The sequence below is a fragment of the Lycorma delicatula genome, chromosome 4 (genome assembly GCF_047948215.1).
Source record: "Lycorma delicatula isolate Av1 chromosome 4, ASM4794821v1, whole genome shotgun sequence".
NCBI lineage: Eukaryota > Metazoa > Arthropoda > Insecta > Hemiptera > Fulgoridae > Lycorma > Lycorma delicatula.
This window is the reverse complement of record NC_134458.1, coordinates 157,199,222-157,403,601: the sequence shown is the minus strand read 5'-3', so window position 1 is coordinate 157,403,601 and position 204,380 is coordinate 157,199,222. Positions and strand designations below refer to the sequence as shown.

General features: G+C 29.8%; 1 protein-coding gene across 5 annotated transcripts; it reads right to left on the bottom strand.

Annotated features, from left to right (window-relative positions):
• Positions 1 to 2,229: 2,229 nt before the first annotated feature.
• Positions 2,230 to 160,499, bottom strand: AP-1gamma (adaptor protein complex 1, gamma subunit). 5 transcript variants are annotated; one of them, XM_075364566.1, is made up of 20 exons: positions 160,297 to 160,499; positions 141,279 to 141,336; positions 108,440 to 108,501; positions 102,922 to 103,105; positions 98,774 to 98,920; positions 90,047 to 90,285; positions 87,200 to 87,276; positions 64,934 to 65,029; positions 59,203 to 59,382; positions 58,812 to 58,958; positions 53,239 to 53,457; positions 49,495 to 49,701; positions 44,571 to 44,698; positions 39,755 to 40,031; positions 38,210 to 38,324; positions 35,839 to 36,003; positions 32,753 to 32,904; positions 28,666 to 28,758; positions 21,918 to 22,035; positions 2,230 to 5,232 (listed from the first exon to the last, which is right to left on the bottom strand). In XM_075364566.1, the coding sequence occupies exons 2-19, from the start codon at positions 141,296 to 141,298 to the stop codon at positions 21,934 to 21,936; spliced, it is 2,610 nt and encodes an 869-aa protein (XP_075220681.1). In that variant the 5' UTR covers positions 141,299 to 141,336; positions 160,297 to 160,499; the 3' UTR covers positions 2,230 to 5,232; positions 21,918 to 21,933. The 5 variants fall into 5 exon arrangements, with proteins under 5 accessions (XP_075220681.1, XP_075220680.1, XP_075220683.1 ...); XM_075364565.1 differs by lacking the exon at positions 2,230 to 5,232 and having other exon boundaries at positions 21,738 to 22,035; XM_075364568.1 differs by lacking the exons at positions 2,230 to 5,232; positions 108,440 to 108,501 and having other exon boundaries at positions 21,738 to 22,035.
• Between the last annotated feature and the right edge of the window lie 43,881 nt (positions 160,500 to 204,380).

The window sequence follows — 204,380 nt, the reverse complement described above, 5'->3', positions numbered from 1 at the left end:
ACTGCAAAAGAAAAACTGGAGAACTTGCAGAAAATATTAAAAATGATCAAAAAACATGAAGGATTTCAGGACAAATCTCCTGCCACATTCAGAAAGAATGAAATAAGTGGGAAAACATTAAGAGAAAAAAGAAAGCTAAATGAAATTTTGTATACAGTACTTTAACAGCCCAAAAACAACAAAAATAAAAATAAACTGGTTGGAATTTTACAACCAACAAAATTGTAATCACAATTTTTTATGTGTAGGGATGGCATGTAATTATGTATCTACTTTGTAGAAAATAAATGACTGGCTTTTTTGCAGTATTAGAATGACATGTCTTGAGCCAGTAAACATTGTTAATTAAAACTTGGCAACCATAATAAATTTTACTGCTTTATTGGTGTATTCTAGTAGATATTTTGACAGATATTAAAAAAAAAAATTAATTATACCTCTGATTAAATTTGAACTGAAATTCTATCACATCACAGAATAGCCATAATAATTAATACTTTATTATGGACAAAGCTAATGACTTGCCAGACTCTCTGCTGAATATATTTTTTTCTGAAGAAATATTTTAATTAGGATTTTAGGCAGATACAATTTTCAGTAGAGGGCTTTATATCCTCAATCAAAATTTAGTATGAACAATAAACAATACAGAATCAAGGCAGTCAGTTTAAAATAACAGGTTTGGCCAAGCCTCCTTGTATTCATTTATAAACAAAATTATTTAACCATTGTGGAACTCAAATTTTTAGAGAACATGCAAAATAACAGCTGTATCCATAATTAATATGAATACGATTCAAAGAGCTGCTTTTATAAGATGGTAATGAATTCTGTCCAAAATTTTATTTCATAACACCATAAGGAAGAAAAAAAATCATTTTTTATATAAAAAAAACCTTTTAACTTCAGCAAAAAACCTTTCTCTCTAACATAGTTTTTACTAGCTCAATTTCTAGTCTTCCGAGGACTTGCCTAGCCTGATATTTATCCCACTCTTTGGTTTCTCTCAGCTACAATTTTTCTTACCCTTCAGTTCCCATTTTCCAAAAGTGGCTTAAAAGTTTTTCTCAGAAAGTTACTGTCAAAATAAATCAACTTTCTCCACATTTTCCATGAAAATATATAAATATTAAAAAATAATCTAATGAATAAATGTCATTGTGTACTTGTATATATGTTGAACATATTTTTTTCTTGTTCAATTAAGTTTTAATATAATATAAAATAAGAGATAAAATGAATTTTTAATTACATGAAAGATAGGGATTATTATTAAATAATTTAAAATGTGCAAGAATATGAGAAAAAAATTCTAAGTACACATGAAGCCTTATACATATTTTTAAAATGCTTGGTATCTTACTATTAATTTTGACTAAGATATTGGATCAATAATTCAATACAATTCAGTTACATCCTAAACAATTTCGTAGGAATGAATCGCATATTAAATCAGATGTTCTCTGAATTTTTAGCTGAAACTAGATGTCTGATCATCAGCAGGTATAAATAGAGAATTTTGAAGAATGCTCATATAAAAAGTTTTTATAAAAAGAATTACTTTCAATCTGATGCTCATTTCGTGTTTCTATCACATTTCATTATATTATCATACTCATTAGAAACTGCACCATGATTTTATTAACACACTAAAATATTTATTTCTAATTCAATTAAAACATATATTAAAAAAAAATATAAATACATTCATAATTACAAAGGTAATACATTTATTTTTGTTAATAATTTATTCCATAAATGAATACTTTGTTAATTAAAAGTAAAGTACTATTACAATAAAATTTATAATTAAAAATAATAGTAATAAAATAATTTTATAGTAAAACTAATAATGGACGAAATACAACAAAACAAATGAACTGTACATATATTTCATAGATCTAACATTTAAAAAATAAAAACGCCAAAAATTGATAAATTTCTATTTACACATGTACACAGCCCTATTTTTATTTATTTATTCATTCATTTATTAATATAAATTTCTTTAACAATATTATATATATAAATATATATATATATTATCATTATTATATATAAATATATAACATATACCTTATTTACAATGATTACAATGTCATAATATATTATTATATATGTATATATAAAATACAATTAAATATTAATAATTATATTATAATATGACACATTAAATACAAATAAAAATTATTAATATTTTTTTGTAACAATTTAACTAATATTAACAAAGAAGTTTATATAATATAAATAAACAGAACAAAATTTTAATTTACCATATATATATATATATTTATTTATATTTTGGAAAAGAGAACATTCACGCAAAGCCTATTCTTTTTAAAAATACAATAATAACAGAAGATTAAGATATAATCTCGATTTATCAACTTTTTAATTTGTTTTTATAAAAATTAACAAGTACTGATAATTATTTCTATAAACGATTGTTAAGTACAAAAATTATAAATAAAACTGTTAATCTGTATAAAAAATGGTTTCTTTTACATATTAAAAAAATGTATTATTTAAAAAATAAATAAATAGTTTTATAGTAGGTCACAAACTCTACAAACAACATACAAAAATTATTCAGGACCATCACAAAGCAATTACAGACTAATAAAGAATACTACCATTAAAAATATTATTCAAGGAGTTTAACTTAAACTATACGAGCATTGTAAATTAATTAAGATTCGTGATTTCAATATACATAATACTTGAACCTAAAAATTTCAATTACAGAAATATTGCCTATTTCAAAACTTTATTTCAGATATGAACCAACAGGTAATATCTTTAAGAAATTCAGTCACCGTTCTTCCTTACACTTTAATATGAATTTACGATTATCAAAAAAAAAGTCCAAGATAAGACTGTCCAAGTAACCTGTAACTTCTTATGATTATTCTGCAACATTCTGAACATCTCAGCTGATTAGCACCCTGAAAATTGAATGCTGACAAGAGTAAAGTACAGATTTCTATTCGCAAGTTTAAAAAACAGAATGTAATAGGTCACTGAAATTCAACGACAATGAATGCAATTTTACATGCAACTCAATATGTGAGTATTTGACTTACAAATATAAACCAAATGAAATAAAAAACAATAGAGATAATTAATTAAAATTTAAAGCGTTCAGAAGAAAAAAGTTACCGTTCAAGTTGGATGTACAATCCTAATATTCATGAAAATATTTTTTGTCAGGTATCTTCATAACAATCCTTAGACAATAAAAATAACCTTTCTTATAAAATGTTATTAGAAAAAATTCATACTTTTTAAATTATACAAAATTTTTGTTTTAGACTTTCTATAAAATTTTAACTAAAATTTTGAAAAAGTAAACTGTGCACAAAAAAATAAGTAATATAAAATATAATGAATCAGACTAAATTTATAATGATAAAAATATAACAACCAAGATAAAAATCACATAAAAAATGACTTTTTTAAAGATGTAACATATATAATTCTTACATAATTTTTCACAACATATGTAGAATCATTAAGAATCAAATAAAAGTTTGTAGAAAAAATTATTTAAATCTCAATATTATCTAAGAGATAAATTAATAAATAAACAAAAACAGATTAAATCAACTGTAGTAATATACAGATACATTAATTCCTTTTAAACTGAAAGACACATCGTAATGAAAATATTTGAACTGTTAATAATTACTTTAAAATACCCTGATGAATGTGTTTAGCCACCTAAAGTGCTACAATCTGTATAAATAAAAATACAGTGCAAATAACAAATTAATATATTTCTGTATGTCAATATGTTACATTGTTATAGTTACTTAAGAAGAAATAAGACATTTCAAATGTCTTAGGAAATTATGGATTCTCAGATACTTAAAAATCCATATTTGATAATCCAGACTGGTCAAGGCAAGGCATATTAAATTTCCAACAGTTTTACAGAGAAAAAAACATACAAATATATGTAAAAGTAACTTTCCTTGTGTGATATAACCATAATTTAATTTTTAAATGACAATGTTTTGGTGTAATGTATTATTAAAGTGCTGAAAATAATTTATCTTCTTTGAAAACACTGTAAAACTGATGTACTTGGATGGAGATAATCTAGAACAGTAACTCTAGAGTGGTTAATCTAGACTGAAAGTGGCCCATCAAGGACCAGATTATCACATATCTTGAGGCCCCATCTTTTATCACAATATTTAACTTGAAAACAGTCTCTTATAATCTGTTTAGCCATTAACATTATTGATAACAGTGTATAAGAGTAAACTGTTTTACAGTAGTATAAAGTAAACAATGAATTAATATCAAAGGTAAAGAATTTATAAATTGCTATTTAAAAAAAAGACAGACCATAAAAGATCTTTACAATTTTTTTTATACATTAATAATATAAAAATAAATTGCAGATATTACCAGCAGGCTTTATTTAAAAATATGTATTGAAAAAGGTTTCCTTGATTAGGTTCTCATTTGTGCACTAGAGATGTGAAGATACCTGTTTGCATAATCATGGATATTTCATACATGTCATAAATCTTCAGAAGCTTACAGTGGAATAACAGTACACAAAAATGAAATCTGACTTCTGATCTTCTTAATTTACATTTGATTAAATGTAAATTTGATTTGTTATATAAAACTTTATACAAATAACTACAACTGTTACAGCACGTTAATCGGGCTCAGTGTGAAAAGTACATAGGCATGGTAATGTTGAAACAAGAAAAGGTGGTTTAGTGTATCTGACAAAAATTTTGAAATTAGTGTGGATCATTTATTTATAATCAACATGAAAAGAATTACTTGAGTTAAAACATTCCTTGCTTATCTCATAGTAAAATGGAAACTGGAAATGATGAAAAATGCATTCTTACAAACTTAAAATTGCTCATATGAGTTTTGCACTTCTTTTTTGGTTTTATGTTAGGAAAATAAAAATTTTCTTAATAAAATAACTTTTATTGATGAGATTAATATTTCAGGCAAATTATATAAATGATCTATCAAAATTTCAGGTTCATTTCAGTGCAAAATATGAAGGATGACAATGCATAAGTTACTGTACATCATATGAGAGAGGAATCAACCCATTTTCTTTTATAAACAAACTGTGAATGCCAATATTTACCTTGATGTGTTAAAAACTTTGCCTATCTTCAGGTATAAGAGTTACAACATAATATGTTCCAGTAAGAGTGTATCCCACAAACTGATTAATGATATATGAACCTGTGAACAATAAATTTCCTAATCAGTTAAGAAGGTTGTTATCCAATAAGGTAACTTATAATCTTTGAACTTGAAGCCTAGTTTCTCTGTGTAGAGTTTTTATCAATGGTCATACATAAAACTCTCAGGAAGGTAATATTAAAGAAATGAAAGTGATAATAATTACTGCATTGTATTTGGCCAAAGCTGGAATATTTCTTAAATATATATGTGGTACCAATAAAGCAGATGTTGAATTTTGATTTTAGTAAAAAACTTTAAATTATGTATGATCTACCTTTTGTGATCAGTTTTCTTTTTAAAGATCTTTTATTGACACCCAATACAAAATAAGGCCAAGTCTATACTCAACTCTAAAAATGTCAAATCTGAGGCATTTATATATATATACTACATATGGTGCTAAAAATGCAGCAGGTTTTGAAAAAAATATGTTTTATGTACAATGACATGAGAAAAAATCTGTTCAGAAATTTGTGGGTTATAGCAGACTTTCTGGTAAACCGATTTGTGATAAAGTCAATTAATAATAACAGTCCATGAAATACTAACATGAAATATTTATGCTCCCAGTGGATGATTGAACTGGCTAGTTATGGATATAAGTTCATCATGTAATTATAAATAACTAATGATCTCAAAATATACTAGAATACTGACAAACACCTTTTACACCAGCACATAAAATTGTACTTCTAAAAGAAAACATGAATATTATTTTTAACACATCAAATGTAAAAATCAAACAGAAATACTGATATTGAATTAAACTGATCTCCAAATCCTTGGCAGTTATGGTAATAGTATGAATATGTCCATATGCACTCAGCCATATGGAGTCTACTCTTAAGCAGTAAAATGAACATTTAAAGATAGAGATTAAAAAAAGAACTTCAATTTCTTCAAATCAAAGTATAACACACTGTGTAAAATCTTAAATCAGTAAAAAATACGCTTTCAAATTACTTTGATCATTTATAGCCGAGAAATGTTAACTAATTTGTCAAAAATTAGGGTTAAGACAGTAAACTGCATCACTTACAATCTGATGGTTCCACAACATTTGAAAATAGTATGAAGGCAAACTAACAATGGCCAAAGCCATGTTCAATGAACAAGTTTCTGTAGAGTGAAAAAAAATAAAAAATTTATATAAAAATTCTTTAATATTGAGAAACAGTTGATAATTTAACACTGTAACAATTTTAGCCATAATGTTATATTTCCAAGAGCCTTACTACATAAAATTATATTTTTATACATTATTCTGTTCGAATTCATATTTCATTGTTCAAGTAGTTCACTCTTTCTATACTGAGAGCACTATAATTAGTTTTGTTTGAAAAGCTAATACTCATTAGGGTACTGTATTTTTTCCCCATTTTGATATGAAACAACACAGTAGAAGATATTTATGAAGTATATATAAGCTTGGTTATAATTTGTTATTATTCTATATTATATTGTTCAGTTTATGTAGTTTTCTTCATTTTAAATTTATTAAACTGCTATCTTTGTTTTAAATTTAATAAAAGTTATAAAATGTAGTTTGTTGAAATTGTTTAAAAATTTATAGAAGGCTTCCAATAATGCCAAGCATTTTTATAGACGTAAGAGCAACTGAATATAAAAACAAAAATAAAACTTGATATGTAACTGAAAGTTCTAAAATGTGTGAAATCTCTATCTTTTATGATGGTTTCAACTAGAAGTGTGATGGCTTCACTCAGGAACAAATTCATAAATTGCTTGTTTGGATATTTGAACGTCATGTGTTAAATTTCTGAACCCCTATCCACCATTCAATTTTACTCAATTTATAATATATATTAGCAAAGGTTTATGCACTAAGTTCAGACAGTTGTTACAAATTCGTTTACATAACTCCAAATAAACTATTGTCATCATGTACTGAAGCATGCACAAGGCATAAGCAATCAGAATCAATCGCTATTTATGTTAGGGATTAATGAGACTGTCATACCAATTTTCTGAAATCTTGTGTGGCAATGAGTACAATTATACAGATTTATATGTTTTGTATTCAACATATTAAAATGATTAAATATACGTAAAAGAATAAAAATGTCTGATGAACTAGTGAATTTGATGTTATCGATTTTTCAATGATTAACAATATAACAGTAGTTTAAATGATATTCATCTATTACTAGTTGATGTATACTAATAATTAATGAAATACTGAAATTTTATGTGCACAGGATGAAAAGCCTTTAGGTGTTCAAAAACTTCTTTTAGCAAATTACCATAAGGTACATAATTTATGAGAACCACGGCTATTTATTAGTCTACCAGAAACAAATTAAAAAGAAAATCCTTCTATCATGATTGTTAAAACATTTTTTCACGTACATAAATTATTATACCATGACCAAACACATAAAATTAACTGAAAAATTTTACTTTAGTGATAATTTTTTATTACAATTAAGAACAAATAAGAGTTTTTAACAAGATAAAAATTATCATTAATTACATTCTAAAAATCTTTAAAACTTAAATCATTATAAGTCAATCTTCCATTTTTTAAAATCTAGACTGAATTCTTAATATACATAGAAAAATAAACTGTCATAACTTTCTGTTGTTACACATGTTAACTGATTTTAGGCATTAACATGTGCTAAGCATAAAGACATTAAGCTGTAACAGTGTATTACATTACAATTTATCAGTTTTGCAATTGGTAGGTTCTTCTTTTTTTTTTACAGATTAACAATAAAATGAAAACCTACCTTCCATCTTAAATACAGGCTGTATTAAACAAAGAGAAAAGTTTTAATATTTTATCAGTTTTTTTAGATCTTACCTAAAAAACATATAAAATCTAACATTTCAACTGTTTTATACATTCATGCTGACTATTAATAGATATATTCCATTAAAAAAATAAATATATTTAGGAAATGGATTAATTAAATAATTTATATAATTAATAAATATACATAACATATTAACACAATTTTAAAAACTATATAATTCAATATTTAAAATATAATAACTATTTTAAAAAAAAAACAAAAAAAAAAAACTAACATACTATGCTGTTAAAACTATTAATATATATGCATAAAAAGATAAGAAATATCTTGTAAAAAAATAAACACATGTTGAAAATATTTTGTTAAACTGGATACAATTCAGACTTTTTTTTTAATCCTCACTATCAATAATAATAAAGTAAAGCCCCGTTTATCTGAAATAATGAGTGTAAAAAACCAATCTAAAGAAATGTCATATAATAAAGAATAGCTATTGAATATAACAGAAATATAAATACCTGCTTGCAATAATAATAATAATCTATTGGGTACTGGATAAAATGGTAAATTGCATTCCTTATAACCTGATAGTTCAGAAACAACTGTAATGTCTCAAAGAATAGTGTCCTGAAAATTAAAGGATAATAAAAAAAAAAAGGTAAAATGCAAATAATCAAAACCACATCTGTAAATTACTAATACCAAGACAATTGACTGCATACTGTTGGAATTTTTTTGATTACTAATGACTAACGCTACGTAAACCATTATGAGAAATATTTATTCTTAATAAAAATTGTGATTTATATGACTACAAGATCCTGATTCAGTTGTTTTGACATTTTATTGAATTAACTGATAGTACTGTAATATTAAAGTAGAAAGCAGTATTTAAGTCCAGATTTAAGTGTCAACCATGTGCATAAAGCATTCATTAAAAACACTACAGTCACCTACAAATTTTATAGAAAGATATTTCTGTCATTTGATCCTAAGCTCTTAAGAGTTGATACCTGTTCAGATTGTGATAAACTTAACATACGTATTAAAGCTAATACTCATGATTCATCTCTGGCCAAAATTATTTTACAAACTCATCATAGGACTTATACAAGAGCCTTGAACGAGTTGGCTAAAGACCCCGCAGAAGCAAAAAATCCTGTGTGATTACGTTGTATTATCAATGGATTTTCAGCAAGTCATTCAGCTTCCTACTTAACCATACAGACATGTACTACAGTTAGCAGTTGAATTTTTATAATTTTGATGTACATGTGGGAAACAATATGGCCTCATGTCATATGTCAATAGCCATATGGTCCGATAAATGTGCCGGACAAAATAAGAACTGCACAATGGCATTCCTGATGATAAGGTTGGTCAGCATTGGAGTGTTTGAGGAGGTAACAGCATAAATTTGCATTGAAAGGTCACAGTTTCCTTTCTTATGACTGTGACTTAAGCCACATTGAAAAAAGAAAACGGAAACAGTCTGTATGCCAAAAGATTTATGTACCTTAATTGGTATGGCAAAATTTGAACATCTACTGAAAACAGTTATATTACATTCTCATGATTTTTTCAATTTGATACATGTAGCTGACACGACACAAAAAATTAGGTATCTATAGTGTACAATTAAAATTAATGCAGAAAACCCAACAATTGTAGCTTGAAAGCAACAATTCACTGAATTTAAAACATGAAAATACTGCAATATCCTTAAATTTCTTTAATTTCTGTAAAAAAATGTTTGTGTCTCATGAAAATTTTGATTTGTGGCACTTAGCACATTTATCATTTCCAGTCTTCAATTGTTTAACATCAAAAGTTAAAATGAATTTGTTTCTACCTTCTTTGCTGAACAGAATATATTTGTACATTAACAAGTCTGATAATTTCTACCTCTAAAAGTGAAAAATCACCTCTGGCCATTGATCATCAAAGGGATGGGTTGTATTTTTAACATCACTACTATCTGAGAAAGAAACTCTTGACCGGTATATATTTTATACTTTAAGATGGTACATCTTACATCCTGATCATGCTTTCAATGGTTACAACCATAAGAAAGGCTGGGACAGATCCTGTTTAAGTAACAAATTAATATATGATATTCCTTTCCTGTTGCTACTCAGTAAAGGGAATAAAAGTAGTGCTACATATAAAACAAGCAAATATAAAAATAATATTTGGAGTTGTGAAAGAAATTATAAAAGAAAATGAAGTACATAAAAAAAAACAGATCTCATTATAACGGTTTATGAAAAGAATTCATTAAGAAAAATCAATTTTCTTAATCTTTGCCATTCTTTACAGTATTATTTCACTCTACATTATTCACAAAAAAAAAAAATAACTGACTTTACAGTATTGGTGGCTGAAGATAAACCGAGCCAAACATGGGAGGGAGAAACCAAAAATTGTTAGTGTATTCAATATAGCAACAAGCAACATTTTGAATGCCATGCAGCAAGCTGTGATGTACATTGACCTTGAACAGCAACAGGGGAAAAATGCAGGACGGGAGGAACAAGACATGTAGCTGTGAAGAAAACGCACTGAAATAAAGCCAACCATCAGGTGGCTTTATCCGTTGTGTGTGCAGCATACACATGAATATGCTGCTGATGAAGAATGCCAAAATATTCTTCATCAAGGAATATTATGCACAGGGCAGATTGATCAAATGAGAGCAAGAAAAATACTGCGCAAAGTTCAACAGTGATCCAACCGCCAAGTCATCCATAAGTTGAAATAGGTTAAATATTAATTTTACGTCTTTTTGTTACAATACACAAAATGGTGCTTAAACAATGTACAGTAATAGATTACTGGTTTGTGGTTTTGAGATTGAAATTTAATTATAAGAGGATACACCAGACCAGTTTTTCACTGGAGAAATTGTTTTTTATTTAGGTTATTTAGAATATAGAATTTCAAATTTATCACCATGTAACAATAAAAATTATACTTTAATACCATGTTTTCAAATTCAACAATATGGATGCAATGGAATAACACTCATTTTTTAATACTCACTTGTAAATTATTTTTCATTTAAATTAATTTATAATCATTTCTGTGTTTTTATGAAATGAATTTGATTTTTATTGTCATACCTTAAAAACAATGATGAATTTTACTGAATAATTTTCTTCTTCAGATTTTATGTTATTAAGTTTAACATTTATTGTTATTTTTGGTCTTACAACACATCATAATAAAACAAAAAAAAAAACCAATGAATATATTTAAACCCATCTTATAACCTAGAACTTTATATCGGACACAAGTTCCCATTATCAGATGTAAATATATTAGTCCACTAAATCAGATGCTTTATTGAAGATAAAACATTAATAAATGTATAATATTATGTATCTAAGACAATATTTATATTTTATTGTCCACAATTTTGTGCATTGTAACATTCTGAAAAAACATATTCACATGGTGTACGAGAATATTTCCTGTTTTTCAAAGAAACAACTAAATTATATTTTTATTATTGTTATAATTATTAGGTAATAACAACAGCGTTAGTTATTTAACTGGATAGAAACTATAATTTCTATTGCTTAACTTTGGATGTCAAAGAACTAATTTACGTGCTAAAGCTTTGTCTATCTGTAATTTATCCTAGTTTCAAATAATATTATCTTTTACGTAATACTTAACAGTTTGTTTTAAGTGTTTTAGAAAACTTTCACGTTCTAAATGAATTCATTAATCTTATCTCATACATAAAAAAAAACCTAATAAAGAAAAAAATTAGAATACTTTATAATCTGTTGACGGCTTAATAACAAAATATTATAAAATGTGTACTATATGCTAATCAAGAAACTAGTCTATCGATATTGATCACTTATTAAATATTTTTAAAACTATTAAGGAAACAATCAAACATCAGTTATCCAAGATGATTAGGGCTTTACTATAGTAAGAATTATTTTCATAGAGTAAAATATTAACATAAAACCATACAATTGATTAAAATATAGTCGGTAAGTTAAGGGATTCACTTTTTTTTAAAAATCTAAATGTTGTAATAATATTATATTATTTATATTAATATAGGTTAGCTATAAATGTTTTTTTAATGATATATTTACAATGAATTATATAATAATGATACCAAATAATGTGATGACGTCATAAATGAGTGTGCTGATGACATCAGTATTCATCAACTATAATCAACAGTAATAAAAAACACAGCATCGGTCAAAAAGGGGTCAATTGTATGTTTATAAACTGTTACCACCAATCCCCTTTTATTAATACATCTCAGACCGATTATTATATTTACTAAAAAAATACATCAGCACTAAATAAATAATAAAACTATCAACTGTTTCTTTATTAGACTTATACGTTACATTATTTACAGATATACTAAAATATATAAATTACAGGTGATCAAAAAGTAATATGAAAAGAATGTAATATTATACATTATCAATCATTATGCCTGAAAAATAGTTTGGTTTTTACAGAGAAATTCTTATCAAGATATTTGTATATAATAATGATGCTAAATCACATCACTAACAAAAAAGGATGGTTTATCAGCCACTTACTTTACAATCAGTGGTAATAACTAACATAAGATATATATATATATATATATTAAAGATAAAAAAGGTTACCTTTCTGACTGAGCATTCCAAAAGTTTTTCACTAAACTGCAGCATTAACTAACTGTTAAATTACTTTATTCTTTTATCACTAATATGATGACAATCATTAAAATATAAACTGGAATTTTGCTGTGCAGACTGAGAAAAAGCACTGAATGTGTGGGGCACTGCAGGCAGTTGGACATGTATGGAGAGGGGCAACTGGCCAGCCACAACCCTATGTCACGTACCCACAGTAGGTAGGAAATATCATCATCTGTTGCACAATGAATTATAATCTGATTTCTTGCCAATGAAGGTGTCAAATCCCCTAAAATTTTGACTCGTCTTCAAGCACAATTCGGAGATGCTACCCTGTCAAAAACTCGAGTGTTTGATTGGGCCAAAAATTTTGAAGTGGCCATGATGCAGTGAACAAGTCATGAACATTGTCCACAGACCAGCGTCAATTATAACATTAAGGTCTTTCAATACCTTGTGGAAGGTGACTGCTGCTAAAAATGCATCAAGAGGTGGGCATTCGTATTTTTTTAAAGTGAAAAAATACAAAGTTTGATCAGAATTCAAAGCTATAGTCTTCTGGATGATATGCTATTGGTCTAACAATTATGTAAACATTCTATTATTTAATAAAATTCCTTCATTCAATTTAATTTTAGAATAGCATAATAAATTCTAACTGTCTCGATCTCATATAAAATGTTCACAAAGAATTAAGAGAAATAAAAACTCCAGAATGATTCAGAACATGAGGTGAGGGATAATTTGAAGCGTCAATGCTTAACAAGGTTATTGAAACTATCAGAAAGAAGAGCAAGCATTTAGCACAAGAATTTAGGATTCCATTAAAGATTCTGCAAAAATTTCTGATGAGTTTTCTACATTCAAGACTTGAAATTTGCAATATATTTTCTGAAATTTAGGATAACTTACTTATGTTGAATGAAACTAACTTTCATTTTGGGTTTGATCAATAAACAAAACTGTTTCTGACTGAACAGTAAAAAATATCTATGAAAAATCTTCTGTACGATAAAAAAGTGGCTGTTTCAGCACTTGGACTCATTGGTTTGACATCTTCAAAGGACAATAATACAACATTCATTCATTATATTGAAATACTTAACACCTTTTTTCATGCTAAAAGATAATTAGCATAAACTAGAATTTATTGTTCAAACAAGATTTTTTAATGTTTTTTAATTTAAGGTGTAAAAATAATAATGAATAGAAAAAAATCACAATCACGAACATCAATATGCTATAAACATTTCTGGGGAAAATATACATGAACTGACTGCTGAAACAAAAGTAAATATAGTAGCCATTTAAAAATAATATACCTTTTTACATGTGCACAGCAAATACGATATGGAAATTTTATAGCCAATAAAAAAAATAGGATACCTGACAATGAAATGAACCTGGATGAAAGGCAGACATACTACCACTTCACTACAGAGGTAAGACAACTTAAGGTTCAGGTTTTATGCAGTCATTAAATATGAACATTTTGACATATATATATATATATATATATATACATATTACATATTTTGTCTTTTAACTTTTCTTCAATTTTATTACTTCATACATAACCTTTAATCTTATCTTTAAAATATAAAATCTTATTTCTCCACCCATTATAAAAAACCACACATATAAAATGGAGGGACAATTCTAAAATAATTTTTATGATATAAAATTCATTCTATTATGTCATAAACGTTTTACAAATGATAGACAAAATTAGTATGAAAAGTTTAAAAGTAATACTATTATTTCTTCAAATATTATATAAGCTTCTCTTTACTGTAAAAATTGTAATTAGGAATCAAACTACCTCCTTGTATAATGTATAAAACAGTTTTCAGAGACTATTAGAACACTGAATATAACTAACTCTCCAATATAACACATTACTTTAGTTTACATTATTTAAATTTCTAATTAGTTAACTATATTTCTGTCAGAGACTCATTTACAGAATATGTAAACAACCACAAGCACTAATATAGAACGACCATTTTAACTGATAATAAACATGAGGAGGCCTTGCAAAACATGTTTACTAGCAAATTTTTGACAAAGCTACTGAGGCAGGTAAAGTAAAAGTTATATATTTACAATGGAACTCCAAGAAATAAATATCAGTAAAAGGTAAAAAAAATAGCTTCTTATAAAAAAAAAAACATGAATCAAAAAACTGATGCATTTCTATTGTTTTCTTCTTAACAAAGAAGAATAAATGAGAAAAAACTATTTATACATACAAATGTCTGCACAATTTGCCAATTTTCTCCATAGATATTAAAAAGTATGTATTCAATTTTTCCCCTTTAAGCCAATTTCCTACAACTTTTTTAAGCTTTGGCAGGATATAACACAAATGAATAAACACTTCTATTTAAAAAATATGCTTGATTACTACTATACTTTAGTGTCTGTTCATCCATATAAAACGACAAGTCCCATATAAAGTTTAAATTTCCAAATCAGTTTATAAACACAGCTAAAGCAAAGCAGATGGCAAAAATTTAAATATTTTACATACAGCAGTTTTAAAGTAAACTATCTTACGTGGATTCAAGGCAGTTAAATAGCATTTGGCTACTGATACCAAATAAACAAATTATTCTGAGATAGAACTGCTTTTGTGTTCTCCTTTATCAATAAACAAATATGCAAAAAAAAGGCTTCAATTCAGAATAAAAGCTATTACTATTTCTTATACTTTTCTAAAAATAGCAGCTGAACCATCCAACAGTGAAAGTGAAATGACTTAACAGTATTACAAATACTAAGTCATTAAAAAAAATAATAAATAAAATATATATATACATATAAATATTTCATATTGACAGCTTGATAAAGTAACAAAATCCACTACTTTTTCATCATCAAAATACACACCCTCTTTATTTTATTTACATAAAGAAACATAACTGAAAACACATCAGTATATAAAAAAAATTAATTTTTTTCCAATGAAATTAAATTGTAATGAAATAAAGAATCTTAATAAAAATAAGTTCAAAAATTCTAGTATTTTATCATCTGTGCAGTAAATAAATTAAAATATATATTTTCTAAATCAAATAAAAATAAATCTATCCATATTTTTTACTGTAAAAAAGTTTTACTGGTTTTCACTAAAAACCATCTTAGTATTTTAAATATTACAAATATTCCATACCTCCTGTTAATTTTCTCTCAGATATATATCAATAATAAATCAAATTCTACAGTTTGAAATTCAAATTTCACTAAACACGTCTACACATTACATCATACATTGTGTAATGTTGAAAAGGGAGGACTACACTGCATGGCACAACCAAGTTGCCACAAACATAAATAAATATTTTTCTGTCATCTTGACACTTTTAATTTTTTTAAAAATTAGATTCAATAAAACAACCAATCTGTAATGCAGAAAGCAATCATTTTGTTTCATATTTTATGCTTCAATTCAAGTAATCATAATCATTATAAAAAAAACAAAAAAAAAAAACAATTTATGTTTTAAATGAATAAGAATAAAAAAAATTGCATCTTTACGCCATTTATTAACAATTTAAAAAAAAAATGTCTTGTTTAATGTTAAACATGTTTACTTACAATTTAGAGCTCTTTAATGGAGTGAAATTAGGTATATAACCCTAGGAAAACATGCTGGCATAAAATATACCGAAATCAATAATCACATTAAAAGGTTAATGTATATTGCGTTCCTTAAACTCAAATTAAGATTTCTTCTCCGAGGGCTTTTAAAACATATTATTAATAATAATAATCCTCAAAAAAACTGAGACAAAGGACAAACATACATGTAATTTAGAAAATTACCCAAGTTATATTATTAAAACTACACTATTCACAAAAAATGATTAAATAATCAACTCTATTAATCAATCTTAATTATTCAAATTATAAAATTAAATTTTATATATAATTTTTACTGCTGATTTCTGTGATGGAGTGGTAGCATCTTAGCCTTTCATCTGGAGATCCTGGGTTCAAATCTCAGTGAGACATGGCATTTTTCATACACTACAAAATTCAACTTTCGTAATATCCCATGAATATTCTTCAAGCTTACGTGGCAAAATCATCAAGCATACAAAAAAAAAAATAAATAAACTGAACAAACATTTCCATACTATTTTGTATTGTTTAAGATTCAAGAATTTGGATGATGTGATATAAATAAAAACAAAAAAAAAAAACATTGTCATTTTAAAAAATTCTTGTCGTAATGTAACAATTGAATGAGAATCAGTTTCAGTATTGTTAAAAATCCATTCTTTAAGACAGTTTACTTTTTCATCAGCCAAACAAATATATAATGTATTTAATAATTAGAAATAAAAAAAACAAAAAAAGACTGATTAATAAATAAATAATATGCACAGATGACACATAATATCATAACATACTTATCAGATTAATACAGTTCATTTATTACAATTTTTACTACTAGAATAAAGCTGTCACTGGAAAAAGGATATACACGTCTATTCATATTTCATTAAGGAACAATTTTAACTGAACCTCTGTACAAAGATTAATAAAATTTTATTTCACACATCATCTAACTCACCAATGTTTAAGATTGCCTACTATATTTATCATATTACTCAAAAAAATTCTTTAACAAAATTATAAATTAAAAAAAAAAAAAATTACTTTTGAACCAAAGGCTTTTCACCTCATAGTGAGGTACAAGGATGATACACAGGTATAGATCCCATTTTACAGTCAATAATCAGGGGATTAATTCTCCCCATGATGTTTAATTTATGACTAATCATCTTCACTAAGAATACAGTTGAGATATCATTCATTAAGCCAATGATTTGCACTGGGCTTACTTCCTTTCATTAAACTTGTTGCTCTACCTGGACCCTTAACATAAAGGTAACTAAAATAAAAAAAAATTAAGGTAGTACATCATTACTGGCACTGTTAATAAAAAATAACTACAGCAGAACAACATTTAATCAGAACAATAGAAGGAGAACATGTTCTAGATAAGTTTAAATTTCAGCTATGATAACCATTCATGAACCACTCTGAAAAAATCCATGAGTTTTACTAATTTCTATAATTACTTGAGAACATTCAAGTTAATGTTTCTAATTTTCTATAGAGTTTTCTTTGATTTTCCTAAAGCAAAAGATGATTATGATTTTTGGATTCATTACTACATAAGAGAACGAATTCTTTCTTTTTAATCAACCGCTTCTTTTTATGATTTTGTAATGAGACTTCATAATTAGCATCTGTAAACTATGGCCTGTTTCACCGGTGTTACATATTTAATTTTTCATATGTTCTGTATTCTTAAAAAACAACTATTTTGAAATTAAATGTGCCACTTATACTAGAAGTTGACTTACACACAGCTGACTATCTAATATATTATAAAGATTTTCAAGTTTTAACTCCTCAGACATAGAGAACTGAAAAAGCTTAATTACCACTTTGATTATAAGCTAAAATTGTTTCATTTCCAGAACAATATGTTATAATAAAGGGACTCCTTTCTTGGTAATGAAAATAAACATATACGGCGTAATTTATATTTTTTCAGTAGCAGGTTTTAATTTTTTTCTACAGTCAGTCTACTCCTGGGTTTTGCAGAGTTTCTATAATTTTTCTTTATCCTTCATTCTATCACTAACAGTTTATATTCCAACATTTAAACTGGTGCAATGATATGCTTTAATTCATCTCTGACAATTCTTGTAACGGCTTCCATGCTATTTTCAACCGTAATCATTATTCTTTTCCTTTTTGTTTACATCAGAGCTGATTTAGAATATAAACACAGCATTCTGATAATATAAAAAGCAATAATACAAAAAAGTTATAGTAATCAGAACATTTTAACTATGGATAAAGAGTCGCCATTCAAAAAGTACGAGGTGGGATTTTTAAGTAAGGGCCGCTTTCAATTTGCTGCCATTAGATGTGGTGGAAATTGATGATGCTTGTGTAGCATGTTTATTTATATCAATGATCACCTGTTTGCAACAGTAGTTTTAACATTATTTTCATTAGATGCTGTGTATAGCCTGAGTGAAATAAATGTGATAATAAATAATCCTGTGAGTTGTGAAGTGTGATCAGTAATTTGTTATTTACTGGTAAAAAACAAATCTGCTGCTGATATTCATAGAAAAATTGTCAATGAATGTTTACGGATTCAGTATTATGTGCAAAGGTAAAGTTCGCCGCCAATGGTGTCGTTGAGGAAGAATGAATGTTTATGATGAAAAACTTAGTGGTTACCTGACTGTAATCACAGATGAATTGACTGAAAATGTGAATGCAAATATCTGTGAAAAGGATTACTGTTGTTCAATTATCGATTCAATTTCCTTTTGTTTCGTGATCAGTAATTTATGACAGTTTAAATGAAAAAAAACTAGGTTACAGAAAATTGTGTTTTAGATGGGAAACAAAAATGTTGACAGAAACACACAAGAAAAACGTCTTGCTACAGCTGAAATATTTTTGAGACGCTATAAAAATGAAGGGGGAGATTTATGGAAACAAATTTTGACCAGTGATGAAACGTGGATATCGTATTCAAATATTGAGACAAAGCAGCAATCAATGCAATGGCAGCATTTATCATCCCTGAAGCCCAAAAAGTTTAAGCGAGAAAGTTCAATGAGAAAGCTTATGGCTATGGTCTTTTGGGACAAAGAAGGGATATTGGTAATTGAATTTCTTGAATGTGGAAGAACGGTTTATGTCGATATGTACTGTGAAACGCTTATAAAACTTAGATGTTCAATTCAAAACAAAAGGCGTGGGAAGCTAACTGACAGGATTTTGTTTCACCATGATAACATACGACCTCACACAGCTAACAAAACCACTGAACAACTGCGACGATTTCATTGGGAAATCTTTGAACACATTCCTTACAGTCCAGATCTTGCACCAATTGAATATTATCTTTTACTTCATTTAAAACAATGGCTTGCATTAAAGAAGTTTGAAGATTATGAGGAATTGCAAAACATTGTAATTAACTGGTTTAAATCATAGGCGGAATAATGAAGCTGGTAAGCAGATATCAAAAATGTATTGCAGTGAATGGCAAATATGTAGAAAAAGTGTGTATGTATGTAAAATGGCCCTTACTTAAAAAACATGCCTTTTATATTTCATTACTGATAAACATAAACAATAAAATGAACTTTCAGATTATAACAGAATCTGAGTATGACAAATTCAGATATCAAATAACTTATCAAATATAATAAGTTATTTTGTGTTCGATGTGTGAAAAATTTAAGGATTACTAAAGAATTAAATTTTTAGTTTTGCTTTGCTTAAACTGATCAGATGATTTCTAAAATGTATGGGCAAAAAGATTTCGTTGAAAGACAATTTACTTTTTATCTATGACTGTAAGCAATTAACCAAAATTAAAAAAAAGTACATTTTGACAATTTTAATTGATAAACATTTGGTTTTACCTAATTAAATGCAACTTTCCAATGTTAATTTCAGTGAGGTGGTTATGTACAAAAATCCTCCCACTGTAGTACATAAAATATGAAACAGAAAGATCAGACTAAAAAACTGAAGAAGATGGAACATAAGGTTATTAAATTTGAAAAAATTGGTTATGTCCTAGGCACCTCTGTGTAAAATACTAATTTTTCTCTTTCAAGCTTATTAATGGTCTTATTTTTTACATTCAACTGTATAAACTTGTCACAGAAGCTAGCTTATTGAATTAAAACCTATAACCAGAAGATAAGATTTACTAGTTGAATTGAGGGCAGTCTATGTTAAGAATCTTCTCAAAAAAGTTCCAAATACAAAAGAACTGGAGTAATTATATACCATTATTACAGTGCAGAGACGATTTTTATAAAGATTACAAAAAAATTAATCCTAAAGTTTCTGTATAACTGGGTTCACCAGTTTTTTAAAAATACTTCATGAACTTTCAGCATTTATTATCATTTTCTTGGTAATACCACAGACTGGTTTAGAACTATTAAATGATATATTAAGAATTTTTTAAACAGAAATCAGCCTTTACATTATGCTCAGATTCAGAGCATCCAGTATGATTTTATACTTTTGAGGATTGAAATATCTAATAAAACCTTTTTACTACATAATCAAACCAGCAAAGAAATAGACTGGTTTGAAGTTATTAAACCGATTTCCATATTGATTTATAATGTCTTATTTTTCCAGAAACTGCTTCAATACACCAAACACAAAAACAGAAAATAAAAAAAATATGAAAAAATAAATCATTAAAAAAATACTGTTTTGTAACATCTAAATAACTAGAATACAATTCACCAGAACAGTAAAAATACAACAATAATTGTAGATTAATTTGAAAGAAGACTATTTGAGATCACAGTTGTATCAATCTTTGGGCTAATTCATGTAGAAGTTGTTCTAAAATTTGACAATACTTTCACATGGCATCATGTTTTGTTAATTGCAATAACAAAATTAAGCTTATGCAACATCTGAAACTATTTTCACAAATATTAATAATGAACATTGAAGATAAGACAGTGACAATAAAAGTGCTTTTATCCAATCACAATAAAAACATTTTTATTATGCCTTTACTGAAATGGTTTACTGCATTCTATTTAATAAATAATAACACAACTGAGCTGTAAACATTATGAATACATATGTTTATATAATTAAAAATTATAATACACTAACCAGATAATAAAAAAACAGACAGATACATAATATGGTTTAAGTTACTTAAACCTTCAAACTACGTGTAATTGTATGTATTAAAAAAAAGAACTTTGAACAACATTAATTTCTGATAAAAGCAATAGTAATATTTTATTTATAATACTATGATATGGCATTTTATATTCATTCAACTTTTATTATATACACAAAACTAACTGGCGGTTCTTTAATCAAATATTTACCTTTAATTGGACAACCATGAAATAAAAAATCTCACGTATACAACACCAACTATATCATATTATTAGATAACATTTATTTATACATATATATATATATATATATATATATATGCGATGCTCTATTAAGATATACAATGACGATGATGACCTGAGAGGGTGGTATCTTCTTGCCTTAAGAGTATGTGTCGTTCATTTTTAGTGAGAAAACAATTGACCTTTATTTATAAAAAATTAAAATATTTTATATTGTATCATTATATTTAATAATATTTATACAGATATAGTTCAACGAAGGTGCAAACCTAAAGGTGTCTGATGTCATTGCCAAGTCTCAACAGGAAAATTATTTACTTCTGCTTGGTCTTGGACAGGAGATCCTCCACAATTATATGATATTCTGATCCGCATTCTTAAATTTGTCTGGACAAAAAAAAAAGAAATAAGTAAACAGAGAAAGAAAAACCAAGCTCATATACTTATTTTATTAAAAAAAAATTTTAAAACTCTATTTTGCCATTAGAAGAACATTAACGATAAATTTAATACAAAAAAGAAATAGAAGTTTTTGAAGTTATAATTTGAGGCCGGAGCGACACTACAGGGACAAAATAAAAACCACGGGACCACATTTCACTTTTGGATAAACCAGAATGAATAGCATGGACTTACTGCTATACAGAAATAAAATTTTAAAATAAATTAAAATAAAACTATGATAGAATGATACTATGGTTACGTTGGAGCATAAAGAACTGTTAAAACAGAAGAAGATAATGTTCTGAAATTTGTTTTTATAGGCAGCAAAATTATAAAAACTATCCACAAAATAAATAAGAAATTGTTATTGAATTGGTTATGAGCCAAGAATGATTTTTACACAGGAAATAAATCTATTACGCTGCAAAAAAAAGAGATATGTACATGTTATTAAAACAATATACCTATTAGTACTCAATTTTAAAATTATGCTTTATCTTTTATTATATAGAATCAAATGTAAATATAATAAAGTCAACCTTTTCAAAAAAATAAAATCAATTTTAAAAATTGCACTAAATCTAATAAACTCTTAAATTTTCAAATTTAAAAGTTAAATAAGTCAGTTTTCTATTAAGTCAGTATTAAATTAAAAACAGACAGAGAATTTACTAAATATATTAAATACGTATAAACTTCAAAGACAAAATAAAAAAAAAATTATTTCTTAATTTTTATTGCAGTCTTAATAAAGTTGGTTTTATTTATTTTTTTTTTTAAGTTTATTTTGTAAGGCTTATAAAAGAAAAACTACTACTATCATAAGAAATGCTGTTTATAAAATATTAAAATTCAAGAGAACTGTGTATTATTAAAAAATATTAATAAAGTTGTCTAGAATCCAAGAAATTTATTATTTTTTTTTTTTTTTAGAACATGTTTTTATATAATTTAAACATGAAGAAATTTTTTCCACAGGAAATTCCACAGTTAAAAAAAGGATCATCAAAATGACACCAACAAACAGATGAACAGAGTATAGCAAACATTAAAAAAAAAATGACAGGTTAAAATAAGGAACCTCCTTTTTATTGAATGAGGTTGATTAAAAATTAGAGAGAAATTCTTTAAAATATTTAAATGGAAAGTAACATTTTATGAATCAAAACACTGGTAAATATTACACTGGAGAGGCATGAAGTTAAAGAAGGTTTTTTTGAATGAGGAATGTCAATAAAATGTTTTTGAATTGAATGCTTGATAAAATACAAAATGAATGCTTTGGGATAAATTAGAAAAAAAAAGTATGTGACAGATTCCTGTAAAAATAAAAATTTGGGGCCCATCTAATAAGATATGAATTTGGTAGTAGAGAACCTTATCCCAGGTGGGTGGCGCTAAGTACCATGAGAAAAGCATTTTGTAAACTATTTTAGTCTATAGCCAGAAAAATAAAACAGTTTAATTGCTACCTAAGCTAGTATTGAAGTGTCAGACTTTAAATTTCATAAGGGCTTTCTAGCCTCTTGAAAGGCTTTTGCCAGTTTCCATGATCCAGACTCAAAATATAACTAGAAAATATTCTTTCATTCAAATAAGAAACTTTGGAAAACTAGAAGAGAAATTTTAAAAATCACTTTGAACAAGAATCAAGCTCAAGTGAGGAAGTTAAAAAAAAAGTTACGTATCAAAGGGGAAAAACAAAATAGAATTTTCTTTTCTGAACAGCACCAAAATCACTGACATAATAAAATTATTCAGACTGTCTTATAAAAATAAAATTAAGTAAGTCTAACAGAAAAAATGTTTGTACATTTTTTTTTACAAATGTAGACAAAGTAAATCATTACAGAGAGAACATGTTTAACAAAATTTGAGTGCAATTTTTATGAAGGAACTGCACTATTTAAATAGGTTTTAAAACTTCAAATAACAATAGATTATTTCACACTAATAAATGTCAGCAATTTTTTCAGAGAAGATTATGTCTAGGAATACTCCAAGCAATGAGTTATGAACCCTGAATGTTACATCACATAATATTTAATAATACTGTAACAGGACCAGTATAGTGAGCCTGAATAACGGATTCTTACAAATTATTACAAAAGCAATAGAAAATGTAATTGACTGTAAGAATCTAGAAAGGGACAAAAAGGAGAACCCTTTTTGTAAAGAATAGGTCCATTTTACAACTGTCTTTTGCTATATTGCACCCTAACACACAAATGGACACCTGTTGTACGGTAAAAGGAGACCAGGCTTGGAATTTATGGGAACAACGCCTCGGTCAACTCCTCTCACGCTTAAACTTGGTTCTGATCCTACAGGTAAATAGGCTAGCAATATAAATAGCCCAGTAAGACCAGCTAAAGTTCAGTTCAGTAGAAATCAGCGAACCAGTCTGTGAGGCATTACAATGTCAGTACCACAAGGGCAGTTCTACAAGGAGTTCAATGAGGAGAGGCTGCAAGTTGTATGAGTTCAGTGTAGTTCCATGAACCAGTCTGGGAGACGTCAGTCCCACAAGGACAATTCTGTGAGGAGAGGCTGCAAGTTGTGTGAATTCAGCAGAGTTCTGCGAAGCAGTCTAGCAAGATGTATGATGACAGTCCACCATGGAGAGTCACAGGTGTGAGTCTGCGAGATGAGTGTGCAAGACATCAGTTCAGCGAGGAGAGTATCCAGTTCGATACAATTAAGATGACGCCACGAGTAATTCAGTTATCAAGAAAGTATTATTGGTGAGTTACAGTAAATCTTTAAGTGTATTAGTGAAATAAATATTGCAATAGACTTCATTCATAAACTGTTTAAGACAGACAATGAAAGGGATTTGCGAGTGAATTTTATAAGACTGTTTTGTTAATGTAAGACTAGTGGTTAAAAAGTGTTAAAACTAGAGTTTCTTTTGTTAATGGGTCTGAATACTAGTTTTCTGTTTATATGCCTGGAATAAATTCTGAATGATTATTTATTTTAAACTCTCTTATGTGTAATCTGTATTTATCACTTACTATTATTAACATTACTATCACTATATGATGTGTAATAATTCTGACTGTTATCTTTGTTGATTACATTATGTATTTATGTCATGCTTAATGTTTTGATTATGTAATGTTTCATGTCATGTAATAATCGTTTACTACTATTATCCTAACTATTATTGTGGTTGTAATTATTATATTATTATTTATGTTCAATAATTGTTTTATTATCGTCACTTATTATTATATTTATTACCATTGTTATTATTATTAATTTGCCTGGTTGTAATTTGAACATTTTACATCAATCAACTATAATTACACAAACATTATAAATTGTCAACAACCTCTCAATATCCTGATCAATCTGCGCAGAACCATACCTCACCACGCAACAATATCCTCAAAACATAAATTAACACTTGGAGGTTTATTTAAAATAATTTTTAAAGTTTTATTTGTTTTTACTTTTTCCAAAATTTAGTTTCAAATTTACTTTTGTGAATTTTTGGAAAAAGAAAAATGTACAAAATGATTCATTAGACATAACTTTTTTTTTTTTACCTTGTTAAACACCCCCAACATCCGTGGCCACCACCGTTAGGCTATGCACAGGTATGTCAGGGTGTCATGGCAGTCGACTGCCCTGCTGTCTTGCCTTCTTCACAGCTTCCCATCGGGGTCATCTCAGTTTCATTGAAATGCAGTAGCCCTCCCTTCTGGATGACCCTACACCCCCCCGCTGAGAGGCTACCCTTCCTGTCCCTACTCTACGGTGGTTTGCCGGCTGCGTGCCTTGCGCGCAGCCGGCAAACCACCGTATCCCTCCCTCTCATACCTTGAGGGTCCCAGATGTCATCAATAGACATTTTTTTTTTTTTTTTGTCTTCAGTCATTTGACTGGTTTGATGCAGCTCTCCAAGATTCCCTATCTAGTGCTAGTCGTTTCATTTCAGTATACCCTCTACATCCTACATCCCCAACAATTTGTTTTACATACTCCAAACGTGGCCTGCCTACACAATTTTTCCCTTCTACCTGTTCTTCCAATATTAAAGCGACTATTCCAGGATGCCTTAGTATGTGGCCTATAAGTCTGTCTCTTCTTTTAACTATATTTTTCCAAATGCTACTTTCTTCATCTATTTGCCGCAATACCTCTTCATTTGTCACTTTATCCACCCATCTGATTTTTAACATTCTCCTATAGCACCACATTTCAAAAGCTTCTAATCTTTTCTTCTCAGATACTCTGATTGTCCAAGTTTCACTTCCATATAAAGCGACACTCCAAACATACACTTTCAAAAATCTTTTCCTTACATTTAAATTCATTTTTGATGTAAACAAATTATATTTCTTACTGAAGGCTCGTTTAGCTTGTGCTATTCGGCATTTTATATCGCTCCTGCTTCGTCCATCTTTAGTAATTTTACTTCCCAAATAACAAAATTCTTCTACCTCCATAATCTTTTCTCCTCCTATTTTCACATTCAGTGGTCCATCTTTGTTATTTCTACTACATTTCATTACTTTTGTTTTGTTCTTGTTTATTTTCATGCGATAGTTTTTGCGTAGGACTTCATCTATGCCGTTCATTGTTTCTTCTAAATCCTTTTTACTCTCGGCTAGAATTACTATATCATCAGCAAATCGTAGCATCTTTATCTTTTCACCTTGTACTGTTACTCCAAATCTAAATTGTTCTTTAACATCATTAACTGCTAGTTCCATGTAAAGATTAAAAAGTAACGGCGATAGGGAACATCCTTGTCGGACTCCCTTTCTTATTAGGGCTTCTTTCTTATGTTCTTCAATTGTTCTATTGTTCTTCAATAGACATAACTGTAAAAAATTAACTTAATCCAAATAGCTGCTTGTCAATTATGGATGCTGACTACTACTTTGAAAAATATTCTCTTTTTCCTGTTTAGCCTCCGGTAACTACCGTTTAGATAATTCTTCAGAGGATGAATGAGGATGATATGTATGAGTGTAAATGAAGTGTAATCTTGTACATTCTCAGTTCGACCATTCCTGAGATGTGTGGTTAATTGAAACCCAACCACCAAAGAACACTGGTATCCACGATCTAGTATTCAAATCCGTGTAAAAATAACTGGCTTTATTAGGACTTGAACGCTGTAACTCTCGACTTTCCAAATCAGCTGATTTGGGAAGATGCGTTAACCACTAGACCAACCTGATGGGTATACAGCAGATATACTAAAAAGTTATCTACCTACCTTAGAAAGAGTGGAGGTGGAGAGGTAGTATCATTTTTACTTTTCAATTTACATCTCTCTCTTGCACTTCCACACACTTTCTCCATTTAGCCTGCACAGAGGTTATGCCAGAGTAAAAAAAAAAATTTATCTTGCTCCTCAAAATACCCTCAAACAGTTGCTTTCAATTCATCATCGTTATGAAAACATCTGCCCTGAAGGTTTTTCTTGTTTCTGAACAGCAAAAGACCACTGGGGATCAGGTCCAATCTGTTGGGAGGGTGAGGAAGTTCTTGAAATCCACACTCCCTCAAAGTTTGCTTTGCAATGTGTGATGAGTTGATTGGAGCATGTCGTGCAAAAGCAAGACAGCTCTGGCTAGCTTCCCTCGCCATTTTTCCTTTATTGCCAGTAGCTTCTGAAGATACTCAGCACAGAATTTACCAGTGATAATCTGCTTGTGCTCCATGTATTCAATCAATAAAATTGCCTCACTATCCCAAAACATTGTGGCCATGATCTTCCCAGCCGATGGCTGGGTCTTGACTTTTTTGGGTGTTGGGGATCCTTTGTGTTTCTACTGCATGGACTCTTGATTGGTCTCAGAATCCCAGTAATGAACCCATATTTCATCAAAAAAAATCCATAGGATTTATTTCATACAGCTGCAAGTTCTCTGCACAACATTGCTTCTGATGTGGTGTGAGGTGCATGGGACCCATTGGGAACTGACTTTTGTCACGTGTAAATGGTCATGAAATATTGTTATAATGGCTCCTTTGGACACCCCACATTCTGTAACAGGTATTGCAACCCTAACACACCTGTCTTCCATAACCAATCTGTCCACTTTCTGACAGAAGTAGGGTGTGGTTACTTCCACAGGTCTTCCATGCAGGGATCATCTTCAATTGATTCCCTACCCCCATTTAAATTGTTTGGATCGGTGTTGTGAAGGTGCATTATCACCACACACAGCTACCATCCTACTATGGTTGTCCTTCAGACATTTCCTATTTCCCTTCTTCGGTGAGAAAATTAGCAACCAATTTCTGCAAATCCATTGACATAGCCGGGTTACTAACTTCGGACTACTGCATCAACACTTGTAAAAGAAATTCAATCTTAATTAAGTTATAGCACACATTATGAACTACATATAGTTTTACATTATCAAACATCTCAATACGTAACTTGCAACACCGCTAGGTAGATAACTTTTTGAGTGCTCCTCGTAGTAATGATTTTATCATCATCATTAATGTAAAATATTTAAATAATATAAAAAATAAAATTAATATGAAAAAAGATTTTAAACTAATGTTAAGAAAGATTAAAATAAATTATTACAATGTTACCTGATTTGGATTCATCACTCTCAAAACTTGTGTAATGTAGCCTCCAGCTGGTATTACAGTCCCTGAAGGCGGTAACATTTGCAACTGGAATGTCTGAAAATATAACAAATTTCTTTACTTTGTAATAAGAAGAAAAATGCATCACAAAGGAAAATCTACACTAGAAGTTTCATTAAATGAATTTCAAATTTAAAAATAAACTAATCTTCTTGATGCATCAACAAATTGCATGAGTAACAAAGAGCATATCATTGTCTATACATTACTCAATCTGTATGAATGTAGACAACTATCTACAAAAAAAGTAGTTATTCTTACTTTGATAACCTGATTTTTATCAATAACAGCAAACCGTGCAATATGTTTACTAAAAAGAAAAAAAATTTACATAAAATTGAGCAGGGAGAAAACTGAAGTAAAATAATATTGATTTTAGAATGCACACTTGGGAATGGACAAACTTGTATGAGCAAAGATTATATATTCCTGTGGGAGACAAGAGAAAAAAAAAGAAATTTCAATTGCTATAGGGGATTAAATCAAAAGTGAAAAATCAAAGATGTTAAAAACATATCAGAAATTGAGAATAAAAAATTTGTTATTCAGTTATAGCAGAGATGTAAGCTATTCTCATGCTAATTTATTTATTTTTTTTTAGTTAACAATTAAAACTCTACATTGGAGGGATTTTGGGGAAAAATTTCTTCCCAAAATCAAAATTAAAAGAAAACCAAATAATATAAAAGCTTTAAAATCCAAAAGCTAAATAAATGAAAAATTTTAAAAAAAATTCGGGGCTTAAAGATAAAGATTGGAATAAACTTAAAAACAAAATTATACAGTTGGCAGAAGAAACCTTCTCCAAAGTTAAAAAGAAAAAACAAGTTTGGTGGAATAATGCCTGTGAAGATGGTCTTTGAAACGGAGAAAAAATATTGAAAAATGATAATTCTAACCCTACAAAAGAAAACACTGAAATCTGGATAAAATAAAAAAAAAGAAACTACTAAAATCATTAGAAATCAAAAAAGAAATTATGAAAAACAGTAATGTAAAATTTTAGAAGAAAAGTTTGCTAAAAATAATATGAGTAATTTTTACTAAATTTTTAAATACAAATTATCAGGCTTTAACCCAATTTGTACTAACATTAGGAAAGAAAAGGGAACTAATAATAAATAATCAAGAAAATTGAATATAATTAGCTAAATATTTCAAAAACATACTAACTGTCCCACCCTAAAGAAACATTTAACTTCAAGAAAAATAATCAAAACTCCCAAATTTTCCAACCTCCAAATCGCTAAAAATAAAACATGTGGAGAAGACAGTAGTTGCAGAAATGCTGAAATATGTCAAAAATGAACAAGGTGAAAAACAGGAAAGAACCTTTAAAGAAATCTGGGAAACAGAAAGAATTCCAGAAGAGAGGAAAAACGCTTTAATACACATCGCCTGCACAAAAAAGGAAATAAAACAAACATCAACAACTATAGAGGAATTTCACTGTTGTCAGTCTTATGCAAACTTTTGTCCAAAATATTAATTAGTAAAATTCAATTGACAATAGAAAAAATAAATCAGAGAATATAAAGATGGATTTAGACATGGAAGAAGTTATGCAGAGAAAATCTTTAACCTAAAAAAAATTTTACTACAGCAAAAAATTAAAACTCCAAAATTAGTTACAATTTTTTAAAATGTTAAGCAAGCCTATGACTCCATTCACAGGGAATCTCTACTTGAAATCCTTGAATTTAAGGTGGACCCCAAGCCAATAAGCATTGTAAAAGAAACATTAATAAACACAAAATCAAAAGTGAAATTCTTAAGAAAACTTTCAGAACCATTCAAAATTAACTGATGTAAGGGCAAGGAGATGGACTGTCTCCTATTCGTGCCCTTGAAAAAGTTATACGAGAATGGGAAAAAGAACTTAAAGTTAAACACACACGAAAACATAAAAATGGGCACTAAAACTAAATTCATAAATATAAACATTCTGGCTTTTGCAGACTATATTGTAATTTTTGCAAGACATATACATGAGGCTCAAATCAAAAACTAAGTGAATGTGCAAGCAAAATTGGTTTTCAAATTTGTTATAAAAAAAACTAACTGGTTTTCCAATGACAAAGAGAACAGAGCTCAAACCCTTCAAATTTCTGTCAAGGAAATAAGTAGAGTTCAAAAATTTAAATATTTGGGAGAAATAACACTGAATATAATCGAAAAAAGGGATGAATAGAGTATGAAAAATGGAAACTGCCTATCATCTCATGAAGAACAGTTACAATAAAAAATCCCTGTCATATAACTCATAACTGAGGCACTATAAAACTGTAGTCCTACCAGAACCACTGTACGGGGCGCAACGTCTGAAATTTTTCTTCAGAACAAGAAATAGCAAAAATGATTTTTAAAAAATGTATGGACCAAAATATGAATGTGGAATTTACAAATTGAAAAGTGAAAAAGAGATTTAAAAACATACAGAAAAAATAGGGGACTTAATCCGGAAAAGAAGATTACAGTTTTATGGACATTTTGCAAAATGAACAACCAAAAATTGACAAAACAAATATTTAATTTCTATATAAACAGAGCCACAAAGACCAACCAGTTTAAAGAAATAGAAATATATGTAAAAACATTAAACATTTCTAAGGATTTGTGTAAAGACAGATATAAATTTAGAAACGTGATTCGACAATCTAAGTTTCCAGAGAAAGAAAAGAAGGGTATAAACCAGAATAGATGGATGGAAGAAAGGCAACAACAGAGCAAAAGAATGAAGAAGACCTTTTGGGAAATGAAAAAGAAGTCAAAACTATGTAAACGTGATTTGTAGTGATCAGAACAAAAAGAAAAACTCTAAATGTTGTGATATTAATATCACAACATATAATATGTCGGGTCTTTATTTTTGATTCAACACATTTTAAAGAGAATTCAAAACTTGGTGTTTAAAAATGTTAGGTTTGTGAGTAAGAGAGCAGCTTACTTAACAAATGCATTCAAATCTATTAAATCTTAGTAAAAGTTTTAATGACTTTTTCAAATATTCTACAGCCCCCATACACTTTTTTTGTGAATTAAATAGCTATCGACTTAATTCCAACAAGGTTTACAACCTTCTGGTGTGGTAAATTTGAATGCAGTAATAAACTGACGAAGGATATTTAGGTTATGTTTGAATCTATGAAAAGTAAACACATATGAACTCTCTTTTTCTGTTTAGCCTCCAAAACCACCATAAGGTATTACTGAAGAGGATGAATGAGGTTGATATGTATGAATGTAAATGAAGTGTGCAGTCTCATATCGACTATTCCTGAGATGTGCAATTAACTGCACATACCAAAGAACACAGATATCCACGACCTAGTATTCATATCCATATAAAAGTAACTGCCTTTACTAAGATTTGAACCTCAGAACTCTTGACTTTGAAATCAGCTGATTGGCGATGATAAGTTCACCAGTAGATCAACCAGGTGGGTTAAATGTTTATGAACTACTTGAATAAATCTACATATTTACTTCTAAGCTTTATTCAGAAGTTTTAACCCTACAGAACATCAAAATGTCATGTTGATTTATACATTTAAATGCAATTTATGCACACTAACCTGACTATTATGGAGTAAATTAATTTCATACACATCAGTTCTTGAAAACCACATGTCAAGTTTCTATTGGATTTCTAAGCAATGAATGGAATAATTTAACCACCAAAGAAGCTTGGCATCTGCTGACCTTCATAAATCATGCAGTCGGTTCTGTTTACATGTATATATATATATATATATATATATATATATATAAAAAGATTTAAGATAAATATATATAAAAAGATTTACGAAGTAGTCTGTTAAATAAAGTAATCACTAAATAATTATCTTTAACATACATTACCTTCTCCTTCTAATATCTTCTCTGCTTTATAAATTTTGATAAAGGACCTACATTGAAATCTTACGACTACTAAAATAAAATTCATCAGACTATAATAAAATATTTCTTATTTAAGGAAATAGAAAAAATACATAAATATTAAACATAATGATATAATATAAAAACTTACTCTAGGCACAGCAGCTTGAAAGAGGAACTCAGTAAAGGGTGTAGGTGAATCATTATTTGCTATTACATTAACAACTGTTGTTGTTGGTGAATCGGCTAATCTTTCAACTTCAAAACTTATCCGTAATCCATTTTTATTAAACGCTGTCATTTCTGAAAAAAAAAAAAACATGTACAAGTTAATATTAAATATTTCATCTAACAGAGTGCCGACTTTCATTTATAAATCAAAGTAAATACCTTTACTTCACTGCAGTTAATATTGTTTTCAGAATTCTAGAAAAAATTAAGTTGGCAGTAACTAATCAAATAATATTCCTTCATAAGCACATGTAGACACATAAAAAAACTTCTAAATATCAAAGCGAATATTCCAGGATGCCTTAATATGTGGCCTATAAGTCTGTCTCTTCTTCTAACTATATTTTTCCAAATGCTTCTTTCTTCATCAATTTGCTACAACACCTCTTCATTTGTCACTTTATCCATCCATCTGATTTTTAACATTCTCCTATAGCATTTTCACACATTTCAAAAGCTTCTAATCTTTTCTTCTCAGGTACTCCAGTCGTCCAAGTTTCAATTACATATAAAGCTATGCTCCAAACATATTCTTTCAAAAATGTTTTCCAAAAATTAAAATTAATTTTTGATGTAAGTAAATTATATTTCTGACTAAAAGTTCATTTCGCCTGTGCTATTTGGCATTTTGTATCGCTCCTACTTTGTCCATCTTTGGTAATTCTACTTTCCAAATAACAGAACTCTTCTACCTATTTTTATATTTAGTGGTCCATCTACATTATTTCTACTATATTTCATTACTTTCGTTCTGTTCTTGTTTATTTTAATGAGGTAGTTCTTGCGTAGGACTTCATCTATGCCATTCATTGTTTCTTCTAAATCTTTTTTACTCTCAGCTAGAATTACTATTCATCAGCAAATCATAGCATCTTTATCTTTTCACCTTGCACTGTTACTCCAGATCTAAATTGTTCTTTAATATCATTTACTGCTAGTTCTATGTAAAGATTAAAAAGTAATGAAGATAAGGAACATCCTTGTTGGACTTTGTTTTTTATTATGGCTTCTTTCTTATGCTCATCAATTATTATTGTTGCAGTTTGGTTCCTGTATATGTTAGCATATGTTCTTCTATCTCTATAATTGAACCCTAAATTTTTTAAAGTGCTGAACATTTTATTCCAATCAACGTTATCAAATGCATTTTCTAAGTTTATAAATAATATGTATGTTGGTTTGTTTTTTTAATCTTCCTTCTACTATTAATCTGAGTGCTAAAATTGCTTCCTCATGTCCCTATACTATTCCTGAAACCAAATTGGTCTTCTCCTAACAATGCTTCCACTCTCCTCTCAATTCTTCTGTACAGAATTCTAGTAAATATTTTTGATGCACAAGTAGTTAAGCTAATTGTTCTGAATTCTTCATGTTTATCTGCTCCTGCTTTCTTTTGTATCATGACAATAATACTGTTTTCGAAGTCTGATGGAACTTCTCCTTTTTCATAAATATTACACACCAGTTTGTATAATCTATCTATCACTTCCTCACCTGCATTGCACAGTAATTCTGCAAGTATCCCGTTTATCCCAGGAGCCTTTCTGCCGTTAATGTTCTATTAATCTCAGATCTCAGTATTGTATCTCCTTTTTCATCCTCTTCAACTTCCTCTATAACACCAGTTTTGAATTCATTTCCTCCGTATAACTCTTCTATATATTCCACCCACCTATCGACCTTTTCTTTCCTATTATAAATTGGTATACAATCTCTATTTAACACATTATTAGATATTAGTTTACATACCACAAAATTCTTCTTAACTTTCCTGTATGCTCTGTATATTTTATCAATGATCATTTCTCTCTCTTCACCTCTGAACACTTTTCTTTATTATTTCCTTCCTTCCTCTTTCCGATGCTTGCATTCCAATCTCCAACTATTATTACAATTTCATCCACATTTTATATGTTTAATTGCTTCATCAATTTCTTTGTCTACGCACACTACCTCATCATCATCATCATGGGCACTTATAGGCATATAGACGTTAACAATCGTTGTCGGCTTAAGTTTTGATTTTATCCTTACTACAATAATTCTATCGCTAAGCTTCTTGAAATACTCTACTCTCTTCCCTATCTTCATTACAAAACCACTGCAAAACAACTACTGAAAGAGCTGCTGCCCTCTTTCAGGAATCACTCTTTAGATTGGTTCTCAACAGATACATCTCTGATGTGGTTGCACCTTCAGTCCAACTAATCTGTATCACTGAGCACTCAAGCTCTCTCACCATTGGCAAGGTCTCATGATTCATAGAGGGAGCAACCTAATGAATTCAAATCACTCGGTTCACAGGGATTATGTACTGTAAACATAAACGTTATGTTTAAACGTGAAATGTACGTTTAAAAGAGATTCCAAGGATCTCAAACATTAAGATACACAGGTATAGATGCCCTTACAATGAATGTTGACATTTAGTGATTTATACCAAAATAGTTGCTGATAGCATTGTTTCTCGGAAAAGTTTTATTATTTTAATGTAAGCAGTTTTACTTGAATTTGTTTACAACTTCTGGAACAGATTTTTTTGTGTTTTTTGTAGGAGAGGGACACCATACTCGGTCCAGTATATTCTTAAATTGTATCTTTCTAAAGTTTCCTGAATGTTTGTTTTCTACTGGTCATAGTCATAATGTCATTATCATAACAACCAATCCTACATTTTTGTACAGAAAGCGACACCCACCTTACAAAAATTTAACTTGTCCCTGTGATTTAGAGTACCAAAAATAAAGTTATAACAACATCCTTGTAAAATACTTTCCTTCTTTCACAATTCCTATGAATAAAATAGAATAGTATAGAAATAGGCTACATCCAATCACGACCCAATTTATTTAGTATTCTTCATTTCATGTTGCTTGAAAAAACAGTTCTACCCTATCCTAAAAACAAGTGACTAATAATTATTACTGACCAATCAGAAGAAATAACTTCAAATTAAAAAAACCTAAAGTTTAAAAGTAAAATTAAAAAAAGTAAATAAATACTTACCTATTGGTTTTGATGGAGTAATATTGCTGCTTAAATCATCTATAAGATAATTCGGTGTACCATTATAGGTGCTTAAGAGAATATTATTATTATTATTTTGAACAGGGACGGAGTTAGATATTGGTTGTGGAATGGAATTCTTTTCCATTCCACTATCTAGACCACCTATAAGAAACAAAAAGAATTTTCATTAATAAATAATAATTAGTAATTTTTATAGTACAATTTATTTGATTTACTAAATTTTAAAAATTGTTATACTTGACTTTTCAACAGTTGGACAGTACAAATTGTGTTATGATTTTTTGACAGTGAACTTCACCACCTCACATCAGTTCACCTACAGCAATTTATTTATCCACTAATTTATTTATTACTAACCTTTAAAATTTGAACACATACTGAATTTTTCTTCTCTAATACCCATGATCGATTACTTTTTCCAAGTTATGCTTGAAGTAATTAAATTTCTTATCCTAAAAAACACTATGAATAAGTATGGTTTAAGAGATAACTGAAAAATAAGAGCATAAGCATCTACAGAGCCTAATAAAAAAGGAAATACAACACTAAAAGATGCTTATGGTGGCAGCCAAAAGGAAATTGAATATTGTTGAGATTGTAACAGAAAGTAACAGGCAGCACACCGAACATATCCAAAAGGAAAAATTCCGGAAAAGAATGCTGTACTTATTCAATCAATTCCACTTTGTTATGCAGACCAAGCAGTACAGCTTCAACCAGCTGGAAAAAACCAGTTGAGTGAAAAAAATTTTTTATGCACAAAATAAAGTGTAAAAATTATTATTAAGCTGTTAAAAGGAAAAACCTGGCTGGAAATTAACATATTGAGGGTATCCCAATAACCCTGTAAAACACTTACAGTACAATTTTTGCAATATAATGTACCACTATGGTTAAGTGTGTTGTTAGGAAAAAAAAGATGATCTGAAACTAGATATGCATTTCAATAAACAGTCATCACAGCAATAGATAAATTAATATCAATAAGTATTAAGATAAAAATTATTAACAAAGTATAAAGAAGTAATAAAACAAAATAAATAATTAAAAATACTCATAAACAAACTATGAGCATGTCTACTTATGTTTATAGAATAATAAATAAATAAAAACAACTATTGATCAAAAATTTATTCAGTATTGTTTTAAGCAGTCCCACCTTTAAAGTAGAAAGTTAACTTAAAAATAATCTACACTGCCTACACTCTTCTTAGCCAGACCGGCCATGGATTAATAAGATTACGCCTTATTAATCCTTTCTTCCTTGTTAGAATAGAATAAGATGAAAATTTACATAAGAAAATTGGAAAACTTGAACCTTCAACCTCATAAAAATATCTTTCTTTTCTGTTTAGCCTCCAGAACCACCAAAAGGTATTACTTCAGAGAATAAATCAGGATGATATATATGAATATAAATGAAGTGCAGTCTTATTACAGTCTCAGGTTGACCATTCCTGAGATGTGTGGTTAATTGAAACACTATCACCAAAGAACACTGGTATCCATGATCTAGTATTCAAACCACCACACCAACCCGGCAGGTTCATAAAAATATCTACTGTATGTAAAATTAAATTTAGACATAATAAATATTTTAAATATTCTATGAAAGGTGTTTTTAATTTTACCATTTAATTCTTTGTAGCATCACGTAAATATTGGTTATTTGTTTATTGTTACCAATGTTTCTTTTAAATTTTCTAATTTATTTTAAGCCTTGTGTTTTATATTTAATAATTTCTCTGTATCTACTGATGATGATGATCGTTATTCAACTATCGAAATGCCATCTAATTTTACACATTTTTTTTTGTAAATTTGCTTTTGAAAGTTCTCTTCTCTCTTTTATGATCTTTATTTATACATAAAACTAATTGAAATTTAATAAATTGTGTTTCCTATATAAATTCTGCTCACTTACTCATTCTGTTTACATGTGTCTTAAAAGTTGTTCTTAAAAATTTATGTTGCCTTAAGTGTTTTAGTTCATGTTTACATTTAATAATTTAATTCTTACTATTTTTCGTTATTTTTTTAGTGAAATGATACCTTTGCTCTGTTTATCTCAAAGACAGGTTGTATGGTGAATATATAATTACGTTTAGAGAAAGCAACACTGGCGCAGGTAGTATAAAGCAAGTATTTAATGCACTAATTTCTGTTGTGAAATAATGCATTATATTCAATGTTCCAACTCAACAGTGGAAATCTTATATGTTACCATATTTAAAAAAGAGATATATAGGAGAACCACACATATGGAATTTTATAACTGACACATGTAGGGTTACATAAAAATAATTGTAAATAGAATAAAATTCATAAATAAAAAATGAATGGATACCTAAAAGGTCTAGTAAATCTTGATTATCAGTTGTAGAAGGTTTTGTAATTTCCACCGGAGGTTTAATGACATCATTATCACCGGAATCACCTCCAAGGAGTACTAATAATGCATTCTGGAAAAAAATAAACATTAAGTATAAATCATATCAAAAGAACTGTACTTTTATCTACTTTTAAAATATTCTGCATTATCTCAAATTAACTAGCATTTACTTAAAATATAAGGCAAAACTCTTAAACTAAATTTAAACATTACAAGAAAATGATTACAAATGGTTTCATCAAAGGAATTCCTTGTCCCAAATTTACACTAGTGAAAAATAAAAACATGTGAAATTTATGCAATTAAAATTCAAACTCTGTATCTCTCTCAGCCCTACCCCATAACAAACATAATTTTAAATGAATTCACCTCAAATGTTTAGTTTAATAATTTTCTGTAGCTTCTAAAGCAGCAATTTTAATGAAAAATTTATATATGAATCACTCTACAAATTTAAAACTTAAAAAAAGATATATTAAATTTTAGAATCACTAGTAGATACTAAATTTTCACAGGAATGAATCTGATGAAATTATTAGAACATAGTTAAGTGTGACAGGAGAAACGTAACAATTATGAATAGTAAATAAATAAATAGTAAATCATATCAATAGTACATACAGCAAAGTTCTTTAGAGCTCTTGAGAGCAGAATAAGAAAGGTAATAGAGCCTTTAGATTTGAAAAATAATAGTTAGCATTTCATTCTGTGATACACTGTTTTTTTTTCTTTATTAAGAAAGGTAGTGATAGCACCAGAATTTAACAATAATGTTACTGGACAATAAGAAAGCATACAATAATAATAACCAGAACTTTGATATGAAAAGATGTAGAAAATAATTGGAAACATTAACACAGGAAATGATTCAAATGATAAGACTAATGCTTAACGTAAATGGGAGTTGTAAAAAAAAACCTCTTGGAAAGCATTTTTTCTGATGATTAGAATTGTTATATAGTTGTTTCCAATCCTACTTGTTTAGCAACAAATGGTATTCACAACAAAGTAAAAGAGATAGTAAACAGTAATTCAAAAACCATTGCACATGGCATTATTCATTAAACAAAAATTAAAAATCCAGGGATAAAAATTATCAGTAAAAAAAGTATAATATTTATAAATAGTCATGTCACGGAAGAGAGGAAAGTAAGCTAATGCTATTTCAAAGTTTTATTTATAATTCTCTAGTTTATAACAACTAACACCTGTTATATAACGGGAATCATTTGGAAATTTTTATATATTTCTAATTTTTCTGATCTTTTACCTTTTTACTAGCATAAACTTAATATTTCTGGATGTTTTCCGAACTGGTTAAAGCTAGCTTCTTAAATCTTATTTTATAGGTAAAAAATTATGAAAGTACTTTTATCCTAATTTCATAGTACTTAAGGTTTATTTTATTAGATTAAAAAAAATCTATATCCTTATCATAGAATTAAAGGATCTGAAAGAAAATAACAGAACACAAAAACACATTCACTACTAATTACTCACTGAATCCTGTGTTGGTTCAACAGACTGAGTCGTTCCTCCCCCAACGACTCCACCCATTAATAAATTATCCTCAGGTGATGAATCACCAGGACAAATATCGCCATTTGTTTCTGGCTGGGCTGGAGATTTTACAGATGATTCCATCGGTGGCATTCTCTCTAGTAATCCACTGCGTAAATGATTATATTTGCCAAACAATTGTGTATATTCAACACCTCTTTGCTGTAGCTCCATATTCACATGACTACCAAATGCTTCAATTAACTCTCTGATTTTACTGCAAAATAAACCAAAATAAATATAATTCAGAAGATTCTTTATTGTCTGAAGAATATATAGCTAGAGATGTATATATTCAATACAATGGTGATAATTACCCAATGGAGCATAAATTAGTGGATTTTAGATATACACGATAGAGTACATAAATTACTATTAAAGAAACCGGCATATAGAAAAGAAATCATCAGAAAAATTAATAAAAATAGAGATAAATTAAATGAAATTAAAACAACAAATGAAAAAAAACTTTTAAATAGTGTAAATTAACATTTACTAGGAAAGAAATTTACCCAATTAAACAATTTTTTAGTCAATATAATCTAAAAATTGCTATAAATACAAATACACTAAAAAGATTTTTAATAGAAACATAGAAGAAAAAGATATATACAACAGTAATGTTATATGCAAAATAAAATGTAAATGCAATGCAACATACACTGGACAAACAGGAAGAAAATTAAAATTAAGATATAACAAACACATGAGATTTAAAAAAATCAAAAACAAGATTCCAATTATGCAACCAGTTTAATAAAAGGGCACACCCCAATGAAAATGGAAGAATCAATGAAATTAATTAACAAATGTGTTACAGGAAGAATGAACATTTTAGAAAATCTAGAAATCTTTAAATTAAAAAGTATCAATAAAACGATCATAAATGAACAGATCAACAATCAAGCGGGTCTTTTTCAAGAACCTCAATTTATTGAAAGTAGGATAGAGATAAATAAAATGAAAATATAAGTATAACTGTTAATAATAAATAAACAAGAAGAAAACCAGATAAGGCATACAACATCAAATATATAGGGAGGGGTGTTGTCTAAACTCTAAATAAAGATTAACAGAAATTTAAAAGTACCAGTAAAATAAGTTTTGACAATGGAGTGGTTCCAAAATGCATCAGCATGTGATAAAAGAATGAAGCTGAAAAAGGTAAACAACATAGAAACTATATTAAGAAATCTTTCCTAACAGAAGGATTCCACATCCCAAAATCCTGCTTTTGTTTTTATATTCTGTTAAGATTTCTCAAATAGTAAAATTTCATAAAGAAGATCTTTTTCACTAACTGAAGATACAAAATTTTCTACCTGGAGATTTTGTGCTGCAGTTAAATTTCTATCATGGGCTTCTAGATAACTATGTCATAAAAATAATTCTATTTTAATTTACTGACAAGGCAAATTTTGTAAGAAATGCAGTTAATCTATACCATTATATAAAGAGGAAGGGAATTTTTTTTTTGTTTGGGAACAAAAGACTATCTGATCAATTGCAACCAAATTTTTACCGATGTTTCTTGACATAACTAAGAAGGTTTATAGATATATTTAATTTTGAAAAAACAACGTTAAAAAAGATAAATGCTTCACTGTGTCCATACATAGTATGTTGGCTCTTCACTAGGCGGTGGACACGTTGCTCTTCATACAACTAAATTTGGTCACTAAATCACTAGAGCGTATGCTGCCGATAATTGTTAATTATGAATATCAAACAATTTTAATTCATTTCTTTGATATACATACAGTATTTAGGTTAATGCAGTTGTATTCATTTTCTCAGATATATAGATATATTGGTTCTGTGATAGGCAATAAATATTTGATTATTCAAATTTATAAACTTAAATAATAAGTAAATAAAAATGCAAATTAAAGTAATTTGCACATAGAAATTATATTAAATAATCCGTAAATTAATTGACAATGGACTGCAAACAGGAGAGAGTCGTGTGCAGCTACCCAGCACCACACCATTGGTCTGCTCTGCAGTAATAGCAGCTAAAATAAAAATGTGAGTACACACAACAAACAAACCCTGTGCAACATCCTTTTTTATAGTGATTTATTTATCTATTTTGGCGGTATTTGTTGATTCTTTTTCTAAAATCATATTGGTAGAAAATCTACAGATGCAAGGCCCTATTTTTATGATGCTATAAAATATAGGAAAGCCACTTCAAATCCAGATCTGCTTTTGAATATGATCCTCATCTGTATAATATTAATAGTAAAGATTTACAAATTGGTGCAATAATTAGAATATCCAATTACTGTTTTGCAAAAAAAATATGGAAAGATGAAGCACCTGGCACATGTTGTTCTGGTGAAAAAGTTTAATTTCTTGCACTTAATGAGCTACCAGAACCAATCGGCAGTTTAGTTTCACCATCTCATCCTTTGTCAAAATATTTTCTCAATAATGTTGAAGAATTCAACACACTTTATTTCAGATGACTTCTTTCGGTGCTATTCAAATTGTAGAAGGGAATTTTATGCCTACGATTAAAATTCAAGATCAAGTTTACCATAGCATAGGAAGTTTATTGCCAGCACCTGGTGTAAGATCACCAGTTTTTACAAATTGACTTCCTTTCTGACGCTGATAAAACTTCTCTTTGTATTAATATTGTTCCAAACTTGAAGAAGCAACTAATAACAGCACTCCAGCAAGTTTTGCTAGAACATAATTATTTGATCAGAAAGTTTAAATGCAATATTGATAACACACCTTTGGGTAATGCGGAAGATTTTTAATTAATAATTCATGCTGATCGTGCACTTGTTAATCAGCATAGGGGTCACTATAATGCTCCAGCTACTAATGAAGTTGCCATTTTACTTGTCGATGAAGATAAAGGATCTAGAAATAAAATCTTATGTTGTCTTGATGGTCAAATGCAATGTGTGTCTGAGCTTCAACACTTTTATGATCCTTTACATTCCCTTAGGTTTTTGAAGAGTAAAGATGGTTATTACTTTACAATTCCACTAAATAACAATGAACATAATAGAACAGTTTCCTGCATGCAATTTTATGCTTACTGACTTATGGTTCAAGATAACATTGGCAATTTTTTACATTATTACATAAACTTATTTAATCAACATTGTGTTCACATGATGGCCAAAATGATCACTAAAAGATTAGACTTTATTTGTAATAACAAAAAAAAATTATGTGCTGATGATTACATTCATCTTCGAGATACTGTGCAACAAGACACCAATATTAATGCTAACAACATGGGTTAAAGTGTCATACTTCCCTCATTTTTCACTGGTTCACCACAGTATATGCATTAGAAATCTCAAGATGCTATGACACATGCGTAAACATGGGTGTCCAGATTTATGTGCAATCCTGAATGGCCAAAAATAAAAACGAACTATTCACCAGTCAAAAATCTACTGATAGACATGATATTACATCCAGAGTTATCCATTTGAAAATGAAAAGACTCAGATCTTATTAACAAAAAATAAATATTTGGTTCAATCAACTGCTATGCACTAAGTGTTGAATAGTTTACCTCATTGTCACATATTGGTATGGTTAGTAACTAGAATACACCTGACAAAATTGATCTTTAGGTTAAAGAAGGTAGCAAAAACTGTAATAGAATCTCAAACATACCTCCTCTCGTAAACAAAATTTAAAGAGATAAATTCAATGTTCTTGTGTCAAAAAACTAACAAAAAGGTCTTATATTAATTTTAAAAGATTATTATATATCACTATAACCACTTGTGTTATTTCACAATGAAATTCCACTTTTTTTTTTATGAAGTAAGTTGTCTAATCTGTTCATTATAGAAATTTTTTGAAATGAAAAATTTTTTTAAATATTTTCCCAGTAAAGATCATATATAAAAAGAGGTAAATATTAAAAAACATGACTGCCAAAAAAAAATACATTGCTCTTTAATATAGGATAATTAAAGGGGGCATGCCGGTGACAATTTTGTATACAGTATTGTAATTTTTTTCAGATTTTAAAAATTTATTTAAACTAATACATATCTATAAAACCTATGGCCCTTCTGGTATTAAGGATTCCAATGCAGGGTCATACATCTAAATCGGTTCAACTGTTGGCTGCTACAGTGGAACAAACAAGCATACATACATACATACATAAATACACCCTAAATACATTACACTCCTTTTTGGGTATTAGTGTAAAAACTGCTAATTTTCTCCCCTAATTTGTGTGCCAAGATTTTCTGAAAAGCTTCAGTTAATTCTGGAACAGAAATAAAGTAAATCTGTCAGAAGCTGTAAAAAAAATCCAAAAAAGACGTGTTCAGAAACTATGTTTATACAAATTTTTGTTTTAATTTTCACCCGTGAACATATCCTGAAATTATTTACATTTCTTTGTTGGACATCCAGCATCTATTACATTAATTTTATATATAATTTAATGACATTACCAATGCATTAAATAGATTACTGATATCAATAAATGAATCATCAATACAACATCAATTGAAGAGGATTTACCAAGGACCTTGATCCTTAGATCTCAATCTAAATCTTTAACTTTTTGTTAATTTTTTGTACAAAAGCAGTGTTTTTTTTTATAACAATGATTAAACTATTAAAAACTGCATATATGTATAGTGTGTTTAATATATAAAAAAAAAACTTTTGAACAAAAAAAGATGATAAATAACAATTGAGCAAAATAATTTTGATAAAAATCTATTCTTAATGAAATTGAATGCAAAAAACTTACTTTGTTTCTGATTGGAAACGTGTACTTAATTTTGTTAGTGATGTTAACGCATATTGTTTTGTAATAACTGCATTCTGTGGCGACCACAGTAATCTCTGATATACTTCTATCACATCGGTCTCGGTCACCTAAAAATAACAGACAACAAAATTAATGTAAAAAAAAGCTTTAGTTTTAATAAATTAAAGCTTAATTTAGCATAACTACTAAAATGCTAAATTAATGTAATTACTCAAAACCTACTGAAAAGATAACTAGAAAGGAGAAGAAAACTACAGTGAACTGAAATCATTGTTTAAGTATGAAACTAGACTACAAGAATACAGAACATTAAACTGAGAGAGATAGGCAGTATATCTGAACAAAAGACTTATATATATATATATATATATATATATATATATTTATTATTATAAATATATATTTCAATGAAATTATTTTAAAGGATGGTAAAACAAAATGAAGTTCACTTTTTTTTTGTTTTCAATCATGAACATTTATCCACTATAACTAAATTATTTTATTTTATTTCTTTTATATACCATTATAACCTGACTTAATGTAATTTTGGGAGACTGAATAAATTCTCATATTAACATTATATTATTCTGATGAATCGACAGGCTAATTTAAAACGTTATAATCATAACTACTACATGATTGATTACAGAACAACATAATGTAAAAAAAATTCCATGTAAAAATAAATTACTGAGTTCTGAATTGAATTGCACTAGCTACATCATTTTTAAATAATACTTTATTTTACAATTAAGCATTATAGCAATAACAAATTATTATCAGTAATAAAAGTTGTAACGTTAACTGCACCAAATAAAACACTTTTATGTTAAAAATTAAGATAGAAAAGAAGTATGTTTCATCTTCCAGGTCAATAAATAATGATAATTCTAAATGACGAAAAACTGATAAATTTAAACTGCTATTATTATTATTATTATTATTATTATTAGATAATTTTTATATTAAATAAATTTTATCATTTGTTTAAACCATTCATTATTATCAAAATTTAATTGTTCATTTATAATACTATAATTTTTCATCATGTGAATTTTTTCATTATTTATTTCTAAAATTTCTAAGTCTTGTATAAATGAATACCATTAATTAATGGTATCATTAATGAATTTATGCACATTATTTTTTGTATGGTCACATAATTAGATTTTTGTTTACCATTCTAAATGCCAGTAAATGTTCTTTGAATCTTTTTTCAATGTTCTGCTGGTCATGGCATATACAAAATTTGTTAATTTATCACTATCACAATTTATCTTGTATGCACCTGATTTACTGTAAATACTTTTATTTATATTGTTATTATTAATAAGTTTTTAATTTTTTATTAGATTTTGAAGGCTATTTTATAGAAATTACAAAGATGCTTTTTAAAAAAATTAAATGTATAACTGTTATATGATGTTATGGGTAGATTTTTGTTATTATTATTTAAGAGAGTAGGTTATGTTTTATTGTTAAATTTATACATTAATTTGTTTAATAAATTATAAATAACTGTTATATTATATCCATTATTGACAGCTATATTTTTAAATAAAATTTAATTAATTTTTTTTAAATACTGTATTATCATTTATATGTTTTAATGCTCTGTTAATCATGACATTTTATACAGCAATTTTTCTGATTGAATAAATGCATGGAAATATAGTTAATAGTTGTTGTAGGTAATACATAATATTTATTGACCTAGAAGATGAAACTGATGAAGATTAAAATAGAAAATAGTTTTTAATCTGAATCTGATGTAGTGATCACTTTGAAGGTGGACATAAAAAAACAAAATATTAAAGCAGTAAGTATTACAATTTTTATTACTGATAATAACAGTTTATTACATTAATGTATAATTACATTACTTTCAGTACTCTAAATTTTATATTATATCTGGTATCCGAAAAGAACTCTGGTGATTTTAAATTAAAACTGCTTTATTACATTTAGAATTACAAATGTATGTTTTATTACATGAAAGTTTTTTTTACTGCTTAATGTTACACAATATAAACACTATTTACAGTCCTGTAGACATTAAATCAATAATCCACTTCATTACACACTCTGGTGAGCATTTCTGCAGGAATCACTTTACAACTGCTATTATACTTCAGTTGCAGGTGATCAAGTAACAAAAGAAAAAATCAAATTGGCACTTTGCAGTGGTCAAACAATGGGAGCTTCTCTGCCCATCCAGTTTTCAGGAAACCAGTACGCACAACTACTGTATGATGTGGAGGAGCTCCAACTTGGTGGAAAATTAGGTCCTTCATATTTTCAGTCTAAGAAAACAAAATTCTCTAACATGACCGAGTACAGTATGCCTATAATAGCCTGCTCATGGAAAAAAATGTAGCCCAAAAATTTAATTACACATTATACCATACTAAACATTCACTTTTGAACAACTGCAGACAAATCCTGCCAATTCATATGGATTTTTTAAGCCCCGTACTCAACAATTATGGCAATTTATGAACATGAAATGTTGCTTTATCAGAAAATAAATATGCTGCAGGCAGTTGTTATCAAGAAAAATGAAATCTAACATGGCAGTTACAGATTAAACTCTTTGTAGTTTATTATGTTTACTTTCAGGGAGTTTCTGCCATTTATAATCATAAAGTTTCAATCGTTTGCAAATAACATCATAGATAGTACTTTTAAGCAGATTTAGTTGATTAATGCTGTGAACTGAATGTTCTGGACTGCAATGGAAAGATAGTCAAATTCTTGTTTTCGGCACCTGGTGACTGTCCTTTCAAAATGCTTTCAGTTTTCAAAAACTGTGCACATCTCCTACATATGCTTTTGTCAATTAGAGAATTTCTATGATACTCACATATTAATTTCTTTTTACAAGTAAGTTTTTGTACGATCAATGTTTTTGCAAACCGATATATGTACTGTACTTTTTCATGTGGCAGGACCAAGTTATGGGCTCATAACAGCTTGGCTTGTGGAACAACCTAACGTAGCTGCTATCTGACTGAGAATTTGTAAACTAAATCTTAATTGTTGTCGCTTTAAAGTTATGAATAAAACACTGTAATGAGTATAGCAAAATAAAAACTATAATTCTTCTTTAAAACCCAGAGTTCTTTTTCAGACACCAGGTATTTATTCGAGTATTCTGGATAAAGGTTTTTAAAAATATATTTGTTGGAAAATAGGATGTTAGGATGAAAATACTTAATATAATCAAACCTGACATACTGATATCCTCGTGAAAATCAGTGCGATTTTCTTAAAGTATCATGGCAATGTGGTAGGGAAATATCAAATCACACAACACCAAGGCATTCATTACTCAATATAAAGGACATATACCAATTATTCACTATTTCACTAATTATAAATTTTTCAATAAGTTATCATCCTGCAATTATTACTCTTTTAATATATATATATATATATATATATATATATTTTTTACAGAAATGTAAATATAAACAAGGGAGAGAATGGTTATTAATAATCTGAACAATTATCAAGTGGCAATTAATTTTACATGTCCAATGTACATATATGAAGTAACCTAAGAACTTAAGGAAAATTTTGAAAGAGGGTAACTATTCATGAAGAAAAAATATGGATAAGATTCACAGCTGATATTGTTCTTTAGGATGAAACCACACGAGTTAGAAGAATTGCTGAATATCATATGGCTTTATTGCTAGAAATTACTTTGAAATAAATAATACTAAAACAAAGAAATGTATTGTAACAGAAAGGAAGGTAATGAGAAATTATATATTAACTCAAGGAACATAATATTCCTGTGATAAGAGATTTCTTATTTAGGCTCTACAATTACAAAGGCTAGACAAAATAAGATAGAGATCAAAAGGAGACCAGCACAAAGGAGAGCTTTCATATACCATATAGTACCATTTCAGTTTCATATATTCAGTTTCACATAGTACCAAATATAGATCTCAGAATTAGAAAAAAAAATTGAAAATATTTATGTGGATTGTTTTGCCATATGGTACTGAAATATTAACAGAGAAAGAAGAGGGAGCCTTTGAACTGTGGCATTAAGGTTAACACAGAAAAATGGAGAAATACATCCACAAAAACTGAGAAATAAACCAGTCAACTGGATAAATCCAAAAAAAGACGAATCTTTGATTTGTGTAATTCCCATTATGATATATCGTGGCTTCATCAAGGGTGAATTTATGATAACATAACTATTTCCTGCAGTATTATCATTAGATATCCCCCCAATAAATTCAGCTCAAAAAAAAAAAAAAATCAGATTGGAATATATATAGTTTTATATAGTGTATTTGTGCCTAATTTCAACTTCTTTGGTCAAAGGGTTTAAGAAATATAAGGCAAATACTGTCTGAAACTAATGTTGAATATCCCTCCCATTTTTAAGTCCGATTGACTTAAACCTTTGGCATTTTAAAAAACTTTTAAGTATTTTAATCAAACCAAAGATCAATTTTCTATGACCACTACACAAAAAGGTGAAAACTACTCCTTACCTTTTTTTTAATCTGGCCTAAAATTTAATGTCACCAATTTTTTGTGATTTTAGAAGAATTTATATTGAGCCAGTCTGGAGATATTTATCAAAATGTCGGCCCACATAATTATGTATGTACATCTTCCAGAAATTTCTTCTTTTTTTTTGGACAAAGGGAATCTTGAAATGGTAGTATTTAAAAAACCCTACTCCCAAAATTTTGGCCAATTGCTATACTTTCCCTTTATAGCAATGGTGCATCTATAACAGTAATACAGCTAGCAATACCCAGGAGTTAAAAAGAAGAAAGACGAATATTATAACTTTTTAAAGCTTATTTTTATGACAGGTTAGGAAATGATTGTGTAATATATGAACTACATATAAAAATTAAAATGAAACCTTGACAGTTGAATCAGGTGAATATAATAAAAGGTCTCCATATTCTCCGACACACCATGTAGCTACTTGAATAAGAGGTTGTCTGTCAGCAGTATCATGCTCTAACGCAGTCCATAACTGCTGAACCATATAAGCCTGTTGTGATGTCGTTTCTGATATTAATTGTATGGTCGATGACACTACATCATCTCTCACATAATTACCTGCCTGTTAATTAAACACTTTTTATAATCACTTTCATTAAAAATAAAAATAATTACATTTACATTTTATTAAGTTACCTTAATGAAATCAAATAAAAATGAATTAATATGCTTTTCTATGGACATATAGCAAAAAAAATCACATCAGTGTCAAAAGTTTCATACACAGGTAGTAAAAGGTAAAAGAGTTCTATAGGATGTGATCGTTTTTAAACTTATCTCCTAAGTAGAATTTATTAGAAAAAAATTGTACACTAACATAAAACATCATTTGTAATCTGACACTCTGGTTTTTATTGCTTAACACATCTTTCAACTTTTGCTGGGGTGAAGATATGTTCCAATTTGCAGTATCATTATGTCACAAGAGATCAATGAAGCATATTTGTAGTAACATTTTCAAATCCAATGTGTTAAAAAAACATACTCTGATGGACCTTATATATTAATTATTATTCACAAAAAAAAATTGTTTTTACTTTGCTTTTCTTTAACTCACCATGTCTTTTTTTTCATGTTTGTCCTCAAATCTTGCATCTTTAATTTAACATAATTCCTGACATTACTGACTGATGTCACAGTCTTCCTAACATTGCAGTTACAAGTCGGGTGACAATACAATATTCCACTATTACTTTTGCAAACATCCCCCTCCCATATGGCGGGTAAATTATGGGTGGAAATTAAGGGTGCAGGTATAATAATTTAACATAGTTCCTGACATTGCCTGCATATTGATAAAATATCGCACAGTTACTAAGGTCGGTTAGATCTCTCGATGGACTTAGGATCGAAGAATTGGACAACTTCAAATTAACAGGAAGAAAACCTTGCAATAAAGATGCATTAGCAGAGATGGATCGAATGAGAAATCTTTTATAAAAACTCATAAAAACGTTGGTTGAAAATTGTGATAATTAATTACGTAAATGAAATAAAAACTTCACTATGCAAAAACTTCACTATTTTGTTACTTTGTACAGTAAATGTTTGATTGGAAATTTGTGATATTTTATAAATATATTAGAAATTTCAAAATGTGACGTTATATCTTTTGAAATCCAAATTAACCTACTAATTAAACTCATCATGCATGATGATAATTTGATTAAACTATGACTAAAAGTATAAAGCAAGTTTTTAAAAATTTTGAAAAATCTCTGTAATATTATTATTGTAAATAAATGTAAGTACCTTTCAAAAAATTCATTCATAAAAAAATTGTACAATTAATCGTGTTATGAACACATAGGATATAAAATGTTTACTTATTATTATGTTTACTGCTTTATTATTTATATTTATTTTTACTCTTGTAATGCATTTTATCATTGTTGTATGTATTACAAATGGCAAAGCTTGTTGTTGTAGTAACAAATCACATGCCACACAATAAAAAAAAGTTGAGTTTTATACCATAAACTCTACTAAACCAACCAACCAAACATTAAACATCATTCTTTACTGTATTACTTTTAGATGTTTCAATTAATTTGAAAAAACCTGTAGGAATTATGGGAAATATAATTTTTTTGCAGTAGTGCAATTTCAGTGATCTATGGAATATATATATAACAAAACAGGATTTAAATATTCTTAGGAAACAGGATCTTATTTAAAGAAATTTTTAAAAATTATTAGTAATTTTATCTAAGTATAACAAATTTACATAAAAAAATATCTGATGCAATTTTTAAATAGAAAAAGGTCACTCGACCACTCCATTTTTTGCCCGTACAATTATAAAAATTCTGTAACCTTTAAAATTATCTGAATAAATATTAATGGAGGCACAGGGATATCAAACTAAATATTAATAATCAAATTACTGTTAAATCAGAACTGTCTACAGGATTCCTATCCATTCATCTATTGATCTTTAGCATTGTGATAATTGGAAGCCAATTGTGTCACCACAATGACAAATACAAACATTTAGTCATTAAAGTCAAGCAACAACTACAATAGATTAGTGTTTACTTCTCTCACTTGGTAAAAATGGATTCCTTTAGTTTCTTGATAATACCAAATTTTTTTAGCACATGAGATTGCTTTCAAATATTCTAAAAGGAAAATGTTTGCAGTTGTTCAGATGGGACTTTGTTGGCTGTGGAATGTCTCAGAATCCCAAGATGATAGAAGATGATCAAAAAACTTGTAGAATTTGCAGCCAACTTAAAATATGATTTCATCACTTGTGAATTTCTTTGTTGTTTGCTTCTATTATTATCAATCTGATTATTTTTTCAAAAACCTACAGTTGAATGATAAAAAAACTGACAGTTCTTATGAAAATGTTACCTGATTTGTTTAGGCTGTTTATTAACCAAATATATGCTCTTTTTTTCTTTTTTTTTATGAAAAGGTATATCATTTTAAAAATTCTATATGATCCGGATTTCCTAAGGATAAAGCTTATGATTGAAATGCAATATATCATCCAAACTTGTAACAATTACTCAATTAAGAAACATATCTGGCATATCCTGGATACTGCACCACTGTTTTAATATTTCTGGAGGATGAATATTAGATCTAATAACAAAACGAATCAACTTTTTACACCACCTGTCACATTTAGGTTTTTTGACTTAATGCAGAGCAATTTGAAATGTAATAATAATCTTCTTTGCACATCATTAACTAGTTTATTCTTCAAAAATGTAAGCACAACAAAGATACAATTCTGCATTAACCAGGTAGATATAACGCACTAGTACACAACTTATAAGTGGTAAAGACAAGATAATTTTCACCATGTACATTTTCATATTACTGTTCTTTATTTAACAAGTGACAGGTGAAACAAATTCATCATATCCTACAGAAACATCTGATACAATTTTTTTTTTCATCTACTTAAGTTATTTTATAGAATTATATGGCTCACTAACAACTTGGGTATTTTGACAGTTCTACCTTTTAATTTTTACCTTAAGATAAACTTATAGATCATTCTCTGATCCATAAAGAAACTGTGCATACAAATATGATTTCCATTTGTCTGCTATAAGGGAAAATGGCAATGGCAGTATGCCTCCAATTAAAAGAGATCTGTTTTTTTTTTTTTTTTACATAAAATACACCAGTTTTACTTTAATTTTTTATTTAATATCTATTTAAAAGAACAAATCTATTTATACTTGACTGTTTAGGGATAATTAAAAACTAAAAAAAAAAAAAACATTCAAATTGACACTCATTACTTAGTGGTCAGATTGATAAGAAGAGCCAGCCAGCAATTATGGCTTGAGGGAAGAGCAACCAATTTTGCACTTCAACAAAAAACTAATAAAAAATGAATGGCAAATGGTAGATAACTTTATACATACATAATTTTAAAGAATTTTGATACAATTTAATATATCATTACAACTGAACGTAACTTTACATATACACTGGTATGCCAGGATTCACTCCAAACTCAGCATGTAAAATGATACATGATGTAGAACTACTACAAAGCATTCTGCATAGACCCAGTAAAACCTAAATTTAATGGGTATAATGTCATAAAGCAGAAGATAGTAATAATACATACCGCAATAAGAACTCTAAATAATGTATCAAGATGCCATCTCTTATTAGGAGAATACCGCTCAGCAGAGAGCATTATATTTGATGAACACTGGGCTTTAAATTCAGGATCAGCTTTTTCCAAAAATATAAGCAGTTCTTTCATCATAGTACGAACATTATTACCATTAACCAAAGCTAAACTCAATTCCAATGCTCTTCTTCGTATTGAAACGTCTGGATCCTAAAATTAAAATAAAAAGGTTATAATTTACAGTAAAAAAAAAAAAGAAAAAGTCTTAATATGATTAACACAAAATAGACAGAGTTAAAAAACTGAAGTTATTTTTATAATCTTACCCTCAAAAAGTTTCTTATTCTATAGAGCTTAATGCAGATATTCAAGCAAGGGCCAGAAGATCAGCTGAAAAGTAATATTGTCCTGATTCACAATAAAAGGGGCCAAATAATTGTGTGAACGTTAAGAAATTTGTGGTGAAAACTTTTCAACAAAGATTACAAAAAATAAATTTTTACGATAGATGGTGGAAAAGTAAAGATTCAAATGACTTGATCTTTGTCATGCAACAGGTCATCAAGAAGAATCAGAGCAGCGAAGAGCCAGAATTTAACCTTTACATTAATAAAGTCTACAACAGTATCTCAAAAAAAGGCTATGGGCAAAAAAGAAAATGCTATGGGCAAGAAATTAAAGGAATGATAAAAGAAACATCAAAATCTGTAACTATCAAAGTTATCCTTAACTGATGCTAATCTCAATTCCAACACCATCTTTTCCAATGAAATGCCTAGACTACATTAGAAGACTGAAGGTCTTGCAATGGAAATTGGTCTAACATACAATTCTGTCATATGTTTTTACTGTGTAGAAGAAAAAAAATGCGGGGAATGAAATAAACTTAGAGAGATGAAATTTGGTATTGACAAATGAGTGAAATGGAAAAGGTCATTCGCAAATGTAAGACATATTGCAAACTGTTAGGCATTGTATTTAGGATACTACGTATTTAAGAATGAGATGATTAGTTGAAAAATTACTAATAGAGTGCAAATGATAAGATTATGTAAAAATTGTTGGAAGTTTAATACAAGTGCGGTTTGGAAAATTCGCGGCCTGATACAGATATAAGTACATCCAAATGGCAATTTGTAGTTAATGTAATATTCATTAAATGGCATACTGAATATGTCTTCACGTCTTCTCAGTTATTTAATTGTTGAGGTTAACAGGTAGTAGGTGGATGTTGTTTTGTGCAAAATGGATAAAATTGAAATTCGAGAAGTAATAAAATATTTTGTTGTGAAAAGTTTAAACCAGAGAGATATAAAAAAGGAGTTAGATTCAACATTAGTTAAATCTTTATTAGTTGAAACAGTGATTGAAACTGGTGGAAGTGCTCCAAAGAACGCAAAAAGTGTTCGATCAGCGGGAAAAGACATGGCCACCATTTTTTGGGATGTTTGTAGTGAGGTGCTCATAGACTATTTGAAAAAAGGAAAAAAAAATCACCAAAGAATATTATGCAGCATTGTTGCAGCAATTGAAAGAGGCAAGTAAGACCAAACGTCCACATTTGGGGAAGAAAAAAGTGCTTTGTCACCATGACAATGCACCCCCATGCAAACGTCTTCTGTTGTTGTTGCTAAAATTCACAAACTGCGCTTCAGATTGCTTCCAGATGCAACACATTCGCTTGATTTAGCTCAGAGTGATTATTTCCCGTTCCTGAATTTGAAGGAATGGCTTGGCAGGCAAAGATTTCCCTCAAATGATGAAGTCACAGCCGAGGCAGACGCCTTTTTTGCAGAACTTGAGAAATCGTATTTTACTGAAGGAATAAATACGCTGGTAAAACAATTGACTGAGTGTATTACTTTAAAAGGCGATTATGTTAAAAATAAAATAAAATTTGCTAAGAAATTTTGTGTTTACTTTCTTAGGCTGCAAACTTTCCGAACCGCCCTCAGAATGGGAAACTAAAAGTAAACAGGCATTATTAATGAATTACTACATTGTTATTCTAATATACCGTTCAGAATCATGTAACCATTATAAATTTTGACTAAAATAGGTTCATAGGGCTTAATTAAGTTGTATTACATACTTCTTATTTTATAAATTTTGTATTACATTGATGGAAGATTTTAAAATGCAAGGTTAAATGGATTTATTCAGAGAAGACTGATTGTGGATAATCACGGTGTAATTCAATTCTTATCGCATATTCTTGCTAAAAATAAAATTTTATCATGGTATGACATGCTCACAATGGGAACAAACATTTTCCACAGAAAGTGTTATGTTAGTGTGCGTACATGCACTCACATAGACTGAGTAATTCTCAGGAATGGTGGTGGGGGTTAGACAGGGAGACCATCAAAAGATGCAGTTTGTGTTTGAATTTCTCGGTGTGAGCTTGAGTGCAGTGACTTTGTTCGGAAAACTGTTCAGGAGGTTTGCAATTTATGTTTTATTCTGGATACAGCTATGAGAAACTATTATTAAAGGCCTCTCCGCAAAAATACTTCACTGGATCCATTACAATATTACTAATCCGTCGACTGTTTAATAAAGAACTATTAAAATATTACTTGTTATCATGATAAATTATGTTCAAAATTATAACTAGAATTAATTTCGGATTGGCCAATTCCGTATTAGTATATGTATTAAGAAGATGATTTGTGAAATTCTCATATGCAAATATCAAGTTCAAGTAAATAAATAATACGGGTTCTACGAGTTTGAAGTAGTTGAATAATGGGTGTTCTGAGTCAAATATCTACTAAGCAAAAGAGATTGTTTTATATGTTCTTTTTATGAATTTATTATTTGTTATTTTATATATATATATATAGTTTGTTTCATAATGAATAAATAATGTATAATTATTCATTGCTGTTAGGAACATTTTTTGATGTGTTGAGTTACTATAACATGTTATCTTGGGGATCTACACTAAACAAGCAGCACAGTCTTCATACATTGTTTCGCAAATCCCAATATTAGTAATTTTTATTTTTGTAAAAAATTTTAATTTGGTGTAGTATAGAAGCTTATAATCATAAGTAGTACCAGAAGAGAAAACTAATATAAAGATAACTGAGATGAAGTTTTAAAGTATGGCAGGAAAGATGCACAGGAATTGAACAAGAAAATCTATAATAACAGAAGAGTTACAATATCAAGGTTCCCACCAAATTTTAAGATTGGTTTTTCCTGACTTTTACTGACCAATTTAGTAAAAATTTCCCAACTCTCATAATGTTATGCGATTACCATTTAACTTGCAAAATATATAAATATTTTATTTTTTTGGAGTCTCCATTATCCCCATAGCTGGCTAAGTTCTTTTTTTATTATTTATTACATTCATTTTTAAAGTCAATCTGACCCCTCTGTACAATTTTATTTAATGCTTCATAGAAAACAAAACATACCAGATAATTAACACCACAATAACACAGCTGATTTTATAGAATGCTATCAAAGTATGGAGCAAGGCCATGACTGATGACAAGAGCATTTACTAAATGCTCTTATGTCATCATACATCAATAGCTCCAAGCTGGAATTTTGATGCTATACAACTATCAGGAAACATAATTTTAAAAGTTGCACCAGTATCTTCACATGAACTTATTTTGTATAAATTGAGAACCCATATAATCTCCGCCTTGGAAATATCATCTTTATAATAAAAAGAAGTAATTATGCTGTCATTTTGCACAAATGTAGTCAAGGTTCCATGTATCATTTATTGCTGAAATGCTACTACTCTACCAGAAGATCCAGGCAAAGAATACACAATGTATCACAACCATTATTCTCACAACTGTTGATCAAAGTTTTAGTCTGCTGAGTTGAAGTACCAGTGGGAGATAAAAATGTTTTCAGTCAAGGCTGAGGGTTCCTTATCTTAATTACATTATGTTGCTTTCCTTTAGTGTGCAAAATCACCAGCTTTCAACTCATATTGCCCAGTTCAAAATATTTTTACACACATCACAAAAAGTATGATGATACACATCTCTATCTCTTCTCAACCAACTGAATTCTGGGTGTCAGTTTATATCTAACCACTAGTCATTACACAGATTCTTTTTAAATGCCATTTAAAAGCAATTAATTACCTACAATAAAAAAATACATGGTTGTTTGAGAGAAATTCCAAAAAACCATTAACAATCTTTCAATTTTTCAATGGTAAATTTTTGTTAAAATTTCACCAGTGAAAAAATTAACTGCAATTTGGAATATTCCTCCTTTAATATAAAAATATAATTAGGGAATGTAAAGAAGAACAGGACACGTTAATGGCTGCTTAATGCACATAGTTGCAGTATGCTGAGCAATGGAGTCACCACTTTCTGATGCTGGGAAAGTATATCAAATACATTTTAGCATTACTTAAAAAATACTTTATTAATCACTAATATTCTTAAAGTTTTTAATTTGGTAACAAAAATGCAATTCTCTGAAAGTTTTTGCACTTTTTCCTGACTTTTCCTAATTTTTTCTAAACTAAGTTTATATTTTCTGCCTTTTCCTGCCTGTGGGAACCATAGATATAGAGCATTACAGATGAAAATTAAACAGGATGAGCTAAGATATGGTTCAGGGGCTTACAGAGAAAGTAAAGTGGTAGAGTTGCAAAGAAATATTTTATTTAATCATAGTAAGAAGAAAACCTGAGGAAGTCCCATAATAAAGGTAAGTAGACACTACAAAAAGCTTGAAAAGGAGAAAAGAGAAGAAGAAGGTTTTAAGGTAGATCGGCAGAGGGAGAGTTAAGTGAATTAATGATCTGCAATTTGAACAACTGGAAAAAGGGAAGTATGATGATAACTTAGAAGATAATCCTATGGAGTCTCTTATTTATTGGTTTTGGAACAATTAATGTATCAAACAACTTTCTACTTAGATATAATTACATTCCCTTTTGTTGTTTTATAACATGGAACTTCATAAACTGGTCTCTGTAACTTATGTGATGACAGGAGAATGTGAAAGCAATGCTTTGCACTTGCTCAGTGGTTAGAGTAGTAGCAGAGTGTCAGCTAAAATCCAGGCATAGCTTCAAGATAACAATCAAAAAAACTACTTGGACCTGCAGAAGCCAAACGACATCAAATTTGGAATGCAGTCTCAAACACTGGAGACAGGCTGGAGTCGCTTCCTTCTGGTAACCACCTCAACAACAGGCAATGGATAACACTGAACAGATTAAGAAGCAGCATGGCCTGCTCAAAGTACAACCTTCAACCTTTGCAAATGGTGGTTAACAGAGAGTGACCTGCGTGAATAGGAAATATGTAGAATGACAAACATCTAATTGATTGTGAACTTTCCGGCAAATTATGTAGTACCTTAGATGAAGAAGTGATCAAATTCTTTGAACGTTGGAGCAAGAAAGGAGTATAATATGAAGCTAGTCCTGGAAACTAGGAGAGGAAAAAAATGTGATGACTTTTTTTAATTATTTTACATTACAGCTTCATTTTCTTTGAAACATAATAAATGAAAATTAAACTTCACAAAAAATAAACAAATTAAATACTGAAACTACAACTTACCTTGAGGCACTCTAAAATTGTTGCACGATGTCTCTGTACAGCACTTGTATCTACATAAACTGTTTTTAACAATGTATTTAATGCCACATATCTTATATTTTTATCATTGTTCAAAAGAAAACGTCCAAGAATATTTACAGCTAACACCTAAAATAATAAAAATTTAATAAACAATATTTAAAATATGGTATTAATTTATACAAATTAAAAAAAAAAAATATATATATGGCAAAAACAATTTTTTTGTTATTGTATTTGTCCATATTCCCTTCTGTACTAATATCTCAAAGACAAAAGTATAAAATCTGAATCTTTAACATACTATTTTAAAATACTAATTTTTATACACAGAAATTTAATATGAATAATTACATACATAATAATAACATACCCTAAGACCACTCTCTGATTTGATATCCATAATTGATAAAACAGTCTCATAAAGAATAGTATTGCCGACATTTTTGCTAGTTTCTGTATTGGTTGCAACTTGAGCTAATATATCATTCATTGCTTCTGATGCTTCAGCATCATTTTTACCCAATATCCTTAATAACCTAAGTATCTTTACCTGTAAAAAAAATGTATTAATTATTCACAATAAATATTTATTAAAAAAATATATATATATATTATATATTAACTTAGCAAAAACAATTCTTTTGTTATTGTATTTGTCCATATTCCCCTCTGTACTAATATCTCAAACGCAAAAGTATAAAATCTGTTTAATACAAAGAGTATAGAATTTGATAATTCTTCTTACCTTATGCTTATTATTTTTTTCTAATAGCGCTTTCGAGGTTTTCCCTCATCATCAGTTAAACTTTTTCTTCCAAATCATATATTAAATTTAAACCATTAAGATTATAACATATAAAAATATGCAGTCATAAATGTTAAAAAATATAAAATTAATAAATAATTTTTTTTTTATTATGTGGCTAGTATGTACTGTATGTACTGTTGTGTGTATACACTAATACTAAACATTAACTACCTAAAATGATGGAAATTCAAAATTTTATAATATGGTACAATATAAACTGTTAAGTATAAAATAAAAAGTACAGAAAATAATTTAAAAATACTTAATGTTATTATAAATAAACTACTAACTATCATAACTTCTAATTTATTAAGATTAGAAGTATTAGCATTCTATAAGTTTAAAGTTGCTCTATTAGATAAAATCAGTTAGTTGCTATGTTAGATAAAATCCTGAACTAGTCTCCATAGATCACCAAAATTTGCACATACATTTTCACTTCATGCTATTGGTATTTCTTTTGCAGCTAATGAAGATAGGGGAAAATACTGAAAATACAAAATTTAAACATAATATGACAAAATGTCAGTTAATAATTTAATTAAGTCAGTAAAATATTAAGAAAAATTACATGTTATTTTACATTTGAAGTCTTAAGCCTGAAAACAACTAACTGTCCACTCATACATTAACAGACAATTTTCCATTTTTTTATACTAATACTTTGGAGTCTATAATTATGCTGAGCTGTATACTCTATATTTACTGGTGTGTTTGGAGCTTGAATAAACTCAAGCATCACATCCAGATTTATTAATGATATGTTGAATCTATTTGACTGCCGTCAGAAAATACTTTGAACCTTTCTTAATTTAAAAATAATTAAACAGGTTAGAGAAGTTTATTTTACAGAAATAAATATAGTGTATAGTTTTAAATTTTGTTTAGCTAAAGGTTTGTTAGTGTAGGGATAGTGGCATAACCTTTACTATCCCAGTTATAACTCTACTACTACAGCAGCGGTAACTATAATGAGAAAGTATAACGACAAGCCAAAATTTTTGATATCAGAGTTTTTGCAAATGAGAATATTTCTAGGCTTTCCTTAATACAAATAAACAAAAAAATTATAGATATTTTCAGAAGATGTATGCATGTACATAAGTGCATGTGGTTGGCCTGTATTTTGATGTATGACTCAGGACTGGCTCAACATAACATTTTTGAAAATGGTTCAAACCATTTTGGACAAAATTTAAAAAAAGGGAAGTAGTTTTTTGCTATTCTGACTTTTTGTATAGTGGTCATAGGAAATTGAATTCTAGTACAATACAAGTACTTGTTATGAGGCTTATTCATAAAGTAAGGGCAGTTTTTTCTCATTTAAAAAATTAACTTTTTAAAGTGAAAAAGTTAAGAGAAAAGTGTTTTACTTACAGTTTTAGTTTACTACATATCTACTTCACTTTTACACATAATCACCATTCAGTTCTAAGCACTTTTTGTAATGATACACCAATTTCTTTAACCCCTGTGCATAGAAGTTCGCCGCCTGGGAATTGAACCAGTTGACAACGGCAGTTGAGTTCCTCATTGTTTTCAAACCATTATCCACCAAGCAACTTTTTCAAATGTAAGAAGAGGAAGTAGTCATTAGGTGCAAGGTCAGGACTATATGGAGGGTGGTCAAAAAGTTCCCAAGAAAAATCCTGAATCTTCTTTTTGGTTAAGGCAGCGGTGTGAGGATGTGCTTTGTCATGAAGGAGGATTATGCTGGATGACAGTTGCCCACGTCGTTGATTTTGGATTGCACGTTGTAGTTTGGTGAGCGTTTTGCAGTATATATCAGCTGTTTCCATGAAATCAACCAAAATGATGCCCTTTTCGTCCCAAAAAACAGTAGCCAACATTTTTCAACTTGAGTATGGAGACTGCTTAAACTTTTACGGTTTTGGGGAACTTGAAAGGCGCCACTGCATTACTGTTCGTTTTGATTCTGCATTGATGTAGGATATCCACGTCTCGTCGCCCGTAACAATGTTGTGAAATAAATCATCTCCATCTTACTGATAGCGGTTCCAAAACATTCATTCACTGCACATTTTTTACTCTTTGTATTGGTTGGTGAAGATTTTTGGTACCCACCTAGCAAACAATTTGTGATATCCAAGCTTTTCTGTGACAATCATGTAGAGAGAGAGGTGCATCTAACATGTGGAAATTCATCAGCCAGGACACTAATCATCAACCATTGATCACATCGCAGTTTTTTGTTCACTTGTTCAATAATTTCATCGTCTGAATACTGGGCCCGCCACTCTGCTCTTGGTCATGCACGTTAGTGCAGCCATTTTTAAAGTCTCGGCACCACTGTCTAACCTTTCCTTCACTTATTACTGCAGGTCCATACACTAGGCATAACTCCTGATTAATTTCAGCAGCTGAAGATCCTTTTGCACACAAAAATTCAATCACAGCATGCACTTCACAACTGGCGGGAAGATTGTAGTGGAGATTGTGATCTGCATTCACCAGCAGGCAAACTGAATCAAAGCAACTGCAGTGGCTATGTAAGTAGCCGACAGATGGCCCTGCATGTGTGAAACTGTGTTCAGACCCGCTAATAATATTTAAATATAAGCCGATGGCCTTTACTTTATGAATATGCCTCGTATTTAAAATTAAGTTTTAAATCAATCCAATTTAGGGGTGGGATACATTCAACATTAATTCTGAAGTTATTTCCTCACATCTTGAAAACCAGTTGACACAAACAGTTGAAACTTAGGACAAAGATTTTGCTTCAAATATCCCAGTTTTTGCCTGATTTTTGACATCGTTCAAGGGATACTGTGGACATTGGTATTTAAGTAAGTAGTTTACAACATTAAACTTAAGAATTTATATTTTTTAAATTTTTTTTACAATTTTTGATACTTTATCAGTTTATTAAGTTGTAACTGTTATGTTGTACGAGTTAGCTGTCAAATAAGGTCAAATGGAACAAATTTTTTTTACTCAACACTGATATTTTTTACAATAGTACTATTAATGTTGCATAAATAGGTCATTAATATTTAAGATCCTATGGTGCATTTGAAACAAATATCTGTCAAGGCAAATTTGGTAAATTATGCAATTATTTGCTGAATTTTTTCTTTAGTAAAACATATGCAATGAAAATTATTCAATTCATTAAAAACATTAATATTTATGTAAAAATAATAATAATAATAATTGAAACAAAATATTTCTGCTTGATATCAAATAGAAATTTGACCTATCATATAAAAAAACATCTCCACAGAATTTTACTATTCTAATGGGGAAAATGTAAAAATCATAAAAACTGTCAGTCTGGGATTATAAAATGGATTTTTATTATGAAGACTCCTATATTATATATCATATTAATATTTTGACTGCTTAATAATTATCAAAAATAATTAAATATCAAAACTGAAGTAGCTTTGAGAGATGTCTCAGTTTGCGAGTTCCATTTTGTCATTCTATTATGTTTTTTGTCACTGGTTTATTTCATTAACATTAATAATAACTAATGGAATAGAGTAAATGTTATATTTAAATTATGCACTCTTCAACATATTTTAAAACCTCTTTTTAAGTTAACATTCTCTGCTTTGTTTTTTCAGTTATCATGTACATACAAAATTATAAATGAAACAAATTACTTGAAACTTATTACATAGATTGTTGCAATTACTTTGGGTTTACAGGGAAACAAATTATTTTCATCTTGGTATATTTGAAGATAAAAAGAACTGAACTGAATGTTTTAAAATTTTAAAACTTAATTCTTGGGGTTAATTCTCTCAAGACAATTAATAAGGGTAAATGAATAATACATCAGAACTAACTGTACATACAACTCTATTATTTGTTGCTTCACATCGGTTATTAAAAATCACATCATGTAAAAAGAGAGAAATGGTGATAAATGATCTTCCGGGTAGGTAGTAATGAGACCATTCAAAAGTATTTAACTAAGTACCGTGGTTCAAATTCTTGTATTCAAATATTTATGAACTTGTCCTAATTTCCTGCTTAGTCTCAGAATGTTAAAAAGAAATAACAATGGCCCAAAAGTCATGCAACCAAAAATTTAATAATGGATTTCTTGACAGCAGTGCGATATAAAAAAATTACTATTATGCTACTGGTAATGCTGAATTATTTTTTAACATGGAATGCACATTCCTTAACTTATATAGTTGGCGCCTATTTTATATAGAAATATGTAAAGCAGTCTTATTTCAAAGCATTATCATCTGTGAATGAATTTTTGTATGTAGATACAAGAATTATTTTACGATACATTTCATGATAGTCGATGTGCCAAATAAATTGATTAAGAAAAAATAGCTTCATCATTTTCACAAAAAATAGTGGGATAGGATATAGTACACACTGCTTTATTTTTACAGTGTTAATTATTGACGACATTAAAATCAGATCGCTCCAGCCTCGTGGAAAATCATTACATAAACTAGCTTATGTTAAGAGTTTTAATAACAACATGATGCTTAAAATATGGCATTACAAAATTAGTGTTCAAAAATTTAAAGAACTAGATAAAACTGAAGGAATCAATTATTGCAGCTGATTTTAGTTATCTATTTAAAAAAAACATTTGATATTAATAATATTTACTTATAATGAATAGAGGTGGTTCCCACTTTAGTGGCTACACTGATGTATTAAAATCATTAAATCTGGAGCAGATAAAATCGGCATGAATTTCATGAATTATCTAAACGCAGAGAAAAAAAATTGTATTCTTTTATGGTATTGATTGGAAGAAAATTATTAGAACTAATATTCTTTTTTTAAACAATACTGTAAATAAATATGTCTACAAAGACAACAATTTATTGCTCTTCGGAAGCCTGAAATTAGGTACTGCTGTCTAAAACAATATGGTGTCACATGTCACATATAGCAATTTATCTGAATTTATAAATTCTTTTCTAATGGATCCAACTTCAAGAAGATTCTATTTTGTAAGATTATTACTGTGTCTCCTGATCTTACACCAGCAGGTTTTTTCTGGGGGCACTAAAGAACTGTAAACAAATGTGAAAAATGAAATTGTAAAGATTACAGGAACTACATTATATTACAAAATGTATCCATAAATATGAAAAAAAAGTGGAAAGCTTGTGTACAGGCATTCAACAGACATTTTCAGCAATTAAAATATTCCATTCAAAAATTAAAAAACAATTTTTTTAAATTTAATAAAATCAGTTTAATTATATGATTTACTTAATACTTTTTGAGTTTACTGTTGGACCACAAAATACAAATCATTAAAGGAATCAAATTCACTTACTTGTAAGAAAGGATCACTAACTCCAGAAACATCATGTTCAGGTGAGTATCCGGCTAATATTAGATTCTTCAGAATTCTTACCAAATTTGGTACAATCTGTAAACAAAGGAAATTAAATAAAATAAAATAACAGAAACATATGAATATATTTTTTTAATACTTTAAAACATACGTTCTTATATTTTTGTTTAATTTCAAATTGAGATCAATTCATATAAACAAAAAAAAAACATTTTTCTACAAAAAAAACCAGTAATACCAATATTTAATAAAAAATTAAATGTTTAATAATATAAAGAATTTTATAATATATATAATTAACACTGCTTCTGAAAGAGTATATACACTATTTAAACAAGAATGCTGAAAATAAGTTCAAAATTCATAAATTGATTTGATTTAGTCAAAAAAATAATTGAAAATATTCATTTACAATCACATTTAGAAATATTAAGATCAGTAATCCACTTGTATCCAAGACATTTTACATAGATTACAAATATGATTAATGATGGGAAACACTGTAACGCAGCAAAAATAATGTACCCTTTCTTTGGCAAACAATGTACTTTGTACACTGTCTCTATTATATAGCAAAAAATGAATTTCAATGTTCCAGATTTCAATTTTCCGGATGACGTTAGCAATTCCAATTAATGTTGAATATTAATGGTCCAGTACACTACCAGAAAACCTGATTTTCTTTAAAACTTTATAAAAATCAACCATACATAGTGTCATCTTTCAACCGATTCATCTGTTCGATATACTGGATCTCAAAATACTTCTTGATTTCTATTCTCCACCGTCAGCTTCATGTACTCCTTAAGCAAATTGTTCGTTAAGCTTTATTAACCAAATTAAAACAATCACACCATGCACCAAAAGGCAAGTGAAAAGAGATGCTGCATTTTAGAAGTGAGCAAAGAAAGTAACCCTTTATTTTCTTTGCTTAAAATTAACAGAAAGGAAATGTAAAATTGAATGCAAGTAAACTGATGAAGAAAGTAAGAGCTTATATCAGACTGCAGTTAGTGGGTCTTACATATATCTTTGGTGAAAGATGTTAATTGTGCAGTTTCTTTTAAATTTGTTGATCTCCTAAAAATCTCTATTCTCTACAACAAAGGATTGCTGCTATATTTAAATTTGAATACTCATATTAAGTTGTAATTCAGTCAAGCTTTAATTAATTAGGATCATCCTATTATGAACAGTTTTCAGAGTAGATACAACCAATTTCCAAACTGTAATTTTATTTACAATTTGTTGTGAAACAGTATAATTTTAAGATTAAAATTATTTTTTTTACTGATCATCAACCAGTTTAATTTGATTCACTTATCCATTTCTTTGTGCTATGAACTGATCTCATCCTATCTTTTCAGCAATTTGTCTTAACCATCACTTTGTTATAAACATTACAAACACCTAATTAGTAAATCTTTTAAATTATTTATCATGTCTTCCTTTACTGTTATTATCAATTTCAGCAATATTTCTTCTAATACCATATTAAATTAACGGTACCTTACACAAACTGATAATCATTTAATATCAGTACTGATATATTAGTACCTAAAGTTTATAACCTAATAATAAATTTATAAGTTTTATAATCTAAAATAGATTATAAGCCTTATAATGGTTACAACTAATAGATTATTAACTTACTGAAATGCTTCATATTTTTAAGTTATGTAACTTAAAGAAAATAAATACCATAATATAAATGAGCAGAAATTGTATTGTTACCAACATGAAAAACAGAATATTATCAAACAAATAAAAGTATAGTTAAATAAATAAAAATAAATATGTTACAATGTTAATGTTTTTAAGTTAATATGTATAAATAAAAAAAATACATATGTAAAATCAGATGTGCAGTGATATTAATAACAGTGGACAGAACATAACATAAATTCAATGTTTCACAAAAAAAAAACTAACACAGTGTGAAATACAACTATATAAGTGCATTTGATTTATGTTTAATGTACACATACATATGCACAAACGTGACTTTAAAAACAATAAATAAATAAATTTTATGTTATAATATACCAGTGAACTGTTAATATTGTGCAATATGTTAACATTGACAAATATAAAGTGAATATAATTTAAATTTCTAAGAAAATGATCAACTGATTTATTAATAATAATAAACAATTTTTCTTCTTCTTTTTTTTGATCTGGGAATTTAATGATATTATTCTTAATGATGCAGAAAACAGTCAATAAATGCATAAACATTTTCTCTGCTAACAATCTACATTTTGCTTCGATCACTTTTACATTTCTTTTTATTAAGCGACTGGAAGGAACATCATCTATTTAAAAAATGCACAATGATAACAAAATATTTACTCTGGCTAACATAATTTCTTCTTACATTTACTTTTATGTTCTTTTTTACACTAAAACAATAAATGTTAGATAAAATTATATAGTAAAAATAAGACACCTAAATTTAATAAACAATATTATATGAAACAAGTAAAAATACAATTAAGCTGTACATAAACAAACAAATAATATAGAAAATTTATACAGAGAAAGTGCTGTCATTTATAGAACAAATTTAAAAGCAACAATAGCAATATATGGTATTACATCGGTTTCAGTGAAAAAAAATTAAATATAACAGGGCAAAAAATTGTAAATATAAGTATATTTAAAATTTTCAGTATATTTTTCAATATATACATAATACAATATATGTATTCGATTTTACATAAATATTTATATTAGATATAATATAAATATTATATATAAATATAAACATATTTATGAGGTTTTATTAAAGAAATATTCCAGTTATGAAACTGGAAACACAACAATGCAGATCACAGTTTATGTTGTGATTAATTACAGATATCTTATTTTATCCAACTGCAAAATTTGATTACAATATTGGACTAGAATACACTAATTTTCATTAAGATTGTCATAATCTCATCATAATGTCATAAATCTCCATCATTGTAAAAAATACATATGGCTTTATGACATTTTTTGCATTCTTCAGGACAATTACAACAGAAACTACTATACCATAAGTTAGATCTTTTCAAATAAAAGTGTCTAATCTTATTTTTTCTTAGGAAGCTACTGGAATCAAAGCCAAAGCTTAACACAGTATACAGTTAATCTTGCTGTGCTTATGTTTAGTTGTATGTTTTTTTGACTTATGTTTTTTGTGCTTGTTGTTTTGTAGACTTGTGGTGTAAAATCGGTCACTGCAGTATTGTCATTTCATGTGCAATAACTGAATGTATTAAAACACTATTACATCAAGTTTTGCCAAAATCTCAGTAACACCCAAGCTGAAATGACAGACAAAATTCATTAAGTGTTCAGAAACAATACTGTAGGACCAGTTATATAGATAAAGAATGGTAAAACTGTTTATAAAATAACTGGATAAGAGTTGTATGTTACAAATACACTCTGTTGGCTTCATGATGCTGTTTATCATGTAAGAGTTGGAAATCGTGCAACTGGAAATTCCATCTTAACAAATGTCATCCATTCTTCACATCTACTTCAGAACTCTTTACCTAATTATGTGTTTCTCTGTTCTTGCCAAAGTATCAAACTTTTAAAGTATGACAATGATTTCTGTAATTCCATAAGTAAAAAGCAGGTGCGATTCAGAACCTGCAAAATTTGACAGTAGCTGAACATGATTCCAAAACACTTCCTGAAATGTTTTGAATAATAAATACATTACCACACTAAATTTTGCCTTGACAGATATTTAATTACTTGCCACCAATTGATATGAAGCAGCGAATAGGTGACAACCAACTCATTATTTTAACTACTGATATGTAGAAGATGCAAGTTATTAATAAACAATAATGTGTGTTTTTTAAAGCCACAAAAAACAGTTAGGCTAATGATTGTTCTTCTCACCAACTAAGCCAATTACACGTCTCCCAACACTACAGTCAGCAGCAATATAAAAAGTATGCTTAGAGGTCAATCAATAAACATTCTGACATCATAGGAAGAAGTTGGAGAAGACATTCAATATACAGAAGCTATCATTTTGTCACTTCTGTGATTTTTATCAGCTGATGATGAACCAAAATGGTTCTTTTAAGAATGTCAAAACGGTTGAACCTGACCACCAGGTCAGGCTTCAAAGTGTAACTGCCTGACGATAAGACAAAATGGCTCTTTCCTGAACCTCTCTAAATACAAGACACCCAAGCTGGATCAGCTATCATTGTTATCAGCTTCAGAAGCTCATTGACAAAATGAAATGTCTCTTTTCAGAGCCAGTCTATTAAGGTTGATGTAGATTTTCTCAGCTGACTTTCAGAGTGATCATTATTTAAGACCTGCTGTTATTCTCTAGTGTCAATGTGTTGAGTCATTGGATCATATTTTGAAGTTGAAAAGAATTAAATTGAATATGTTAATATTCTTGTTTAGGCTTACTGAAGGCAAGTTTTTTTTTGTAACAGAAGTCAGATTGACTTCTGTTACTAATTTTGTTCTGACCTAATTTTTTAATAATAACAGAAATTTAGCCCTTTCAGTGTGATATCAGAGCTCTACTTAATCTATACGTTTTAGCATATATACAGTAAAGGACTCATGTTTATAAATATATAGGTTTTTATTTATTATTCTATTTTGTCATGTAAAGTATTTTTAAATGGCAAAAGAATCTAATTTCTACACATTTAAAGATGTTATAAATATTTTTAAAAATTTGCTAATAAGAGTTGAAAACTTCACACTCAAATTTTATTAGAGTTATACACATATTGGTTTTATTTTCATATGCAAAGTTTTTTGATTATTTAAGACTACTATGTCTGTTATATACTAAATATCCACTGTTTCCAAACAATGAATATAATGCACATAGAATTATTTATGGAAATAGCAGAGGTGAGTTTACTATTATTATTATTATTACTGTTGCCAAACAATGACAGAAAGAAACTCCTTAACATTTGGACATTGTCATTTTCTACATTATTTTTCTAAAGCTCTCTAAGCTATTAACAATGAACTGCTCTACAAGGAAAAGGGGCATAAAAACGTAGCTGGATTTTATAACATAACTGTCTGTAATCTCTACAGATTTTCCTCAAATTAGATTACAATTCATAATAATAATAATAATGAAAGAGTGAATTTTAATCCAGTCTATAACAAAATTTTTCTTTCCATCAAAAGTTTCATAAAATGGACAAGGTATGATAGAAAAAACAACAAGAATTTTAACTTTTATAAAAAAGAATTAATTATATACTGATAGTGACCTCTTCAAAATAATTCTCCAGAGCTGTGATAACATTTATGTCAGTGTTTCTACAAATACTCAAATCATGGTGGACATTTTTTTTTGTATAGCCCAAATTCACTCAGTAGTAATTTTTTCTCATCTATTGTTGCAAATCATTCTTTTAATGTTCTCTTAATCAGTGGGAATTAAAGAAAACTGCACGGTATCATTCTGGATAATACAGAGGTTGCAGCAAATATATTTTTGGCTAAATAATCATAATTAATAGTGACATATGAGCTGGAGCATTATTACATGCAAGTTATAAGAATTGATTGCCCATATTTGTGGTAGTTTTCTTCAGATTGTCTGGTGTAAACGGCATAAAACTGCTAAGAAAGAGTGTTTGTTGATTGCTGAAACTCATCATAAAATTCAAAATGGATGATGCAATTATAATAAAAAAACGAGTAAGGAGCATCTTAGTGATTTTGTGAAAATTCAATAGTTTTGGAACAAATCTTGCTGCTACTAGTTTCATACCCAAAATGTCAGTCAAAATTGTTTCACACATGCCGTAAGAGATTTTCACCTCTTTAGGAACTTCTCTGATAGAGATTCAATGATTACTGATCACGTTTTTATTTTGTCAATATTTCTATCAGTTTTTGATGTGTTAAGACGTCCAATCCTTTTACATCATCACAGCCTTCTTGAAACCATTTGTACCACTCATAACAAACTTTTGGTGTTGACATAAAATCCTCACCAAAAAGCCTTCTCTGACATCTTTGCTACTTTACTGCACTTTATTGGATTTTTAATGCAAATCCTTTGTTCAATTATTTTCAAACAAAATAAATTGCCACTCAATAATAAAATACATCCTAAATAGACACGGTTGCCAGATTTGAATTACATGTATCATACGGTTGAAAATATTGATATAGCATTATAGACAGTAATAATATTGCATAGGAAAACGACAAACTGAGTCGAGAAGATATGCGAAAAATAAAAAAAAATTATTTTTTCATCATGCCTCACACGTATTCAAAAACAATTCTTATTTTGGGGCAAATAATTTTAGGACTCTGATCAAATAGAGATGGGCTCTCCATCTTTCATATAACATACCTCTTCATAAATGCATACATGACGTCTTCAATAAGTGTATTTTCAAACAAAAATATTTCAGTATTTGGGAATATAATTAAATAAAATACACTATGACGTTTAGTTTAGGGAGAAAAAAACATAACTTAATTCTACATAAGCTATAAATGTATTTTTTTTTTTTAAATTCACATGTTTAATTCAATAAAATTTTCAAATAAAAAGAAAATAATAAATCATACAATATCAAGCGTTTACGATATTAACTGAATTCAGACAAAATGTGTAATACAATTACGTACATCACTGCATAATGCAAAAGGAATTTTATTTGAAAAATCACAAACAATAAAATAATTACTTCTAAAAAAATATTAACAAAAATAATAATATTACATATTTTCTGTACTATAAAATATCTCACTGACATACAATAAATAAATAAAAAACTAATAAATATACTTCACTAATAAAATTTAACTATTCACTGATGAACATGATGAGTATACGTCAAAAATTAATTTTTTGCATGCAGACATGCAAACTATCATTTTTATTAATTATATATATATTAAATAATTAATAAAATTTTACTTAAAACAACTTTTAACTTCTGCAGACAAAACAGCACCGACAGTAAAAGAAGAGTTTCACAGATAAAATTAATTAAACAGTTCATTTTATCTTTCTGGACATGCAATATTAAGTACAATCCCATGAAAACAAAAACAAAAAAAGCAGACATTAACAGAATATTGTTGCTTTTACCTCCTTAAAGCAGGGATCCTAACAAGGAAACAAAAAACTAAAATTAGTGTACGTGGATGGAGATTTTGTTAAAAAGAAAATAAATTTAAAAAATTAGCTATGTTATTACTATCATGAATTAATGTTATGTTCCATTTTTTATTTTAGTATTATAACAATATAGTATTAACATATTCCTGTAACAGAGAACTCACCGCTATGTATCGCATACACACAAATTTATCCAGATGTTTACACATCCTCGGCACTAGGATTGAATGCTACATTGAAGTTGTTAAAAAACTCAGCAGCTGTGAGTAAAGAGTAGCTTAACACATTCTGAGTGGATAGCATATATCCACATGATAACTATATTACTTTTAGTGCCAAATAACAGGAATCATAATACCTCCTAATCAGCAGGTACATATTTTTTTAAATTCAACTGGTGTGGTCAGTGAGTTGTGTTCTGGGTTCTTACTACAACTGTTTTATATATCATTCAATGTTTTTTTTTTCTATAGGCAAGTCTTCTATGAAATTTTGTATAACAACATTTCACTACATTTTAGAGTAATGAATTTTATGTATATGTTAATAAAATGTGACATATTTTTCAATTTTTTTATACTAATTTCTTCTGAAATACATTTAAATTATTTTTAAATATTTTATCCCTGATAAAAATGTTGTTTCTTCCTCACTCACTCTCTTTTCTCTTGCCTTTATTGCCATCAGATGTTTTTAATTATACATATTTTCATAATTATTACTGGATTGATATATTCAATATAATTTATTAAGTTATTAGAGATCATTTTTTAGATATTTTTAAAGATCTATTTTCCCAAATCTATAACTATTCTGATTTATTTATTTTTGTTAAATCTGTATTTCTTCTTATAATTTTGATTTAGTATTTATTTATAATCCTAATACTATCTGGTCTTCCGATTTTATATATGAATCAGAAAATCACTGTTACATGAACATTTTCTACAAAAAAAATTGTTGTATTAATGCTTACTATTTATATGACCACTGGTTTATTTAAAAGACTGGTTACTACTTTAAAAAAAAATTAATATTTTGCTTGTAACTAAACAAATTTTAAGTAGTATCACGCATACTGGGGTTTTGGGAGAACTTATGATTCTCATTTTTGGGGATTACGATGAATGAAATATTTTTAACTTTTTTTTTCATTTATTAAGCACCCCCTTATTTTTCAGATCTGAAATATTGATAAAATTTATGCTCACAGACTGATAAATGGAAAACTATTATAGTAAATGTGTATTACAGCAAGAAGGAATATTCAAATCAGAGGAAAAGATTATTAAGAATAAATGTAATTTAGAATACAATAAACAAAAAGTCTTCACCTTTCTTAATAAATTTAGTAGTTGTTATGTCAGGTATGACTTATGTAAAATTAATATTTTTCCACACAACATTTTACTCTTAATTTTTATTTAAATTCCCTTTTAAGGCTCTCCTTTTATAATGAACTACTTTTATTTTATTTTATAATTTTTTTTTTTTACCATCAGACCTCCTCTATGAATCATGAGACCTTGCCGTTGGTGAGGGGGCTTGAGTGCTCAGGGAAACAGAGTAGCTGGACCGAAGGTGTAACCATATCGGAGAGGTATCTGTTGAGAGCCAGACTAAGGAATGATTCCTGAAAGAGGGCAGCAGCTCTTTCAGTAGTTGTTAGGGGCGTGAGTCAGGACGACTTACGTATCAACAACGGCCGTATCAACATCACTCAGTCCTCTGAGTACTGCGCAGCTGAAAGCAATGGAAAACTACAGCTGCTTTTTTTCCAAGAAAATGTGGCTCTCTGCATTTTCACATAGCAATAATGGAGGGGCCTTCCTTGGTAAAATATTCCGGAGGTAAAATAGTCCCCCGTTCGGATCTCCGGGTGGGGACTACTAAGGAAGGGGTCACCAGAAAATTAAAAAATAACATTCTACGAGTCGGAGCGTGGAATGTTAGAAGCTTGAAAAAGGTTGGTAGGCTAGAAAATTTAAAAAGGGAAATGGGTAGGACAGATGTGGATATAGTAGGAATTAGTGAGGTTCGATGGGAAGAGGAAGGCGACTTTTGGTCAGGTGATTTTAGAGTAATTAACTCAGCGTCAAATAATGGGCAGGCAGGAGTAGGTTTCGTGATGAACAAGAAGATAGGGAGGAGAGTGGAGTATTTCAAAACGCATAGCGATAGAATCATTGTAATAAGGATAAAATCAAAACCTAAACCGACAACGATTGTTAACGTCTATATGCCTACAAGCGCCCATGATGATGATGATGAGGTAGAGTGTGTATACGAAGAGATTGATGAAGCAATTAAACACGTAAAAGGAGATGAAAATTTAATAATAGTTGGAGATTGGAATGCAAGCATTGGAAAAGGCAAGGAAGGAAATATAGTGGGTGAATACGGGCTGGGCAAAAGGAATGAAAGAGGGGACCGACTTATAGAATTTTGCACAAAGTATAATTTAGTAATTGCCAACACCCAATTTAAAAATCATAATAGAAGAATATACACTTGGAAAAAGCCAGGCGATACTGCAAGGTATCAGATAGATTATATCATGGTTAAGCAAAGATTTAGAAATCAACTCGTTGACTGCAAAACTTACCCTGGAGCAGACATTGATAGCGACCATAATTTGGTGATAATGAAATGTAGATTGGGATTTAAAAACCTGAAGAAAAGGTGTCACATGAATCGGTGGAATTTAGAGAAGCTTGAGGAAGAGGAGGTAAAGAAGATTTTTGAGGAGGACATCGCAAGAGGTCTGAGTAAAAAAGATAAGGTAGAAAATGTAGAAGAAGAATGGAAGATTGTTAAAAAGGAAATTCTTAAATCAGCAGAAGTAAACTTAGGCGGAATGAAAAGAACCGGTAGAAAACCTTGGGTTTCAGACGATATATTGCAGCTGATGGATGAACGTAGAAAATATAAGAATGCTAGTGATGAAGAAAGTAAAAGGAACTATCGGAAATTAAGAAATGCTATAAACAGGAAATGCAAACTGGTGAAAGAAGAGTGGATTAAAGAAAAGTGTTCAGAAGTGGAAAGAGAAATGAAGATTGGTAAAATAGACGGAGCATACAGGAAAGTTAAGGAAAATTTTGGGGTACATAAATTAAAATCTAATAATGTGTTAAACAAAGATGGTACACCAATATATAATACGAAAGGTAAAGTCGATAGATGGGTGGAATATATTGAAGAGTTATACGGAGGAAATGAATTAGAAAATGGTGTTATAGAGGAAGAAGAGGAAGTTGAGGAGGATGAAATGGGAGAAACAATACTGAGATCTGAATTTAAGAGAGCATTAAAAGATTTAAATGGCAGAAAGGCTCCTGGAATAGACGGAATACCTGTAGAATTACTGCGCAGTGCAGGTGAGGAAGCGAGTGATAGATTATACAAACTGGTGTGTAATATTTATGAAAATGGGGAATTTCCATCAGACTTCAAAAAAAGTGTTATAGTTATGATACCAAAGAAAGCAGGGGCAGATAAATGTGAAGAATACAGAACAATTAGTTTAACTAGTCATGCATCAAAAATCTTAACTAGAATTTTATACAGAAGAATTGAGAGGAGAGTGGAAGAAGTGTTAGGAGAAGACCAATTTGGTTTCAGGAAAAGTATAGGGACAAGGGAAGCAATTTTAGGCCTCAGATTAATAGTAGAAGGAAGATTAAAGAAAAACAAACCAACATACTTGGCGTTTATAGACCTAGAAAAGGCATTCGATAACGTAGACTGGAATAAAATGTTCAGCATTTTAAAAAAATTAGGGTTCAAATACAGAGATAGAAGAACAATTGCTAACATGTACAGGAACCAAACAGCAACAATAACAATTGAAGAACATAAGAAAGAAGCCCTTATAAGAAAGGGAGTCCGACAAGGATGTTCCCTATCTCCGTTACTTTTTAATCTTTACATGGAACTAGCAGTTAATGATGTTAAAGAACAATTTAGATTCAGAGTAACAAACAGTACAAGGTGAAAAGATAAAGATGCTACGATTTGCTGATGATATAGTAATTCTAGCCGAGAGTAAAAAGGATTTAGAAGAAACAATGAACGGCATAGATGAAGTCCTACGCAACAACTATTGCATGAAAATAAACAAGAACAAAACAAAAGTAATGAAATGTAGTAGAAATAACAAAGATGGACCGCTGAATTTGAAAATAGGAGGAGAAAAGATTATGGAGGTAGAAGAATTTTGTTATTTGGGAAGTAAAATTTACTAAAGATGGACGAAGCAGGAGCGATATAAAATGCCGAATAGCACAAGCTAAACGAGCCTTCAGTAAGAAATATAATTTGTTTACATCAAAAATTAATTTAAATGTCAGGAAAAGATTTTTGAAAGTGTATGTTTGGAGTGTCGCTTTATATGGAAGTGAAACTTGGACAATCGGAGTATCTGAGAAGAAAAGATTAGAAGCTTTTGAAATGTGGTGCTATAGGAGAATGTTAAAAATCAGATGGGTGGATAAAGTGACAAATGAAGAGGTATTGCGGCAAATAGATGAAGAAAGAAGCATTTGGAAAAATATAGTTAAAAGAAGAGACAGACTTATAGGCCACATACTAAGGCATCCTGGAATAGTCGCTTTAATATTGGAAGGACAGGTAGAAGGGAAAAATTGTGTAGGCAGGCCACGTTTGGAGTATGTAAAACAATTTGTTGGGGATGTAGGATGTAGAGGGTATACTGAAATGAAACGACTAGCACTAGATAGGGAATCTTGGAGAGCTGCATCAAACCAGTGAAATGACTGAAGACAAAAAAAAAAAAAAAAAATACCATCAGAATTCAGCTACGGCTTGTCTATGCTTGACGTAGGTAACTGCCACTCATGCTCTGTTTCTACATTCTTTTTCATGCTTTTCTCTCCAAAAATTTAAGAATAACAGCTTAAAATAACATTAAAAACAAGTATTTTAAATCTGTAATTTTGATGAACTGCATGTTCAACTGATTTAAAGGACCCTTCTAAATTTATGTCCATAGTGGATTCATGGCTGCTTATGCATACTTCACCACTGTACCTAACTGTAATGTTTAATGAGCAATTTCCTATCACAAACTGTAAGATATTGAATAGACTACTAAGAATCATCTCATCTGGTCATTTTATTTAGCAGATCTCTTCAAAAAAAAGTATAATTAACTTCTTGATGAAAAATTAATTTTTTTATAATCACTTTTTTTTATAATTTTACTTTGTTTTATCTGAAAAATTAATATCTTTTCTTAAATTATTTTTTCAGGTTTACACTGAATATTAAGTATTATTTCTTTTTTTTCTTCTCTGTGAATGATTGTAGGACTTAAAAAAGGGTCCTGGTAACAATTGAACTAGACTGATTAAACCGTCACCATCTGATTAAACCTTAGACTAATTAAACCGTCTACCATCTATTATGGTACGACAAACCATAATGTAACAACAATTGTTTTACAAGGGGCATTCAGATCAATCCGGGACTATAATTTTTAATAAATGTTGTACACACTTATGACAGTAAAAAATACTTTTATTTCTCAATGTAAATCCCTGCTACATTTAAACACTTATCCCAGCTTTTCACTAGTGCCTAGATACTTGCAGTGTAGAAACATACCAACCAAGATAGGATGAAACCAAGGATAGGATATGTCGAAATCAAAACAGAATTAACTACTTTACACCTCATCATTGCTGTTGAAATGCTGGGTTCCCAGGAACAATTTCAAGGGCCTGAACAAGTGAAAATCACTAGGAGCAAGGTCCGAACTGTACTCTATTGTGAGGGGGGTGGCAATAACTCCCAGCCAAGATCTTGTAGCATTGTGAATTGTCCTGCAGAAACAGAATGCCTTTAATGATCGTATCAGGCTGTTTTTTCTTAAGAGCACTGTGCACATCTTGAAGAACTTTGCAGTAGTACTCACTGTTAATATTGACTCTATGGGATAGAAAATCTGTGAGAATGATCCCATTTTCATCCCAAAAAATTGAGGTCATAACTTTGGTGGCTCTGAACCACCTCAACTGGGGTTGTCACTCACTGATGTACAGCCTTCTTTAAAATGTTTGTACCAATCATGTTTTACTGCAACTAAAAATCTCATCACTGTACTGAGCAAGGAGTCGTGAAAAAAATCTAACCGGGTTTTACACCTTCGTTCACGAGAAATTTCATTACAACGTTGCTGTTCCACATATCCATTCACTACATTGGACACCATGTTCTTTACGACTGATGTTGTTGTTTAATGTTGCTTCATGCCAGCATGCCATGCGGTAATAGCTGACACTTGTACTTTATGTGTACAACCAACAGACTGCATAGGAATCATTTACACTCCAGTCTAACAAAAGTCCCAGATTGATGTGAACGTCCCTCAGTAGTAACATTATTTCACTATTTTGTATTCTAAACAAAAAATTTATTTTTACATAACTTGGGACTGTTGTTATAAACATACATACATACATACATACGTACATACATACATACATATATATATATATATATATATATATATACTTTTTTATTAGTATAAAAGATAACTTAAGTCCAATCCCAATAATCCTAACCAATTACTGAAATAAACAATTATTAAAGTATTTAGTTACTGGCAATTGTATTATAAAATTTATGGCGAATATGACAGATACAGATAGATCTCCTAAACAAACATAAATTATATAAAAATAACAACAAAAAAGCCATAAAACTGATATCACAATTTATTTACAAAATTAGTTGAAAAGTGATTTAAATTATTAAAAAAAATATATATATAAATATATAAAACCAAATAATTAGAAAATAACACCATTTGCTGATAGATTAGGTTACTACAAACTCTGCTTAAACATGATCAGCAGTGGGAATACCAATAAAGAAGTGAGAAAGTCAAAAGTAAAACCTAATAATGCAATTTCAGTATCAAAGTGCATCATTAACTGAGCAACCAAAAATGATATATCATGTTAAACCTTACTACTGTTACAAATTTAAAAAGGACAATAGGAAGACATAATAAATACATCCATGCAATCTTTTAACTAAAAGTTTTTTTTTATAAATAACAAGTGGGCCAATCTACAAAATAATCTACAGTTATAATTTAAAATTTTCTGTTTTTAAGTAAGAAAGAAAACAAACAGATTCATCTATCATTTAAAAAGTTTAATTGGCTGCTAGCCTCTACAAACTAGTCTCAGCCGATTTAACACATAAACATAGACTCTGAATGTAGTGATGATAATAACACATACAATTAAAATAAAATTATTTTAATCACAAAAGGTTTTAATTGAATGAAACTTCAATCAATAAGTATACAGTGCAATTTTTTGTTAGAATAGACTATGCTGTCAACATAATGTATGTATATGTTAGCATACATTACTAGATACCATAAAATTATTCTCAGAGTTTTTACAAGTGAAAAATGCCATGCCTGACCAGGATTTTTGAACTCAGAACCTACTGGATGAAAGGTAGAGACAATACCAACCTGCCAAAGACCATCAGCAATTTTATAAAAAAAAATAATAAAGTCCACTATAGTTTTTGAAATATGCACTTGTTTATGCAAAGGTTAAGTTATTTGTTAAATAAATTTTCAATCCAAGGAATTAAAAGATACATTAAATAAAAAAATAAAATTTTTAATATTTTGTTCTGCTTCACATTCTTTCCTGTTACGAAAGAATATATATATACAAGTTTGGATATGGGAGTATTTATTGAAATTAAATGAATTTTTTTAATTTTTAGGAACAGTAGTTTTAAAATCACCATTAAAAGTGCCAACATTGCTATAATCCTAGCACTGAAGAGTATGTAAGTGTGAACCAATTATGTCTTTGTATTTACAAAATATTTGCAGTAAAGCACTCTCAACGAACTTATTTCATACTAATGAAATAATAATGGAAATTAGACCTATAAATGTAAAATAATTTTGAAACAACTACATAATACGCGTAATGTAATATTATTATTATTATTATTAATCCAAATATATGTTCAAAATTGAAAACAAAATACAACCCAGAAATAAAGTTTATAACACCAGCATCAAACTCTTTTATAATAAGAGATGTGAAACAGATTCATAAATAACTACATAACAGATAAAACTGTTACAAAGTTCATTAAAAACAGGAAAAAAACAATAAAATAAATGAAAAATACACAAAGTGAATACATCAATTAATTGCATATACGTGTCACAGTATTAAAAAACACAGAAGATAATTGCCATAATAATCTTCAATTACATATTTACGGCAAATATTTTCTAATTTTTTGTATACATAAATGTGTTTATATTTTTTTTATGTATAATACACAGTAATATGTAACAAGTGTGCTTACACAAAAAAAAGAAAAAACTATGTCACCAATTATTTTTAATGATACATGTGCTTAACACAAAGCCATAAAAAACAAAAAATATATTAACATAAATTGTACTATAAATATCTAACAGATTTACATTAATAAAGGTAAGAAAATCAGTTTTTAACTTAACAAAGTAAATAAATAGTAAGCTTAGACAGCGTTTCTCAACCTTTCAGTATTTGCAACCCAATTTTCCATCATAATTCTCATTCTGCACCCGTTCTTAAACAATAACAATGTATACAATAATAATGTATTTTGAGTATCTTGACACTAAAGTTGCACTAAGACCTTAATTACAAACCTTACAAATTACCAAGTAAATTTAATGATATTTGATAATACCGCTCTCTGCATTGACAAATTAGAATTGATGCCTCTCTATTGTTCTCTGTCTTACATCCACCATATCAGACATTCTTGTGGCTTTGTGAGAAGTTCTGATGTCTCGAACATCCTGGAATGTCTGCACAAACGTGTACAAATGCTGTACCTTGTTCGATTCCAGCCAGTCTTAGTCAAGTTGATCCTTCTATAGTTATCAAATCTATTGTGAATGTGTATGTTGTAATATGCGTGTTAATTGCGATTCACAGTATTAAATATTCACTTAGTAAATTTATACAGAATCATAGATAAATTTTTAAGTGGACATAAATGAGCATTTTACTGTTGGTGGTTCCGAAAATAAAATCAAGAAAATATTCTCAAGAATACTTAAATTTTGGGTTTACCAGTATTGAAGTAAATGAAAAAGAAAGGCTCCTGTGTGTCATTTGCTCAAAACTTTTGGCAGCAGACAGCATGAAACCTAATAAACTTAAACAACATTTGGAAATGCTTCATAGTAAGTACGTTAACAAATTCCAAAAATTCTTCAAATTAAAATTAAAATCATATGAAAACCAAACATCAATTTTAAAAAAAACTTTGAATGAAAAAGTTTTACTTACCTCTTACAAAGTTTCATATAAAATAGCCAGATGTAAAAAGCGTCACACCATTTGGTGAAGAGCTTATTTTGCCAGCTGCAATTGAGGTTTTACAAAATATGTTTGGAGATAATTTTGCCAAACAATTGCAGTCCATACCTCTATAAAATGATACTATTGCCAGTCAAATTGGTGATATAGCTAAAGATGTACAACATCAGGTTTTCAGGAAGTTGTGTAACAAATTTATTTCAATTCATCTTGATGAGGCAACAAATACCAATAAAGATGCTCATTTCATTGCCTATGTTTGATTTTGTGATGGTATGTCAGCAGTAGAAGAACTACTTTTCTGCAAACCAATAGAAGTCAAAGCAACAGCACTTGCATTATTTGCTGTCTTAAATGATTTTATAAACGAGGCAAACATAGAGTGGAAAAATTGCATTGGATTATGCACCAATGGTGCTTGTTCAACGTCTGAAAGATTCCAAAGAATACAAGCACTTGCAAAACAAAAATCTCCACAGTGTGCCTGTACACAGTGCATGATCCACAGAGAAGCTCTGGCTTCCAAAGAAATGAGTCCTGGTCTGAATATTGTGCTAATGATAGTTGTAACTGTAGTAAATTATATAAAAATGAGACCCCTAAAGTCACAAATCTTTTCTGCACTTTGTAAAGACATGGGTGCAGTACATTCAGCATTACTAGTTTATTGCAAGGCAAGATGGTTATCACATGGAACATTTTTTAACATGTTCATGAATTGAGATGAAATCACCATTTTTCAAGAAGAGGAAAATCAACCGAAAGCCGAGAAGTTTTGAAATGGTTTATTTATGATGGGATCAAACTACTTGGTCAACATATTCGAGAAATTAAATACCTTTAATCTTCAACTACAAGGAGCAAATACACATATGTTGGACACGGAAGATAAAGTTTACTTTATCAGTTTTACCAGTTTTTTCTACTAAAAGCATAAATGCTTTTAGTAGAAAAAACTGGTATTGTGGAACGGAAATTTAAAGCAAAAACACTTAGAAATGTTTGCAAATGCAGATGAATGTGTTAAAACTTATAAGGTTAAAAAACAACATGTAACGATTGAAAATCACTTAGCCATGCTGACAAAGAATTTTAAAAAGTATTTTCTTGCTGATAACAACTTGGTAGCAAGTTATGAGCGGGTTAGGGATCCATTTCAAAATGCTCCCGAAGGGCTCTCAACTGCTGAAGAAGAATCTTCATAGAGTTCACAGCAAGTGGTGAAATAAAAAGACAATAAGTAATACATCACTATCTGAATTTTGGGAAGGGGAGGATGATGAGTTTTCTGCACTGAAAACAAGAGCATTTCGTATACTACTACCATTTTCAACATCCTATGTTTGCAAAACCAAATTTTCAGCAGTAGCTGCTTTGAAGACAAAATATATATCTCAGCTTAATATAGAAAAAGAACTGAGAGTGTCTACCTCTAATACTAAACCTTCCTTTGAAAAACTTTGCTCTACACGGCAAAAGGGAGTCGCTAAAAATTACTAAACTTGATTTTAATTTAATATTGATAAGTTATATATGTAACATTGATTGCATCAGTATTGCACAATGTATTTTAATACAATCCTATTTATAAGTGTATTATATCAGTGTAAATGTGTATTTTATTATTTATTATGTCAGAATGCATTTTGTTTTGCTTTCCTTTCAGTAAATTAATACAAATTTTTAATAATATTTTCTTTTTGATAGGCTCGTGCCCCCATTTATTGTTATTACGCCCCCCCTGGAGGGAGCACAACCCACAGGTTGAGAAACACTGAGCTATAATAATAAAATTTAATAAAAAATAAATTAAAATATAACTGATAAAACAAAAATATTTCTAATGATTATCTAAAATGCACATAACTAATAAAATTGTACATAAAGGTAAAGAAATCAATAAAAATCTTAAATGAATCTCCTTTCACATTATTCTTATTCAGAAAATACAATTAAATGTTAATATGATTAACTTTTTATTACCCTCAGAGGTCTGAAACATGCATAAAGGCATCATAACCAACTGTTATTTATTAATGCTTTATTTTCTGGGAGGGGGAAAGGGACCACTATATCAGCTTTTTTAGTGGATGTGAGATACAATCATGGATATATTTATTTTGATGATCTAAAATCAAATTTATAGCCTGCATGATAAAGCTTAACTTCACAATAATCATTTTATCATCGTCATCAATCTCATCTCACCAGTATAACAAATTTCTTGAAAAGAGCACATTTGACAAACTATATATCTCAAACAGAACATGACCTACAGAAAAAGTATGATTGACAAAACACTAACACTGAAAGGAAAACAAGGCTGGGCAAAGAAAAGATTCTTTTTTGAATAATTATACTTGAATTTTATTAACACAATTTAAATTGGAAAAACAAAATGCTGAATAAAGGTTACAAAAAAAGACCTCCCAAAAAGTGAAAACTAAAGTGCTACATAACCTGCTTAGAACATAATTAAACTCTTTTTATTTCATGAAAAGAAAAGTCTTACGCACTTTTAGCAGATTACACATATTATTATTTATCTTTATAATTACATAAATAAGAGAAAAGCGATAGAGAGGGTGAATGTTAATGCCTTATCCATCTGGATTTAAAAGCAGCCCTTGATTTGATGTTTGGAAAGATTTTGAAATATTTCAGAAAAAGCAGGTATCAAGTAAGGTAATACAGAATATTAGTACAGTTTATCAGGAGCAAAATAAAGAATACTGTTTAATGGGGAAAATGTCAAAAACCATTTGGTATGAGATAGGGAATCAAAGGCAATACAGCTTGAGCCCATTACTTTTTATATTTTATAATACAGAACATAAAATTTCTGAAAGAATGACAGAGAACTGTAATAAAAAAAATTGAAGAAAGAGACAATTACAATGATCCAGATACTTTTATGCTTAGATGATACATTAATAATTCAAGATGGAAATAAAGTTCTAGAAGGTAATTACAGAATGAAATGAAAAACTAAAATATAAAGCTGTGTAAGTAGCAGTAACTGTTATAAAAACTAGTAAAAAATTCTGTAAAAACAAAGGAAGAGAATTTGAATCTTTTACTGGAAAAGATCAAGACTACACGTACAATGATGTGATCATTGGTGGTACTAAATCATGTGAGATATCAATCAAAAGATATAATTTAGTAAATGAACTCAAAATATAATTTTTATAAACTCAAAACCCTTTTCACAGAAAAGATAGTTTAAATTGACAAAAATTAATTGCTAGAATAGTAAATAAGATTAAGAGAATCAAAACTCTAGAAGTTGAAACAAGAGAGGACTAGGTTGAGAGAAAAGCTAGAATGATTTATATATAAAGCATACATGGAGAAGGAAATAATATGGAAGTAACAGAGAGCTGTGAAATGAAAGATGAAATGAGAATGTGTGGAAACATGAAGGTAACGGAATCGAGACCCCAGATCTGATATTTAGAAACAGAAGGATTAAACAAAAAAGAGCATTAAAGAGGATTTAGATAAAGTATTCAAAAAGTATTAACCTCACTGAAGTAAATCTGAAAATGAAATATCAATTCAAGTTACGAAGCATGTCTAAATGTCTAACAGCAATTCTGACTTCCATTAATAAGTCAGATGATTTGGAAATTCCAAAATTAACAATATCAAGCAATACCCATTTAATGAAAAATAACAACAGGAGAAAGTTTATAAGTCTGCCACGGATTTATATTTTTTCCAGATGTGAAAATAGATTGATGTGAAAGATCTTTGAAATTTTCTTCAGAATAAAACTTTTTCCTCTCACGACTAGGAATAATAAAGTTCATCATGATATGTCATCAATATATAAAAAACAAAAAAACTTAAAAACAGTTAAGAAACAGTTTTTTAGCAGATAACTGCTAAAACGTTACCAAAACTCTTTCAATTGCATGCCAATGGGGAATTTTCTGGCCTCCGTGATGCAAGTGGTAGTATCTCAACCTTTCATTCAGATGTCCTGGGTTGAAATTCCAGTCAGGCATGGCATTTCACACGCTACAAAATTTGTCATTTAATCTCATCCTCTGAAGCAATACCTAATGGTGATCCCGAAGGCAAAAAAAAAAAATTACCTAACAAATGGCTATACTACTGTGTGAAACAGAAGCTCTAAAAAAAATCTAGAGCTGTTTAGAGCTTTTTGTTATGCAATTCATAAGTGTGATTATTGACGTAAATTGTTATTAATGTTTTTTTTTTAATTTTACATTAAACAATTTGCATAAGGTAAATAGTAACATTTGAGTGATATATAAGAAACTATTTATAGATACAAATAATTTATTAAAGCAAACTTAAGAGTAATAAATTACTTAAACCATATACAGAATATTAAACAGTTTAAACAACTTTATAATGAATACGAATCAGTTGATAATGATTCTATGCTCAGGAAGGGCGCAACATCTACAATCATGAAAACTAATGAACTTATGCATTCTTGAACTATTTTGATTGTGTGGTTAACTAGTACAGATGATTAAAACATTTCAATTAGTACAAGTTGTGATATTCTAAGACAAAAACTGAGGATGCATTGTAAACATAAACAGTGTGTCTACACTGTTTTCACACATTTCTGAAATTAGAGTGCCTACCTGTAATATGAGTAAAGTTTATGCCCTGCTTGATGTCACAGAATAAAAAAACTGCTGGGTTACAATCTGTCAGAAGCTATTCCATCATGCCAATGATGAGAAATTTTTAAAGAAGACTGTAATTGGTGATGAAACGGTTTTACTGATATGATATCAAAACAAAAACTCAGTTTTTGCAAACAACTGAAAAAAATCTGTGTTAAGTGTAACAAAATGTAAAGCTTATCTTGACAATTTTTTATCAATAACAGTCTCATTCACAATGAATTTTTATCCTGAAAGACAAAGAATAGGCTGAAATTACAACCTTGGAGTTTTAAAAAAATGTCAAGTAAATATAACAAAATAGCTTGCCTAAGCTTTGGCAAGACAAGTCTCAGCTGCTCCACACAGACAAAACACATGTAAATTCAGAAACATTAAATCGCAAGTTTTATGGAAAAAGCGGGATTTTTTCAAAGCCTGAATATGAATAGTCTTCTGACCAGGTTATTAAAAAACAATCTGTAGTTTTTTTTTATCCAAAACTGAAATCAGCAAAGTAAAAGAGCTAAGATTTGACATAATTGAAGAGATTAAAAGAAATTTACAAATTTCAAGGTAATCTAACCGAAACTTCTTACAATTGCTTCCTTAAGTGGAAATACCATTAGGATAAGTGCATCAATAGAAAGAAGGGGAACTTTGACAGTAAAAGACTTTTCCCAAGTAAGCACTATCAGGTCTCTTATTTATTGAACAGACCAAATACACACATATAGTGTAATAAAAAAAAAATTTATCATTTGTTAAAAACCAAATAGACATAAAATGAACACATAGTAACTTACAAAAGACAAATGTAATTTACTTATAATGAAATAGTTATACTAGTAAACTAATATAACGCACTCATTTAAAATAAATATAAATCATAGTTCCTTACATGTGAAATCAGTGAAAAATATAATTAACTTAACTGCAATTTGAAATGAATTAATAGCAAAATAAAAACATATCAACCATAAAATATTTTTAAAACCCTTCACAAAAATAAATTCTAAATTCCTTATAAGCCAAATATAAAAACATCAGTTACCTTTTTGAAATGCTGCAAAGTATCTACACTGTTTTCACACATCTCTGTAATTAGAGTGACTCCAGTAATAAGTACACCTGTAATATAAATGCAATGCTGATATATGTGTAAACTTAACATGTATTATAAATATGTTATTAATACCATATGATACTGAAATCAGTTACTTTTACAGGTGATTATTATTAGGAAAAGCATAAATAAATCTTTTGAAATTCGACCTTGAAAACGATGAAAGGTAAAAAAAGATTTGAACAATGATTGCAAATTTTTCCTATTTCCGACTAAACGAGATACTTACTCAATTTAGGCTTGAAAGTACTCTTCACATAAATTTCTAAAAACTATTTTCAAGTTTTTAAAATTTTTATTTTTTAAGAAGTGCAACACGATTGGCTGCAACTGCCTCCAATACAACCATTTATGGCAGCAATAACCTTGTTATTAATTGAAAACCTCTTCCATCCAAGCAATTTTTTCAGGTTAGAGAACAAGTGATAGTTGTCACTGGAAGCCATGAGGTGAATATGGAGAGTGTTGGGAGCAATTTGAACTGTAATTCATTGATTTTTGCCAATGCAATGATTGAAGTATGAGCTAGGCATTGTCTTGATAGAAAAGCAGTTTTTTGGGCCAAATGCAGTAATTTTTCCTTAATTTTATTGTTGAGATGCTGCAATAGGATCACATAATGTTCAACATTTATTATTTCACCCTTCTTAAGATAATCAATGAAAATTATTCCATGCACATCCCAAAACAAAAAACAGTTGCCATAACTTTTTCAACACAATGTTTTGAATGCTGTTTTGTCTTGGGAGTGCAGTTCATCACTACACTCCCAAGACTAAACAACAGTGATGAACTAGACTCCCAAGTCTCATCAACCATTACAGACCAATGTAAAAATTTCTCTGAATTGTGCTGAATCTATTTTAGGCATGTTTTTGGTCGAGTGTGAGCAAACATGGCACCCATCTAGCGCACAGCTTGTTCATGCCCAAATGTTCATGCAAAATATTGTGCAACGTTCTGTTGACATGCTTACAGACTCTGCCAATTTGTTCACTGTCACTTATTGATCTGCCAAAATGATTTTATACAGTTTTTCTATCATCTCTGGCGTAGTCACTTCAGACGGGCATCCACTGCATGGTTCATAGCTAGTGCATGAACTATGCACTATGTACCTTGCAATCTGGGGAGCAAGGTGGCTATGCAATTACACCTTCACGCCCAATCCACCGGACCTGGGAATTGAGTACAAAGAAAATCTCAGATTCTAGGTGGTAGGGTAGTGAGATGGTGCCGCATCCTGCTGATAGTAATGGTGTCCATCTTGATCATAATCATCATCATCACCTGACTGAAGAATTACAAAATTTTGAAGCACATCAATACCATTTACAGTTGCCTCCTGGAAGAAGAATGAGCCGTACAGTCTGTTTGCTTACAGCATAAAAAAAGATTGACTATCACAAATGTGCGTGCTGCAAAGTTTCATGAGAGTTTTCACTACCCCATAATCGGCAGTTATGGGTGTTCACCTTGCCAATGATGTAAAACACTGACTTATCACTAAAAACTACATTGTCTAAAAATGTATTGTCTGCAATTCTATCCATCATTTTCACACAAAGCTGCAGTCAAGCAATTTTTGTCATCTTATATAATGTGTTGAACCATGAATAGTTTGTATGGCTTCTAGTGCAATCGTTTACGTAATACGCACAAAACAGTTGTTTGTGGATTGCCAGTCTCATTTCAAGCAAGTTGATTTCTTTGGAGTATGTGCAACGCTTTCTCTGAGTTGTTCCACAGCAGCTTCAGGGATGCATGGGCACCCTGGTGATTTTGTATATTTAACAGAATAACCTATCTCAATGAGGTTTGGTGCCAAGAGTTAATTGTACACCTACTAAGAGGCTCCCTACTGTACTTTCTACAAAAATTATGTTGAACTCCAGCTGTTGACTGCAAATTGTGAAACAAACACACACAGTAAGCAAGTACTGTACCAGTAAATGTAACATTTTTAACAACAATGGTGGCCAAATTTGATACTAATTAACTATGTGAGTCAAATAGGTGTTCTGGGAAATATTAGCTATTGTTTGCACAAACATGGATTAACAATTCTTTGTTAAGCAGTGAGGACGTAACTCTTATATCTGCCACGCAGCTTTTGTTCTCAAGAATTGTTTTTACTAATGACCGCATTTCTCCTTCTCGCCAACTTGCTGTACTAAATGTTAAAATATGGCCGCTAATTGGATGCTACGCTTTGACCAGAAACCATCTTTTAGTTACTTCTGTCAAATACATTGCTGGTGGGAATCACAGCAGCCAGGATGGATTCTTCAAGGATTAAGTCCTATGTGCTCTCGTTATAATTTTTTTGATAAGAGTTCAAAAGCAGTTCTTATTTAAACATGGCTCTAGAGTTTTTTAATCGAGGTAATTAACATTATAAATTAAATTCATGATAATTATAGTTTTATCAATGATGAAATCCTAAATGGACATATTCACAATTAATAGCAGTAGTGCAATATATTTCATAATACACGAATAAAGAAAAAAGGCAACATACATAAGCCATTTTACATTAAATTCATGTTTGTGCTGTTTGCAAGCACTGGATCTACTAATTAAATTAATAATAACTACCTAAAAATACAAGCTTCTAAAGGGAGAATAAATTCTACCTTGACCTTACGTTATTTCAGCTTAATTAAGATCTTCACAAAACTCTGTGTTTATATAGCTTGTTTAAAAGTACATAATTTTACTTTTTATGAAGAAAATCGTAAATCAAAAAAAAAAAATTAAAAAACAAATACGCACCATGATTTTTTTCAGAAAGCAAAGATCGAGTTGCTGGAAGAAATATTTCCATAAGTTCTGGCACTTTCAGGACAATACGAAATGCACATAATGCTGCTTTCTTTCGAACATAACCATTAGGAGATTTCATTAATCGCTCAACCTCTGAAGCGAGATCTCGAGACATTTCTGGTGATGCAATTGCTCCTAATGTACATAATGCTAATCCGACTACGAATTGTGTAGAACTATTTAAGTCACTGCAATTAAAAGAAATAATAAAATGCTTTAAAAATAATAAAATCCAGTTGACTAAACAGTTTATTAAAATTATAGTTTACTCAAAACAGAGGTAATTTCTACTAGACATAAATAATTCTACCAAGTTTTTTGTATACATGTATAAAATTGGATATTATCTGAAATCTAAACAAGGCAAACCTTCATTTTCATTATGGTATATCTTCATAAACTGACAAATTAATTTAAACAATTATATTTTATTTATTTTTCTACTATTATTAAATTAAAAAATTACATTTCAAGACCCAATCTACTCCTTTCACATGACTTATTAGTAAGGAAAATGGAAGATATTCCATTAACAATCACCAACTTAAATCTAAAGGTAAGATTACTTTCAATTGCATATGAATGTCAATGTCACATCGTATGCTTACATGCTTACATGCTTACAATGTATGCTTACATCGGTGGAGGTTAAGTTGGTTACACCATCTCAGCAATTTTCAAACTGAAACTGAGCTTAAAGACTGTTGCGAGACAGTATAATCAAATTCTAGAATCTTCTACACTTTCAATACAATATGTTAAATAATTCAGGCTATTTAGGAAGTGATTTCATATCTCTCTGGTGACACCTGCAACTTGTTTAATACAGGGTTTTCAACTTAAGAGGCTCCATCACTCAGTAGTTTATACTAAATGCACATCATAAAAATAATGTGGAAGCTGTTTGTAAGACTGGAGCTAGAGTGGAGAGAACTGTTTATTGCCTGCATGTTTGAGTATTGTCAGTCGGTGTTGAGCATTGGCTTTTGAACAAGGTTGCATAACTGTGTATTTTTGTTTGTTAAAATGTAGTTAACTGTTGAAGAAAATGTATTCGTGATGAAAACTTATTTAGAGATAAAATCTTATGTTGGGTGTTGGTGAAAGTTCAGGGAAAAATTTGAAAAGGAAGCACCACCAGAGAAAAGTGTTATTCAGAAGTCGGTTAAAAATATTTTGTGAAACAGGTGTTGGACCAGAAATGTTGCCCAATAGGTCAATTTTAATGACACAGTTTGTACAGGACATTAAAGAGGCAGTTACAAGATCTCTCCAAAATCATTGTGAAGATTAAGCTGGCAAAAAAACATTAAGTTCAGCCCACACTACAGTGAGGAGAATGCTGAAATGTTATCCATATTGAATGCAGGTTTTCCATGAGCTAACTAATGTTGATTATGCAAAAAGAATTCACTATGTCAATGGATCAAGAACTTCATTAAATGTAACACTGGCATTTTAGATAAAGTGTTTTTCACTGATGAAATGTGGTTTCACCTTGGTGGCTATGTTAACAGTCAGAACTACTGGACATGGGGTACTGAAAATTTGCACATTTTCTCTGAATCTTCCCTGCACCCACAAAAACAGGCATATGGTGTGCGGTTTCACGGTGATGACTAATAGGACTTTTGTTTTTTGAAGAAAAAACTGTGGATGCTACCGTCGACCAAGAAATTATCCAACAGATCATGCCTTACTGCAAGAGGATGAGTGTGACTGTTGGTTGCAACAGGACAGCACCACTTGCCATATAGCTCACTCTACGATGGAGATGCTACAGGATTTTTTTGGTGGGAATATCATTTTTAAAGGATTGTGGCCACCAAGATCCCTTGATCTAACTAATCCAGACTTCTTTTTGTGGGGTTGTTTAAAGAAATTGTTTATAGAAGCAATCCACATGACCAGCAGGAATTGGAAGACAAATATTACCAATGCCATTCAGGAAACAGACAGGGTACAGCTAACAAAAGTAACCAGGAACATGGTCTGTGTTGGCAAGTGCATAGAAGTGAATGAACATCATTTTAAACAACTTTTGTAAGATATTATTATGTAAAACTTTGCCAATAAACTATTATTTATAGACTAAACTAAGTGACGGAGTCTCTTTTAAGTTGTACATCCTATATATATATATATATATATATATATATATATATATATATACATATATATTCACCAATGGTTGAAATCTCTCTTTAACAATCTTCACTTTCTTCTCTTGCACTAGAGCTGTTTTGCAACAATGAACTTCTAAAAATCCCTGAGTTAATACCTAGGAATAATCTAGGTGATCCAAAGTCCTTTGAAATCTCACACACTTGCTGAAACTCAACGTTCATTCGTTTTCCACAAACAGGGAACATTAGATTATGTCTATTATGTCAGGTTATAGATTTCAATATCATTTAGGACATTAAATTAATTTATTTTAAATGAATTGTTATTTTATTCAAAATATAAATAATTAGTATCCTTAATTAAACATACCAAGTCAGAACTGATGGGCAGGGAAATCATTTTATATATATTTACTTATTTACATTTTACACACAGTTAATCTACTATACATAAATGCCAATCATTAGAAGAAACAAAAAAAATATATACAACAGATCTTAATAAACTTTAACAGAAACAATTTCAGGTGGTAATCGCACAATGTAACGATTTTTTTTATATACATATTAAAAAGTAATACAGACAAAATTTAAGTTTTTAACTTGTATTCTCATTTATACAAAATAGCTTTAATTTTAATCAGATTCACTCTTGTTTTCTGAAGAACCTTTTATGCTTCTATCTTCTGAAACAAATAGTTTCACTGAACCTATTTGTGTCACTGTCTTCCCACAAAAAAAAGAGAGAATTTCAGAAATTATTAGATTACTTTATATCTTTTAATCTTTTTTCAAGATTTGCAAATGCATTCCATTTTGACAATCTGTGTAAGAGCAAGTAAGTATTGCTCATACTGTTTTCATAAGTAAAATGCCAATGATTTAATGTATGCATAAAGTAGTTGTAAACCTATAATCATGAAGACTCACTCAAGATTATGCTTGTATTATCTGATCACTATTTTACTCAAATATGCTACAATTATTATGATATAAAGGTGTCCCATTTAAAATGCCTCATTTTTGTTTAACTATTTCTTCCAATATTATACATATCAACAAGAAACAAAAATTAAATTAAAGCCTGTCTTATTAAGTTATAACAAAAAATCACATTACATCACATCACTTTCACACGTGCCGCACCAGTCACGGTAAGAATATCCAGCCGATAAGTGATTTCTTGCCATGTTCATTGAAGTATTTCTGGTGTGATGGGTGAAATGGCATTCCAAATGCTCTCATGCAGCTCCTGGATGTCTGCTTCTTTTGTCATATACACACTGTCTTTGATATATCCCCAGCCAGCAAAAAAGAGCTCCCCGCACTGGCTCCTTGAGAAGAGTGAAAGACTGGATGAGACATTTCCAGGTAGGTGGATTGAGAGACGTGGTTCAATTCTCTGACCACCTAGATCGCCAGATATAACCACTCTCGACTTATTATTAATCCAGGGTTATGTCAAAGACAGGGTGTATGTGACAAAAAAGCAAACACCCAGGAACTATGTGAGAGCGTTCAAAATGGCATTTCAACAGTCACACCAGAAATGCTTCAACAAACATGACAAGATATCGGCTGGATATTCTTCATGTGACTGGTGGAGCACATGTAGAAGTGATGTGATGAAATGTGATTTTTTTGTTAACTTAATAAGACAGGCTTTAACTTAATTTTTGTTTCAGTCAATATATGTAGTATTTTGGGAAATATAGTTAAATAAAAACAGGGTATTTCAAATGGTACACTTATATAATTACAACCAACAACATAATATTTTCTTTACATTCCTATATCGCCTGATCTGCATTTATCATTAACTCATTTATTAATTCTTTAAGCGATCCACCAGTTTCATTTACAACTGAATTTTTACATTAAAATAAAGTTTTTCATTGAACAAAGTTTTCAAAACTATGTATAATAAGTAATACAGTAAAGTCTCACTTATCCAACATAAATGAACCAGCAGAACATCAGATAAGCGAAAATGTCGGATAATAGGGAGGTGTTAAGAAAAAGCCTATTAAACATCAAACTACATTATAATTTTACACATTACGAACTTAATCATGTTTTAATATAAAACAGGAAAAATTAACCAAAAAAAAATGAAATTTCAGTTGCAGAATTGTCTGAAGTTAATACAGCACGTACATTACTTCAAAAGTTCAGTCCTATGAAGAAAGTTTTGAGTGCAGTCTGCTTTCCAGAAGAGTGTCATTTCTTCACTGACAAGTCTTGCTATCTTTGCAGCATCATTATGTTGATTCCTATAGCTTTTCTTGTTACTTAATATATTTAATTGCAGTTTCTAAACTCCATCACTGTGTGAAATGTGAGGCTCAATAGTTGGTACCTAATCTTGATCTTCAATTTCATTGTCATCGCAATTGACACGAGTGATAATTTCTTCATCAGTTATTTATTACTAATCATTATCTCTCATCCAACTTTCGATTTCTTGCACAGATGCATCCTCATATCCAGGGATACGTTGCTCTAAAGGTAGAATAGTTTCTTCAGTTTCATCTTGTGCTTTCTGTTTTCATACTTTCATCGCCTAGCAGTTTCTTCCATGAAATGGCTATTGTAGCCCTTACATCAGCCCAAGTCCATTCAACCCAATAAGACACATTTTTTACATTGATGTGTTTTAATTTTTCAGTTATGTCTTGTCCTTCTTCAATTTCTTATATTGCTGTGGACAGTAGGTTCCTGCGATAGTTCCTTTCACTTCCAAAACTCCCTGATCCATAGGTTGGTGGTGGTTACTACATTGAGAAACAGAAAGGGGAAATGCCTTATATTATAATCTTGGAGCTCCTCTGCATCAGGGTGCATTGGAGCATTATCTAGCAACAAAACAGCTTTTCTGGGCAAATTATTTTCTTTCAAAAACTTCTCTATTTAAGGAATGAATTCCTTACAGAACCATAATTTGAAAATTTCACTGCTCATCCACGTGCTTTTCTGACTGTAGTATTTTGCACGAATACTGTTTTTGAAACTGTTTTAAAGGCTCTAGGATTTTGGGACTTTCCAATCATTACAAGGTCCATTTTGAGGTTTGCTGTAGCATTGCTGCATGCTAAAACTCAACCTTTATTCCTGAAATATTTTCTTGAATGCTTCCATTTCTTCAAAATTCGATGATACATTTTTCACTACAGACACATAATGATTGAAACCATAACGTTTCTTCCAACTGACACTTGCTGTGAAATCTGATTTCCTTCACTGAATTCATTATGAAAATGCAACGGGTTTTGCTGTAAAACACACCTTTGTCCTTGAACTGTATAAACCAAACATACAGAGATTCACTCACTTTTTCATAGTTTTTCTTTCTTTTAACCCCTTACTGGTTTTTGACAGGTTAACTCGTCATTAACTAACTTCCTTGATAAAAATTACCCTTGATGAGATAATTCATCATTATGAACTGACCTGTTTTATTCTGTTTTTGACAGAAAAGTTTTATTGACAACAAAGTTCCATTACTCTAATGGTGAAGCATTAGTAGCACATTGGTTCTCTATTTTATGTCTTGTTTTGAATTCTTCTGAACAGCTGTTGCCATACAATTTTTTATTGTTTTTATTATTCCTTAAGTTGTGTTTGTGTTAGTTTTATTATTGCTTTGTATTATTGTTTTCTTTTACTGTTAATCTTCAGTCATATTTTTATTTCCAACTGTGTATCTGTGAATGTGATATGTAAATAAGAAATAACAGAGTTGTTTACTATAACCTAACTTAAATAAAATGTTCAGCATTTTAAAAAAATGAGGGTTCAAATAGAGATAGAAGAACAATTGCTAACATGTACAGGAACCAAACAGCAACAGTAACAATTGAAGAACATAAGAAAGAAGCCGTAATAAGAAAGGGAGTCTGATGACAAGGATGTTCCCTATCTCCGTTACTTTTTAATCTTTACATGGAACTAGCAGTTAATGATGTTAAAGAACAATTTAGATTCGGAGTAACAGTACAAGGTGAAAAGATAAAGATGCTACGATTTGCTGATGATATAGTAATTCTAGCCGAGAGTAAAAAGGATTTAGAAGAAACAATGAAGGATTTAGATGGAGTCCTACGCAAGAACTATAGCATGAAAATAAACAAGAACAAAACAAAAGTAATGAAATGTAGTAGAAATAACAAAGATGGACCACTGAATGTGAAAATAGGAGGAGAAAAGATTATGGAGGTAGAAGAATTTTGTTATTTGGGAACAAGAATTACTAAAGATGGACAAAGCAGGAGCGATATAAAAGGCCGAATAGCACAAGCTAAACGAGCCTTCAGTAAGAAATATTAGGAAAAAGATTTAAAAGTCAGGAAAAGATTTTTGAAAGTGTATGTTTGGAGTGTCGCTTTATATGGAAGTGAAACTTGGACAATCGGAGTATCTGAGAAGAAAAGATCAGAAGCTTTTGAAATGTGGTGCTATAGGAGAATGTTAAAAATCAGATGGGTGGATAAAGTGACAAATGAAGAGGTATTGCGGCAAATACATGAAGAAAGAAGCATTTGGAAAAATATAGTTAAAAGAAGAGACACACTTATAGGCCACATAATAAGGCATCCTGGAATAGTCGCTTTAATATTGGAAGGACAGGTAGAAGGAAAAAATTGTGTAGGCAGGCCACGTTTGGAATATGTAAAACAAATTGTTAGGGATGTAGGATGTAGAGGGTATTCTGAAATGAAACGACTAGCACTAGATAGGGAATCTTGGAGAGCTGCATCAAACCAGTCAAATGACTGAAGACAAAAAAAACAAAAAAAACTTAAATAATTTTTTAAGTAAGTAAATGATCTTTGTGTTATTATTTGAACTAGTGTTTTACAATATTGCTGATATGACAATTAGGTAACGTAAATGATAGTACAAAATGGCCTGTTCATCATGTGTAAATGATAGTGATATAATCAAACTCTTAAATATAATTTTTTACATTGCATGATAAGAAAAGTAAATATATAGATTCTTAAATTAGTTTTTTGTCATATTTCATTGCATAGATAAAAAATATGTAAAAAAAAAAATGGGCAAAATAACAAAGGTTTAGTGAAAACAAAAGGGCATAATATCATTTTCGACTAAAATTAAGAATCGTTAAGGGGTTAATGCACCCTCCATAAATCTTGATGCACACCATTTTCATATTTTTGTTTCCTTTTCCAGTCTCCTACTGTTACCCATCTAACACCAAAGTCATCAGCTACCTTCTTTACTGTTCCTCCCTTACCTCAAGTTTTTGTTACATCGATACAACTTTCTTTCTTTTCATCACCAACTTTAGGTCCAATTTTACTCAGTAAGCACTTCAGCCACTGAACAGAAAAAGGCTTTAAGTTGGTTTACAGGCAGATACTCCCTCTCAACCAAAAACAATGCACTGACTCCAGAGGATGGGATGCACTGGATCTAGAGGTGCTGGCATCTTTAGCATGGAAATTCTTGCTGGGTCAGACCTGTATTCAAACTGATATTAAGAAAGAAGTTATCAAGGTAAAGGAACTGAGTAAAAAAAAAAAATTAAACCACTTTGGTAGAACAGGATAGTTCTATCTTCTCCAGAACTATATAATTAGGTGACCATGTCATTACCAAACTAGCATAGGGATGATTTTTAAAAGTATATTACTTTTGTGTTGATAAATTACTTACAAAGTTTTGTTTCAAAATCTGAAGGTACTGTTTAATAATTATGATTCTGTTTAATGATAACTATCAAATGTACTCTCTCTTTCAACAAAATTTTTATACCCTAGACATCAGTTTGGGTGAAACACTCAATAAAAACACTTTTCTGATAATTCCTAAGCATTTACTATTTATGCTTCCCGTGATAAAAATAGTTTTATAAATCTTTTATGGTATAACAAAAGAGCAACATCTATTTCATTATTTTCCAATTATTTTATCCACAAAATGATTTTTGTTTTTGTAAAAAAAAATGTTGCTTTCATACCCTGCAAACATCTTGCGAATGCTACACACATTTGCTTCATTCATTGTATTACATTAGCTGCACATCCTGACTTGTTGGGCACACAGAATAACATTTTTTTAAACCTTCCATTACAAAAATCACAAAAAAAAGCATATACAATTAAAATAAAAGCAGATTTAGGCATAAGTATGTTATGCCAAAAAAAAAAAATTCTGGATAAGGAATTTTTAAAGGTGGCTAAACAATGTTGTTAAGACCCATCCAAACACTGAAATGAAAATTCATGGGGAAAAAATCATCCAGTATTCAGTACTTATAATAATTGTTATGGTTTTACTTAATTACATTTTTTTCCTAAAATTTATACTGGCTGCCATGAAATTACTTGTCATATCAAGATTAAAATTAGAATTTTTTTTAGAATTAGAAGACAATTTCCTCCATAAATGAGAAGATTTTGCTAAAAAGAAATGTTACTAATATATAGTAATAATTCTGTCATTTTTCACAACTAACTAAATTAAAAGAAATTTGTATAATATTAAGACAAATTGATAATAAAAATAATCAAAGTTAACTAACTTTTTAAGACAATTTGTGATAAGTAAATGTACATCTTGCCGTTCATCTAATAGTAACATAGCGCCAAGGTAACCGATTCTTTTATCTGTAAATCGTGGCGATGCTATCAACTTGAGGCACTCCAGTTGGCCAAAATGAGCTGGATACCTGTAATAAAAATAAAATTTTTAAATAAATCACACCAAAAATTACCACTAAAGTTTAAATTTTGAAAGTATAGTTGATTTCAACATTACCTACAAAACTCATGCTATTTTTTTACCTATTCCCATAAATACAATCAGGTTTTAGAAGGTAAAATATTATGCAGCACTGTTAAATGTTTACAACGATAAATTATATGATGATTTCTTTATTTTCAACGTAAGTATTATTTCTTATTTTTATAATTGCAACAAATGTAATCAATCGGCTGTAAAATTTTTAAATATTTTGCCATCTTTTTATCGAATCCAGTAAGTGGATTACTTCAAATGTAGAGTATCAGAATTCAGATTAATGGAATTAAAATGTGGAAAAGAAAAATGTACAAGCCAATTAGTTCATTAATTTTTCTTTCTTTTAGAATCCTTTTATCATTCTGTATTTAATTAAAATTATGAAACTATGTACGTACCCAAATATTACAAATAAAACACATCAGAAGATAATATAACAACATTATGGGTTATAGTAAGAATTACAGATACAATAAAATAGATGAATAATATACATACAGAAAATATGATAAAACATTCAATGTAAAATTACATATTCATCTTTATTAAGTGGGAAAATAGTTTTTCCTTTTTTGTCTGACAAACTTTTTAAACTGGCAATGACATTTTTTGAAGCTTTAACAATGTATAAAAATTTATTCTTAAAAAATACTTTATAATAAATTAAACAAATTTACTGAATATTGAGTATGCATTGTCATATAAAAACTACAATAAATTAAGTAATAAATATAATTTTCTTGTATAAAATTGCTAAATCTGAATTATTTTCCAAAACTTATAGAGATAATATATTATATAGAGATTTAAACTGCAACTAACAGAAAAGAATATAGCAGATTAATGAAATATAAAACTCAGTTTTTTCTACAATTTGGTTTATAACTCTTTTAATCAAAAACATTTTCCTTTGTAACCATTATTATAATTAGTAATACTTGTTACATTACTAGTAATCATAAAAAAAGAAAATTTCAAATAATACATCATATCATGTAAAGTTGTTAATACAAAAAAAGGTTAACACTTTCGACCCGAACCCTGTACTGCATACGACTTTTTAATTTAGTTGGTTTGGCCGATTCCAATATGACATAAATGTTCTTTATATGATCAAGTTTGCTGATGCCTGTACCTTTTATGGGTACTGACTAAGGGTGCTTCTGCTCAACACCCGTATTAGAAACAGATACATGTTTCTCTTCAGTTTAAATGGGTTTGCTCATTTCTGTTAGGTGGCAGGCTACATGGAGGTTATAAAAGGCTTTTAGTTATTACATAGTGCGCTGTAGTCCTACGATTTCATTTCCCATGTGGTCATTCGTTTATTTGTAAGTATGTCTCAGTCATTGTGTGTTGCTGTTCTGCGTTTTGGTTTTAGTGTCCGTGATTGTGTTTATTTTACTTACAAATTATTTTATACAGTTATAGTTTTTTATAAACAATTTTTATTTACCTGAAATGTCGGATCAGCCTAGTACAAGAGGTGGGCAAATGTTGGAAGTTCTGGATATATTCACACAATTAAATAGTGGATCAGAAATTGATGACAGTGACGACCGGATTACAATGTTACTGCTGGTACATCAGACAGTTCAGTATTTACTGAGTTTTCATTGTGAATTTTATAAATTTTGAGGAGTGCATTTTATTACAAATTACGTTTTTACATTTTTTATAACTTAGTTCTAGACATCTAAACCGTATACATGCAACTTCAAAATAAGATCTATTAATAAACCTTGTCATTACTCACATTATAAACTCTCGTGTTTCATAATTTTCATTTTGGCCTATTTTTGAAGAAACTATTGGTGTTGTAGCTCCACTAGATTACAATTGTTCAGAGTTTGACTGTTTTTCTGTCTTTTTTTTTAATCAAGAAATGTTTCATTTAGTGAAAAAAAAAACAACAGGTACACAATAAATAGAATTAACAAATTAAAAGGTCTGTTAGTCTGAAAAAAAAATCCATGTGGAATAAATGGTCTGGGTTAAACTAAGTGAAATTTATAAAATTTTTCTATTATGCACACAAGTGTTTAGTGAAGTTGCCTAAAATCAAAAGTTACTAGTCAGCAGATCCCTTTACTGGAAGCAGTTTAGCAAGTTCGGTTATGAGCCGTAACCACTTTACCAGTATCTTGTACATGCTACATTTAAACAACAATTTAACAAAGTCCATAACCACAATGATCATGACCCATTACATAAAGTACGACCATTTCTTCATGCAGAGTTGTCATCAAAGTTTCAAGCCTAATGCCAACCTCACTGGTGATGAGGGCATTTGACCTTTTCATGGTAGAACTCATTTTAGGGTGTGTGTGTGTACATATATACATATATATGAAGAATAAACCTAATAAGTATGAACTAAAATTGTTTATTTTGTGTGACTCTGCAACAGGATATGTTTTAAATGCTGACATTTATACTGGAAGTAGTGGTAATGCTGACAATTCTATTTTCCAATGATTAATATAATAATTATTTTGGTAAAGGTCATTGGTTTTCATGGACAGATTTTACACTAGTCCAAAACTTTTCAACTTTGGGTACAGCCACAGCAAATCACAGAGGTATACTGAGTAGTTTTAAAATTAAAAAACTGAAGAAAAGAGAAATATTTTTCTGAAGAAACAAACATTTATTGGCCAGCAAATGGAAATCTAGTTGTGATGTACTCTCGCTGTCAACTCAACATATGGCAACAACTTCTAAGGTAACCGTTAGAAATAAAAAGGATCAAACAGAGATTTAAAAGCCAGATACTATACTGGATTATAATTACTGTAAAGCAGGAGTAGACAGAGCAGACCAGCTTATCAGTTACTACCCACTTCACAGAAAAACTAAAATGGTGGAAGAAGCTATTCGTCCATATTTTTACGATGGCTGTAGTTAATGGTTCTGTAATATACAAAACAAGAACATAGCAGAACATAAATTTGATCGAGTTTAATAACTGTTATTGGCACAGTTACTTTTTAAAGCCAGAGAAATGACACAAGATGAACCGACAACTTCAACCAGTTTACATTGAACATCGGCTCAGCACTTTCTTACAAAAATTCCTCCTACCCAAAAAAAGGAGAAACCACATTATTGTAAAGTTTGCTCAGATAAAACTAAACAACAAGATGGGAAAAGAAAAAGAAATGATACCAGGTGGTGGTGGTGGTGCAAAGATTGTAAAGTTGGTTTGTGCGTTCCAAAATGCTTTGAAGTATTTCACATGCGTGCGAAATATTGTTAATTACAATATTTCCAAATTTTTTGTTGGATTTTGTAATGAATAATGTATATAAGTTGATTTAATTATAGTTATGTAATGTAATTAGTGTTAAAAGTAGATTTTAGAAATGCAATAGTTTCAAGTTCCAAGTTCGAGTTTCAAAGAAATATAAACAGTGTCAAAGTTCCAAAAAAATTTTTTTCATTGAGATTCAGTGGTTGATTGGTAATACCATACTTTAAAATTTATTTAAACAATTACAAAAGGGAGTACCATCAAATTAAAAACGAAGAAACCAGCTTCAAACAGAATACAAAAATGTAAGTGATGTATTTTTACTTTGTTTGTTGTAAGCTCCCAGAAAATGTTAAAAGCCCCCAGGCCACAGCAGACATGCATGTTAAATATGTCCAGTCCCTGGAGAGTAAGCGAATACTGAATCCCCAGGCCCTCATGAAAATGCATAATAAAATCTTGCAGGGTCCAAAGTGTTAAAGAAGACAGTGTAACTGATGAAAAATAAACGATCATTGTGCCAAACAGAAGGATAACAATTAAAAGACTTAACCGAAGGAAACTTATAAAAGAAAATATGATAAGGATTTTTGGTTTTAGTAACAAACTTTTTAACAATAAATAATCAAATAAAATCTACAGAATGATAATACTATAAATAATAACAAAATTCTCACCCTAGCATATGAATATAAAGAAGTTTTGCTATATTTCTACATCTCCACACACTATCTTCTTCACGAAATGTTGAACGTATTGTTGCACATTCTTTATTAATGACTGCTCGTTCTTCAGCCGCTGTTCTAGCAGCTCTTATTTGTCGAATCAGGTCACGCAAACGCACTGGACTCGGCATTTGCACTGAAACAAAATCAATTTGTCACAAATTAACATTTAAATCAATTTAATGAGTGATTTTCGTTGATATTATCAACCAAATTGATCATTTCAGAGCAAAACAAAATGATTGCAATACAAAACAATCTATGAATAAACATTAGTCCATATACATGTATGTGTGCAAGCACATACATATACACAACCAAATTAAACAAAACAAAATCATTAGTTACAGAAACAAAATATATTTAAAATAATAACAATAACAGTAAAATAAGTGGGTAAAATTGTAAAATTATCCAATTGCAGAAGTGTAATAAGGCAAGATTAGAAAATAAAAATCAACACTGATAAAATCTGAATATAATATAATAAATTATAAAAATGTTTAACTATCTGTCTTATATATTATAAGACAATTTGTCTTATAAGTTATTTAATATAATTTTGATAGCTTTGCAATTCTCCTAACTGCTTGAAATTGTTTTTAAAATGGAATTTTATAAAAAACTGAGGTATAAAAAATATTACTTTTTCTCAAAATTTCTGGTGACTTAAATTTAATGTCTGAGAAAGTATTGCTTACCGATTCCAAAACTATAAAAAAATAAAGCTATAAACTAGATTAGTATATTTTAATTAATGTAAATTAAATAAAATAAAAAATTTATATCTATCTTACCTTCAAATTTATGACAAATAAAAATTATATTACTAGATTTAAAAGTTGGATCTAGAAATTCAAAGTTATTAAATGGAATCTTCTGCTACAAACTTACATATATACTAAATAATACTTTTTTTTACACAAATTATTCCCTTACTTTTTTATGAAAATGCTAGATCTGCCCTTTAAGTAAATTTCCCAATCTCAGAAACATGTAGTACATTATAGGATGGCATAGGTATTAAAACAATGATACCAATTAGAATATTTGGAATAGAAACAGATATTTTAAAATCCAATATCATTCATATAATTAAATTTTCTTAATGGTTACCTTTTAGAAGAGATTTTAGGTATATATCTTAAAAAAAAGAAAAAACAATTCACCATCAGATTCGATTATTTCCATAACAATTAATAATAAATTAACAACTTCCACAATTTACTCAAATTATCAATTAGATCCCTCCATTTTACCTTCCCTTAAGCAATACTGCTAAACGGAGTTTCTTCATCGAGGCAAACACATGGATATATTAAATAACATGACAGATCAAGTTCAAACAAACTGTAGGATAATTCAGGGTGCATTAACTGGCAAGTAGATAAATGGTGGAAGCAGACTGTAAATACTTATAGTAGCTTTGAGGGTAAAAAAGATTACGATAAATGATCCTAAAATAATCTGAAATTCAATGATTAATACCCTAGTGAAAGAATGGAGAATTGCACAACCATACATAAAAAGTAAAAAAATAAAAAACTGTTCAATAATTTTTGCTGAAATTCATAGACACTTATATTTAAGTCATAACATTACTTTAAATGAAGTTTGGTAAAAAAAATTACCTCTTATAATCTTCTCCCTCATAATTTAAAGGAAATTACAAACAAATGATAATTATTAGATCACTTAAAATTATAAAACAAACAAGCCAAACTCCTAAAAATGATGCATAGTTAATATAGCGTAAATAACAAATGAAGGTTTTTCAAATTTAGTTACACAGTAATATAATATTTACAACAGAAAAAATGTCTTAACACGTAAATAAAAAAGCTACACCATTTATTTATGCTTCTGAATTTTCCATTAGTTTGAAATGAGATCATTTAGCATCAACAGATGCAAATGTTTTAACCAGCTGTGTATGCACACCTTTCCATGACAAATTTAAAAACTTTTCATTTAATTATCATAAAATAAAAGCAACTACTAAATAAAACTGAACTATATTCACATTAACATCAAAAAATAATTTTCTGCAATGGTAGAAAATACAAACAAACTTTGGAAAAGAAATATTGTACATGTGAAAATGCAAGGTAAGATTAATCATCAATACATACATAAATAAATAAATATATATATATATATATATATATGTATACATGTACAGAAGTAATAATACATTTCTTATTTCAAAAAAAGGTAAATAAATAAAATAATTATATATAAGTCGATTTTTTGTCTTTATTAATTTATTTGGCAAATAATTTGACTGATATAAAATTATTAATATTAAATGATTCTTTTAAAATACTGGAACTTCTTTCCATAGAATCTTTCAGAGCTAATTAGCAATACTTTCTTAGAATGCAAGACAACTCTTTTAAAAAGTTTCAGAATTTTGCTTGTAATATTTTATAATTTTTAAGTGTTTGTGTTTTGTCAGGTTATATAACAAACCAACTCAATAGTTATTACTGTTCAAAAATATTAAAAAAAACGTTTAGAAAACCTAGTTTTATTCTTAATAAAATTTAAACTTTCTTGTAAAACTTCTATCGGCTGTCTTTCTATGATGATGAACTTGATACAATCAAAACTAGCACATGTTAAAATAAACATGCCCACGTGTGTGTAATATACAATACACAACAAAATTTTAAAAAACAAATCTAGTGACAAAACATTAACCATTCATACAAAACTGTCAATTTTTACAGGATGTAAGGTTGCTGGGTCACTTTCAAAACCACAACAAAACTGATAAGATATGACAAATTAACAAAACACAAAATAATTATAATTAAAAAAATATATATAAGTACATAAATGAAACTGCAGCAACTACACAAAATACCTCACTGGACAATTCACCAAAAGGTAAAAAATAACAAACACTAAACATATCAGAATATCAACCTTTGTAAACCACTTCATAGAAACAGTAAATGTAAAACAATATTAACAGTAATATGCACATTTCACAAACACATTTGAATATAAAATATATATACTAAATCTGAAGAAATACATTAAATGAACGAAGATAATACAGATGTGTTTGACCATATATTAAAGAAATTTCCACATCAAGACTGATATCATAAAACAATATACCATCTATCACACAACTACTGAAGGAGCTGGATGGCAGCTCATAAAAAGAATCATTTGAAGGCATAATTAAAAAAAATGTAAGTATTTTAATTTTTTTTCCAAAAATATGACAAATAGAAAAAAACATTTTTCTCAAAGATACTACAATTTAGTAAAGGCACAAAACAAACTAACAGGATCACACTAAAAACAATAAAAAAATAATTATGAAAGTTTAAAAATAAGCTGAACCATCTCCTACCACACAAAGACCAACCACCAATTCACTAATGTGCCATTGTGAAATTAAGATTCACTACACATCATCTAGTTTATGTAATTAAAACTGAACAAATTGGTTTATGGAAGCCAGTTGAGCAAAAACCCTTTTTTTAGTGACTTAAGTGGCAAGTTCAATTTCTAAAATTCCTGCTACTAGTTTACAAAAAAAGGCAAACACCATATACAGTGTTTCCAAGCGTTAAGAAACACACACAAATAAAAAATTATAATACAAGAAACATATATGGTAGATCCCTGATTTGTGTACATTCTCAAAATGATCAAATTATTACAATCTTCTTAAATTACAAAAAATAAGTGATCAATGGAACACACAAAAAGAAAGATTTTATTGCTGTCTGTTCATATATCCTTGAAATGCATTTCAACTTGGTAAATAATTCCCTTGACTAAAACTTGCTGCTTTCCTATAAATCAACCCATTTTCATTTCTTTGCTACTTTAACCAGTTTCACTTTCACTGCATTTTATAACCCAATTAAGTACTTTTTAACACAACTAAATCTGTTTTCTCATGTAGCCTGATCTTATTCGTAAACCATTCACATAACATTTTAGTAAAAAAAAAAAAAAATCACTTGTGTTTTGTAAATATTAATTTAATCAAATAAATTACCAGCATAATTAGGATAACTAATAATTCTTTGTGATGAAATAAGTTTTTAGGGATTTGAAAACATAAAAAAAGAAACTGATAATCTAAAATGTCCAAGGAGGTGAGGTGATTCAATTTTTTAAAAATCACTTTTTAAACTAAGAGGATATGAAAATGAATAAAATAGATGCAAAACATAAAGTATTACATTTACCTAAAAGTAATATTACAAAATACCAATTCTGATGGAAAAAATTCATGAGACTCATATACTAGAAATACAAAAAAAATGTTACAGACCGATTAAATACAAAATGTAAATTAGTTCATTTAATCCAAACCAGAGAATTATTTCTGAAAATGCATGGCCATTACTTCAAATAATAAAACTAAAGATTTATTCTGCTCAGAAAAGGGATTGATTTTGAAGACGAAGTTAAATTACTTAACATTAAAAGACCAAATGAAGTTACTAGTATGAATACTCAGCAAGTTTGACATTAAATGCTGATGGAATCCGATCTTTACTGAAATACTTAACTTATCAAATAAATGCTGATGTCAGGGATGTAATAAAAAGTATAAGCAGAGAAAAAATATGCCTGATTTCAATGTTACAAAAAAAAATATATTACTGTTTTTATTTAATATAAAATAAAATTTTTCAATTGAAATACTGCAATTTAATTCACTAGAGAAAAGAAATCTGATAAAGGAGGAATCCTGCAGTTGAATCGGCAATAACATATCTGTGCAATGCTTAGGATTTTATTTAAAACTACTCTGCAGAAAACAATCATATCTCTCTCTCTCACTTTCTTTCTTTCTCTCTCTGTGTGTGCACGCACGCGCAACCATAGAATCTACACTGTGGTTGACATTACTTATATAATCTCTCTGCAAGGTAAAATGCCACACTATATTAAATATAGACTTTACCAGTACACAGACCTGGTACTTCAGTTTATGGTTTGACTTTTTGTACAAACTCTGAATAGGAAACAGGTCCTTGATTCTATCTCTAATCACAATTAAGAACTGATATCCAACAACCCAAATAGTAAAATGGCTGAAACACTGGCTATTAGGTGCCAGCAAAGTGCTGTCACACATGAAAACAGAATGATAATAGGGATATTTTCCCTATTACCTATCCAATAGAGGAAGAAGGGCAGAATAAGGAAATTGTCAATTTGACAGTGACAGCTGCCACTGACTGGAATAGTATCAATAGTATTTGTTAAGTATCAAACTCCATATTACTATGCTATTTGTATCTGTTAAACGTGTCTTTGTTTATAGCCCCAAGCTGCTAAGAATACATCTCAATTTTCTATTAGAAATAGAACAGTCTCTTTCTCACTTCCAGTTGACAACATACTATAAAAATAATAGTATTAATCAATTATATTAGTATTAAAAGGATATTAATTGTTTCAAATAAATAAAAATTAATCAACTTACCTCGTTCAACAGCATCAAAGATGACCTGTTTGATAGCAGCCATATTGAAAGATGGGTTGAACCTGATAACACAAGCACACGCAAACAAGTTATAACATGCAGTGAAATAAATCATCATCCATATTAGTTAATTTATTATTAAATTCAACAAATTAGTATTGACACTGTTAATATAAAATACAAAATTTAGGCAATACAATAAATATTTAATTATATATATATATATATATATATATATATATATATATATATATATATATTATATCTTTATTGAAATTAATCTTTCCAAGTCATATTATTTTTCTATATTAGGTGGTTAAAATTAATAGAATTTTAAAAATATATATCTTTATACAATTTTACTTTTTTTAAAGACAAATCAAATAGATTGGTAATACTGGTATAGTAATGTTGTTTTACACTCTACTCTATTTATAATTACAATAAAACAAACCTCTTAACTATAAGTTGTAATTCAATTTTTGAAAATAAAGAATAATTCAGGCAAATTACCGTAGGTCAAATGAAATTAATGACAAGTTAAAGAATAGCACCATTTTGGTCCTGGATTAAGATGGTAATCTCTACCACTTAAAATTTGTTTTAGAACTAAATTAAGATCTCAAGTAATGGCATCATATCTAAGAGAAATATAATAATTAAGGCTGATGACCAAAGCCATGATCTATGATTAATTTCTTGTAAGCCACTACAAACTTAAGAACAATGGTTGCACTTTAACATAAAAATGAGCTTTTTTATCAGAAAAACTTTTGTATTCTGGAACATAAGAAGGATTACATTTGTCAAATTTTTTTATTATGAATCACTACAATGTTTTGGAGAAGCCTAAACAACTCTGATGAGCAAAAAAAAACCCAGTGGATCATATGCAGCAGCAGGATGTAATTTTACAAATATGCTAACAGCAAATTAAATATCTGTAGCAATTTTTCTAGAAAATCTTTACTCATCCATCCACAATCTTCATCTTACATTGAACAATTGCCAAAGACCTTTTATCAACAATATTATTTATAATACTGTATATTACTGATTGAAAATGATGTAGGCCCAGGCAAATTAGCCATAATAAAACTATTTAACAAGACAGCATATTTAATCTTTATTTGGGAGGGAAAGAAAACCAGATTACTGCCTATAAAATACAGACAACAATATCCCACAAAGCATATAAACCTGTGAAATGCAGTAGATACCCAACTTTACAAGTGATACCTTTATTCTATTCACTACAGGGAAGCTGAATTATACACATCATTATTTTCAGAAAAAAGTAACTCAGATAAGTGTCTCTTGTACCTCAAATATTTTATATAAGTCACAGCCATTAGAAAGACTAAGAGACATATTAATGTATCCTTCTATCAAGAAATAATGCATCATATAATTTTACTTTTTTCAACACAGGAGGATGCAATTCAGTGGTATGGCATTCAGATATCCAGAGTATTTCTGGGTCAGTGAGAAAGGTCTCTTCAGTGAGGAAACCTCTTCATTCATCACATTCCCTTATTAGGGAATGCTAGGCTTATTAGCCTAGCTGAGATATTTATTATCTTGAAGAAAGGTCATGAACTCTCAGAAAAATGATTTATTCAATGACAATGAAACTAACACTACCTTTCAACATAACCCCTGGCTATAATTTGACATCTGTCCCATTTTCTCTGAGCTTTTTATTCCAGTAATAAAGAACTGTTAACCTTGGTGTTAAGCCATTTTGGTAATGCATTCTTGATCTGCTTACAGTTGCTGAACTTGATGTCACATAAAAACTCATTGAGGACCATAAAAAAAATCTGATATTGTAAGGTGGATATGGTAATACCTCCCAATCCAACTTTTGAACAGCTTCCTGTATGTTTTGGGCAATATAAGAACAAGTGTTATTGCAGAAGAGTTCTTTGTTGAGAGAAAACCAGTTAGTTTCTTTCTTATTATGGGTTTTCACTTTATTTTCTAGCATGTCAGAATAATACTTGCAACTGATTGTAAAGTCACTCAGAACTCAATGTTGTTCTTCCAAATACAATAAATTGGATCTTCATACTGCCAAATTACTGTTACCACCACTCTGCTAGCTGATGTATAATAGGTTTTGAATTTTTCCTGGCAGGAAAGTTGTATGTTTCCATTCCATACACTTGACATTTGGATTCCAGTTCAAAATGATTCATAAGTTATTATGTGATCTATAAAATATGTTACTGTCCATTGTTTTAAGATCTGTACAAATATGAATTCAAGTGTTTTAATGATTTTGAGTCAACTGTCTCAGAACCACCTTAAACATGTTTTGCAATATTTCAGTTTATTGTGGATAATGTAATGGACAGTTGCAATAATCAACACTACAAATTTCAGCAATTTCCCAAACTTTTATATATCCGTCCTGATGAATAAGATGATTAAAATGCAACTTTATAAAGCATCAAACAAAACTTCCACCAGACTTCCACTACAACAAAACTGGTAACAATTGTTCTGTTGAACTGGTCAATGTACTTACAAAAAGTTTCAGAGTTAATACACTTTTTACCATACTTTAGCACCTGCGAGTGAATTTTGGCCAGTTTTACACTTTCAGAAAATAAAAATCTTATCACAGCATGCTGTTCTTTCATGGTATAAGTTTCAAAGCAGCCAACACTTTGAAATAAAACAATAGAGCATATAATATTCGAAATTCTTTTTAATAGCTGATATTTTTTTTCTGTCAGGGGAATTGACTTTAAAAACAAATATCTTCAGTTTATTCTATTAAATAATTTTTCTGCTGCTGTCATTTGTCTCTTTAATTATTAAACAACCCTAATATACATAAACATACAAGTAAATCACAGGAAAAAAAAGCTGAAAGAAAAGAGAAAACACAATAAGAGGTTCTAAACAGACTTCATAGAAAAAAATTAAATCAAGATGATGAAAAAATCCACCTCTCAGAAATAAAAGTAGCGACAAAATATAGACAAAGAAGTAAATTGTTAAAAATATTTAAAATAAATCAAGTATAAACAGTATAAGAAACTTCCACCAAAAAATAAGAGTATCCAAGAAACTAATTAACTATGTCATCGCCATAACTGCCGACAATTCTACTAGCCAGTTTAAATCTTGGCCAATGTAACACCACTTAGCGTATACACCAGTTAAGGAGAATGAGATGAAATGTTGTATGACATACCTAACAAAGTTACAGTGGTTAAAGTAATTGTTATTATAACCCAAAAACCAGGTGTAAGAAATATTGGTCACCAGAAAAGTGGTACTGAAATGCACTGCATTTGTTCCCAAAGGAAAGAACAACCCGTTAAGGATACCTGTTGCTGACCTAATTATCAGCCATCATGTACAATACATGGATTATGCAAAACAGTAATGTCTCTGCAAACACATAACCACAGATTCACAGTAAGCTGTAAATGTTAGGAACACTATTTGCCATCGTTACAAGATATAACTTCCATGAACAGTAGAGATCTGAAACATTAGTTGCCTGTTCAAATTATTTTTATAATGCATCTGTGTATCACTTTAAATTGTTTTTAATATTTTCCAATAAATCATTTATTATAATTATTTAATGATGATGAATGAAAGCCACTTAAAATGTAATGAAAGCTGTAAATTTTCTTATTATAAAAAAACCAGCATTAGGGAAGCAGGTAAAGTTAAAGATATATTTGTTATTAGACATATAAGATGCATAAACACCTTATCATCAGAATGGTGTTTGTTACTTCATAGAATAACTAAAATGACTCCATTAAAAACATAATTTTCAACTCATTAAATGTTTAATCAAATTAATACATTTCAATTCTGCTAATTGGTATTACTGCTTGTTCATTCATTTCATTTATAACTATTTTCCACAATGAAATTGTGTAAATTTTAAGCAAGTTAAATGAAATTCCTGAGTTACAATCTGATGATAATTACTTAGCACAAGTCAAATAACACAAAAGTAAACCCTCATTCATAATATCAATTTGAGAATAATAATAATTCTCATACTTAATTATACAGAATAACATATTGTCATACTTCAACAGACACTATAAATTATTTTACATATCTTTGATTCTATGAAATAACAGAATTATACAATTAAAAAAAATATTTATTAGTGAAAACCCATGCAATGGTGAACAAAACTGAAAAAAGTTAACTGGTGCTAATAACAAAAAAATATATGATATTAAATAAATATGAAACAAACCTACAACCATAACATTTATTATAATTCATTCCTGACGCAAGCTACATCACTATCAACTGAAAAACATGTTTAATTTTTTCTTACATAATGTAATTCCTTGTTTATTATTTTTTTTATACGTACAGAATAAAAAATAATACATAACCAAATAAGTTTTTAACCTAATAAAGGTTACAGTAAAAAAAAAAATTATGCTTTGTAATTTGTTATTTGTCACAGGAATGAAATCCAGAATAGAAAATGCTCAAAAACACAATTAACAAAAACCTCAACAACTAAAACTAAATGTGCATTTTCAACTGTTAAACAATCATTTTCAAAAAATAAGAGGTAATTACTAATAGTGAATACATAAAAAAAAGAAATATTGACAAATAAAAAAAAATTTAATACAAAACTGATATTGAGAAACCACTACAGTAAAGATTTTTCCACTGTGCTTATAAAATTAGAATATGAAAATTTTGGTCCAGATAAATGATTATTATTATAACTGAAAAAATTAATAATTAAAAAGATATTTAAAATTAACTGAATTTGGAGGTACAATATATATATATATATATATATTTATATACACACAATAAATTTTTAAGTTTAATTTTACAATTTTTTTTATTGCCATATATTACTGAACATTTAAATTTAAATATTAAATAGCACATCATAAAACATACCCATTTTATGATCAAAGTTTCATTTATTGATTCCCTTGTAGCTAGCTGTTGGTGATGTTAGTTGAACAATCAGAACATGCACCCAGTTTTAGATGTTTATTATTTTAAAACAGTCTTTAACTAATTTCTGTAAATGATTTTATATCAATAATTGCTAAAAGCTTAAATCTGATTATATTTTATAATTAATGATTGAAAAATAATTTTATCACTACAATTTTACTGACCCACACCATTAATAATAGAGAAAAACTTCATTTATGCTTAGTTATCAAATAGCACAGTTGAATCCTAAATATGTTACAGAAAACCCCTTCCTAAAACTTACTTAATATAAAACAATAAAAAATTATAAGTTAACTCTTTTCATTAATATTTAATTTCCAAGTTGCTCACTCTACTTGGAAATCTTTTTTTTTGCATTAGTCCATTACACATTATAACATTTTTATAATATACATTTTTGTTTATTAAAAAATAAAAAATTTAGGTATTTATTTAATTTACATTTTGAACCCTTTACTGTACTGTACTGTTAATTTACAATATATATAAGTTAATTTTAAAAAAAAATATATATATATATATATACACGCAATAAATTTTTAAGTTTAATTTTACAATTTTTTTTATTGCCATATATTACTGAACATTTAAATTTAAATATTAAATAGCACATAAAACATACCCATTTTATGATCAAAGTTTCATTTATTGATTCCCTTGTAGCTAGCTGTTGGTGATGATAGTTGAACAATCAAAACATGCACCCAGTTTTAGATGTTTATTATTTTAAAACAGTTTTTAAGTAGCATATAAATAATTATGAAAAACATAACTTGCTCTTAAGTCAAGATAATCAACTATATAATTACATACAACCCGACATGAGGAACAAATTGCTCCTCAAACTGCCATGACATTTAGAAGAATAACAATCATATCGAGCCAGTCCTACAAAAAGAAGGTGAGGATTGAAGTGATTTCCCAGAAGTCTACTTTATTGAAGCTAAGCATGACATTGCCTACCAACAGGGCAAATTCACACAATACAAGTGAAATCCAGATGTAAATCATGATACTTATGCTTTTGTTATTATAGGGTTGACATAAATTAATGTTACTTTAAAACAAAAAAAAAAAAACAAGTCTATTACCTTTTTACTCAAAAAAGCTTCTTCCACCATGACTTAATCATAACTGTAAAAAAAACTGAGGCAGCTAATCTAAAAAAGCAGAATTAATTTAAGTAAACTATTCATTGTACAGAATGCATTTACTCAATAATTTTAACTTCTAATTATGAAGAACCAAAACATCTTAAATTAAGTACCTAAAAAATTCACGTACACCATACCATGCAATAATGTTCATTTTCATCATAATGTAGCAATGTACAGCAAAAATAAACACATGGTTGCTCCATGCATACTTCGTAACCTTGATGTTTTCAATCATAGAGAGCACAGCATGTTTCATACATGGTGACTCTGCATGACATGTTTAAAATCATAATCAATTCTAAAATCTATACTATTGTATAAAGAGGAAGATGGTTTTTGTTTGTTTGGAAAAAACAAAAAACTATTCAATCAATCACAACCAAATTTTTACCCATGTTTCTTGGCATAATTGAGAAGGATTTTAGATATATTTCATCTAAAAAAAAAATATATATATATATAAATATATATGTAGTAGTGAAGATTTGCTGGCTGAAGTACAACAAACTTTAATGAATTGAATTAATAAACAGTGAACTATGAGTGAATGATTAGAATCAATCGAATGAATAATATTACAAAAATAATGGAATTAAATCTACGTTAAAAAAATATTAAAAAAACTAAAAAAAATTTCCGTTTCACAATAATGGGCTTCTCATGGGGACTGCATGTGAGGACAAAGTGGTGAGGTATGCGAACACCTCGTGGGAGGCTAGATCAATCATCACCATCAACCAGTAGCAAATGGGGTGCCCCTGGGACGCTGTTTTGGGAGGTGCAATGGGGTGCTTTTATAATATCTCTGCAAACAAGCATCCGATTTTCAAAATTCAAATGGGGTATTTTTTAGTACGTTGAAGAGTAAGTTTTGCATGCATCAGGTACACTCTGGATCAAGCATGTCACGCTTAATCGGAAATGTATATATATATTTTATTTTTACTTTGTTTGATCTAATGAAATATATATCTGTACATAGTCCACAGAGGAGTATGATTCTTAAAGAATTGATTTTAAAAAAATAAATACATATATATAAAATGTTTATCTGTTTGTTTGTTATCACATCATGCGAGAACTAACTGACTCATTACTATCAAATTTTCAGTATACTTTCATGTTATACCAGTGAAGGTTTTAAGCCATGGACCGAGGCCCCAGCCCCCTTGAAAGTTAAGATATTAAAAATATTCATTATTTCTTCGCCCCCAAGAAGGGTGAAGTTGTGAATTAAAGATATTCATTAAGGAAAATCCTTTTACTTCATTATTATATTTCTGCCACCATGGTACAGAGAAAGAATTTTTCGTTGTCAAAGGTGTGTGTGTTTTTTAGTTATCATAGTTACTATTATTCTATCTTTTGTAATTTACTTCCTTTTTCAAGTTTCTATAAAGCCTGAATACTATAATTATGATCTATCAGTATTATTCCCATGACCATGAAGATAATGTACAGTGCGGGGTCCAGGGGACGAAACCCTCTCGGTAGATGAGAATGGCAACCAAAGCAAGCTCTCCAGGTGTCCAAGGTGCTGGTCCCCCTGACAAATTGGGAATGGCAAGTGAAACAAGCTCTGCGGCCATGGGATAGGCCCCAAGGAGCCCCTAAGTTGGCTCTGGGATTCGCCTGGGCTGACCTGGGCCCAAGGATCCAGGTTCTAGCTAGATGGGCCAGCTAGTATAATATAATAATAAAAGAATGATAATAACACTCTGCTAACTTTCATGACAGAGTAGTAGCATCTGAATCTTTCATTTGGGTGGGTGTGGGTTTAAATTCAGATCAGGCATTTTTACAAAATACAAAATTCATTTCTTACCAAATAAGATGAAAGATAATTCCTTGCCACCTAATTTCTAGCCAGGTCAAAAAATGCATAGTATTTTTGGCATTAATCAAGTTGTTTTTACATTTCTATATGTGTAATATATTTTAACTGAAATAAATATTAATGAATTAAAAGTTTTATCATTAAATTACATTATACTTTTCTACTGATATTTCAAAAAATCTTGACTGTGAAGGCAAACAAAAGATCTGAAACTCAGCAGTGGAAGTGTTAAGAGAGATTCTCTTATATAAATAAAAATCTGGCTCATCATTTATATTCTATGAAATAAATGAGGTACATACAAGTTCACAAACAGTCAAACACATATTGTTCTTTTAGTCTAGTAGACAAGATTTACAACACTATACACAATATTCACCAGACTTTAATATTACTTAAAACTGACAAAAACATTTAAGAATCAAGACACCACAAGAACACAGTATTCTGAAAACTAAGAAATAATATTGCATCAATATTAGGTACTATGCTAACATGCATAATTATCACAGGAAACCAAATAAAAGGACTGGAGTGCTCAATGTAATTTACATAATAGGAAGTTGAATAAAAAACATAAAAAGATACTGTAATCAGCATATATGCAGTATTTATGGAATATCACTTATATCACAACAGAAGTAAGAAAAAGGCCGAGAACATAGTTCCTTAATTACAATGTGGCAAAAATACAGCAATAAATTAATATTGGATGTTCAGGATTTAAAGAAAAAAAAGTCAAGCTTCTTTTTAAGATAAAAACAATCTGGTAAGTTATAATTGCATGAAAAAGCTAAGTAATAGAATACTGAACACTTCAAGCTAGAATTTATAGTAACAACATTTTGAGGAAAGGCTACAAAAGATAAAATAACAAAACAAATTCTCAAAATATATAAACAAAATAACACCCTTCCCATGCGCAAGTAATAATGAGCCAGATACATTCAACTAAGGTCATAAGTAAAATACACATATGACACTGCAAGCAAATAACATAACAGCTGTAGAAAAATCCCCATCCCCACTAACTGGTAAATCTTTCATTACGACATGAAAATTCATTTTTCAGAAAATAAATATAGGATAGTAATAAGAAAAAATTAATTAATAACACATATATGAATATATGAAATGTAGTTAGGGAAATGCAATAAAGGAGTCCTCTAAGAATAAAAACGAATGAACAAAAAATTTGATACAGGTTAACTAATTTCAAGAATTTGTAAGTATTTCAATTTCAGTAACATCATCAACCAAAACAGAACAAAATTAAGGTATATATGAAGCAGAAAAATAATGAAAATAAAACTGGTATAAATTTGTCAGCCAATAAAAGCATAAATAATCATAAAGCATAATTAAATGTTAATGAGGTCTCTGGCTCTTGAGACCATTATTTTTGCCTGTTATAAATTACTAAATCTAAATCCATCTAAAATTTTGAACCTTTGTAATTTTTAAAATAATTGCCACTCTGTTGATCTCATTGGTGGAGTGGTAGCGTCTCGGTCTTTCATCCAGAGGTCCTGGTTCAAATTCTGGTCAGGCAGAGCATTTTTCATACGCTACAAAATTCCATTTCCATATCCCTCACACAAGCTTCAAGCTTATGCGGTGATATAAAGCAAAGCAAAAAAAAATAGATTTACTGAATTAATAATTAACAATATCTTCAATAAAAACACATGGTGCATTGTTTTGTTTGTTGTATGTGCTCACATTTTTATTTTAGCTGCTATTGTGGCACAGAGCAGACCATGTGGTGCACCAGGTGGCTATGCACAGCCGTTGTTGGGCACTACAATCTAGCAGAAAAAAATTGAAATAATAGCTGTATAGTAAATTGTACTGTGTACTAAATAAAATAAATAGTACATTATTTACTTAAACACACCAATTCTTTTTTTACATTTTGTAAAAAAAACTGTTGTAGGCATAGATTTTTTGAAATTTTGTTAGAAAAATAAATAAGTATAGAAGCACCATGCTTCTTAATATGAACAATGTATATATATATATAATACGTAAATTTATTAATCCTTTTACTTCATTATATTTCTGTCACCATGGCAACAGAAATATAATAAGTAAAATTACTAATCTTTTTTTCTTTAATGAACATCTGTAAAATACTTAATATTCTCACAAACATGAGGATACGAATGCATCAAAGGTAAAGGGGGCAGAGCCCCCTGGCTAATAATTAATAAATCTTAAATTAATAACGCGGATTTTTTAAAAGCATCATTATGAAGACATGATATACCACTATAATTATTATTAGTAAAGATATAGAACACTGTATTGGTTACATAAAAATTCAATGATATACATTAGATAATAAAAAAAAACTACAATGGGTAGAATTTTTACAACAATTTTTTTTCTTTTATTACATGATGGATACGGTAGAGAAAAGCATTACATATTCCTTGTTACAATCAACTTTTATATCTTCCAGTTGACTCTCTTACACATTTTAGCTCTCTCTTCATTATAAATATAATTACATTACAAAAGGAAGAAGACAATGTGTTTAATTTTCTTAGGATGATGCAAACAATTTTACAAATCCTATTTTGAGAAAAATTATGTTATAAACCACAAAAATTTGTTTAAAAATTCTCAACCTAGCTGTATTAAATATTGTTCTTTAAAATATTTGTAATATTAAGGAATTAAATATTTATATATCTGTCGGGCTAGTTTTTATACTAGGGAACTTTGACATATGGCTTTAATAGCAATATATGTAGTTGTTTTGTACTGTACATATCACATGCTGAAGTAAAAATGATTTCAGAAAAATTACTACTTTATTTAAAGAAAAACTAAAGACAATTCAGGTAAATTTAATTTTGAACACACAAAATTCACTGAAAGGATGAAGTTATATGTTATTAAACAAATATTCTGACTTTATTCTTATTTATTTATATTCTGACTTTGTAGTAAGCTTAATCAGATGGTAAATTTCTCAAGAAAAGACACCCAATTACCCTACAATTATTACCCTACTACATATCAAAACCTAAAGCAACTTGATCATTTTTAATATATTAATGCAGATTGTTAAGCCTGATGCAATATTACAGCACACTTTAATAACTGCAGGCAATTTCCATACAACGATTGAAAATTTATAATATCTATATATTTATTTAAAATAATTAATTTCAAATTTTTACCACTAAAAGCAGTTCATTCAATTTCGACTGAATTTAGTATTTTTACTATTATCTATGATTCCTTAGGGCCGTCCACTCATATTCAACTATTTGAATTACTGTTTGAGCTATTTATACCATTTGCCGTAAAGCAGATAGTAATTTTATTATCTTAATCAGATATATAGTGTGATATACATATATCTTTATGTTTTTATTTTGACCTTAGCATACAATAAAGGATTTTTCATTTTAAGATGTATTTTAATTATTTTTAAAAATGTTTCTGTTCTTAATTAATTTTTAAAAGACACATGCATCGTGTCTGGCCAATGATAACGCTGAAGCGTTTCTCGCCCAGAAAAAAAAACCATTATTAAATTTTTGCACATCAATAACTGTGGCAGCAACTTCCCATCTCGTAAAAGAAAAAAAATTAGTTTAAAGCAAGCACTTCAATAATAATGTCACGGAGAATTTCAATAATAACATCAGGAGTTTACTACAAAATCCATTTGTTTTAAAAGAAAAATGGAGTGGTATCATACACCCTCAAATGGGTTTTTATAAGAACTAATAATGAATCATAAGGACTAAGTGAGGTAATTAACTGGTAACTCACCAAGTTGGTCTATGGTGAACACATCGTCACCGCAAATCAGCTGATTTCAAAGTCGAGCTATCTAAGGTTCAAATCCTAGTAAAGGCATTTACTTTTATACGGGTTTGAATATTAGATTGTGAATACCGGTGGTTTTTGGTTGTTGGGTTTTAATTAATTACACATCTCAGTAATGGTCAACCTGAGATTGTACAAGACTACACTTCACTTACATTCATACATATCATTCTCATTCATCCTCTGAAGTAATACCTTATAGTGGTTCTGGAAGCTAAACAGAAAAAGTAAAAGATAATTTACTAGGACTTCACTTGAGCAATTTTTGTAATCATCTCCATACATCATAATTAAACATTTTTGAAGCTAACTCAGATTAAACAGCAAACTAATCTGTTTAGAACTGATGCTGCTAACCTGATCCCAGGTTTTAATTACCAGCAAAGGTTCAAAATTTTTTTGTTGGTTACCTTTTCCTATTATTATTATTATTAAACAAACAATTATTCTTGTCATTATAAAGAAAAGCTGATTCAGACAACTTGAAGCAGATAATTGTATAAATTAATATTAATTTATGTTGAATATAAAATTTATTTATAACTATTTAGTAAGATGTCAACTGACAAGAAAAATCCATTTAAAGAAAAATAATGAAAACTGGTTTAAAATATTCATAACAAGAAGTAACACAAGCATTTATTGACTTTCCACATAGGAAGGTTATCACAGTTACATTTTTATTACAAAGATTGCTTGTATTATTTCTATATGTCTATTTATGTGTCAGTTATACTTTAGATCACTTGTATAACTGGAATGATACATTCCCATGGAAAATTTAATCATCATAATGAACAACAGCTCTATATTAGCATTTCAAGATCCCCTGCTGAGTTGAAGCAATGTTTATAAAAATATGGTGTGACCACTTTGTTTCCCCACAGAAAGAGATATTCCAGTTCCTTTACACTAACTGTCTGCAAGTGCCACTAATTAGCAGCTTTCTCTGAATGTAATAATATTCATTTTAGAGTCAGTTCCTGAAGTTATCAGACTGAAAATTTCATTTTTGAGGCTAAATATAATTGATTTCGATGGCTTTAAATGCCAATATTAAACCACGAATATATGACTCAAAGAAAGTAACACAAAACACTTTCATCAATATGCCAGATGCAGAATGCTTTTATTAATCTTGAAAATAGCTATCATTTTCAGAAATGATTTCCGACATATAACAGTAATGGTTATGGTACTTAACATTCAACAATTGACTTAGCAAGTTTCTTTAAAAAGGTTTTTTCTCTTTTTTTTTACTTTTAATAGATTAAACCTTGCAAATCTTTGGACCTTTCTAAAAATAAATTATTTTCTTAAGAAATTTTAAATGAAGGCTTTATCTCAAACTCAAATCATATGTAACATCTGCCCCTAATTATTCTATCCTCTGATGTGCAACAAAATTCACCCATATAATGTAAAACATAAAACTAGTAAATAAATAGAATAGGATATAATTTCTATTGTAGAAGCCATATTTTACTAAACGATCTTCTGAAACTGCTTAAGCTGGTGGAAAAAAATGATTAATATCTATAGCAACTGATGCTAAAAATATAACTAGAAAGCAAATATTATGAGGGACGTTCAATAATTAACAAGACAAATTGATGTAGAGAGAAAACTGTTCATTCAATGACAATGGAACTTTTTGAGGGTCAACTTGGCAATCTTGGGAACAACACATTTAATCAGCTGTTCAATCATAATTAATCTAAACATAACCTCTTTCGTTGATGTCAGAATTTCAGTTCCGCTTAAAATATGTATGTGTCGGAAGAGCAACGTTCAGCGATAAGATTTTTGCTATCAGAAGGTGTGAAACCGGCGGAAATTTACTCAAGAATGTTGAAAGAGTTTGGTGAAAAGTGTTTAAACTGCAGTAACATGTATAAGTGTGTGGAATAGTTTAATTCAGGCAGAACAAGTGTGACTGATCTCCGTTGCTCTAGAAGACCAGTTGAAGTTTCAGCTACCACGTGCTGCAAAATCACATAAATGATCTTACTTCACAAGGCAGGCAAGTCAAAATTTCCCAAATTTTTAGTTTGTGTAATATTAATGTTATGCATTCAATCATTCATGACGTGCTGAATTATCACAAAACAAGTTCAAGATAGGTTCCAAGGCATGTGACTTAGCGCACAGGTACCTGGATTTGCATTTGTTCCGAGCTCAAAGAAAGATTTTAAGCAAAAGGTCCAGAAAGGTTTCCAGATCATATAATACCTGTGATAATATGTGGATACACCATTTCATCCCCAAATCCAAATGGCAAAGTATTGAGTGGAAACATCCATATTTGCTCACAAAAAAAATCAAAACTCGTGCGTCAGCCGGTATACTGATGGTCTTCAGGAGCTTGCAAAGCCCAATTTTTAGTTACTATTTAGAAGAACAACATATCATGAATGAACACTTTTTAACATGCCCCATCAGAAACTGAGACCCGCAATAAGGTAAAAATGTCAAGGCGCTCTCTCAAAAGATGTGATTCTCTTGTATGACAAAGCCCATCCCTACATCGCTCAGAGAATGAGACAAATGCTTGAGAAGTTGGGTTGGGAGGTGTTGCCAGATCCTTCGTACAGCCTAGACCTCGCCCCGTCCAACTTTCATTTGTTCGGCCCACTCAGACTTTTTACATGGCAAAAAGTTCAACAACAACGAAGCGATCAAAAAAGCAGTACATGAATGATTCAAACAGCAAGCTAAAGACTTCTATGCTGCAAGAATCAGAAAGTTCATAGAATGGTGGGACAAGTGTCTAAACATTGCTGGAGACTATGTTGAAAAATAATATAATTTTCATTGTCATTGAAAAAATGGATTTTCCCTACACCAATTTAACTTGTTAATTACTGAATGTCTTGTTAATTACTGAATGTCCCTCATATATTACACTCAGCAGTGGACAGAATCTACAAACTCCAAATATAGTAGTTAACCGTGTACTGTTTGAGGCATTCATCATCCACAGGGTCATGCAAGCTTACCAAAGTTCTTTCCCTGTAATAACCATGTGCCACAGCAGAGTACAACCACCATTAAATAAGCTGTAATTAAATTACAAACTTTCTATTTCAAGACAAATGAAAAAAATACTAACTTTAAAACTTCAATAATATTTAGCAATTGTCAAATATAAGGGTTTTTTTGGAAGATTTTGATGGCTTTATAACTGAATTCCACACAATAACCTTTTCAATATGAAAATATTAACAGTACTAAATTAAACAAGAATTAATGAATGAAAAAGAAAATCAAAGTGTATTGAACTTTTATGGGGCAATTATTGCTGAACAGAGCAACCAGAATAAAAAACAAAGACCTATCTTATCTAGTAACAACTAAAAAATAATAGATAAAGTAAGCTATTACAACATAATGCTATCAAATAAATATTATTTATTATAAAATTATATGAATATTAATCACTTTAAATAGGTAAATTTAAAAAATAATAATTGTAAACTTCAATGTTTATTTATTGATGTAAAAAAAAATCTATTAAAACTATTTATATTATAAAACTATAAAAACTGAATTGAATAATTTAAAAAAATATTTATACAATTTGCATTACTTTAATCAAAATATTAATAAAAGGATATGAAAGTTTTAATACAATAAATTTCATTGGTAGACCAGGCAGCTCTAAATGTAGATTTGTTAATATATCATTGAAAAAAGTAACTTTTGTATTACTGAAAAGTACAACTACAACATTGTTGTTTTTTGTAGTAAAAATAAATTAGTACAATATAGATCTTTCTCCACCTCCTCTCACAGTATATTTGCCACATGGTTTGCTTCATGCCAGCAGATGTGCTGCTAGCTGGTACAGGGTCACATGCAGCTGCAGTTTACATACGCACATGTACACACTTCCCCCCACCAAGCCAGCCCCCCCTTAGCTGTTGAGCTTGCAGCATCCTACCACACGCCAGCAGCTATATAAGCTGTGTAGTAGGAAGAAGAAAGCATGGCAGACAGAGTTAGAACTAAAGACCCGTAGGAAATAATGACATGGTCAATCGCATCAAGCGGTCAATAAGCGATGCTCCTAAGTACAACACTACAGAAGAGGCTGCACGCTCACTCCATAACACACTTCCACCCCACATTTCCAATGCAATATTGGAGAAATACGCTGGTTCTAACCCAGACCTCCAAAGATAAAAGGGAATTTTACGACCAGATAGCCAGGGTGAAACTGCTGCTTACGAAGCATCGCTGGCACGAATACCCCTTGCCACGATGTCCCTTCGGTGTTCAGGGTGAATAAAAGGCTACACGAAGGGAAGAAGCCCTGCCACCCCGTATGTGGACAGACAGAACTTCTAGTCTACTCTGAGTCCGATAGGGCGGAGGTGTTCACGAATATCCTGGAGAACCAATTCACTTAGTCTCAATATCCTCCACCAGAGCATTAACCCTTGAATCCTTCAGGGGGCCGTGCTTTCGCCCTTCCTGTATATACAGCGTATACAAATGATATGCCATGCTTGGAAACTGTCATCGCGGCCATCTATGCCGACGATACTGCAATTTATTTCAGGGTCACAAAAAATCAGATAATCCAAACCAGTCCGAAAGTATCACTATCGGGTGTTTTGCACCTATATTTTTGTAGATGATGCACGGGCATAGCACCGACTTAAACTACCGGAAGACTTCAAGTCACAAGGTAAGGTTTAAACCCTTCTATTTTTAGAAGGTGTACAGGAATACTACCGAATAAAACAAGAAGACTCCTAGTTGAATAGTAAAATTAATCACCAAAATTAATTGTTGGCAGCACCAACATTAAAACAAAAAAGAGACACCTAAAGTTATGAGGTTTTTCGTCAATATTTGTTGATCTGTCGTCCCACACCACTAGAGTCATAGTACAGACAAGTGCTATCGAATAGGGCATATACGACAAAAGCCGACCCAACATAGGGTACCTTCCCTTCTTTCGTTTTGTTTCAGGTGTGTTACAAGTACTTGACTATAGCGACCACACCGACAAGAACATCTTTTTTGTCTTCACGGTCTCCCTGCACCCTTCCTAGATACACTTGTGTCTAGAAGAAAATGTTGTTTGTTGTGGTATACAATGCACATAAGGCGCTCGCTGCACATTCACTTACACAAATATTTTTTACTTATTATTAATTGTAAGTCAACCCTATAATTCTCTATCATATGTACAGAAGATAATGAAGACTGCCAGATGACAGCGACGTGATGGAGAGACTTAGCAGCCATCCAGTGAGAAGCGAAGAACCTGAGCCCTTTTCAGGGCTCACACGTCTTTCTAAAGTTACAGTTGTAATTATTTACAACCGAAAAATACGGAATGGAACAGGAACTACATCCCAGACAGCGAACTCGGTTCAACTCCGATTCGGCTGATGCAAGACGAAGAAGATGGCGAGAGTGAAGAGTCTACAAAAACGAAATTCACCAACCACTCTTCACATGTGACTCCCTCCGATGAAGTGAGTGCAAGCACCCTGCAATGACTAGGATCCCATCAGGCACATTCCTACTTGACCAAAAGGCACTAACATCGAAAGGCCTTCAGTAGATGAACAGAAGGGCAATCGAGATGGGACCTTGCTAGTGTTCCAAGGATAACCTAAGTAATAATATATTCAAATTGATTTGCAAAGGATCGGAACCCCAATCGCCAATTACATCCTAAAATAAAAAACAAGAATATAACCGCCATTAAATAAATATCCGTCCGATAAGAAAGACCTAGCAGCAAGGAACTGATGCCCAGGCTTTGAGATGAATAGGGCGATATATATTCCAGGATATCCTTGCGTTCCGTTCCGGCGAAAGCATTCACTCTCGGACCATTACCAGGAGAAGAAAATGAAGATGGGATATCTTCCATTTTCATTTTCTTCTCCTGCCGAAATAGAGGCCTGACCGGCCCGCCGAGGGAACCGCTAGGAGCGGACACCTCATTTCGTTCCAAAACGCGCCCTGGCCGGCGGCGCGAACAAAATGCTCACCGGCATGAGCGGGCCCAACGTGGGGATTATCCGGCAAACAGCGAAGCATTTGGACTGGCCGGCCTAGCACGATGCCCACTAGAACCAGGAGGGACAGTGGCGAAGGCGAAGCCAGAGGAGCGCCGCTAGAAGAGAAATGCCTCGGCCGCGCCAGCGCAAGAAATCCGGCGCCAAACCAACATTGGAGGGCTCGGAGCTACCACTTCCACACTCTAGTGGAGACTCAACTGCCGCTAAGGGAAGCTCCGTCCAATTCCAATGGACAAGCCGCAACAACCCGACTACAACCCGTCGATCCGAGCCGATATCGCCAGAAACTGGACTTGCAGGCTTTTTTAGGTCTACCAAGTTGTTCATAAGGTGCCGTCGGAGATATCCGGCGACTATATAAACAAACACGCGCGCGCGCCAGTGTGTTTATTACTGGTTCTTAGCTCTACAATCTAATTCTTCCAATCCAGGAATAGCATGACCTACAATCTAATTGTAATTGAGTGTACTACTACACTGCATAAGTTTATACAGTATCTGTACAGGCATCATCAGGAACCACTCAAAACATTGATAAAAATCTGTGTACATTTCAATAAAAAAATTTTATGAAACTGAATCTTCAATTGAGATATCTTATTTTTTCATGCTTGCCTTCGTATGGCTTCTTCTAAGAAAGACCACCTATCATAACTTACAACCCTCAACTATCAAATTAACCGATTTGCAGTAGCTCAATATCCACACCTTCCTCTAACACTGAAGGTTTCACACAAAATCTCTTCCTATATCTAACTTCAATTGATTATTCACTCAGATCATTCTACTTGATTCAAACTTTAAACAATAAAAATACTATCCACATACCAACAAAAAAAACTGTTGATGACAACAACAATTTTTTCCTACAATTCAATTTACTCAAAGTCCTCTTAATTTACTTAAAAATCAAGAAACAAATTTAATAAGCCTTTAATGAAAACATACCCATTTCACTCTGTTCTGATCCACTTTCAGGAGCGAGGTCAATGCCTACACCCACCCACACCACAGCTCCCTTACAGTTCTCCAAATATTCATTTCTAACAGTGAATATATCAGTTAGCAGGACTCGGTCCCAAAATGTCAATCTTGGCGAAATAAGCACCCAGGCAAGCCCCTAGCCACCCTAGTTGCTATTCTATACAGCATCAGACCCCATCGGCCATCCTCCACAGGGCTAAGAATCTAAGGAAGCCAGCAACTATAATCTATTCCCTTTTGGTTTTCCAATTTACTTGCAAATCAAAACCAGAATTGATCCTCACAAGCTCTCTAGCTAATTTGGTATGTTCAGGTTTGTACCAGGGGCAGACATGTAAGACAAGGAGCACATCATAAATGGTCCTACAATCAAATATAACAGCAATGATCCTGAATTCTAGATTTTTTAAAATTATTTCTATTAACAACAATGCACTAATCTGGTTTTAATATTTTATTTTCTTTGTCTGTCTTTTTCAATTTTACTACCCAAATAACAATATATACGAGGTGCTACCCAAAAGTTCGGGGAATTTTACCATAAAAATAAAATAGCTTACCATAACTTATAATTTCCTCTGTCTCCTTCAAAGTAATCCCCTTGGGCATTGATACAGTGATCCCAGCGTTTTTCCCATGATTCCATGCATCCCTGGAAGTCTGCAGGTATAGATGTTCAAAGCACGTTCTGTGTTTCTTCCTGAATCTCCTCAATTGTGTTAAAATAACGACCTTTCAATTGAACTGTTATTTTTGGAAAGAGAGAAAAGTCGCACAGGGCAAGGTCAGGTGAATAGGGAGGGTGGAGAATCACTACTGTCTTTTTGGATGCCAAGAAATTCCAAACGGCTAGAGATGTGTGCGCGGGCGCGTTGTCATGGTGTAGAACCCAGCTGTTGTTACCCCACAGATCTGAACGTTTGCGCCTAATGCTTTCACATAACCGCTTCAAAACTTCACAACAGAACATCCCATTGACAGTTTGACTAAGATGAACAAAATCCTTATGGATAATGCCTTTGATGTAGAAAAAAACAATCATGGACTTCATGTTGCTGCGAACTTGGCGACTTCCACTACGACTACTGCTTAGTTTCAGGGTCATACTCGTACACCCATGTCTCATCACCGGTTATGTTGTTGCAGATGAAGTTAGGGTCATCTCTTGCTGTTTTTCAATTCACTACAGACAGCTACGCGATTTTGTTTCTGGTCGCTGTTCAACAGTCTACGATCTGCAACAATAGCCTCTCACACTTTCGCAATGTTTTCCAGTGTTGCGCTTGTTGAAGGTCTTCCTGAACGCTCATCGTCATCGACTGTCGTTCGTCCATCTTTGAATCGTTTGTACCACAAAAAAGTTTTACTTTTACTCATAGCATTGTCACCAAATGCTTCCACAAGCATGCGATGGGTTTCTGCACCAGTTTTTTTAAGCTTGAAGCAAAATTTGATGCAGGTTCTTTGCTTTTTAAAATCTGCCATTTACAGCTACGCCGAAGCAGTAAACACAATGTTACACAACAGCACGAAAGTCAACAATGCAACCTCTCACTGTCACAGCTGTGGGAACACTGATTCACAAAGAGTACTGTTAGCGACATATATATATATTATATATATATATATATATATATATATATATATATAACAGATATATATATCTGTTAAAATTGTGATCCTATTTTTATTTGTCTACAGGTCTACACAAGTAAACAGAATTAATGGCCACTAAAAAAATTTAAGTATTATTAAATAACTCCTGTTAAGTATTACACAGTATGTCTGAATAGTTCAAAAACTAAATTACGTAAAAATACAGATTTAAAGATAAACGAATTTACTCACATCAGCCCTCTACATAGAACCCTTCTCTAGTTATACACTCGTTACAGCGCCGGTAGAGCCCTCAAACGCTCTGGTGAGATCACTTTGCGGGATCTTCTTCAACTACTCGGTGAAAGCCCTTTGGATGGCCGGAATGTCGTCGAAAAAGCGGCTTTTCATCTTTAACTTGAGTTTCAGGAACAGAAAATAGTCTGCTGAAGCCAAGTCGGGTGAATAGGGCGGGTGGGATAATTGGGCGTAATAACGTGTTAAAACTGTTGCTATGTGTGCCGGGGCATTGTCGTGCAAGAGAGTTTAATTGCCCGCACCCCGGTACTCGGACCGGATTCGACGAATGCGAAGTATCAGGTGTTTCATTACTTCCAAATAGAATTTAGAATTCACAGTTTGACCAGATGGGCCAAATTCATGATGAATCAGGCCCTTTGAACCGATAAATGCAATCAACATCGTGTTTTCTCTTGATTTTTGCTGCCTGACTTTCGCCGGTCTTTGTGCTCCAGGACTCAACCAGCAGCGGACTGACGGATGCTTCGTTTGCGGTTCATATACGAAGCACCAGCTTTCATCCCCAGTTACAATTGTTTGCAAAAAATTCGGGTGGGTATCGGCAGTTTCAACGAAGTCTTGAGCCCAAGAAAAACGCACCTGTTTTTGTTCTTCGGTTGAGAAGTGTGGAACGAAACGAGAGCACACCTTTCGGCGTTTCATTTTTTCTGTTAGAATAGCGTCTTTACCGAAGTTTAGGCTCTTCTGCTATGGCCCGAAGGGTAAGATGAGGTTGTTCGCAAATTTCGTCGTGAACAGCTGTTGACGGCCTCCCGCTTCGTTCGTCGTCATTCACAGACTCGCTTACCGTCTTTAAACCGCTTCCACCACGTGTATATTATATAGTACGAGATGCGGCTTCTTCACCAAATGCTTGCTGTAACATAGAATAAGTTTCAACGAAATATTTTTGAAGTTGAACACAAAATTTTACCGCGGTTCTCTGTTCCATGTCGCGAGCTCCCACAAGGTCACATGAACACAACGTACGCCGACGAATATAACTCGAGACTGAAATGACGAACGTGATAAAATCTTGTAGACACGCTCGTCAGATATCGTACTACGAAGTTTTTTGGTTGTCCGACAAATGGCGCTACTTGTACCGACTACAAAAATTTAGTTCAGAAGCTTTTCAGACCTACTGTGTATTTAAAAATGTATCTCAAAACTTTTATCAGATTAATGCAGACTTCCATAGCAGAGTGGTAGTGTTTCGGCCTTTCATCTAGAATATCTAGGGTTTGAATCCTGGTCATACATAGCATTTTTCACCAACTACAAATTCCTACTCCATATTCTCATGCCAAAGCTTCAAGCTTATGCGGTGAAACAATGAAAAAATAGTATTTCATACAAATTAACAATGTTAAAAGCAAACAAAAAAATTATTTAAAAAATAGGCAGTAAAGAAAAAAATGTATTTACTATAAAGATTGTCTCTGGATAGAACACTAATAGGCAATAACTATTATGAAGACTAATCAATCAAATCAATTCAGTAAACACATAATCATCCAAAAATACTAGTACTAATAACAATTATTTTTATGAATCATGCAACTCGACAATTAACAAAGGGAAATCAATAAACAAAAATAATTACAACTCATTAGTGCAAATCCAATAATAATTGTAAACGTAATAGAATGAATATTTAACGCTTTTACGAATAAAAATTCTAAAAGTCTATTAATAGCATTAGGAAGGGAGGTATTCTATTTTAATTCAAGAAATGATCAGTGTATCAAATCAAAAATAGTGATTTTTGATTTCGATATTTGGTATATAACTACCCACCTTGTAGTGGCTAAAAAATATTATTTTTATAATTTTAAACAATTTTTCGGAGTTACAGACTATTTTGTAACTCACCAACAGGTAAAAACAACCATTTTCAACACTTTTTCCATGAGCTGTAGCATTCTTATTTTGCATCGTACAGAGGGTCAAAAGGGGCTTTTTGGAAAGAGTAAAGATGGAACTTCATCTTAGTGTACTCAAAATTCATTTTATTACATAACCAAATCTTGTAATGTTTACTGAAGTTGCATTTACAAATTGATTTTTCAAATCTTGGGCCCAAAATAAATAATGAAGGGGTTAAGGTAACTGGACTGTTTTTTACCTTTTAACTCTTAGGTACTACTAGTATTTATAAAAAAAATTAGATTGTTACCGAGTGTCCTTCATTAAAAAAAAAAATGGCCGCCAAACCATATGATTTTGAAAATGTCTCGTTTTTAGGGCCCAAAAACCACATGTGACAGGTGGCCAAAATCTAAAATGTTTACAGTAGCAAGTACTTTTTATGTCTTTAAAAACATATAAAATTTATTTTGTTACTCAAAGGGATTGACAACTAATGAAGCCAATAAAACCGCTAAAACGCAGTTCCTTCTAGCCATAAAATAACAAACCAAAAAATTCTGATATTGTGTATTTTTTTCAGATTATAAAAATTACAACTAAACTCATTAAAATAAATAAATTGATAATAAATGGTAAATTAAAATGATAAACAATTCAAATACATTAACAAGTTGTTCAATTCATTTTTACCTTATTTTACTCCTGCTAATGGAAGTTATGAATAAATCTTGCACTTTTTGATAACAAACTTAATTATCATAACTTAGTGTTCCTGCCATTTTTTTATTGAGTAGAACTGATAAGTCCTCATTCATCTTTGGTGTAATGTTGTGTCGTCTTCCAGTAATTGATAGAAAAATCTCTAAAGGCGTGAGAATTTTTAAAATCTTTTCTACTTGAACCCATATTTGATTATCCCTCAATGATTTCACGAATGAAGTACCAGGAATCTGCGGATGGAAAAAGTGTATTCGATATTCCTCTTAATTTTCATGACTTCAATTGAACTTCACCAACCACCACTTACTATCGGTATACGCAGCAGACATAATCTTTACATTTTGGCTTTGGTAAACCTATAAAGCAATCAGAAACTCGAATGTCCTTGTGTAATGATACTAATGTAAATGTTTCTGATTCAGAGGTCGCCTGGACTCTCAGAATACATTTCCGATTTGTTGTGTTATGTTCAGAACATGAACACACGGTTCATGTTTCTGGGACTGTTGTGATTACCTGATAACAAGAACTGAGGTATTCTTCAGTCTCTTGAACATTCTATTAGAGCAGAAAACAACTGTTATATTTTTAATATTGTCTTTGCAATAATTGTACATTTCAGAAGGTGTAACAATTTGATTGTTGACTGTTGTTTGAAGTCTTGCTTTAGTCACAGTCCTTTTTACAGCTTCATCAATACCATCACATGGTCCTTTTCTGTGGTGTCTATGTATGAGGCAAAAAAATGCCATTCACCTGCGATTTCAAAATCTTCTTGATGGTAGCAAAAATGTATGAAATTTTTTTGTTTTTATACTGGGCTGAGGAGCCATCAGAAATATAAAAAGATTGTTTAACTTGTGGTAACAATGCTTTTAATTTATTTATAACTTGCTTTTGGAAGCAGAAGGATGTAGGTATTGTGCTTCAACTACTCACTAATCACACAGTAGCTTTGGCTTTATAATTTTTCTTCTTTTTTAAAATATATGAGAAATGGATTACTGTGGCCTAAGTTTTTGACTAATTATATGACTAGAGTTCATCCTATATGGAAAAAGGAAAATTTTAAGAGAAGTCTCCCATTACAATACATTCACCCTCCAACAAGTTTTCCTTTTTAATGTTGAGGAAATTAGCTTGTTTCTTTTCAACAAAATGATGCCTTTTTAGATTATTTAAATTTTCAGTAAGTTTATCTAAGTACTCTTGAAATGGAAGAATTTGAGTAGTTAGTTCACAATGGTCAACAAAACCTACTGTTTGAAGATAATTTCAGAATCGAAATCATCCCAGCTCTTGCAGTAATCTGAGCACTTCATTAAAGCCTAGACATTTTTCACACTGACATTATGTACGTTTCATTTTCTGTATCATAGTATGGTTGAAAGAATTTTATAATCAAATTTCATTTTTAGCGGAGATAACATGAGTTTTACATTTTGGTGGGTGACACACACACACACAGAGTGAGTACCTGACCCACCAGCCAGAACACAAGATTTAGGTCTTACATCAGCAAATTTTGAAAACCCAATTTTTAAATTATGTTTTTCTTTGAAGGCCATGTACAATTCTTTTAAGTTACATAAGATAAGCCTTTTTTGAATATAATTTTCTTCCTGTCAGCTTGTTTCACAGACACACAATCCTTACCAGACAATATTTGGCATTGCTCATCAATCTGGTAAAAATCTTGGACACATTTTAATAACATTTTCATCACTTATGTGACTGGGTTTCTTTTTGCCAATTTGTGGCAAAATTCCACTTGTTTTAACTAATTGTTTGGATTAACGGGCTAAATACTGACTACCACTAAAGTCATTTTGAATTTTTTGAATGCTCCAGCTGCTTGTTAATGAACTTAAAATATTAATTTTTTCCTGGTTTGATGTAACTGTTTTCATTTGATCCTTTATTTTAATGATTAATTCTTCAAATTCCCTAACCAAATTAGTATAATTTTGTGGTACTAACTGGTTTCTTCTGTAGAAATATTTAAATCAAAGGAATCTCATTTAATTTACTGCTAACTGACTTGGCTATTAATGAACTTTATTTTTTAAAATTGGTTTCCTTGCTCTGCTCAATAATCTTTGAACTTTAATTGGGGGGGGGGGGGGGATGCCAAATTCTGAACAAACTTTATTCACAGACTTGACTATAACACATTGAGGTTCAAATATACCTTGACATTCCAGTTCACTTCCTGCATCATCTTGTGGTTTTCTGTATTTTGTTTAAGTACTTCGTACACAGTGCTCTGCCTGGAATTAATTTTAAATTTGGATTGCTTGTTAAAAGTGTCAAAAATATTTCGCGAAGAGATTTCTTAACCAGTTTAGTGTGACAGCTAAATGAGTCAGAGCAACTTTTCCCATTAATATGAAAATACTTATCTAAATATTCAATTTTATGAAAAGTACACATATTTTTTGTTTCAGTACATCCACTTCTTAAAAATGTTATTTGCTGTTCAGTAAAATCTTAAAATAACATGAAATACTGAAGATCTATTGTAAGTCAATTTGTGACATACTGTTTCAGTGTGAATACCAATTGAACACTCCCATAATCCGTTTCTATAAAATACAAGGGTTCTTACAATAATAATACAGCAGTATAAATTATAAAACTACCAATTGCATCTCACTTTGTCTTATCCCAGTTTCTATACAGCTAAAATAAAGATTTCTCTAATTAATAAAATTAAAAATAAAAGATATCACATAAAAGAGAAGTTCACTGCTAATAAAATTACTTTATAAACAAGAGTACATTACCTAACCACAGTATTAACACTATCAACAACACAACATAACACATTGAAACCAAAACAGTAACTGAACCTTCTACAATGTTTACATTAGGATTACACAAGCATTCAAGTCCATGCATGTCTATTCACTTTCGTGTTTAAACATGAGTTTATGTGTATGAGTCATACTTTAAGTAACAAACTAACTAGAATATAAGCTATCTCATTACAGACATATCAAAATATTTTGTATAGTAAGCCTACATTATTATCTGAAGAAAAAAAACATGCTGTGAATTTTTTGGATACATTGTTCACGGTTAGAAGGAACGATGTTTTTAGTGGTTTTGATGGCTTCATTACTCATCAATTCCCTTAAGTAACAGAATAAATTTTATACAGTTTTAAAGTATATAAGATGTACTTACTACTGTAAACATTTCAGATTTCTGCCAGCATTCCCACATGTGGTTTTTGGGCCCCAAAAATGAGACATTTTCAAAATCTTACAATTTGGCAGCCATTTTTTTTAATGAAGGACACTGTAACAGTCCAGTTTTTTATAAGTACTACTAGTACCTAAGAGTTAAAAGGTAAAAAACAGGCCTGTTACTTTATGCCCTTCATTATTTAGATAAACAAAGAATTTACCTATTTGTTTAAAAAAAAAAGAGTGTCATAAGGGCATAATCATAATATTAAAGATAACTGGAAATCCAGAAAACAAAAATAATTAACGTATAAATAAATAACAAAAACCATTATTAATTTGACTGAGAAATACAACTGAATTATTTATTTTTATTGATGATGCAGTAGGTTTCAAATGTAATTTTATCTCTATTAAGTAATTACTGTTTTCTTAGTCTGACTATAAAATAAGTGAACAATGACAATAATTTATTATTATTTGTAATTTTATTAGCGGGACAAAATACACTCATGATAAAATTAACAAAACTTTTATTTAAAAAATGTACATATTCTACTTATTTTTCACATTAAAAGTTTTAGCAACTTAATGTATCAACTACCCAAGGAACATGGAGCAAGACTGAAATTATGATTATATCAAAAGCAATGGTAATAATGGTACAGATAAACAAAATCATGTTGTTAGCCTACAATCTGTAGTGCAAAATTCTTTGTAAGCTGGCTGTTGTGAACAATATATAATAAAATATTAAATGATTCCCCACCCATCATTCTTCTCACACATTAACACATGAAATTATGAGCTATATATCTAACTGTAAACAGGACAGTTATATTATCCTTCAAATGTCAATGTAAGTACAAACATCGATTACATTTACAAAGATAGATATTCTGGTAAAGAAGATTTTATTTAGAAAAGCTAACGGTAAATTAAAACATAATATGTATTAGGTAAATCATTCCAGTAAATTAAATGTAAATATGATCAGAAAATATCAAATCAAAACAAAGTCATCCATTAACCAAAAAGAAGAGAAATATTTTTAAAATAATGCATGAACCTATACACATATGTAAAATAAATGAATCAGCATATTAAAAATATACTGCGATCTCAGTGTTGAGGAGTCTTAAACATATGGAGACTGTGATGATATAATATCCCGGGTAAAAACTTCTAATTTACCTGAACCAAAAAATGTATCCTGTTATGTCATGATTGCAACACAGGCCATAAGTACAGTAGCCGCCATGTAACGGCGAGCTTGGATGATCAGCCTGCACGTCACTGCTATACTATTGTTCTCTGAAACAATGGCACACCATGATTAGTCATCTCTAGTAGCATAAACAAGATGCAACTTACGTTGGGCAGTAATCGTCGCCACTCCAAGCTCGCAGTTACTTGGCAGTGACTGTACTGATTTCTAAATTCAAACACCAATAAACAAATATTTTATTTCCTAATAAGAGAACCATTCAGAAAATGTTTAGTCTGAAACAGAGATGGCACATGTATGTCCAAATTACTATGATATTTGTCAAGTATGAACTGATAGATGCCTTACTGCAAAATTTCAGACAAGCATTACGTTGCTTGTTTGTAATGATTGAGTAAAGCACACAAGTTTTGATATTTTCTGAAAAATGGATAAAACTGAAGTTCAAGCTTTTATAATGTACTTTTTTTAAAATATTTAACCTGATGAACATACAAAAAAAGTTAGATTCCACCACTATAAAGGATTTTCACCCTTTGTTTTCAAATTTTAAAAATAGTCTTACATCCACTCAATATGAAGAATGCTCAGGACGCCCGAAAACTGCTACAACTAACAAAATTTTGTGATTAACAAAATCGTCATAAAAATCCCCCACTTTAAATGATCGAGTGAAGATACACTAGCTTTCTGAGATCACAAACAACTTGATAGATCAGGTCCACTAGAATTTACATGATGTTTTGGATATGAAAAAACTTTCAGCTTGATAGATACCACATTTGTTAAGGCAACCAAAAGCACATTCAACTGAACATTTCTCAGAGGTGCTTCACTTCAAGGGTGAGCACTTCTCAATGCAATGCCACTGAGTTTCTTGGAGATTTTACAATAGTAGATGAAACATGGATTTACCATTACCCATCTCAGACAAAACAATGGGTGGGAGCAGGTGAAAGTTGCCAAAGCAAGCAAAAATAGTTCCATCAGCAGGAAAAGTCTAGGCTACAGTTTTATGGGATTCTTTTATTGTGGTGCTCATAGACAGCATGGAAAAAGTAATATTTCCCACTGATGGAAAGTATTATGTTTCACTGTTCGACCATTGAAGACTAGTATTCAGGTAAAAGATTCACATCTAGCCAAAAAGAAAGTGCTTTCTCACCGCAATAATGCACCTTGCACATGTCTCAGGTTGCTGCTGCTTCATGACTTATGTTTATGCTTTAAAATGCTTCCTCGTGTGCCACATCACTGGATTTGGCTCCCAGTAAATACCTCCTATTTGCAAACTTGAATTCTGGACAAAGATTCACTTTAAACGATGAGGTTAAAACTGAGACATATTCTTATTTTGCAGAGTTGAACAAATTACATTATACTGAGGGAATTAAAAGTCTGAAAATCACTGGTGTAAATATTAAATTGCAAGATGACTACGTTGAGAATTAAAAACCTTTCTGAACAATCTTGTGCTTTCTGTATCAAGCCAAGAACTTTCTGGATGGCCCTAATAGTTTATTATTCTAACTTAGTTATATTACTGACATGTATACTATTTTCTAATTTAATTTTTTGCATTTGATAACAATGTTTCAGAAATTTACTTCATCCTAATAAAAATCTTAAGTTAAAACAGAAATTTCTTAAGTACAGAAATTTAAGAGTTTGATCAACTTATACTTAGTACAAGATTACTATTGTCACTTCAAGTTATATCAGTAAAAACTACATTTCAGTTCTTCCAATAAAAAGTAATCATTTTTTTACACCTGGTGAAAATGATATAAAATAAAGGGAGAAATATGTCAATAATCATGCTCCTCTTCTCTTTAATCATAAAGAAATTAAAAAGTAAATCAAAGTATTTAAAAGATTTTTGTAAATTATTTTTAACACTTCAGAACTTGCAAAAATGTGTTACATTGAATAATACATTTTTTTCAAACCCCGTAAGGGTTACACAAACAAATCTGTTGTTTTACACTATATGTATCAAGAGTTTTTTCTAATAGTCTGATCCGTGTGAGGCATTTAATGAAACACAGTCAGCACAAGTCAAGAATTGTTTAGTCTGAGAGTATTACCTAACAGTAAATGCAAAACTATTACTACCTTAAAAACTGCACTAACAGCTAAAATAACGCTACTTTCCTTCCTTTGTTTATTTCAACTGTTTAGAAGCTACACCAAATTAATAACAAATATCTACAACCAATATTCCCTTAATTTGACATAGTCTTAAAATTTTTTAAATTTGAGAAATTATTCTTTAATGCAGTTTTCTAAGTCGCATCATTCTTTTAAAAAGTTTATTCCTTTAATTCTTTGTAAGAGTTGGCTTTTTTGTTAATAAAAACAGCTGCCTATAAGAATCTCAAGGCACAAAAAACCAGTATTTTCATACATGTACAAAAAGGAATGCGGAAAAACCAAGAACTCTCCAACAAGTTAAAGCTATCTGGAATTCGGGGCTATATATTAATTGTTTATCATTTACAAATAATATTCTTGAGTTTTTCTATGAAAATGTTCTGAATAACTAAATGACATCATACTATATATATTCTTATGCCAATATTAAGCATATAAACAGATATTAAGCAATAAAAAAAAACTACAATACTTTTAAATTAACAATGAATTTCTTTTTTGTGGCAATGAAATTTTTCATTTAAAGAATTTCCAATGGCAAGTAATTTGAAAAAACTTTAAAACTGATCTACCATAGAAACTTCCTAACCAAAGAGAAATCCATTAAACTCAGTTCGAAGTCAAGAGTTCTAAGATTCAAATCCTAGTAAGGAAAGGTACTTTTATATGGAGTTGAATACTAGATCGTGGATACCGATGTTCTTTGGTGGTTGGGTTTTAATTATTCACACATCTCAACCTGACTGAACATTACATCTCAACCACACATGGTCAACAAGAGACTGTACAAGTCTACACTTCACTTGCATTCATACATATCTTCCACATTCATCCTCTGAAGTAACAATTTATGGTGGTTCCGGAGGCTAAACAGAAAAAAGAAGTCTGTTGTTCCCAGTTAATAAAATCATGAATCTTTAAAATAGCATTAGATTTCTTTATATAGCAATTTTGTTTCCTGAGTTGTTATACAGACATATAGTATGTCTTGGAATTCATAAGACTTAACTGATAAAACAACAATATACATTTGAATATGTGAACCTTATAAAAATTTTGTTAACATAATTTCATAAAGAATGTATTAAAAATCTAAAATTATACTGACTATAATATTACTGTTTTTTTGCTCCTAACTACCTTCTTACACTGCATCTTTGTCAAACAAGCCACCATAAGTTCACTCTCATAAAAAAAAAAGAATCGTGTAACATTAATATCATAGCCTTAATTAATATCATGCCTACAGATGAATGAACATAAATTCAAGTTTCATAAACTGAAAAATTCTATCACTTAATTCGAACAGATGAAATATTTAATTATTAGTCAGTAAGATAATAAAAATTACTATTCTAAATAAATCATAAAAATAACAAAATCGAACAAACTCAAAATCGAGGATCAGATAAGGTGATTAATTGAATCCCTCATTTTGTACCGGTTTGATAAATCCACATGTTCAGACATGCCCACCAGACTTGAACTTGTTCCCAGAGTTAAAAACACCTTTTATCCCAGAAGAGCTTTCTACAGCAGCAACCCAGTGGAACTGAAGGCTGAATTAATGCGATAATCTCACTCTATGGAATAACAAATATCTATAACATTGAGGTATGGTTACAGAGAAGCTGGGGACAACACAGTCTGTAAAGAGGTACTGCATAAAATAAAATATTTAAGTAAAAAGTAGGGTGCATTATTTATGAAATGTCCCTCATACAAATAATAAAGAACATCCATAACATATTAAGCCAAAAAGAAATTTTCCCTGATGAAATATAAGTGAATTTAGGTTTATTAATATCAGATTCACAGTAAACTATCAATGTACTCACTCCTTCAACTGTTAGGAATTATTCTTAATTATTAAGAAAGAATGCTGTATACCTAATTTAATATATAATTTTTATTAAGTTCTGCTTTTCTTAAAATTACAAAAATATTACACTGGCAATCTTGTTAATACCGTATTACTTTCCTCTCTTTTAAGCAGACTTGACTTGCAGTATTAAACTTTTGATAACTCCCATAATGCAAAATATATTTACAATATGATACACGCAAAAAAAAAAAGTTAATGGATTTTTTTAGAAGTTTTTATTTAAAAAAAGTTTGATCAGAGTTCACACGCATATATCTTTCTTTAATAAATTAACTGCCATTAAGCATTGTACCAGAGACTGAGTATCCTACGTTACAGGCAAAATTTTATAATGAAACATGATAAATTCGATATATTAATTTTACACACTCACTTTAACGTGAAATCAAGAAATTTTTTCAAGAAGTCAAACTGATGAAATGAGTTATTTAACATATTCTGTTCAGTTTTAATAATTCTTAGTATAAAATTATAACATATAACTGTTAAAGAAAGCATTCTGTTTTTCCAATGAATATATCACTAAAACATATTATTTCTTTCTATTTCAGCATTTACAGCATTTTAAAATTAATCTATTCCAATTTTATACTGAAAAAAATTTTCCATGATTATTTATAATATTATGCTATTTTTATTTGTTTTTAAAACACATGTAATATTTACGCATGTTGTTATTTATGTAAATTACAACAGCTGTGCCATAATGCTTTTTACTGATGTACGGTTAATAAAGATTTAAGTAATAATTCAAAAATGTAATTCTATGTAAAATTATTGATCAGCAAAAAAAGAAATTAACAGTCTTCTTAATAACAGGATTTAAAACTGTTAGTCACAACACATTACTCCATCGATAACATGCGATGGATTACTCCATTGATAACAGTTTACAGAATTACGTTAACATGCAGTAGCAGCACATTATAAAACCACCAGTTCAAAGAAAAAAGGTGAACCCAAGCTTGCATGCAAGTACATTAAAAAAAAAACAACAATGAAACAAAACATTCATTTAGCAATACTGTACCCATGATCAGACGGATTCATTGCTCGCTTTTCAAAGTCAAGGCAACAACAGATCTGTACTGCAACAAACACAAAACGCAGCCACAATGGGCACATATATATATATGTATATAAATATATGTACACAGACACTAAAAGCTATATGTATATTAAAAAAAGTACATTAAGTAATGTGGACATAACAAAATACAGATTCAGCACACATGCACACACACCCACACATATGTGGATGGACACACACCTACACACACAAATAAGCAGCAAAAAATTATTAGATTAGACTTACTAACATGAAAATATGCCAAATTTTCATGTGAATTTTAATTACTTACAAATAGATCCATAAATATATTAATCATATTGTTAAAATTGATTATTACAGCCAAAATGATAATACAGTACACTGCTTAGCACATAAAAAAAAGGATTATTTAGTAATTTAATCTATAATTAAGCAATAAAATTAAGACATTACAAAATAAATACTCATTTGTATAAACTGATGCTACTAACATTACACAATACATACCAAAGAAATGTACTAATAAAAATTATAAAAATACAGGCATCATTAATATGATTGATGTTAAAAATAGATAATAAGAAAAGCAGCTGTAATCGAGTAAAAAAAATAAAAATAACTGCTAAAAATCAAGTATTCAGAATAGATCTCAAAACGTATACAGGTATTCACCCAGAACTTAGAATTATTGAGGATTACAACAGAACACATGTTAATGTAAATATAACCAAGGAACCACCTGGTTCCTACTTGCACCCCTCACCCAAACTACAAGATCAATTTTTTTGATTACAAATAGTCTACAATTTAATTATATGCATGTCCACCTAAGAAGATTGGGTAAATACAAAATTAACAACTATTTAAAAAAAAATTATATTCACCTTATTGCATTGAACAGGTCTGTATTTAGCATTTCTTACAAACATAAGGCTTTTAGGGAGAATCTGTCCACAATCAAATGTAACTTTAACAAAGATTACACACATATAAACACCTAATTTATAAACGAAAGAAATTTTACTTTCAACATGCTTTTTTGCAAAATACTTTAAACATGAAGATGATGAGGTGTTTAAACCATACTGTTCCACATACATACATATAGCTAGGATAAAGTCGGCTGACTTTATTGTAAGAAATGTTTTTACCACTCTCCTGTTATCTTATCTATTCAGTTTTTAATTTATGTGGATTAATTCACAATGATGATGTTAAGGGAATGGGGAATATATTTCTTTTTTTAAACAAAAGAATAGGAAGATATTCTTGATTCAACTTATACACAACTTTTATGTTTTTATAAAAAATTTATATATGTTCAATCATTAATCTTCATCAAATGGAATGATATAAATGATTTCCTTTTATTCTATACAGGAAGTTCCACTGCTTGTCCCATTTTTAAATTTATCCGCTTAAATTAAAAGAAAAATATTTTAGATAAAAATAAAATACTATGTTTACAATAACAGTAACTGAAAATATTTTCATTTTTTTGCTTCATTATTACTTGTTATTGGATTGTTACACCATAATGATATGTAGCCTGATGTCAATCATACAATTGAAGTATCCATGTGAAAATTAAAAAAAATTATTTTCAAAATTATAGATAAAAAGAATATATTTTTTCTGGATTCTTCATCTCGATTCCCCAAAACTTTTTTTTCAAATTTTATCAAAATACAGAATTCTCATTTTTATATTACTAGTCCAATCAAAATTTTAAATAAAAATAATACAAACATATAAACTTTAAAAAATATAAAACTTCATAAAAATTGATTTAGAAACTAAAAGGTGCTTTACAATTTTTAAATGTTCAATCTTTTACGTAAGCACCAAATTAAGAGATTTAACAATTTTGTACTTATTTGTTTTTAATTTGGTGATAACTTGAAGTTGAAATTTAAAGAAAAACTGAAAAATGTATTTTTAAGTGCAAATTCATTCAACCTGATTTTATATTTTGTAAAAATATAATTTAATACTTGCAATACAAAAATGTTTAAGTTTGTTTTATTTATTTGAACAATCTGTCAGGCAAAAGTGATTTTATGCCTTCTTATTTTTAAGTATAATTTAGAGTTTACTTTATTTTTGTCTTAAATTCCTACAAAAAGACAGTGAGAATCAAAACATCTATGGATCTAAAATGTCTGTATGGATTCCACCATGTTCAAAGCATCATCTACATCAGTACATCAGGGATGATCATTTCAAATGCTGACTTAACAGCAACTTGGAGCTGTTCATTCTTGACATAAAAGCGTTTTTGAATCTCTTCTTTAACAAAAGTCCAGAGTGCATTATTAGGTGTGATGAGGTCCGAGCTTCTTGCTAGCCAAGACAATGGAGCCAATAACTCTTCTGAACTATGTCCGATCCAGCAGTTCGGAAAAATTTTATTGAGGTGTTTGCAGATATTCAAAGCAAAGTGTGCTGGAGCACAATCTTGCTTAAATGTAATGATGTCAGCAATCCCTTTTGCTGTTAATTCTGGAAGCAACCACTCATCAACCATTCTCAGATAATTGTGTTAACTGTGCCTCCAAAAAATAAGGACACACAAGATGTTCAGTTGTTATCCCAGCCCAAATCTTAACATGAGGCAGATGGTGTTCAACTTCCATAAAAGTGAGGTTGTTTTTTGCCCAGAAAAAAAACATTTCAGTTATGAGAGATTCAATAAATCGCAAACTTGATTGAGAACATGGCATTCTATTTATTATTTGCTCTTGGAAAGGATTCAAGCAATAATTAACACGCACAAACATGTCAATCACGGTCATTAGCACTCACTCATTAATTTTGGCTGGAAGAAAACATTTACTTTCAAGTCCTTCCACATATGGTCTTGCATTGTCAATCTTGGAATGCCTAACTCTGTAGAATGTTTGTTCATTGATTTCATCATCAGTGATCATTAAATTGATGCCTCTACAGCAGCACACATTTCAGCTCGAGTGCTCGGCCTCCCACTGCAAGGTGCATCAAGAACACTTCCTGTAGCAAAAGCCTTCTTCTCCAATGTCAGTAATGTTTGCTGTGATGGTGACAATTTCACAAAATGACAAACAAGGCATTCATAATGTTTTCCAATGTTTTAACAGTATGGATGTTCATAGACCCACACACAAATTAACAAACACTCTTCGACATTGAATGCACTCGTATCCACCATCGCTCCACACTCGACAATGACTAAGGTCATCCCACCATGAATGAACACACCAGAATATCCCCACCACAAATGAACATACCGGAATATCCCCACCACAGATTATCCTCCCCACCTTTACTAGCAGCAGTGAGCGATATCAGCAGTGAGAATTGGCAGTAGTAGAGTCCAATTAAGTTGGATTTAATATAGTGTAAAGGGACTACTCGCCCACCACTTAGTACACTGCAGTCTTATGTCAGTGTAATTGTTTTAATTATTAGAATGGGTGTAGTTTTTAAAATTATGACTGATCATGAAAGGACCCTCCTAAAGAACTTAAGAAAAAATACTAAACAACACATTATATTGAGTAAGGTAAATACCAATTTAAATTTATTTTTACAACAGATAATTTTACATAAAGTTAAATGAAAAATAAACCCAAATAATTCTTATGGAATCAAATAAAAAATTAATTTCTTAAAGATAAATATGGATAAAGTAAAATTATTTAGGAAAACATTTGTCATTAAACATTAATTTACAACTACTACTTCTAACTGAATTGAAAACTAACATTAAAAAATGTGTTACTTTTCATGATTTAAATGGCATTACTAAGATGAAATTCCTTTTTAGCCATGTTCATAATTTCTATGCTCCTATAGTCACACTCAAGTTACGATTTCTCTCCTCACTTTAAACACACTAAGAAAAGACAGGAGAATCCCTTAAAAATAATTTATTACCCTGCCATAAGCACTTTCTGAACCACTATAAAATAAGGATACTGCATAAAATCGATAAATCTCTAGGAGTTTTCCTGAGAATGAAACCCAGGACTGAATGAACGTGAAACCATAATGTTAACAAATACAATGATCAATCCACCTTGAAAGAAGGAGATAAATTACCTTAAATCATAATGTCAAGAATTTGGAACAAAGGTTGTTCGGTATTTTTGTTCAGGAGTTTAAATTGAGATTTTCTCATTTTTCTATGTTAGTTTATTAAAACACACCTGTCATAATTTATTATAATAAAAAGGTTATTATTTATATCAGGTTGTCAAAAAAACATATTGAGCTTTTAGAAGACAAAATTGAGAATAGATTTATTGTTACTGGAAAACAACATTATGAGACCACATATGAACCGTTTTTTTCAATGACCCGCCATTTTTCCAGTAATAGCCGTGCTGTAGAACTTCTGTAGTTTTTGATCCAAAAATTGTGACATGTGGTTTTCACAGGCCTCTTGTGAAGCTAACTTAGCACCATTCAGGGAGTTCTGCAGAGACTGAAACAAATGATAGTCTAACGGTGCCAGGTCCACACTATATGGTGGACACATTAAAACCTAGTCAAGTTCTCTTAATTTTTAATGGATCATGAAAGATTTATGTAATCTGGCACTGTCAGTAGTGTGGTATAAGACACCCTTTCTATTGGCCAGTTCAGGCCATTTCTTTTGAATTGCTACGTGTAATTGCAATAATTATCAACAATTGTTCTGCCTGGCAGCAGCAGCTCGTGATCCACGATGTTCTTCCAATCCCACCAAACGCACAGCATAACCTTCCTGGGTGTCAGTGTGTATGTGTGCTTCTGGAGCTTCTCCTTGCTTTGGCCAATCTTTTTCGCACATTATTGTTGTAGGTTATCCACTTTTCAGCACTCTTGACCAACCGGTTTAGAAATGGCTCAATTTCCTCATCATGTTTCATCCCAACTCTGTAGGGGAAGACACCCGCCTAGTGATGTTCTGCTCGCTACGCCACCCCACCCCAGTTCCTTGCCCTGTTGGGCTTTAATAGGAGTCGTCTATTTCCCTCTGACTTTTTATATCTCATAGTAATAAGCCTGGCCTCATTGGGATACCATTGATGTAAATGCATCGGTAGACATTTGCATCACTGATTTAATAACTCAGGTTACTGCCTTTGCTGTAGGCCTCGTCTGAACATCTTGAATGTTCATTATATCCCTCTGAACTAGCTAACCAAGCTCGCGAAAGCGCGAACCTCGCACCTAGTTCTATTTATTATGAGCCAATTTCGTGAATGTCTCATAATTCAAGGCAAATAAACACAACATACCGCCAAAAATGTTGATTGCAACAATGAAATTTAGCCCTAGTTCCCTTAGTGAACTCAGCTTAAACTTTAATAAACCCCAGACTTAGGTTAAATTATGGACTCCGGTCTGGTCCACTGGGGAGAGGCGGACAGATCTCCTACTCCCACTTGGCTCTATCACAGAGTCCTGCGTGACATTCACCTCAATAAACTATTGTCGAGATGCCGCTACACCTCGCGGCTGCATGGTGTCCCATGCCCTTCGGCAGTGCAGCCGCATCCCACAGACAGTGTCGTCTGCTCATTCAATATGCCCTTGTCAAAGCGCCGCTACACCTCATGGCTGCATGGCATGCCATGCCCATCGGCACCTCATTATGTTTCAGTAGAAATTTGCAGACAGAAATTTGATCAAGTAAATTTTTCCAAGTTAGATCATGTGGCACCCAAACATCAAGCTTCTTTTTGTAGCCAGCTTTCTCCATATGGTTTAACATTACTTTGTGATGAATGTTTAGGTCATTGGCGATGTCATAACTGCTTACATGCTGGTCTACTTTTGCCAAAATACGCTAACACTATATCGTGCACGGAAGGCTCAATACTTCTAGACTACCTACTATTATAAGGACACATAACAAAAGGCCAATACAGATTAACATTGCTTAATGACATACATTTTTGTACCTTATGAGAAAAGTGGCATTCTTGACTGGAATTCAAACCCAAAACCTGGATGAAAAGCTAACAGCTATCATTCCGCAAAAGAGGCTGGTAAGAATTATTACAAATACTAGTTTTTAAAAATAAAAACATTCAAGTTTTTAATTTTTACAAATGTTGAGAATTATCTTGCTTTTATTTCAAGGCGTAGAGACAAATAACAAAACATTTAATAATGTATTGCTCTTCAGTTTTCATACATCCATTCTGCAATATAATAAATCAAACCAAAACACTTGTTCAATCGCATCCATTCTGTATCTGGTACAGTAATAATGTCCTTATTCTCTGCCAGCCAGAAACAAGTCTTTGATTAACATCATTATAAAATAATAATCATTATCTAATAATGATTACGAGCTCTACCTTAAATTAAGAATCATGTTTTTTTACTATTAAAAATGCAATTCATTTTTCAAAATACAAGGAAACTGATTACTCAATCATCTTTTCTGAACTGCTGTTCAGCTGCTTCATCACCGTCATTGCACTGCTTTTAATGTCATTCATTTTGAAGCATTGAAAAACCAATAAATAGGTGTGTTGATTCTAAATTTAATATAATCCTTTTGTAAAATTTACTACATTCATAAATTTAATGTAGCAGAAGGATCTTCAATTCATGTATTTTACATACCACAGTAAAATTTGCATATATCCACTATAATATTATTTAATAATATAATACAACAAATTATAATATTAATATTTGCATATACGTATTAATATTAACGTATGTATGTCCATCCAGCTTTATGAGCGGTGATTGCAAAATTTTATTCTGTTGTTTATGCCGAACAACAAATAAATACAACTAAAATTTAATAACAGCACTCTCAATTCAAAAGCTAGACATTTTTCAAGTAAGTATACTGAATTTAACACGACTATTGAAATAATTTAAATCTGACATACGAGTACATAGTAAAATGTAAACAAACTTCAAAATGAAATTCAACTTGTAAGCCAGAATCTCTGGTAAGTTAAAATTAAAAATAATACAGAAAAGTTGGCATGTAGTGTTGAATGGTGTAAGTACCAAAAATGTTAGTTTATAACAGGATCACACTTGCAAAATTACAAAATTTAGAAATAAAACACATTTCACAACATGCTTTAGTAGCTCGGTTGACAAAACTGCTGCAATCTACATAACACAGAAATATTTAAATTATAATTCCACTTACCAACCAATGTAATTAATTATCTTCTTCTAGCGCTTTCGAAAGTTATTTTTCCACCTTCAGGAACATCTGATAAACTTGCCAAGTATTCACTTCACATATTAATTTGATGTACATTAAAATTAAAATAAAATAAAATTTCCATAAATGTAACAATATATCATCAAGTTATAAAATAAGTCATACATTTGTACATCTAGTCGATAAGAGCATCTCAATTGTTATGTCTATGGTAAAAAAGCAGTTTGGCCAACATACAAATTAATAATTGTTGTTTAAAATTTGTTTGAATGAAATATCGTTTTCAAAATTTGTTAGCTCATTTATCAGTTTGTTGTTATTTAAGTAGATGTGGAATTTGTCTAAGATATTCATTTTATAAAAGTCTGTGGATTATCAAGGATATTAATAAAATTATTTGAATCATAATCATGATCATGATCCATGATATGTTTGACAAAATTAGAACGTTCTTTGTTTCTTTTCCAAAGAACGTTCTTTGCGCTAAATGGAATTTGGAATACATCGGTATGACTAATCTATCTAAATATAAAGGGATCAAAGAACAATCTAATTTTGCCAAACATATCAAAGGAGACGTTCATGATTATGATTCAAATAATTTTATTAATATCCTTGAATAAACCCCAATGACTTTTATAAAATGAATATCTTAGAAAAATTCCATACCTACTTAGATAACATCAAACTGATAAATGAACAAACAAATTTTGTAAACTATATTTTATTCAAACAAATTTTAAACAATAATTATTGACTCATATGTTGGCCAAACTGCTTTTATAACATAGACAATTAAGACGGTTTCATTGACTAGATGTACAAACATATGACTTTTTTTATAACTTGGCGATCGATTGTTATATTTATGGAAATTTTAGTTTATTTTTACTTTAATCTACATCAAAATTAATACATGAAGTGAATACTTATACACAAGTTCATCAGATGTTCCTGAAGATGGAAAAATAACTTCTAAAAGGAGCTAGAACATAATAATTAATTACACTGGTTGGTAAGCGGAATTATAATTTATATATTTTTATGTTATATATACCACTGAGCCATGCTAAATAAAATTAATCCACATAATATAGAACCCCCGTTTTAATTCCTAACTAGAATATTGCATTTTTCAAATAGTCACATTATGTGCTCATAAGCCAAATAGACATAAACAATCAGTCATAAAAATAGAAAGAAAACACATAATAGGATAATATATAATTAAAATTCTTGAAAGCATGAACACAATAAAAAAGATTATATCGTAAATATTATCACATAATTAAAACAGATGAAATAAACAAATGACAAGATAAAAACATAGAAATGAGGTCTAAAAACAATAATGTTTATTTAAAAAACAAAAAAAAGATTACACCTAAATCACTCCCAACACAAACCATAAAAAAAATGAATACACTTACAACATTAGAAATAAACAAATAATACAGAAGGGATATTTAACATAAACTGTATTAATCAACTGATGGATGGTATTTTTAAAAATAAAACAAAAAAGCCATTTGAATAATGTCCTCCATTCCAACCCTTGATGGGTTTTACTGGAGATTGTCTTTTAGACCCTCCAAACTTGATAACACAACACAGTCATCAGTTTGGCCTCTGTCAGGATGTCACTGACGCTAATGCCTTGACTGACATTCCATCAGTATACTTACATAACCTAACATCGCCTTCATATGAGCTCTTCCAACCACAACCACCTACCATATATCTTACAACTCTCAACTATCAAATTAACCAATTCGCAGAAGTGAATTATTTACTTACTGAATTCACCTTATTAATTGGTTCTAGCTTTTAAGCTACACACAGGAGCGCCACCAGATCCGATTTACTCTATATGCTGAAAAGAAAGTCAAGCCACATTAGGTGGTAAGATACCAAGGTATAGATAGCAATCCCTTGGTGAGTAGATGCAATCAGTAAGACGCAACTGTATTTTCTATTTATAAATTTTTAGGCTGTTTAAGTATAACTGAATAAGTACAATAATAATTGGCATAAACCATGAGAAGTGTATAATTTAAATATATCATTTTTCATTGGTTTTGGTAGATTTAAAAAAAAATCACAGGTCATGTTGGTAAGAAAAAGCTCATATAATCTGCAATAACTTTTATCTAGAAGATTTCTTCTCTTAACTACGATTTTATTAATTTCTATTTCTATTAATAGGTGAAAGACAGTTCTTGATAATTTCTCACTTAAACATTATTTAATTACTAATAGAAATGAAGCATTCTCCTCCAACGAAAGGAGTTATAAGTTACTTGTTTTAGGGGCCTCAGCATAACAAATAAAGTAAAATAAATCATATCATGAAAAAAGTTAAATAAAAACGGATAATAGTTAAAAAAGAACATAATTATGCTAGAAGTAGAAAAGAAAACAATTTAAAAAAATAATAACAATAAAGATTATAATCAAACTGACCTAAATAAAAAAGCTGTAAAATAAAAGAAAAAAGTCAGGAATTGGCCACTACCGCTAGATTTTTTTAAAGGGGATCTTCACAGGTAGCCAACGTGACAGTTATTAAACATAAATAAAGAATAACCCATTAGACTTAACTAAAATAGCAATTTGATTTGGAAAAGAACTATATGACATAAAATACCAGAAAGTACTCATCAAAAAAAAAAAAACCAAGATGGATGTATCACATAAAGAGTTAGACAAATTAAACAGATAAGAAACAGATGTAAATAAGAAAAAAAAGAACTTATTGAAAAATAACTGTTTTTATTTAGTAAAAATGACAAATCTTTTAAAATTTAATTTCTCAAAAATGACTCATAAAATTTCATATCTACTGACAACGGGAATGAATACTGTTTTATAAAATAAAGTTCCACTTACCAACAATTTTTAAAAATTGTTGGTAGTTTTATACAACTGTATTAATACCAATGGTGCCAAATGCTTAGTAAATTAAAGGGAAATACTGTCTGAAAGCAATTTTCACCAAAAAAAAATTATTTTTTTGTGATCAGCTTTCACGTAACTTTAAAATGCTGGCCTGACACACTTATTGTTGGACTATTTATTGTTGGAACAAGTCTCACTTCATAATCCATTAACAAAAAAATAAATAAATAGATAGATCATAAAAATTTTACTAAATCATCTGTATTAAGATTTATGCACACTATTAATAAAGGTTTAATATATTTAAATCACCATCATAATTTCCATGAGCAAAACCGACTGAATTTTACTTCAGAATGCTATTTACAGGTGATTCCAAACTGCATGTAAATCGCTTGGGAGATGACTGTTTAACTAACAATAAAAAAAATGTATCAACAGATCAGAAAACAGCTCGTTAGCGAGTTTTAGCTCGCAAAACGAGCAGTAAGCTCGCTTACTGCTCCCTCTCTTAAATTAAAGTGTACTAAAATTCATGTGGTATAAATCGAGGGATAAATTTGGTGCATCCTTATGGTTTTTGATTTAAGAAATTGAATAAAGGTGGTCCTAGACCTCAATCTCACTTAGGGTTTAAGGAAAAGAGGGTGAAACACAAAAATATTTTGTCAGAAAATACACTGTTTTAGGTTTGGAATAAATAATGATGTAATTTATACTAAACAAATAAAAATTTCTAGTTAACATTGCAAAGAATTTAATTATGAGAAAATTGATGTAAATAAAGTCTATTAAAATTATACACAAATTGGAGAAGTTCAACTTTAATTAGAAACAAAGCACACTAACTGGATTGGAAAAGTGATACAATTTTAAACACAACAATTTTCATTAATATTTAAACAACATATATAAATGAAAACAAATATAAAACTAATAAATAACAGAAAAAGATGAATACAAAATATATTTTTAAAAAAATAAAAATCACATAGTTTCTGTTTTTTTTCTAAAAATTGTTAGATATCAAAATGGTTACTTGATAAAGCTTCAAACATTTCTTCAAAGTTGCTCAATATGAGTGGAACAGATTAATGACTTAAAAGTTAACTAAAATTTCTGTTTATTGGTAAATTAACAAAAGTGCTTTATTCCAAACCTAAAAAGTGTGTTTTAAAACTAAACCTTTTCATGTTTTACCCTGTTTTTCTTCACACCTAAGTGAGATTGAGGTCTGGGACCGCTTTTATTCAATTTCTTAAATCAAAAACTATAAGGAACCATCAAATTTACCCCAAGAATTTTAGTAAGGTTTAATTTCACAGAGGGAGCAGTAAGCAGGGCCAAATGCCGAGCTGAAATTCTCTAAAGAACCTATGTTTATATGAATTTTTTCTTATTTTTGGCTGCAGAATCATCTCACAAGAGATTTCCGTACAATTTGGAATCACTCTGTATGCACTTTCAACTAAATGTCAAAAAATAATAGTAACGATACAGACATACTGAAGAGTACTATCAACTAAAATCTGAGAAAATTCATACATAACTCTGGTTAAATCTATAAAGGAAGACTTAATCAAAATGAACAACTAGTATAAACAATTTCCATAAGAATAGGCATTTTTTTAATTGTTTTTATTAACAGCAAACCACTAACTTTCATTCAATTCTTCCATGAAACATTTCCCAAAATGCATATAAGCAAAATTAACCACAATATATGAATACCCATAGAATCAGTCTACTTCAGTTGATAATCATTAGGAATTCCTACACAACTTGAATTCCAATACAAAGATGAATTTAACTCAAAAAATTAACAGATGAACTATAAATACAATAAAATGTAACCAAAATTAACAAAACATTTATTTAAAAACTAACAAAAACTTTCTAATAAACAACAAAATAATGAATATATATTTAATAATGAACGGCGATGAAGACAAACTTATACAACAAAACAATTTTAACTACTGTAACTGACAACATGGTAAAATATTTAGGTACTTCATAGACAGTTATTGGTAGACAGTTATTACTGGGAGAAATATAAACCGGTGATAAATTTAAATGAATTTGTTCTTATAATATCAACTGTTGGTTAAAGAAGTTAAAGAAAGAAAATGAAAAACAAATCAAAGAAGTAACTTGATATTCAAGCTACAGATAAACAAGTTTCTATATTAATAAAAAAAAGAAAGAAAAAATGTAATAATAAAAAAAAGTAAATAGAATTTTTAATGAGAAATCATCAACTTGTTTAAACTTATACATCTTTTAACTTGAATAATGCATTTTAATGAATAATATTACTTATACTTAATCATTTAAATAAAATGCTTTAACAATTTTAATTAAATGCTTGTTAAAAAATTGAATTTCATTAAATTTTGTAGTATATACATTAGAAATATACCTAAATTATTTTTATTATAAAACAAGAGATTAAGTATACTTGTATATTTGATGGTTAGACTAACCGGTTGAATTCTGACACACTTATTAACCATAATATAATGACAAATTCACTAACTTATTTAATCATAACTTACTACGTGATTCAAATAATCAATTACAACATTTCAGAAACACAATTCCATTTATGATGACACACAAGTAGTTAATGTCTGTAAACTGTTAATGTCAGCAAACTGGAACCCACTTCTATCTAATATAACAATTCCATGACTCCTGGAACTTGTTAAAAAATAAGATAAATAAAAATATGGATATGAAGAAAAATATAAAGCATTTAATAAACTGGTCGCTATAAATTACCTAAGTTAAAAAAATACTAGATGCACCCCACTCTGTAGAAGAGCTGCAATACGGTTTTGGTATTGGTGTAACTGAATTAATGGTAAGCCCATAAATAAACTAGTTCTCTCGTCTTAATTAATCTAAAATTTAAGGCTTGAAAGCTACATCCAAGTAAATACATAATTAATAAAATTCCTATTAAACTTTGCTAAAATCAGAAATAGACAACTTAAACTGATATTTGATGAATAAAACCTTAATAAAATTTTTTAACAATGCTAATAATTTTCATAAAATCCTTCTACATATTCTGCATTTTGTTACATCCTGACAATAAATTTGCATGACTACTTGCAACCAAAATAAGTAAACTAAACCAAAAAATCAAAGAACTAGAATAATCAATAGTTCGATTGGCAACAGCATCAACAAATCACCTTCTTATGGTTACTGGAAAATAGTGGGATGAAAATGTGAACAAAATTACACAAATGACTGAAATTTACTTTATTTTAACAATTCTATTAACTATCCTCTTATTTAAAAAAAAATGGAATAGAGAATGTAACAAATCTTAAATGTACTGGCAACAATCTTTAAAAAAGAGACATAACAATCATTAATCTTAGCAGTTAATGGCTAGCTTTTACTGTAGCACATATTTACCAGACCATAAAAGTATTCCATTCATTGAAGAGAATGCAATATATTCTTTTAATTTAAATTTTCTGATTTTTAAGAAAATTTATTCTTTTTTAATATAAATTTACTTAGTATGGCTTATTATTTTATAGATTACTTTCTTTTCTAATATTAATTTTAAAAGGCATCAACTGAAAATTCCGTCACCTTTTTTACAACAAAGTAGGAGCATTGAGGAGGAGTTACTGAAACTGTGAAAAGGGTACCAAACAATAATTGAGAATTATTTTGTTGCTTTAAAAATTCAAGTTGTAATTCAAAGTTATTATAAATGGGTGCACCCATTTATAATAAACAAAATTAATAATTATAATAAACACACACACACATATTTTTGGCCATCGCTTGATATCAAAAGGGTTGTGGTCTCCAAGATCCCCAGATCTTACATCAACAGACCTTCCCCCTTTGGGTATATTTAGAATGTGCAGTTTTTAAAAACAATCCTCAAACACTTCAACTGAAAGCTAAAATTGAAAGCGAGATATCAAAAATTACTTAAAGTGACAGCAAATGTTACGAAATGTGTACAAACCTGCATCGGGATCACAGAAATTATTTTGAACATCTATTGCAAAGTTATTAAAGGTAATCTGAATATTGCTGTATAAATATTTTATTAATATTTTTGCAATAAATTCACGTCGTCAAATATTGGGTGTTTCTTTTTGAAACACCCAATATTTTCACAAAACCTTAAATTTATAAAAATCACTGCAACCTGCAAAACAATCATGGCTGCCATATAAAAAACCAAAAATATAATTTTTAAAGGGTTATTTAGACTTTCATGTAGGGGTTTATATAAAAAAAATCAAGCACTGCTGTAACATTTAATGACCAGAGTATCTTTATCGGAGCTAAATATCTATTCAGCCAGCTCCTTATATGAATTTGCCAATAAAAGTAATTTCCAATTGTATCTGAACATCTATATTACTGATATACTTCGGTCACTGGATTCAATTTCTTAATTATTACTTTACTGCAGAAGTCCTTAATATTCAAAGCAATAATTGCACCTAGAAAAAAGTTTGTTAAACAATAAATTATATTTTATTTCTTCCTTAAGAAGAATTATCAACAAAGTTATCTTGGTAAATGGCTTTTTTAACTGTCAATGCATAAATATACAACATGTAGGCTTACAGCAGTCAATTATTTAAAGTTTTATCTACAAATGAAGTACTATTAACCAATAAATAAAAAGGCAATAGACAGTTTGTAATAGGGCAATATAAATATGAGCTATTCTACTTTTTGCATGTAAAAATAAGTTTATTTTAGGTTAAATCTTTGAATTATGTTTACCATAGATAATTTTTTCAAACCATATAATTCAAGAAGATAATTTATAATTTATTTAATTAACAGATTCTAAATAATAAAATGAAATTTATTCAGAGCAAATACACAAATCTAAACATAATCCTTCAAGTATTTTATAAAACTAAATATTAAAAAACTAATTCTTTAAGAAGTCAAAAATAATGAATTTGCAATAATATTTATTAACAAGATTTTAAATAATTAAATCCAATTTTGATTTTTTAATAAATGTAATTCAATTCAGTAATTCTGAATACAGGAACTGATGATATAAGGGTTGCAATGATGATTCATTTAGCGATCAATCAATTTTTAGCAGTTCGTATTAGTTGTAGATGTACCTGTTTTGCATTATAGTTATGTTTCCGTCTCATTATTTTTAACAATGAATTTGTCAATTAAATGATTAAATATGATTAAATGCAATCAGATTTCTACATAAACATTAAACTTTGTATAACCTTCAGAAATAAAATAATGGCAATGAAATGATTTAACAAGATGAAAATTAGGATCACTGGAATTGTTACAATGATGGATCCCCAACTTTAAGCAGTTAAAATACAGTGATTTTCTCACTAGATGCAACCTATTATTTCACAACTGACCTGTTCATCTAGCGCTATGCAAAAAAAAAATAAGTCAATAAAATTCTGCAGAGCTAAGTCAATAAAATTCTGCAGAGCTTTAAACTATAATATTGTTTAAACAAAATTTCATTAATTATAGAACATTATACATTACTGGCTTCATTACAATTATATTTATAGTATTACATAAGGTTTGAATATACATTTAATTAGAATCTGAAAAACTGTACAAGAAATAAAAAGTAACAAACTCTGCTATTTTTTCCCCTCAACATATATTTCAACAGCATAAATGCTTTATTCCCTCTGCATAACTGGTTTTTGAATTGTATAATCGAAATATATTGTGTATATTCAAAAAAGAACTCCACAGTTTTAAATTAAATTTACTTTATTACATTTAGGATTACAAACGTATGTGTTAATACATAAGTAAATATATTAGTCTAAAGTTGTTTAAACTCTTAATGTAAATCAATACAAGCATTGTTTACAGCTCTGCAAATATCCAACTGATAATCCATTTCATTCCACATTCTGGTGAGCATGTCTGCAAAAATCGCTTCAATGGCTCCTATTACATAATAACAAAACTTTATTTGGCACAGGTGACCAAGTGACTAAATTTTTTATTGGTATATGTCTTTTACAGAGCCCAAAACAGGAGATCAATTGACATCAAATCAGAACTTTGCGGTGGCCAAGTAATGGGAGGTTCCAGCAAAATGGAAAACTGTCATTGAATGCAGTCCACCCAACTTCTGTATAATGTGAAGGGGTTCCATCCTATCAAAAAATTAGGCCCTCCATCTTTTCAATCCGCATAAACACAAAGTTACAAAGAATTGAAAAAATAAATAAATACCAATAATTTGTAGTACAATTAGGGAATTTTTTTTCTCTCCAAAAAAATAATGAAATTTTAATCATCACTTAATTCTATTTACAAGCAAATTTATTGCTAATGAAAAATAAAGTGAAGTTACATGGGGACACCATGAAAATATCTCAAAAAGGGCAAATGTAAAGGAAAAATATAATTAAAGTAAAAAAGATTCCCACCTAAATTAAGCATCAATAAATAAAAGAAAACAAAATATTAGAAAAAAGAAAACGAGAAACATTTAGGTCATAACTGCTTATACCAATGAAAATACAGTCTATCCAACAAGAGTGTAAGGAATTCTCATTAAAAAAATGTTTGATAAAAGTATAGTTTATAATGATAAAATGGACCTACTGTGCCCAATAAAACAACCAAGTACTCAGAATAAGTCAAAAGGAAGCTGCCATCTTGCAGAATCATAGCACAGCAGCTGAGAAGCAAATGCTAAAATATAAAACAGAAGTTACATGACACACAATCAGATGAACTGCCACAAACCCAAAAATTAATAGATCAAAAAAAGCATACCATACCCTGAATATAGCTGTAACAACTTTCTCACTTTAATCAACTTGAATCAATGAATCCCAGGGTAATGATGTTTTTAATACAAAGAAGTTTGTCTCTAATAATACCACACTGCTCACCCTTTCTTTACTGATGAGCTTCTTTGAAACAACCATTAAATTTGATAGGATACCGCATTTAGGAAAAGGTGGTAAAACTAAGGTTTCCTTTACTCCAGGATCAGCTCTCTCAATTTCCAAATAGTAACAATGACCATTAGCGCAACAAACTGAGATACTGCTGCCGATGGTAATACATTCATATATATAGTCATAAATGTCAAATACAGAAGCATGCATTGGATTTACTTAAAAAAATAAAATCAAAATTGAATGTAATCAACAGCTTTGAAAAGTGAACATTACAACATTGAAATCTTTTAACATTAAAATTTAATTTCTCAGAAAAAATAAAGTTAAGTAATTTAAATAAAAATATTTTATTTACATAAGAAAAGTTATCCAATAAACACAGAAATAAAAATTTCTAAGAAATTATTGAAAATCTACAATGTAAATTATAAAGTAATTCTCAAAAAGGTTTAAATACAACTGCATTATAACATTTTTAATAAATAAAAATATAAATCTGTAAAAATTATAACTTAACAAAGATTAGAATTTGTTTACATGATGATCTAAGATTAAAAAAATTATATACAATAAACCAACAATTTTATTTATTCACATTTTCTTATCTAAATATGATAAACTTCTAACATCATTCAAATTTATAAAAATACATAATTTCTTTAGCAGCTTACTCTCACTATTTATGAACTTATACAAACAGAATTACATCACATTTAAACTTACATATTATGGTTATTTAAAACTTATAAGTTTAAAAAGAGCGAATCATACAAATTTTAACACTATCAATTCAAACTTCTGATTAAATAAAGAAAAACTAGAAGCATTAAGAAATACATAAAGTAATAATACAAAACACTTATTTACACTTTAACCTAACCTCAATCAAAAAAAATATTAATAAAAAAATACACACAACTGTTTTAGAATAACATTAAACACAACTGTATTAGACGTGTTAAAGGACAGTAAAATTGTTTAAAATAAAGAAAAAATGAGATAATTTTGTTAAAAAGATGTTTAAACTTTAATTTTTTTTTAACAAATTAATTCGGCCTGGAAATAAATCAATCAATAAAAATAATTTCGCCTGATTCATTTAATGATCAGACTTATCTACTACATTAAAGCTAACTATTACCCAATTATCCTTCCACTCTGACAAATGTGTTTGCAGAGATCTGGATCTACTCTCCTTTAAAATACACATAACCTAGACTACTAATTTTACACATCAAAACCTGCAAAAATTATTAACATAAACAATATTAATTAATTCTGAGGTCAAATTTTTAAAATGTTATATAACACTGACGATTAAGAACGAAATAAATATAATATTCACATTACATGCAACTCCTTGTTCAGGTGGCCTTAGCCTACATAACTCAAACAACTGAATAAACAATCTTCATTAATGAGTATGTATTAATCTGGCGTGAATTAAAAAACAAAAGGACACGTATCCAAAGCTGATAATTATTATGCAAAATCAATAATAAAACTATTCCATAAAAGGTAAACCTAATGGCATCAGACCATAAATTCAATAAGACACTGAAAAGCTAACAAAAAAAAACAACATAAATAAATTATAAAAGCCAATTTCAATAATAGCTCAAAAAGCAAAAGACATAACAAAAAGTACTTTAAACACTTATTCACTGAAACGGCTCGCACACAAGATCTATTATTACCGACAGACAATAAATGCGACCAAAAGGGTTAGTTTCCTGTGTCAAATTGTCATTGCAACAAAACTAGGCTATGTTTATATATCACAATTTTTACTGAATTCCTTGGATAAAAATCAATCCCACGTAATGTTTACTCCATTAAGATAAAAATATGTTACATGTAACCGATAGGCAAAGACAAAATTCAAAAATACAATTAAATGTAGCCAAGTCACCTATACAGAAACGTAAGAACATGCCGTAAGTACAAACAAAAATTAAACGTGTATATAAATCCAACAAATATTTATATAAATTACCTTTGGTTGTACAATTCAATAAAAATTAACTCAAGAACACTGAGAATAATACATCAGCACTAAAAATACATAACTGTGGCCGCCAGCTGACTGACCACACCGACAATAATCAAAGATGGCTGAGACAATACGTTATAATTAATTGTATTTTACATTAAATACGAATCTAGTGAAACAGAATTATTTTAAATAAATATGATTTTAATTTAAATTATGGGTAATCTATTCGCTAATTTATTCCTCATTTAAAAAGTATTAAAATTAAAAAGATATTAATACATATCACTGAATTCGACTACCGTAGTGCTTAAGGTGCATGAGAAATACCTGGAATTAACAAGTTTGCCATAGGATATCGACTAGCCAATGAAATTGTGGCGAACGTTTTAAAACTTTCTGTTATTTTTAGCAATTATTCAGCTAAACACATTTGTTAAATGCTGACATTGTTTCTTTTTTAAAAAAATTACAGTAGTACCATTTACTGTGCTAAGATAATTGGTTAAGGGTAAATCTGCATTAGCAGTTATAAAAGAGATTCATTTTACAAAAAATTAAATATTAATAAAACAAGTAAGTCCAGCTTACTTGTTAGTTGGACAAATCATTGCTAATAATTTCATTGATAGTATTTCCATTAATGTTTATAATTTCTGTTGCTTATAGAATGGAATTTTTGGGTGTTGGGTGATGAACTCTCATTCATACAAAAATTTTATTTGACAAATCAATTTCACTTATAGATAAATCAAATCTTATTCTTTCACTTTGAAATACCTTTTTTAGGTGATTAATTAAAATTATATTTATTTTGATCTTTTTGTTCATTAGAGAATAATTAAATTTAAAGTTTGGATTTCGGTTAACTTCACTTTATTGATCAGGAGGAATATGTGAATACCTCTTATGGATGATTGATTAATTTTCCTCACAAAATGTAGTATAACTACATTTATCTATTAATATAACTATATACTGCTTACTTATTAATATAATTAATCTATTTATTATATGTTATCAAAAAATATAATGCTATAAAATGCAACTTAACTATACTGGCACAAGTTTTCAAGGTAAAAAAAAAAGAAAATAATTATTAATTAATTAATATGAATCATACAGATCATTTTTTTTTCTTTTACTAATAATTCACCACCTAAGCACAAAGCTTCAGCAATAAGAAAATGGAATGGAAATTTTGTAGTGTATGAAATATGCTATGCCAGTCCAGTATTTAAATCTAGAACCTTCCAGATGAAAGGCTGAGATACTACTACTCTGCCACAAAGATCAGTGAGTGGCAAAAAATGTATTTAAAAAGAAATTCTAATATTTCAATAATTGATATTTACAAATGTACTACTGTTAATAGAAAAAAATCATTAAAAATTTCTATATAATCTATATTACACCTGTACAACAGAACTAATTCAAATTTTTACAACATAATAATACTTGGATTTACAAAAAGAACTTTACTGTTTGTCAGAACATTTTTTAATAGATTAACTGATCAATTAATTTAAAGCTATATTAAAAAACTTCCTTTTAAAAAAACAACTACACTGTTGAAGTTTTTAAAGTAGCAATGTAATATACCTGCACAATTAATTTATTGAAGGCACAAAGGAATATTTGTCAATTAATGTCATTCAAAATAAATCGGAATTTTGCCATGCTGACTGAGGACGCTGTGAATATGTGTGGAGGAAAGAAACTGGCCAGCCACACCCATAGGTAACATTCCTCTTGTCAGTAGCAGAATGTTTGAGAAGGAGGTATATCGTTGTTCATTACGCAACAAATTACAATTCAATTTCTCACCAATGAAGGTGTCAAATCCTCTGAAATTTTGACTGGACTGCAGGCACTATTCAGAGATGCTACCCTGTCAAAAACGCAAGTGATTGATTGGGCCAAAAAATTTTAAAGTAGCTGTGTTGTAGTGGAAAACAAAAATCAGCAATGTCATTCACAGACCAGTGTCAATAATGATAACACTCAGGCTGTTCATAACCTTGTGGTTGTGGAAGGTGACCACCACATAATGATACTGAAATTGCATCAGAGACACCCATAATTGTTGGGAATGTGCATACAATATTGTCAGACACTCTTGGATACAGCAAAGTGTCAGCAAAGTGGCTTACACATCTTCTTACTGAGGCACAGAGAAATGTTCAGAAGGACATCTGTCAGCAGCTTCTGAATCTTTTTTTGAACTGTATTGTAACCTATGATGAACATGGGTGGGTTCTTTGCTATGCCCCAAAAAGCAAGAGAACAAGTATCGAGTGGTGGAAGAATAGAGAGAATGCATGATCAAGGCCAAAAAAACACTTGTTGGCTGAAAGAGTTCTAGCGGCTGTGTTTTGGAACTCAGAAGGTGTGCTGCTGATTGATTTCCTGTACGAATGAAGGTGGTAAATGCAGCATACTACTGCCAGTTGTTGAATGATATAGGGCTGCTTTCCAGTGGAGAAAAAGAGTTTCTATTGAAAATTCTGTACAAAAATAAGGTAGTTTATTTGTAATTTTTATCTAATATCAATAAAACTATGTAAATAAATTCCAGTTTATATTTGACCTCGTATTTATTACTTCTTTTATTTAATTACTTATTTTTATGTATATTTTTTCCTCATCCTCTACTGATGATTGTTTAACAATCGAAATGGCCATCCAGTTTTAGAATTCATAATCTTGTTTTCTAATTTATTTCAATAACCATTTAGAATAGCACTTTATTTATATTTATTTAACATTTTATAGTTTACTGTTATTGTAAGTAAATATAGAGCTAGGAAAAACTTTTGCCCTTTTAACAATGAAAAATTATCTATAATTTAATTTTTCACTTAACAGATCATTCACTTGCACATGAGTTTTCTAAAAACAGTTACAATTGGTCAACCAGAGGAACTTCATCTTCAGAATGGATGTGGGAACTGATTACAAAATTAGTTTTATTATAAATCACTGTTTTAAACAGCTGATAATAAACAGGAATTGCATAGTTAGAAAACATACCTTTTTAATGATGATACAGAGATTTAATTATTTAAAAATGATAGGGGATTAGTATCTTATTACAGCCAATGCAATTTTTTAGTTATTAAAAAACCTTTTTTATGGATGTTTTCTGTTCTACAAATATGAATCAATTACGTCCCTTAAATTTTGTTGAAAGATGGAGATATTTCTTTAATTGGTCAAAAGTTCTTTCTATATTTGTACTTCTTTGTGTAAATATTATCTTATCCAACCTATATAAAGAATATATAAGTATTAGGTGATATCAGGCAATCTGTATTGAAAGTTTCAGAGGTTTAGACTGTTTTCAACAGGGCTTGTCTAAAATGATATTTCATAATTTTTATTTTTATTTTATAAATAAACTCAAAATATTTATTTAGTGTTTTCTAAGTACTGTTTTTTATAGTATTGTCACATGTTTATGGTTCATCCAGGATACTGAGAGACTAACAGACTAAAAATTTCTTATAAATACAATGTACTCGTACTACTGTAAAAACATAGAAAATAAAATAAATAATAATAATAACAACAATAAATAGATATAACATACGGAATAGTAATTCAAATAAAAAGACAGGATTAATTTAATGACAGTTAAATTATAAAAAAACAGAATACAATCCAATTTACTAAAAACATTACATTGACCACTAGAAACTAATATTGCATTAACAACAAAATAATAGAAAAGTCTAAAGGTCACACCATTCACTTTCCGTAAGTATTATTACTTTTACTGTTTATTAAAAAACTACCCTACACTTTATGGAAGAATATATTACTGTCACTTTCACTACTACTTACCAATAACTTGCCAAACAATTTATTTTATTCACCCCACCCACTGTCCACACTGTAATACTTGTGATGTATTCTTCATTTGTTGTTACCACATGCTTACTGATATTGCTGTTATCACGAATGCGCCGTAACTGACTCGCAGAACTACGCACCATTATCACTTATTATCATGACTGCATCAAACACGGCCTCCTCGAACTACTAACTCTTTCCGCTGGTCCCTGGCAGTAATTGTATCCCTTGGCCTGCAGAACCAGCATCTGACTCATCTTTAATTGTTGAAATGTAATAATTTTCATTGTCCACGCCTTTATGTTTTTCTGTAGGTTCTTATCCCAATCCAGTTAACCCTTCTGGTCAAACAACAGCTTTTGGAGGTCCAAAAGCTGTACTACAAAGAACAAATTGTAACATGATTCTAAGAAAAGAATCCCTTTTAGTTCCTTCTAAATTCTTGTTTTTATTAATACTTTCTCTTCCTTCTAAAATGGAAGAAATGCATTTCCCTGGTCCTGTTACACTATTTTTTATTTCATTTCTATTCAGTCTTTTCATTTTTTTGTATGTACTACATTAAATATTACTCAGTTATAATATATTCTCATTGGCTGTTGATGATTGTTTAGGAAGTAATAAGGACATCCACTTTTAGATTTTAAATAATTTTTTTCTTTCGTCAATAGTTTTGAGAGTTTTATAGTTTCAATTCTATTTCAGTAACAGTTCCATAGTACCTTCTTTATGTTCATTAATTAAAAAATTAAATTTTTGAGCATACATTGTTCGAAATTCCCTTTTCACATTATTTCTCAATTAGAAGAGGAAATGCATAATTTTACAACAGAAAAAGGTGCATTAACTTCTTGCTTTCACCGTCTGTTCCAACCTTTCTTATGGACACTTATAAAGCACAAGGTATAAGAGTGAGTGGCTTTTTCTGCATGTAATGATGTTAATTATACAGCCAGTGCCCATAATGAACAGAATATCACTTATAATGCTAAATATTATCTGCATTTTAGTGGGCCTGGTCTAATGATGGGCAGTACATTTAGCTCAGCTAAAGAACACAGTGGAAAACCACTTTACCTCTCTCTTTCTCAAGTAAGCCTGTCAAATAATGTTTGTTGTTCTTGAAAATGGGTATATCATTCTCAGCAATGAAAATGATTCATGACAAGCTGCCAACAAGAAAAATCGTTCAATTGTCTTAAAAGAAAAATGAACCATTAAAACTTAAAGCTTAAAATTAACTTTAGATAATACATTAGGTATATATTTAACTTAAAATATCTAAAGGGAGCCCACCACCTCTTGACAAAAAAAAATTGTTTATTTTCATTTACTTGCTCGAGATGAATTTTAAAAGTAAGTAATAATGTAATGAAATGCATTTTGTGGAAATGATTTTTTTTAAATCTTTTACATCATTCAAGCAAAAGATCCTATGGTTCAACATTTTAAAGAGAATAATTGAGACAACTCTTCTAAGAATTTCTTTTTAAATCAAGAGACTTCCATTTGTTCCCAGTTAATTGAATTATTTTCCCCTTCTTTTTCTTTTTACCCCCCTCCACATGTCATAGTTACAACATAGTTCAACATAGATTTGTAACATAGTTACAAATCCAGATACTGGAAACATGCAAACAAAATTAAATGAAATGATCATCTATATTTAACAAACATTAAGTTGAGAAATCAAAGATTACTAAAAGAAAAATTTCATAGCAATGTTTTGAAGAGAATTCTCTCATTCTGGCGTAAGCTGATGTCATTACTAGCAGTTTTTTTTTTTTCTATTTATGCAGACGTGTTTTGTATTTAGGACATCATCAGAAAGTAAGTTGAATTTAAATTGTGTCTGCTTATATAACTTATCATATTACGTGTTTATTTATTTCATAATGCTTGAGCATGTAAAATGTGGCTTTTTTATGTATGTAAGGAATATCAAGGTTAATTTTGGTAGATTTATAATTTTCTTATATCTGATATTTGGCAATTGTTGACTCTATATTGTTATGGAAGACTTGATACTGCAAAAGAGGTTTGTTTGCAACAAACCTGCTAACTGATAGGTTTGAATTGTGATATTCTGGTGCTCTCTGTTATAAAAAAAAATACAGTGCATTTTATTTATGGGTGAAATTTATAAAGATTTTACGAGAGTTTGAGCTCATTTTCATTCCTATTATGCTTCTTAAAAAATTCAGTCTAAATTAAACTGTCTCAAGAAGATTTAAAATGAAACCATGCTCACTTCAGTGTGACACCAATGAATTTAAAATCTGTATGGTGTGAGACTAGAGGTTTTTGTAAAAATATTTAAAATTAAATTTCAAAATTTCATGATAATTATACTATTAAAAGCCAATTTCTGTGGCGAAGTGGTAGCATCTCAGCCTTTCATCCAGAATCTTGTCTTCAAATCCCAGTCAGACATGGCATATTTCATACATTACATTTCTTTATTTCCCATGCAAAAGCTTCAAGCTTATGTGGTGAGATCATCAAGAAAAAAAAATGATGATTTTCAAAGCTAATTAACTATTCCTTCTTCAGTGTAGTAACCGCTGGCAATATTATTGTGGTGACTATCCTGAAGTAATTGTATAAAATTTAGTGTGGCAAAATAATACATTAAATAAACAAACATAACATTAATAAAATATATTATTTAATTATATACTGAAGGTGGTTTATAACTACTTATAAATGGGTCCAAATAGCAATAATAAAGCTCCTTGAAAGTGCAAGTGAGTTGTAAGGCAGTTTTTAATTATTTTTAGTGTCATCAAATTTTCTTATAAACAATTATGTTTATTTAAACTTTATCCATAAGGTTTCTTATGAAAATAAATAATATGTTCATTAATTTTTTTTTAATGATTAGAGAATTACAATTAAAATAGTAATGATTATTTGCTGTTTAATATCATCAGTTGTGAATACAAAAAAATTCAATGTTAATATCACATTTAAAAAAATTAAAGTAATATTTACGGTTTTTTTTATTTTAAAGCAAACAATAATCAAAATTTAAAAAAAAAAATATATATATAAATAAATATTTACAAAGAAAACATTTTTTAAATGCATACTGTATAGTTTCCCAGGTGTTAAATGCCATTATTGTAGTTTTCTTCAGAGTAAAGTAAATAATATTTTAAACTTACTTAGCATAGTTCAAGTGTATACTGTTCATGCACACATACATATATATATATATACACACACACACACACACACACACACCAGCATATAACAAAGTTTAACATCACTTTGTCATAGATAATGAACTTTTTCAAGGATATCAGTAACTGATATTACTTACATAAAGATAAGTATGCTGTCATAAAGCACAATGGTAAGTACAGTTATTATTATTATTTTTTTATCACTATTTAAAATAAATTAATGTAAATATAAATTATTTTTAATAATATTAATTAACTAAACTTTTTATTAATTACAAAAAAAAAATTCTTATCCCTTTAATAACAATTTCAATCTGTTAAAATTTTATTAAGATAGTATTTAAAAATAATTTGTATATCATTATATATTAACAATTTTATAAAATAAAAATTATCCAATAAATATCCAAATTTATTTTATTACAAATAAAATTTTCTGCTGAGTAGTTAAGCTGATTAATAGAATAATTAATAAAAAGGCCTTAATTAAATATGACCAATCATAAATTTGATATTAGAAAATGATCTAGAACCATTTAAAAAAAAATATATATATATACATATATATATAAAACACTAGACAGTCATTAAATGATCATAGTTGCTCATGTAATGACCATTATGTCAGAAAACAGTCATTTTAACTGTTATTTTGCCCTAAATTTAGTTCTATCTTTAAATGGTTTTTAGATGGAATTTATTTTTAAATGGTTATCAGTTAAGTTTTCTACTTTAAAATTTCAGTTCCAATAACTGTTTATTAGAACCCTTTCTTTATATTACAACTAACCATGCTCAGTATCATTTGCTATATTTTAATGGTCCTAGGTAAGATAAAATAACTTTCCACTGGGAAATCAGTTGTTTATATGTCCAAATATCACATAATTCTGACTGGTAAAGGATTTCATTAGGGACCTTTAGTTTATCTTCAGTATAGCTGTTTAGTATATAAATGAAAAGTAAGTTGTTGACACATATATTTAAACTAATCATTGCAAATTTGCATGTCAGTAATGAGCTGCTACAATGGTAGATAAAAATAATTACAGACTTCTGGGAATTACAGGATGGATGAGATTTCCACTACCTGAAGAGGAAGTAAAGCACTTCTTTGAGGGGATTAATCACATTTCATTGTCCTTTTGATCCCAGGGGCCTATTCCACAAAAGTACATGTTACAAATTACAATATAACAGTTAAAATTCACTGATTGCACAAGTTACAGGCTACAAGTATTTCATAAACAATTAGACTTGTAAGAAAAAAGTACAAGTTGACACATATTTCAAATATTTAAATCTGATAGTCTTTCCCAAAGGAGAGAATGTTACACTTACAAATGAAAAGATATAAATAATATCACTGAAAAATCCACATTTTACTTATAATGAAAGAAATTAATATTTTTTATTTTTATTAAAAGAAAAACTTTACAATAAAAATGTTTTCATGTTAATACTTAAAATTGTGATCATTACTTGAATTTTCTTTGACAGTTACATTTACTGAAAATAGTTAATTACCTGGATCAGTCTTTGAACGCCTACAGGGTTGGGAAGAACTTTAACACGATCATTTTCTCAGAACAAATTTCAAAATTATTATCATCTTCATTTCTAGAGATTTACACAATGGAGGACAACATTTAAAAATCTGACATGCAAAGGCAAGCTTTACCCACAAATAATTTTGTAATTTTTCTTTCAGAATCATTAAAGCAATTTCCATTATTCTTGTAAACCTACGGGCTCTGATAAATCTTCTTATTACAGCACTGTCTAATTCAATTGTTACAGGAGGAAGCAGCCAATTTTTTAGGGGTTAACTTGAGTTCAGCAATATTATAGAACCGGATGCTGAACTCCACCCTACTTCTATTCACTTATAAAAAATCCTTTTTCTTAGTCCTTTCATTACACACACATACAGTCCACCTGGTCCTAACAATAAAATGAATTCACTAACTATCATACAAGTTATTGAATGATTTTTGTGACAGTCCATATATTGAAATTAATTTTCTTGAAGAGCATTTTTATTAATAAGTGTTCCAGCAACAAGTAGCATGTTTGAAATGTCATAAAACTTAGTTTGTCTACTCTCTCTCTTTTTCCTGTTTAGCCTCCGGTAACTACCGTTCAGATAATACTTCAGAGGATGAATGAGGATGATATGTATGAGTGTAAATGAAGTGTAGTCTTGTACATTCTCAGTTCGACCATTCCTGACCCACCGGGTTGGTCTAGTGGTGAACGCGTCTTCCCAAATCAGCTGATTTGGAAGTCGAGAGTTCCAGCGTTCGTCCTAGTAAAGCCAGCTATTTTTACACGGACTTGAATACTAGATCGTGAATACCGGTGTTTTTTGGTGGTTGGGTTTCAATTAACCACACATCTCAGGAATGGTCGAACTGAGAATGTACAAGACTACACTTCATTCACACTCATACATATCATCCTCATTCATCCTCTGAAGTATTATCTATACGGTAGTTACCGGAGGCTAAACAGGAAAAAGAAAAAAGTTCGACCATTCCTGAGATGTGTGGTTAATTTGAAACCCAACGACCACCAAAGAACACCGGTATCCACGATCTAGTATTTAAATCCGTGTAAAAATAACTGGCTTTACTAAGACTTGAACGCTGGAACTCTCGACTTTCACAAATCAGCTGATTTGGGAAGACGCGTTCACCACTAGACCAAGCCGATGGGTCTAGTTTTTCTTCTCTGTTTTCTATCTACTTGAACAAAAATTTAAATTTTCAACCTACATGAACAAAAATTTAAATTTTCAACCTACATGAACAAAAATTTAACAAAAGTGTAACTTCAGTCATAATTGTAAGTCTGATTTCACTTGATTTCTTTGTTGGATCTGATTATCTAGATAAAACTAATAGATTGAGTGATTAATATAGTTTTTAAAAAGTGAAATAAAACATACTAGAACTATCGACATGTAAGTTGGCACAAAAAACTACTAGCATTCTGCAAACATTTGGCACAGTATTAAGCCGACTGAAAACATTTACATTTTAATATAGACGATATTTATAACCAAAAATACATACGATGCTATTTAATTAAAACAAGCATGACTAATGTGAATGTAGGTTTCATCTGTGTGTGCAATCGGTCTTCCTTCTTCGCGAAACAGGGAAATGTGTCGTAGAAATTTCATTCATTGCAATTCAGTGTCATGCCTTTCTATCAGTATTTTCCGGTTGTCTTTTGTTTTTTCCATCTGAATCAGATTTTACGTAATATTCTTCTTAAAGATCTTTCACTCCCCTTGAAATAAATTTCACTTTCGTCGGCTTTTTACATAATTCTCTTCACAGCAGGAACACATTTTTCGGTTACGTAAAAGTTATTTATTAAACGCCTCAAAGCATCCGTGCCAAATGAATTTAAATTGCACACAGTACTGTGACGATTTACACGTTTTATCCGCGAAACGAACACGGATGGCGTCTCAGTTTCATTTGATTTCCCTTTTGCTATAATTCTTTGGACCGTTTGTTTTGATACTTTTGTCGCTTGAATACCATATTCAGCACTTCAGTTTTCCTCACTATTCCTGGTTCCGGCATTGTTTTGTAAAAAGAAATTGTAAACAATGAATACAATTTCCCTCGCCTGACAATGAACTACTGTACCTTTTCCTCGTAACTTAGGCATTTTAAAAGAAAATAACTGTATTGAAATATTACAAATTTAAATGACTGAATTTATGACAAAGCCTTAAATGAAAACAACACAAAAAATCATAAAAAAAATCACCAACATCTATTCACTTCATTAAGTAAAATATACACCATAATAAATGTTTCTGTAATAACCACTTCTAGAACATAATTACAAGTGATATGATTCTTCACAGCGCAATGATTAGAATAGATTAAAAATAGGTAAATGAGATTTCTTAGAATTGTGTGTTGTGTTTACAGCAATTCATAAATAGCACATTAGTCATGTGTTATTCATGAATGAATCTACTATTATTAGTTGCTATACAATAGGAAGTAAGCCTAGATCATAACATCAATATATAATTTAAGATAAGACTCAACAATTATATATGCTACAGCAAGTTTATGAAATCTGTTTTTTTTATACATTACCATATCCCACAAAAGACATATACAAAATGACAATGTTTTTAGTTTGCTTGTAACAGAGCCAATGCAAAATGCTAGTACAAAGGCTTTCAGTCCCTGCGCCTACATATGTCCCGATACATCTAACATAAAAATAAAGAAAATTCACAAAAGAAAAGAAGAGGTTATCTCTTAGAATGTGATACTGTAAGTATATCTTTTTTCAATTGTCACTTCTCAAAATTCAGTGTAGTGTAACAAATCGGATCCATTTTGCAAATTTCAATAATTCAGTCTAGACTGTTAGTAAATTCTAGGGAAGACAGTTTTGTCTTCAAGACACAAGTATATTATACTCGTTATCCACATCAGTTGTTTTGTAAATCCAGAATCCTCTTCAGAATAATATTATGACCTCTATATGTATATGATTAGGAATAATGAAAAAGCTCCAAAACCATGAGTGATCCTACATCTGAAATTAATTTCAACTGGCATTTAAAAAAACCAGATAACATCACCTGATGCCAAATTGAGGACTATAGCACCAATCCTGACGATGACCAAAAGATTGACTGAAGATGTATGTATGTTATGATGTAAATTTTTAAAATGGTGAAATAAAAATTTTTGTTCGGTTTGTTTATTAAAAAACAAAGCAAAATAAATTATTAGCAATAGTTAAAAATGTTACATAATTTTTTTTTTTTAGTAATTTTAGTCCTCCTTCTATTTGTAAACACCACTCCCCCTTTACTTATATAATATATCTGATTTAAATTATTAATTTTAGCCTAAAATTAGGTGGTAATTTTAACTAAAATTAGGCGGTCTAGCGATTAACTCATCATTGCAAATCAATTGTTTAACAGTTGATTTTCAGAGTCGAAGGTTCTAAGGCTCAAATCTTACTAAATTGCTTTTATATGGATTTGAATACCAGACAATGGATACTGGTGTACTCTGGTGGAAGAAGTTCAGTTAATTACATATCTCAAGAATGGTCATCTGAGTTATACAGATTATACCTCATTTACATGTTGCATATATCTCATTGGGTCTTGGGGGGGGGGGTGCTTATTGTTCTCTAGTTGAACAGACTGCAGTGTATACATAGAAAAAAAAATTATTTTATTTTACTATAGATTAAAACTTATTAATTAAATAGGTGCTATAAATTTAGCTCCCTCTGGATCTATCAACAGAAAATCTAGATCTATGTACATTCTTTTAATTTAAATTAGTCCATTACTCATTAAATAAAGGAATATTCTTTTAATAACATTCCAGAAAAAAATGAATTGACAGTAGTAAGTCATTATTATTCATCAATTACTACACTACTCAGAACACTTATCACTACTACGAAGTAGCAGTACAGGAGTCATAACTGGAATGTCCCAAATATAATGAAAACATTTTTATTGTTAGAATACACATTAAAATATTTATTGGTAATACACTTTTATTGATATTTATTTCTCTGTTTTTTCTTACAAAAACTTTGATTAGCCCTGATTGATCCTTTTCAGAAAAATTAAGCAGACTACAAAAACCTTCCCCAGAGATGCTTATAAAATACTTGAATGTCCCCTTATGTATGTTATTTTACTCGACAACCATATTTTGTGTAACTTTGTCATTTGAAATACATAATTCTGTATATTACCTACATTCTTGACATATCCATTAATGAAGAATAAAATTAATAATGACATCAAATAAAGAACATAATTACTATTTTTAAAATAAAGAAAAAATGTTCACAAATGATGATCCATATGAAAATGTATGAGTGTAGGTGATGTTTGCGGCTACTTGTACAGGAAAACTGATTTTTAAGTGAGCATATTATACAATAAGTCATGTTCTACAAAAAACTCAGATTTTCATTATAGGGTAATTAATGCTTATCTAATAAATAGAAAAATTGGCAAGTTTTGAACTTATAGTAAGCATCTATAAATTTATTTAAAATTAATTCTACTGTTTTAAAACTAATCCAGAGCAGGTAGAATTAAAAATACAAATTTAATAATGGTTAAAGTGATAAATTACAAGGATCCACCCACAAACATAAATATTTTGTAAGCAATTTAAAGTATAAATGATTAGTAGTTTATTTATATTTTATCAGTAAAAATATTAATGTATACAATTATCATTTTGTATAGAGAACTCAACAAAAATTCCTAAAAGAAAATTAATAAATAAAATAAAGATAAAAATGATGTTATTTAGCAGTAAAAATTTTTGTTATCAAATAAATTTATTAAGATGATGTATACATATTTTTATCACTCTTAGTTAATCACTGAATCAATCTAACTTGGAACCATATAAAAGTGATTGTTATAAATAATAACGGTGAAATATCTTATTGAATATATAAGTAAATAAATAAAAATTGATTTACCTTCTATTTTGATCAACAGGTAGCACACTAAAATCATCTGAATCAATGTATGGCCACATAATTAATCTATTTAAACAAGATAATACGAATGATGATAATATATTACGATGATTATGAAAGATGTCAACGGAATAAAATAAAGAAATTATTATGTAGCAGTTGCATAAATTGAGGCTTGCATAAATTGATTATGTTACACTAATAAAAAAAGAAAAAGAAATTAAATGAAATGACACATATTTTTAAATAAATCATCACGACACAAAATTAATAATTTTTCTTACAAACACATGCATGTATAAAGCACTTATAACAGACTAGGTTTAAATAATACAGATAAGGATGTTTTAAAATGTAGATAACGTTACATAAAAAGTAAAAATATAATAATAACAGTTTACTTTTTTGTTATTTTAAAAAATAATATTATTTAACTGTAACAAAAGCACTGTAACAAAAACACTGTTAATGAAGTCAGCAATAAATAAGCAGTATTATTAATTTATATCATTTAATTTAATTTTTATTACATATTACGTTCATCATCAGATAATCAATAAACAGTAATAAAAAATGGTGTAACTAATGAACTAAGCAGGAAAACTATGCTTCTAAATTATTCACAATACTTTAACTTGCATTAAATAAATAATTACAGATTAAATATCTACTTATTTTCCTTACACAGTGAATACCAGTTTACATTCTTATAAATACTAAGAACATTCCATAAATATTCAATCTTTTAATTTAATTTACTACCAAATGTAAAAAAAATTATTTTTATGCATTATACATATTTTTTTACACATTTTCTTTTTTCAGTATTTTGTAAATTTTCTTTAAACTTTTTAGGCCAACATAAAATTTACTATTTACCTGCTATGTTAATCTATGACAATCAATAATTATAATAATTTTAAAATATAAACTTTTTTAATGACCAGGCTAAATCAAATTTTATAGTAAACATTTTCAATAGTCTTTGGACCGACCATCTTCAGTGACTGATACGGTTTTCACACTGTACTTATTTGATACTACTGCATCATATAAATGTAAATCCTTTTGAATTGTTTAATTTTATACTATATTATTACAGGTGACTTCCTTTGAAATTTGTAAGTAAGTAGACCATTTATTTTGATCAGTACATAGTAATACATATCAAAGATGACATCAGGAATAGAAAGATATGTTACTCTACGTGTAAAATAAGTTACTGGCTCAGCATATGGAAGGATAGATCAAGGGAAACCATGGTACAACCGTGATCAATGCAGCATCACAAAATATATAATTAATTGTAAGTTAAATTCTAGTTGTTACTGAAGTCCAGTTAATTATTTAAAATATTAACACATGAAATAATGTTAAGGTAAAATATGAAGGTAATAAATATAAAAAACACAGAATGTGCAAAAAGTGACGCAACTTTATGGGAAAATGAGTAAGTTACAGTACTTGTTGAAAGTAGCCTTCATTATGCAATTCACATAATTAAATATGACACTGCATGCTCTTAAACACGTGTTGTAATGTTTGTTGAGGAATTGCAGCAACACATCATTCAATTTCACTCTGCAATTCAGGATTGGTATGAGAATGAGTTCTGTAAGCAGCATCGTTAGGGTATCCCCACAAGAAAACATCAGGAGGAGATAAATCAGGACACCGAGGGGGCTATAACCCCTTCAAAATCACTTGTCTGTGGAAACACTGATCAAAGAAAGTCATAGTGTTGTTGGCTGTATGAGACATAGCATTGTCCTGCTGAAACCACATGTACTCTAGCCAGTCTGCCAGTTTAGTATTTACAAATGCTGCATCATCTGTATGTATCACTCACTGATCACTGAGCCACTGAGGCATGAAAGAATGCCATAAAGATTCACCTATGTGACACACCAAATGTCTACTTTTTATCTGTGCAGCTGATGTGGATTTTCCATACACCAAATGTGTGAGTTCTTTGCTTTCAAGGTGGAACTACACCTCATCAGACCAAACCAATCAAGTTCTTCACCATTTGGCATTACAGGTGACATGAACTACTAACAGAAAGCTACACATTTTCTAGAGTTGTGCAACACGAGTTCTGTATGGATGCATCTTTAAACAGTTGCACAATGCCGTGTGGGCACTACCAACAAAGAGACCAGACTGGCTAGATAGGTGTAGCACAGACTTCTTGGGACTAACAAAATATGCAGCTTGCACGTCAATCAGCTTTTCTGGTGTTAGCACTTTAGATCACTTTTGGCTGCATCTGCCACATTCCCTATCTCTTAGAATTTGTTGTACAGTTGCATGATTTGTTTGGTGCATCTACACCATCATTTTCTGTGAAGGCATTCTAGGTCTGGGTATAACTGGCACATCTAATTTATTGGGAGACATTGAATATTCTCTGCTGCATTGTGTAACCCAGTTTTCCTCAATTAAACCTGCAACAAAAGAAGGAAACATTCTTCTGTAAGGTTGCATCACTTTTTGAACACTGTATTACAAAATAATTAACAATTCAAAAGGGGCTAATGAAGATTATTTGTGTATGTGTTGATGGGATATAGAAAATTCAGTGTATTTTTTATAATTAGTATTATTATTTAGAGAATTAATTAAATAAAGAAAAATACTTCTACTGATTATATTTTTCTCAAATTCTTTACCCTAAGCACTTTACTGATATATACATATATAGAAGAGTGGAAACAATTTCTATTTTGCATATCAGTAACATTATTTGACTTTCCACACATATTTTTTATGGTCATCGAATTGCATCAGCAAACTGCATTAAATTTACTAATTTTTTTTTTTAATATCATTATACACTGGAAAAGAAATGTTGAAATGTAAATAAAAAAATTGTTGGACTTCTCCCAATGCTATTGAAGAAATCATAATTTTAGATGTTTAGATTAATTTATCATGGAAAGATATACTTATTTATGGGTGTAGAAACCATTATATTATGTTTCTTATTTATGAAACTTGTAAACACCCAAATCTATTTTTTTCTCATTTTCCCAGTGTAATTGAGTCATCTGCAAAAAAAGACAGTGTTTAGAAACCTACAATTTTCAATAAGGAGTGCATGCGATCTACATAACATTATTACATCACTAGATTTAAATTTAAAAGAAGTTGAACTTCTGAATTAACTGGAACAATCTTTCTTCCCTGAGACATTCATTAGTAACATCACATAAACTTTTAATAACTCTTAAAACATGCAGCAGATTTATAGTCTCTTGCAATTATTACAAACTAATTAAAACTAGAACTGTCTTATTTCTTTTTTTTTTAAACCATTGCAAGTTAACTGAATTCAGTACTTTGCTTCAAGCATCCTAATAAAACGCTAATCTTGTCATCATTATTAAATGTTTATTACAGTTACACTACTACAATTGAAAATATATTTACTCTTGAGGCTTCCTCAAAAAGTCAGAAGAAGCTTTCAAGATAGGCCTACAATAATAGGTTGCCATGTTATTGTTTGGCATCTACAGATGCGATTATGTGGACTGTTACTGAACCTTTTAATTAACTATGTGTTTATATTTATGGATGCGTAATCTTTGTTAAAAAAAATAATCACTTATTATTAAAAAATAATATCCATCTCTTATCAAACCAGACAACAGTTTTCGTATCAATACAATACTTCGGCATGCCATTTTTAATAAATTATTGAACCATTTAAAAAAAGCCTTCCATTAATTTATTTAAAATAAAATTAAAAAATTATTATTACTGTCACAAATCTTTTAAATAATATTAATTAGAAAAAGCTCTTGCATTTTCTGCATCCTGTTCAATGTGAATGTAATTATGTGTTCATATAATTAGCATTAACGTCTTCTGAATTTGAGATTTATTTTGTACTAATTATTTTTTATTTTTAGTATCTTCATTGTTTTTAATTAATATTATTTCATGTGTTTATATTATAAATAAATAATTTGAACCTGAATAATTATTATGGACTTTATTAATTGTGTATTTTGTGTTGTTGCTCCAATCCAGTTTTTCCTGTTTTCTTCTGTTCATCCAGGAAAATGTGTGAAAAAATTTTTTCCACTAATTCACCTGACATAATGTGTTACTATGTACCAGAATGCATCAGAATCAAATATTTATTTATTTAATTACAAAAATTGCTTTTAAAAGAATATAAAATGTTTTTTTTTTTTTACATATTTATAAAACATTTATTCATTATTATGTACCATTTGCATAAAATTAAAATTAATATTGACTTTCAATAATATTTGTTTTTTCCCAGTAGGCGAGAAACCTTTTTGTTTGATGAAATGGATTAAGAAATACAGAGCATGAGTAATAGTATGAAATAATTGCTACCAAGCGTAAACTACAGCTGGATTACAAAAATATGAATTATTTTTTGTTGTACTTAAATACTTTAATCTGATCAAAAGCTAATAATGTATTATGTAGATCACATCAGGAATGGGTAGATATGCTACTTCATTGGTAAAAAAATCTCCATTGGTACTGTCCCAGTATTTGTTTGGGCAATCAAGAGAGATTATGTTAAAAGTTTATTAGAACATTGCTGCAAAGTATAATATTAGATCTGTAAACAATAGATTTCTTTGTATTAAAATTCAAAAAAGTGAGCTGATCAACGAAATTGAATTAATTGTTAAAATAAAAAACTATATTACGAACACTGTAGACACTGACTGATGATTGTCAAAAAGGCACTTCCATTATATTTAAATTTTTTTTGCATCTCTTACATTTGTATTTTTCAGTATGGTTTATAAATAAGGTGTCGAAAGGGGAAATAATAAAAAATAAATTTATTAAAAATTGATGTTCAATCAAATATTTAGCATGTTGATGTTGAACAATAATAGGAAAACAGTATTTGTCACAGCCTTAGTTATAGAATAAAACATGAAAGAGTGACATATCTAATACTTAACTAATGCATCGGTTAAGTGTTAGATACATCCCATCATGATAGGAGACTGACTGGAAATGGTGTGGATTAACAGTACGCCTGTTAATCCACACCATGACCTACGCGGTCATTTAAATAGTGAAGAGGAGACCATGTGTTCAGTTTACATAGTAATGGATGAGTGATGAAAACTTCCCCCTTACCGCACCTCTCTGTCATCCTCAACTAAGAAATATAGCAGCTCCATTTGAAATGGAGAATTTTATGAAAAACTGTTATACAACCATCATTCAACATGAAAGCAAGGAAGCTTACTGGAAATTTTATATATATATATATATATATATATATACATATATATATACATATTTTTTTTTTTGAAAATTCAAATATTTCATTAATATAATGACCACTATGTTAATACAATTTAATATTATATGAAGTATAAACCACCAAAACACAGTAATTAGATAAGTTAAACACTTACCATATTAATTGCAATAATACATTTTCACAGGGTCCTGCATCTTCAGTCGGTATTGAATTCTATAATTACATTAAAACATATTGATTTTTAAATTTGTCCTTTTGTCAAAATTGAAACTTTTAAAAAGAAACTATTTAAAACAGAAAATAGGTTTTAAATAATACATCATTCCAGTACCGGACAGCAGAATTTGTATATATGTTCATAATAATTTCAAAATTTTTAAAAAAGAAAACAATTTTGACAAATTGACAAATTATAAAATGAATATGTTTTGATGTAGTTATAGAATTCAATACCAACTGAAGATAATGTGATCCTGTGAAAATTGATTATTGGAATTAATATGGTAAGTTTAACTTATCTAATTACTGTGTTTTTGTGATTTATATTTTGTATAATATTAATTAATGTATATTAATTAAATATATATATATATAGTCTATAACAAATAAAACAATTCTCAGAAGTAATTTATCTACAATTCATTTATTTATGTATATTTTTTAACAGATGGATTCCATGGGTTTGATTCATAGTATTATTTAAAATTTCTAAAAAAAGAGGGTAAACAACTTTGTACAATAAATTCAAAAAAAGTGTTGTGTAGTGAGTAATAAATAGAATTTAGAATAAATATAATTTATTTACAAAAAAACGCAAAATAAAATGTTATTAAAATAATAAAGAAAAACTCAAGATAAAAAACCAAATAAAGTTTTAAGTGTTTGAACAATTAGAGCCTAGGAAAAAAATATGTCAAAAAGAATTTTTAAAATAAACTTAAGTAGAAAAATAGTTACTTTAAAAAAAACATTTAGGGAAAACAAGTTAAAAGAGACTGGAGCAACGAAAGAATAAGTGAAAAACCCTTTAACACTCAACAGAATTATAATGTAAAAGAATATAACATTACAAAAAGTAAGCTAATTTAAGAAAAACAGGAAAGCATTAATTGCAAAACCAATGACGTTACAGATGGGGACGGATAAGCAAGGTGGGAAGTAAGGCCTACCCTGACAATTTTATTATTTTTTACTGCTGAAATTCAGTTTATAATCTTTTTTAAATAAAAATGTAAAACTTAAAAAGAAATTAGAAATAAATTTTAAAAATTTGTTTTTATACTTTGTAAAAATAAAATTTAACAACTGAAATTAAATTTGTGATAAACTGAAGGTTTTGTTTGTTAAGATAAAACAATTAATAGATAAATAGATTTCAATAAAACTTTGCATCATAGTTTATTGAAATTAAAAAGGGATTAAATATATTAACAAAGAAAACTGTACTTTAAAAATTGAAGATTTAATAATAAATTAACCAGGGAAAGAGGTATGCTGCGGGAGTCGTGACCCCCAGGAGTTGCAATGATTGGAAAGGGGGAGTGTCACAAAATTGTCTACAACTTTACCCATAAACAATAATGAAATCATTTTATGAGGAAAAAACAATTTATTACAAACATTTTACTTACATTTATAAGAAAACATGTAAATAAAATAAATTAATGAGATGGTTGTGATTTTTTTTTATTTAAAAGTTTTTCCATTGGTGGATCTATGTCAGAAACACAAAAGAAAATAGTTTTCAGGTGATAAAGGATGATTCCTATATTTAGTTTTTAGTACAACCGTAGATGAAAAACCCTTTTCACAAAGGTAAGATATAGCAAAAGGGATTAATATTTTCAATGCTTCTGTGACTAAATTTCCACATTCACTACGATGACCAAACTAAAATGTACTTAAATCTTCAGATGTGAATTGAAGTTGTAACATTTTATCAGATATTTTGATGAGCTGGTCATGAATCTCAACTGGTAAATCAGCAGCTGCAACAACATTTTCACTAATTGGATTTAGTACCCATCTCTTTGAGAAATATTTTTACCTTCCAGGAAATACTCCATCAACTGAAGTTTTAGCTCAGACAAATGCATTTTCATGCTATCCAAACTGTGGTGAATAATAGCATCTTCTTCACCTAAATTTGTCTTAATATAATTGGATGTGAATAGAAATGTATCAACATTATTGCTTTGAAGGCAAATAATTCAGATATCAAACTTCTTAATGAAAGCATGAACTTTGTCTGTCATTAATGAAATGTTAATGTTAATCATGTCCTTGTAAATTCATATTCAAGTTATTTTAATGTGAAAATATATCAGCTAAGTAATCCAACAGCAAAATATACTCATTATTCTGTAAAAAAACATTGAGAATAGCATTTGTTTAGCCTGCAGAAATATTATTAATTCATCTCACAATTCAAATAACCGGGTTAACACTCCCCCCCCCCCCCCACCAATGGCAACCATCTGGCTTCTGCATAGAAAATAAGAAATTTTTTTCTTTTCGCTCATTTCATTGCATAGTTTAGCAAAGAGCGTATTCTGTAATGGTCAACTTTTAATAAAATTAACCATTTTTACAGCTTTACAAAGAATCTTGAGATTTTATTGAATTTTTTTTGTGGCAAGAGTGTATCTGTGAAGGAGCAGTGCATCCATTCTGTTCTTGGTATAAGATTTTATCCGAAATCTAGTGTTCTTTCCTGTTATTGCCTTTGCACCATCACTACATACTGCAATAAATTTTGTCCAGTCGATGTTATAGTTTTTAATAGCTTCATAAAAACATCAAAAAGACTGCTCTGCTGCATGACCGTGCACTGATTTGCAAAGCAACATTTTTTCTTTGATTGATCTATCCCTATCACATTCATATCTCACAGAACACAAGAACTGAGAAATGTTTGTCACATCTATTGATTCATCAAATTGAATACTAAAAATTCACTTGATTCACTTGCTGAATTATTTGATTGCAAATATCAACAGCCATGTTATTGATTTGACTTGATACTGTGTCATTAGAAAGCGAACTTTTTTCAATTTTTCTGCTTCTTCCATGCCTTTTAAAACACTGACCATGTCAACTGCAGCTGGCAATATGAGGTTTTCTGCGATTGTATGGGGTTTGGACATCTTAGCTACTCTTAATGCTATGAGATAAGATGCTTCAAGTGTACTTTTATCAGTATGGCTTGATTTACAAAAAGAAGCTTGTTGATTTCTCAAAGTATGTAATTTTCTTTAAAAACAATTCCAAGGGTTTGCCCTTATGATCTGAATGTTTAGTTTCCAAGTGTCAAACTAATTTTAATGGCTTCATGCTTTCATTGAAGAGGACTTTAAAGCAAATAATGCACTGTGGCTTTACATCCAATGAGATAAAACCATAATTTACTGTCATTCTACAATCTTGTCTTTTTACCAATTAATTCTCTGGATGTAGATGGCTTACTTCATTTTTCCACAGATTTATCCATTTTGCATAAGAATCTCAATTGAAAACAAAAAACAGTTACACTGTTTGACCGCATACTAAAAAACTGAAACCTCAATTATTATTATTATTATTTTCAATGAAACTACACTTTTAAAACCTTAATTAAAGACACCAGACGCATGCTTTGCATTTGAAACTAAACTGACGTTCTGCCTGCAATCCCTTATACCTCTTTTATACTACTGAGAGCATGACACATTCAAACATGTCATATGCATGCTCAAACATGATGCTCTCACAGTGAATACTATTTAAGCAGACCAAATTACAAGGAGGACATACACGTCAAGTTTGAACTGTAAATTTCCCATGTTCATACACTTCATACATGCATGTTCATACTTGTTACTACCAACACAGCTAAACAGTTTTAACTAGGTTTCATTGCATCAGAATTGGGTGGTTGTGAAATATTCATTATATATTTTTGTTTAATTTTTGGAGTTATGAAGCTAAAAAGATTGAGAATCACGGCTGCAGAGAATAGCAGGTGATACAATGGGGATGGAGAAATTATGAATTTAAAGAAGGGACAGATTCCTGAATCTATCCCATTTTCACCTTTTAATTTAATCCATTTCACTATAAAATAAATAGTGATTTAGAAGAGATTAATGAGTTACTTGAACATGTTAAATGACTGCAGAAAATTCAGGGATTTGAAATAATTTTTTCAATTATAATTATTTTAAATTAATTGGCAGAATAAAATTGTTTCTGTAAAAAAAATCTTTTAATTTCATTTTAAATGGATTGGTGAGAAGATCTTTTAAATGAGCTGATAATTTATTAAAAATGACAATGCAAGCCTAATAAAAAATTCATTCACATACCTTGAAGTATTGTGCTGAGAACATGAAAACAGTTCTGTTGTCTGATTAGACAGAGAAAGATAATGTTATTTTTAACATTTATGTTAAAATCAATCAAGCATCTAATAGAAGAGTGTACCATATATGAGGACCTCAGAAAGAGGTTCCGTCTTACAAATAATATTAGTGCTGATCTGGATAATGGAAATGAAGAAAATATAGTTGCATTTTTACACGCCAGTGGACTTCTTAAAAGTCTATAAAATGGAAGTTTAAAGCTGTGGTAAAAGATACTCTAAGCGGTAGTTTTATATATACATATAAGGGAGTCTCGAAGCGTGGCACGTATAGTGACGGGAGGTAGCCCTCTTGCCTAGGCCATTTTGGCTCACCTGCCAAAATCACCACCAAAATCCACATCCAAAATTTGGCTCACTCACCAAAATCCACTCTCTTGGTATTCTCTCGAAATGGTGTATCAATCTTTTTCTATACTTTTAAACTTCCCAAAAAACAGTTTCATTTCTTTAAAATTTGTTTGTGGTGTCAGTCAGTACTACAGATTCAATCTTTTAAAATCAGATCTTAGAAATTACATTTATGCAGCCTTTATATTCCTCTTTTCTAATTTCTATCATAACTTGCATTTTTTCTATCACAACATTAAACTTTCCAAGTCTGTGAAAATAAGGTATGTATTATTTCTGTTCACTTTTCTACAATGCTCTTGAAAATTTTTTCAGTTCCTGGTTGACCTTTCCTAAAACCTTGCTGGGTACGTTTCTATTACATGCCTGCCAGCCAGATTTTCATGATTTCTACTGATTACAATAGAAAAAACTGAGAGACAACACATTTTTTTTTTTGTCTTCAGTCATTTGACTGGTTTGATGCAGCTCTCCAAGATTCCCTATCTAGTGCTAGTCGTTTCATTTCAGTATACCCTCTACATCCTACATCCCTAACAATTTGTTTTACATATTCCAAACATGGCCTGCCTACACAATTTTTTCCTTCTACCTGTCCTTCCAATATTAAAGCGACTATTCCAGGATGCCTTATTATGTGGCCTATAAGTGTGTCTCTTCTTTTAACAATATTTTTTCAAATGCTTCTTTCTTCATGTATTTGCCGCAATACCTCTTCATTTGTCACTTTATCCACCCATCTGATTTTTATCATTCTCCTATAGCAACACATTTCAAAAGCTTCTAATCTTTTCTTCTCAGATACTCTGATTGTCCAAGTTTCACTTCCATATAAAGCGACACTCCAAACATACACTTTCAAAAATCTTTTCCTGACATTTAAATTAATTTTTGATGTAAACAAATTATATTTCTTACTGAAGGCTCGTTTAGCTTGTGCTATTCGGCCTTTTATATCGCTCCTGCTTCGTCCATCTTTAGTAATTCTTGTTCCCAAATAACCAAATTCTTCTACCTCCATAATCTTTTCTCCTCCTATTTTCACATTCAGTGGTCCATCTTTGTTATTTCTACTACATTTCATTACTTTTGTTTTGTTCTTGTTTATTTTCATGCGATAGTTCTTGCGTAGGACTTCATCTATGCCGTTCATTGTTTCTTCTAAATCCTTTATACTCTCGGCTAGAATTACTATATCATCAGCAAATCGTAGCATCTTTATCTTTTCACCTAGTACTGTTACTCCGAATCTAAATTGTTCTTTAACATCATTAACTGCTAGTTCCATGTAAAGATTAAAAAGTAACGGAGATAGACAACACATAATACAAATTAATTTTTAATTAAAAAAATGAATTAACATACTCCTTTTTGTTGTACAATTTTTCAAACCAACTAGGGAAAAAGTTATATAATTTTTTGGCCAACTTATGATTTTAGAGGAAAATCTGAGAAAATATGATAATTTACCACATTAGTATCATACAAATGTGAAGTATAATCTTCTGAGAAATGTAATTTTAATTAAGATAAAACAATTTTTTAAGATATAAATTCACAATCCTAAAAATATTAACAGTGAATATAAATCTCTCGTAACTGTGAATGTTACACAACTATAATAATTAATACAGTAACCTATAATTTACTGGATAAAAGCAAGAAAAATATTTAATAATATATTTTCTAGAAATAAATAATCCTACTAAAAATATAAATATTATGCTGTTGAATTTAATATTTTAATGTAATATAATTAATTATATTTTACATGATTTTATTAAGTAAATTTTTTTTTCATCTTTAATTTGTAATCATTTAACAATTTAACACCTAATAAAGGTCTATTATCAAAATGTTAAAGCTAAATTTTTCTATGAGAAGTAACTTTTTATGTGGAAAATTATTACTAATATTGGCCGTAAATACATTTCATTAGTGACAAAAGAAACCGAAAGCAAGTTTCATTTGCTACATCATCAAAAGTATCTTAAAAATTTCTTTCAGTCCTACAGGATGATGAAGCATTTACAAAATTGTACGGAAAAATACTAACTGTTAAAAGTAAATAATAAAGTTAAAACTTACGCTAAACAGATAATTTAAAATTTGTAAATTTTGAATATTGGGACGAAGATGCCAGGTTCAAGAAGCGAATAAAAAGGGCACCAAGGCACTTTACGAGCAGGCCTGACAGAATGCTCCTACGGTATACTCTGCTTGAGGAAGGGAAGATTAAAAGTGGCCAGTCAGCCTTGTAGGCGCGGACCTGAACGATTAAGCCTTCGGTATCCCCTGCCAGTCATAAAAAGCGACTAAAAGGGCCGGTTCTTCCTGTACAGGCACCTGAGAGAATTTGCCTACATTATATTCCGCCTGTCACAAGAGGAGGATACGTCCTGTAGGATAAAACCGCTACGGTATCCTCTGACTGTCGTATCCTCAGACACGAATAAACGTGCCAAACATTTTAAGATTGACCTTTCAAGTAAAGATTTGAGTCGTTAATAAAAAAAAAAATGTCATCAGGCAGGAATTGCTACCTCAAGGGTGGTGTGGAAACGTAACTGACATTCCTAGGATATAGAAATATATATAACAATAACAGTTTCATTCCTTGTTTGACTGCTGCCAGAAAAATCCCTCAATGATGGACGATTTTATTTAAAGTAGTAGGCTGGAATTGTAAAGGTGGAACGTTCCAATACGCCAATTCTTTTTTCCACCGCATTATGAATAATGCATTCTCAAACTGAGATATCATAAGTGGCCGATTAGTTGACAAAATTCTTTCATAATTTCTACTGTGATTACAAAGACGCGTTTACAGAAAGGCCATCCTGACCAGATAAGGGAAGACACTGTCTTGCGACGATCACGGCAGCCAATCCACCCCCTACTTTCCTACTTTACCGGTAGTCATCTACGAGACCCTTAAATCTGACTACATTTCACAGTCATCAGTTTAGCCTCTATTAGGATGCCACTGATGCAAATGCTCCAGAAAACATTCCCTTCCGGTTTAAGCATACCAGATATCGCTATCCTAATGGCCGGTTAGCCATGTAGGTGCGGGCCTGACAGACTACCACTACGGTATCCTCCGCCTATCGTAAGATGCGACTAAAATAGGCCAGTTTGTACTTTTGGCGTGGGCGTTAGGGAATACGCCTACGGTATCCCCACCCTGTCGTAAAAGGCGACTAAACGGAACCGAGTGCTTTATGGTAGGTCTGTTGGGGAGAGATTTCGGTCGTTAATAAAACAAATCTCAACGCGCCAGCACTGCTACATCCATGGTGATGTGGAAACACAAATGATGTTTCTACGATATAAAAATATATAAGTAGTATAGAAACCTCATATCCTGCGTCACTAATACATTAAAGAACGAATAGTGCAATATCTCTCCGAAAAGCTCTCTTCTTCTTGAAAAGCTCTCTTTTCAAGAGATCGACTGCCACTTTTCAGTTAAATTATCACCACGCAAGCGTCTATTTACTACAAAAAGCACTCCAAAACACGACTCTGTTTTTTCAATAATCGATTTCAATAAACTGACGCAGAATATGCGTAACTTATTCAATACATTAAAGAAGATTCATCCGTATATGAGTAAATTATTCAACATTAAAAAAAATTCTGAAAAATTTAAAAAAAAGGGCGTAACTCGAAAACGGTGCATCCTAGCCCAATTCTAACGCCATTTTGAAACTCAAAGAGATACTTTCCAATATCTGGGAACGATTGCCGGTAGTTTCATCCGCCCAAGTCCACCCGTCTCGAGATACGCTCTTTTCACAACATTTTTTGAAATTAATGCTGAAATAAAATGAAAATGTGCTCAGTTAACAGTTTCAATTACTTTTAAATTAATTTTTAAAACCGGACATCATTACTTTCAGCGAAAGAAAATATAAATAAATAATTAAAATTTCTACTTATGAAGGTTGTTTAATTACTTTGCCGGTTAACGGCGAGTAAGCCACTACATTTTCATATATTAATAAACAATACGCGATTGTATTTGGTTTAAAATTCTCTTCAACTTCAATATTAGTTTTCAAATCAACAATGCCCATTTTTATTGATTCATTCTGTCGTGAATAATCAATCACGTACTAGGGATATTTGTTTTTATCATCTGAAAACGTATATGGTGAATCGGTCAATTTATAATACAGTTGTTTAAACTCGACAAACACTTTGTACACCAACATTCGATCATCCTCTAAATCCTCGTATGGATAACAGTTTGAATTTATAAATACTTCAATATTTTTAACGTTGCACGAATCAAATTCCGACGCGTTCTTGTAGCTTTATTTAATCTATCGGTTTGAAAGCCTACAATAACGTATCTAGGTTTGTCCAATTGTGATGATGTTTTTACATTCCAAACCATAGATTTTGTCTGTGGCCCTGTTGGAAGAATTATATTACACTTCTAAACGAAATACACAATTTGTCATTTTTTCTCTCAATTTGGCCAATTTCAACTTATATTGACTAAAAACCTTTAAATATGGTACAAGCCATGCAACATCTGTTATTTCTAGTCTAGATTTATGATCTGAAACCGTTGCCAGTATAGCGTTTACATCATCACTAGTACGTTTCAATAACAATTCTTGCCTGTTGTTTATATTTATTTTCTTATAATCTTCGGCAAAACCCAACAACATTGAAATGGGTATGTATAAAGTAAACGCCCCATCGTCGTCTATATTAATTTTATTTGTACCAGTAACCCACTCGGCTTGTTCCAACAATAGAATCGAATTGTTTGTTATTGAAATTACATTTTTCATAATAGCGGTCACATCTTCGTTCTTCGTGCTGGCCACCTCTTGCACGTTTATTTTGTAAACAATCACATCGAATAGAAAGGCGCCGGCAAAACTAACCATTTCTGATGTTGTTGATTTTTTATTGTTTTACCAACAAGTTTCCCGCGAATACGTAGACTACTGTCGCCCGGAACAGTATATTTGTCCGATTGATTTATTCTTATTATAATCTTGTCACCCGTTTTAAAGTTGTTTTCAAATGGAGTGTGTTTATGTATTTGTTTATATGTTAACGATTCATCAGTAGACGCGACTTTTTTAACATTTAAATAATTCATCTCTATATAAGAAAAAATTATTTTTCATTTCAACAACTTAATAGGGCTTTTTAATTTTTCACCAACAATTTCAAATCCTAGAGATTTCAATTTCTTAATGCTTTCCTCTGTAAGTTTATATGCTTTTTGACATCATCATCACAGTCACTTTTATATGCCATTTCTAATGAAAAGAAGAAAATCAAATTGCAACAACTTATTCTCTCAATACCAACGACATGCTTGCCCGTTCGCCGCGTAAATTTAACAACTAATCGTTTTCATCGGTCAATTTTATTATCAAATTAGTAATTTCTTTTTCATCTACTGGTACGAATGTAATATAAAATGAACATTCTTCAGTCATTTCACCAGGATCGGCACTCAGTGGGAAATCATACAAAATGCAATCTGTTTCTCGTTTTTATATCCGCTCGAAATGATATCACATTTTACACGTATTACATTTACAGGAGCGGTATTTATTATTCGATCTGAATGATGTGTTTGATTTGGTTTTAAGGATTCTCGCCCCATAACCCAATAGACTGCCAATACCCAATAACCCAATAACCCAATAGACTGCCAATCTGTATCTGAAAAATCTATCCATAAGGTGTTTTTAATTTCACATTGTAACGTATTGGTATTCGCCTTTAATGTGATTGATTTTATAATTTTCTTCATTTCATTTTGTATATATTCACCAACATCTTCAATTTCATAACTACCAGTCGGTATTATGTCATTTTCTTTGTAAATTCATAATTGTTATTTTCATCTTTTTTAACGTCCTTGTCGAACACAAAACACAAATTATTATTTTTTCTTCACATTTGGAATCGTACTGGCCGTCATCAACCATTTTAAGCCCAATTCATATTGGCCTTTTGAAAGGTCTATTGGAGGAAAAAAATTTTTTTAATCAACGAATCGTTTCTATCAATCGACAACAAACACGACATGTCTAAAATGAGAAAAATAAAAATTAAAATGTACAATTTATTCGGATAAAAACTCTAAACACAATCGACCGCAAATTACATCATCATCGGCTTGATGTCTGTTGTAATTGTACGTTACAACATTATTTTATGAATTATTTTGGAAAATCAAAAATAATTCATCAATTCTGGAGGTATTATAATGATCACATTATGATTATGTACATTTCCTTCCTATACCATCAAAATAGTCTACATCTTTACCGACTTTTCTAAAGCAAACCCAATGTGTGCCATTACTCATTGAACTGTCCAAATTGATTATAGCACATTCATTTTTTCCAATCTTTTTTGGTAAAGTGTCCAACATAAAAACACCTCTGAAATGTGGAATTTTCAATCGTTTTGTATACTCTCTCAATTCGTCGTCATATAAAGCACGCCTTGGTATTGAATTGATTATATTTTTTACTGTACCGCTATTTTTTACTCTTCTGTCACTCTTTTCTTTAATTTAATCGACCACCGAATTTGGATTTTAATTTCATCGCGTTTGTTACAGCATATACAGCCGCTCTTTCAGTCAAACTACTATCTGGGGCATTACACGTTCCCAAGCACTCTCAGCCAGTGCTTTGCCGGCTTCGGCTCTGGTCTTGGTGTCTGAATATTTCGAATAGGCAATATCATGCAATTTACAAGCATCATCCAACTTAATAACGCCTTCATCCCCGCGTTTTAATCTTTTATCCAATTTCGTGCCAGGCTCACAATAATTGAAAACTGGTAAATGCGCTTCAACTGGTAATAAATCTACAGCTTTATTCACTATAGAACATATAATACCACGACCTTTTTTCTTTGTCTTGGTCTTTTTGTCTGTCTCGCCTTTTTTCTTCACATCTATATATAAAACAATTTCATTTCAATTTAGATAAACTATTGATGTAAAAAAGCTGAAGCTCATATTCACGCTTCGGCTTTTAACGAGGAAGAAACCGAATCATTTAGTCGGCTCGAATTCGAGCAAACATAATTCATCATGGTTTATCGCCTACTTTTAATTTAGTCATTTCATTTTCTCGAATCATTGCCCCGACAATGGATTTAATTTGGTTCGCGATGAGATCTTCTGTAATGCGACCGTTTAATTCATCGGCTATATACTTGGCAATTTTTTCTTTAAGAGGTTCGAGGGAATCTTTCATAAATTCAACAGTTGCATCTGCAAGTTTCATTTTTTCATTTAATCGTTCTAAACCCACAAACTTTTCACCGAGACCTTTTGTGTAACCCTCAAACATAAGTTTACATCGTTTAAAATTCAACGCATCCTTTTCATCGATAGGATCGGATACATTACACAATATATGATGTTGCACATCAAAATTTCCTTCTGGTGAAAAACCTCGTTCTCCATGTCAAGGGCCTTTACCTAATTTTATTCGCGATATTTCTCTATATAAAGAAAATGAATCAGCATTCAAAAACCTATTCAAATTCAACATTTTTCAATTCTTTAATTATGGATATGATTTCATTTGAAACGGTCTTGTTTCCAGCATCATATTCACCCAAAAGTGTATACAATCTATCAATCAATTCGTTTGGATAGTCCCAATTGAAATATAGTGGATTATAATTGAATTGTGCATGTAACAACCCAGAACCACTAAAAGACGTGGATGGTGTTTTATATGGGGATATTGGGTAAACGGTTTTTTTATAGGAAACAATTTTCTAATTACTTCATTATATTTAAAATATTTATTCGATTTCACTCTTTGTGAATCGTGTCGTTCCATCAAATGAGCACCCGTATATTTCAACATTTCTCCATAAACCTTCATATGTTCTGTGTGAACCTTTTTCAAGTCTGGATTTTTATAAACCAACAATTCTAAAAGACCTGGTGTGGCCGAATAAATTAAATCCCCCAAATGATTTATTGTCTTTAAATTTAATTTTAATGTCGCCCAAAGTACAAGTATCTGTATTTTTTCATACTTTACACCGTATACACGGTCTAGAGATGCTTTTGGACCAGTTTTTAACGTTTCCAAGTATGGTTTAATTATTTCAGTGTCACTGTCTTCTAATATAGGCGTATATTTTGTACATGTTCTACGTTGATCTTCTTGAGAATGTTCAGAATATAGTGGCAATGTTGTTTATTCAGATAATAATGTAGAATAGGCTACATATTATTATTCTTCTGATGATTGTACCAATAAACTCTGTTCATATCTGTCTTGGTGTCTTTCTAAATGAGCCGACAATCTATAACCCAATTCACGTCCTACTCTCCCTACATCAATTTCTCCACTAAGTGGAGGTTGTCTGGGTCTATTTACTTTTTCTTTAATTTCATTTATAGGATCTATTATTGGTTTGAAACGTTTAGCAAATAAAGCTTCTTCTTCAGCCAAACCCATCATAAAGGCTGCATGTTTACGTTTAAAATTTTTATTAAGCTTGTCATTTTCAATCTCTCCTTTTTCATTGCTCTATAAAGAAAAAAAGAAACTTAAAAACAATATTTTATTAACGTTAACGTTACGTTAAGCGTTACGTTCTATAATCATGAATTTATCAATATTGTTTCTATATCGACCTTTATTTTTGTCCTTTTCTTTGTCGATGGCTAGAAAATTATATTGGTTTGTATTCCAAACTTGGTCGCACATTGCTTTAAACTCATCAAAAGACATGTTGACGTTTACATCATCATCGTTAATGTGTTTTAAATTTAAATTGTCTTGTTCGAATAAAATTAAAAAATTGCAATTGTCAAGTACGAGTGTTTTGGTATCTTGATATATGTTTGCGCTAGATAAAAACAATCAATTTTATTATGACGGCCCCGTGCAAAACAAGCACCGATATTATTTTGTTTCTCTTTTATTACATCATTAAAACTCATTATTGAATGGGGTTCAATCGCCTCTGGTTGAGGGACTTGATCGTTTTTGGTATATTCATAATAGCCCATTTCAGGATTCATCATCATTAAATTTGACAACATTCTGTAGAGAGGTTGATGAAGCGATTTTGAGAAAATGTATAAGTTTTGAAAACGAACACCGTTTTCTTCAACTAAAAGATTAAAAACTACATTTGTTTCACCACAATTGGATGGGACTCATACAATACATTTAATGGTGTTTCGCAATAGAGAACCATGTTTACTTTTGTTTTTAAATGTACATCCACCCAATGCATTTACAATGGGGAATTTTGATTTTTGTTGTATTTCCTTAATATCTCTAATGAAAAATTAAAATTAAAACCAATTTAAAGTTATTCTGAAAAAAGGATAGGAGCGAAAATAAACTTTTGACACATCATTGGGAAATTCTTTTATAAACGAGTCTACATTATCAAATTCATGATATTTTTCAAAAATAGTCTCATATTTTTGAAAAAGGTCATATTCTATTTTCAAATGTATTATTTCATTTAAATTATTATTATAGAAATTTTCAATAAAAGATTAAATTGAATCAATTATTGTTGTTAAATTATTTTCTTCATTTATAAGTACATATTCAGTTGTAAATGATGGTCTTGGTAAAATAAGTTTATCATTACGAAGCTTCATTTTGGTATCTATATACAAGTTTATTTTTTAAAATTCAAATAGACTATTGGTAATAGTAGGTTTTTGAATTCTGTATAAAATAAACAATTTAACATATTTTAAATTAATACAATAATTTAAAATATTCAATACTTCTCTCTCTATATGTAAATTAAAGTATTTTAATTCAAATAGACTATTGAAAGTACATTTTTACAAATATATTGCCAAGTTGTCGAAAAACGCTGTCTTTTAACATTTTGTCAATAGAAATTGTTTTTATACTTTTGGCAGTGTAAAAATTAACAATTGCCACATTTTTGCAATTTTATATAATACTAGCTGTACCCGCCACGCTTCGCTGTGGCATATTGCGGTTGCGTGGATGAGAAATGAGAAACAAAACAAAGCATACGTTTCATAGAAGTTTAATTCTGCAATACTTGTGGATATACAATATTTTTTGTTTTTCCAGTCTGCGTAGATACAAAGGCTATCTGGTTTGCCGAATCGAGAACACACACATACAGTTGTCCATGTGAGAAGCAATCCGCATCTAAATCTAAACCACACAATTCTAAAGATTGACCTTGAGCTTTATTGATTGTGATTGCAAATGCCAATCGAATTGGGAATTGCAATCTTTTAAATTGAAATGGTGTATCGGGCGGGATCATGGGTATTCGAGGAATGAGGACATCTTCACCTTTGAAAGGCCCCGTTAAAATCGTTGCTTCCACTACGTTATTCATCAATTTCTTAACTGCAAGTCGCATGCCGTTGCAGAGTTTTGGCTGATTAATATTCCGCAACAGGATAATTGGCACACCTATTTTCAATTCTAATATGTGTGGTGGCATCCCTGGCAGATCAAGTGAGTTTAAAAATTCCGTTGGATAATTAACTACTTCATCTGCTTCCACAACGGTGTCTATCGACTTATATAATTTCCTCACTTTGAATGCTGGATTGATTAACATTATTAAGTTGATAGACATCTTTATTCTTTGCGGCAAGGATAGCTCGTTCACTGAGCCAATCGTGATTTCTATGATTAATTTGAATATCAGGAAATACTTTTTCGATCAGTTCTTCTTTCGATGTTACTAAATTACAATTTATCAGGAAATGATATTCGTCTAGACGTCTCATCGACTGGCGGGTGTCCGTTTCCAATGTCCAGTAACTGTCGTGAGAATACCTCAGCTGATGGATCATTCTGCAACTGGACACGCATATTCGTAGTCAACTGCAATGTACGTACGTGTCGCCACAGTGTTGAATATCTCAGGCAAGCATTTATTTCGTCTGCTGGTGTCGATCGAGAAGTTACAGGCAATGTTTGCCTAAAATCTCCTGCGAGCAATATCAAAGCATTCCCGAATGGTTGAACGTTTCCACGCAAATCTCGTAACGATCGATCAAGAGCTTCAAGCGATTTTTTTATGTGCCATCGTGCATTCATCCCAAACAATGAGTTTACATTTTTGTAATACTTTTCCCATACAGGATGCTTTGGAAATATTGCACGTGGGAGTCTCGATGATTTGCATGTTTAATGGCAACTTCAGAGCTGAATGCGCAGTCCTTCCACCTGGTAACAATGTCACAGCTATTCCAGACGAAGCAAGAGCTAAGGCTATGTCATTTTTTGATCGAACCGTTGCTAGAATCAATCTAATGGGGAATTTCCCAGTTCCTCCTGGTGCATCCAAGAAGAAGGCCCCCCCAACTCCGTCATTTATCATTTGCATTATGCGATCATAAATGCCTTTCTGTTCACGCGTTAATTTGGGAATGTTTGATTGGACATGTGACTGAAGATCACCATTGTTGTAACTCTGTTCACGGCGTAAATCCACATCAAATGAAGCAATCGCAGCTCGGGTGGTTGCTGGCATTCCCAATTGACTAAGAACTTTATTTGCATTAGCTAAGCACTTGTCTTCAATATTTATCAATACTTCGTTGTAAATGCCTTCTGTAAATTCAGACAAAAGTGAATATTTAACCTAACAAAGGATATTTTGGTCATTATGTAGGGATATTGTTTTCTGTGTATTTGGTTATTTCGACTTTTTTTGTTTGCATAGTCTTAATTCTATCTGGGCTATAAGAAAGTTGGGTATTTTAATTTATTTACTATAAGTCATCCTTCTTGGTGGTTTTTCTTTTTGTTTTGGTTTTTTTTTTTTTTTTTTTAATAAAATGCAGATTGCAATTATTGACTCATATACTGGATCAATCTTCTTTAATGTATTGAATAAGTTACGCATATACTGTGTCAGTTTATTGAAATCGATTATTGAAGAAATCTTTATTGTATTGAATAAGTTACGCATATTCTTTGTCAGTTTATTGAAATCGATTATTAAAAAAAACGGAGTCGTGTTTTGGAGTGCTTTTTGTAGAAAATAGATGCTTGCGTGATGAGAATTTAACTGAAAAGTGGCCGTCGATCTCTTGAAAAGAGAGCTCATATATTGCACTATCCGTTCTTTAATGTATTAGTGACGCAGGATATGAGGTTTCTATACTACTTATATATGACAATAACAGTTTCATTCCTTGTTTGACTGCCACCAAAAAGTCCTGCAGGGAGCGGTTTTCTTCTAAATTTTGACGGGGGACTGTGGCATTTGCATTAGCGGAATCAGATTCCGGTGATGACCGTCGTGATGGTTTCTTGTTGAGGACCCAGTGAGCGCTTGTAAGTCAACCTGCCTACTTAGGTGCGTAGTGTATCGCTGGAGGGGCGCTCTTCGCGTCCCTCCAGCTATTTAGTTAACATTACTCTCAGGATTGATTGGTGTCTCTTGTACCACACAGCTTATACAATCACAAACAAAGAAAGACTAGGGCAGATAATGTAAAAGAATAAATTATTAGTGAACTCCTTTTTATAGTAAAACAGTGTATTCTATACAATGTTTCACACCGGCTCGGGAAAAAGTTATATACATTTTTGATAAACTTTTGATTTTATTACTACTGGTAGAAATTATTATTTTTTTCGAATTTCTTTTCTTTGACTGTTTCTGTTTTTCTTTATTCTGAGCATCTTTCTTCATTTCTTTTTAAATATGTTTCTTCCTAATATCTGTAAGCATCCTAATATTCCTTCTTCCTCTTTCTTTTCCCTCAATTCATTCAATAAAAATAATTTGTAAGAGTGAAATGAAATGAATTAAAAGAAATATAGGATATGTCCTAACCAAAATGCTTTCTACTTCTTTACCCTCATAAAATTCTACTTTTCTCTTATTCTTCTTAGTACTTCCTCATTTCTCATTTTGTCTGTCCATTTCACTTTCTCCAATCTTCTTCATAACAAATATTTTTATTAGTATTGGTTATTTATTAATTATTATTACCAAATTTAATTTTAATTATAAATACGTTTTTTTGGATTGTCACTGGTCACTATAGGATCATGTTTAATATAATTAATTTCATGTCGGTCTCCTATTCTTCCAACTCTCCTTCATTTCTAAGCTGTGTTGTTTCTTTCTCTTTCTGGATCACTTCATAGTCTCATCTTCTTCCTGAATATGTTTCTGTTCTCTATGTTTATACCTACAATTCTGAGATCTACTTGGATTTCTTTGAACCATCTGATGTTATTTTTGCTTTCATTACATTTATCAAAAAATGAAGAGGTAAGAATGATGTGGGTCCACTTTTGTTAAATATTCTTAAAGGCTTTGTTTTCATAGGGCATTTGTGAGTCAGATTTTTTTTGGAGCATGCTGCGTCTAAAAAGCACCTCATTTTTTTTTTCATGTGATCTTTTCCTAGTGTTAAACCTATTTCTGCTCTATTATTACTTATCTTTCTTCTAATAATAATTATTAGAAACAGTTATTAATAATAGTGTTTATTAGTATTAAATAATCACTATCCTTATAGTTATTAATTGCTCATAACTTAATAACTTATAATTATTGGTTTTGATATATTTTATTTATTTCTGTTTTTACTACTCTTATATTAACTCGCTCTTGGACTATGTATGTGAGATTCATGGTATAGAACCTTTAATTCGAATTTTGAAGCATTTCCGCTTACCCAATTGCTCTGAAATTTTGCATACAGGTTTGCTCCTGATGACAACACATTTTAGCAACATTTTGAAGTTGCTAAGATGTGTTAATTAGTGAAAAAAATGGCCCTTGAACTTATGCAACCTCATTTACATGCATATTTTCTTAGTGAAAGAATAATCCATGTTTGTGATATTATTATTTCAACTGATTAAATTGAATTAAAGTATTCTTCTATGGCTGAGGCAAAAATTAGAATTTCATATTACCGTTACATTCAATATTTACGTCGGATGATTCATGATACTTATGAGCTAGTAAATAAAAGTTATTACTCCTCTTTGATCATAAGTGAGAAGTGCATTTTCCCCACATAGATTACAAACTAACATCAAAATCACCTTAAAATTGCAAAAAAAATCAAAGGTTAAAAAAGAAATCAAAAAAGTGATTTTGCTGCCGACAGTACTTAAACACATGACCGCACACACTGTGAAAAAAAAACTACCCACAACTTTTGTTAAATTATTGCTGGAGTTTGGAAATCCAGAATTTCCTTTGGTATATTGAGTGACATTATTGACTTGTTCAGTGTTTGAATGCATGAGAGATTTTAATATGCGAGACTAGAGACCTAAGATTTGTGTTCTTTGTGATGTTTGAAGTGTATATGAGTGTATACAGTAATATTTTACGATATATGAACTTTTAAAGCTGCCTATCCTCTTTTCTATGGTATTGGAAAATGGAGGTATAAAATCTTCAAAATATTGCTCAAATCTGTGCGCTAGCATAGCTGTAAAGTATAAACTTAAGAAGACTATAAAAAATATATAGAAAAGCCTTTTAAAAACCACTCTTATGTTAAACGCACTAAAAAGTTTGAAATAAAAAATATGTAAAAAAAATTTTTAAAACACCATTCTTACTTTAAACACTAAAAGATAAAAAAATAATTTTAGGATGATATCTTGGAATGGATTTGACAACAACCTCTGATGGATCCATGATAATGGCCTAAAGAGCGGGGAGCAAAGGTTTGTACTTTGACATGAGCCCCCACTCATTAAGCCATTCATCATGTGTATGAAAAAATTGGTAAAAATTTCAAATTTTTAATTTGAATCTATGACTTTCATATAATGTTACACATCACCATAAAATTTGTCAAATCCATTCTGAGACACCGTCCTAAAATTATTTTTTACCTTTTAGTGCATTTAATTTAAGAGTGGTGTTTTAAAGATTTTTTACATATATTTTTTATTTTCTACTTTTTAGTGCATTTAATATAAGAATAGTTTTTAAAAAGTTTTTTATATATTTTTTTAATTTTAATTACAAAGCAGGCTATCTACTATGAGATAGATTATCATATTTTTGAAAAATCATTTAATTTAGTTTAATCTGATTTGATTTGTTACTTCCTTGTATGAAGAGAAGGAAGTAGTATAATCACGAAAAATTACGGTTTTCAAATTTCAACAGAAATATCCATTTTGACCACCCCTGAATCCATTTTTACTAGTTTCTGCGTGATGTTTGTACGTATATATGTATCTCACATAACTCAAAAATGTTTAGCCATAAAATGTTGAAATTTTGTATTTAGGACTGCTGTAACATCTAGTTATGCACCTCCCCTTTTGAGTGCAATTGACTTGGCCAAAAATATGTGTGCAGTCAGACCTCTAAATAAAGCGGGGTTTCAATTTTGAAATATTTGGAATTTTTCTTAACTGCAATAATAAGCCGTTGTTGAGAGCTTTTTAATGATATATCATAAGTGGTACTTATTTTCTTTGGTTTCAGAGTTATAGCCAAATAAAATTTTAATCAATGAAATATTTGTACTTACAAGGGGAGGACATATCGGTTTAAATCCAACCTCACATACACATATTTTTTTTAACTTTTTTTTTTTAATTTAAATATATTGATTTATTAATAATTATTAACCTCTGATTGCAAAAAAAATAACAATAAATAATATTCAATAATAATAAAACAAAACAAAAAAATCATAAGTTATTAGTGAAATAAAATTTTATGTACTTTTTATTTTAATTCAAAAAATTTTGCAATCCGAGGTTAATAATTATTAATAAATCAATATATTTAAATTAAAAAAATATATGTATATGAAGTCGGATACGAACTGATGTGTGAATGGTTATGGATCCGACATGTTTTCACTTTCACCACATATCTTACTTGAGCGATGTGAAAAAAAAAATTAATAAATAAGGCAATTTTTAGGGCCATTTTTCTTGAGTACAATTGAATATTGCATGTTAGAATTTTGTGATGAAGACAAGTAATCGGTGTACTGTTCACACATGCAATATAGTTCAAATTGGTGTCCTGAAGCCCGTGCCTTCCCCTTTTTAGCGAGATGTGAGACCTACTGAAAATCCACAAACTGTAGTAACAAGTGTTATAAATTCAGAATAAATATACAAAGACAAAAACCCTAAAATACCATACTTATTTTAAACCCAGTAAAAGCATGTTAACAATGTAAACTAAAAATTTGGTAACTTTTCCACTTTTGTTTTTATTTTCATTGAATTTAAAGAAAATGCTATATATATATATATAATGATGATTAAATATGATATGCGTGAACAGGTAACACTTACTTGGTTCTTTATTTCTCCTGTATAAATAATCATTTTTTTTTACTTCCTTGTATGAAGTAAAGGAAGTATTGTGATTCTGAAAAAATTCAGATTTCAACGGAAATATCCATTTTGACAATCTCTGAATCCATTTTGACTAGTTTTGGCGTGAAATCTGTATGTACATATGTACCTCGCATAATTCAAAAATGATTAGTTGTAGGATGTTGAAATTTTGGATTTGGAACTGTTGTAACATCTAGTAGTGCACCTCCCCTTTTGATTGAAATCAACTGAACCAAAAGTGTCCAAAAAAGTACAAATTAAAAAAAAATTTGGATTTTGAACTTTTTCTCAACTGTAGTAATAAACCCTAATTGAGAGCTTTTCAATGATATATCACAAATGATACTTATTTTCATTGGTTTCAGAGTTATAGCCAAATAAAATTTTAATTAATGAAATATTTGGATCTTACACATGGAAGGCACATCGGTTCAAATCAGACTTAATCTCCTTTCTTTTTTTTTTAACCTAAATATATTGATTTCTTAATAATTATTAACCTCTAATTATAAAAAAAAATGTTTACGATTAATAATTCAATAACAATTTTTTAAAAAATGAAAAAATATCAGAAGTTATTAATGAAATAAAATTTTATGTACTTTTCATTTAAAAAAAAAATGTGTATATGAAATTTAATAAGCGTACAAGGAGGTCATGTGGTGACAACATCAGATTTTTTATTTATGCTTTTGTTTCAGTCTACTTGATAAGAAATATCGCTACAAAATTTAGTAACCTCCTGTTTCATTTTGTTGATGGTTACATCATAATATTTTAAAAAACACAGTATAAGACTTACATTTATTTAAAGCATAATAAAGGGACTTTTACTCTATCCCAATATTTCAGGTAAGATTGTAGAATTAATAATTGTATAAATACTTGATGTTAATAAAAACTAATATTTTAGTAATTGTGTAACTGTTCACTTTACTAAGGGATTGGTGGATCGTATTTTCTCACTTTCAAATGAAATAAGTTTAAATGGAGTGTAGCAAAAGATGTGTATATGTAATTTAATAGGTGTACAAGAAAGTTATATGGTATCCACATCAGATTTTTTTTTTACTTAATATTTGGTTACGATATAAAAGTATGCTTATTTTAAATCCTGTTACTCTCATCGAGAAAGTTTTTAACTAAAGATGGCGATAGCTATTTATAAAAAAATTTAATAAATATAATTCATTATTTTTACTTATTGACAAAATAAATATACCATTTAGCAAATAAGTAATACCAATATGACAAAAAATTTAAAAAAACTTAATTATTTTATACTAATATTTTACCTGCTTAATAGTAATGAATTAATGATTAATGGTATTCAAATGTAATCTTTATTTGAATAATGAATTTGTATCAATAACCATAACTAGCTAATGGGTTAATTTTATTTTATTCTTTTTCAATCCTACAATATTAGTATAACATAATTAAGTTTTTTTCTAAACTTTCTAAACCACATAAAAAGAATACACCAACTTCTAACTTCTATTGGCCAACAATTAACCTTCAACTGCAGTTAGAAAAATGAATGACATAGCATTTTCTAATAAACCAAACAAAAATTATTAAATTAAAATTAATCAAACAGCTTCCACAAAAAAATATTTATTTCAATAAGCCTGTTTTGTAAAATAATTATGGCTGATTGTAGATCAGCTGTAACTTATTAGTCAGTGGAATAATAAAATGCTTTACTATTAAATATTTATTACGCTATATACATTTCCATCTAAAATATATTGGGGGGGGGGGGATCTCTCCAAAAGTCAGAACAAGTTTTTAAGATACAGAAATGGGCTGTAAGATCGTTATCTGGGACTCATAAGTATGAATTCTGTAGACAAATATTTAGAAAATTAAATATGTTACCAGGTGTGTAAATATGAAACCAGAATTTGCTTATAGATGGCCTTAGCTGGCAATGTAATTACCATCAAACCGCATCATTGGCGCAATTTTCTTTCTTTGACAGCTGATAAAGATTTTCAACTTACAACAATACAAGTTTCATACAACAGCATAGTTTTAATTAGCACTGAACATGTGTTTTGTACCTACAAACTACGATTTGCGGACAGCATTGATTTTCTGTTACCATTTAAAGAAAACTACTGCAGAATCACGTCAAATGCTTGTTGAAGCTTATGATGAGCATGCTCTTGGTAAATCATAATGCTTTGAGTCGTTTAAAAAAAAATTCAAAAGTGGCGATTTTGATCTGAGAAACGAAGAACATGGAAGACCACCGAAAAAGTTTGAAGACAGCGAATTGCAAGCATTGTTAGATAAGGATGACGCTCAAATGCAATAAAAACTTGCAGATCAATTAAATGTAACACGAGAATCCGTTTCCACACGTTGAAAGCCATGGGAAAGATACAGAAGATGGGAAAATAGGTTCCACATGAACTGAATGAAAGACAGCAAGAAAATCAAAAAACTGCTCTCCAGGTACAAAAGAAAGTCATTTCGCCATCAAATTGTGACAGGTGATGAAAAGTGAATATATTTCGAGAATCCTAAGCGTAAAAGATCATGGGTAACTCCAGACAAACCATTGACATCGATTTCAAGGCCAAATCTCTCTGGAAAGAAGTAAATGCCTTGTGTTTGGTGGGATCAGAAGAGTGTGATCTATCATGAGCTGCTAAAACCTGGCGAAACCATTAATACTGAACACTACCAACAACAAATGATCGATTTGAATCAAGCACTGCGTGAAAAACAACCAGAATATAAAAAAACGCAACACAAAGTGATTTTGTAATGCACCATCACACACAACAAAACCAGTCAAGGAAACGACTGAGGCGTTCAGTTGAGAAATACTTTCGCATGTGGCTTACTCAACAGACTTGGCTCCGTTCAACTAGTATTTATTTGCATCGATGGGACACGCACTTGCTGAGTAGCGCTTCACTTCTTATGAAAATGTACAAAAATGGCTCGATGACTGGTTTGCCTTAAAAGAGCAACAGTTTTTTTAGCATGGCATTCATAAACTGTCAGAGAGATGAGAAAAAAGTATAGCTAAAAAGTATATTGTATGGACAATATTTCAAATATAAATAATATATTTTAAATATCATTTTCATACAATAAACATTCATTTTCTATACAAAAATTCCAGTTCCATATTTACACAACTGGTAACTTATCCTTGAGTTTATATTAAATAATGTACAATCTTTGCTAAAAAAAAATGATTTTTAAAAAGTTAACAATATTCACCTTTACTAAACTAAACAACATAATTGTTTTCATACAACTCAATATAATACTTAGGCTTACAAGAAAGCACCATATATGCTTCTATTGCCTTTTGTATCAATATACTAAACCATTTGAAAAATCTTCCCAACAATTTATTAAAAATACAGTTAAAAGTTTTCATTTACGAAAACAACCATCGTAGATTAATTTTTGGATAATACTAATTATAAAAATTAATAATAAAAAATTCTGAATTTTTTTGCATACCAGTCAATGTGTATACAAATATGTGCTTAAAATAATTTTCAAACGCACCCGTTACACTTTGAAAAACTTTTATTCTTCCTTTACGTTGCATGCGCCTTACATTTCAGCTACTCTTACGAGATGATATTCAGCTCTACAAGCGACACATTCACTTACACAACACAGGGTGTATGTGAAGGTCACCAAATAATTAACATCATTACTCTTATAGAAAACAATATGTTAATATTACTCCTTTTAGCTCAGATTATTTTAGATGAATCATAGTCATAAGAAAGACGTTTTTATTTTACACTATCTGTTCCAATTTTCTTAAAAGTTGTAACATGAGTAAAGCATCAGTGATTTGAATAACATTTGTTAGAGATGATTTTTCTGTGAGTAATGATATTCATTATAAACTAGTACTTATGGAGAATAGAAAATTTAATCACAAAAAAGAGAGAGAGAGAGAGAATGTGGGCGAGTATGTGCATAGTTTTTTAACATGAATACCATATTTTCATAAATAAGTATTGTAAATTAACAACTGCAGAATACACATCACAGTACAATGTACTTCACAACTAAGCTTCGTGTTCAATATGTGATGCATAAATAGTAGAGAAAATGTAAATGCCATAAAAGAGATAATAAATACTGACATG

What these genes read in the sequence shown, in the direction of transcription:
- AP-1gamma (XM_075364566.1), bottom strand. Translation starts at nt 141,298, where the DNA reads ATGAATCCGTCTGATCATGG. An exon ending in AATCAGAGAGTGGTCTTAGG is followed by an intron (nt 58,959 to 59,202) that starts GTATGTTATTAT and finishes TTATTATTTTAG; the next exon opens with GTGTTAGCTGTAAATATTCT. An exon ending in CGTTTCCAATCAGAAACAAA is followed by an intron (nt 40,032 to 44,570) that starts GTAAGTTTTTTG and finishes TTTATTTTGCAG; the next exon opens with TAAAATCAGAGAGTTAATTG.